General features: G+C 41.6%; 5 protein-coding genes across 7 annotated transcripts in view; 2 read left to right on the forward strand and 3 right to left on the reverse strand.

The window, feature by feature from the left end:
• LOC149314004 (E3 ubiquitin-protein ligase MARCHF4-like) overlaps positions 1-19,900 on the reverse strand; it is a 180,396-nt gene extending 160,496 nt beyond the window's left edge. For both annotated transcript variants that reach the window (XM_089520345.1, XM_089520344.1), the window contains exon 1: positions 18,192-19,900. In XM_089520345.1, the coding sequence (XP_089376471.1) occupies positions 18,192-18,728 (537 nt within the window). In that variant the 5' untranslated portion in view covers positions 18,729-19,900. The remainder of the gene's footprint in view (positions 1-18,191) is intronic.
• A 39,942-nt stretch (positions 19,901-59,842) lies between these two features.
• On the forward strand, positions 59,843-111,670 carry LOC149314005 (SNF2 related chromatin remodeling annealing helicase 1-like). Of its 2 annotated transcripts, none has more exons than XM_089520356.1 (17): positions 59,843-59,896; positions 68,046-68,980; positions 69,672-69,722; positions 70,370-70,630; positions 72,592-72,642; positions 76,578-76,761; positions 78,534-78,684; positions 79,648-79,806; positions 83,685-83,750; positions 96,749-96,889; positions 100,324-100,542; positions 102,201-102,271; positions 102,799-102,901; positions 105,099-105,281; positions 106,554-106,654; positions 110,775-110,874; positions 111,369-111,670. In XM_089520356.1, exons 2-17 carry the CDS (start codon positions 68,071-68,073, stop codon positions 111,573-111,575), a joined length of 2,958 nt encoding a protein of 985 aa, XP_089376482.1. In that variant the 5' UTR covers positions 59,843-59,896; positions 68,046-68,070; the 3' UTR covers positions 111,576-111,670. The 2 variants fall into 2 exon arrangements, with proteins under 2 accessions (XP_089376482.1, XP_089376481.1); XM_089520355.1 differs by lacking the exon at positions 59,843-59,896 and adding an exon at positions 62,738-62,823.
• Positions 111,671-120,132: 8,462 nt separating this feature from the next.
• On the forward strand, positions 120,133-127,450 carry LOC149314006 (large ribosomal subunit protein eL43-like). The gene is made up of 4 exons (XM_089520357.1): positions 120,133-120,267; positions 124,618-124,746; positions 126,488-126,570; positions 127,297-127,450. The coding sequence occupies exons 1-4, from the start codon at positions 120,148-120,150 to the stop codon at positions 127,358-127,360; spliced, it is 396 nt and encodes a 131-aa protein (XP_089376483.1). The 5' UTR covers positions 120,133-120,147; the 3' UTR covers positions 127,361-127,450.
• Positions 127,451-133,051: 5,601 nt separating this feature from the next.
• On the reverse strand, positions 133,052-241,756 carry LOC149314007 (insulin-like growth factor-binding protein 2). Its single transcript, XM_089520358.1, has 4 exons — positions 241,689-241,756; positions 151,832-152,031; positions 139,330-139,470; positions 133,052-136,726 (listed from the first exon to the last, which is right to left on the reverse strand). Exons 2-4 carry the CDS (start codon positions 152,027-152,029, stop codon positions 136,559-136,561), a joined length of 507 nt encoding a protein of 168 aa, XP_089376484.1. The 5' UTR covers positions 152,030-152,031; positions 241,689-241,756; the 3' UTR covers positions 133,052-136,558.
• On the reverse strand, positions 232,505-242,178 carry LOC149314008 (insulin-like growth factor-binding protein 2). The gene is made up of 3 exons (XM_089523051.1): positions 241,689-242,178; positions 234,426-234,480; positions 232,505-232,574 (listed from the first exon to the last, which is right to left on the reverse strand). The coding sequence occupies exons 1-3, from the start codon at positions 242,176-242,178 to the stop codon at positions 232,505-232,507; spliced, it is 615 nt and encodes a 204-aa protein (XP_089379177.1).
• Between the last annotated feature and the right edge of the window lie 46,180 nt (positions 242,179-288,358).

The raw sequence follows: 288,358 nt of genomic DNA on the forward strand, positions 1-288,358 counted from the left end.
GTCTCATCCGAAACAAATTGAGCCTGCAGTATCTGGACCTTATGGATAAATATAATGCAACCAGAATCTTAAATTCTATTCTGATGTTACCCAAACTGGATTAAGTAAAGATGTGTGAAAGTAAGTGTAGCACTTTGCCATCACTTTCCATATGTGGTGAGTGATGGCAGAAAGGGGTGGGACTAAGTGCTGACTAGCATTCCTAAAGGATTGTGTGGACAGTCTCCAACTGTAGAGGAGGCTCTCCTCTTCAGACCACCACTCTTCATTTAAGAAGGCACTGACAGATTGGGTGCATGTTTAATCTAGGTCATGTAGTGCCTGAAAAGGGTTATGGTCTTAGGAAAATGCATATCACAGTGTTATTTTAACTGTAATGAAGCACTGGATATTCTTAGCACAGAGCATAAGCTAAAGTATAGTAACTCAGAGGTAAGCCCTACTGACTCCAGTGGAACTTCATTTACTTGCTAGTAAGTGTGTGAGAGCCAGTGTGGCGAAATGGTTTGAGTGTTTGGTTATGACCAGTGTTTGATTCCCCACTCAGCCATAAAACCCACTGGGTGAACTTGGTCAAGTCACATGTTCTCAGCCTCAGGGGAAGGCAATGGCAAACTTCCTCTGAACAAATCTTGCCAAGATAGCCCATGATAGGGTTGCCATAAGTCAGAAATTACTTCAAAGGACTCAACCATCACCAAGGACAGTAGCATCAGGTTCCTCTTAGGACTCTTTCACTCAAGATTAGTTCCAATGTGCTTACCACTTTTAAGTTTATTTTTTAAGCCTCATATAGAATGCTTCTTGGTGGAAGGTTCTTGATGTTAGTAGTCAAAATATGTTGTGTACATAGTCCCTTCTTTCTTCCTTAATGGGTTTTTTCTGCTTAAAAAAAGTTGGAAAAACTTATGGAAAACCAAATGAAGGTTCCAAATGGAAGGCACTATAATTTAGGCCCCATAAAATTGTGTGAATAAGTCAGGATGCTGGGTGTTTGTTAGATAAAGTATAATCTGGAAGCATTGCATTTACAGCGTGGCCACTGTAACTGTTAAGTAATGTGGTTAACCTACATTTATTTGTTTCACTGTGGCTGGTCCTTAAGTTTTAAGCTGAAGTATTTTCATATAGGAGATAACCATGCTGTTCAGTCATGTAGCACAAGACATGGGTGAGGATATTATTGGCCTGCAATTCCCATTGGACTTACCTGGCCCAGCCAATGGCAAGGAACAATGGGAGTTGCAATCCAAGAACATCTGGAAGGTCACGTGTTCCTTGTTTCTCATCTAGTGTTTGGTCTTGCTTAGCAGGTGAGATGACAGGTGTAGTTGGGGAACAATCTAGAGCAGTAGATGTCTTGTTAGCTGCAGTAAGGCTATCTCAATCCAGAGTGATCAGGGAAAGCATAGTACTCAAATAGACCTCCCAGTCACAAAACAGTATCTAGATTCTAGATGTTGTCAAGAGATTTTTGTCAAATTTCAGCAGGTAGCTTGCATTTTCCTGAACTCAGAGCAGATTGGTTTCAAGATGCGAATCTGTTGGTGGTGGTGCTGCAGGCCTGGCCCATCCATGGATTTGGTGCCACTCTCCTCCCATAATAGCTGCTAAGCTTCTACATTTGTAAATGGACATACTATATTACAAAGGTAATGTACTGTCCAAAGTTCTCTTGTACACAGGAAACCAGACACATGAACATTCCTCTGAAATTAATCATGATACATTTACATGATATTGAAAATTATTCACACCTAGAATACATATATTCACTGTATGTGCATTCCTTTGATAACTTTGCCTGCCCTTTTTCTTTGGATGTCTAAACTGTATTTCTAAAAGTTCAATTGATCCTTCAAGTTACTGCAATGCTAGAAATTTGGGGGGGGGGGGGGTGAAGGAAAAGTTCAGTGGGGGGAACTGAATGCTTATTTGGGGGCATTTCCCTCATTTTGCTCCCTCCCCACCTCAGGAAATGCTAACATTTTCAGAAATAGCAAAATTGGGCAAGGAAACCTAAGTATGGAAGCCTGAATCCCCACATCATTGACAGGCCAATAAAACATTGGAATGTTTAGTTGAAACAAAATACCGACTGTTAATGGTGGAAAGGGTTGGAGAATAAAAAACAGGGGTGGGGAATGATGTTGGCTATAAAATGGTGAGGCTGATTGGCCAGCTAGCTCAGAAGCCCTCTAAACAGGAGCATTCTTCACTACATTTTGTTGCAGGTTCCAAGGTACTGTATACACTTGTGTATACGGCTATAAATTTTAAACAAAAAATTTGCCCCAAAAAGCCTGGCCCAACTTATCCATATAAATACTGTACTTTAACTCTTATCAAGAAAAGGGACCATCCCCTTCTCTGAGTAGAGTGGCAAAAGGCAAGAGCTTAGTCTGTCCAAGGGAAACCTAAAAGAAGCACTGACACCTTGTATTTTTTCAGCTACACTGCTGCTTCTGGCATTTTTGAATGCCTGGGTGGGAAGATCATGGCAGCAGCAGTAGCAGGTCTTTAGGGCTTTCCCTCAAAAGAGCACCGAGAGAGATGGGGGTGCGGGGGTTCAATGCTTATTTTAGATTCTCCTGGGCAGTGGCATCACTGCTCAAACACCTGTATTTTGGCAGAAATATTGTGGCATTTGCCTGTATCTCTTTGAAATTATTTTAGAGATGGTGTGAGTGAGGTGAGGCTCAGTGGGAGGAGAAAGGAGAGCCCTCCATATTTTTTTTAAAATAAAATTTCAAATTTCAAAATGTTAAATTATTATTTTTTATTTTTTTTAAAAAAATTCTTTCAAAATTGTTTTTAAAAATGTTTCATTTTAACCAAATTCTCACTATGTATATGTAACTACATGTAGGTTTTGCATACGATATTGTAATTTGAAGGTATACTTTTAATTTTGCTAGTTGTTTATGTCACAACTGTTAGCATTACATTCAGTGTATATGGGAATTATGATTTACGAGTAACATTAGTGCACAAAAGCATTACTAAGGATTCTGTATGTTGTGTAATGGGAGGAGGTCAATGGGGGGTGACACCATGAGTGACCACATCGGGTGACACCAACCCTAGCGTTGTTCCTGGGATGGAGTAAGTTCTTGCCTTTCACCACTCAACTTGGAGAAGGGAATGGTTCCATTTTTGATAATAGTTAATATTGTACCTTAACATCCTTTACATCAGTTTTTGACATACCTGTATGAACATTTTCTTAGCTCCACACAACCATGGATGCCTTCCCAACACATTTTCTTTTGTTTTTCATTTTCCTTTTCTTCCTTTACATCCTTTATTATATGTCCCTAAGGTTTGCCCTCATCTTATCCATGAGTCATTTCAAAATCCATAAATTTGGCACCAGAACCTGCCCTTGACTTATACAGGGATTCGACTTATACATGAGCAACTTGAAGGGATGTCATATTGAGGAGGGAGCAAGCTTGTTTTCTCCTGCTCCAGAGACTAGGACCTGGAACAATGGATACAAGCTGCAGGAAAAGAGATTCCACCTCAACATTAATAATAATTGATAATAATTTGTTTTATTTATATACCGCTATTCCAAAGATCATAACGGTGAACAGCAAGTAAGCTAATTTGCCCCCAACAGTCTGGGTACTCATTTTAGCGACCTCGGAAGGATGCAAGCCTGAGTCGAGCTTGGGCCCTTTTGCTGGTCTTGAACTCGCAACCTTGTGGTTTTGAGTGAATGGCTGCAGTACAGGCATTTAACCACTGTGCCACCAGTGAGGGCTGTTCGACAGTGGAACAAACACCCTCAGAGTGTAGTGGAATCTCCCTCCTTGGAGGTCTTTAAATAGAGGCTGGATGGCCATCTGTCGAGGATGCTTTGATCTGGATTTCCTGCATGGCAGGGGGTTGGACTGGATGGCCCTTGCCGTCTCTTCCAACTCTATTATTCTATGATTCTATGATATTTGTCCTCCTCACCTTGGCCACTGCAGTTGGGGCTTGGGTTGTCTAAGGGTACACAGTGAATTTATGGCTTGGGTAAGATTTAAAGTGCAGATTTTTGTTTTGGATGTGCCTTTTTGTTTACTTCACTATATCAGATCTGGGAAAAGTTACTTTTTGTACAACAACTGCCAGCAGCTATATTGTTTGTGTGATTCCTAAGTTCTACCCTATGTCAACTCCCACAGCCAAAGAAAGAGAAACACAGAGCTACATCATTATGGATTGCATTCATCTAAAGAACACTTTCCTTTTCTTCACCCCTTTGCCTAACTTGAGGCTGTGTTTTTAAAAAACAACAACAAAAAACTCTGAAACAATCAGCTTATGCATAAAAGCCCCAAACACACATGCAAAGCAGAAGATATAAGCAAGTCAGTAGCTCCAAGCTGTCATGTTTCAAACTGTCCTAAAACTTAAAACTGAAAATCCTTGCTGACTTTTTGGCTTGCAATAGTTGTTACATAAAAAAAAATCCTCAAGAAGGCAGATTAGAGAGACACCAAGAGAAATCTTATTTAGGCTTGTTTGTAAGGAAAATCAAAACTGGATTTGCATCTCTTTATGAGACCTGACAGCATATTGTATGGATAAACCATTTCTGTCTCAAAGTTTGCATTTCTAATCAAGTATGAGGGTTTTTAGCATTCTTGAATATGCTTTACTGCTTATCCTTCCCCTATTTCCTAAATGGGCAAATCAATGGAAACAGATGCATTCAAACTTGTTTTTCATATACTGTCAACCAGTAAGTGTGACTATCTGATAAAGAAACTTGTGGAATTTCAAAATTTGCATACTCCTTGGCTAAGAGGGACTCATCCAATAGATCTAATTATCTCAGTTATCAGGAAAACAGAGGCAGTCTGTCTAAGACCGGGATTGGTGTTCCAGATGTTTTGCAAGCCCCAGAAACCTTAGCAAGCATAGCCAATGATGAACTTTAGAGAGCCAGATGCGATGGCTTAATATATATTAATGACAAAACCCAGCTTCGATGATGGTATCTAGACTTTACATTATGTATTCTAAACTTCATGATTAGCATCTTTCTGGTTCCTTGGTGATTACAGTCTTTCAGTTAAAAAAAAAAAGCAGCCTTTTTGTAACATAAAAACCAAACTAGTGTGAAGCTATATAAACCATGAAGTTTATCGCACAGGTCCTCCTGTGTCCGTTCTGAGAATGGAACGGAAGGAGCAAGAACGAGTGTGGAATGAGTGGGGAACGGATTTTACCACACACTCCAGTCCCTCATTCGTTCTGTTCCCCATCTCTTCCGTTTTTAATCCATTCCAGAGGGGGCAATTTTTGAGAACTGTCCAGAACAGTTCTCAAAAAGCGTTCCCTCTGGAATGGAATGGGAACAGAAGAGAGGGGGAATGGAACGAGTGAAGGACTGGAGTGTGCGGTAAAATCCGTCCCTGACTCGTTCCGTTTCTTGCCGGGCCGTTCTGAGAATGGCCCTGAAGACCTGTGCGATAAACTTCCATGTATGATGTCCTAAGCTCATGCTCATGTACATTCTGATAGGATCTAACCCTGAATTGAAACTCTCTATTACAAAATCAGTATTACCACTACCCTGCTGAGAATTTACTTGAATATAAACCTTACTTTATGAAATGGGGCTTCCTAGTAAGAAAGCCAACTCATTTGAGATGTAGTGTTGGAAAAGAGTAGTAAGAAAACTGCGGACAGACAAAAAGACAAACAAATGGGTCCTTGATCAAGTCTAAAATCTCCTTGGAAGTCAAGATGATCAAATTGAAGCCATCGTACTTTGGCCACATCATGAGAAAACATGACTCATTAGAAAAGACAAGAATGCTAGGAAAGGTAGAGGGTAGCAGAAAGAGAGGAAAGCCATATGCCAGATGAATAGACTCAATCAGGAAGGTCATTGGCCTGAGTCTGCAGGACCTGAGCATGGCAATGGAGGACAGCAGGGTTTGGAGATGTCTCATCCACAGGGTCACCATGAGTTGGAACCAACTCAAAGGTAGTTAGCAAGAACAACAAGTAAGTGTATTTAGGACTGCAACCTAATTTGTTTTGAAACTATGATAAATAAATCAGTCCGAAACTTGTCATGCAGAGGTTTTTCTTATATAAAAAAGATAGTTAACAACAACACTGTATATTCTCAACTATAAGCTGACCTCATGTATAAGTCGAGGGCAGGTTTGGGGGACAAAATTATGGATTTTGATATGACTTGTGGATAAGGTAAGGGTAACATATAGGGGCATATAACAAAGGATCTAAAGGTAGAAGCAAAGGAAAATAATGCCAAAGAACATACAAAATTCCAGGAGGCATAACTGTAATGTGCTCACTCTAAAGACAGAATGGATGAGATCATATTCTTGCCTTTCACCAGGGGATGCTTCCTTTTTAAAATAATAATTAAAGTAGAAATACTTACATTGACCTGTGGGTAAGTCATCTCAAGTTTTTGGGGTCAACTTTTTGATTAAAATTTCTAGACTTATACATGAAATCAGAATTAGACTGGATCTAGAATATCATCGGAGAAGGCAGACCAAGTCTATCAAAGCTTATGCTACAACTTCTTTCTCGCAGTTAGTTTCAAAGGGGCAACAAGATCCCTTTATATAATGTAATCCTATGTTCATTTACCCCAAAGCCCCAATTAAGTTCAGTAGGGGTTATTCCTAAATAAATCTGCATAGGATTACAAGCTAAATTTATCTGAGTTTACATCCGCTAAAATCAGTGAATAGGAGCTAAATTCAAGTAATTTTATCTAGATGTTGTAGGGACCATCAGTCCTAGCCAACATGGTCAATAATCAGGGATGCTAGGAGATTAACTTCACAATGTCTGGAAAGACATAGGTTCCCCACCTTTGATGTAGTCAAAAACATTGTTGTTTATTATAGACTACTTGATAAGAACTCAAAACAATTTACAGTAAAATGCATAGCACCATTAAACCATAAAACAATATCAATGCCTTAAAAGAAAACCTACAAAAATATTATTGTCAAATTCAGAACAGACTGAAAGCCAGAGGTTTCACCAGTTCCTAATTCATTAGCAGGAAATGTTAATGGCTCATTAACAGGCAGGAAATTGTGGCATCTGGAGTTCCCTGCCTCTGATGCAGGTTGTTTCTGTCCAACCTTCACCCAAATGGCAATTTGGTAGAAATTGTGTGTAGATGAAGACGTTTTCTTTCTAAGCAAGTATTCTAAAAATATTGAAAATAGAAGAGTACCATGTTTGATTCCAATGTAGATCAGAATGTGAACAATCACTTTCAAGTGAGATGCTGCTTTTCATGGAAATGTCTCCCTTCCTTTTTACAGAACTACTTCAAAGTAGTTGAGACATGCTTTCATGCATTTTGTCTGCTTATTCTCTCCAAAAAAGCGAAAAAAGAAGAAGAATGTTCACATAGCACTGCAACATAGCTAAGTGTTTTTCCCTCATTACAACAGCGCTGCTCAATCTTGCATCCCTAGATTTGTTGGACTTCGTTGTTGTTGTTTTGTGCCTCCAAATCATTTTTTAGTTATAGTGACCATAACCATTGGCAAGGATGGCTGGAGCTTTTTAGCCTTGAAGTGCTGTAACATCTAGGGCTCTAAATTTAGGAATAATTGCATTAGAGCAAAAGCATTGGGAAAGGGACTTTGTTAATATCTAGTTTGGAATCTCACTATAGATCAGGGGTAGGAATTGCATTAACCTGTTATTGAACTGCAATGCCTAACCATGATAACCAGCATAGAAAATGGTGAGGAACACTGGATAACCACTGCAGTGTACAGTGAATAGCTTTCTTCCATAAAGGGCTGCTGTATCACTGGGTGGTATACTGGGAACAACATACAGGCAGTAGCTGGGACTGAAACCAACAGTGGATTGGGCCAGAATCTAAAGCAGATGCTGATGGCACCCAGCTCTGCTGTTTGTCGCTGGGATTGGTTTTGGCTGTTCGTGTTATGGACTAGTGCCGGGATGCTGTAGTGGGCTGGAAGGGAGCCAGTAAATTGAAGGTGAATCCTGATAAGACAGAGGCTCTTTGGACTGGTGATTCTTGAGTTTGGGAACTGGGCAAGTGCCTGGATGGGAATGCACTGCCCCTGAGGGTGTAAGATCCTACCTTGGCAGTGCTCCCAAGTCCATCCTTGTCACAGGAGACTCAGGTGGTCTCTGTGGCTGAAAGGGTCTGGGGCTAACATCAACTGTTCCCCCAGGTACGGTCATTCCTGAACAGGGATGATAGCCATGGCAATCCACGGACTGAAAACCTTCTGCTGACACTCCTACAATGTGCTCTTCATGGAGCTGTCCTAGAGGATGACTAAGGGGTTGTTCCCACTAGGTGAAACCCCGCGTTCTGAATCGAATCCAAGGAGTGGCGTTCCTATTAGGATCCGATTTAAACCTAGAACGGTTCTAGAGCAACCCGCAATCGTCCCCACTACAAATCGAATCGTAGAGCGGGATAGAAATTTAATTCGAGCTTTCCTCATTTAACGCGTGTTAAAAAAACACTAGGGTCCGACCTACGTTTTTCCATTGATTCGAGTTAGGAACCGGAGTATTTAAATAGGAACGACAGCCTTTGAATCGTGTTAGATGGATGGGAGGAGCGGACTGCGTTGGGGCTGGCCTTGGGGGAGTTGCCCTTTCTGTCCCCATCTGTCATGGCTGTGGCCATTTTTGCTTCCCTCACCCCTTTGTCCGCTGTGGTCTTTCAATAAGAGATAAGGATTATTTTTATTTTTGCAACCTCCCCTCTGTGTGGGGAGAGCCCATTTCTAACGGAGGAGAGGCAGGAAGGGAAGGCTCCTCTCGAAGAGGCATTCCCTGCCCGCTTGGGCTCTGATCTCGCCCAGACAGGGAAGGGAAGGCTCCTCGCGAGGAGGCATCTGATCTCGCCCAGGCAGGGAAGGGAAGGCTCCTCACGAGGAGGCATCTGATCTCACCCAGGCAGGGAAGGGAAGGCTCCTCGCGAGGAGGCATCTGATATCGCCCAGGCAGGGAAGGGAAGGCTCCTCGCGAGGAGGCATCTGATCTCGCCCAGGCAGGGAAGGGAAGGCTCCTCGCGAGGAGGCATCTGATCTCGCCCAGGCAAGGAAGGGCTCTGATCAATTGGGGGGGGGGGGGATAGAGCCTTTCTCCCTCCCTTTCTCAAATGGAATCTGCCTTCTCCTCCAACCCTGGAAAGAGAATCTTTGGGAAGAGTGCTCCCTCCCTGCTTTTCCAGCAGCCTCCTTCATTGATCTCTGGGCTCTCTGAAGGGATTCTCCCTGGCTGTCTTTTGGGAGACATGAAGAGGGGATGCTGTCATGCAAAACCTATCCCATAGTTCCTCTGGAAAGAGCTTGGGTTTCCTAAATTCGCTAAATTCACAAACAGTCAATGAAATGGAAACGATGCCAAAAGATAAATCGCTTCCAAATATTCCGGATTAACGTTACGTCATTCTGACGTACTATTGATTGACAGCTCCAAATAAGGTATGGAGGAGAAGAATCGCTTTATTTAAACACCGATTTCATGCCAAGTAGGAACGCTTGCAGGTAAAAACTTCGATTTAAATAACCAGATGGGAACGATGAACAAAGCGATTCGGATAGCGGGATAAGAACAGTGTTATTTTGAATCGATTTTATTAAAAACGTTGTATTTTAAATCGTTTCAAATCTTAAGTGGGAACAACCCCTTAGAGCTTTATCACACAAGCAGGTGAATGGGATTTAAACGAGAGTTAAATGAGAGAAAACGAGGAAATGCCGGAAGTTTATCACACAACATTTCCTGGTTTTCTCTAGTTTAACTCTCGTTTAAATCCTGTTTGCCCACTAGTGTGATAAAGCTCTTACAAACAATAATCAGTGCAACATACATCAACTAGATTGCTGGCCAGAGCATCATACAAAAACCATATAACACTGGTCTTAAAGGAATGTCACTGGCTGCCAATACACTTTCAGGATGAATTCAAAGTGCTATAGCATAGTTTAATGTCTTGAATACTGGGCTAGGGCAGTGGGAGACCAGGGTTCAATTCCTGGCTCAGCCATGAAACTAAGTCAGTAACCTTGGGTAAGTCACACTCTCTCAGTGTCAGAGGATGGCAATGGCAACCCCCTCTGAAGAAACTTGCTAAGAAAATCCTATGATAGATTCATCTTAATACTTCCATAAGTTGGAAATGACTTGAAGGCACACAATAACTTAGGACTTTGACAGTCTCTCCCTGTACTCCCCTGCTGAAACATCTTTATGTCCTACCAACAGGGGTAATATATTGTGTGATGACACTGGTAAAGGCCTTCTCAGTTATGGCACCCCAGCTGTTGAATACTGATACTGAGTCAACACAGAGATGGTTTAATAGGTCTACTCTAGTTGAGACTAGCAATAGGATTCAGATCATTTTGTGTCTAGGAAGAGAGGAGCTTAAAACTGGAATCCTTACCTAGGAGTAAACCCCGTTGAATGAAAAAGGATTTACTAGCTGAGTATGTATGTTTTGGAATGTGCTGTAATTGTCTTACAGCTTCAGTGCTCTCTAAAACAGACAAATTGCCTTTAACACTGATTACACTCTATGCATACACACACTCAATGACATGGTTCATAGATTCCACCTTTCCTGGACTAGTGCAGAAAGATAAACAGCTTGTGTAGCTCTATAAAGATGAAATATGGAAGGTACGCAAGGGGAATAGTTATGTGCCTCTTCAAAAGGTGGCTTTCTAAATATATCAGAAATAAATGTCAGTGATGTGTAATTTGTATGTGTGTGTGGAGGTTGTATTTCAACAAAGAGGATTTAAACACCTCACACACAAAAATTCAGACACACACATCTACCTTCTTACCTTAAGGGATTTCTCTGCCATTGTCCAGGTTTGTGTCTTAATGGTCTCACTAGCTTTATAGTCTTCCAGATCAGAACTCAGCTTTCTTGCATTACAGCTTGGTAAAGCTACTTTTTGTTCATCCATTACTTTTAACTATATATGTATTCATCCACTACAATTTGGTAAAATTAGTTTCTTGACTATGACTCCCAGAATGATGGAGCTGTGTTCCAAAAAAGTAACTTTTCCAAGCTCAGCTGTGTACAGATCAGGTTCAGGGGTACTGGTAGGAGAATGTAGCACTGGAAATGGGTCCCAGAACAACAGTAGTTGCTGTCCTTGTGTGTCATGGTTGTGCCTTATTGCCAGGGTCAGCTCAAGACATTTTGCTACCTAAAACAGAACATCAAGTGGCATTCCAAGTCAAGGTGTATGGTATCCAAAGTCAGGCACATTGTTTTGGCTCATGAGGCAGAAAATCTCACAAACACTTCTCACCATCCCTGACACTAAACATACCATATCAACTTAAATAACTAACAGTTTGTTGCCTTGTCTTGCCACCCAAACTCTATTGTCCAGAGACACTCTCAATCTGCCTGATAGTAGGGTTGGCCCTGCCTCAATCTACCTGTTTTGATAAAAGTAAGATGCTCTTTTATGGTCAAGAGCAAAAACCACATGGGAAAGGAAAGCTTTGTTGCTAATTAGCACAGAAAAGGTTATTGCAAGGATATAGGGGGAAAAAAGTTAAACAGTCTCCCATTCTCCAATCAGCTGCTGGGAGCCTTGTACAGCAGCGGAGAGATCACATCACTGGCCCACAAGTACACAGCACCACTGCAGTCCAAGGTCTGTGTTGGAGGTATCTGAGCATAACCCAAGGAATCTTATTTATACATGCTAAGCCCCCTGGCCTATGTTTGATTTTATATTTCTGTCCCCAGTTAGTGCACCTGTGTGTCTAGAACTTATGACAGGTAATCCGTCATACTTGCCTTTGAAGGTCACGTTCCCAACTCCTATCAACTGTACTTGGACACCTCCCCAGGTGCAGATGTTTACTGCAACTGATGCCAGAGAAGACAAGGATTCTTCCATAATTTCTCAGGCTTGTACTGTTCCAGTAGCTAACAACGCTTGCCAAATGTGTGTGACATTTACTCTGTAGCTTCTCAGGCATGGGTAGAGATGAAGCATGCCTCCAAACCTCTTGTTACAACAGTTTTCTGCTAATTTCCCATGTACCATCCCATTAAAAAAAACCATGTGAGAGAAGAGGAGGTAACAGTTCAGGGGCGTTCAGTGAGGGAGCTATAGTAGAAAAAGGGTTGAGTCTATAGAATTCTCCTCCAGCACCACATTTCAAATGAGTTGTGATTTTTATTTATGATAAAAAATATTCTTACACTACTCACCAATATAAATATAGAATACAAGTCACAAGTAAGGCTCTCTTTTACCACTTACCTGATTTTTTTAAGATGGTGATATGAAAGGCAGGGTTTAAATCATCTGCATCCAAAATCACTGCTGAGTTATGGCCCCATATCATAGTATTTATGATTTCTAAGTATGGAAGTAAAAGTTGGGCAATAAAGAAAGCTGACAGAAGATAAACAACTCTTTTGCAATGTGGTGCTGAAAGAGAGGTGTATAGATGCCACGGATTTCCAAAAGATGAATAAATGGGTTTGAAAGCAAATCAAGGCTGAACTCGGACTAGAAACCAAGATGATTGACTTGGAGCTATCATACTTTGGACATGTCATGAAATGATAAGGCTCACTGGTAAAGACAATCATGCTTGGCAAAGCAGATAGCAGTAATAAAAAAGAAGAAGAATGTCTAACAGATGGATTTATCTAGTCAAGGAACCCATAGCCCTGTGAGTTTGCTAGCCTTGAGCAAGGCTGTTGATGACTGGGATGTTTGGAGGTCTCCCACTCATAGGGTTGCATCTGAGGAACTAGATCAAGGGGCAGTAGAGACAGGTGGCTAGAAGTCATCCCTGTAAACCCCGTGTCTGTGCTGAAGCATGTGCATGCTGTAGCACAGATGTGCTCTCCAAAAGGAGCCACTCTAGGCGGCTCCTTTTTTGTGGCATCATAAAGGCTGTGATGCAGCCCTATGACGTCTCTTCTGCCCAGAAGCGTGTGGGCATTCGAGCACCCTTACATCACAAGGCTGTGCCCCATGTGGATAGGACTGCAACCTTGTGATGTAAGCACAGTAATATTAGGGCTCAGCACATATGGACGCAGAGCACCATCGAGCCCTAATATCGCCGCTAATGGCTAATCTGTACCAGGCCCAAGTCTACAAAAGTTTATGCTACAACTTCTTTCACACAGTCTCAAAAGTGCTACAAGATCCCTTTGCACACTGATATTCCAGACTAACATGGCAATGTCTTTGAATTCTACCCTCATAGGATTGCTGTATGTCAAAGCTAACTTGATGGCAAATAACAAAAACAACAAATGCTCCTTCTTATTGTCTTACATTCCCTCATTTTAGAGCCTATGCATAAACTATGGATGGGTCACCTATTTTCTGTAGGCCACATGTCACCCCCTCCATTTCTGACACATCAGTCCAGATATGCTAACTATTTTGTTCTGTCCACTCCCAGAAGGCACCATTCAGCTTAAAAGGAAGGCTTCCTCTGTGTCTTATTTTAAAGTGAAAGTACAATTGGTGGAAGTGCTGTAGTGTATATGTGGCCACTGGTGGGTTCTGGGAATAACAATATTACCCCACCACACTATATTACCCCACCATGGACACAATGGAGGACATTCATAGAATCATAGAATCGTAGAGTTGGAAGAGACCACTAGGGCCATCCAGTCCAACCCCCTGCCATGCAGGAAATCCAAATCAAAGCATCCCTGACAGATGGCCATCCAGCCTCTGTTTAAAGACCTCCAAGGAAGGAGACTCCACTACACTCTGAGGAAGTGCATTCCACTGTCGAACAGCCCTTACTGTCAGGAAGTTCCTCCTAATGTTCAGGTGGAATCTCTTTTCCTGTAGCTTGCATCCATTGTTCCGGGTCCTGTTCTCTGGAGCAGCAGAAAACAAGCTTGCTCCCTCCTCAATATGACATCCTTTCAAATATTTAAACAGGGCTATCATATCACCTCTTAACCTTCTTTTCTCCAGGCTAAACATCCCCAGCTCCCTAAGTCGTTCCTCATAGGGCATGGTTTCCAGACCCTTCACCATTTTTGTCGCCCTCCTTTGGACACGCTCCAGTTTCTCAATGTCCTTTCTGAATTGTGGCGCCTAGAACTGGACACAATATTCTAGGTGGGGCCTGACCAAAGCAGAATACAGTGGCACTATTACTTCTCTTGATCCATCCCTGGTATAAATCCTACACAAATGTCCCAGGTGATTGTGCTTTCAGGAGCTCAGTCATGATGCCCAGAGATTCTGGCTCTAAAATCTTTATCTGGAAACCAGTCACTCTCCTGGACAAAGTAATGTCATGCAAGATCCCTTCAGTTCCCATTTCTCACTGTGAATCTTTTCATGTTCTGGAGACTGCTGTGTGAGCATTTGTTCCTTTCATAATCCCTGCCAGATGTTGAACTTTTCTACCGTGTTTATTAGGCCACAGGAAATGCTCCACTGCACACAGTTACATTATAGGCACTACTGGGAACTTAAAAAAAACAAAACTCGCTCCTTTTTTCCAAAGGGAAATTGTACAGCAAATCAGCTCTGCATCCAAGAGAGACACTGCTGCAAATTCTGGTTTAATCCATTTTTTTGAACAACTTCACTGACTTCTTTGCCTGGAAAGCAGATGTCATGTCCTATAAAAATCTGCATGGGCAGCTCTTTACATTAAGCATTAACAGGATTAACCCCATCATCACCAGTAAGTAGTGGCTAATTCCATGTTAGGCTTGCAGAGTGGAATCTTTCTAGCAAATGCTACATTTGGAGTGCAAAACATTTTCATTTATGCTGATTTTAATTTCAGAGAAAGTGAAGTATAGTCAGTGGGGTATAACCAAGCAGGTGTTCCAGCAAGTTTTGAATATTACGTTTTATTTCACAATACTGTTTTCTCCTGTATCTGAAGTCTTACATGTTGCATAAGCAGCCTTCAGCCCTCTAGATGTTGCGGGGACTGCAGCTCCTAGCATTCCTCCCTAATGACTATGCTGGCTAGGGCTGATGGGATTTTCAGTTCAACAACTGCACAACTGCATGATTCCTAGTGCTGATGTAGTAAAGCATTATCAGTTGTTTAAACTGTTATATGATGTCCTTTAAAAATGTTTGTCAAAGAAAAAATATTTTTCTCTCCATACTACATTGTTTCTATATTAGTGCTTCTCTGCAGTTTGATTTTAGCCTATGGGCAAGTCACCTGCAAGATCTGTACTGTGGCATATGTTGGTTGTGTGTTGCACAAATTATTGATCAATAATGTGATCGAGTCCATATGTTCTGGGTCACAGAGCAGTGATCATGGGTGTTTCTCTTGTTATCTTGCTACCTATACAGTGCCAGCAGTGAGGGCAGGATCCAATTATTTTATGTGACACTGGGCATCCATTCATCCTCCCAGCCACATTACATCTATGCCCACAAACAGTACAGCTATCACTCTAATCTATATTAAATGTATCTATGGAAGAATCCTTTACAACTGGTCTATTTACCACCTAGTCCACACACATACATACACACACATATGGGCATATACAGAAACATGCACAATGCCAGTTGCAGGTCTCAATTACTAATGTCTTGCAGATGAAACAATCAAAACCACAAAATTCCACTGTAACCTAAGACATAGAATAGCCAGCTCTATATAATTACAGGCCTAAAACATGTACTTATGGAACACTATTGCTCTACAGAGTACTAATAAAGAAGCTCCTAGAAGACTGTTAGCACAAAATAAGCACATTTCTCTTGTTTTCAATAGCTACATTATTCTTTTAAAGGAACCTTATTACACACACACACACACACACACACACACACACACAGATACTTTTAGTATAGAAAGTTTTAGCCTTATCTCCTTGTTCAACATCCTATGCGCCAGGGTAATATGTCTTTCATATTTCCAATTTATTTACAGAGAGCCAAAGACCAGAAATCATAACACCTGAACTTAGCCCATGAAGTGAAATGATTGGGAACAGAAGTGATTGTTCAGATGCAATTAAACTCTAACTATTGTCTATCACCACCCTCCAATCAGTTTCTTTTGTTAAAGGTTCTGATGTAATCATGCCACTGTTCATGACCGGGTAAAAGAAAAACAGTGTCCACAATATGGCAAGGACACAAGGGTACCTAAATTCCTTTATTTCAATAGTACTTTGATCTATAAAACTGTACCAAATTGTGATCAATCAATACAATCTTTTGGAAACTTCTCTTTCACAAAGCATCTTGAAAATACTGTAAATAGGACTTGGACAATAACACAGTTGGGTATACATGCAAATTAAGAACTACATAAGAGAAGCCTCCCCTAGACAGCAGTATGTTTGTTTGTGACAACACACGCACGCACACGCACACACACACACACACACACACAGATTTACTCACTCATGCCAAAAATGAAAGTTTAGAAATTCTGTTATTAGACTGCCTGTTATTTTATTTTGCCTTATTTTGTAGATTTTAAATGCTTGCTGAAGAGAATGAGCATTTGCTAAAAGCCACTAGGGCACCTCTAAGACCCAGATTTTGGATGTAGAAGCTGAGGCTTTTTTAAGCACTTGAAAAGTTATGTACCATTCTCAGAGAGCATTGACTAATAAAATGGACACCCAGATATCTTTTGATCAGATAGTCAAGATAATATCACTATATTTCATTGCATTCATTCATTGCAGTTCCAATACACAAAACCCCACGGGCATTTTAACACACTCAAAATACCATCGGCGGGGGGGGGGGGGGGGGGGGACCCTGTATTGTTTACCTTGCCCTGCGTACCAAGCTACAAACCACCAAGTGAGCAAAAGCTATGGCTGCTGTTTTGAAAACCAGTTTTAAAACCCCAAATGTAACAGGGAACCAGCTGATAAGAGAATAATCATAGCACAGTTTAACTCTGAATGACACATGCATGGGGCCAACCTGAAGGAAATTTAGAAGCGATATTGACAGCTACATAATATCATTGGCACATAAAGATAATGAACTGAAGCACACTTCAAATAGAATATCGTGACCATCTTTGGAACTCATACAATGAAATGGAGCCCATGGAAGCATCTACAAGCAAATTTGCCTTCCTTTACCCATAGCTGTTACAGAGGAGGTACAAGGCAAAATATCCCGGGTGGAATGTAATTGTACAAACTCCATCACCAGGGCAATTATATGGCAGCTCCTTCCAGGTTTTTATTTTAACCTATAGGTTTGCTCATTTGCTAATTTATCTCTCTATATGGCTATGTTTATGTGGAAGGGGAATTGCTCTCTGCAGTGCTTTCGAGGTATGGCCTTCTTATGTTTCTTCCTGATTTTGAGTGTATGTGGGCTGGCGAAATGTATTCTGGTTCTCCTGTCCCTTCTTTTTTCTTCCCAGAGTTACCAAGTTGGAACATTTCTGTTCCCCTTCTGACTCCTTCACGCTTTCTTTCCCTCCACTTTTAGCAACAATCACAAATAAAGAGAATAATCCACCATGGGGCAGGCAGGAATCAGTGAGACATTGGAGTTTATCACACTGGGGCTGATTTCTGCATTAAAGAGAGATTAAGCACATTTAAAGCATCCTGCCAATAAAGCGAAAATGACAAGTAATTGCGTGAATGATTATCACACACAATTGTGCAAATAAAGTGATATCGGAAACGCATTGTCACTGAAATCAGAAAGTAAAAAGATGCACAATGCTTCTTTGCGACCACTTTAATGGTGGGTTTGTGCAACATTGTGTGAAATTGTTTCACGTAATTATGTGATTTTCCTGGGATATTCCCGGGATAAACTCCTGATCTCCTTTGTGTGATAAACTCCTGGATAGTTGCCCAAAGTTGGGTTTTGACGGGCCCTACTGGCTGGACAGTCAAAACCCAACACGTCGAAGCCTGAGAGTCAAAGCCCAACATGTCAAAGCCTGGGAGTCAAAGCCCAACATGTCAACTTGCCCAAGCTCTGCTCCACATGGATTCTTCAACCACACTAGCCAGGGGAGTCTGGGAGTTGTGGCCCCCCAAACCAGCTTTCTTTAAGTTGTGCAGAGGCAGGCATTGGGGCAGAAGAGTTCAGTTCCAAGGAGTTGAGACCAGTGGAGGCTTTCTCCCCCGTCCATGCTCACCTGTGATGCAAAGAGGAAAAGGTACTCACCTGCTCCGGCCCTTGAAAGCAGATCCTGCAGAGAGGGGTCCTCATCCCACTATCCAAGCTGCTCCCTAGGGAATACCGGTCCTCTGTCTTCCCTTTGCAGAAGTCCTCCGAGGAGACGCTGCTCATCATAGACATGGGCTGCTCCCCTTCTCCTCCGGGGCTCCCCCACTCTTCCTCTGGTGGGCTAGTAGTAGTCCCCACTCCTCCTCCTCCTCCACCACCGCCGCCACCTCCTGCCCCTCCAGGTCCTCTCCATGGCCCCCTTCGCCCTCCATAGAGCCCAGCCAAGGTGTTGTTGTTGGACGCCTGGAAGCCCAAGGCTTGGTCCCCAGTGTTCATGGGGGGCAGAGGGGGTGAGGGGGGTGGGGGCGCTGGGGGCCTCCTCAAGAGGAAGACCTTCAAGTCATTGAAGAGCATGCGACAGCGGCCCTTGAGGAGGCCCTGGGGGCGCAGCATCTGGCTCGGCAGGCCCAGCCCGGAGCAGCAGCAGCACCAGCAGCAGCACCAGAGGAGCACCGCAGCGCTGGGCCTCAGCATGGGCCGGCCTGCAGGGGGCGCCCGAGAGCAACGGGGGCAGGCAGCGGGACGCTGCTTGCACTGGAAAACTGGGTCCCAGCAGCAGCAAAAGCAGCAGCACAAGTATCCTGAAGTTTTCTTCTGCTACCTTCTCCTCCTACAAAATATTGAAGGGCCAACTCCCTGCTGCCCACATCTGCCTTAAAGTAAAATAAATAAATGAAGCGTTCCACTTCTTTGGAAGAAAAAGAAAAAAGAATATCCAACATGAAATATTCCTGGTCAGGAGTCTCTTGCCCCCAACATGCTTGGTGGGTTGCAAGGAGCCAGACCTGGGGGGTGGGGGTGGGGGTGGGAGTGGGGGGTTGTTCTTGGTTAACCCCGGAAAGGAGAAAAGAGGGGGAAAGGGAAGTCAAGAATTCAAGTCATCGGCATCGGTGGGGAGGGAGGGAAAAGAGAGAGAGAGAGGCATCTTTTAAATTATTATTTAAAAAACCAAAACACCAGCATTTGGCATGTCAAGTATTTCCCCTTATTACTATATTTTTTAAAAAATCAAGTTGGAGTTTCAAAATGTGCTTCTGACGGAACCAGAGCCAAGCATCGAGGCCAAAAGGAGCTCTGGCTGCTCTGGGCATCAAGTCCTAGTGCCAAAACCGGACTTGGTCAGCCCCAGAGGAAAGCCCCCAAGAAAAGCCAAAGCCCACCGCCCCAATGCACAGACCTGGGGGGCAGGGGCAAGGGAGAGCCCCCCCCGGGGCATGTCAGATCCTGACAGCGGTCTTGCGAGGCCGGCTTAGGAAAAGTCTCCTCCGTGGAAATGGTTCAAGTCTTGAAAGGAAGTATTCAGGGGGGTTGACTGGGATTCCCAACGGCACCAATTCCAAGCACGATTCGGGACCCCAGGCACACATATATATATTTGTGGGAGGTGGGAGAAGAGAAAGAAATTTGGGAGAGAGGAATTGATGGTGGATCTTGGTTATTCCTCAGATTGTTTTCCCTCCAGAAGAAGCAGCAGAAGAGGGAAGAGATGGAGCTCCATTGCAGTCTTCTTTTCGCGATGAGATGGACTTCCAGGAAAGGCAGACCTTCGTTGGCTTGTCACGTTTCCCTGGGCTCTTTGTCTGTCCTCCTTCCCTCTTTTCCCCTCCTTTCCCCAAAGAGGGAGATCAGTAGGAGGATGGAGCGAGAGGCTGGAGGCTTCAGCCGATGCAGGGCTCCCCTCCTTGGGATGCAGGAGGCGCCTTCCTCCTCGCCCCCACCACCCCCTGGCCCTCCTCCTCCTCCTCCCGCCTCCTCTTCTTCCTCCTCCTCCTTCCCCCACCTTCTCCTCCTCCTCCTCTTCCTCCTCCTCCTCCTCCTCTGTCTCTGACGGGGGCTTTCGCTCAATGGCATGGACGCTCGACCATGGCAGGGCTTGGGAACCCAGGGAGGAAGCCCAGAGACAACGCCGGCGACGAGGAATCAGCCAGGGAGCCAAGGCCAGGGGGCTGCCTCGCAAAGAGGCTGAGCCAGAGCAAAGGCCCTCCCAAGGCAAGGCAAGGCAAGGCAGGAGGGGCTCCTTGGCCTGGCGATCCCCCTCTCTGGCCCCTCTCAGCAGCCCCTCTCCTCCTCCTTCCTCCTCCCCCTCCTCATCCTCCTCCTCTGGCCCCTCCGTCTTGCCTCGAGGAGGAGGAGGGTGATGTGGCTGTTGCTACCTCCTTGGGATGCAATAGGGAATGCAGTGCAAATGGGGGGGGGGCGGAGGAGGGGGCTGGGAGGAAGGGCGGGAGCAGGCAGGAGGAGGGGTGGGACCTCATCTCCTCCTCCTCCTCCTCGATCCTTAAAGAAAGCAGGCCAAGGCCTCCTGCTCCCAGTACCTCGCCTCCATTTCGGCTTGCACCCCATAGGAGGGGGTCCCAAAGCCTCTTCCACGTTGACCAGGGCTAAGAAGCACAAGTGGAGATCTTGCCGGGGGGGGGGGTTGTTTTGTTTTGTTTTTGGCTTTCCTGGTCTCACCTCCTCCATTTTTGTTCCCCCGTCTAGGATGTCCTACATTTTGTCCTCTCCTGTGAGGCTAGGACACCTTGGCCGAGGCAGAAGGGAGGAAGAGGGAAGAGGAGGCTGGAGAGAGAAAGAGGGAGGGGGTTACAGGCAGCTTGCTGCCCAGACTTGCTTTTTTCCTCCCCCCTCCAAGTGCTGTTCATAAACTGGGGGGGGGGAGGTCTGGCATAGACACCCCCCACCAAAAAAAGACCAAAAAGAGGGAGAGAAAGGGGGGGGGCCATATGCTTGGGAAGCTGGCATTGGGAGCGAAGGAGGCAGGAGGAGCGAAGGCAGAACTGCAGCCTTTTCAGCACCAGGAGCCTCTGGACAGCTCCCTTCCTGGCCTGGCGCGCCAAACTCCTGCGAGACTGACGCAACCAGCAAAAGGGAGGCAGGCAGGGAGGCAGGGGAAGGGCTCTCAGTAGCACTCAGTAGGCAGCTGCCCACCATCTGGGTTGGGTTGCCATCCTGCACAGCAATCCATCCACACCTTTTGCGCCTATTTGTTTGGAATATGATGGGATGACCCGTTGCCAGTGCATCTTTCTGCAGGGTTTGTGATGGTGATTGGTGGTAGTGGTGAAGATGGTGATGGAGATAGTGGTGGAGATGGTGATGTGATGATAGTGGTGGTGGTGGTTATGGTATGCGTGTGTGTGTGAAAGGGTCTGCCCTTTGGGTGTTTAGATGGTTGTTTCCATGTGCCTGTTTGGAGGCATCCAGAGTTTAGAGAAGTTACTTTTTTTGGACTACAACTCTCAGAACCATTCTACCAGCATGGTCATGTTGGCAGGGATAGGAGGTCTGGGCGTTGCCATCCAATAAAATGTTACCATCCCCCATATTTGATGTGCATGTGGAAAGTGGGGTGTGTGGAGAAAGGAGGTGTCTATTTATGTCTAAGGTGTGAATGTCAGAAAGGGGACCATTGAGAAACCACAGGTCTATCCCTCTCTCAATGTTTCACTTGATGTGTATGTGTATCACTGAGTGTGCCTGGCATGTACATGAACAGAGTGCCTCTGTGATTCAGTGTGATGGTAATCTATGTATCATGGCAGCTTGGGAAGCTGTTTTGAAGAATGGGCACAGAGGCCTGCAGAAGACATTCCTAATTGAGCAGCATCTGACATTCAAGTGGATCCCTGAGTTTCCACCTGCCACTGCTCAGTTAGGCATTGCTTCAGCATGTCACTACATTCATTTTTCTTGAAAGCAACTTTCCAAACTGAATTAATGAGGCATAGGAATATTGCCTCCTCCTCCTCCTCCCTCCCACCACTTTGTCCTTCTCCTTCTGGACCTTTCAGTCTATGGGAGTATGGATTACTTTTTCTTTATGTGTGTCTTTGAGTAGCTGTTAGAGCAGGATTTGCTTTCTCACCTGTATCCCATTTTTTAAAATGGGCTTAGTATCCCAATTGTCTCTGCTGGATTGTTTTATGAGTCTCTTAAAAAAATCTCTGTGTTTAGCTTTGAGACCATAGTATGATGGGTGATTACTGAATGTGTGTGAGAGCACTTGGGTCTTGGGGAAATTGCACTTGTGTCAGTGTTGCTGTGTCAAATTATGGATACATAATTTGTTTATTCTCCTTCCTTCATTTTTGTCTTTAGTGGGGAAGGTTGTGGGTGGATCAATCATGTGTGTGTCTAGTCTTCACAGTATGAGATCTTCTATCCCTTTCCTGTCAGGATGCATGCATTGCCAACTGCATACGTATGACCCCATATTGATATCTGCATGACTTTGTGTCCCCTGTTTCCAAGTGGTGGCATTTAACAATATATTTCATATTTCAAATCTTGGTTCCATACTGGCTAGCACAACATGAATAGATATGACAGCAAGAAATCATTATATTCAGGAACATAGACAGCAAAGTATGTATCATCATTATCCTCATCACACCAGCAATTCCTCCAAGAATAGGAGCCACTGAACACCTCCATGAATGCTTTTCTGCAAACTGTAAATGTTCCTATACTTTCCCTATGAAACTCACCAAGGATCAAATGATTAAATAAATATATTAGAGTATATCTGATCTAGGAAGCTAGGCAGAGTTAGCCCTGACTAGTACTTGGATGGAAGACTGCCAATGAATACCATGTGTTGTAGGTTAAATTTCAGAGGAAGGAACCGACAAAACTACCACTGAGTATGCCTTGCCTAAGAAAACCCCACTAAATTCATGAGGTCACCAAATTCAACAGGAAACTTGAAGGCACATACACACACTGATCTTGGAAGCAAAGTAGAGTCAGATCTGGTGATTACCTGATTGGCTACTAGGAAATGCCAAATACCGTGGGCTAGATTTCAGAAGAAGACAATGAAATTCATGGAGTCACCGTAAGTCAACAGGTGACCTGAAGGCGCACACACATACATTTCGGTACCTCAAACAATCCATTGTCCTGCTTGGGTGTGTGTGTGTGTGTATATGTGTGTGTGTGTTGCTTTACTTCAAACAGGTTTCGCTGGGCACTAGGAAAAAATGTTATTTCTAGGGTACAGACCATGTCACTATCTAGACAACATGTCCAATCCACTTTCCACATTTCAAAGAAGGTGGGTGGGAAATAGGGATCCTCTGAGAAACTATTGTCCTTAGCTGTGGATGATTTCACAGTATAAGGCCTAACCTGATGTATTTCAGATTGTTTACACTACAACTACCACCACCACTGCAAACAGTCAGACATAATGAGCATTGTACTCCCAAACATCTGGGGGTCACCTAGTTAGGGATGGCTATTTTTCAGTGGTCAATTGTTTTCATTTAATAGTAAGAGATTGTTAATACATGACTTATTCTGCCTGGCAATACTGTTCTTTTTAATATATTTCATATTTCATTGTGACAAATCCTGGTTCCGTACTGGCTGGCACAATGTAAATAGAGATGAGATCAAGAAATCATTATATTCCAGAACATAGGCAGCAAAATATGTATCATCCTCATCATCAATATTATTCCCTGACATTTTAAAAAATCTAAAGTGTAGAAGGCAGTCTACAAATGAAAACCAGTGTTCCACAAACTAGATAAAAATACAAACTTAAAAAAGATCAGTAACAAACTGACAAAGAATATCAAAAGGTGTAGAATGCACAGTAAATTCATGATTTTATCAAATCAGACTTCAATAAAGCCATCCTTTTCACTCTCCTCTCAAAACCAAGCAATGAGGAAAGGGGAAAAGGGGATGAAACCTATCTCTCTCCAATCCATACTCTGGGCACCAAAATGGAGAAAGCTGACATTGACAATAGATCAGAATGGCTATCCTGGCCGTGCTTATGTGGGATGACAATGTGTGTTGGGTGTGTGTGTGATTCTAAAGATATTCCAATTCCAAATCATTTAAAGGTTAAAGTCAGCACCTTGGAGGGCACAAGGTTGGGAATATATGGAATTTAAATAGCATAAAAAGATCTTTGGCTGGTACTTATCACATGACCTCATGCTGCTGTCTTCTATTCTATTTGTTACTGTAGTGCTCTTATTTATTGACAGGCTAAACTCATCCATAGGCTCTCAGTCTCACTGTTATTCCATTACTGTTTTTGTACGATAGGTCCCTTCCACTGCAGTTTTGTTTCTCAGGCAATCACATGGCATGAGTGGACATGATTCTGCTCTTCTCACCTTCTCCCCCTTCCCCTGCAGTTATTGTGGTTGCCAACACCTTCCTGAAACTAGCTGTTGTGTGCACATTTACATGGCAGCTGGCTTCAGGAGGCAGTTGTCTCAGCAGCAATAGCAAAGGACTGCTGCATGAATGTGCACACAGCGGTCCCTCACTTCAGAAGTGGAGAGGAGTAGTGACCATGGCAGCCAACACCTTCCCAAAACTGGCATCTGGGTGCACATTCACACAACTGCTGACTTAGGGAGGCCTTTGGAAGCTATGATCATTCGTTTCTACCCTTCCTCCTTGAAGGTGGTGTTTGGCAGTGTGGAAAACAAATCATGTGACATGGATTGCCATAGTACTGTCATAGGGGGAAAGTGTGATAGGAAATGATGCCAAACTGATACGTTTCCATTATTAAATTAGTGTGAATGCGGCAGGACAGCAGGCTGGTATGATGAGAAGTGAACTTGCATTGGTGATCAGTAAAGTCAAAAGAATATTGATACAATGTAGTCTGAATGGGAAGCTACTGTCATGAATGTTCAAAATGTGTTTTGGATCTTTTGCAGTTAGTGAACTGACTTCAAGAGGAGTCCCTACAAAAAGTAAAATATAGTAATCTAACCTAGATGATTGAACTAGGTCTCCAGGAAAGGGTGCACTTCATAAAATTCATTCCTGTCCACTGTCATTATCTGGGCTTGCCAATGAGAGTCTGGATCAAGGGTTTTTTCCTCACACTACATAACTGTTACTCCAGGAGTGGTTCAGCTCCATCTAGAAGAGGGTGGAATTTTAAACAAAGACTACCAGAATTCCCAGTCAACAAAACTCTATCCTCTGGATTTCATTTAATTTTTTTCACCCTTATCTAGTCCAAACTCTCTACACCAGACACCAGAAAATCCACCACTTACTTCACCTTTTCTAAAAGCACTGCCTTTTAGCTACTCTCCTGAGACCATTTTATCACAAAGCAGCTAATCCACATTTTCTGCTTGGTGAACACTGAAAAGAGAGAGCTAGAGCAACATCGGCTTTCTGCTGAAGTTACCTGTATGGTGTTTGTAAATATGTGTTTGTCATGTGCATCCTGTACATTATTACATGCATTATAATAATAAAAGAGAATGTCTGTCTGTGTGTGGCAGCCCATTCTGACATAGGAGTTTATCACAAGGGGTTTATCCCATGCAAAAACAGGATTTAAAACAGGAAAAGCCCACAAAAGCGGGATCGTTTTCACACGACATCATGCATTAATATGCACAGAAAGTGGACAAATCTGACAAAAGTGGGATCATTTTCACATGATGTGGGGGGCATTGAGCATTAATCCAGCATTAACCAGCACAGAAAGTGGACAAAATCAGCTACTTTTTACTTTTAGGATTCTCCTGAAAGTAAAAAGCAGCCAATTTTGTCCACTTTCTGTATGGGTTATTTTCGCATTACTGCTCAAGGCCCCTGATGAGCCTCAAAATGATCCCACTTTTGCTGGATTTTTCTGGGATTTAAATCCAATTTCTGTATCAGATTAAGGCACTTGAGGCTGTGCAGACCACCCCTGAAGGGGTAGCCTGCAGCTGCCTCCATCTTCACCAGATCAGGGCCGTGGCAACCACATGCCGTGGCCCTGATCTGGCCTTTCCATGGCACAAAAAGGAGCTGCAAAAAGTGGCTCCTTTTTGTGCCCTGGAAAGAGTGCCATAGCCGCCAGCACCACAGCTTCATGGTGCTCCTCTGGCACTGCGTCATCTAAACACAGCACCAGAGGAGTGCTGTGTTGCAGTGCATGGCATCACGCTGCCATGGTGCAGAGTCTGGGCATGTGTCATGTGGACGTCACACCCTGACTCCACTCCCAGGCTGGCCTTAATGGCCGGTCTGCACAACCCCTTAGCCTTCCATGTGATAAATTCCATAGTCTTAGATGGCTCAAAATTTGACAGAGTGTTTTGGCTTGTGGTCCAAGTCACAGTATCCAGTTTGTGGGGTGGAACCAACCTTTTGGGGTCCAACCTTTTGGAGCAGTTTAGGTTATGGAAGTTCACAACCAGATCTTATAAGTGGTGGCACTGAACTCATGACAGAGAAAGAAATCTCTTTTCTTTGCTCTTGATTCCAAAAGAAGACTTTTGTTGCTAGGACTTCAGTGTCACTGTTATTATTAAGTCACTGATGGGGATTAATACACTGGGGGATTCGTACTCTGTTTTTACAAATGTCTCTAAGCTATTATGAGGAAGGGTGGAGTATAATTTGAATCAATAAGACCAAGGTAAGACTAATAATACCAATAATCAATTTTCACAGTGCATAGATATAGGGACTTTTAGGAATAGTTCTGGTCTTTTTTGCTTTTTTTTTTTTGTTGTTGTTGCTATCACCAGACTGATACTTACCTGTATTCTTCTGCTTCCTTGTCAACCCCCTTGCTGTTCATTTGCTACTAGGTACTCCAGTAGCCTTTACTGGATTCCACAACCCCAGTCTACAAGAGAACAATTTTTCATGCCCAGGAGTTGAGACACACCTAACAAATCCTTTTGACAATTTGGGGCTAGCGGCAAGGCAAAAGTCCTACCATCACTAAGGAAGTCAGGGCAGATTTAAATGTCACTGAAAGGTTATATGGGTCCAAGTCTCCCTTTGTGAGAAAAACAATCAATGGGCTTTGCTGAAAAGCAGCATGAAGTGGAATCCAGGCTTCTGCATCATTCCCTCATTAAGGCTAGAGCAAAACAAAAACAAAACCCAATTGCTCAGCGCAGCCAAATGAAAACAGCATGCACACTTAATTTACTGCAAATAAGTTACAGATCAAACTGCTGGAAAGTTTAAAATGTTTCATCACTGCAGGCTGCTACACCACTAAAAATCAGGTTTTTGTTTTTCATAGGAAATCACAGTTGCTCAGCATTTCAGAAATATATCAAGGACTCTGCGCATTGAAATTCAGGGTGCAGCAACACTGCACAATTACAGCTGTTCAATCTTACTTTAACTACCACAGTTTTAACCTATTTGGAGTTTGTGGAGGTATTTAGAATTTTCTGTCACAGAACTCTAGGGAATGGACTAGAGCTTTCTAGCAGAGAAATCTAAGTATCTCCTCAAACTTCAAATCCCAGGATTCTGTAGGATGGAGCTGGGCTAGTTAAAGTGCTATGAAACTGCTATAATTATGCAATGCAGATATACCTTCAAACTTTAGTGTAACTGGATCCTTGGTGAAAGAAAAAAAACAGTGTATAGGGGGACTCTGAAAGGACTTTTGGCATTTGGCTTTAAAGAAATGAAATTGCTCTCAAACTCTGATAGTGGATTTCCCAGATACATAATTAGGATGTGCAAAAGTCACTTTGTTAGAAGGCTTTAAAAATGGTCTGGGCAAATTAAGGGATAGTAGGTTTATTGACAGCTATCAGCCATTGTCTTGGATGAAGCCAATTATCTGGATCCATTTCAAACCGGCTTTAGAGTGGGATACGGACTTAGTCGATGCTCTCCGTCTGGGCATCGACAGAAGAAGTGTGACCCTGTTGGTGCTCTTGGAGATCTCAGCAGCCTTCGATACCATCGACCATGGTATCCTTCTGGAATGCCTTAGGGAGTTAGGTATTGGGGGCACTGCGCTCCATTAGGTCCACTCCTACCTCTTGGGCAGATTCCAGATGGTGAGGCTGGGGGACAATTGCTGTTCTCAGAGAGAGCTGACATCTGGCGTCCCTCAAGGCACCATTCTATCCCCCATGCTGTTTAACATTTACATGAAGCCGCTGAGAGATATAATCCAGAGACATGGGGCGTGGTGTTATCAGTATGCTGATGACACCCAAATCTATTTCTCTATATCTCCGACTGTTGCAGTGACTAAGGATGACATCTCCCCTCTGGCTGCCTGCCTTGGGTCAGTAATGGACTGGATGAGGGAAAACAAACTCAAGTTGAATCCAGAGAAAACGGAGGTAGTTGCAATAGGTACCCAAGTCCAGGGACGGAGATTTGTCAACCAGTCCTGGATGGGGTCACACTGCCCCATAAAGGAAAAGTTCGCAGTTTGGGTGTAATCCTGGACCCATCTTTACAATTTTCATCCCATGTGGATATGATGGCCAGGAGTGCATGGTATCAACTTCGGTTGATATGCCAACTGTGTCCCTACCTGGACCAATAGGACCTTGAAGCAGTGGTACACACACTGGTAATCTCTCGTTTAGATTTCTGTAATGCACTCTACATGGGGCTACCTATGTACCAAGTTCAGAAGCTTCAAATGGTGCAAAATGCGGCAGCCAGATCATCTAGATCAGACCACATAACACCAGTATTAAAATCTCTTCACTGGCTACCAATTAGCTTCCGGGCACAATACAAAATGTTGGTTATTACCTTTAAAGCCTTACATGGCTTGGGCCCGAGTTACTTGAGGAAACACCTTTCCCTACACAATCCGCACTGCACTCTCAGAACAACCGGGAAGAACTTATTAGATTATGTAAACACCAGGTTAACAACAACTTCCCACAGAGCATTTACTGCCGTCTCTCCTAAATTATGGAATGGTTTGCCAGAGGAGATCCAACTCATTACCACCTTAGATGTCTTTAAGAAGGCACTTAAGACAGATCTCTTCCGGCAGGCCTATCCACGCAGTCTGCTATAAGAAAGTTAGAAATACCCCACCTCTATTTGTAAAGATATGTATTTTAAATGATGATTTAGTCTATGTATTATATTGATAGCGGTTTTACTGATTTATTGAGTGTATTGTATATGAAATTGCAGTTTTTTATCTTGTAATGCTGTTTCTATTGTTGTAATCCCACCTTGATCCGCAGGGAGAAGTGGGAAATATAAATGTATCATCATCATCATCATCATCATCATCATCATCATCATCATCATCATATTTAAAGGAAACCTTAATGCTTAGAAGCAGTGGGGGGCGAGCTCTTGCCTTTCTGCCCTGTTTGTGGGTTTTTCCAAAAGGATCTATCTGGCCACTGTTGGCAGTTGTGTGTTGGACTCATAAGCTTTCTTTGGTCCAGTCCAGCAAGGCTCTTCTAAACTTGCCATTTATTTAGTTTTGCATTTTAAAAAAATGAAAACTCTGTTCTTCTTCCAAAACAGCTCCCACTGCTTATGAATATTGGCAGTGGGACAATCTCTGTTTTTAGACTTACAAATAAAAAGATGTGATACAAAAGACGGGATATATGATAGAAAAGAAGCAAAAGAAGCAAACTTGATTTCAAAATTTGCCATAGTTCTCAGTTCCAAAGTTCAGTGGGCAAGAAATCCAGGTCAGCAGGTAGTAAATTCAGCAGAATATAGAGTTGGACTTAATCTAGAGTAAATATGTATACACTATAACCTTAAGCTTCAATGGTTTTGTGGGGCCAACATAGATGTAAAAGACCACTGTTCCATTACATATTCCTCATGCAAACAATTGTCCCTATATAGAATTTATATGACACAGCAGAAATCTGTGAATAGGAAGCAGTAGAACACACATCTTTTACTTTACTGAATTAGTTTGGACAATTCCATCACCCTCCCCAAACTAAGTCATATTACAGTATCAGTGATGTGGCTGAAGAAATCCATCTGCAGAGCATTTCACTAGGGAAAAGGAATGGGCTGCTTGTCCTTTCAGTCTCTTTTTCTGGTTCTTTATGGAAAAAACTCTGATAGACTTTCAGATGTATAGACCTCCAAGAGGTCCTGTTTGTGTGTGTATGTTCCTCCAAGTCACCTGTTGACTTATGAATGACCCTGCCATTAATTTCCCCATGGATTTCATAGGGTTTTCTGAGTTAAGTCAAGAAGTGCTTTTTCCAGTTCCTTCCTTTACTGGTCCACCAAATGATATGAATATCCCCCAACTGATAGACATCAAATCTATTTGGTTCATGACAAAAATCAAATATTGGATATTTGTTAACACACACAGTGTCTAAAGTATGTGTTTATGTGTGCTTGTGTGTGCAGGAAAACCTTTCAGTCTAAATCCCATCCCAAGTATTTTTTTCCCTTTGCTAAATTCTTTCTTCTCCCCCATGACATTTATACAGAGGTGGCTGTTTGAACAAAATCTTGAAGCATTTATGTATGTATACATCTCATTTGGACAGTAGAAACTGCTCTTAATCTATTTCCATGTACCCACATGCACATCAGTAATGTAATACCCAGGTGGCACCTGCAGTGGCCTGAATAGAGTTTTATGTGTAAGATTTGGGTAGGTAGGACAAGGACTTTATCACACCACCCTGGTTTGTTTGGGTTTTTTTGGTGGGGGGGGGGTTGTTGCAAAAACTGTGTTAGTGAAGCAAATAGGAACATACCGGTTTGAAAATGTTCAGTACAGTCAGCCCTTCTTATACACAGATTTTTTATACACAGATTCAAGCACGGTTTGAAAATGTTCAGAAAAAGTATAAATTTCAAATATCAAATCTTGATTTTCCATTTTTTATAAGGGACACCATTTTGCTATGTCATTATATTTAATGGGACTTGAGCATCCACGGATTTTGTTATACACGGGGGGGAGGGGGGGTGTCTTGGAACCAAACCTCAGCGTATAACAAGGGTCCACTGTATGCCACTTCTCTGTAATGGGGCATATGTGCTATGAGTGTTCAGCTTTGGGAATCCATGATCCCTTTTGCACCAGCTCCGTAACTCCACCTTCCTGCCTATGAATGCCCTACTCATCATATGTGTGCCTATCAATTTTTAAATTATTTTTGCCACAGCTCTATAATTATGGGAAAACAAATTATTTAACATTTGTAGTTTTTTGTGGGTTTTTCGGGCTGTGTGGCCATGTTCTAGAAGATTTTCTTCCTGACGTTTCGCCAGCATCTGTGGCTGGCATCTTCAGAGAATGCTTGCCTGGAAAGGACTTGGGTATATATATATTGTGTGACCTGGAAAGGCAGGAGTGTTTTGTATGTATATTGTTCTGTTGCTAATGGGAGGCCTCAGGGTGGGAGGGTCTGCAAAAGAGATTAGTGTCTGCTTGATTAGTGATCATTGTCTGCTGGGAGATATCTCATTTGCATTTGTTGAGCCTTTATCTTGCTATTTTTCAAGACTGGTAGCCAAACCTTGTTTGCTTTAAGGTTTCCTCTTTCCTGTTGAAATTGTCCAGGTGTTTGTGGATTTCAATGGCTTCCCTGTGCATCCTGACATGGTAGTGGTTGGCATGGTCCAGAATTTCAGTGTTTTCAAACAGTATTTTATGCCCAGGATGGTTTGTGGCATGTTCTGCTATTGCTGATTTTTCTGGATGGCCCAGTCTGCAGTGTCTCTCGTGTTCCTTGATTCTTGTTTGGTGGGCCCTATGTAGACTTTTCCGCAGCTGCATGGTATGCAGTAAACTCCTGCGGCTGTGAGAGGGTCTCTCTGGTCCTTGGCTGAGCGTAGCATTTGCTGGATTTTCTTTGTCAGTTTGTAAACCATTTGCAGGTTGTGCTTCCTCACCACTTTGCCTATTCTGTCTGTGACTCCTTTAATGTATGTTACAAATACCTTCCCTTTGGGTGGCTGCTTGTCTTCACTTCTCTGGGTTTTCCTGGGCCTGGCAGCCCTTCTGATGTCTGAGCTGGAATAACCATTAGCCTGTAGAGCCCGGTCCAAGTGCTTCAGGTCATCTTCCAAGAAGTGGGGTTTGCAGATGCATTTTGCTTGGTCTACTAGTGTTTTGATTGTACTTCTTTTTTTTCCTGGGTGATGGTTGGAGTTCTTGTGCAGGTATCGGTTTGTATGTGTGGGTTTTCGGTATACTGTGTGACCCAAACGTTGGTTCGGTTTGCGGATGACTAGGACATCCAAGAATGGCAATGTTGCTTCCTTTTCTTTTTCTATAGTGAATTGGATGTTGGGGTGGATGTTGTTCAGATGGTTCAGGGACACAGCCAGGTCTTTTTCTCCATGGCTCCAAATGGTGAAAGTGTCATCCATGTATCAGAACCAAGTTGTGGGCTTTTTTGGTGCTGTTTCCAGGGCTTGCTTTTCAAAGTGTTCCATGTAAAAGTTTGCTATCAAAGGGCTTAGAGGGCTTTGCTACTCCATCTCTCTGTTCGTAGAATCCATTGTCCCACTGGAAACAGCTTGTGGTGAGGCAATGTTCGGACAGGGCTGTGATGTCTTCTGGAAAGATCTGTTGGATGAGTGTCATGGTGTCTATTATGGGGACTTTGGTGAACAGGGAGACCGCATCAAAGCTGATTAATATGTCTCCAGGTGTTAGTTCAAGGTTGTTGCTTTTTCCTATAAAGTGAGCCGAGTCCTTGATGAAGTGGGGGGGGGGGTCTGCCCTATATGGGTTTGTAACTGTGTGGCCAGAAACTTGGCCAAGTCATATTTGGGGGATCCAATAGCACTCACTATGGGTCGGAGTGGGATGGAATCCTTGAGTATCTTGGGAAGTCCATAGAGTCTTGGTGGGCGAGCCTCAGATTTGCACAAACAATAGCCACATACAGACTGCCAAAATAAAGCTGCATCACTTTGGAGGTATGCTGTTTAAATGATGCATGCATCCTAAGAGTCCGGAAGCTGTGCCAAAGCTGTGCTCCAGTCTTTAGGACTGAATCGTGGCTTTGGCATGGCTTTTGGACTCTTAGGACGCATGCATCATTTAAACAGCATACCTCCAAAGTGACCCGAAGCAGCTTTATTTTGACCCGTCTGTATGGGGCCTATGTCTTGTGGTTGGCTGAATTGAAGAGTTTTTGATCAGGGTGTTAGTTTTTCTGGTGATTTTGCTGGTTGGGTCTTGTTTCAGCTTTTTGTATATTGTAGGATCCAGGAGTTCCTTGATTTTTTTGTTTCTATTGTTCTGTATCCATGATTACTGTGGCATTGCCTTTGTCTGTTGGGAGAATCATGATTTCTGGATCTGAACAGAGGTCCTTGATAGCTTTTCTTTCTTTTTTTGTTATGTTGCTGGGAGGTGGTTTTGCTGTTTTCCCTCTTATCTCTTCTGCTTCCTCCTCTGGGAGATGGTGGAGGGTGGATTTCACCTGGGCAATGATGTCTTCAACAGGGATTCTGGTGGTGGTTACTGCAAAGTTGCCTCCTTTGGCCAGGATGGATGTTTCCTCATTTGAAAGTTGCCGCTGTGTGAGATTGATGATGGTCTGTGATGTATCCAATGTGGGTTTCAGTTGGTTTTTATGGCATTTGTTGAATTTTTGTTTTTGTCTTTCGGTGTGATCTGCCATATCTTTTTCCATTTTCCTGTAGGTGAGGCTATTTTATCATTTAGCTATAATTATGCAATCACAGCACCATCAACAAAATGAAAGGCACAGGGTATTCTTTTTGGAAATACCAAGGGGGAGAGGAGGAGAAATATGCCCACTCATGCCACTTGGCTACCACCATATCATTACTGCAGCAGAAGGGACCTATCACACAGGGGGATTAATGGAATAGCAGCAATATTGGAAGCCATTGACAGGTTTCTCTGTCAATGAAAATGTGCATTCCACCAGCAATTTAAATGCAAAGCACCAACAGGAGAGACATGATGCTGTGTGATAAGTTCTGCCCAAAGATGCTTTTATCCTGTTGAAATTCCACTTTGCTAACCTTGTGTGATAAAGTCCATAGTGCGAATCAAGTGATTGTTTCTGACGATGAATCCGTTTCCTTCTTTGTATTAAAGCTGAGAAAGGGTTGCCATTTGCTCAGAATGGCAGTGTCTTCAGTTATAGCATCAGTTGTATCTAGCTGTATCCCTGTAGTTCTGAGCACCTTAGAGTCTCTTCAGCTTTTGGAATTGCTCAAAGTGAGTCAGTGCAAAGAAAGAAGCGTATAATATATGTCTATAAATGCTGACTGTCAGTCAACAATTCTGAGCTTTTAGGAACAAATGGAATGGCAAATCAGATAGCCATGTTTTACCCAACCATTGGACCATGGCCCAAGCATGGCAAGCTCCAGCTGCAAAAATTTCTTCTACAAAACTGCTAAAGGTACAGGATTCCTGTTCTCATTTGCATTTGGCCATCCTAGGAAAGGTGCCATTTTTCAGCTCTGCTTCAGACAGTAACACTCCATATTCTTCTTTTTAAAATAATACTTGAAAGGCTTCTTTCAAGCACAAAGCAAACACTTTCTTCAATCCATTTTGCTGCCTCCTTCCCTCCTCTTGCAAGAGCGGAATAGCATGTTTTTTCACTTATGTTTCCCTTAATGGGACAGAGGCAGCCTTGATTGCTTTGTTCTCTGCCACATCCCCCTGGCAAGATACTTCACGGGCAGCTCCTGGCTGGACTGTCAATGATCGGGAGCCTTGGGTTGCCCTGGCAAATGTTGTGTCACAAAAAGATTTCCTGTGGCTTTTTCTTGGATGAGGAGGAAGCTGTTAAAGAAAATTCAGAGTGCAATTATTACACGTGAGATGGTTTGTATCTCTGACAGAGCCAGCAAGTGGAAGGGTTTGCCCTATGCTCGGCAGCCCCCTCAGGTCCTTTATCTCCTTCAAAGGAGACTATTGTTACCAGCTAGAAAAGAGACACACCAAGGATGATAAAACACAACAATTTAACAAGATCTTAATAATAATAAATAATAAATAATAAAAATTTTATTTGTATACCGCCCTTCTTTCAATCAGGGCGGTGAACAGCATCTATCAAAGACAATACAACACAGTGCAAATATTCAACACAATAGATACAATTAAAATCACAGTTAAAACCAATTCTGGCCAGCATAACTACTGCTGTCAGAGGGGGGAGACTAGCTGGAGCCTGAATCTGGGAATGCACACTTAAACAAGAAGGTTTTTAATTCCTTCTTGAAATGGGTTAGGGAGGTGGTTGAGCGGAGCTCTCCGGGCAGCGAGTTCCAGAGGGTCGGGGCCGAGATGGTAAAGGTCCTCCTGGCTGTGGAGGCCAATCTAGCTCCAGAGACCCTCAGTACTTGCTGCCCAGAAGTTCTGAGTGTGCGGGGCGGATTGTACGGGGAGAGGCGGTCCTCTAGGTATCCTGGGCCCAAGCCATTTAGGGCTTTATAGGTTATAACCAAAACCTTGTATTGCGCCCGGAAGCGAATAGGCAGCCAGTGCAGATCTTTAAGCACTGGTGTTATATGGCTGGTCCTGGATATGCCAGTGACCAGTCTGGCTGCCATGTTTTGTACCAATTGTAGCTTCCGGGTTTGGTACAAGGGTTGCCCCATGTAGAGCGCATTGCAGAAATCCAATCGAGAGGTTACCAGAGCATGTACTACCGTTTCAAGGTCCCTCTGGCCCAGGTAGGGACGCAGCTGGCGTATCAGCCGAAGCTGGTAACAGGTGCTCCTGACCGTCGCATCCACCTGAGATGTAAGGTGAAGCGACGAGTCAAGGAGCACCCCCAGGCTGCGTACAGAGTCCTTCACGGGAAGCGTGACCCCATTCAGGACTGGTGGAACCACCGCCATCCCTGGACCAGGAGAACCTATCACAAGTACCTCCGTTTTCTCTGGATTCAGACTGAGTCGGTTTTCCCTCATGGGTACCATCTGGGCCAGCCCAAGACATTTTGCTACCTGAGATATAACGGCAAATGTTGCTTGTTTGCCTGCCTGCCTATGTAATTAATTAATTTCCCACCTTTCCCCCAGTATGGGGCCCAACGTGGTTCACCTATCCACACAACTAGCCATTCACCAGCCAAGATGTATAACATCTAAGGCCAGATAAGTTTCTTTGGTGTGTGAGGCAGAAAAGCACAGAAGCACTCCACCCTAAGAGTGAAAATGTAATTAATACATTCCTTAAAGAGCACTTTCTGCCCCTTCATAAGACTTCAAACTGAGAGATTGTGATTCACACCAGCTTCCAATCTGTTTCTGGGCACAGTTCACAGGGCTGGCATTAATTCTTAAAGCCACAACGAACTGATCAGGGGATAGAGGTGGGAGATCAGACTGAGACAATTCCAAAATCAATGCTGTTGTTTTGTAATTTATTAGGGCCAATCAAAAACAGTTCTAGAGTCTGGGCTCAGTTACAGAAACCAAGTAGAGGAAAATATGGTCTTAGGGGAGAAAAATTACTTGATCCTAAAGTCACACAGAAGCTGCATTCTCACTGCAGAAATAATTCAGTTTGACACCAGTTTAACTATAGAATTCTGCGAACTGTAGTTTGTTACAGCATCAAAGTTCTCTGACAAAGAAGGCTAAATGTCTCTCTCTCACACAAAAAGAGTATAAAGCCCAGTGTGCACATTGTATTCAGATGTATTAGTGAGGAGAGTACTGCAAACTGGGTTCATCAGGTATTGTGTTTCATTCTGAAAGGCCATTTAGACTGCCATGTCAGTGGGGCAGTGAATCCATTCCAGATTTTGGACTACAGTTTAAAGGATCATTATACTGAATATTTAAAGTCTGAGCTAAAATTTTGTGTCTCATTCACACAGAAGCCACCTGCATCTTCTATAACAATGTGGATACTGATGGTGAAGGGAACCTGTCATTTGCATGGATAGCAGCTTTCCCTCCTCGAATCAGAGCTAGGAAGTAACTAAGAGTGTGTTTATATTGCAGCAATTTAGCAGTGTGACACAATTTTAATTGTCATGGCTCCCGCCTGTGGACTCCTGGGATTTGTAGTTTGGTGAGGGACATAGAATTCCCTTCTACAGAGCTTTAGTGTTGTAGTTTCCAGAGAGTGTGCATTAGCATTCTCTAGAAGAGTATTCTAAATTCCTCACCAAACTACAACTCCCAGGATTCCACAGGATGGAGCCAAAGCACTTAAAGTAGTACTAAATTATCATAAATATGCAATAGAGATAGCACTCAAAATTTAAATAGTTATGTGGCAGTTGTCCCTTTTCCCTGATGAGGCTCAATCAATTAATTTGGTGGTTAATAGCACCCATAATTAGTTCAATTAAACTAGTTGCAGCTGGCTCTCTGTATCATGGATTCAGGCAACCATGGCTTGAAAATATTTTAAAATATATACATTCCGAAAAGCAAACCTTAATTTTGCCATTTTATATAAGGGTTACCATTTTTGCTAGGCAATGGGACTTGAACCTCCATGGATTTTGGTATCCATGGGTGTGTGTGTCCTGGAATTAAACCTCAGCAAATACCAAGGGCCCACTATACTTGCGAAATTATTCTCCCTTCCTCCCAATGAAACTCGAAAGAATATTTTCTGGTTCACAGCACTCACTTTTCTGCCCTATTATTGATAGTGGGGGTACTCTCAAGCAGTGGATGATGGTTGGACAGTGCTGGGGTGTTAGGAACTGGAGATGTCAAGGGGTGAGGTTGGGACCCCTGGCTATCCATGCAAACCATATGCTTTAGCAAGCATTGTTCTTTGAATAATTCTAAATGCATAGAGAGGTAGAGGATGCAGCTATCTGATAGTGTACAAAATTACTTTGCATGTTCTCAGAAGCACTCTAATTTCTCATTAACAATTCACCACACTTGATCTGCCATTTCATCTGTGTAGCCACTTATTGCTTGTGACTAGCAGGAACACATAATTTACTATTCACATTTTTAATCCAGACAAACAGTCAACAGTATCTGAATAATGGCTAGACAAAATAGCTCTTGGTGGTGGTAAGTGGAGTTGGAAATAACAGAGATGCAGATAAGCAATAAAATTTAACTGAACAGGTTATTAGATCTAGTGTTTCTCCAAGCTGGCAGTTTCCATATGCATTGAATTACACATTTCTCCTTCTCTAGCCATCAATCAGATTGTATGTTAAAAATGCAGTCCCATACCTCTACAAAGTGGCAGAGTAGGAAAGATATCTTTAAAAAACTAGAAATAGAACATTTTTTCAGTATCCAGTAACAAAATACACCACTAGGGGGAAATGATGGCAATCAAATACTTCATTCTTTAAAACCCTGTGAATACTTGATAAAATGACAATTTAATTAATAATCCAATAGACAAATTACTTAATGGAAACACCACAGATTAAATTCTATCCTTTCCAATATTAATAACAACAACAAAAAATAATTTCCCTCTTTATAATCATCAACATGAAAGTACTAATTTTTAACCTAACAATCCAAGCTCTGCCTGGAACAAATATCTATTCTGGGCTCATTTATTCTTTTGAGAAAATAGGGGAAAGGGTTAGAACCCCTTCCCTCCTGCTGCACACCATGGTTGTCATCTGGAACCAAATTTTGGGATTTAATGTGTAAAACAACACATGGACGAGGGAGTTGCTGGAGTTGGTTGAGAGTAGCTTTGTTCCAAATTGCAATGCCCTTATGCCCTCATTCCTAGTTTTCGAGCCATAAGCTAATGTTTCTTCTTGAGATTTGCCCTCTGCACTGAAGAGGTTGAGAGACTCATACTACAAATGTGACTTTTTAATTAAGTCATCCAACATAGCTGAGTATGTCATTATAAAAGGCCTCAAGTTGGCTCCAAAGGCACCAAGCCAAAGGCCAAATGGTTGTAACTATCCAAGAAATACTGTAATTATCTTAAAAGGCGGGTCCTCAAGGGACCTAGAATTTAGACATTAAGCAGGCAGAAAACATTGGGAAGTAGGATATATCCTGAGAATTATAGATGTGATTGACCTCCCCCTGGTAGTTTTAGCTGAACTTTTTAACTACATGGAGATCTAGTTCAGGCTGCTTGAGTGAAGTATACTTTAGTTTTAATTGATACCCTTGGATTTAAGGCAAGCTCATTTTGTAATCACGCAAGACAAAATCAAGGATGGTTAGCCAAGTTCAGTTCAGGAGTAAATGAGTATCTGGAACCCAATGGGTGAACTGAGGAAACTCCATCCCTGTTTAACTGACTCTAGGGAATGAGGGCTGATGGACAAGGGGTTATTACATTTTCTTCACCACAACAAAAAGTTCTGGGGCTTCTTGCAAGCTAGCAAGCTTCTGATATAAGCTTCTATGGGCTAGAACCTATTTGGTTTAGGGTCTTCAGTCTGCAAAAATTTCTGCTATAATAAACATTACTTGCTACAATGCCACCAGATTTGCACACTAACATGGCTTTCAGGAGCCAGCATGGTGTAGTGGTTTGAGCATTGGACTGTAGGGAGCCTTGGATTACAATTCTGGAGACCAGGGTTCAAATCTCCATTCAGCCATGGAAACCCACTGGGTGACCTTAAGCAAGTCTCTCTCAACTTCAAAAGGAAGCAAAGGGAAAGCAAAGGGAAGCAAATGTTGCCAAGAAAACCCTGTGAAAGGTCACCATGAGTTGGAAAGGAGTTGAAGGCTCACAACAACAAAAACAAACACAACATGATTGTTCTCTCTGGATTCACTCTCACAAGAACTCTGCGCAGTAGACTGAGAAATTCAAGTTCATTACACTTCAGTTATAGCAGTGTGATACCAGGGGAAGTCCCATCCTATAGAATCGTGGTATCTATAGTTTAGTAAGGTATTTGGATTTCTTTATAAGAGAGCTCTTGTGCAGTCCGTTGAACAACAGCAGTACAACTCCCAGGATTCCATAGGATGGAGCCACAACAGTTAAAGTGGTTTCAAATTACTATATATGTTCAGCACAGATACACTCAGTGCCTTAGACAAGGCCACATAGTGCCGTTTGGTTCTTTAACTTGTCAAAAGGGGTGTATGGATGACACAATCTCTCCTTCTTAATAGGTAGAACCTGAGTGATTAAAGGCATCTTGCCCCACTCCAACAGGGTGTCCCTTCCCAAATTTCAAAAGCCTGGCCCACCTGTTCAGTTTGCAAAATGTGCATCCCTCTTTATTGCTTTACTGCACAATCCACCCCCCCCCCCATGCACCACATACACTTTGAATGCCACCAGCTCATTGACTCTTGATCCTAAGCTTTCTGTGAAAGCCCTTCTCTAGCATGTTGCTTGACGCATACCTGGTCTGTACCTATTACTTATCCTAGCTAACAACAATTTTATTTATATTTCCCATCTCTCCATACAGATCGAGGCTGGATTACAACCGGATAAAATACAATTAACCATACAATACAATATAAATACTGAACACAACAATAATAATGTTCCCCAGCAGCTTTCCTTTCTTAGGAAGATTAGTGGATGGTAATGGCTAACAATGAAGAAACAGTCATGAAGAGAAGAAGGCAGGGGCTTTCTTCCTTCTGTGGCTGGGGATGATGTCCCCAACCTGTGTTTATGAAATCACAGTCAAGAGGTTGGGAAAAGGGACTGGAAGCTGTTGTCCAACAAAAGTCACTTTTTCCAAGCTCTGATCACAGCTGGGAGAAAAATGGGACAGAGAACTTATTGGCTGTGTTAAAAGTTAAAAGTAAACAATGCTTTTGGTTTCCTTCCAGCAGTCAAATTTGGAACATTCGTCAGTGTTAAAACTCAGCCTCCACATTGCAAATAAATTCAAATACACATATTGAAATCCGAAAGGCCAACAAGCCTCCACTAACCTAACTTCAATGGAAAACAAACCTAGGTAACCCTTGAAGTTTTTCACCTCAGGGGTGGGTGTAACATTATACATGTAATACTGCTTTCTTTCAGTTGTCTGGATGTTAGAAATGTTCTAAATTTATGCTTGTGTTAATGTCTTACAACTGCAGTGAAAAGAGGGAAGTGGTTTTGTGGTAGATACATTCCTTGGGCCAAACCAATATTTCTGAATATTCTGTCTTAATTTCAGACTATCTGTTTCCTGATACAAGCCATCTGAGTTTTAAGATCCTTGAGGGAGGGCTTTGTCTTAGTCCCACTACCCTCAGGGGCACATTTGGTGAGGATATGAGAATAAGCCTTCTCAGTGGCTGCTCTCAGATCGTGGGGATTTCCTTGCACCAGAAGTGTGGCTATCATCTCCTCTGTTCTCTTTCCACCAACAAAGACCCCATGGTTTACCCAGGCCTTTGACTGTTAACTCTCCATTGCAGAGGTTCTTTCAACTGGGGTGTGTTGTATTTTTCACATAATTGTTATGTTTTGACTTCTTTTTAAGTTATGGTGATTTAATGTTTTTAATAAAAATGGTTTGGCTTTTAATGGTTTGTTTTTATAACTTTGTACTATGCCTTGTTTTAACTGTATTGTCTGTCAACTTCCATTATAAGTTGCTTTGGGTCCCATATTAGAGAAAAGGTGGGATATTAAACAAGCAATCAAGTAAACAAACAAACAAATCTGTTCCAGGATAGATTGGAAGAACAAAAGAGCATTCTAGAGCATTCTGAGAGGCGCCCGCAGCGTTTGTTCTCCATCTTCAACTCGTTGCTTAAACCTCCCTCTCCTCCTGTCTCTTCATCATTCTCTCCTAATGACTTTGCTAACTATTTCATCTCTAAGATTACCACTATTCGCTCTGAGATAGTCCCTCCTGATTCTTCTTCTGCTCTCAATCTTCTATCGCCTTCGCCTAACAAATTTTGTCTTTCCTCCTGCCTCTTTGGATGAACTCTCTACACTTCTGAACTCTTCCAAACCTGCAACCTGTCCTCTTGATCCAATTCCTACTCATCTTCTAATCTCTATAGCTCCCTCCTTTCTGCCCTCACTTCTCCATATCTTTAATCTCTCTCTCTCTACAGGCTCCTTCCCATCGGACTTCAAACATGCTCTCATTTCCCCAATTCTGAAAAAACCTTCTCTTGACCCCTCCTCTTTGTCTAGCTATCGTCCGATTTCTCTTCTTCCTTTCTTTCTAAGGTTTTGGAACGGGTTGTTTATTCGCGCTGTCTTAAGTTTCTTGAAACCAACTCCATCCTCGATCCCTTTCAGTCTGGTTTCCCCCCAAGGCATTCTAATGAGACAGCGCTCACTAAGATTTCGAATGACCTTTTACAGGCCAAGGCTAATGGCCTTTACTCTGTTCTCATCCTTCTCGATTTGTCTGCAGCCTTCAACACCGTTGATCACTGTCTCCTAATTGACATACTCTCTGACCTTGGGTTCTCAGACTCTGTTCTCGACTGGTTTAGTTCTTACTTGTCTGGCTGATCTTTTGCAGTAGTTGCAGGGGTTCAGACTTCTTCTCCTGTTCCCTTATCTGTTGGAGTTCCCCAGGGCTCTGTTCTGGGTCCCCTTCTGTTTTCTCTCTACACACTGTCCTTAGGAAAACTCATCAGCTCTTTTGGTTTTTCCTACCATCTGTATGCTGATGACACCCAGCTGTATCTTTCTGCCTTACCTTTCTCCAAGGCTTGAACAGCAAGTCTCGTCTTGCCTTACAGCTGTCTCGCAGTGGATGCGCCATCGGCGTTTGAAGCTCAACATGTCCAAGACGGAGCTTCTTGTCTTTCCCCCTAAGCCCACCCTTCAACTCTCCTTTTCTGTCTCTGTGGACAACATTTCTATTCAACCAGTCCAGCAAGCCCGCAGTCTTGGTTTTATCTTTGACTCTTCTCTGTCGTGTATCCCTCAGATCCGGACCACAGCCAAGGCTTGTAGATTCTTTTTGTACAATATTGCCAAAATCCGACCATATCTCTCCGCCTCTACTGCCAAGATCCTGGTCCATGCCCTAGTGATTTCACGACTGGATTACTGTAACGTCCTCCTGGCTGGGCTTCCTCTTTCTCACCTCCATCCTTTAATCTCTGTCCAGCATTCAGCTGCATGCATTATCACTTCCACCCACCGCTCTGACCACATCTCTCCTGTGTTGGCATCCCTTCACTGGCTCCCTCTCCCTTTCCGCATTCAGTATAAACTCCTGCTGTCGACATTCAAAGCCCTCCATGGACTGGCCCCTCCTTACTTATCAGACCTTCTTTCTCCTCACCTTCCCACTCGGGCCCTCCGTTCTGGTAGTCAAGGGTTCCTGTCTCAGCCCAGGATTTCCTCTGCCCCATCCCGGATTCGCCCCTTTTCACTTGCTGCCCCTCACTCCTGAAACCTTCTTCCCCCACAAGCAAGAACCATCACTTCTTTAACTAGCTTCAAAACGGAGTTGAAAACCTTCCTGTTCAGAGAAGCCTTCCCAGGCATTGCATAATTGTCGCTTACTATCTGATGTTCTTTTGTTGCCTGTTTATCGAACCATTTCCTGTATTGCTATGTATTATCCTACTTGAGAGTACGTACTTTCCCTGGATGAAGATTAACCTTCCATTTTGAAGCCAAGCCCTCCTTCCAGTTCATCTGCCTTGGTCCAGGCCTCAGAGGTAGAGAGGAACTGCTGGACCTCTTACCCTTTCCCGCCACCACTCCCTTCTCCTTCTGTGTCATGTCTTTTTTAGATTGTAAGCCCGAGGGCAGGGAACCGTCTAACTAGAAGATTGCATGTACAGCGCTGTGTAAATTTACAGCGCTTCATAAATAAAGGTTAATAATAATAATAATAATAATAATAATAATCATCATCATCATCATCATCATCCAAGGGCCCATTTACATTAGACCATTATAGCACTATAGTTCCACTTTAACTGTCATGGCAACATCCCTTGGAATTCTGGGATTTATCGTTTTGTCAGAGATACCAGAGAAACTCTCTGGTTGAGGATTTTAAAGGTCCCTTCCTAAACGTCCAATTTCAGGATTCCATGGGATGGAACACAGCATTTAAAGTGGAATATTTTTGCTATAACTGTGTAGTGTGAATGATCCCCAGGGAAGGAACCCCAACACCACATTATAAATCTGTTATCCCCCCCCCCCCAATCCATATCCTTATTTCTAAGAAATCAACAACAACATGTCCACCTTCTGGGGAAAAAAATCAGTTGCAGAAGTCTTTGAACCCTAGAGGAAAATCTTTAGCAGCATTGAGAAAATTGTGGTCCTCTTGATGTTGTTAGGATCCAACTCTCATCAGCCCCAGCCAGCATAGACCACTGATGGAATGGATGATGGAAGTTGTCATCTGACAATATAGAGTGCAACTACACTGCAGAATTAATGCAGTTTGATACTGTTTAAATTGCTGTGGCTCCATCCTACAGACTTTTGGGATTTGTAGTTTTGTGAGGTAATTAACCTTCTATGCCAGAGAGCTTGGGTGCCACAACAAACTACACATTGTTCTTATTTTTGTTGTTACCCGCCTTGATCCAATACAGGGAGTGGCAGGATACAAATAAATATTATTATTATTATTATTATTATTAGTAGTAGTAGTAGTAGTATCATCCCAGGATTCCATAGGATGGAGCCATGACAGCTAAAGCAGTATCAAACTGCATTATTTCTGCAGTGTGGCAGCTGCCTCCGTAAGGCTATGGATTCCCCAATCCTACCATAAAGCCTGCTCACACTTCTTCTTACTTTGTCTCTCAAGAGGAGATAACCCAAACTATCACCCAGTTATCATAGGAAAAGAGCTGGACTGGAGGAATAAGCCATGTGAGATAATGTTTCTTTCCCAAATCCTCAGCTCCTGATATCCTGGGATTTAACATCCTGGGTAGTCCATATCATCTCCTGAGCAGCAGCATCTCATTTCTGGAACAGCGGGCAAACATATTTGACTTTGCATAAATACAATGAGCTTGGCTCTAGTTGCTTACAAGCCAGATAATCGTCTTAGCATCACTGTTAACAATAGAGGAATTTTCCTGCTTGGGATAGAGTCACCAACTGTTTGCAAAGCAGAGTTCTAAGTCCTTCCTGGGGAGGAAAACCCACAAAGCCATCACTTATTTTGTCAGATGAAACCAATGAATGGTGTACAGCAGTGATTACCAAACTCTGGCCTTCCAAGTGTTTTGGACTTCAGCTCCCAGAAGCCTCATGCATCTTGGCCTATAGTATGACATTCTGGGAATGGTAGTTCAAAACATCTGGAAGGCTAGATTTTGGAAATTACTGGTGTAGAGGGTCCATTAAAAAAAAAAAAGGACGTGGCTGATCTATCTTCAAATGTCTGTCTTTACCACTGGGTTTTCCCACAGGTAAGGATAATTTGAAAGGTTCTGCATTAGCAGAGCATCAGTGGGGCAGGAACACTGTGGTCCAGAAATTTTTGGATATATTCCTTCCAAATATATTTCACTCCTGTTGGCCTAGCCCAGTGTTCAGGGACGATGGGCTCTGTAGTCCAATGACATCCAGAGGACTGTACATCTCCCATTTCAAATCTACAGGAACCTTTGAAGAAATTCAAAAGAGCTTTGCTTTCCACTCCCCTGATTAGTGTAATTTCTCATGGGAACATTGGATCACCTTACAAGTAGTGCCTGTTTAGCAAAAACAAATGAGTGAAAGATGTTAAATGAAGGCATATAGTTATCTCTCTGGCTGTCTAAATACTGGCTGATGATAGGATGTGACCATCCTGCTTGAATTAACCCATGGTGTACTGCTCCAGAGGGTCTTATTGGGACCATGGACATTTTATTTATTGATGTTTTGTAGGGGCTACACTTCCATGTTCAATTGGTAGCAACTGAATCCCCACATCCTATGTAAAAACAAAACCACCCACAAACAAACCCTAACTTAGCAGTGTAGAACTCATATTGACTAGGAATCATTCACTGTAGAACTGAAGTGAGATCAACCAAATTCAGTCACACACACCTTTTGCTATAGCTCAGGCAGAAATGCAGCTGTGTTCTGCCTAAACAACAGTTATTCTTAAAGCCACAGCTACTTTGACAGGAAAAAGAGATAGATGGAAAAATTATCTTCCATGAGGCAGCTTTTGGTTTCGAATAGGCATGAAAGCCTCTCTTAAGGTTCCTATTATCTCACACACTGGGGACCAGGTGCATTCTCTGAGTCAACAGGCCACCTTTGATTTCATTCCTTCATTTCCTTCCTGAAAAGAGTATAAGCTGTCTGTCTGTCTGTCTGTCTGTCTGTCTATCTATCTATCTATCTATCTATCTATCTATCTATCTATCTATCTATCATCTATTTTATGTTTGATATCCCAGCTTTCTTTAAGGACTGAGGATTCAGGACAGTTCATTTTAAAACCAACCATAGATTTAAAAGAATTTAAAAATACAACAGATCAAATAGAAAGTCACCCCAGTATTTACAATTCTTTGCCCCCCCCCCCCCCAAAATCACCCCCATATTAAAAACTCCTTCCTTAAAATTTTATGATAGTTTTGTACATTTACTAAATTTTAAACTTGGCTACATGAATTGGGAATATTTCCACAACATTAAATGTTGTGTGTAGGAAGGGCCACGCTTTGTATTTTGTTCCTGGAACAGTCATGAATACATGGACACAAGCACTTTCAGTTTTTAAAAACATACAGATTGTGCAGAGACTCTTTTTGTTAACAGCTTTTGGGTTTTTTTTCCCTCTTCCCCTCCCTCTTTCTTTCTTGGATTCTCTGGGGACAGGCTTTTGAAAAACAAAGCCATGTCATCCATAAACATAAACCAGGACACACTAGATTTTTCTCCACTATAAGCCCATATTCATTTTATATGGTGTCAAGGGTTACTCAAACATATAGGTGGAAAACATTTGGCTGGATGGATATTTTGGACTACCAGACCACAGAAGCCCAAGCCAGCATGGCTAATGGTAAGAGACTGTGGATATTGTAGTCTATATCATGTGAAGTTCCAAAGCTTTCTCCATCTTAGTCCAAAAATATAGAGAACTGTAAACAGGTGAGGAAACTATGAATTCTGCTACAGGTCCCTATCCCGCTACCATCCTGCTATTCTATGGAAGAGGATATGGTTGGTAAGGCAGCTAAGTCTGCAGCAAACCTTGAAATTTTTACTTTTTTGGACAACAGCTCCCAGAATCCAACCCTCAGTGTCTATAGTGTTCTCATGTTCTGATCCATAGGACTTCATCACACAAGGTAATTGGGGGTTTAAACAGCAATTATCCTTTGAAAATTGCACAATCGCGATTAACATTTTCACACGACATCACAATTAAAGTGCCATTATCCCAGGAATAAACAAGCAATAAACAGCAACAAATCATTCATGGGGAAATGCAGTGGCTCAAGTGGTTAAGACGCTGACTCTGTCGATTGCAAGATCAGCAGATTGGTGCTTTGAGGCCCACCCAGTTCAAGGCCTGGGTGCTGCATGATGGGGTGACCTCCCATAACAAGTCCTAGCTTCTGCCAACCTAGCATGCAATTGCAAGTAGATAAATAGGTACTACTCTGGTGAGAAGGTAAACAGCGTTATGTGCAATCATGCTGGCTACATGATCACAGAATAGTCTCTGACAACGCTGTCTCTTTGGCTTCGTAACAGAGATGAGCACGACCCCCTATGGTTGGACACGACTTGGCAACCTTGGCAATGAGGAATGCCTTTACCTTTACCTATTGCCTGTTTATTGCCTGTTTGTTCCTGGGATAATGGCTCTTTAATCGTGATTTGTGTGAAAATGTTAATTGCGATTGCACAATTTCACATGATTTTCGTTGTTTAAACCCTCGATTTTCCTGTGTGATAAAGTCCAGAGTGTTGATCAGCCAGTTTGCCACATCACCAGCATCTTATTCCCGTATATTGCAGGACTGAAATACAAAGCTTGGAGACTGGGCCATGTAATGTCACAGAGGTGCAGAAGGCAAGGATTGATAAGTGGGCAAGACTTGCTCCTGTGAAATGAGTATGAGGGCAATACAGTTAAATGGTCTCAGAATTTGGGGAAACCTCAGATACTTGGGTAATATGGCAACCCAAAGCTGGGAAGGGGGAAGCACTAGGAGATAGTATCTGGGTAGGCAATAAATGTGTCCACAAGTTGCAGCCATTCCTGCTAGGGCTCACATCCCACATTGACTTAACTACTGCACATGTGACATATGGGGAGTTTTTCCTATGCTGCTGCCAGCTCATGTGGAAATCTTCCTCCAAGTCCTGAACTGCTGTTGCCAGGGCATGTATTACAGGTCTCTTGAGTCATGACAGTGCCTGGCTGCAGATGGCACAATAGTCCCAAGTGCATGCACCCACCACCAGGGACGTAGCCAAGGGGGTGGGGTTCTTGGGGTCCAGGCCCCCCCCCTTCCATTAGAAAAATGAATAGTGTGTGCTGCTGCGCCGTCACACCCAAGCCCCATTATAATGGTGGCACTTAGTCTGGACCCCCCCCCCCCCTTCCTAAAATCCTAGCTACGTCCCTGCCACCACCATCTCTCTTCCTAGTCCTTTCCCTCCTGGCTTTTTGGTGCACCAGTGTTGCATAAGCACAACACACAGCAAAGCCTGTGAACCTTGCAACCATTGGGAGGAGATGGCTTTAAAGCCATATCGTATACAAGACTGAAACTAACTCCAATGTTGCTCACCCTCAGATTTGTTTCCTTGCCTGGGGATCCTGAGAAACACCGCAATTCTCTGAGGCTTCAACCAGCAGCCTGGGACCTGGCAACCCTAACACTGTGCTCTCCAGCTGGGTGGGATTGCAACTCCCATTATCTCTCTGAGAAATATGGAAGTTTGAATTCAGAACATTCAAAAAGCTCCAGGTTGAAGCCGGCACTGCTACACCCAACCGGTGTCTCCATGGAGACTGCTTTAAATTACTCCCTGAATCCTTTGAAGCAGACTTTGCTTGCATGCAGTAAAGGCTCTGTGCAGCAAACCATTTTCCTGCAACATTCTGCCAACCTTTGCCTCTGCCATTCCAAAGCCACCAAAAAGTAAGGCAGGAGGGCTGCTCCCACACTGAGTTACTACAGGTTAATAATAGTTTGTTTTGTGGAGATGACCCTCCCAAGAAGCAATTTAAAATATCCTGCACACAACCTGTGTGCACATCATATGCACACAGTGTAAATGTCAGGGATGAGTCAAGACATTTTACCACCTTAGTTAAAAAACAATATGCCCCCTCCTTTCCTTCTCCCTAAAGAAGCCAACCTGTTTGTCAGCTATGTATTGCTTCAAAAATATTGATGGGACAACGAGCATCCTCCAACATAGCTTTAGAATATTTAGGGGCTGCAGGAGAGCCAGTGTGGCATAGTGGTTTGAGTGCTTGACTACAACTCTGGAGACCAACATTCAATTCCCCGGTCAGTCATGAAACCCACTGGGTGACCTTGGGCAAGCCACATGCTCTCAGCCTCAGGGGAAGGCAATGGCAAACCTCCCTCTGAACAAATCTTGCCAAGAAAAACCACATGATAGGTTTGCTTTGGGGTTACCATAAGTCAGAAATGATTTGAAAGAACACAACAACAACAGGGACTACAGGGCACTCTGCCTGAAAAGCACAACCTTCTGCTTTCCAACAGAGAGGAATGGCCACTGGGCTACCATTGTTGCCTCCTTCCACACCAGACATGACTTGCTGCTTGAAGCAACTGTCTCATTCTGCCTAATGTTAGGGCTGGATCTGATGTTTTTGTGGGACTTGTTTCTCAGTGGTCACATTTTACAGCACAGAGAGCAATAGAGAGCAACCATGGAGATGTGGAGCAGAAATAGTGAGTTTGCATACAGTGTTGCCAATCTGGTGACTTTCACACCAAAATGGGTACTTTTCAGAGCCTTTGGTGTGATTTTGGTGATTGGTTTTAATGGTAATTTTGAGAGTTGAAATAAGTATTTGGTGAGATATGGGGGGGGGGGATTTGGTGAGTTTTGGCCAAATGTTTGGGGAATTATCTTCGAGGCTTGTTGGCAACACTGGTGACCGTGGCTTTGTCTGTCCAACCCAAAAGGACCATTTCCCACTGTTTTGCCATTGTCCTGTTTGGATGATGCACACCCCAAATTCCAGATCTGGGGTGAGCAGTATGGATGATTTCAGGCACATTCCACAAGAACCAGGGTATAACAGCCTTAAACTGAATTTTAAAAACTTACCTGTTACTCCAGATGTTCCAGGAGGATCCAGAAGTTTCTGTCCCCACATTGTGGAAGCTGCCTGCATGTGCATCCCCTACTGAACACCCAGTGCTTCTGGTGTGGCTGCGGGTTGCTTGTTCTAAGGTCAGAATGAGGTGCCCAGCCATGTGACCATCACTGGGCACTTTGCTCCACGCTCAGGAGCAAGTGACCCACAGCAATGATGAACACACCAGGTGGCTCAGCTGAACACCTGTGCAGATATCAGCCACATAATAGGGGTGGGGGATTGGGGCAGTTCCAGGGCCAGGCTACTCCAGGCTGCCCCCAGCATATCCTGGCCAGTCCAGCAAGGTCTGAGACAGATTCCCCAGGGGAGAAACCACAATGGGAAGCCATGGAATGAAGTTAGTTGGTGTAGTGCTAATCTGTTAATCAGTTCATTTGAAAATGTGATACAGAGCACTTAACAAGTAGAACAGAAACAAATCAGGAGGATTAAAAACTCCAATCCAACCATGCAAATTGATTTGAGATTCAAAAATTTACAGCCAGAAATTACCAAAGTCATAGCAGTGAATTTTAAAAGACCAACTTTTTGGAACAGTAAGTGGGATTTGAACATCACCATCAGGGCATTTGCTCATAAGATGATGATAAAAGTGAAAAAGTGGAGTATGAAAGCAATGGTCTTATATTCAGATGTTGTAAATTGGCAGTATCCTCCCTATTTTCTAAGTCTTGATCTGTGGAATGTGAGTGAACTTTGGATTTAGAGTAATTTCAGCTCTAACCTTCATTTTGACTTTGTAGCACCTGCTACCCCTGAGCATGGAATTCTGAAGGACAGAATGCAGGGAGGAAATGTTCAAGCAATGAAATTATAACCCCTTTCACACCAAAAGTTAGGTATCAAATTGTCTAGCTTCTGACTGCTTCCAACTATGTGAGCTTTTGGTTGCAAATAATTCATTCTAGAAGTGACATTTTCTTCCATTTAATGCTTCTTTCTTGTTTCATTTTTTAATCCCAGAAAGCAGCTCTTTTTGCATCTAGTCATTCAAATAAATTCCATTGTGAGCTTTTGCTGTATCTTCTCTTTGCAGGATCAAATGCTTTACAACACAATCCTTTTCTCGCCCCAGGGACTAAACCTTGGCAACTCACCTCATGCCACACCAGTGACATCTCTTTGGAAAAAATAACAGTGCACATGCACTTTTATGAGCACTCTGCTTATTGTCTGCTGAGCATTTTTCCAGGAATGAGCATGGTTTAAAATATGTCAATATTTCAACCTGATGTATTTTAGTTATGTTCTTTCATCCCTGACATGGAAACTTAACATGTTCCGATACCTGAACAATCTTGTATAACAGAACACAGACAGCAAAAAGCATATTAGTCTCTTGGACAAAATGGTGGAGGAGTGGAAAATAATGGCTCATATGAAAAATATTGTCTTTGCGGAGAAAAAAGATGTAGAGTGGCTAGGGCTGCATTCTTACTGCAGAGATAATCAATTTTGACACCACTTTAACTGCTATGGCTTAATGCTATGGAATTCTGCGAATTGTGGTTTTGTGAGACATTTAGCATTCTCAACAAACTACAATTCCCAGAATTCCATAGCACTAAGCCATAGCAGTTAAAGTGGTGTCAAACTATGTTATTTCTGCAGTGCTGATTTAGCCACAGAAATCAATAAAACTTTCACAAATGAATTATGCCACTTTCACTTAGGAAAGGGGAACTTCTGGTCCTCCAGATGTTGGTCAATTACTAATCCCATCATCCTTTGCCACTGGTCAGATTGGTTTGGTCTGATGGGAACAGGAGACCAACTACAACTGGAAAGGTACAAGTTCCCCAGTTCTGCCCTTCAGGTAAAGATCATAAAGAGGAAGTGTGGCCCTTGTATTCATGCATCTGATTGGACTTCATTGATCTGTGCATGTGTTCTTCATACATATTTTCATACATCTTCCCATGCACATGGACAATATTGCTGCCCATCCATCACTTGTTTCCATCCTTGTAGTCAAAGTACACATTCAAGAAAATCACATGATACAGCCCTTCCTGGTTTATGCCACTTCAAACTGCAGATGGTGATAGCATATGTGACTATTCTTCTACATCATAAGTACTCTGCCTGTGAAAAGTCAGCCAGATAAACAGAAAGATTCTGCCTAATTTTGCCCCAATGTGCTATCGGTCCCAGCACTACCATACATGGTAGCCCTTTTAAACATTGAAAATATTCAGACATGGCTCACAACCTTCCTGAAATGACAGAATTCATAAATGTCTGTATATTCTGCCATATTCTGAGGATATTATTCAGGATTCAAGTGCTTGACTCTGTCCCCATGAAATCAGTGCCCATAACAAGGTAACATAGGGAGAGGCCTTTATCCCAGCCCTGTCAGAGAGGGCAAAATCACAGACCGGAGGGGGGGAGATTACTACACACAGCTTTTAAACTTCGTTTGCAGACAGAAAAAAAGTACCTATGGTGATATTTATTGCAGGACACCACCTCTGACCTAGAGGTGCTGTGTCTCCAAAGTGTGGTTAGGGCATCCCTTTTCATTGATGGAAAATCCATCAATGACGTCTCAATTGCACTAGTCCTCAAGTATGATATGCTGCTGCCCCAGCAACTGCAATATTTGCAGTCATGTGGCATCAGTGTCCCCTGCTCTCCCCGTTTCCACTTGCTATTCCCAAATAGCCTGATTACCTTCCTCTGTCCCCAACTTCCTTTCGTTCTTTATTAAAACTTAAATTGTATTAGTAAAATTCCAGAATTGCATGAAAAAGTGGAATAATAATAACCAGAACAACCACAATAACCACAAAAGGTATGCTGGCCTGGGCAGGACACAGGGGAGGAAAGTGAGGATAAGGGGGAGTCAGGAAGAAAGTGTGATGGCAGTGACAGCCTTGGTTGCATCATTGTGAAGATGTGCAATAATGGCTGCTCTGAAACCAATGCTTTTCCATTTTTTTTTTTTTAAAAAAAAAAAACCCTAATGCATTTGTTGCAAGAACAGGGCCCATGTGGTAATGTCCATAGTTCATTCTTTACAGTTTTACCCTCAGTGGCTGCATGATCTCTTTGGTTGGATAAAGAAAGGGCAGTACTATTTGTGACAGACACTAATCTGTTCATTTGATTAACTCCATTTTGTTAAAAACAAAATAAAAAATTACTGGTAAGTGGTTTCTTCCTGCGTTTAAGCTACAAGAACCTTAAGGGGAGAAGAAACAACAAAAAGACAAGTCTGCAAATTTAGTGATAAGTATAATTATGTGCCTGACATGGGTAAGTATGACTAAGAGCAGCAAGGGACTGAGAAAGAAAGAGAAAATAATATACTTGATATGAAATCCAATGAGGCATTTTGCATTCATGCCTTCTATACAGTTATATTACATCCTTAACCTATGCTAGTGTACACCAATTTAGTTACTGTAACTTACACAAGCCCTTGATTTCACAGCAAAGCCTTCCCAAAACAACACAAACTGCAAGTTTGGTTATAATTTGGAATCAGAAAAAGCACAAGCTATTAATATGCCAAATCTATTCAATTTTTGATCTGTCTCTGTTTTATTATTTCCATCACAACTCCATCCCAAAATTCCAGTGTCTTAGCAGGTTATTCTTTCCTTTGAAGCCATGTTATTCTTTGGCATATTATGGGTCTTTATTTGGAAATACATCACTGTGTTCAGCTGGACTCACTCCCTGGTTAGCCTATACTGGATTGCACTGTTTGCTATTTTATATCAGAAATTTAGATTCTAGATTCCTCATATCCTAACACAGTTGAGTTTGTAGATTTTGATTAAACATACTGAAAAAGCAAGTACCAGACCCAGTGTACACTTCTATGCAAAGGATGGGAACCTGTGGCCCTCTAATTGTTGGCAGACTGAGGTTCCCATTATCCCTTACCATTGGCTCTCTAGAGCAATGGAAGTTACAGTCCAACAACATCATGTTGTCTGCTATATTTTATTGTTTGAATGTTAAGATGTATTAATATGTATTATGTTTAATTATATTTGTAGAAGGTATGTCATCAGCAGGTTTATTTTATCTATTTTAATTGTATGTACAGTGCTATGTAAATTTACAGCACTTTATAAATAAAGCTTAATAATAATAACAATAATAATAATCCCACACATCCCCCTCGTCTGCTTTACAGACATCTGACATCTTTCTGTGTTTCTTCCTCTTCTATTGTTATATTTATTCTCTTAGCTGCTCTTTTTCTTTAAAAGCATTACCTATTTTGAGCATCATGTCTGATTTCAGAATCCAGCTGACATATTCAGGAGGAGGAGGAGGAGGCCTGTATAACTTGATGATGTTGCTTGTCATTTCTGAGGAGCACAGAACTACTTTCTTATGAAATACAAGGTACAATTGGAAGACTGAACACAGGATAAGGCTTTTTAAAGACAAGTATCTAAAAGGATGCCATGTATGCGTAAAGGATAAATCAAGCAAGTTTTCTATTGCTCCACAGACTAGAACATGAATCAGTGGATTCAAATTGCAAGAAAAGAGATTTCACCTAAACATTAGGAACAACTTCTTTATTATAAGAGCTGTTTGTCAGTGGAATAGACCACTTCAGACGATGGTGGTCTCTCTTTCTTGAATGGTTTTTAAAGAGCGGTTGGATAGCTGTCTCTCAGGAACACTTTAGATATATATATATCTGTATGACAAGGGGTCCAACTATACAGGGGTATTTGGCCACCCAAGACAAGAAATATTTTGGCACCCCCTGTCGCCCCTCATAATTATTTTCACCCCTTGAGTTTTTCCGTTTCATTTGTTAAAGATGAACATGACATTAAACTTAGGCTACAATTTCTTGTCATAATATTGAGAATTAGTCAGAAAGCCAATTAGATTTTTACAGGTTAAAGACTTTTTTTTATTGCTGTGACATTTGGAATGGAGTTTCAATAAAAACCACAGAAACACAGGGAAATAGTGTTTTTAATGCAAAACCATAAAAAACAATATATCAACAGGTGGTTATTACTCCTAAAAAGATTATTTTTACCAGAAATTGAGCAATAAGGCTTAAAACCTTAATGGTACTCAGAACAACTGAAACTTCCTCTTTACTTAGTTTAAAACTTGTCATAAGAATGTAACACAGTATTAAACATACTAGGCAAACATTCAAAATCAAATACAAACACTGAAACACTATTGCATGATCACTACCAAAAATGCAAAACACGAAAACAGACTAGTTTGTTTGTTGTAAACAGTAAACTCAAGACGACTGGCGTTCCTTGTTGTGGCACCAAGGGAAGGCAGGTGGGTGGTGAGAGGAAAGGGGGCTGTTGACCTAGAGGTTACAATCAAGGCGCATGCAGTGTTAGGAAATGACATGTATGTGACCACAAGATAGAGGTGTAGTGGAACTTATTAAAGTTCCAGTGGCAGTTGACAGTTGACACTTGAATTATGGAATGTTGATGCTGTCACTTCTTCTGAGAGAGAGTGTCAGTTATGACAGTTGGTGTTAGAGTAACTGCCTCTGTTTTGTTGTTATGGTTGTTTGGTTGGCAAAGTAATTTTATTTATTAAAGTAACTTATTTATTAAAGCCCTTGTGTAGAGTGAAGGCTTGAAGTGCTCTTGTCGTTATTTCTCAAGCCGGGAGCCAAAGGCCATTTGCAGTGGTGAAGGAATATTTTTTCTTCTTGGCCTGAATACCTTTGTAGACATCTCTTCAGATTCCTTCTCCCTGGCATCCTGTCGATGTGGTTCAACTCTGTAGGTGGTCGTGGTGGACACAGCGTGTCTTTCCATGCCCTAACATGCAGAAGGCGGATGATGTACCATGTGGCTGTACCACGGACACGGGGGGTGGTGGTGGTGGTGGTGCATATTTATGTTTTGTACAAAGAAACTGTCATATGGTAGCTTGCTTTTACGTCGCTTGGTGTAATAAGTTTTCTCTTTAATATTGTTTAGTTATGCAAAAAAATATACAAAAAAAGCCACCAAGCCACCCCTAAATGTTGCCACCCTAGGTGGCTGCCTAGTTCGCCTATATGGAAGAGCCAGCCCTGCAACTATATGACCTTTGTAGCCCCTGCAAGCTGTAAGACTCTATGATTCTATGAAATGTGACTCAATAGTGCTTGGTTGTCCTTTTTGTGGTATATTTTGATCTATGCATTCTGAATCTGGGTAGAGAACTGAAATGAGCCAGGGAGAAAGTGGTAGTCTTGCCCAACTGTTCAAGAAGTATTGGCATGAACTGGCATGAACTGAGAATATTTTGACCCACCTGTCATTTCTGTATGAAATACATCATAACTAATGATACAATTGGCTGACTGGTACAAAGTGAAACCAAAATGTTCTAGTTAATGTCAAACATGTATCTGTACAAGCAGAATTGTGTTACAAACAACGTTACCTGTGTTACGTTACTGGAGTGGTGTGAAGGTATAACAACATTTATTTTTTACATTGTAACATTACTAGGTTAAAAAAAAAAAGTGCAACAAGTGAAGTTTGTTTGTTGACTCCAAAACAAGTATAGGTCTTCCAAGACCTTATACTCCACACTTAGAATGAAAAATGTGTATTGTATAGATGCCACATTTGGGGAGAAATGTTTGGACATGAGTTCAGCTTCTATTGAAACAGATGTCCAATCCCCAACTGTATTTGAAGAAAAAGGATGTATTCCCTTCCTTTCTCTCTTTATTTTGTATAACAATTAAAACTTCCAAACTGTTATTTAAAGGGATTATGGCAAAGAGTTTTGGCAATTTTTCTATTTTAATTTCTAAAAGTAATTAAGTAATTAAAATTAATCTAAAAACCTATTTTAAAATAACACACTGCTGTCCTCTAATGCACTAAATAATGCTAACATATTAGGGATTTTAAGAGCAACAGCCAATATAAAATGGTTTTAAAGGTTTCAGATTGTGGGTATAAGCTAAAAAGCAAGAGCGGAGGGGGGGGGGGGAAGAAATGTGGCGGCACCTTTAAGACTAATTGTTTTTTATCTTAGCATGTGCCTTTGTGGATATAAACCCACTTCTTCATATGCTGTCCAAAATGTGGTCTGAAACTTAAGGGATGTCTTTGAACTTGTCTGCCTTTTGTGAAGGTTGTAAGTCAATGTCAGTTTGAGACAGCTGAGACTAGTAGCATCTGACCTGATTTCTGAAGCACCTCAGCATTTGTGAGTCACTCTATGTTTAGTTCTGACTCAGGTATCAAAGCTGTATCAGACTTGCATCATTTTACAGGGCAGATGGGGCATCGCATGACTGAATGCTGATATATTTTCTAAAATCTCCATAAACAAAAAATTACCATATCAGAAACAAGGTTTATACTGAAGCCTTCTCCTCAACCTGGTCATTTTTTAAAATTCATATGAGAAATGTCTAGTTTTTTTAATGGGAGGGCAGAAATGTTAGTCTGTTGCAGCAAAAGCAAGAAGACGTATAGAATTTTGAGGACTAATATTCTCTTTGTTAAGAACTTTCACAGCTATAGTCCACATTATTTGATTCTCTTCCAGCGGAGGAGAATAGAGCTATGTTAGCTCTCATTGTGAAAGTGAAATGTCACTTTTAAATACTTAGGCCATATTTAGTATTTTGGGCTGAAGCGTTATCATGTGTTGTCAGTCACAAATGGGGCAAAATTGGCCAAAATCCTCCCATGTCTTTCACTGCAAAAAGAAAATTCATTAGGGTGGTTTTGTCCTTTCCCTTTCTGCTTGCAAAACCATGCAAAGTGATTTCTCCTTACCTCAAAGAAAAGCATAAGGCACAATCAAATTCTCTTTGTGTACCTCTTTCCCAATTATATTTAGCATGATTGCATTAATCAGTCACCATATTCTTCAAAATGGAGGATAAGGGACTTACAAAAAAAAAAGCAGAATAAGTGTGCTTTTGTGTGGTTCTAGTGCTGCTAACTATTCATTATGATACATGGAGTTACAAGACCTCCTGAAAGAAGGCAATGACTTTTCTCCTTTTCTATGCAGCTCTAGAGAGGAAGCTAAAGGACCATGGGGCACAGGCTGTTATTTCATCCTATCTATTGAAGGATATAGCTCAGGAAGAAGGAGAAAAATACAAGGAGTTAAAAATCGTCTCTGCAAATGCTGCCATCAAGAAATATTTGACTCCTTGGATTATGACACTTTCATGAAGAGGGACCTAAGGCAGGAGATGGGTTGCAGCTCCCAGCAATTGGAAATAATGTATTTGCTAGCAGTTTTGCAAGTCTGATAAAGAGGGCTTTAAACTGAGTTACAAGACTGAGGGACACAATATTCTAGCGAGCTGGGGGACACCAAATACAGGAAGAAATAGCTATACAGGAGGAACTGGGGCAATAGAACAACTGGTTAACAGAACAAACCAAAAGACCTCGCCAATGGTTGTTCTTCACCCCAGTGAGAAGCAACTAGTGAGGGGCCTCAGGATTGTGTCCTGAGCCCAGTGTTATTTAACATCTTCTTAAATGACTTAGATGATAAAATAGAAGGCATGCATATCAAATTTGCAAATGGAATCAAATTAGAGTGAGCAGTTAATAATCTAGAGAAGAGGAACCGGATTTAGAATGACCTTGACAGTTTGGAAAACTGGGCCAAAACTAATTTCAGCAGGAATAAATGTAAGGGAGGCAGGAAAAAATGAAATGCATGACTATAGGATGAGTGACAACTGGCTTGAAAGTAGTACATGTGAATAGGATCTTGAGGTCTTAGTAGACTGCAAGCTAATCTCTAGATCTAATCTCATGAGTCAAAAGTGTGATGCCACAGCCAAAAAAAAAAAAAAAAAAGCCAATGCAATTCTGGGCTGCAACAGGAGTATAGCATCCAGATCAAGGGAAGTAGCTGCCACTCTTTTCTGCTTTGATCAGATGTTGAATATAGTGTCCAGTTCTGGGCACCACAGCTCAAGAAAAATGGACTATGTCCAGAGAAGAGCAACCAAGATGATCAAAGATCTAGAAACCAATCCATATGAGGAACAGCTTACTCTAAGATTCTATTGTTCTTTTAAACCAAAGAGTTTTTAATTTTTAAATGAGATGTTTGAGAGATTTTTATCAATCAGTTTCCAGTTCCTTTAATTGCTGGAAGCATTCAGATCCCATCACTTGGGAAAAAGTTATCCACAACTCAAATCTTACCCATGTTTATTAGGAACCATGCAATCACAAGAACTAATTAACTAATGAATCAATATGTTATTAATTCACTATATTATTCTAGTGCTATCACCTGATGTTCTAGATTCCCTTATTAACACTGAAAGTAAAAATATGCTCTAGTGAATTGGGTTATAATTTGTGAGGATAGGTATCTCCCCCTTTGTTACATTCAGTAAATCAAAAAGGCTTGCTGCTTCAGGAGAAACAAGGGCTTAAATTCCCTGATGACAGCAGATCCCATCTGATCATGGAAACTATGCAGAGTCAGCATTGGTTAGTAAATTGGACTGGAGACTGCCAATGAATACCAGGTGCTGTAGGCCATATTTCAGAGGGAGGAATTGGCAACACCACTTTTAAGAAAACCCTGTGAAATCCATGAGGGTGACATCAGTTGACAAGTGACTATTAGGACCAGAGGCAGCCCACCGCGTGCATCTGTTTTTAGGCAAGCTAAAAAGCAAAGGAAAACTTTCTGGAGTCCTAAATCAGAGCAGCAGAAGAAACAACAATCAAAGAATGGAAAAGAAGAAAAATGGTGAGCCTTGGATTGGAATGGTGACAAGGTTAGGAAGTGATTTGTTTGAAGATCAAGCATCTCAAGCAGCAAGGACTTTTTCACAATGGCAGGCCTTTTAGGCCTGAAACCCAGTATATTATTAACCTATCTCATCTGTATGGAAGGGAAGCATTTGGAAACTTTCAGGGAGGGGAACCCCCTTCAGTAACTTCTTATGTGAACTGTGATCCAAAACACACTGCAGAAATAATCCAGTTTGAGACTGCTTTAACTGCCCTGGCTCAATACTAGGGAATTCTGGGAAGTGTAGTTTTGTGAGACATTTGGCCTTCTCTGACAGAGAGCTCTGGGGCTACAATAAACTACAATTCCCACAATTTCCTAGCACTGAGCCAGGGCAGTTAAAGTGATCCCAAACAGGATTATTTCTGCACCATGTTTTGGACTTAAGTTCAGTATTATTATATAGCATCCAGTTTTGTGTATTATTGAACATGATCTGCAATGGATCCCTTTATAATTTTATTTTGCTCACAGGACTATGCACTTGAATAATTTAAAGAACTTTTCCTTTCTCGCATTTGCTTCTCTCCTGGTTTCTCCCTCCTCCTCATTCTGCTTCCCCTTTTTCAGTTAAGTAAAATTCACTGTAAAATGCATGCAGAGAATGGAGGCCTTGCTAATTTAAACTGAAAAGGCCACAGACTGAATTTGGGATCCCTGGGTTCTTCATGCAAAACATGTACTCCTCCACTGATCTTTGCAGACCAAACTTTTCTGTTGTCCCTGGTGGGAACAGTGATTCAGTTTGGCAGAAAAATGTTTCTGATTTGAGAATACTCCACCTTGATTTGTTGCCTCATCCTTGTCACTGAGCTTGTGATGGATCAATGTCCTCTGTCTGAATTTATGCCTAATTCTTTATCAACCTTTAGCAATGCATTTGATTGAAGAGTGAGTGAAGTGTTCATGTTTCTGGTAGCAAAAAGAAAAATAACCACTGGATTAATTAATTTTTGAACCTAATGTGCCAAGCTCTATCAATCAAATACGTATCTAATCAGAAGTAAGGCTTTCAGAACTCAGTGGGATTAATTCCCAGGCAAGCAAGTTATAGTGGCTGCATCTACACTGCAGAATTAATGCACTTTGACACAGCTTTAACTGCCATGGCTCCATGCTACGGAATTTCAGCATTTGTAACTTTGCGTGAAGGGCCAGCGTGGTGCAATGGTTTGAGCACTCAACTACAACACTGGGAGACCTGGGTTTGAATCCCAGCTCAGCCATGGAAGCCCACTGGCAGACCTTGGGCAAGTCACACTCTCTCAGCCTCAGAGGATGGCAATGGCAAACCTCCTCCGAACAAAGCTTCCCAAGAAAACCCTATGATAGGGTTGCCATAAAGGTGGAAATAACTTGAAGGCACACAACAGCAACAACAACAACAGTGATTTGGGTGACATTGAATGAAGTCCTAGATGGCCTCTCTCTCTTGCTGACGGCAATTTGGAGAGCTGACCGGGGGTTTTATGATTGTTTTTAAAATGTTTTACTGTATGTATTATTTGTATTATGTTGTTCACCGCCCTGATCAATGGAAGGGCGGTATATAAATAAAAGTTTTATTATTTATTTATTTATTTATTTATTTAACCTTCACTGTCAGAGAGCACCAGTGCCACAACAAACGACAAATCCCAAAATTGCATAGATTGGAGCTATGGCAGTTTAAACGGTTGTCCCCAGGAAGGCAAAAGCGGGGCAAAGAAACGTCCTACATTTGCTTGGCAGTTTATTCTCCAGCCTTTACTCATTGGCTCATCCTTGTCCTTGCGCTTGTGATGGATCAATGCCAAAACGCCTAATTCCTTGTTAACTTTTAGCAATTCATTTGATCGAAGAGCGAATGAAGTGTCCGCATTGCTGGGGGGGAGTGGAAAGAAAATTAACCACCGGATTAATTAATTTTCAAACCTAATGTGCCAAGCTCTATTAATAAAATATGTGTCTGAACAGAAGGAATAATCAATTTTGAGACCACTTTAAGTGCCCTGGCTCAGAGCTAGGGAATTCTGGGAACTGTAGTTTTGTGAGACATTTATCCTCCTCTGTTAGAGAGCTCTGGTGCCACAATGAACTACAGTTCCCAGGATTCCATAGCATGAAGCCAGGGCAGTACAAGCAGTCTCAAACTGGATTATTTCTCAGTGCGTTTTGGGCCTAAGGCTTTCTGAACTCGGTGGGACTTACTCCAAGGCATGCAGGTTAGAGTAACAAAAGCTTTGTTGTTGCTATCTTTTTATCCTGCACCTGCTCCTCTCTTCCTTTCCTCATAATCAGGCTTCAGCAGATGCATCTACACTGGAGAATTAATCCAGATTGACACCTCTTCTAACTGCCCTGGCTCAATGCTATGTAATTCTGGGAACTGTGGTTTTATGAGGCATTGAGCCTCCTTGGGCTGCGTCTACATTGGCAGAGATAATCCAGTTTGAGACTACTTTCACTACCATGGCTCAATGCTATGGAATTCTGGGATTTGTAGTTCTGTGAGGCATTTAGCCTTCTCTGTCAGAGAGCTCTGGTGCCAGAACAAACTAAAAAACCCACGATTCCATACCACTGAGCCGTGGCAGTTAAAGCGGTACCGAACTGCTTTAATTCTGCAGTGCAGACAGTCCGAGGCCATAGAGCACAAAAATAAACCACTCTTCCAACAGTGAGGCCTTTACGCGCATGCGCCGAAACGCAGTCCACTCTCACTCTTGAGCGGTTTCTTCCGGAGGACCTCATTCCCCATGGTGCACCGCGAGGCCGTTTACCTTTCAGTCAATGGAGGCGGCGTCGGCAGCGTGCCCCGTGGCCTAGCGGGAATTGTAGTCTACAGGGCTTGCCGGGAGAACGCCGGCCTCTGGATGCTGGTGGAGTTTGGCTGATGAGAAGTAAGGCTTCCTGGCAAAAGACATTTTACTTTGCAGAAATAACCCAGTTTGAGACCGCTTTAACTGCCCTGGCTCAGTGCTAGGGAATACTGGGTTCTGTAGTTCATTGTGGCCCCAGATCTCTCTCTGGCAGAGGAGGCTCAATGGCTCACAATTCCCAGAATTCCATAGCATTGAGCCAGAGCAGTTAAAGCGGTCTCAAACTGGGTTATTTCTGCAGTGTGGAATCAGCTGGAGAAGGAAAAAGAGCTGAGACTGGTGGGGCTGCATCCACACTGGAGAAATAACCCGGTTTGGCACCGCTTTAACTTGTCTGGCTCATGGCTATGGAATCCTGGGAGTCCAGGGAGGGAGAGGGCTTAATTGGAGGATGATTATTTTACACTTTGTACGTTTTTAAATTTTATATTTGTGATTATTTTAAAAATACTTTTCACGATCTTAATCGTTCGGTTTTAATTGTTGTAATGTGATTTATGTATGTTGCTATAAATGATATAATATAAAATGAAACAAATATGCCAAGACCACCCCAGGACAGTCCACCATTGGGTTGCCATAATGAAGAGAAACGAAGAGAGGGGTTCAAATCCCGGCTCGGCCATAGAAACCCACTGGGTGACCTTTGGCAAGTCACACTCTCTCAGCCTCTGGAAAACCCCATGATAGGTTCTCCTTAGGGTCACCGTAAGTCAGAAAGAACTTGAGGGCACACAACAAAAACCACCACCACAAAGCGAGGTTGTACAATATTGGCAAGCTGTTCAGCAAAGGATACGCCAGAGCCAGATGTGTTGTTGCTGCTGTTTTTCCTTGAGAAGTGAAAGTGGCTTAGCTTCTTGTGCTGCTTTCCCCCTTTTTTGCTTCTAGTAAACAGATTTTTGTATTGTTTTAAAAAAACCCACAGTCTTTTGGATCATAAGTAACTATATTATTACTATTATTATTAATGTCCCACCTTTCTCCCAAGGCTGGGACTAATTCATAACATGTGTCTGTTTGAAAAGCTGGGTTTTATTCATATTACTTTAAATGAGCTAAAGAATGATAGTTGGCATGCTTGTTGTTGTTGTTAGCTGTCTGTGTTCCTACTCAAGGTGACCCTGTGGATGAGGCATCTCCAAGAATCCCTATCCTCCACTGCATTCTTGCCCAGGTCCTGCAAACTCTTGCCCACAACCCTCCTGATTGAGTCTCTCCATCTGGCTTGTGGTCTTCCTCTCTTTCTTGCACCCTCCACCTTTCGTAGCATTATTGTTTTTCCTAGTGATCCATGCCTTCTCATGATGTGACCAAAGTACGATAGTCTCAACTTGATCATCTTTGCTTCCAAGGACAGTCCAAGGTCTGATCTGTTGAAGAACCCATTTGTTTGTCTTCTTGGCTCTCCATGGGGTCCTAAGTGCTCTTCTCCAACACATTTCAGATGAGTTGATTTTCTTGCTGTCTCCATCCTTCACTGTCCTGCTCTCACATCCGTACATGGTAATTGGGAATACAGTGGCCTGAGCGATTCTGACTTTAATGCTCAGGTGTATGTCTTTGCTCTTAAGTATCTTTTTCCAGTTTCTTCACAGCTGTGCTTCCCATTCCTAGTCTTCTTCTTATTTCTTGACCACAGTCTCCATTCTGGTCAATGTTTGACCCTAGATACGGGAATTCTTTAACTATTTCAGTTTCCTCATTGTCTAGATTGAATTTGTGCATTTCTTCTGTGGTCATTACTTTTGTTTTCTTTATGTTCAGCCTCAGACCTGCCTTTGCACTCTCATCTTTGACCTTCCTTATTAACTGTTCCAGTTCCTGAATGCCTTCTGCTAATAATATGGTGTTGTCCGCATATCTTAGGTTGTTAATGCTGCTTAGGTTGTTAATATATGCAGCCTCATGGAATAATATTGTGTTTATTATCTTCCATGAATTGAGTGTTTTGCTTTTCCATGTAAAAGACTGGCTTGCTGTTGCTGAAGCTGTTGTGATGTGTCCCATCTGCACTAGGTTCACTTCTGTTTGCAATGTTGGTGCTCACTTTCACGGTTTTTGGTGTTTTTATATCTGTCACTTGTTTCTTTAAAAAACTCAAGGACTGTATGGTTTTTTTTTGTATTTCATCTTGCTTGTCGCTGTAGGACAGAGATCTGGCTCTGATGCCTTCTTTCAGGATTTGTTTCAAACCATTAATTTTCCTTCCCCCTAAAAAAAAAATGTTTAGAGGCCTGGGCCATTTGATTTGTCATTTGTTGACAGGGAGTGTGAATGGATTTGTCACATGCCCAGTTTGTCAGCACCTTCACTGTGAGAAGATATGTGGCACTAATGGGTACGGTACCCTGGCAGATTCATCTATCACTGGGAGATAATCCAAGCTGACTTGGCCAAGGTAAAAGCAACCTAGTTTGACATCAGTTCAAAAAACAAAACAAGCACCCTGCTGTATGACTCAGCCCTGCATCAGGACTGAAATGAAATGTTACCGTGCAAGGAATAGTCACATTCTTAAAATAATCCACACAGAGCAACTTGAAACAGCCTAATTTTGATAGTTAGATAAGTGTAAGTGTATTTTACTGTTGTAGTTTACTGTTTCAAAGTTATTTAATGATGCTGCTTTTGACTGTAGATTGGATGCCACAGGTGTTTTGATGGTTATGTAAAGTGCCATGCAAAACTTATGGTGCTATATAAATAAACTTTAATAATAATGATAATAATACTTTTGAGGGTATAGACAAGAATGATATTGAAAGTAATTGAATAGTGTTGTTTCTGTCTGTAATTTTTTTCACATGCTGTAATTTGGGGGTTCTCTCTCTCTTTCAGCTTGATGTTGTTTTCAGAATGATAATGCTGTGTTTGTTGTGAACTGCCATCAGATTGACTTTGACTTATGACAACCCCATAAATGAGAAACCTCCAACTTACCCATCATCAACAGTCCTGTTGAGTGTTTGCAGACTCAGGGCCATGGCTTTTTTGATCAAGTCTATGTATCTGTAATGCAGTCTTCCTCTTTTCCTTTTCCGTTCCACCTTACCAAGCATTCTTAGTAGAGAGTGCTATCAAGTGGTACAAAAATGTAAATACTATTTCATCTTTTCTTTTCTAGTAAGTCATGATATGGCCAAAGTAGCCAAATGAGTCTCGCTTTAGTCATCTTGGCTTCTGGGAGGGTTCAGGCCTGGTTTGCTCTGAGATCCATTTATTTGTCTTTTTAGGAGTCCATGATATGTGTAGAATTCTCCTCCAGCACCATATTTCAAATGAGTTGATTCTCTTCTTATCAGCTTTCTTCACTGTCCAGCTTTCACAACCATACATAGAAATGGCAAATATAATGGCATGGACAATCCTAACTTTGACACTTCAGGATCTTGTCTAGTTCCTTCATAGCTACCCTTCCAAAAAAAAAGGGGGGGGGAGGACCTCTTGGTTTTTTGGTATTTATTTTTTTAACTGTTTTTTCTTATGTTTCCAGTTTTTGCATCCTAATCTCACATGATTAACAAGAAGTCCTGTTTTGGTATGTGAACAATTTCTTCCTGGACTCCAGCACAGAATATTTAAATTTCTTCTTCTGTCTCCGTAGCGGGATCAAATACTTGGTTTATGGTTATCCCCCCCCCCCTTAAAACCCTATTGACATGATTTGGTCAGACTTTACATTATATCTTTTGACTGCTTTTGCTACATCTTTCCTCATTATAAATGCCAGCCAGTTTTCTTCTTAAATTTTCATTTCCTGAGTAAAACACTGTGCAGTTATCTGACTCAGAATGTCCCATTCGTGTCCACTTTAGCTCGCTCATCCCAAGTATTGCAATGTTTATATGTTCCATTTCTTATTTTACTATGTTGAGCTTCTTCTGATTCATACTTGCTGTTTTTGAAAAGCCACAGGATAAGTGTGGCTGGGATCTGGGCTGCATACGGGTTGCGCTCAACTGGCCGCAGATGCATGCGATAACACCCGAGTTTAAAATTACACGTGACTGTATCCTGTCAGGAATAAGTCGCTTTAAATACAGTGCAATAATATCCATAGTTGGAGTCATATTGTAAGTAATATAACTGTGGGTAAAAAATGTAACCTTTAAAGTATTAAAACAAAAGAGAGTAATCCAAATATTTGATTTCTATAAAGTTTATAAATAAACTTTTATAATAATAATAATAATAACTTGATTGGATGGTTATAATATGTCTGTGTTTTGATGTATTTTAAGCTATGTTTTAATGCTATTATTTTGTTTTATTTAGATTGTACACCTTAGGCAGGTTTTTATTAATGGTATTTTGTTTATTCATCAAGACTTACAGTGCTTTATAAATAAACTTTAATAATAATAATAATAATAATTTCTGTCGTAGGATAGATAATTTCTGTAACGGGAGGTCCAGTTTAGCGATAGCTCTTAATGTGTGATTTAAAAGTCTTTCTGCACACAAAGCTAAAACTGATAAGACATTTTCCTGGAGGTGAAGAGGCTTAAATTTACAATACCTGATTAAAAATCCTTTAATAAACTAACAAGATGGTTAATCTATATTTAAAATATGATTCAAGAATATATGCTTGAATATCATTGCTTCTGTATTTTCAATGGGTTTTATTAAGTTTGTGAACACATGAGTACCTTTCACTGGTGCCTCTGCCATGAACTCCAGTCAGTGAACTGAATTTCCTTTCTATTGATATTTGCTGGGCCTCTACAGTTCAAGCATTTGTAACAGCTTTCAAACTTTAATGTATTTCCTGAAGTGATTGGTTTGATCCAAGCCAGTTTTCTAGGGTTTTAGTTTAATTATGTCTATATTATGTTTGTATATTCTATCTAATGTTCCATTGTTTTTCATTTTGTGTATGTTGCCTTCAGTTACTGTACTCAGAAAGAAATAATTGGAATGAACAATTAAAAAAAACAGATTATGGCTAGCTTTGTCAGAGATCAGATTATTTGTAGAAGACAGAATGCTTCTTTTTAGGTAGTTCCTAAGTCCTAAAAAAGTATGATTCTTCCTTCAGAGCTGTTGTTTGTTATTAATTTATTATTATTATTGCTAGCATTATTTATGTCCCACCAGTTCCCCAAGAGTGGGGCTCAAAGTTATTTAATCTAAATTCAATTAATAAACAGGTAAAAGTGCTATGATTGATTCACAAAAAGTTCTGTACCCAGGTGATAAACTTAGTTTATTGTTTATTTTTACTTCTAATTATATAGGTTTGCTGTGAACACTTAATGGACAATGTCAACTGGCCTAACAGAAGAACAGAAAAGGAAGATTGAGGAGAACAAGCAAAAGGCTTTGGCAAGGAGGGCAGAACGTCTGGCTGCTCAGCAAGGTGGCGTTGCTAAGAAGCGGCCTGAGCTGCAGAGTTTACATAGATGTGAAGGAAACCTACAGCAACCTTTGAAGAAGGAAAACCATCACACAAGCCTCAGCAGCCATCACCTCCAGCTCTCCAGCAACCATGTTAGGCAGAAGAATCCTCAAATGTCACATAATCATTGTACATCAAACCAACAGGCCACCATCTTGCATAGTGCCTGTGAGATGGATAGTTCAGGCATAGGCAGAGAGTTGGGTACCATGAAACAGCCTTCACAAGTGGTACAAAACTCTCACTCCCTCTTGCATTCATCTGATCTGAGTGCACAGAAACAAGGTCAGCCAGCCCAACGTAATGCTAATCCCCTGCTGTCTAAATTTTGCCCAGCAGTCCGAGATCAGTCTAGACAAGATGTTGATTGGAACCTTCACAATATTAAAACCTTACAAACTGAAAACAAATCTACCAGTGGCCATGATGGCAGTAAATATATGCCACTGCAGGCCACCAGCAGCACTGCTTTGAATGATTGCAAAATGCTAGCGATTACTAGAAATCTAACCTCTGAACTCTGCACCAAAAAAGAAGGTAGTAACACATTGCATTTTTATGGTACAAAAAACGCTTCCATTCCTACAAAAGTAGGAAAAGAACCAAAACTACTTGTTTCTGGAGGCAACCTTACTGACACTCCTATACAGAGAAAAACATACAGTGTTCTCAGCGGGACGTGCGTGAAGTACACCGAAGACCGATTCCGGGTTGAGATAGGATACAATGCGAAACTCATTGAAATGTTCCGAAGTTTACCAAGTAAAAATTATGGTAGGACACATGATGGTTTACTTTATCTCTTGTGCTACAAGCTTCTAGAAATTTTCATAGCTGCAATTGTGCTTAACATTGCAGATCTATATAACTTCCTTTTTATGTAATGTCATATTTTTTTTTTGAAAAGGCAAGCATCCAGTCCTCATGGACATGGAGAAAAACTTGAACAAACTGTAAATTGTGCAGGAATGTGGATGTGTTTCTGGTGTAATCTCTGAAGCCAAGGGAAACCATAGTGGGATTCCAAAATCTCTTGAGAGCTGTCACCTAGCATGCCTATTAATTCTCAGTATGTCGGTAGTTCTAAGACTATCCTTGAAGCTAAAAGCTATTTTGATCTAAGGAACAAATAGCCTATTTTATCATGGTCAGTGCATTGTACAGTACCAGAAGTGTAAATGGTCTTGCTTGCTCTTAGTAGGCTCAGTGTACAGTCTCACTGTTTTTATCATCCCACCCCTGGTGCAATGAAGATTGGAGAAGGATCTTGTTATTCCTATTTTTCCAGAGTGAGGAAAGAAAAAAGAAGGGAATGTTAGCAATTACATGGACAGCATATTCTGCATGACCAAATGAACCATGTTCGTGTAAGGATTTCTTGTGTAAGTCTGCCTTAGGCTGTCTCAGTGTATTGACACAGTATTTTCTAACGCAAAATGACTTTCCACATTCTTTTCTACTTCAGATCCTGTGACAAAGATGTGGAATTTCAGCCTTGAAGACTACAGCCATCTCAGTAAGTATGATGGCAGTTGGCAAATGTGTTGGGGAATCCTATAGATGCAAGATGACTTTGCACAGAATTTTGGATTAGAGAACCTAAGGTGAACCTTAAGAATATGATTTGCTTAATGAATGAGGAAAAAGGACTTATATTCAGAAGCTAGAGTAGAGGTGTACCTTTTTTGTATAAGTGTTTTTCCCACAGCTGATGAAAAAAAGGGGGAAGATTGTTTTGAAAAAACAACATTTTGAAATGGTTTTTTAAAATTCCATTTAAAGAGTTTGGAATTTATTGGTGGGTTTGTGACAGAAAAGCCTGCAAGTTTGAAGGCCCCCCAACAATATTTTTTGTAAAAAGAAAGAGGGGGGGAAAAACCCAAAGTTTTAAATGCTAGCAAAATCGTTATTCTCCAAGGGTAGCTCAGGTCACAAAGTTGTAGTTTTCACTGAGTTAGGAATGGGCATAATAAGAAATAAAAATGCATCTTCTGAGTATCCTTAGATATCTCTGGGCATTGATAGCCTTTGTTCTGTTTTCCTTCTGCGTCTAGCAGTCTCCTGTGTCTCTGTTCTGTTTCTTTTCCTGTTTCCTGAGGGAGTTGATGGATTTTTCTTCTTGTTATCTATTTTTCCTTTTTGCAATCCTCTCTTTGTTTCTAGTGGAAGAAGTAGAGCAACTTCCCTCTGTAACTTTGACACCTCTGGCAGAAATGGAGACAACTACTGGGGCTACTGAATCATCTTCTGTTGGTAGAAGGTCTTCCTTGAGGTCCCTATTGCAGACATGCATTGGCTGGCAGAAACCATCAGCAACCATCAGAGGAAAATGTGTACTGATCTCATACAGTCGATTTGAAGTAGATATTGGCTATCATGTCAACATCATAGCAGTATTCAAGCAATTGAATTCTAGGAATTATGGTGAGTTTTCTGGTCGGTGTCTTTTAGCTTCAGCAATGCAGCAGTGATTGCTGTAGCTTCCACTTATCTTTGCTCTTGGTATTGTTGTACAGGACATATTAAATAGAGTATACTTTCACACTTGCAGCCTATGGGGTATGTGCAAGTGTGCTTTTGAAATCTGGTCACTGTTTATGAAATTCCCTTGGCTGTTTTTGATACCTTGATTATTCACTAATAATTACATGTTTTCCCTTTAATTACAGTAAAAATAAAGAAACTAAAAGCAGCCAGTTTGGGGGCCTTGGTTCATTCTGCTCTCCCTTTAACCATGTTTTAAATACAAAATGGCTGCTTAGAAGATTTCCAACTGCTAGTGGATACCTATTGGACCCCTTACATAGTTATGACAAGAACAAAAACAGAAGTCTAAGGAACCTTTTTGTGTGTTATCATGTGATAACCACATGGGGACTGCCAAAACTATATGAATCAATGGCCAAGATTCCAGATCAGCTACATAGGGAGTCTTGTCCTGACCCTTCTGCCTTACAATAGGTCTTGGGCCAGGAGACATAGTTTTAAGGTTTTTTTTATATATATAAATTTTTTTATATATAAATTTTTGATATAAAACAGCATACAAGGATAACAAACATTACTCCCCTAGAAATGCTACTTAGTTACTTTTTCCTGGAAAAGCCATATCTGGTCACAGTGATTCATACTATTATAAATATTCATGCTGGACTAAAACATGTTTTGCACATATTTGTCTTGAATAGTGCTCAGAAACTTAATTTGATCCAAAATAGATATTTGATAGATCCAAGATATTTGAAGGGTCTCATATATAGACATGCTTTCAGTTCACTATGTAAACACCCCCTCTCGAGGGATTTGTTTTCCCCACCTTCAAAAGTGAGGAATGAGAGGCGAGGACTGCTTAATTTTCACATCATAACTTGAATTGCTCTGGCTTTCAAGCAAGGCTTCCTTGCCTTAGTCTTTGCTGTCTTTTCAATGAACATAAACAAAAACCCAAATGTTATTTGGAATGACTTTTGTGGTTTATTATTAATGTCTGCTTAGTGTAGGGCTTAGATCCTACATGAAGTCTTGAGCAATTTGTAATTGCACAAGACTTTTAACCCCACATTCAAATTGATCCAACTCTTTGGGGGAGAGGGGCTTGACCTCCAAATTGTGGGATCTCTTATATCCCTAAGTGGGATCTCTTTCGGGGCCAAGTGAAGACCATGGCGGGGTACAGACCGCCGCTTTGCAGCGGTCTGGCACCGCCGCCAGAAGGTCCGCGGGGGAGCCGGAGCCTTCAAACGGCCCGACTCCCGCGCGGACCGAAAAAAGAAGCTCCAAAATGGAGCTTCTTTTTGCGTCGCGTTTGCGACGTAGCGAGGCGCCAGGGGCGCGCTCGCTACGTCAGCAGCGGCGCGACGCGTCTGGACGCTGTGCGTCCGATGCGTAAAGATGGCGGCGCCCATGTAGAAGGGGCGCCGCCATCTTGTACGGACGGAGTCCGTACTAGACCATGGGGCGTCTAAAAGAGACGCCCCTTTTTTAAAATGGGACGTCCGGAGGACGTCCCAAAGGGCTGTTTAGAAAGCCCCCTTATTTATTTTTATTTTTGCAGGCCTTTTATATAATTTGAGAGCTGCCTTGTTACAGCTGTCCTTCCCTCTTCTGCTTTGAACTGTATTTTCTATTTGAAACAGTTTTGTTTTTAATTAACTTAGTATATTTACATGGATATTTCCCCCCCCCCCAAAAAAAAAAAAATTCCCCCTTTTGTCTTGTTATGCATGTCACCCTGAGACATTTAGCTATAGACTGACTCATAAATAAATATCTATTTTGGATTATTCTTAGCCTGCTCAGGAAATTTCAGTTTAGTTGGAAGGAGCTATGAAATATAAGGTAGCTGTGTTTCTTATCTGCTTGCTTTTTTATTATGACTTCTTCAGATATGAAGACCAGAAAATGGAATTTCCTGCTGGAGGACTACATAGAGCTAAGTAAGATACTTCCTCTTTACAGGCTTTTTAGTGGTTTGCTCTTCACTTAAGATTAATTTGTGAGAATTTATTTCTTAAATTGGAGGTAGCTGAGGTGGTAATGAAGTACAAGATGGCACTATAATTTTATTTAATTTATATCCCACTTTTCTCCCAGTATTGTTCCCAAAATAATATGCCAATATTGTCAAAATACAGGGTAGAAATCCCTGTTTCTGAATAGCCCCTCTTTATTTTTTTTTCACTATCTCCTATAAACTATACTAGTGGAGACAGTATCTGTCAGAGTAGAAGATTAGTAGGTTTCCTACCACTCCCCTGTGGTAGCTTTGAGTAGGTTACTTAGGCCAAATTTTATTCAGATATAGGTAGGCTTTCTCCTTCAGTGCTTCTGCCCTGAGGGGACTGTATTGATGGGAAGCTGTGTGTCACTCATAAGTTTAGATCTGCAGAAGTGGCAAAGCACTTTTGATAAAGGTTATTCTAGGACATTGCTAGGGACTAAGTGGACCTTTATCTCTTGCTGCCCTGCAGTTGGCTCTCATAGCTGAGGCTGCTAAGACTTGCAGCCCAACAGTAGTTGGAAGATGACACACTGCCCAGCCCTCTTCTAGGAGGACTGTCTAGCTACTAAACCCTGATCCAAAAAGCATGTGCATCAGGCAACTCAACATGTACAACTATAGCCCTGTAATGTACAGTCCCAGCAGTTAGGTTGTGTGTATTTCTTCATGTTTGGAGGAGGAGGATTAAATCAAGCTCCCATCCCACTTCTCCTTGCCCCCTCTCCTGAGCAGTTTATGTGTACAGTTATTTCCAGAGTGATGCACATCGTGCTCCAGCTGATGGACTGAGATGGGGAACTATATATACAATGTCAATTTGGACAAATTATTTTTCTACCCATCTAGGAAAAGGAGCGTAGGAGCTTGATGCCATTGTAGTTTGCCTTGTTTGCAGTTTTCTGATGGGAACTTTTGAATACACTCTGTCACCATTTCTTTTCTAGAAAGGCCTGATACTTTCATCATAATCATTTTACCTTGTTTAGTAACTCACTCAAAGATCTTCAGATAAAAGGTTACTGGGGGACAAGAAAACTGGAAAAGACATTTTCTGCATGAATCATTCAAGCTACTGTGATTTTCAAAACTTGTTTTCAAGACTGTACTAATGTGTAATTGCTGAAGTTTGCAAGTCGATGGCGCGTTACACACCGCCATTTACTACGTGCTCTGCATGTCCTAGGGTTAGGCAGGGGCGTGCTAGGGTTAGGAAGGGTCTCACCTTCCTAACTGGCCCTGTTCTTAGGACGCGCGGAGCGTGTAGTAAATGGCGGCGCCCGTCCACACGGGCGCTGCCATATTTACGTCTCAGACGCACAGCGTCTGGATGTGGTGCGGAGGAAATGACGCCGCAAGTGCGTGCCTCACACCTCGCGGCGCCACTTCCGGGGGCCAAAAAGGAGTGCCATTTCGGCGCTCCTTTTTAGCTGCGCCGGGAAGCCTCGTGGCGTAGCTAATGACAGCGGCGGCAGACTGCCCGCTTTAGGGCGGTCTGTAACGCGCCAATAATTCTGCTAGGCAACTTTCTGAGATAATAACAGAGTAAGGATGCTGCTTCTGCAATGAAAGACTTCTTTCCTTTCTGGAGAAGCACAAATCAAGCCATATAGTACATGTGGAAGAACCTATCATACAAGTATCAATCGAAATGCTTTCATGTATTTATATGCTTTCATAGTAAAGGATTTTGTAGCGGAGGTCTAATCTTCCTTCATTCTAGAGGTAACAAAAATTAAAATAGTCAATGTTTAATTTGTGGACAATACCTAGCTCTTACAATGAATAAAGTGAGTACAAATTTGAGTTTCCAAGTATTTCCTATCAGAACTGTGTTCCAGTTATTTGATTTTCATATTTGGATTGTGGAGGGTTTTGTTTATACCAGCCAATGCAATGCAGTGGCATTTTGATGTGTCAAGATAAACCATGAGTTGGCGTTTAGCTTAAAATGTTCATTGAACAGTGCTTAATCCAGAGTTGACATATTCCACCTTTTTGGAGTAAATTAGTCATGTTTATTTTTAGAAGGGGCCATGAAGTACGTATTTCAAAAATAGCGTAAGCACTTGAAAATTTCCATTTCCCATTCTCAAAAAGGCTCTAGTTTCAGAAATTAATCTCTGAGAAGGCAGTGCTAAGGAGCAAGATACATTTTTCATCCTCTTTCATATTGGCTTATAAGATTATGCTCCAAATGCCTTAGACTGAGATGTTAACTTTTTCACTTTGAATATGCATTCAGTTTGGGTAAATATTATTGTGTGTGTTTTGAGTTTCCCTTTTTAGATTTCTGTGTGCAGTTCCACACAGGAGCAATACAACTGAAATTTCACACAGTGGATAGAATTCAGCATCCTAGAAATCTTTCTTTTTAAAAAAGCAAGCAGGTTTCTAAGCACTACTCCTATAAGACAGGTTTAAAATGTATAGGAAGTGCTCTAGTTTTTGTGTGCACATGTGTTTCTACACATGTACATGGATATGAGTATCTGCCTCGATTAAGTTGATGTTATTTTTTTTGTAAAGTCTTGATTAAGTTGGTGTTATTAGGGTTGGTATTCATTCTTTAAAACTCTTAAAAATTACAATATATTTAAACGAGCAATTGAGAATGATCTAGGAAGCAAGATAAATAGGTGTCCTCTTCATGTTCTAATCAGTAGTCTTCAGACTTTTTTGAGCTACCACCCCCTTTCCTCTTAGGTAACAATACTAGGCGCGCACACACACACCCGCCCAAAGTCCAATTCTTGATAATTGGTCTATTATTTGTGCAGCAACTGGCCAGCCAGTGGTGTCGATGTCAGCTGTGCTTGGTTTACCACTGCTTCCTCCACTATTGCGGTCTGTCATGTTTGAATATAGCAGTGGCAGCACCCAAGGCCTGCTTTTTGATCTTGCTGTGCTGGCCTTTGCTTCTCAGTCATTGCTTGGCTGGCTGCTCAGTTGCTGCTCCCAAAGTGACTGGATGCAATGGATGAAGCTTCTCCCTGATGAGGAAGGACTCTCAGTCCTTTTTTGCTATGGTGGAGAGGGGCTCAGTTGACTTCTCACTTTACCCCTGGTGGAGAAGTACTCTTTCAAAGAATTAACCACAGATACTCCTCTCCCCTTGCCCCCCACAGTGGCATCATAGGAGTCTGTGCGTGGGCTGCACCGGGTGACACCCCAGAAGAGGGGGAGTGGCACCTGGTTGGCTCCCCAGCCCCTGCAGGTGTGCCTTGGGCCTGCGCAGGTGCCTCCCAGGACCTCGGGGGGGGGGTCTCCAGCCCGGGCAGGCGGCGGGTGGCAGTCCCACCAGAAATCCTACCCGGAAGTCCTGCCCCCCACATCGGGTGACATCTGGTGCGGGATCCCCACTTCTTCCCCACACAGCTTCAAGTCATCCCCCCATTATTCTAGGAACAATGTGTAGAAACCTGCTTGCTTTAAAAAAAAAAGATTTATAGAATGCTGAATTCTATCCACTGTGTGAAATTTTACAGTTATATTGCTCTTGTTTCTCTTGCTGTCTCTTCTCTTGTCAGCCTCAGCCAGGTACTGGCAAAAGAGATTAAGTAGGGTCCCAAATGTGAAAGCTTCTTTTTGTTGCTGGTTCTCCCTCAGTGCCACATGCTCTTAGGTTCTCATCCCTACTATGGTCCTGAAGGCCACTAGTTCCCCTTGTCTTTCTTTGCATGCCAGTACTTTTACTGAAGGCCCCCCTTCTGCCCCCTTTTTCCTCACTGGCTCCCACATCTTTATATCACCCCTGAGGGGGGGGTATGCCACCCATTTTGGGAATCACTTTTTCTAATTCATGTTCTTGACTAAGCATCACTTAAAAATAAATCTAACCATGTTAATTCCTCTTGTGTGTGTTCCTTTCAGTTGAAATGGTAAAGAACCTTCCAGAAGTGGAGCTTGAGCCCCTGCCCAAGTCAGTAGTACAAATCTTTGCCTCTCAGTTTGAGAAGTCTGTCTCAAAACCTGCTGATATCCCTGAAGCAGACCTTTCAGAAGTAGATTCTAAAGTTGTGACTAGTCTCATGCCATTTCAAAGAGAAGGTGTAAAGTAAGTGCTTATTTTTTCTGAAGAAAAGTCCATTGCTTTTGAACACTATTGATCTCCTTACCCTTCCCATCCTTCTTAATCTGCTAGATCAATCTGGAAAAGTTAACTTGACTCTCACTCTGTTGGACCCAGATTGGACCAACAACTGGGCTGGTATCATATGCAAATAAAACCTTGGTTAGGCGGCAGCTAAATAAGGCATCTGTACTATTGCTACCTGCTCCATTTAGAACATGAAGGATCATGTTTTCAGGAAGCAGAGTGCTATACAGTGCGCCCTTGGCTTACGCGGGGGATCCGTTCCAGAGCCCCCCTCATAAGCCAAATACCACGCATGCTCAAGTCCCATTCAAGTGAATGGGGCTTGTGCATGCAGTGGTGCGCGCACGCTATGGGCGCACGCCCCATTCATCCAAATGGGACGTGCTGCCCCTTGCGTCCCATGCTCTCCCTCACGGCTTTGCACATATGCACTGTACCAGTTTCACAATTCTGTGCTCTGTACTTTGTTTATGAATCTTGACAGCCAGCCTTTCGCATTAACTACTCGTTTCCTTATGTAGAAAGAACAGAGTCTGCTATATTTTCCACTACATAAATGGCAAACATAGTATTAACTGAACTGGTAATTGGGATCTTTTCCAAGACATCTTTGGAAAAGAGAGAGGTTTACTTTGCTCATGACCACTGAATTGCCAAAGCTCAAAGGCTTTTGCTAATTAGACTCATTACTTATTACTCATTTCTGCTTTCCTAGCTGCTGTGGAGAACCAGCATGGTGCAGAGTCATAGTCCAACACTATTCAGCATTGGACTACATCTCTGAAGACCAGGGTTTGAACTCTTGGTCAGCCATGGAAACCCACTGGGTGACCTTGGGAAAGTCACAGTCTCTCAACCTAAGAGGACACCAAAGACAAATCCCCCTCTGAATAAATCCTGCCAAGAAAACCCCATGATAAGTTTGCCTTGTGTATGTGTGTGTATGTGTCATGAAGTCACCAGTTGACTTATGGCAACACCATAAATTTTGTAGAGTGTTTTGAGGCAAGTAGTATTCCGATATGGTTTTGTGAGTTCCTTCCTCTGAAATATAACCTACAGGACCTGGTATTTGTTGATGTACTCACCCAAGTACTAACCAGGGCGAACCCTACTTAGTTTCCAAGATCAGATCAGATGGGATTTGGTGCCTTTAGGATATTTAGGCCCCATGTTTAGCATCACCATAAGTCTGAATTGACTTGAAGACGCACAAGAGGCCCTTGTGAGTCCCAATTTGGGGGGAAGGGCAGGGAATCAATAACGATAATAATTATTCAGTGGTCATATATGGGTCTGTAACATTTGAAAAGGGAAACTACCTTCTTAGAAAAGCACAAATAAGTGATTTTGTGAGTAGAGAAATGGGGGAATCCTGTTTAGATTTGTTGTTGTTGTTGTGTGCCTTCAAGTTGTTTCTGACCTATGGTGAACCTATCATGGGGGTTTTCTTGGCAAGACTTGTTCAGAGGTGATTTGTCATTGTCTTCCCCTGAGGCTGAGAGTATGTGACTGCCCAAGGACACCCAGTAGGTTTCTAAGCAAGCTGGGAATCAAACCCTGGTCTCCAGAGTTGTCATCCAACACTCAAACCACTGTATCATGCTGTCTCTCTTTTTCTCTGTTTCCAAAGATGTTTTGAAAAAGGTCCCAATTACCAGACTTTAGAAGAGTGTAATTCATTGGAAAAAATAACTCACTGATCTCCTCACCTTTTTTTGGGTCTTCAGTTTTGCCATCTCCAGAGACGGGCGTTTGCTTCTTGCTGATGACATGGGCTTAGGGAAAACAATCCAGGCAATCTGCATTGCTGCATATTACCGAAAAGAGTGGCCTCTGTTGGTAATAGCACCTTCTTCAGTGAGATATACATGGGCAGAGGTAAAATCTGGAATTTCAGAATTCTTTTTAGTTACCTGTCTTGATTATTAATAGAAACACAGCAATTTCCAAAGTAGGCAGAAGGTGGGGTGGGGTACAGGGAATGATTAGAAGAAAAAGTTCTTTATATTAGCTCCTAACTTTCTAAAACTACAGGAGTGCTGTTATTTAGCATCTCTGCTTCAGTGCTTCTTGTGATTTCCATTCATTATTCCAAACAGAATCTGCAACCTCATCTGGGGGTTGAACAAGTAGCAGAGCCCCACAGTTTTAGTGGCTAGGAGGGCAAGACAGTACTTGTAATCTGTTAAGCCACTAGCCTAGTTCTCTGTGAGATGGTCCTTGCTTTGTCTTGGTTGTACCACCTTGGACTCACAGGGTATCTGTGTTTTTGGCAAGACGTGTGTATCACAAGATGACATACTTCCTCACCAAAAATTTCCTACACACAGTACACTGATATGAAATACATGAGGGCAGTCTGAAATCTCTTGATGTACCAGTTTCCTGTGTGCTTGGAATTTTGTTTTTCTATGGAAGAACAATTGGTAGTCTTGGCCCCCTCTGCAGTCTGAATTGTAGCACTGGGCTGCTTCAGTGCGAACTGTGTCTGTGAGAAACAACACAGGACAAAGGAGTATGGCATTAATGAAATGGTAGCTTGTGGACAGGAAATTTAAGTGCAGAATTGAGGGTGAGACAAATTGAGCCTGAGACATGTTTTATGAAAAACAACTGGTACAGATGCCATCCTCATCTCAGTATGACATTTGAAATAATAATGGCTGAGTTCAGATGTGTGCTGTTGGGGTGAATACAATTAAGGGGTGTACAGCACTTTGTAGACAGAAAAGAAAAATGCCATATGAGTAATGTCAACTATTTGTGAAAGGTAGCTATAAGCTTTAGGCAATTCAGATGCAAAAATAATATTTTATGCTTGTCTCTTTTGTGCTGCTTTAGGCTTTCCACAGGTGGCTTCCTTCCTTGAGCGCAGATACTGTCAGTGTCATAGCAACGGGCAAGGACTGCCTGATGGCAAGATTGATAAACATTGTCAGTTTTGACCTTCTCAGCAAGATGGAGAAGCAGCTCAAAACCACCTTCCAAGTTGTGATTGTTGTAAGTAAGGGCACCCTTTTAGTGAATGTAAAAAGCCCAGATTTTGATGAGCCAGTCAAAGACAGAGATAATGAACATATTTGGTACAGTGAGATATACTGGACAGTCCCATGAAAGGGAAGACTTTTTCTTTGGATAATTTGAACTGAATACAGACCATGTTGTGATACTATTTGTACTGTGGCTGCTCTTCAGATGTTTAGATTAATATCTCTGGTTGGCTGCTATTTGGATTTACACAGTAAAATTATTCTTAAAAAGTCTGTTTCCAAATGAATTGTTGAAAACAGCAATTGTTGGGGGTTTTTTTGGAAATAAGGAAGTTGTTATTAGCCACCTGCAAGAGAGCTGACCAAGAGCTCTGCTGTTGTCTTGTTCATACACAGTGTCACAAGTTATACCTTAAAGACCATGGGGAAAACAAAGATGGGCAAAGTGTGGCTCATGGGTTGCATGCAGCCCTTTGGAGCTCTGGGTATAGCCCGGGGGATGCCTCGGAAGCCCCTCAAAACTCCCAGATCCAACCCCCATTTAAAACAAAAAAGGTCAAGGTTGGTTTTTTTGCCTCCAAACCACCCCAAATCTTCCAAAACTGTTTAAAAAGGCAACAGTTTGCTCCCCTAACCTCCACAGCCCCCCAAACCTCACCAAAACAGACAAAGAAAAAATGATGGCCAGAAGTGACGTCACATTACTTTGAGTATGCTGAAATGATCTCCTGAAATGATCACTGTGAAGGCCCAGGAAGGAAAAATGGAACCTATCATCTTTGCAGTTGCCTACCCTTGATATAAAACCTGTTTTCGAATCTTTTAATTTCTGTTACTGTCTATGGTCTTGGGCTTGATTCCTCACATTGAGTTCTTATTTAATTTCTGTTTGCTTGTTTTCTGAGAGGTGGCCATTATTTTCTCATACTTTTCTTGGCAACAATGAAGTCTAGGAACTCTGTTATTCTTAAGGGAGTCTCAAATTAAGTTACTTATATCTGGAATTGAAGACATGTCCTGATAATCCTAAATTATGACTAATCTTTATGGGAATAAACCACTGCAAGCAATATGCTTCTCTTCTTCACTTACTTGGCTCCAAGCAGGAAGCAAACATTTCTACTTTTTAGTTTTTTGTGGGTTTTTTGGGCTGTGTGGCCATGTTCTAGAAGAGTTTATTCCTGACATTTCGCCAGCATCTGTGGCTGGCATTTTCAGAGAAAGATGCCAGCCACAGATGCTGGCGAAACATCAGGAATAAACTCTTCTAGAACATGGCACATACCCCGAAAAACCCACAAAAATCTATGGATGCTGGCCATGAAAGTCTTCGACTTCACATTCCTACTTTTTGTTTTGAATAATGCCCAGACTCAGGAAACTGTGGTTTGTTGTAACTTTGGTTTGTTCAAACAAACCAGAACAAAACTTTTGGTATCTGATTCTAGAATTTTACAAGTTTAAATGTAATAGGAAACGCTAAATTATTCAAAACTGGGTGGGGGAAGCTTTCAGTCTTCTCCCCTTTCGCTAAGCCAGGAGTGTAGAAGGTGAGTACATGAGCTGGAGGATCCTCGCTAATGCATATAACACTAAATTACAGTTTAACATTGTGCCAGTGTAGTTTGATTTCTTCAAATTTGCTCCCAAGTCCCAGTTTTTATTTGTAACTGTTACTTCACAAAAACCCTTCACAAAGTCATTACAGTTTCTGTTTCTGAAACCTTTGCATTCTACTTTTACATGGAAGCATGTTTCTTGATCTCAGCAAAAATCCACTTTCAAGTAAATATGTTCTGGGTTACAGCCAAAAGTTTTCTGCACACTTGGATGCATCTGATGTAGAAATGTCAATAGGTGACCAAAGCATCTGGATCAATAACAGTACTGAATCCTAAATTAGGCCCTAAAATAATAACTGGCAGATGCTGGCAACTTGTGGTTCTCTGTGTATTGTTAGGCTTCAGTTCACATCATCCTTCACTATTGCCTATGTTGGTTAGAGCTAATTGGAGTTGCAGTCCAACAGTATCTGAGGGCAAGTTGTAAACCCCCAGCCTTAACATTGTTCAGTATTGTTGTGAGGCTAAAATGGGATTAGAGTGGGATAAAAATAAATGAGACAAGAAGGGAGAGGGACAAAATCAAGTTGTGCAAAGAGAATGTATAGTTTTAAAATTGTGCAGAGTGCAGGTTTAACAGTTGTCTTTCCCCTGCTCACTGTGTGAGCAATCAGATTTGGAATAAAAGATATAACGCAAGAGTCTGAAAAGTACAGCCATTTTTTACTCTGTGCCATTTTCCCAATCACAGTGGTTCTTCCAGGCTACTGTTTGTCTTGTATAGAATTTTTTTTCTTCTGTATGGATGTGTAACTTGATTTGAAAAAAGCTTATGAAGGGAACATTCTATTGCCTACTGTTCTATTGGTCTAAAGGAATTCACTTCTTCTCCTGTGTGGTGGCTGCATACTAGTAAAAACAATAGTAATAATTGAGGCAATCACTGTTCTCACATATGACAGTTAAGTTTGTTCCCCATTCATGTACGTATTGGATATATTACAGAATCTAGGTCTTGTGTTTCCAATGAAATATCCCCTGTGGAGAGTTCTGCTTCCCCACTTCTCTCTTCAATTTTTCCTCTGCTGGTGACTGCTATTAGCATAACCTTATTGCCAGGCAAGATTGAGAAAGCACTATCTTACAGTTGAAGGGGGTGTATTATTCTCTTTATGCATGGCTGCTTACTTGCCCGCATGCAACAAGACGAGCACATTCCCTGGGAGGGTGCCAATTTCCTTAGTGTCCTGAAGCTCAGCCTTGTAACAGCAACAGAGAGAGAGAGCTCATTGCAGGAGATAATAACCTACCTGGTGAGTCTTTAACAGCATACCAGTGGGCTCCTAATTAGATTTCCCCCTCTCTGATATGTTTCTCCCCACCACCACCATTAACCCTTCATTTGAGAGAGCTAATGCAGAGTGGGACTGACAGTTATTTACATTTACAGATTATGGTAAAACAATATCCAAAGAGTAATTTTTCTCTCCCCCCACATCCAAATCTGCTTGCTTGTCTGATATATCATGACAATGTCATGTTTTCCTTTCTTAGTAACTTTAATTTTTTTGTTAAAAATATTTCTTAGTACTAAGATTCAACAAGTAGTATCACACACTTGCATGCAAAATATTCAGTAAAAAATACAATAAAAATAGCTAACATCTTGTGTTATGGACTGCCTCCTTCCTTATAATCCACCCTGTGCATTCAGGTCCTCTGGGAGGAATATTGCAGCCTATAAAAACTAGGCTATCTGCAACTACCCAGAGGACCTTTTTGGCAACTGCTTCCAGATTATGCAACTGCAACTACCCAGAGGAGATCCGTCACATTACTAGCTTAAACAGCTTTTAAAAAACTGTTAAAACGGATCTCTTCCAGCAAGCCTTTCCCGAATAGATAACCGGCCACCAAAGATCCGAACCCATTATCCCTCTGAATCTGCTATAGCCACTGTTTGATTGTTTAATTTAAGGTATGTTTTAAACTGTGAATTGTTTCATTATTTTTTGGGGGGATACTGGGATTTGGGACTGTACTGTTTTAACTTGTAAGCCGCCCCGATTGCCTCGGACAGAGCAGCGGGATATAAATAAAATTTTATTTATTAATTATTATTATTATTTATTTATACTCGTAGTAACTTTCATTTTGAGCAAGCGGTCCTATCTTTTGTTATACAGGAATTGCATCCAGAATGCTGCTTTCCATTGAATTGTGTACTTCTTAGCTAGGATACTACACAAAAATTATCAGGATGATTATTAAATTGCCGTTAGGTTGCTTGGCTGTGGCTCAAGGTTTCTTTTTCTCTCTCTTTCAGGATGAATCACATTTTCTTAAGAATGGGAAAACTGCGAGATGCCGGGCTGCAATGCCTCTCTTAAAAGTGAGTATGCCAGGGTTTCAAAACTAGCATTCTTGATTTTTAGGTGTTATGCATTCAAGACGTTTGGTATATAGGAAAGAGCAATAACGACTGATTAAAAAGCTCAAGGGCACACAGTACTATAGTGACAGAAGAAAGTCAGGAGAAAACCCATGATGTGTGACGGAATGAAATAGTACCAGTTCCAAAGTTTCACTCTATTCATGTGTCCTTGATGCAGCTAATCCTGCTAAATTCTGATTTCAGAGGAGGTAAAGCAATATAAACACAGTAGTAGACATCTTCTTTCCCCCTATTGACTAATGTTCAGCTGTACTGTGATCCTTCGGACAAATGGAGAGAAGCCCAGAATTGTTACTTATGGATAAGCCATATCAAGTCTTTGCTCAGTGGTCTTTGCTTGAAAGTCAGACAGATATCAAAGTTTGTATATTCTGGCTTAAAAGATATAAGGAATGCCATGTGGACTTTAATCTGGTGTGATGTTTGTGTAGTTGGCATTTGCAAATGCAAAAATGCATTCTGACACAGAGATGATTCAACCAAAAACTAACCTCTCTTGATGTGGCATTGAAATGTAAACATCCTCAGTTTTGTTTTGGGCATGATCAGGCTTTTCTTGCACAGTGAATGTGCATTGGTTATGAACCCGTCTTCTTTTGAGAGCACTTCTGAATCACAGGTATTGCATCTCTAGCACTTCCACTTGCAGAGCCCCTCTGCTGTTGTGAATGCCATGTCAAAAGTTGCTGTGTACCAATTGTCTTGATGGCATTTATGATAAGTAGTACAGTTCCTTCTTCCATTCCTAAGAATGTCTCATACTAATTTGCAGGTAGTGAATTCCCTTGGTGGTCAAAGAAGAACTCTGTCGGACCATGCCTTTGAAACTTTAGTGGTTCTTTCATATATGGTTGACTGCTCCCCACATTTTCAAAGCAAATGTAACTGTCCTCATTCCATCCATTTTGTGGTGGTTAGTATATCATGGAATTGGGTTCGTATATCATACCATTATTATCATTATCAAGATGTTCCATGTTTCACTTCATGTTGTGAGAAAGGTGGGATATAAATTAAATAAAGTGATAAACCACTAAAGTAATGTAGGTACAAGACTGGTTTTGCCAAGAGAATTGCAGAGATGGTCAACATGTTGCCCATCAGAAGATATTGAGCTGCAGTTTCAATCGGTTCTAGTCAGCACAGCCAGTGGTGGAGGCTGATGGTCCAACACCTTCTGGAGGACCATAAGTTCCCCATCCCGCACTAGGGTTTACTTTGTTTTATAGTTGCACAGTCTTTGTGATTGCCTACAATCACTTAAAATTGTAGCTGGACAATGTGCTGGGTCTTAATTGCTCTGTTTCACCTTAAATTACTGCTAATTGTACCATCTTACTTGATCCAGAGTTCTCCTAGTGCTGTGGCTGAGACTGCTCCTTGCCTGCCCTTAAAGAAGAGTTAAAAGAAAAGCTGATCATAGCCTGGTGCCCTCTAGCTGAGGTTGGATTAGTTCTCATCATCCATGACCACCAATCATGCTGGCTGGGGGAATGAGGTTGTCATAGTTCAACAAATTTGGAGACCACCTGATTTGAGAAGGTTGCACAAGAGCACTTGGACTGGACCAAGCACCCATCTGGTTGACCATTCTCCTTCCAAGTGTGGCCAACCAGAAGCTTTTGGGACAGTCCCAGGTGTGAAGGGACATTCCCTCACTTGGGATCTTGCAGTACCTGGCATTCAGAAGTACACTGCCTCTGAACATTGAAGTTCCCCTTAGGTATCATGGTAGTTTGAAATACCTATCTTCCATGATTCTATTCGTGATTCTGTATGATTCACTCAAATATGAAGCAGCTTATTCATAGTCAGTTGCTTGACTAGTTTTGGCTAGTTCTGCCTTCTCTAAATGACAGGAACTCTCCCACATTCTCAGTTTTTGCTACCTAAGATTCTCTTAACTGGAATTAATCCTGTGGTTTACTGCAGGGCTACATCTCCTTACCAGCACAGTGGCTAAAGTGACAGCTGTTGTTGTTTTTGTCATTAGGTAGGCAAAACGAGTCAAGAAATCAGGAGAACATCCCACCCCCTGCGTGTTTTTTTCCTCTTGGATGGGAGGACTAGGAGTGTTAAATTCTGTCCATTGTTTTGCTGTTGCTGCCCAGCAAAGCATGTGGTAACATTCTCTCAGACACTGCTTAGACTATAATCCATCTTTCATGCCCGCTCAGTTTGAAACTCTTATTTAAAAAGAGGTCAGGAAATCTGCCATAGTATTTTGTTACTCACTTTATTTCAGTGTTAATGCACAAAACCTTGAGGTGCATGAATGGAGATTTCAGGGCTTTACTGGATTGCTGGCATTTGTATACATCATTCCAGTTTTTCCATGGAAAAAAGAAGCTGGAGGGGGGAGGAGTTTGGGGAAGGATACAAAAATGGCTATAAATCATTTATTATCAGACAGCCAAGCATAATCTATTTGATTAATTTTTAATTTCTCCCCCACCTTCTAGAAAGATAATGAACCCATTAAGTGAGGCAGGTCAACTGACTTCATTTTCCTATCACTTAAACTTCACTTTGGATCAGCATAGATGAAATAAGTTCAGAATCCAAACTGGACAAACTTTAGCATTGAAACGATTTGACAAATAATGGCAAGACAAATATATAATTGTTACTTATTCCGAAGTGTCTGATATATTGGGACATATATGTATTTTAGGACATTGATGAATTTCCAGGTGATTGAGTCAGTTTCAGTGAAGCTCCCTTGAAAAATAATGATCTGCTTTTATAGCCATAAATATTGAAATGACTGTAACCTCCAATTAAGTTGATTTATTTTGAGGCTGACATTTACTGTTTTCTGAGTATTTAATATCAACCTGATGAATAAGATTTTCCAATATGGAATGTGAAAATCCTTAAAATGGCTTGGATGAAGGATATGTAATCAATAATGGATTAATAAAGAGCCTTTAAGTTTCATATTCGTTCTAAAGTTCTGCTGAAGAGCTGGTCTGAATACATTTTTTTGGTGCGGGAAATGTAGATATTATAATATTAAAAGCCTTGCCTTAATCTTTGATATCATTTAGGCACTGATGGCTTCTTAAGATAAAGTGGCATTTTTTACAATCCTTTTTGCTTTCAAATATAAATTGCTCAAGAAATGACTTTAGGCCAGTGATGTATGGAATCTTCCAGTGGCCCATGTATAAAACATGGAGCTAAAATCTGAAATTCCACTGAGTTTCAAAAGTAATTATTCATAGAAATGCTCCTTGTGTCTCCACTGTATTACTCTAAATTCTACATGAAAGGCTGTCACTGTACTGATACCAAATACTGGGATTGCGTGTGTGGGAGGGATGAATCCATAATATGGGTCAAGAGATACGATTTCCAAAAGGTCCAAATTAGCCTGAAATTTTGAATGGACCCTTAACATCAAGTGTGCCTTGGAATTTCAGTTTCTGTTGTTCTGGTCTGGCAGCAGCCTCTTTCTTCTAAAGGTGCATGCACACTGGCTATACTGCTGATTGCAAGTAACTTTGTTCAGAAGGCCCAAAGTGTGGCAAAGTTACTTGCTGGAAGACAAGTCATAGAATGCCCTGGCTAGTGGGTCCACATCCCAGAATCCACATCCCAGAATCCTCCACCTAGTTAGGAACATTAGCCATGGGATTCTGGGGCATGGACCCAACAAAGTAACTTTTACGAGCCCGAGGAAGGTTGTCTGTTTGTATATCAATGCTTAGGCCAGTATGTAACCTGAGAGCACATTTTTAATGGTTCATTTCTCTTTGTTTTGTGTTTTTCTTTCCACAATGAAAAAACAATGAAAATCTCACCCTGTCAAAATATTCAAGAAATATTTAATATTAAAGAATATTATTTATTATATATTAAAGAAAATACATATAAAGCATACTACAGAATGTACCTTACCACTGAAAAATTATCAAGAATGTATAAACAAATAACAGACGTTGGAAATGCTTAAAAGAAAAAGGAACATTATAACATCAGTGGTGGTCATGCACAAAAATTAGAAAATATTGAAGCTTCAAACATCAAATGATTGAAAAAATTCTCAATTTGAAATTGCAAATGAAATCCAAATTCTATTTGTTCGGTATAATTGATGAAGAAATAGATGAAAGAGATGGTAGAATTTTATGTTATATGTCACCGCCAGCTAGAATTTTATTAGCTGAGAAATGGAAAGAGAGTTCAATCCCTAGGATACAAGACTGGTAAATAAAGTTATTAGAAATGGCTGAGGCCCGGTATACACAGGCCGAAAGCTCCGTGTCGGCGCCAAAATTAGGGTTGCAGAGTATGTGGCAAGCACACGCTCTGCAACCCTAACATATATGGACGGCGCCATCTTTACGTGGCACATGCTTGACGTCTCTGTGACGCCCCAGGCATCATACTGCAGCCTGGCGGCGTTGCCGCAAGGAACTCTGAAACAGATCTCCTTTTGGGGAATGGATCGTTCCTGTAGCAACCACACGGTTGTGGGAACAATTCTGAGGAGAAAGGGGCCACCCGTGTCTCCTCTTTAGCTCCAGGGCATCCGGGGGCATGAAGCCCCAAGGACACCCCTTTTCCAGGCCATGGAGAAGCAGCATTTTTCTGCTTCTCCATGGCGCAGAAAAATGCTGGATTGGGGCCGCAGGGCTGCCAGTGAGACTGCCCTGGCCCAATCCAGCGCGCTCTGTACTGCCCCTGAAATTGGACAATTTAACATGTCTTATGAAAGATGAAAGTTTAGGGTCATTTGCAAATAATTGGGAACAGGTAATGAGCTAGCTAGTGGACCCTTGTTATCCGCTAAGGTTTGGTTCCAGGAACCCCTGTGAATAACAAAATCTGTCTATGCTCAAGTCCCATTAAATACAATGGTATAGCAAAATGGTGTCCCTTATAAAAAATGGAAAATCAAGGTTTGATATTTGAAATTTATACTTTTTTGAATATTTTCAAGCCATGGATAAAAATCTGTGTATAAGGAGGGCCAACTGTAATATGCGGGGAGAAATGGCAATTAGTGGATTTTTGGATTAATGATGAGAAATCATTGTATATATATTAAGAATTTGAAATTATCCTGTTATTTAGAATAGAATCAGAAAATTATTCACATGTAGTAAAGGAACCGTACAAATAATTTAGGCACAGTTAGCTTTGAAAGTCAGATATGAAATGCAGTGTATGAAGAGAGTCAATGTAAATAAATTAATGTGTCACTTATGTTTGTTTTATGTTTAATATTTTTTAAAAAAATAAATAAATTAATGATTCATCTCCCTCAGTATTGGAGAGGGGCAAAATTTCAGCGAGAGAGGAGTTCCCACAGTGAGGGGCAAAAGGCCCCCAAAAGAGGCAGAGTTAGGACACAGCTGGCTTTGGTTTTGCTGCATCTACAGCCACATTCCTCAGAGGAACCCAATCCTGCACAGTCAGCTCATCTAATTCCACTGTATGTTGCCTCCTCCATCTTTATAATGTATGCAATGTGTGCATACCTACGTCTTCATATCAAATGTTATTAAAATGATGAAAATGTAGGGACCTAGCTTGTTCTGTAACACACACAGGTTGGCACCCTGTTAGTGGTATACACAAGCATGATTCCACTATATATACGAGGGGGTATCATAATGTTTTAATTATCACCATTAAATTTTTTTGACAGAAACTTTGTTTTGATTAGTAATTGTTAACTTGTCTCCACGTAGTCACCATCCAGATTTATATTTCCCCCCCAGCATTTCTTGACCCTCTGAATACCGTTATTGTAGAAGTCTGAAGATTGCGCCTTAAACCACTTTTCCAGTTCATGAATGATGTAATTTGTGTTGTTAAATCGGTGACTCCTCAATGGATTTTTCATTTCTGGTAACAAGAAAAGGTCACTTGGTGTGAGGTTTGGGAGAATAAGGTGGATGCTGCAAAATCTGAAAGCTGCATGCCCTTGCTTTGTTAACTGCAACTTGAAATGAGTGAGCTGGTGCATTGTCAGCTAGGAGACGAATACCTCTGGAGAGCATACTGCAGTATTTCTTTTTCCGAACATCTCTCAGAAGATTGCTATAGTATGTGCCAGTGATGGTTTGTCCCTTTGCAAGGTAATCTGTAAGAATGATTCCACAACAGTCCCGAAAAACTGAGAGCATGACCTTCCCTGCTGACTTTTGAATCTTTGCCTTTGGGGTGGGGGGGGGGGGAGAGGAATCAGCATGCTTCCACTCCATGCACATGGTTTTGGTCTCTGGACCATACTGATTGATCCAAGATTCATCCATGGTTACCAGACAACCAAAAAAATCCTCTTCGTCCTGTTCCAACAGCATCAACATCTGTCTTGAAAGGTCGCATCATGTTTGTTTCTGGAAAGGGGCTAGCAAACATGAAACCCAGTGTGCAGAGCAGACACCTTAGACATGTGCAGTTCATCATGAACAATTTCCACACTACCATAACTGAGACCGGTTTCATTTATGATCATTTAGGCCCCATACAGACAGGCCAAAATAAAGCTGCTTCAGGTCACTTTGGAGGTATGCTGTTTAAATCATGCATGCGTCCTAAGAGTCCGGAACCCACACCAAAGCCACGATCCAGTCCTATAGACTGGAGCACAGCTTTGGAGCAGCTTCCGGACTCTTAAGACACATGCATCATTTTAACAGCATACCTCCAAAGTGACCCAAAGCAGCTTTATTTTGGCAGTCTGTATGGGGCCTTAGATGGTTGCTTGTTTGTCTCCCAGGATTAAACACTTCACTTTCTTAACTATGGCCATATCGTCCATCAGTTATCGTCTTCCAGGTCTTGGCTCGTCTGTGAGTAACATGTGACCAGTTTGGAAATTCCTTTTCCACCTCACAATAGTGTCATAAAATAGGCAGTCGTTTCCATAAACTACCATAAGCCCACAGTCTTGGTTTCATCTTTGATTCTTCTCTGTCGTGTATCCCTCAGATCCAGACCACAGCCAAGGCTTGTCGATTCTTTTTGTACAATATTGCTAAAATCCGACCATATCTCTCCACCTCTATTGCCAAGATCCTGGTCCATGCCCTAGTGATCTCACGACTCGATTACTGTAACGTCCTCCTGGCTGGGCTTCTCTTTCTCACCTCCGTCCTTTAATCTCTGTCCAGCATTCAGCTGCACGCATTATCACATCTGCCCACCGCTCTGACCACATCTCTCCTGTGTTGGCATCCCTTCACTGGCTCCCCCTTCCTTTCCGTATTCAGTACAAGCTCCTGCTGTCGACGTTTAAAGCCCTCCATGGGCTGGCCCCTCCTTACTTATCAGACCTTCTTTCTCCTCACCTTCCCACCAGGGCCCTCCGTTCTGTTAGTCGAGGTCTGCTGTCCCAGCCCAGGATTTCCTCTGCCCCATCTCGGATTCGCCCCTTTTCACTTGCTGCCCCTCACTCCTGGAACCTTCTTCCCCTGCAAGCAAGGGCCATCACTTCTTTAACCAGCTTCAAAACAGAGTTGAAGACCATCCTGTTCAGAGAAGCGTTCCCAGGCATTGCATAATTGTCGCTTGCTATTTGATGTTCTTTTGATGCCTGTTTTATCGAACCGTTTCCTGTATTGCTATGTACTTTATATGTACTAGCCTACTAGCCCCACCACCTTTCCCTTCTCCTTTTATGTCATGTCTTTTTAGATTGTAAGCCTGAGGGCAGGGAACCGTCTAATTAAAAAGATTGTATGTACAGCGCTATGTAAATTTACAGCGCTTTATAAATAAAGGTTAATAATAATAATAATAATAATAATAATAATAATCTCATTATGAATTTGTCGGGTATTATTACCCTTCAAACGCAGGAACTTTATCACACTGTGAGCCTCAATCTCCATCTTACACTTTAGTCACTCCTGCCACAGCCTGTAACAAAAATAAAGGTCACAATGAACTGATTTTCTCAACATCATGCACTTAGGGATCAATGATGACACTGACAAAATTTCATCAATATACCAGGTGGTAATTATTACTCTATGATACCCCCGTGTGTGTGTGTGTGTGTGTGTGTGTGTGTGTGTATTGGGTTGTGCAGGTTGGTATCCCCCCCCCTTATGACCAACCCTCCCAACTCACCCTTGCTGTGATAGAACAATTTGTTAGGGACTATGCATATCCGTTATTCAAAAGTTAAATAAAATTCACACTTGCTTCAAATGAAAAATTACTTTTGAAATAAAATTGTGAATTTTAAATACATTTTTCATGGAGGAGAGTTTCCTCTAATGAAATAACTATTTTTCCAAAGCCCATTTTTGATGTTTTTCTTTGCAAAAAGTCTGACTCAAAGCAAGAAGATGGTCCTCAGTGAACAGAGGAATTCTAACGGATTGGCAGACTAGGGCTACATCTGCACTGCAGAAATAATCCAGGTCGACACTACTTTAATTGTCATGGCTCAGTGCTCTGAAATTCTGGGAAATGTAGGTTTCTGAGACATTCAGCCTTCTCTGTCAGAGAGCTCTGGTGCCACAACAAACTACAAATCCCAGATTCTGTAGTATTGAACCGTGGCAATTAAAATGATATCAACCTGGATTCTTTCGACAGTGCGGATGCAGCCTAGGTCAGTATAGGAAAAAAATATCCTGGATACCAGAAGTGATTCAGAACATATTTATCCCATAATCGTTATGTTGGCAGGTAGAGAGCCCATCAGGCATCATGAACTTAATGGCTAGAGAGCTATATTTTTCAAAAATGTTTCCAGTCAGTTAATGAAACATGTATGAGGATGTTGGGCATCAGTCCAAGCCATGTTACCCTACTCTTGTGCAAAATTGTACAGCTTTCCAGTATATCCTGATAACATTCAGGATTGTGATTATCTTCCACTGTAATATTCTTTTTGTACATTGCCCTCCGGCAGAAAGAAAAAAAACTTTTTATTTTTTAATTGTCTCAAAACAGAGAGGCTGAAAACTTAATATGTGCTGATTTGCCTAGCAAGGAAAGAATTGATTTTATTATCCTTAGTGAATGGAAGCTTTGGGGTATCTTTTAAAAAAACACATTCTGCTTTGTGTAGGAATCATTTTGAAGTAATAGAGTTGTGAATATCTTCTAGTTGTCAAGGTCATCTTCTCTTTATTTCTTCTTGTGTCTTAGGATCTTGTGATACTCTTATTTTTCTGACTCTGGAATGTCTGCAATCATCTGAAGTTGAAGCTTTCTCACTTTGAACCAGTTCACTTTTGGATTTGAATACTGTATGTGTAGCGATGAATATATTTCAAATTATTTGCAGCAGTGATACTTGGTTAATAGTCTAACCTTAGGCTTATTGCACAGTTAGAATTGGCATGCATTCCAATGCTATTTTATGCCAGAAATGAAAACTTGAAAAAATATAGACACTGTCTCCCCACTGGTCCCAGCTCTGTCTTTCTCAAGAAGCAAAGTCTTCTACATTTAAATTACCACCCAGTATTTCCATTTTGTGTCAGACAGGGCAACACACACTTTAAATGTTAAGCAGCTGACAAGGAGAGAATAAGAAGGAATTGGAAGGATGGCTATAATTGTGTACCCAGCACAATGTGCATTTAAATAATAGCCATCATGCAAAGCAAGTCAGACAGCCACACTGTAGGTCACCTGCTGTAAAAATCATTTAAAAACCCAGTAAATCATTGCATGAAAATAAGGCACTTTTGCATGTGCTGTGATGTTTATTTCCTAATGTGTTCCTCAACCATTCTTTTGCATTTTGGAGCAGTTGGATATCCAGTGGAAAATGTCAGAATATTGTATCATTGGTTCGGCATTGTAAAGTATCATTCTTGAATTCTTTCTCTGAAGTAGCTTTTTCCATATTTTCTTTTACCATAATCAGATTTTGCTCTTGCAGGGATTGTGTCAGTGGCACTAATGGCAGCATTACCTTTGCTAGTGGCATAGTCTTGCTAGAGCAATAATTTGCTTTGAGTTTCCAATTAAAATCTATGTCACTGTTTCAGTGGTCCTCCAGCATAATTACCATCTCTTGGTGGGGTCACCTGAATCTAAAGCATCAGTAGAAAAGACACTCAGCCTCAGTTTTTTCCCCGTTTTCTTGGGCACAGGGCTGCATTTTCTTCATTTGTTTTCACTGTCCAACCTACATTTTCTCTTCACTGTATCTTAAAATATGATAATGCCTGACCTGTCAGAACTGCCCCTCTTATTTCCATGTAGGACAAAAACAATTACACTCATCTGTCCACATTTGCGGCTTTGACTTAAGAATTTGATTATTCATGGATTTTATTAATATGTTATCTCTAGGAATATCTAGGTCCTCCAGCACAACTCTGTGGTCAACTTTAACCAAAATTCACACCAAAGGACCTTGAGATTCCCAGATAGAACACTCCACTAGGCACTTGTAGCTCCTTCAGCGCAATTCTATGGTTGGTGTCAGATGTTGACCACAGAGTTGCACTGGCGTACCTAGAGATTCCTAGAGAGATGTTCTCTCAGGTAAAAACATAGTGTTTTTGTTATTTGCAGTTTTTCCACATTCACAGGGATCCTGTGACCCTAACCCCAGCAAATGTGGAGGGACGAGTCTATTATTTGTCCACAGAATAACTGGACATGGAAATTGCCATTTGGAAATCAATGGGAGAACAGTTCACTCTTCCAAGACAATGTGCTGCTGACCTGAGAATGCTGTCATTCTTCATAAAAGGAATGTCAGGCCCTTTATAGATGGGCACCCTAGTACGTAATCTGTATGTACTAGGGTTGCCTGGGGGCGTCTCTTTCAGGCGCCCCCAACCCTAGTATGTACAGGGTACATACCAAATGGTGGCGCCCATTCTACATGGGCGCCATCATTATGACATCACGGCCATTTTGGAGCTCCTTCTGGGTTTTGTGTCATTGGCGCAGCCTTTACAAAGGAGAAAGGGGCCGAGTGGCCCCTTTCTCCCTTTCCCCGCTGTGCCAGGGTGACCTTGGGACTTGAAGCCCCAAGGACACCCCTTTCCAGGCCATGGGAAGCGGCCTTTTGCCGCTTCCCTGCGGCCTGGAAAAGCGGCGGATTGGGGCCTCAGGGCTGCCGCTGTGGCAGATGAGGCCCCAATCCATCGGGGAAAGGAGCGGGTACAGGCCGCCCCAAATGGGCGGTCTGTAAAGCGCCTCAGATTCCACCATGAGACTGTTTAATTAGAACACCAGATTTTAGTTGTCTGCTTCATTTATTTAGGCTTAGTCAAAGCAATGGTTCCCTATATCATCACAGGTGTCAACTAAAATAACACAATAGGGACAATTATATTATCACCGTTATTGCCGCTGTGAATAGTTAGTTGATTTTTAAACTGCAAAAACTTGCCACAGATAGTTCAGTTGCATTTTCATAGTTGTTTGGCTCAATTTAAGCCCCTCACCTTTTGATCCATGCATATACCTGCTGTATGTGAATGTTACACATTAATCTGGTGAAGATGGCTCTAGTCATGAATGCTTATGAAACAATAAATCTTTTTCTCTTTAAAATGCTTCAGATCACTCTGTTTTCATTGTGAGTGCTTAGAGCATGTGATGTTCCTTATAACATTGACACTTAAAATGCAGTCAGTAACACATTATCCCTGTAGGACAAGGTTGGCCTTGGGATAGATAAAATAGTCAATTGTCCCAGTTACCAAGATGAAGGGAGCACCAAAATGAGCTTGGTGGCTTGACCTTTGTTGATTGTATTGTCTGTAGTGAGCTAGGGGCAAAAACAAATAGCTGTGTTTTCTGCCCTTTTTCAGAGCTGCAAAATGAATGTCTACCAAGTGGCTTCAAAGTATGCTTCTTTTTCAATATCTAGTTTGATGATGTTTTCTTTTTAAAAAATCCACAGTCTTGAAAAGTGTTTCACATAGCTACATCTCTGTAACAATGTCTCATCCACCAATCTACTGTAAGAGCCTCACAGCTAGCCCCAATTTGGCCATATCCAGGTTATTGCAGAGCAATCAGGGCTGTACCCACCTACTTTACTTTAGCTGGACACTGCAAGGATGTCATCTGCAGGGACCTCCCAATGACCCCTAGTGGTCCCTGCTGGTTCCTGTCACATTTTGGGGAAATAATTCTGACCTAGGCAGTGACCGAATGTCATAAGGCAGGTTTATGACATCATTAATTACTAACAGGATGCCAGCCAATATTCTTGACTACAGTTTGAGTCTCCCTTATCCAAAATGCTTGGGACCAGATTTTGTTTCGTTTTTTTAATTTTGGAATATTTGCATATACATAATGACATATCTTAAGAGATGAGACCCCACTCTAAAGATGAAATTCATTTACTGTATATGTTGTATAAACCTTATACACATAGCCTGGACGTAATTTTATACACAATATTTTTAATAATTTTGTGCACGAAACAAAGTTTGTACATTGAACTGTCAGAAAACAAAGGTGTCATTATGTCAGCCACTTATGTGGAAAGTTTTGGATTTTGGAATATTCCAGTTAAGGGAGATTCAACCTGTACAATGTTTTGAAGCTCTGATTAAAAATAAAAGCCATAATAAAACTCTAATTTCAGCCAGTATTGGCAACCATTGTAAGTACTGCAAACATTATCAGCCTTTTTAGTCTAACTTGGATACACAGCAAAAAGGTTTATGGAAGATGTTGTCAAAGGTGCCGCTTGCCAGAGAGTGCTCTTTATCTTATGGTCAATGGTACTGGATACAAAGGCAGAGACACAGAGGTTTAGCAAGCTGCCACCTAGTGAGCTGGTGGCGGTTTTAAGAGATATGTGAACAAGGCTTTTCTCAGCTCACACATCTCCCTTTTCACCCACCCCCATTCCACTGCATTAGCTGAACTCAGTCAGCAATGTCCACAGTTTTTGGAACCAGATTTTGTTTCCTCATTTCTGTTTGGGATGGTGGCCATGGAACTAACCTACAACATTTTCACTCTTGCAGGCTGCCAAACGAGTGATCTTGCTATCAGGAACTCCTGCCATGTCACGCCCGGCTGAGCTGTATACACAGATGGCAGCTGTCAGGCCATCCTTCTTCTCTCAATTCCATGCCTTTGGGCTCCGCTACTGTGATGCTAAGCAGGTAATTGTGGGCTATTCCTGGCAAAGTGGGAACGAGGGAATTATTCTTTGGAAATAATAGTACTGAATGCATGCTGGGAAGCATTCTGTGCTCTGCATAGATCATGGGGAAGCAACACCATTCCATTTACCATCTCCTCTTATTGAGGTTTTGCCCTTTGAAAGAGCAGATCTTCCACAGCAGCAATTGGTCATAGCTTCTTGACAGAGCACGTGCTTTGAATGTGTTAAGATCCTAGATTTGTTTCCCAGCAGTTGAAAAAGTACCATTTGAGCAACAGGGATGGGGCAGACCTCGGCCTGAGGCCTTGGCAAGATGCTGCCTCTCCTGCAAGATGACACTGACCTAGGTGGTTAAGGATCTAATTTAGTATAAAGTGTATCTTCTTCCATTTAAAAGTGATTGTGTCCAGTGGGAGCTTGGTACTTCCAGACAGAACTGATGGATAATCATCTGAGGTTGCAGGAGTGATGACTGTGTGGTCCTCCAGATGATGTTGGACTATAGTTGCTGTCAGCCCTAGCCAGATTAGGCAATGATGAAAGATGATGGGAGTCACACCTTGCTGTCCCTTTCTGGGATAAATGTGGCCCTGGAGTTCCTGTGTAAACCTTGTGGACTTATTCACCTGTAATTGTTACAGGTGTATAACCCTGTGAAAGGTTCACCTTAGGGTCACCATATGTCAGAAATGACTTGAAGGCACATGACACACATATACACACACAATTGTTACATGCCTTTTTAAAAATGCTTGGTGTGTGTGAAGGTGTAGGTAGAATCATGTGGCATATAATTGAGTAGCATCTGAGAATGAGTAGGGAGGACATAGGAACAGAATGAGTTCTCACTGCCATTGTTGTATTTTTGTAAATTGGGTTTGACCTTCAGGTCTTGGACAACATCTTGCTTTTATCCTAAATGTCTTCTTAATAGTGTCTGTAAGGGTCATTCAGTTTTGTTTCATTATTAATCACCCACCTTCACAAAGCAGCTGAATTTCACAGGTCCTTTCCATAGCCCCTAAGGCGATTTTACTAGTTATTAAGCTGTTGAATGAGAAAAGCAGCTGTAATAATTGTATTTTTCTTCACATCTCTCTCCCTCCCCCCTCTGTGTTCTGTGCTTTAACATGACATATTATCCAAATCTTCCTAATTGCAGAAAGTGCATTAATGTTTCATGTCAAGATTATTTGTGACTTTGCTATTTGTATGTAGACGTGAGACTAGGGAGTGAACAGGGTGAAAAGAAGTGAGTGTAGCTTTGCTTTGCTCTTCCTCTTAACCTTCAGGGATTGGAACAAAAGGGAGAATTATGGCAACCATTAATGTATATTTCTATTCTGTATTACCATACTCTCCCTGTCCTCTGCGCCCCCTCCCCACCATTGTCAATATGTAGGAATAGCTAAATTTACTAATAGGAAAGATACATGAGGTCATTCACCCCATTGGTCACGGTACATGTGCCTCCACTTGGTAAAGCAATTTTTTTCAGCCGAGAAGACAACTAGACTGGGTAGGAAGTTGAGGATAGAAGGGAGCCACACATTATAGAAGCACATATGTTCCTCCAAAACGTCCCTGCAGGCTAAAGACAGAAGGCTAGGATGCAAGGTCTTAGTCTTTCCAGGATCTAAGAATACTTACCACAAATGTCCCTTGTCAATCTTCTTTTGAACCATGGATCCTAACTGCTGGAAGAGGGGGAATGGCAAATGAGAACTGGTAGATAAAAGGAATGTTTAAGATTATTCTTTTTTACATGCTAATTTTTCCCTATGCTTGCATTAATATTACAAGCCAAATATAATGTTTGGAGCTCTGTTTCTGTTTTATAATAATTAATTGAACTTCACAGTGTTCAAAAAGATGGTATAAAAATTGGTCCGGGATCCATAAGGATAGAAATTGGTGTAATAAAAGTGATATGCTCCTAACAGGAATAGTATTGTCTTGGTTAAACAAAAAATCCTCACAGCTCAACACCTCTATGTAAAATATATTTCACTTAAAAGGAATTGATTTATTTTGTGGCAGAAAGCCACAAATCTCTGGCAAATGCAATAAGCAAAGATATGGAATTTTTATATTGGTTTACAATCCAACTTCTTGGCACTTCTTGCTCATAAAAAATGCAACAAATCTAGTGTCACCTGGTTAATTTATGAGCCAAATTTTGCAAAAAGAGGTGCTCTAGAGCCATTTTTCAAGCAGTTGATGTTGTTAGTGAGTGTTAAAAGATGAAAATGTACACTTAGATTGGACAGATGCTCAGTTGGGAAATATTCAAAAGCTTCTCTTAAAGGTATATCCAAATTACAGTTGAGAGCAGGCAGGGATGCAGCTTCTTGGCTTCCAAGTTCATTGTGTTGCTGTCCCTCAGAGTCAAGGAATGTGTGTTTTGAACAGTTGTAGTTTACAAGGCTATTGGATATTCCTGGTATTGAGTCTTTGGGACTCAATTTGAATCAGAGTTGGCAATGAGGCTGAGAATAGGCTATCATTCCACAGCTGCGCAGAGCAGCACAGAATGTATGCTCCTTGGTACAGAATGTCATTTTCTGTGGATTTCTGCATTCATTAAAGTGAAAGTTCTTATGGCCCTAAAGATACCCTTGGCCATGTATAGGCTAAGCCTGCCAAAATCAGAAAGGCCCCAAAGAAGAGTGAACTAGCTGTTGTGGCAGGGTTTCAGAAGCCTACAGCACATGGACCTAGCCTCTGACTAACAAAAGAAGTCTTACCAGTGGGAACAACATGAAGTGAAACAATATGGGAGAGAACCTTCTCAGTTAAGGTTCCCTAATTGGGGAATGCTCACCTCTTGGACAACTTACTGGTACCAACATTGGTTTCCTTTTGGAGCCAAGCCATTCAAAATAGTTTTTAATTTAATTTCTAATTTACTTCCAAGCATCTATGATTTTGAATGGTTGTAGCTTTTAAAGTTATTTCAACTGGATATTTTTTTAATGTTTTTAATTTGTTTAAATTATTTGTTTAAAGTATTAATGGTTTTAATCTAAACGTGTGTGTGTGTGTGTGTATGCACACACACATATACATACACACACACATACATACATATATAAACATGCTGTATGCCACATTGTGATCCTCAGTTGATAGAAGTGTTTTAATAAAACAGTAAATGTATAGAATGAATTGTGCAAAACAGGGTAGGTTGGATTGGCAAGAAGACAAATACTAAATAATAGAGAGCAATGTGGAATACTGATCACCACTCAGAAGCTCCACCTCCAACAGTTATGTAGACTAAGTCTTACCATAAAAAAAAAATCCAAATAATGCAATCTGTCTTATTCCAAGTGTATAAATGCACACTATAAACATAGCTCTTGCAATGGCTTTGATAATGATATATTTACACTACAGATGATGATAGTCTCTACTTTCTGCTGATTTCAGCGGCCTTGGGGATGGGATTATTCTGGATCATCCAATCTTGGAGAGCTGAAACTTCTTCTGGAAGAGTCTATCATGATCCGCCGACTGAAATCCAATGTACTTTCCCAACTCCCTGCAAAGCAGCGCAAAGTGGTTGTGGTGGCTCCTGAAGGCATTAATGCAAGAACAAAGGCTGAGCTGGCAGCAGCTGCAAAGGAAATGGCAAAGGGTTACAAAAATGTAAGTTGGAACTATTGTTGGGCATGAATATAATAACATTCAGTTATAATGCTAAATCACACTTTGTGAAGCCAGAGCATGGTGGATGGGTATGTCTAAACCTACATCAGCTTATAAAACCTAGTTTGTAAAGGGACGCCTGGCCACAATGTCAAACCACAGTTTGAAGCTGGTTTGCAAACTATTGTTTCTGTTAAGGGTGTTGCCTAGCTCAAGAGGCTACTTCCCTGCAGAGACAGGAGTGGCTGTAGGACTTGCTAGAGCTGTGCACTGAAAAGACAAGAAATCAAAAGCAGGCTATTTCTCTCCTGTATATTTGGAAGCTCAAGATGGTATGGACTCTTAATTATGACCGGCATGTGCCATTGTTTGTTGTGATGTCTGAATGGAGTTTCTATTTGCTTTGGTCTAGTTACACTGTGTACAGATGGATGGCTATGATTTTGCTTCTGCCTCAGATGCCTGAAAGGGACCATTTAGGAACCAATATTGGCTGCACAATTTATAGGGTTGGCTTTGCATTCACAGTATGCGTGTGTCTTCAGTTGGGAGTATAGATAGTAAAGTTCTGTCAGAGAGCAGATACTTGGATTAAAATTTAGGTATTCCCCAGCAAAGGGCAGAATCCTTTTGGCTAGGCCCATTTCAAACATTGTTCAAAATCAAGCTTTCGTAAAATCTACACTTTTGGAGTAGAACTAGAGCCAGTTACAGCTTATTCATACATCAGTTTGTGTATGGTAGATGTATTTCTCACATTTGCACACGTTATTTTTATAAGTACCCCAAAATATGTAATGTATGAACTAGTCCATATCTGCCTTTCACAGCTGGTCTCTGCTAGATATAGAATTAAAATGGAGGAATAAACAGGGAGGAATAAAAACACGCAAGAATAAAAAAATAAAAGAACATTATATTTATCCAAATGGGGTGAAAAATCTTTTGTGCTACACCTGTATAAAGTTCCAAACACCTCTTTTGTTTTTGGTGTTGTTTCTCAGTTCTGCCCAAAAGAAACTCTCCAGGAAAATATTATCAAAAAAAATCCTATGACACCTACTTATATAAATTGTAGACTTTATTCAAGATAAGGCTGTGCAGTTATGATAACAAAACACCTGCCATGTATTGGCTTGGCATTCTTTTGAATTGAGTTTAGTGTTGGGCATTATGGTGATTTTTTTGGCCATGGGAAGTTAAATGGGGATAATGTCAGGAAGTTGGGGCTACCATCCTAGTCGGTGGCAGATAACTGTTACAAGTGTATGCCCGATGGTTGGTCAGAGGCCTTTCACAAATTTTCTTGTAAGCCCTGCATGCAAACAAAACCCCACCAGCTTAATGGGAGGATAATTTGGGTTTAGGCATTTCATAGTGTTGTGTTTTAAATATACTGACAGTACTCTGTAGGTATCCTGATCTTGAACTGATTGATAAAGCAGACATTCTGCAACTACCTTCACTCAGATGGGGGATGGGTCAGGCTGATAATTCATTTCTGTTGGACTGAGGGGATTATACAAAATCAAAAACTTTCAGCAAATGAAAAAATGTTCATTAAAAAGGTATGGTTAGTTTTTCTTACCCTATGAACTACTAGCACCATTCCTGCAGACATCACTGACATCTCCCTCACCCCAATAATGTGTTTGCAGAAACAAGAAGAGAAAGAAGCTCTTATTCTCTTTTACAACAGGACTGCACAAGCCAAAATCCACTGTATCATGTAAGTTGCTTTTTTGGAGTACAATGTGATATCCCTGACTACTGGGAAGGAAGTTGCATGATAGATCTGCAGCAAAGTCAATTAATTAAAACACTTGAGCAGTGGCAACAGTATTGAACCAGCCTTGTGAATTTGTTAAAGATGTTTCAGAATAAGATGCTAGCTCTGTCTGCTCTCATTTATTTTTAATTTAATATTTATGAACTACCTTTTTATATGGTGATGCACAGATCTTCAAAAGAAAAGAATAGATTATTCAGATAGTAGTATATTGACCCAATTTTTTGTAGTATGTTTACTGCACTTGTCAAAAGTTCTTCTCTTTATATTCTTAGCAACCAATCTGTAGTCTATGTGATCTCAAGCATGTGAAAAGTTGACCCTAGGAGTTGAGATTTGACTGTATAACTCATTTCTCAGACATGATTAAAAGTTAAGAACCACTAATTTAGCATGTTACACATAGATTGTTTCTAGAACAAGTAATATTTGTGTATGGTTTTTCCCCTCCCTTTCTCTAACTACAGAGAATATATCCTAGACTTACTGGAAAGTGGAAGAGAGAAATTTTTGGTATTTGCTCACCACAAACTGGTTTTGGATGCTGTCACTGAGGAGCTGGAGAAAAAGGTAAACAGTTGCATTTACTATATTTACTCTTCAGGGCTTGGGGATCTTGACAAGTTCTTTTAAGGCTGACATAATAATGAAGGTTCCTGTCACCTGGTCATGTTGGTTAGTAGAACCTTTCCATACATGTTCAGATGGCTGTCTCATTTTACAACTTCCTCAACCCACTTAATACAAATTTGTTATAGGAATACATAACATTGAACTAAACCAAGCAGCATCAGGAGGATTTATAGACATTAAAAACAGTCTTCCAGAGGTCAGATCTTATATTTTGAATTATTGCCATGACATGAATTAAAAGTTTTAAAAGGCTGAATGGTTAGAACAAACAGGTATGAAAAACAACCTTTATAAAGTTATGAAGAAGGGGTACAAATCATACAGCTCTCTGGATGTTTTTGGACTGCTACTCCCAGCAATCTTCACCATTGGCTATTATGGCTAGGGCTGCTGAAACTTGCAGCCCAACAATATCTGGAAGATGTATATGCCTACTGTAAATCTATAACTGCTCTAAATCATATCTAATGCAATCAGAAAAGAAATATGAGAACAGTGAAAAGGTACATTTAAAATGTCTTTATTAGCACTTTTTAAACTGAATAACCACTTGAAATAAATTCTGGAAGGTAGTTGGCTAGTAGTTGGCTAGTATCTGATGTTCTTTCTGTTGCCTGTTTTATTGAACCATTTCCTGTATTGCTATGTGTTTTATTTGTATTATCCTATCATTTCTTAGATTGTACGCCATAGGCAGGTTTACGCTTTTATATTTGTTGTTTTTATGTACAGCGCTGCACAAATCTACAGTGCTATATAAATAATAATAATAATAATAATAATAATAATAATAACAACAATTTGTTACCAATCAAGATTCATGGCTGTTTGTTGCTGACTTTATTGCTCCCTGACTGAGATTTTTGTCTCCAGTACCTTCTGGGCTTTGAAAAAATTGTGCTTCCTCCAAAGCTTGAGAGATGAGACTAGAGATGACTCTCCAACCATATCTCTGTTTGTGCTAAGGAATCACTTAGGGTATTAAAAAGCAGGTATATGGCAGGAGATGCTCTTCACATATACAACAACGCACATCATAAGTCCTTCCTGTATTGCATAACTCAGTGAGGGGAACTTTTGGGTCTGGTTGGCAAAATCAGAAAATGTTTGTTTCAGTACTGGATTGAATGTCTGCATTTGTCAGTTGCAGCATAGATCAATTGAAGAATTACATTATCTCTCACAAGTGGTGAGGAGAAGGGTTAGATGAGGTCAGTCTATAAGCAGGCCAAAGTGTCAGTATGTAGTACCCCTTAATAACAAGGAAAGCTGAACCTGTCATCAAAGAGAATCTGAAGTAAACTATTAACCAGCCAACAAATGGTTATTGGGATCATTTATGGTTCAGATATAAGTGAAAATAAAATAAATCTGGTCTTATCCAACACCTGGAAATAAGGCCATAAAGAAAGTTTCTGTGAACATCTTGAATATACTTGGAAGAAAGGAAGGACACAAATGTAGTAAGTAAAAGTAAACAACAGCTTAGAAAGTTAACTACCATATATATTCAACTATCAGTCGACCTCATGTATAAGTCGAGGGCAGGTTTTGGGGTCAAAAGTATTTGATCCATGGATAAATCGAGATTAAAACTCAGGGGCATGTAACAAAGGATCTAAAGGATGAAGCAAAGGTAAATGCCAAAAAATTTACAAAATTCCAGCAGGCATAACTAAGGTCACACTAAATGCTGGGTGGATGAGGGAGCCAGTGCTTCTAGGACAGATAACACTCTTGCCTTAGGGTTTTTTGGGGTTAATTTTGACTAAAATTTCTAGATTTATACATGAGTATACAGAGATCTCAAAGCATCGAGTGCATCCCCTCTGTAGAAATAATGCTGTTTTACACCACTTTAACTACCATGAGCCCATCCTACAGAATCCTGGGATTTGTAGTTTTGTGAGGCCCCAGCACTCTTTGGCAGAGAAGGTTAAAGATCATGTAAAACTATAAATGCCAGTGGTCCATAGGATGGAGCTACAGTGCTTAAAGTGGTGTCAAAGTGCATTCTTTCTACAGTGTAGATGCACCCTTAGTTTGGTTGTGAAACTCCTCTCCCCCCAGCTGGGTAATCATATAGGACTAACCCCAATGAGAGTTTACCCCATTTCTTCAACTTCCCTTTCAGCACATTGGGTACATTCGTGTTGATGGTTCCACACCCTCAGCTGAGCGTCAGTCTCTCTGCCAGGATTTTCAGTTCTCTGAGAAGCTTTCTGTGGCCGTTCTCTCCTTAACAGCTGCTAACATGGGGCTTACTCTCTCATCTGCTGATTTGGTTGTGTTTGCAGAATTATTCTGGAATCCTGGGGTAAGACATCTTATGTTATTGGTGGGCACTGGGCTGATGACTGATCCTAAGGGTGAGAGCATATGTGGGTGTTGCGGTGTAGTTTGTCAAACCCTGCTTTAAACTCTTCCTCCTATCTTTAGTCCTCTAAAATTTCAACTGGGCACAGTCTAGAAAAATCAAAAATAATTTAAGTTCCATTCAGCTAAATTTAGGGGGGATACAGACGGGCAGCTCCATTCCACCCCTCTTTACTCCTTGTCGCTCCTAAAAAGAAGCCGCTCTGGGGGCTTCTTGTTAGGGAGTGTGTCGGTGCTGCGCCAACCGCACCACACAGCACTGACACACTCCCTAATAAGAAGCCCCCAGAGCGGCTTCTTTTTAGAATCGCCATAATTGTGCTCGCACGCCCTGACACCGCTGTTTCCAACTAGTGCCGTTTGGGCACGTGGATGCCCACGCATCATCGTCACGCGGTCTGTGGACGGAGCCGCAGCAAGATGGCACACGGGCACCACTATTAGGGGTGGGCACGTATGGACGCCCAGCCCTACGGAGCCCTTAAATCAGCCCCAGGACAGCGCTTTTTGCCTGTATCGGGCCATAGTTATGACGTCTTCTTGACTATGTCCAGTGTCTTCAGTTTTATAATTGTATGAAATAGGTTAGGTGAGAAGGAGGGTGGAGTGCCATAGGAGCTTCCCAGTGCCACAAAAATCTGTGAAAGAGGCAGAACTTGAGTTCAGCTCTCCCAGAATAAAGGGCACCATTCCCATCCTGAAATATACCTTCCTGAAAAGGAAGATGGAAAAAGTCTGATAGAATGACTTTTCCCCCAATAGAATAATTATGTGAGCAGTTTCTTACATTAATATATTCTAGATTTGAATTATTTTCAATTTTCCTGTATCAGAAGCAAAATTCAGAAAAGCTTTAAAGAAACCTCTTGTACGCTATAAAACATTCAGCTGTTTTGCCATTCCTTAGTCATTCCCTCTAATAATAAAAACAGGAGTATAAGATGTAGATGGCTAACCCATTTCAGATGTGTTTTGATCTTGTGAATACTTACTTGCTTTCTTAGGCTCAGTTTCCCCTTTAAGAAATGGGAATAGCAGTACTTCAGCCGTCGATTTTCCCAAGTTTATTAATTTTTGTCTGCAACTTGGCATGAGAAGCCAATCAGCCCTGAACTGCGTAATGAATCATTGGTTGATTGTTGAGCCTTATAGCAATAGCAATAACTCTGCTCCATTGTATTATTTATTTTATATGTTTGGTTTTTCAATTCAGGTTTTGATTCAAGCAGAGGATCGGGCACATCGAATTGGGCAAACGAGTTCTGTGAGCATCCACTATTTAGTAGCAAAAGGCACAGCTGATGATTATTTATGGTAGGAGGTGGAAAATATTACATTATTGTCTCAAGTATCCAATATGTAATTTGTAAATGGGAAAGGGGTTAGAGCGCAGTAGGAAACAGTACAGACATGACACCTGGTTGCTTATAGCATGAAACAAGAAATGATCTCTGTATATCACATCAGTGGCATTTGATTTTCCTTGACCTTTCATTTTGCAGTTTTTATGCAGGTTTTAGTGATGACACTTAGCCAGCCCCCCCCCCCCCCCAAATAGAGGATCTGAAGCTCTAATGAGTTAAGTTAGAAGCTGAAATCTCTGTTCTGCAACTTCTCTGATGCCTCTTCAGCAATACGCATGAATGATCCAAAAAGGAAGATCAGGCGCAGCCAGGGCTGTGTAGATCAGCTTGTGAGGAGGAGCTTATCTGGGTTCTGCCATGGTGACACTGGGAAGTAGTTCATATTCACTGAGACAGACATTTATTTCCCTCTCAAATCTTGAGTTTCAGGTTTTGAAAAATAATCATCATTGCCTCACAAGGAAGAAGCTGACATATTGCCTATACATGAAAGAGAGCTAGTGACAGTCATTTCCCTATTTTACTTGTAAATCACCACCACAAAATAATTAGTACAAGTGTGGAAATATTGTGCTGTTTGATGGGGTTGGGAAGGGTGGTAGCATCCACCACCACCACCCTTTTTTTTTTTTTTTGCTCTGCTGTCTTTCTCCATTGGGCCATGCAAGCAATTGCAGCATTTGGATAGAGGAAGGCTTGTTTTGCACCCTGACATACAGTCTTCTCTTGCAAATAAGTAATATTCTGTCTTATCTTGTGGTTTGATATGCTCTGTTAATTGCTAGTCTGCTGACTTGGACACCTTTCATATGGTTTACTGTCAGCTAGTGCCTGATTTAGATGTAAATGTTTCTCTCTTTCTTGTTCTTAAAATTTTATATGTTGCTTTTGCCAAGCATTATTTCTTCTCTGTGATCTGTTAGCTATCTTATATAATCCCTCAGACTTAGAAACTTGCACTATTTCAAGCTATAATCATTGTTACACCAATGTGGTTAGCTGAATATATGTAATTTTTGCATACTTGTCAAATCCACAATTTTTTAAACTTTTTTCATATTCACTGTAGTTTTTCCTCAGCATTCCCTATCATTTTACCCTTGTTTCTAGTACATAAACGGTTTCATAGAATCATAGAATCATACTTTCTATACTCTATACATGTTTCACTCTATACATGTTTATTTTCTAAATTTGTAAGCTACTTTTCCATCAAATACTGCTCAAGGGAATATGTTAAACCATGCAGCAATCTGTTTTCAAATAATGTTGTATATTCTTTCTCCCTGTTTTTGACCAAGTTATGCTATCAAATGACAGCCTGCATGGATTATAGAACCTGGAGTTGGTTAAGCAGAATCCATGCTTCAGTTCCACTTCTTACAGCTTATCCTCCTCCCACACTGAGTACTGAGGTTGACCAGCATGCAGGCAGCTTATTCCCTTAGTTGTAACTGCCCCTATTGATCACATTATTTTTTTCTCTGCCTGCAACATAGCCACTGATTACTTTTCAGCCACTTCAGTTGTTCATTCAGATCCCAGAAGTTTTTCCAGACTTGTAGTGTCTTCTTAAATGGCACAAGGCCTTTAAAACCAGATTTCTTCCCTCTTGTAAGGAAACCATTTCTGTTATTTCTCATAACCCCCTTTTGGGACCCTACATGTCTATCCAATGCGATATGCCCTTACTATTTGTTGTCAGCTGCCTTTGCTTTGATCTCGACCCTTGGCGACCCTACGGATGAGACATTTCTAGCCCCCCCCCTCCTTTACTGCTCTGCCCAGCTCCTGCAAACCTATATTCGTGGTCTCTTTAATAAAGTCCATCCATCTAAGCATGTGGCCTTCCTTTCTTTCTAGTTCCTTCTACTTTTCCCAACATTATTGTTTTTTCCAACGATTCATGCCTTCTCATGATGTGTCCAAAGTATGAAAGTCTAAGTTTTTTCATCTTGACTTCTAGGGATATTTCTGGCTTGATCTGCTCTAGGATCCATTTGTTTGTCCTTTGGCTATCCATGGGATCCTAAGCTGTCTTCTCCAGCACCACATCTCAGATGAGTTGATTTTCCTCCTATCTTCTTTCTTAACTGTCCAGTTCTCACATCCATACATGGTAATAGGGAATACAATGGCTTATATGATTCTGACTTTTGTGCTGAGTTGTATGTCTTTGCATTTTTGGATCTTTTCTAGTTCTTTCATAGCTGCTCTCCCCATTCTTAATCTTCTTCTGATTTCCTGGCTGCAGTCCTCGTTTCGATCAATGTTTGATCCTAGATATGAGAATTCTTTTACTATTTCTATTTCCTCATTGTCTAGTTTGACTGTGTGTATGTTCCCTGTGCTCATTATTTTTATTTTCTTTATGTTCAACAGTAAGCCTGCCTTTTCACTTTCTTCTTTGATCTTCCTTTGTAGTTGTTTCAGGTCTGTGAGGTTTTCTGCTAGTATTACGGTGTTGTCCGTATATCTCAGATTATTGATATTTCTTCCTTCTATTTTTGCTCCTCCCTCTGCCATGTCCAAGCCTGCTTTCCTTACAATATGTCCTGCATATAAGCTGAATAGGTAGGGTGATAGGATGCAGTCCCTTTGCCAATTGGGAACCATTCTGATTCTGACTCCTTTGCCAATTGGGAACCATTCTGATTCTCCATGTTCTGTTCTGACAGTAGCCTCTTGTCCTGAGTACAGATTCCTCATCAGGATTATCAGATGTGTCGACACTCCCATGTCTTTAAGGGCATTCCATAGCCTTTCATGATCTATGCAGCCAAAGGTTTTGCTATATTCGGTAAAGCACATGCTTTTTTTTTTTTTTGGAACTCCCTGCTGCACTCCAATTAGTCATTGTATATTTGCAATGTGATTCCTAATGCCTCTTCCTTTCCTGAGCCCTGCTTGGACCTCTGCGATTTCTCTCTCTATGTATGGTTGGAATCTATGTTGCAGTATTTTGAGCATAATTTTGCTTGCATGTGAGATTAGTGCTATGGTTCTATAGTTGCTACAGTCTCTTGTGCCTCCTTTTTATGGATGGGGATGTATATTGATCTTTTCCAGTCTGTTAGCCATCATTTCCCCCCTATCTGTTGACATGTGTTGGTTAGCACTAGAGTTGACTCTGTCAATGTGGATTGCAGCAGTTATATTGGAATATCATCTGTTCCTGGGGACTTGTTTTTTTTTTGCCATTTCTTTTCAAGGGCTTGAAGGATTTACACTTTTGTAGTCATACATGCCAGCATTTCCAGAACTGTGGGAATTCTTAGAAGGGTTTCAAATCCTGATGGTCATGACGGCACTTCCTGTATTTCCATTGCTCAAAACTAGATAGTCCAGAGATTGTTTTTTATGTACATAAAAAGTCTGGCCCTGTTTCCTCTCCAGCTGCACTCTGGCATTTGCTGTCTTCTTCACCTTTTATGCCAACTATTCCAAAGTCATGGGGAAATAATGGGAGTCGGGATAAAAACAGAAGGAAATCAAATGGAAAGGTTGGACTGAGTATCAAAAGAAATCTAGGACTGCCCTGAAGGGAGGACTGCCCTGAAGGGACAGAGCCCTCCCTCCATGGCCAACTGTCATTGTCCAGCCTGGAGGGAGTGAGGGGGCGGGTCCAATCACCATTGGGACTGCCCTGAAGGGACAGAGCCCTCCCTCCACAGCCAACTGTCATCGTCCAGCCTGGAGGGAGTGAGGGGGTAGGTAGGGGCTAATTTTGTATTGCAATTTTTATTGTACACCGCTATGATCATTGCAGAATAGCGGTCTATAAATAAAACATATTATTATTATTATTATTATTATTATTATTATTATTATTTGGAAAATTATATATTCTGTATTGTGTTGGAGTGTGGATCAAGATTAATGACATCCCAACCCCCGATCTGTATGATCTATGCCCTCAAATAGGGTATTAGAATAGGAGAAGCTATCAGCCATATAATATCCTGAATCTATCAGGTTATAGCTCACAAACATTATCAAGACAGATACCTATTTGAAAAAAATGCCCTTTTATCTGATTTTGTATCTGAAATGGTCATATCCTTCACTAGGCCCATGATTCAAGAAAAGATCAAAGTTCTAGGTGAAGCTGGACTTTCTGAAGCCAAGTTCTCTGAAACATCTGAAGCCAAAGATTACTACTTCTACAAGGTAACTACTTGGATTTTTTTGTATGCTCCATTTATCAAATCTAAATCCTGGAGACAGTTGATCTTCTCCTGTGTTCTTAAGGAGCAACCATGAAGGTTACACTTTAGAGAAAAAAGAAAAACAACTGTAGAGATAAAACATATATGAATGGAAAAGTTATGATAGTAAAGGACCTTATTAAAATAAACAGATTTAATTTTAATTGGGGTCTGTGGCTATGCTTTGATTAATGGGTTACTGTGGAGTAGCTCCATTCTTTGCTTTAAAGAAGTCTGTCACTTGTGTCATTTGTTCTTTTAATCTTCTCCTCCAACTTGGTTGCGGTAGAAGAAAGTGGTTAAATACCTTAATGATGTCTTCCATGTCATTTCATCTTGTTATCTTTATCACTGAAATTGTTATTCCATCCCTTATGGATTAGTGGAGATGTTCTGTCTGGTTGTTCTTTAATAACAAATGTTTTTTTCAAGATTTTTCCTTTGATTTCTTTTTAGGACCCAAAGCAGCAGACTATCATAAACCTTTTCCAGAGAACTTTCTCAAGTGATGCAGATGATTTTGATGAAGCCCTGCTTGTGGAAGCAGTGGATGCATGTGAAGTTGCTGGACAGCAAGTGGCATCAAGTGAAACAGAAAGAAACTTCTTTCCAGCAAGCCCATGCAAGAAACGGCGTATTGATGACTTTTTTTGCAGGCAGTAATGTCACAGAAAATTATGCTTACTTTTTATTTTGTAAGATAGTATTTAATGGGAACGAATCAGTGAATATCTGGGTCAAATAAAACTAGTATCATTTTTTTGGCATGGATTCTTGAATCTTGCAGAGAAAATGTATTTTTACAGAAAAAAGGAATCTCTGATCCTAAATAGATGTAGTCTAGGTCTATGCATATTTATTTGGAGGCAGTTCCACTGAGTTTAATAGGATTAACACCTAGGTAAGAGTTATTAAGATAGCAACCCACTTTCCATTATGTCTTCGCAAAATAATCCAAATTCCATTATGTCTAACTTTGCATAAGATAAACTGCTGAAAACACACCTCTAGATAGAAGGCATTCAAGAACTGCAGAGTTCTGTGGAAACGTTAGTATGAAATAAAGGGGTTTTTTTGCCTGGTCTAGACCATGCATTCAAGGGAAAAGAGGTGGGCATTTATTTTCTGTTATTTTTTGGAACCATAGAATCTTAGAGTTGAAAAGCACCCCAAGTCCAACCCCTTGTCATGCACATTCACAGTTCAAGCACTCCTGAAAGATGCCCATCCAAGTTCTGCCTAAAAACCTCCAAAGAGGGAGAACCCTACCCCCAAGCAGTCTATTCCTCTGTTGAATAGCTCATACAGTAAAGAAAATCATCCTAAGGTGGAATTTCTGAAATTTCGTGGAATAGGTGGAATTTCTTTTCTGGTTATTTATATAGCAATATCAACTACATTTCTATACCACTTATTACTGCACTTAAGCACTCCCTGATTTACAAAGCGTAAGCTATTTATCTCCAACAAGCTGGGTACTCATTTTAGTGACTTAGGGGTTTGACAGACTTTCCCTTTTAGCACCGGATTGGGGCAACTACATGCCACAGCCCTGATTCTCACCTTTCCATGGCGCAAAAAGGAGCCACAAAAAGCGGCTCCTTTTTGTGCCCCGGAAAGGATGCTATAGCTGTCGGCACACAGCTTTTCTGTGCTCCTTTGACACTACGTCATGTAGATGCAGAGGAGCGCCATGATGCCGGCTGTGTGGTGTGGCGTGCGGTGCCACGCCAACCTGGGGGCAGATTTGGGTCATGCATCATGTGGACGCTACGCCCCGACTCCGCCTCCATGTCGGCCTTAATGGCTGGTCTGTACAGTCCCTTACAGAGGGATGCAAGGCTGAATAGACCCTCGAGCCCTGCCTAGGATTGAACTCACAATCTTGTGGCTATGAATAGCTGCAGTACCGGTATTTAACCACTATGCTACCAGGGCTCCTGTTGAATCCACTGGTTTGTGTTCTAGCCTCTGAAACAACAATAACAATAAAACAAAACAAAAAACCAAGCTTGCTCCATCTTCTAAATGATATCCTTGAGATATTTAAAGATGGTTATCTCAGCCTTTTTTTCTCCAAGTTTAACATACCCACCACCCTCTAAACTCCTCTGGATTTGTAGATCACTGATAACAGCTCACAATGCTGATAACAATCCAATGAGAACTTTAATTTAAAACATTTTTAAACCACTTCTCAATATTCTCCAAGCTAAGCACATCGAGCTCCCTAAATAGTTCCTCATAAGTTCCTTTGATCATCTTGGCCACCTTTATCTGAACACAGTGCAGCTTGTCAATATCTGTTTTGAATGGTGGTGACTAGAACTGGACACAGACTTCAAGGTGAGGTTGGACCAAAGCAGAATGGAGTGGGACTGCTACTTTCCTTGATCTGAACACTATTCACACTATGGACTCACATTCACCTTGTGGCCTACTTAGGGGCAAAGCAGAGGGACAGGGAGGAGTGGCCAGAAGCCACTCCCAGTCTGATCATCCTGGAGCCATGGCAAACGTACGCTGTGGCCCCAAGGGCATCTCCTGCTGCGGTCCCAAAACGAGCAGAAAAGATCCACTCCTGGGACTGATTTTGGGCTGCCCTAGACTTCCGGGCACTCCAGGGGCATGAGTAATTTAACAACTGCTCCCCTGGAGCAGCTGGAAGCTGACCCCATCTTCCCATCTGTTTCGAGCCTAAGATTCCTAGATCCTTTTTACTGCTTTCAAGTGAGGTGTCACATATCCTGTGTTTGTGTATTTCATTTCCCCTCTAACTGGGCATTTTTGTAACTATCCAGATAAACATGTTGACCTAAATCCAATTGATAGTTCTAATTCAGAGTAAATTTATTGAATCGATTGCTGAATTAAATCATACTTAAATCCCACTGAATCATAAAGTATACTCAAGCTGGAACTAAAAAGGACTGCCTCTGAAGTCAGTGTGGAAATTTCAGTTGATGCAAAATCCAGCTGCCCAAATGTTAGGGCAGAAAAAACAAAAACCTAACATTTGAACTAGGTGGACTGTTTACCATGCCTTTTTGGACCTAGTTCAAAATGCTGTGTTAATCTTTAAGAACGTAAACGGTTTGGAGGACAGATTACTTTAAGGACTGTCACCATCTGTCTGTCTGCCTCTCTCCCTCACCTAGGAGAGGTGAGCAAGAACGTCATTCATAGCTGATTGTTAAATGTCTTCAAGTTGATTCTGATTTGTTGTGACACTGTCATAGGTCTTTCTTGGCAGTATTAGAGGGGCTTTGCCATTGCTTCCATCTAAAAATGATCTCCCACTGTGTTGCTATGGTTTAGTGAAGATTCAACCCCTTGTCTCCTAGAATCCTAGTCCACTACTCATACCACTACACCATACTAATTCATGTTGCCCTTCAAGCCCTTCAGTGGAGGTTATCATGAGGGCCTTCCAAACATCTCTTTCCTTACGTAATCTAAACCAGTTTTCCTATTATAGCTGTTTAAGAAGCTCTTACTGTATAAGTTCTACAATATTGTACCATTTTTTGTAATTTTTTGTGGGTTTTTCGAGCTATGTGGCCATGTTCTAGAAGAATTTATTCCTGACGTTTCGCCGTCTTCATGCTTTTGGCATCTTCAGAGAATGCTCTGAAGATTTATTTCATTCTTTCCCCTCATTTACTGATTGTTTGCTCCTTAAAAGGGACTTATAAATATCTTGACTAATGATACAGTAAAACATCCTAAAGACAGTCAACAAATCCCAGGTGCTGTAGGCTATATTTCAAAGGAAAGAACTGGCAAAACCACCTGTAAGTATTCCTTGCCTAAGAAAAACCCTTTGAAATTCATGGGGTCATCGTAAGTTGACAAGCAACTTGAAGACACATATGTGCATTAATAGGATGAATAGGAAAAACTATGTTTTTTCTGGAGCCACACAAGAACTACACAGAGTGAAATCACATCGCCTGTGTGCTTTAAGTGTCATGTATTGTTTACTGTTCTTCCCATTATTGGGCTATCTACTAAGTTTGCTCCCATTGCAATAAAGCCTGTTAGATAACTGAACAGCTTCAGCTGTTTCTCCTTTTATTGCTTCTCTGACTCGGTAATAAAGAATCTGCATTCTGTGGCTACATCGCCAATCCCATAAAATCTGCAGTGATATATATGAGTTTTACTGCTTGAATCTTTGCTGTATCTCGGCATTTAATACCTCTCCACAGGATTTCTCAGGAAATAAAATGTTCCTCCACACACAGGAAATAAATTATGTAAGTTTACAGGCTCTCAACAACTTGGTTCTCCTGGGATAGATTTAAATAATTAAGCCGGAAGTGGCTAGAAAGAACAACAGGATTCCTCTTCTTTGCAGGCAGGACTAGTAAATTCTGTGAGGAGAGGAAATTCAAAAAGATTGTTACATTTACTGAAAATATCAATTTGCACAGCAAGATCCAAAAAGGCAGCCTAAATAGCCAACTGCATTGACCACATGTCATCAAAAATAAATATTTACTGATTTTAAAGTATTTCTGTATCATCTCCTAGCCCACAAGGGCTCCTGAACCAATGAACAAATAAAAACCAATTAAAACAATACAAAGATGAAAACATTTGTAAAACACATTAAAATACTCTTTAAAAATCCTAAAAGCAGTCTAAAAACAACCCTTGAATCCAGTTTTGAACCAGTTAAGACAGCAATTTCAAACACTAAATGTCATGCAGAAAAGCACAGTTTCTTCTGCCTGCCAGAAACTTTAAAGAGATGGGGCCAGCTGAACTTCTTTGGGTAGGGAGTTCCAGAGTAGAGGTGCTGCTACAGAGAAAGCCCTGTTACATGTACCCATCAGCTTAATTTCACAAGGAATTGGGACATGCAACAGGGCCTCCTCCGAAGATTTTAGATTTCTGGCAGGCTCATATGGGGGGAGATAGTCTTTCAGTTATTCTGGCCCCAAATTGTCAAGAGCTTTGTTTGTAGGTCAAAACTAGCACCTTGAATTCAGTGTAGATGAAAATGGGAAGCCAGTGTAATTCATAGAATCACAGAGTTAGAAGAGACCACAAGAGCCATTCAGTCCAACCCCGACATTCAGCAAGACACAATCAAAGCATCCCCGACAGATGACCATCCAGCCTCTGTTTAAAAACCTCCAAAGAAGGAGACTCCACCACCCTCCAAGGAAATGTGTTCCATTGTTGAACAACTTACAGTCGGGAAGTTCCTCCTAATGTTGAGGTGGAATCTCTTTTCCTGTAGCTTGCATCCATTCTCTGGAGCTGCAGAAAACAAGCTTCCTCCGTCCTCAATATGATACCCCTTCAAATACTTAAACAGGGCTACTATATGACCTCTTAACCTCCTCTTCTCCAGGCTAAACATCCCCAGCTCCCTAAGTCTTTCCTCATAGAGCATGGTTTCCAGACCCTTCGCCATTTTGCTCTCCCTCCTCTGGACACTCTCTAGCCTGCCAACATCCTTTTTGAATTGTGTTGCCCAGAACTGGACACAGCATCCAAGGAAGCCTGGAGTTGTATTGATACTACTAGTTCTAAGACATTACTTAGAAAGGGGAGATTAGAGACTGGCTGATAGTTATCTAGGGAGCTGGGGTCCGATTAAGTTTTTTTGTTAAAAAAAACATAATTGTTTCTTTTAGACAGGCTGGAGTATAGCCCTATTTCAAAGAAGCATTTATAGCCTGTACTACCCCATTGGCCAGTCCTCCTCTGGCAGCTTTAATTGACCAGGATGGACATGGATTTAACAGACAGGTGGTTTGCTTCACCTCTCCAAGCAACCTGTCCACATCATCATGTTGAGGAAACTGAAACTCATCCATCAAAAGTGGACAAGTACTGCTCAGTTTTCTCCCCAGACTCTATCTTCAATGTGGAGTCCAAGTCAGAATAAACTGAGGAATTTTCTCTATGAAGTATTTAGCAATTTTGTCACAGCACTTTTCTGAGGAGCTCCCCCTTAGCAGTCTCAGGTCTAGAATGTAATAGCTCTTTAACTACCTGGAATAGCTGTACTGGATGAGACTGAGCTCATGTAATAGAGGCAGAAAAGGATTGTTTCTTTGCTGCCCCGACTGCTGCAAAGTAGGTTCTAAAATGGCCCATAATCCATGCGCAGTTAGATTCCCCAGAGTCTTTCTCCACTGTCATTCTATTCATCTGTCCAAGTGCTTCATTGCCCTTAACTCCTCAGAAAACTGTGGAGCCTGTGCTCTGCATTGAAGTAAAGGATACCAGGGGCAACTGCATCAGTTGCCCAGGCCATCTTCCTACTCCACAAATCAATCAGGGGATCAATAAAATCACCAGCTCAAACTGGAAAATCCCCCAGAGCATTCAGGAATCTTTGGATCCATTAATCTCTGGAAGAAGACACTTTTAAGAGGTCCACTGCCCCTGCAGAGATGAAGCCCCAGAAAATCTAAACCCTATCAAATGGTGTGACTTGTCCATGACAATGGAGTTATTTCAACCCTCACCCCCAAATCATCATCATCCAGACCAGCAAAACCCAGATGAAGAGAGTGGCCTGCTACATGTGTAGGGTCAGAAATTCTGAGCTGGTCTTGATGAGAGTGCTTCAGCTAGATGTTAAAATCCCCCAGCATAATAAATGTGGAGGAGATTAATGCCACACATCTGAGATCACCCAAACAACTCTGGCAGGGAGACAGTTGGGCAGCAGGGTGGATGGCACACCAACAGAGTCCCCATCCTGACTCTTTGCACTATTGCCAGGTGTTTGCACTCAAATTTTGGAGATGGTTGGACAGGGTATCTCAATAGAGGAAAGGAACATAACAGATCACTCCCTGCCCATCACATTTTGCCGCCTGCTGCATGTGGAGGCCTGATGGGCATAATCTGAGTCCCTATATTGGAAGAAAGGTAGGATATAAGAAAACAACAGCAACAACTGGGTCAAGCTGGCACCCTCTCTTCAATTAACCAGGTTTCAATTATACATGCAAACTCAGCTTGCTTGTCCAGGATCAAATCCTGGATCATAGAGCTCTTCCCAGTGACTGACCTGGTGTTGAGCAGCAGCATTTTCTGGTTTGATGACCCCATGAATTTTGTGGTTTGATGGGGTTCTATTAGAGCAGCCAGGAATCTGTTGGTAGGAGAAACGAGATGTCTTGGCCCACTTCTCCACTGGCATGTACTATCTACACTGCTAAACTCCCACCTGCCCAAATGGCAGCACCCCTTGTATTTTCTGAACATATATTTGACTGACCATAAATACAGGGCAGACTATCATAAGCAAATACACAGCCCAGTTTAGCTTGAAGCACTCCCAGCTGGCCTCATGGGGTTTTACTCAATAGGTTCGCTTTTCTTATTTGATAGCAGTTGTATAATAAAACAAAACAAAGAAAACAATGGCAGCTCTCAAATTCCCCTCCAGCTCCAGGAGAATAGCAAGTGTCTGCACTAGGTCAACACTGAACATTACACTGCCAAGGCTGTATCTTGCCACTTACTGGTATAATTTGCTCACATGCAAACTCAGGAGAGCGCTTACCCAGTGATTACTTTGGTTAGTGAACCTGTGTTGGTCCCTGTCTTTGCCTGTGGGAACGAGGGGAATTGTCAAGCCCCCAAGATGTTAAACTGCTATTCCCAGCAGGCCTAGACACCATAGCCAGTGGTGGGAAATGATCAGAACTGGAGCTCAACAACATCTGCAGGAGGAGCTGCGTGACTTCATTAAGAAATAGAAAACGGCCTTATCTTGGTCCATCTAGCTCAGCTTGTTTATTATTGAATCCATGCTGCACTTTTCTCCTGAAATAGGATTCAAGGCGGCTGTCTATGGGGTCATCACGCATGTGTTTTTTTCATGTGACTATGCGCATACTCTCACTGACACATTCTGGGTTTCTTATTCACGCGATGGACCTGCAGCTACGCACAACTCTGTGACTTTGGTTGCTCACGCGTGTCAGCACTCAAATAAAGATGGGGTTGCCTTATGGTCACCATAAGTCAGAAACGACTTGGAGGCACGCAACAGCAACAACAACAACAACAACAACAAACTGCCTTGTTGGCTGCTGCCGCGCTGCAGGATTAATCCAGTTTGACACCGCTTTAACTGTCATGGCCCCATTCTATGGAATCTTGGAATCTGCAGTTTATTGTGGCACTAGAGCTCTGAAAGAGAAGTCTAAACAGATCACAAAACTACAAATCCCAGAATGCCACAGCAGTGAGAAAGCAGCATCAAACTACATCAATTCTGCTGTGCAGACGCAGCCATGGATGTTGCAGGACTGGAAGAGTTCACAATAAACACAGAAACACTGCTTTGCACACTGGTTATACTGTTAAAACCAATGTCTGTCCCGCCCAGCCATTTCGACCCTGCGCTTCCCTGCTGGGACCAGAACCATAGAGTCAAACACCTCCTGGCGCGCAGACAATCCCAGGAACACTCCCTCCCTCTCCTCTCTATGGTTGCGTGACGTGTATTTTCTTCCGGTCTCGGGCCTGTGAAGCCGGGGCAGAGGGTGCGCATGCGCAAGGGTCCATTTCCTGTTCTCTTTCTTTCTTTCTTTCCGCGGCCTGTAGGAGCAACAAGATGGTGAGTCCGTCGCCTCCGCCCCGCTTTGTTTCTTAATCCGCCGCCATCCTCCTCGGAGGGGTTCGTAGCCGCAAGGCTACCGCCGCGGGCTGGCAATAAGGGGAGCCTGCTATCTGAGAGGCGGCCTATTTGGGAGCTTTGAGGGCCGGGGAGACTGGGAGAGGGAGCCGGACATTGGGGCCTGGGAGGGGCGGGAGGAGATGGAATCCTCCCGGGAAAGGGCTGCGGGCGCGAGACGGGCTCCTTTGCTGCAGCAGCAGCAGCAGCATGCTCCTGTTGGTTTTCTGCAAGACCTGGGGCGCCTTCTCATAACGTAGTCTCTTAGAGGATGAGAGTGCATAGTGAGTCCCAGTTCAGGGAAAAGAGCGGGATACTACTATTATTACTACTATTACTAATAAGTGATATAGTATTGCTGTTCCACTGAACTGTTCTGGCTGTCTCCTGGGGCATTCTGGGGTTTGTAGTTCACTGAGTCGCCTTAGGAGCTCTCTGGCTGAGAATGCTAAATTGGTGATTGTATGCCTTCAGGTCAATTCTGTCATATACTCAGAGTTGGAAGAGACTGCGAGGGACATCCAGTCCAACCCCATTCTGCCATGCAGGAACTCTAAATCAAAGCATCCCTGACAGATGGCCATCCAGCTTCTGCTTAAAGACCTCCAAGGAGGGAGACTCCACTACACTCCGAGGAAGGAGTGTGTTCCACTGTTGAACAGCCCTCACTGTCAGGAAGTTCTTCCTAATGCTGAGGTGAATCTCTGTTCCTGCAGCTTACATCCATTGCTCCGGGTCCTAGTCTCTGGAGCAGGAGAAAACAAGCTTGCTCCCTCCTGAATATGACATCCTTTCAAATATTTAAACAGAGCTATCATATCACCTCTTAACCTTCTTTTCTCCAGGCTAAACATCCCCAGCTCACTAAGTCGTTCCTCATAGGGCTTCATGGTTTCTAGACCCTTCACCATTTTAGTCTCCCTCTTTTGGACACATTCCAGTTTCTTTTTGAATTGTGGTGCCCAGAACCGGACACAATATTCCAGGTGGGGCCTGACCAGAGCAGAATATAGTGGCAGTATTACTTCTCTTGATCTAGACACTATACATTTATTGATGCAGCCAAAGATCACATTGGCCTTGTTAGCTGCTGCATCACACTGTTGACTCATGTTCAACTTGTGGTCTACTTGGACTCCTAGATCCCTTCCATATGTAGTCTTGTTCAGCCAGGTGTCCCCCATAATATATCTGTGCATTTCATTTTTCTGCCCTAAGTGCAGTACTTTACATTTCTCCGTGTCGAATTTCATTTTGTTAGCTTTGGCCCAGCTTTCTAGTCTATTCAGATCATTTTGAATTTTGATGCTGTCCTCTGGGGTATTAGCTATTCCTCCTAATTTGGTGTCATCTGCAAATTTGATAAGTATTCTCCCAATTTTGTTCTCCAAGTCATTGATAAAGATATTGAACAGTACTGGGCCCAGGACAGAGCCCTGTGGGACTCCACTGGTCACTTCTCTCCAGGATGAAAAGGAGCCATTGTTGAGCACCCTTTGAGTACGGCCAGTCAACCAATTATGACGACAACCCCAATAACGGTTTTCTTGGCACATTAATAATAATAATAATAATAATAATAATAATACTTTTATTTATTTATATCCTGCCTTTCCTTACGGATCAAGGACCACCCCAGTCACAGTTTTCTTGGCACATTTATAATAATAATAATTTATATCCTGCCTCTCCCTATGGATCAAGACGGGTTATAATACATTTCAATAAAATGCAGAAATATACAAAATATACAACGTACAAATTATAAAAAATAAGACCAACCCTACAGTGCTATTTCATCAGGGTGTGTTTCCCATTGCCATCATCTGAGGCTGAGAGAGTACGACTTGCCCAAGGTCACCCAGTGGGTTTATGTGGCTGAGCCGAGACCTGAACCCTGGTCTCCAGAGTCATAGTCCAACGCTCAAACTGCTACACTTCCCTAAACTGCAAACCCCAGGAGGCAGCCAGAGCAGTAAAAGTGGAATAGCACCACTGTAAGAGTGTGGTGCAGTAATTACTCTTAGGACTTAGTTCTCCAGCATTGTTGTTGTTGTTAGCTGCCTTTGAGCTGCTCTTAACTCATGACATCTCCAAGCCCCCCTGCCCTCCACTCCTCTACTCAAGTCTTGTAGAGGTGACCTCCTCCCTGATTGAGTCTATTCATCTGGTGTGTTGCCTTCCTCTCTTTCTGCTGCCCTCCACATTTCCTAATATTATTGTTTTTTTCCAATGATTCATGCCTTCCCATTATGTGGCCGAAGTATGACAGCCTCAATTCGGTCACCTTGGCTTAATCTTCACAAAGATGCCATTTGTTTGACTTCTTGGCTGTCCATAGGATTCTCAGCAACCTTCTCCAGCAACCACATCTTGAATGAGTTGGTTCTCTTCTTATCAGCTTTCTTCACCATCCAGCTCTCACATCTGTACATGGTAATAGGGAATGCAATGGCTTGTAGGATTCTAACTTTAGTGCTTAGTTGTACATCTTTACACTTTAGGATTTTGTCTAGTTCTTTCAAAGCTGCCCCTCTCTTTCCTAATCTTCTGATTTCTTGACTGCAGTGTCCGTTCTGATTGATGTTTGATAGAGAAGGTTTCTTATCTGAAATGCTTGGGACCAGAATTGTTTTGGATTTTGAATTTTTCAAATTTTGGAGTACAGTCAACCCTCCTTATCCACGGATTCAAGCATCCACGGGTTGAAAATATTCCGAAAGAACTTAAATTCCAAATAGCAAACCTTGATTTTCCATTTTATATAAGAGAGACCATTTTGTTATGCCATTGGATTGAATTGGACTTGAGCATCCACAAATTCTGTAATCCACAGGAGGTCCTGGAACCAAACCCCAATAGATAACAAGAGCCCACTGTATTTGCAAAGGGTTCTTGTAGCACCTAACTGAAAGAGATAAGTTGGTAGCGTGAGCTGTCCTAGACTTGAGCTTAACTTCCTCAGATGCATTTGCTGGAGTGGAAAGCCCAGGGACAGAATTGTATATGTCACATATAAGGGGATGCTACCATATTCATGCTAGCAACTTCTTTCTTTCAGACCTATATAAGCCTTAAATAAGGAGAGTAGATGAGTGTGGGAAACAGGGAGGGTCAAGGGTGACCTCATGAGGATGGGAGTTAGATAGTGTTGAAAAGCGTGCAGTGTGCCAGGAAACCATTATCTCTGTTCAACCAACTGCTGATGGATTGTAGTCTGTGGATACATTCCAATTCTACCGTTTCTTTTTCCGGTCTTCCTTTGTAGTTCTTTTGTTGAAGGCCCAGCTTATGTAGGTCTTTCTCTGGACTCTCCACTTGAAACAGGCATCTAGTCTAGAAAATTAATGCTACTAAACATTTTTCTTTCAGTTAGTCTCAAAGGTGCTACAAAATCCCTTGGCATACTGATTTTCCAGACTAACACAGCAATACCTTTGAATTGCATATACATAGTAAGATGCAAGTCAGCCCTCTGTATCCAAGGATATTTTTATCCACAGATACAGTCATCCAGGGCCTGATAATATTAAATAGTATAGTAAATAGTATAAATTCCAAAAAGCAAATCTTGTTTTTGCCACTTTATATAACGGACACCATTTCTCTATGCCATTGTATTTAATGGGACTTGAGCATCTATGGATTTTGGTATCCATGGGGGGAGGGGGCAGGGTTCTGGAACAAAACCCCATGAGATACCAAGGGTCCATTGTAATAAGATGTATATGTAATAAGATATTGATGAGAGCTGAGACTGCAGCCAAGAAATCAGAAGAAGAGCAGAACTGGGAAGGGCAGCTATAAAATAACTAAGACAAGATCCTGAAGAGTAAAGGTATACAACTAAGCACTAAAGTCAGACTTGTCCAGTCCATTGTATTCCCTGTTACCATGTATGATTGTGAGAGCTGGACAGGTAGGAAAGCTAATAGGAGGAAAATCAGATTCTTTTAAGATGTGGTGCTGGATAAGAGTGCTGAGGATACTGTGGACAGCCAAAAAGACGGACAAATGAATTAGTGAACAGATCAAGCCTGAAATCTTATTGGAAGCCAAGATTATCAAATTGAAGCTGTCATACTTTGACCATATCGTGAGAAAGCATGAATTATGACAAAAGGCAATGATGCTAGGAAAAGTAGAGGGTAGTAGAAAGAGAGGAAGACTGCATGCCAGATGGATAGAATCAATCAGGAAGGTCAGGAGCCTGAATTTATAGGACCTAAGCAGAGCAGTGGAGGACAGTGAGTCTTGGAGATGCCTCATCCACAGGGTCGCCAAGACTCAGGGACAACTCGAAGGCAGTTAGCAACAAGAAGATATCTTGAAGATAGAACCCAAGTTAAACATGGAATTCATTTATATTTTTAAGAGTGAAGCCAATGGTGGTAATAAAATCATCTTCAGGGAACCTTGTTCTTCTGGGCATTCTGCCTTGTGCTAACTCTGCCAGTAGCTGGGCATGGGGTTATGACTGTGATGGAGCACTTCAGATGAGTGGTTTTAGCCTCGTAGAATCATAGAGTTGGAAGAGACTGCAAGGGCCATCCAGTCCAACACTCTGCCATGCAGGAACTCTCAATCAAAGCATCCCCAACAGATGGCCATCCAGCTTCTGCTTAAAGACCTCCAAGGAAGGAGACTTCACTACACTCCAAGGGAGTGTATTCCACTGTCAAACAGCCCTTACTGTCAGGAAGTTCTTCCTAATGTTGAGGTGGAATCTCTTTTCCTGTAGCTTGCATCCATTGCTCCGGGTCCTAGCCTCTGGAGCAGCTGAAAACAAGTCAGCTCCCTCCTCAGTATGACATCCGTTCAAGTATTTAAACAGGGCTATCATATCAATTGCTGTTTTTACTTGCAAGCTAATCCTATTGAGCACAGTGGGATCTAGGTAAACATGCATGGAGTCAAGGTGCTTAGTCTTCCTCTTAGGTTTGAAACATGTCTGGCTCACTAACTGTTGTAATGAAGGTAAGCATAAACAGTGCTGATAGGTTTGACACATGCGAGAATGTGACATTTGTTTTCCTGTTGTAATAGGCCAAGCGCACCAAGAAGGTTGGGATTGTGGGTAAATATGGTACCCGATATGGAGCTTCTCTGAGGAAGATGGTGAAGAAGATTGAAATTAGCCAGCATGCCAAGTACACCTGCTCCTTCTGTGGCAAGGTGAGAGCTTTCTTCATTGCACAGGCCTCCCATTCATTGTGGAGTTTATAAACAGAGGTTGCCCTTTCTCTTCACTTTTTGTGTTCTCTCTCTGTTAACATTATAACCTTCTGGAAAATTCTCTTCCTCATGAGACCCATATGCTCTAAAACAATTTACGAGCAAATAATTTTAGATTTAAAGACAATACCTTTCCGAAATGTGTACAGGTAAGACTCTTGGTGTATGGGTTTTTAGACAGTCTTATTGTACAACCCATCTCTCATCCTGGTTCATATTATAGGTTTCAGGTTTAAGTAAAAGCCATTGGAATGAATGTGTGCTTCATGTGGTGTTCTGAAGTGATTTATTTTTATTATGGGTGTACTGTAAAACAGCATAATCCTAGCACAGTTGAAAAAGTCCAGATTTACTAGTCTTTTTTCCCCCCTTATTGGATCAGCTCTGTTGAGGAGGTGCTGGCAGGCAGAACTGTTCGCCTTTCCTTCCAGTGCCATGGCTGGCTCTTTCCTTTGCGCTATGTATAAATCAAACAACCTTTATATGTGCCAGAATATAGTTCACCATTTTGATGTTGGATAGTGTTGTGTTTTCATGTATTCTGTTTGGTGTGGAGATCACTTTATGCCAGGCATGGGGAACTTCTCATACCCAGTGCCTCCTGCCATTTCCAGAGAGCCACACCACCTTATTTCTATCTGTACACTGCTTTGATCACTGTGGAAAAGCGGTTTATAAATAAAACTTATTATTATTATTATTATTATTATTATCACCATATACCTTCTTTTTTTAATTCAGAAAACCCCTCACACATTAAGGGATGGGGGTGGGTTCATTCTCACTATGTTATCATTGCCCCCTCCATTTAGGCCCCAGGAGGAGCCTTTTTTCAAAGTCAGAAGTGACGAGTTTCAATTTTCAAAACAAAACAAGCCAAAAACAAAACATGAGCAGATGAGGACAATAAGTAAATAAATAATTCTGTAAAAAGCAAAATTGCCGGTCACCCACTAGAATATGTGAGTGGTTCCTTCCCTGGAGTCCAGGGGGAGGCTTAAGTGGCCAGTGGTTACATTGCCACTTCTGCTTTATATAAGATCCCATCTGATCTCAGAAGCTAATTAGGTCAAGCCTGATAAGTATTTGAATGGGGACCTCCATGGAACACCAGGATCTCTAGGCTATATTTCAGAGAAATGCAATGGCAAACCACATCAGAGTGCTCCTGGAGTAAGAAAAGTTCATGAAATGCACGGCACTACCAGAAGTTGACAGGTGACTTGAAGGGACACACATAGAAATTTAGAAAATATGCATTACGATAATGCAGGCCAATATCTAGCAGAACTACTGGATGCTGCTGGTTAGGAGGTGAAGGTTGTTTCTTGTTTCTCAGGTATGTGAAAGCACTGAAAATTCCTGGGCACAGCTCCATTTCCCCTCCTGGCTGCTGATTAGTTACAGGAGTGCATATGAGTGTTGTCCTGGGAAAGAGGTGGCTTCCACCCCACCACCTCTCTGGACTGTGTGTGTTTTTTTCACTCCAGGTGTATGTGGGTGCATCCTCCTAGCCAGTCACAGTTTGTGGCTTGGGGATGGGCAGAGCTGCACCCAGGTCAGAGAATATGAATTTGTATTCTTCTGATTTGTCTGTATGAAAGTTGGGAGGAAAAAAATCCTGAGATGCAGTTTCAATACATGTACAGTTGATGTCCTAAGTGCAGTGTTTCTCTTACAGACCAAAATGAAGAGGAAAGCAGTGGGCATTTGGCATTGTGGCTCATGTATGAAAACAGTGGCTGGTGGTGCCTGGACATACAAGTAAGAGAAAGCAGTGTAGCACTGAATGGTGTATCCAGGGGGGGAGGAGGCCTGTTTTTATCCATTGTGGGTGCTTGCTTTGAGGTAAACAGCCAAGCTGAGGTAAACGAATGGTCTAGCACACACTGATCTACTGATGAACCCCAAAAAGATGTTCTTGCCAGTCAATAATTTGAAGTGTATGGAATGGGAGACTGAGACTAAGGGCCCATCCAGACAGGCCAAAATAAAGCTGCTTTCAGTCACTTTGGAGGTATGCTATTTAAATGTCCCATGCATCCTAAGAGACTGGAAGCCACGCCAAAGCTACACTCCAGTCCTAAGGACTGGAGCGTGGCTTTGGTGTGGCTTTTGGCCTCTTAGGACGCATGCATCATTTAAACAGCATACCTCCAAAGTGACTGGAAGCAGCTTTATTTTGACCTGTCTGTATGGGCCCTAAGATAATCAGTATTGTGACTAATACTGTCTAAATGTGGCTGCTGTTTGTGTTATTTCCATTTCTTCTCGCCAAAAAACATGGCATCTGGTGCGCTTTCCACCCATAAGGTTTTTGCGAATTGTTTGCACTAAAACTCAGAACTCTGCACACTACTCTATTCCTGGCAAACCCCTTGGCTGTTTATCAGCTTGGCAATAATTCAATCCAATGATTAGCTTTAAGAGACAAAGAAAATGCAGTGTGCCTTCTTTGGTGTAACATTGGTATTTTTTATTTTTTTCCAGCACCACCTCAGCAGTGACAGTGAAATCTGCTATTAGAAGACTGAAGGAATTAAAAGACCAGTAGAAACATATTTTTGTTTCATTGCTGTTAGTCTTTCTCCGTTGACTCAATTCACGTGCTCTCTCACAAATTAAATGTGTTTGTGAAGCTGTATCCTGGTCATTTGTTGTATAGATAGTTCCTTTAGGCAGTGTGCCTTTGAACACAGTCTGTATTTTGGGGGGGGGGGGGGGGGGCGGTCTGCCAGTACTGTAAAGGTATTGTACATTTGTACCATTTTAAATCACTATAAACAAAAATAGAATATACTAGATACATTTCCCAAAGGCATGTAGTAATACAATCCCAATAAAAGTACGAGGAACGAACTTAACATGTCTACTGATTTAAATGAGAGACTTAAACATACAGTTGAATTTACTTGGGTTTAATTTAGGCCAACCTTTGACTACCCCTTCTGTCCTTTGCACTCTCTGCCAGCGATCGTAGAAGATTTCAGCAAAGCCTATTCAGTCTAAACTTTTTGTTTCCTTGAGTGTTAACAATTTTCTTCTATATAGCAAGTACCTCCAGATTTCAGGTCCTTTCACTTAGTCAGATAGGAGACCAGAAGAGCCCACATCTTGTTAATCCTATTGCTTGGAAACAGTTTTTAGCAGGGAAGGTTGCTAAGATAGTAGTCAGAGAAATATCTGCAGTCTTACCATAAAATGGCATAAAAGAATCCAGTAGCATCTTTGAGACTAACTCCTGTATTCTAGCATAAAGGTTTGTAGACTTTTATTTTGTCAGCTACATGGAGTCAATGGGAGACAGCGTGGTGTAGTTTGAGCATTGGACTACAACTCTGGAGACCAAGGTGTGAATCCCTGCTCGACAATGGAAACCTACTAAATAGTCTTATGCAAGTCAACACACACTGAGCCTCAGAAAAACCACTGATAGCTTCATAAGCTGGAAGTGACTTGAAGGCACACAGCAACAAATAAAGTGAGCCCACTGTCCGTGTCTGCAGCTGTATATAGAAATGGGGCATGGGTATAGGAGTGTAAAATGTAGTAATAAACCAGTTAGCCTGATAGGTGGTGCTGGGTTATTTTGTGCCTTTTGAAGAAAAAAAGAGTTAAAATACCCATTGTCACAATTCACTGCTTTTTACAAATTGTAGTGTTTCCTAAGTAGTACACAGGTGATAACTCTCACAATTGTAGATCAGCTGGTTGTTAGGGAAGTTCTCTGTAGGACCTCTTACAGCATGGATAGAACAGATGTGTTGGCCATCATAAATTGCACCACAACAATTCAAAAAATCACTATGAAAGTCATGTCTCATACTACACTAGTTATGGAAATTAGCTTCCCTAAAGGCTGCAAACTGGTGTCTAGTCCCATCCCCTGGGCATGGTCAGAACCCATGCAGAAGTAGTACGAATGGTTGCATTTGTATGTGCTTTCAAGTTGTTAGATTCATGGCAGCCCCATGAATTTGATAGGGTTTTCTTAGGCAAGGAATACTCGGAAGCCGTTTTGTCAGTTCTTTCCTCAAACAGCATACAGTATATGATACTTGGTCTTGTGCCCATCCAAGTACTAATCGGAGCTGACCTTAGCTTCCAAGATCAGACAGGCTCTGGTGTCTTTAGGATATTTAGGCCATCTAAATGTTATTTCATAACATGCAGCATAATGACCCACTGTAACCTAATCTACACTCTCAGCAACATTTTACAATGAGGAAATTCTGCAAGAGCGGGATCCTACTTGTGCCTGTCCATTCACTGCTGATGCTTTTGGAGCCTCATCTTTCCCAAATTTAGACCAAACCTGACAAATGGCTTCTTGTTGTAGTTTGTTCTTTCCTTTGTGAGCAAAGCAAAGCAACTCTGGTTAAGCCCATATTAACACTGATACATCACAGGGTTCTGAGCTACAGAGTAATAAGTATACATATAGAAGTTGGAGGCCTAGCCATGTCAATCTGGAATATCAGTATGCAAAGGGATCTTGCAGTACCTTTGAGACGGACTGCAAAAGAAGTTGTAGCATATGCTTTCATAGGCTTCATCTACTTCCAGAGATGCATGGAGTGAAGTGGTGCCTTTCCTCCTGCCTTTGTCCCTCAATAACCATAGTTAAAACTGAGTTTCTCACATCAACATACTCACAAGTTTTGCATTTCTATGGCTGTTCATACACTGATTACAGAGGTCTTTCCTGGGCACAAGTTGACTCCATGCATCTGAGGAAGTAGACCACATCTACGAAGGCTTATACTACAATGTCTTTTGCACAGTTGGTGTCAAAGGTGTCCTTTGCATAGAGAAGTGATAACTTTGACAAAGACCAATTTTAAAATTAAGGCAGGAAGATCAACTGCATTATAACAGGCATTGCACTGTTGTGTGCCTTCAAGTAGTTTCTGATTTATGGTGGTCGTAAGGTGAACCTGTTGGGATTTTCTGTGGTTAAGAGTATGTGACTTGCCCAAGGTCACCCAGTGAGTTTCCATGGCTGAGTAGGGAATCAAACCCTGATCTCCAGACTTGTAGCCCAGCACTCAAACCACTATACCATGTAGGTTGTGTCACTAGCTGTGGTATATTCAGAGAAAAGACTACATATAAGCTCTGTGGATACCTGGTAGACATATCCAGAAAAAAATATATCCTGGTTATCATGGTCAACATATATTTGTCCATTGTTTTGTAAAGAATCATTTCAAGAATGGTACTGGACTAAATGTGAGTTTTGCTTGGGAGCTGAGAAAACCAAAGAATCTGTATATAGGATCATGGTTACTGGTAGGTTCTGTTACTTCAGTTTCAGCCTAATCCTAGGGCTGTCAGTTGAATACCTTTCCCTTCCTTGAATTGTGTGTTTCAGTGCACTGTTCCTTCTACTTATCCAGCGTTTTGTGTCCTATGGTTAGGCTGATAATAGCTTGGTACAGACAGGCGAAAAGTACTGGTCTGTTGGTGGGTGAGGGCTGAACATCCCCAGTCATAACCCTCCCTGCGTTACCTGGGCGCCATAATTGCTCACCCCTGTCCATACGGGGCATGCAATTATGACATCCATGCACTGCAGCATCCAAATAGGGCCATGCGGACGGCATCTTTGTGCACGAGCTGTGCCAATGGCGCCCAGCGTGTGGCACAAAAAGAACCTGCTGCTGGGAGCAGGTTCTTTTTAGGCCTTGTGGAGGCTGCAGCGTTTGTCTACTGCAGCCTTCATCCGGGGCAGAAAGGGGCGGCATGTCACTGCCCCTTCATGCACATCTGTACCGGGCCTTAATGTACCTTTTTAATTTTTCATATTTTCAGACTGTCTCATAGTTTTCGTGTGTTAATTTCATCACATTTTCAAGAAAATTGCCCTGTTATGTTGCAACAATGGTTTGAAGATCATAGAATCATAGAGTTGGAAGAGACCACTAGGGCCATCCAGTCCAACCCCCTGCCATGCAGGAAATCTAAATCAAATCATCCCTGACAGATGGCCATCCAGCTTCTGTTTGAAGACCTCTAAGGAAGGAGACTCCACCACACTCCAGGGGAGTTTGTCACACTGTCGAACAGCCCTTACTGTCAGGAAGTTCCTCCTAATGTTGAGGTGGAATCTCTTTTCCTACAGCTTGCATCCAAGCAGCAGAAAACAAGCTTGCTCCCTCCTCAATATGACATCCCTTCAAATATTTAAATAGGGCTATCATGTCACCTCTTAACCTTCTCTTCTCCTGGCTAAACATCCCCAGCTCCCTAAGTCTTTCCTCATAGGGCATGGTTTCCAGACCCTTCATCATTTTACTCACCCTCCTTTGGACACGCTCCAGTTTCTCAATGTCCTTTTTGAATTGAGGTGTCCAGAACTGGACACAATATTCCAGGTGGGGCCTGACCAGACCAGACCAGAATAGAGTGGCACTATTACTTCTCTTGAGCTAGACACGATACTTTTATAGATGCAGCCTAAAACTGCATTGGCCATGTTGGCTGCCGCATAACACTGTTGACTCATATACAACTTGCGGTCTACTTGGACTCCTAGATCCCTTTCACACGTAGTTTCGTTCAGCCAGGTGTCCCCCATCCTATATCTGTGCATTTCATTTTTCTGCCCTAAGTGCAGTACCTTACATTTCTCCCTGTTGAATTTCATTTTGTTAGCTTTGGCCCAGTTTTCTAGTCTGTTCAGATCATTTTGAATCTTGATCCTGTCCTCTGGGGTATTAGCTACTCCTCCTAATTTGGTGTCATCTACAAATTTGATGAGTATGCTCCGAATTCTGTCATCCAACTCTTTGATAAAGATGTTGAATAGCACTGGGCCCAGGACAGAGCCCTGTGGGACCCCACTGGTCACTTGTATCCAGGATGAAAAGGAGCCATTGTTGAGCACCCTTTGGGTTCAGCCAGTCAACCAATTACAAATCCATATAACAGTTACCTTGTCTAGCCCACATTCTACAAGCTTGTTTGCAAGAATGTCATGGGGAACTTTGTCAAAGGCCTTATTGAAATCAAGATATACTATATCCACAGCATTCCCTTCATCTAACAAGCTGGTAATTTTATCAAAAAAGAGATTACATTTGTCTGGCATGGCTTGTTTCTCTGAAACCCATGTTGACTTTTTGTGATTATGGCATTGCCTTCTAGATGTTCACAGACTCTCTGTTTAATGATCTGCTCTAGAATCTTTCCTGGTATTGATGTCAGACTAACTGGACAATAATTGTTGGGATCCTCTTTTTTTCCCTTTTTGAAGATGGGGACGTTTGCCCTCCTTCAGTCTGCTGGGACTTCTCCTGTTCTTCAGGAGTTCTCAAAGATTATTGCCAATGGCTCCAATATTACATTTGGCAGTTATTTTAATACCCTTAGATGTAGTTCATCTGATCCTGGAGACTTATATTCGTTTAGGTTACACAGGTATTCCTGTACTATCTCTTTACTTATGCTGAAATTCCCCTATTTTGTCCTCTGCTCCATTTTCCTCAGGTTGAGCACCCTTTTCCTTTTCCAAGAAGACTGAAGATCCCTGTTTGAAATTGTAGTTGTAAAAAAAATGGTGCCATAGAGTGAGAAGTTTTATGATAAGGTGTTGAAAGACTGAAATTTGCTGCATAACATTACTTTATCTGAAAAATATTTGTGGTATGATCGTGGTGAAATACAGTCCCTCTCTATATCTACCTGAATTTCTGTCACTGAAGGATAATTGTTAGCTCAATATGTTCATATATTTTTTTTAAAAAAAATATGTTCATATAATAAAACCTAGCATCTTACTTTTTCATGAATAACCTTGTCCCATTTTCATCTCAAGAGAGTATGGTCAGCTTTCCTATAGTAATCCTCTATTTTCTAATTAAAACATTTACATAAAATTGTGGGGAAGAGTTGGGATAAAGTACATCCAGTCCTGTGTGTACTGTTGGGGACTCAAATGGAAATGCATTTTGAGAATTGTGAGTTCAAATTCATCTGTTTGCTGAACTGCTGTAAAACTCAGGCTTCACTTCTGCAAATGGCCTCATGTGGGAGCTGCAGCTCTACCAATTCCTATTTCCTTCTAGTTAAATTGTGGTACTTCTACATTCTGCTGTTTCTGTACTTGCACAGCACATGAAGGGCAGGGATTTTTTTTCCACAGAGATGATGGATATCTATACTTTTCAGAGAGTAATACTGCAATTTAGATGAAGGCACAAGCTGCATTTTAATAAATGTGCGCTGCTTTTTGTCTTGCAACTTTCACAATGAAATAGTCTCACCAAATTCTAACATGAACTCTTCCATCTCCTTTATTTGCCTTTCTTTGTGATGCAGTTTCAAATACATGAACACAAACTGGCTCCTTTCCTTGCACAGATGATGCTTTGCTTTAGGTAATAAAGTTGGGGTGTATTGGAGCAAGTGTTTAGGGATTTGAGTGCTGGACTAGGATACTGGGAGACCAGAGTTCAAATCCCTAGCCACAAAACTCATTGGGTGACCTTTGGCAAATCCCATTCGCTCAGCCTCAAAGGTAAAGGCAAACATCCTCTGAACAAATCTTGCCAAGAAAACCCAGTGATAGAATTACCATAAGAAAATGAATCTTACAAAGCAAAGAAATACCAACCTCTTTCTTTCAATTAGTCTCAAAGGTGTTACAAGAACCTTTAGCACACTGATCCAGACTAACAAAGCTATGTCTTTGAATTTTACTGCTACAAGTAAGAAACTGTACTGTTTTGAGCAAAGGAGGAGAATCAACAATGGTGGATATTCAGTGGTGTCCAATGAGATCTTCCTTTATAGTCAACATCAAGAACAGTCAGCTTGGAGAATTCGGATATTCTTATGTTGGGCTACACATCTTTCATTACACCAAGAGTTGAGACATATTTTTGTTTGGCATCCCATTTAATTTATTCCAGCTTTCTCATATTTTAGCAATCAAAAACAACAGAGAAAGAAAACATTTGTGATTTCTAAACAGGTCTACAAATTGTGAGCTGATGCTTTCAGTATCTGCATGGAAAGCAGCCCAATTCGTCTTTGATGGTTATCAACAGAAAAGAGATAGCACCAATTTTTAAAAACAATTACTAGGTGTTACACTATGGAATTTGGATGCCTCCAAAGGTTGGGCAGGGGATGACAACAGTCCAGCATCATTGATTTATGCCCCCAGAACCTGAAGAAACAGCTTTCCATCATGGTTCCAGGTTTGTACTTGCAAAACAAAAAATCTACAGCTAAAGGCATAACTTAGCAGGGCAGGCAACATTCCCCATCAAGGCACTAATACTAGTATTCTTGGATGCTGAATAGATTGGAAATGGACAGTAAATAAAATTGAGCTTATCCCTCTGTTTCCCACATGCTTTGCTGGGTTGATGATGGCATATAGGGACTCCAACATTAAGGCAAATTCTTATTTGAAAAATGTGAGAATGGATTTGGGATATGCCAAAGCACAATTTGGGTGAGAAATTGTCATACATGGCAAAGGCAAGTTACTGTGTTGCATCACCAAATGGGCAGTGAGAGAACCTTCGTTACGTTTAACTATTACCACATCAGGTTAGACCACAATAGTCTTCCAAACAATCTAATTCTATGACCAGGGCACAGTGCCCTTTATGAGAATTTCTTTGTGAATTTTGGGATCTCTGCCCATCATAATCACATTATCCCTTCACCTTTTTCTGCCCTTCTTCTTTTGGGTCCATCTTCCTTTAGAGTGGTTCCAGCCTTTTGGTACACCTGTTCTCCCTTTTGAGCATGATCTAGTGGCCATCATTTCCTTTGGCAAACTTCTCAACAGCTCTTTACATGTTGTGCTCTAACTTTCACTTCCTTTCCCCCGGATAATCTCTGCCTTGCCACCACCACCTCCGGTCCCCAAAAAAAGAAAGAAAAGAAAAGAAAACAAGAAAACTCAATAGCAAAAATTAGTCCTACAAGCCATTTCTCTTGGGACAAATCAATGCATATTTGTATTTGGTGTGGCAAAAGCTCCAGGGGATTTATTTACCACACCATTTTTACAATGGGGTGTGGGAGGAAAGATAACCATGGGGAAAAATCTCTCCCAAAGGCCTAATTGCCACAGAAGGGATTTATCTTTCTAGATGGTAACTGATACAAAAACAACAACAAAAAAACCACTCCCTCCAGCAGCTAGCTAGATCAAGGACTGTCAGAAAAACTCAAATTGTCTACCTGTTGCACACTCACTCAAGTTCTACAGAAAATGAGGAAACGTTGGCTTGCTTTTCCCCCTTTTATATATATATATATATATATATATACACACACACACACACACACACACACACACACACACACACACCACCACCCAACCTCCAACTATTAAGCCAAGTATATGAGCCTAGCAACTGTCCTGTAAATATAAATTGGTATATATAATACAAGAAACCTTCTTATCAATGTAGCTCCTAAATAAAATTTCAGTACCTGCACAATCCACACAGAAGCAAAATCATGTATGTGTGTGAAACCTCAGAGAAACCTGATCATTCCTGCATTCTGGGTACAGAACACAGTTTCCCCACTAGTTCCCACATATTATGTATTAACCTACATGTGTGTCCGTATATGTAACTGTGTGTATATTATATTTCTGTATGCATTTCAGGGTCTTTACAAAGCTCTCTAATGTAGTTTACTTACAAAAACATAGGCATTGCTCACCTGGGTCACCTGTACCAGGAGGAAGGGAGATTGGCAGCAACTTACACATGGGTTTTAAATGGGTTTTTGCTTCTTTGAGGAGGGGGAAAAAAGAATGCCGAAGTTATTCCCCTAATACCTGACCCCTCTCCCACTTGACTTTTAAAGATACTTTTTATTATAGAAAAGAGTAGCATCAGCATAAAAAGAGTGGTGCCAGTATTAACATTTCTTGCTTATCAACACTATTTCATAGGACTAGGCCTATTAGATGTTGAATCTAAGGCTCCACCAAAAGGAGAGTGAAGTTATACAACATGGCTTATGGTATTCCATTTTTAATGGACAAAACTCCATTTGTAGGGTTGTAAGAATTTAATGATGGTGGGGGGGGGGGAGGGAGGAAGGGTGCTATAGCTCTGCAGACATTAAGTGCAATGCCTTATGGAAGAAGATGGTGGCAAGGTGTAGCACCTTCTAACCCCCCCCCCCCCATGCTTTTCAAGAATGAATGTAGCATTTCTGCTGGTCTAAACAGGGATTCTCCCAACCTTCAGGGATGCTACAAACCACCTAATGACCAAATGGGACCAGCAGGAAGAGGTTGGTCAGGTTGCTCTATGTAGCAGGCAGTATATGCAGTATTTACAATCTTTGGTCTTTGGTGTATGTGGGGTGGGAGCTGCGGTGAAGATTATCTCATCTAGCCTGATGGGAGCTTGAGCACCTTGGTTCTTTGGAGAGACCTGGGTGAAGAGGGTAGGGGAGTTCCCTGTCAGAACACACCTGTCTTATTGGTGTCACGGCTATACCCAACCCAAAAGAGGTACTAAGTCTCAGGCAAAAAAGTCTGAGAAACCAGTCCCTCCATCATCAGCCTGTTTGCAGTTCTTCCACAATGGTTTAAAGGCAAGCAACTGAGAGGCACATGTACCCGCAAAGAGCTGGGAACTGCTGGAAGGAAAAGGAAGGAAAAGGAAAACAAAAACCCAAGCCCAAGATGCATTGAAACCCATGTAAAATCCAACACTGAAACTAGGCCATGCTGCCTGCCAGTGAGTGGGAACGTGTCCATCTATTGCACACGCAAGGCGTGTGCTCCTCGATTCTCTTGCTCGTGCCCGGTGTAGAAGAGGTGGCATTCAGGATCTCCACGGATGGTGGGTGCTCCTTGGATGGTTTTTCCAGTATTGGGATTAACACACCAGCATTCCCCTCGCTGGCCATTCACTGACATTTTGCACTAAACATGGAGAAGAGGAGAAAGAAAAAGAATGTTGGCTAAAAACATACCGTACATAACAGTACGCAGCTAACAGTGACTTGACTTCCCAAACATCATACATTTTATTACTCATCCATATTGCCTACTGGGTAGGTGAAAGCTTCACAGAGTTTTAGATCAGCCAATAGCTCAGACTCAGCAAAGGCATCCTCCCCCCCCCCCCCAACAAATCTTGCCAAGAAACCCCCATAATAGTTTGCCTTAGGGTTGCCATAAATCGGAAACAACTTGAAGATACACAACAAAAAAAATCTAACACAAGAAATTAAACTTAGAATAATACAGATGGGATAACCCTCTGCCGTGCACAAGCACCCAACTAAAGTATGCCTAAATGATGCCCATCCACCTTTAAAGAACTTCAAAGATGGAGAGTCCACCCTCTGAGCCCATCCATTCCATCGCTGAATAGCTTACTGTAAGGATATTCTTCCAAATCTTTAGGTAGAATTTCTTTTCTTGTAATCTGAATCCACTGGTCTTGGGAGCAGTAGCAAACAAGCTTGCTCCATCAACTTCATAGACATCCCTTCAGATATTTAAAAATGGGTCTCATATCACCTCTCAAGCTAAATAAAGCCAGTTCCCTAAGCTGTCCATCATAGAGCTTCCAACACTTTGTTCCTGAACTGAGATAATCACCCTGCCTGCAGTTTTGAGCTGATCTAAAAGAAACCCATATGTTGGTGCAGGACAAGGCCGTGTTGAAGTGCACACTTCAAGCACCACAAATAGATCCCCTCAGGGGACAATGCTGTTGAAGGGGGATTAAGCCACAGCTGTGGGGTGTGGGCCTTCCAAGGTAATTAAAACCTGGGGGCACTGAGGTTTGCCTCTTTCATCCCCAAAGAAAGAAAGAGCCATCAAAGCAACCACACCCTCTATTTTTGTTCACACCCAGTATGTCCAGCAGGGTAATTGCTAATAAAGTGTGTGTGTGGGGGGGGGGGGGGGGAGGGAAGCATGCCAGCTGGTCTTCAGAAGGGAAAAAGCAAAGAAATGTTGCCTGGCAAGAAAATCTGGAGAGAATGGTAGGTTCTCCCCTGCCAGGAGGGTGTGTACAAAGAAAGGGCTCTTGGCTTCCATGATCTTTTCTTGGCCCTAAGACTTTGCTGCTTGGGTCAGTAGGATGGAGGGCCAAGCCAGCCCTTTTATCTCAGGGAGCTTGATCTTCATCTAGCCCCAGGCTGAGGAATAGACAAGACGGTTTGCTCTGCATGCCAATTCCAAAAGATTGTGGCCTCATGCCAATAGCTTTTGGGGGTGGTGCTGGACAGGGTATTTTCCCAATGCACTTAGAAAAATGAACTTTGAATATATCACTGTACTTACCTGGAGTACTTCCTTTTGTGATTCAGGATGAAATATGCTACAGATGGATCAGCTGCCAACATGGAAGCCCAATCTGTCCTCAGTTTCCATCAGAAACTTGTCACTGTACTCCTGACCCCCAACCCCATGATTAAATCAACTCAATGACACAAGATTTCCTGGAAAGAGCTGAACAACTCATCCTGTCATTCTTCCGTGCTACACACATACAGTCAGTCCTCTGTATCCAACCAATTCTTTATCCACAAATGCAACCATCCATGGCTTGAAAATAATTTTTTTAAAAAATATAAATTCACAAATCCAAACCTTGACACTATTTTACTATGCCACTGTATTTAATGGGACTTGAGCATCCACAAACTTTGATATCCATGTGTGTGTGTGTGGGGGGGGGAGTCCTTAAGAAAACACCCAAAACCTTCCCAATGGGACTTCATTTTCCATCAGCATCAACCACGATGAATTAGAAGAAATGACAGGGAGGGCTCTTGACACTGTTTTGTCCTGCATGGCTTTCAAATAATTTTAGATGCAATTACTCTCCTCTATTTTGGCTTCTTGTCCACCTCCCACCCCCCACCACCCAATTTGCTCTTACTCTGTTAAGAACTTTTAAATCAGAAGTTGCCTTGGAGACCTTTGGGCTGAAATGTGGCTCATAAATAATTCCATGAGTAATTTTTGTAAAAAATAAATACTGAGAGATGCAATCTGGAGAGTCGCAGTTCTTCACCCTTGTAAAACACAGATTGCTTTTCTATAACCCACAGAGTGGAAATCTAAGGTTGAAGTTAACACAGTTTCTCACAGCTTTTGCTACGTAGCTAAGTATTCATAAAGTTACATAATGTAGACCGTGTGAGACTTTCAGTCACACCAAGATGTTTTGTGTCAGCAAAGTGACAAATAATCTCTGGATTTTAGTTTAAATTCAAAGAAGCCATCCAAGGTTCTGAATCTATTTGGGAAACAAGTTTCCAATCTTGGATAGCCCCATTAAATTTCAAATTAGAACTCATAATAGATTCATCACCCCATTAACAGAGAAACCACCTGTCTTTGCTTCATGAAGTGAAGCATGAAATGGTGCCATATACACATTTTTGAATGTACTCAAAGTTAGCCAGGTTATTTGAAATTTGAACCAGGAAATCCTATGCTATGAGTAGAACTCTCTTGACTTCTGATGTTGTCCGAAGAAGCCCTTAAATACTCCCCTGACTTGCCTGTTTGAGATTGTAAAGGCCTTGTTTGTCGCAGTTTGGAATATTCAGGGAGTAGAGGTGCTCTAATGGACCACGCTCATCTGGTAGGCGCATGTTTGAAATGCGTTCCAAGACCTGATCCAATTCCTGCTGGCAAGGGGTCTGCAAAAAACAAAAAAAGCAAAAGAGAAAGGAAATAAAATCAGGTTATTGGATTCCAGTCAAACAAATGGAGATGACAGTTACATTCACTTACAGATACACTTTTGGTAAGACTTCCACTGGCATACACCACGAAGATAAGTTGTTCATCTTGCTTCACAAAGCCTCTCAGACTTTATACAATAGCAAGTACATTTCTATACTGCTTATCAGTGCACTTATGCACTCCCTAAGCGGTTTACAACTAAACTAACTGCCCCCAATAAGCTGGGTACTCATTTTAGCGACCTCAGAATGATGCAAGCCTGAGTTGAGCTTGAGCCCTTTTGCTGGTACTGAACTCACAACCTTGTGATTTGTGAATGAGTGGCTGCAGTACAGGCATTTAACCACTGCACCACCAGGGCTCCTTTATCTAACTATATTTGTTTCAAATCCTGAAATTTCCTTACACCCTGATTTCAAACTGTCAGAACTATGCATGAGTTCATTTAACTTATAGCTGTACTACTTCAAGGTCATTAAACATTTTTTAAAAAGTATCCAAGAGTTGTGATGCAATGGCATTTTGCCTAGAGCCCAAAGATGCAACACTATTAACATGTCCATGTCCATACAGCTGACTACACTTAAGATGACATGTTTTGAGAAACTGGCATGCAACATCTTTGATTAATGGATATGAAAACAAAACTGTGCAATAGACAGAGTTCACCGCAACATTAAAAAAGGATGTCATCTTTTAAACATGAAATTTTAGATTGGACTGGAAACTGCTCAAATACTTTTTGTAAATATTTAGGACTGCTTTGGGACTTATTTGCTTATTTATTTATAATTTCCTTCTTAGAATTATTTATGATTACATGCCCAAATCTGCAGAAATTTCTTCATACTCAATCAAATTCAGCCTGATATTTAATATTTAAAGCAGGGTTGAGAATCATGTGGCTGCTGAACTGCAACTCCCAGCATCCCCCCAACTATGCTGACTAGGGCTGCTGGAACTTGTAGTCCAACATCCTCTGGAGGGTGGCATGATTCCCACTCCTGGTTTGATGGCCTGTAGCCTCATGGGTTGGAGTGATCACATATGCCTTTCCCAGGCAAAATGCACATGGTTGCAGATCTTTAAATGAGACACAATGCAAAGAATGAGTTTCTATGGTAAAGCAATTTCCATGGCACTCCTCTGACATCTTAAAAAGGCAACCGTGTATTCTAGCATTTTGCGATCACAGTACACAAGCATGGTATTTGATACACATAGTTTAGTGCAGTGATGGTGAACCTTTTCGAGGCTGAGTGCCCAAACTGCAACCCAAAATCCACTTATATATTGGAAAGTGCCATGTCCCTCTGGCTTTCTAGTAACAAACTTTGGCAAACTCTGTGCAGGGACGATGACACATGTGCCCACAGAGAGGGCTCTGAGTGCTACCTCTGGCACGCGTGCCATAGGTTCGCCATCAATGGTTTAGTGACTTGGATCCTCAATTTTCAATTTTTTATAATAACAACAATAAAATTTTTATAGGCTATGGTGCTTAAAACTGTATGTACAAAAATAAGGTTGACTTTGTTTGATCCATGTCTAATAAAAATCAAATTTAAAAAATCTGAACAAAGTTCAAAGCATTCAGAAAGTAGAGTTGAAGCCTCATGAAGAACTCTACAGCCCTTCCCATAGACTGCAGGGGGGGGGGGGGGGAGTGATATGTAGGCTTCAGAATTCAACTGATCTTAAAGAACATTAGGTTACCTTGGTTCAAAAATTGTAAATTTTTTAGCATATGGTAATATCTTGAACTCACCAGATCCCATCTGAACTTAGAAAGTAAGAAGGATCAGGTTTGGTTAATATTTGGATATGGGATCACCAAGGAATATCATATGTTATAGGCCAGTGAGAGAAGACCACTGAAATCCAGGCCCTGACATAACAAGTGACAATTAATTCAACTAAAATATGAAGTTTCCTGTTTGTCTTGGAACTAGCAGGTTGGAAGAACAAGTTAGAGGACAGTGGATTTTTATGTTCTATATATAATTTTCCATTTTTCTTGTTCCAAGAAACTTGGTTAAGGCAGGGCATCTGGTTACTTGGATATGTGGGTTATTCAACCACATGATTCTCTTCCTCCAAAAGGGGCTGACCAAGCAGAGATTTGTGATACTGATATCTAGTTTTTCAGCTTCAATCATTCAGCTTAAAGTGTTGACTCTACTTGCCATGACTGTTCTTATTAATGGCCAGTGCTACTCAAAAGTGGTGGTCCATGGACCAGTGCTGGTCCCTGAGCCATCTGTTGCAAGCCCCTGGAGAGGTTCCAGAAAAGAAAGAAGCAACTGTAGCCAAACGACACAAATATGGTATTGGTTCCTGACATGCTGGTTTTTTTAAAAAAGGGGGGAAAGGCCCCATATAGCATGAAAAACTCTGCTGTAGGCTATATAACAGAGGATGGCAATGGCAAACCATCTCTGAGCATTCCCTGCCTAAGAAAATCCCATGAAATTCAGGGGGATCACTGTAAAGCAAGAAGTAACTTGAAAGCACAAAGACACATGAATACACATAACTCTGTTGCATTGCAGGATGAGTTTTTCTTATCTAAAATGCTCAGGACCAGAAATGTTTTATTTATTTCTTTGTTAGATTTGGGAAAACATGTAATTGCGTATGTGTACATAATGCTGTATCTTGGAGATGGGACTCAAGTGTAAATATAAAATTCATTTGTGTTTCATAGACACCTTATACACATTGCCCGAAGGTAATTTTATACAATATTTGTAATAATATTGAGCCTGAAGAAAAGTATGTGTACATTGAACTACCAGAATGCAAAAATGACACTGTATCAGCCACCTGTGAAAATTTTTTTGGTTTTTGAAGCATTTTGATTTATATCCCACCTTTCTCCATAATATTACTATAAAAGTGTGCCTCCTGGATGAAATCAGTTTTGTCCGAAAGCTTCAATAAAAAGCCAGGTTTTACCTTGGACCAAATCATTCTAATGTTGGTGCCAATCAGGCCTCAGAGGGAGGGGATTCCACAACTGCAATGCCACCAGAGAAGGCCTTCTCCCCACTATGTATTTATTAATGGGACATGGAGGCGCTCCTTTAAGTATTGAGTAAATAAGCCATTTAGGGCTCTAAATGTTATTGTCAGCACCTTGAATTCAAAACAAAAACAAGCTTCAGTTTATTTACCTTCCTTCAGCCCATTATAGTATCCAGGTACTGGTCTAGCACTTTCACAGCCCCGGACAACTTCGATGACAAGGAGAAGCAGAGCTCAGTGTCATCAGCATACTGATGGCACCCAGCCTCCAAACTCCTAATGACTTCTCCCAGCAGGCTCATGTAGATACAGCATGGGAGATAAGATTGAACTCTGTGGTACTGATCAGCACAATGACCATGGGATTGAGCAGGGGAACCCCAGTCCCAGTGTCTGGAACCAACCTTGTAAAACAGAGCCTCCTACTCCCATCCATCAGAGCCATATACCATGATTGATGGTATCAAAAGCCATTGATACCGGGGGAGATCCAGAAGGATCAACAGGGTAGCATTCCTGCTGTCTTTCTCCCAGAGTAGGTTGTCAGTCAGAACAGCCAAGACTGTCTCGCTATCATATCTTGGACTGAAACCAGACTGAAATGGGTTTAGATTTCTGTTTCCTCCAAGAACATCTGAAAATGCCCAGCCACCACACATGCAAGCACCTTGTCCAAATACAGAATATTAGTGATAGTGTGTTAGTAATCAGGTCCAGAGAGGTCCTCTTCAGAGGAGGGTGCTGTATAGCCTCCTTCAAGGCAGCAGGCACCTTCCCCTGAGGTAATGAGCCATTTACCACCTCTTGGACCCACCCAAACAATCCATGTCTGCAAGTTCTTAATAGCCAAGACAGGCAAGGGTCAAGACTACATGTGGTGAGGCAGACTGATTCAAGTGTCTTATTCACATTGTCAGGCTGCAACAGTTGAAACTGGTCCCAGGAAAATTGACCAGATGGTGCACTGGACACTTCTCTAGAATCTGCAATAACTATGGCATCAAATTCTCAACCAATATGAAAAACTTTCTGCTCAAAAAGCTTGGGAAATTTATCCCAGCAGGCAACTGAAGGTTCTAATCCTGGACTCTCTGAGCCTGCCTGCAATAGGCTCTTCACCCTATGATCTGAAGGTAGACTATAAGAAGCATAATATGTTGTTTTTGCCATCTTCACTGCCACATAACAGAGACAATGAAAGGTCTTTGCCAATTTTCAGTTGTATTTGCTCCATGACCTATGCCACTTGCACTCTAGCCCTCATCTAGCCTGTTTCATTTTCTGAAGATCTTCTGGAAATCAAAGTGAATTACAGGGTCCACGGCAATGGATTGTGCACTTAGGAGTGATTTCAATGGCTCTTTCCATCTCACCATTCCACAGGGAAACCAAAGCCTCAACTGAATAGCCAACCCTGTCAGCCAGAAAATCCCCTAGAGCATTCAGGAATCCTCAGATGCATATAAGATTCCCTGACTCCTCTGCTACTAAGGCTTTGTTAGGCCTAAAAGACATGTTACAGCTTTCTTACATGAAGTAATGATGCTCCTGCTGCAGTATTTAGAACTACCCACAGAACATCATCACCATACATCCCAAATCACGAAACACACAATGTAATGGCTGAGCTCTATGTGGCACATGTAGCTTAAAAGACACCCTTGAAGTGGAGATCCAGCCTATGATGTAGTCTTGCACATGAATATCAGTGCATTCAATGGCTCTCCCTCTATAGTAAATATATTTTAAGATGGTAGGCATATTCAAGTCCACAGGAAATTGTGCTCTGTAGAATCAGTGGGACTCTGACTCTTTGAAGGGATACCGTCCAATTGTTCTTTTTGCTGTTTTGGATGGATGGGCGATGGCTTTTAGGTAGCACAGACTCATAATGGGGTTTGACTGGATGGCACTTGGGATCTCTTCAAACTCTAAGATTCTAGGATTCTAACACTATCTTCTAAGCTACATGTCTTATCTGATCTGGCCACCAGTGCTCCTTCTTTCTCTTCTCCCAATTTCTCCCTCCCCATCCATAACATTCAAGAACACAAACACCACCCACAACAGTTAGCTTGACAAATCCCTAACACAGACACACAGACACAGACACAGACACAGACACAGACACAGACACACACACACACACACACACACACACACCAGAGCCCACAACTGATTTGAAGAGGCTCTGAAAACCAATTTTAACACACCAGTCCACCAGTTTTTGTCCAAGAAAGTGTACTGAATACCTTTCAGCTACCCAGTCTCAGTTTGGAATCAAACCAGTCAGAGAAGAACGAAGCCAACTAGAGCAATGTGACTGTGGCAACAAAAAGAGGAGAGGGGGAAATCCCATGGAGCAGCAGCAGTATAGCTGCATGGGGGATATCCTAGAGGAATAGTTACAGGAGCAGCAGAGACAGCTAGTCACTAAAAGTTATGACTGACTTGGCTGGTGTGTAGTGCAGATGGGTGGGGAAGAAAGAGTGGGAAGAGGACTACATGCTGAATTAGAAAGTCTATTGTGAGGAATTATCCCTGCACTCTGGTTGATGATGCCAAGTGTAATCTTGACTGAAAATTTGGTGTCAAATTTCCCATGCTCCTGACATACACTTCAGTATTATTTACTGTAGGAATGTACAGTACTGTAGGAATGTACATAACAAGCAATGCAGAGAAATAGAAGACAACAACAAAAAAGGAAGAATGCGAGACCTCTTCCATAAGAACTGGGAACTCAAAGGGAAGTTCAAACCAAGGATTGGGATGCTTCATAACAAGAAAAAGAACATAATAAAAGACCAAGAAGAAATTAAAAAAAAACTGGATGTAATGCATAGAAGAGTTCGGGGGGGGGGGAGGATGGAAAAACTGAATGACACATGGAATGAAGAACCATATGAAGATGAACCCTAAATTCTAAAAAGCGAGGTGGAAATTGCAATAAGAGAAACAGGGGAGGGGGGGGGTAATCACCAAAAAAAGATGATATTCCAATAGAACTGCAGCAATCCACACAGACAGAATCAAGTCTAATGTTAACTAATATACAGTATGTCAACAAATAGGGAAAACAAAACAGTGGCTAACAGACTGGAAATGATCAATATATAATCAGCCCTTCCCATAGGTGGGCTTGCCTTCTGCAGCTTTGAGCTTACGCGGCAGGCAAGCTCCGGCAGAAGTAATAGGGTGCATCCCACACCACCGCGAGCACACACCTCATTATTTTTTTATGAAGCTTGAGCATACACTGTTCTCCCCATACATGGGCCAGAGTGTGTGTGTGTGTGTGTCCGGAACGGATCCCCCGCATATGGGGAGGACAGACTGTACATCCTGCTCCACAAAAAGGAGACACAAAAGACTGTAGCAACTTTAAAATCATATCATTAATATCCCACACAAGCGAAATTATGCTCAAAATTCTGCAGCATAGACTCTAATCATATATGGAGAGAAAAACTTGTTTTCTTTAAGACCTTGGGCAAGTCACATGCTCTCAACCTCAGAGGAAGGCACTGGCAAACCTCCTCTGAACAAATCTTGCAAAGAAAGCCCCAGGACTGCTTCCCCTTCGGTTCTCCCTAAGTTGGAAATGACTTGAAGGGACACAACAACAACAACCAGGCAGTTCATAAAAAAATTGCCCCAGTGGATCATAATCTATCTTCTGACACTCCCATCTGGTATATAGACATATACTTCTGTTTGTTACCATTGTTGCCAGTGAAGCTTTCCCCACCACTTGACAATTCTGTTGTGCAGAGTTGTGCATGTGGGACCATTGTGCATACAACAGCACATGAAAGCGCTGAGAGTGGCATGTGAATGTGCATTGTCTCTATGCATTGCCTTAGTGCATTGCATAGTCCAGCTGCATAATGAGTTGCCAGCCATGCACATTGACCATTGATCCACATATGTGGCATTACACTGGTATTCGGTATACAGGATGGGTAACAAAACTCTACTGCTGGATATTTATGCTCTGTTGAAGCAATATATGATCTTGATCAAAGAGTGCTTCCAGATGAACAGCTCCTGGTGCTGCCCATCATAAGGGATTGTGGCACAACAAATTTCACATCTGGAAATCCTTCACAATGTCTTACAAAAATTACCAAAGATACAAATAAAACATATTTTGGTAAAAACATACAAGAGGTTTTTGTTAACATATAATTAAATTCACTATAGAATTAAGAACAATTTAAAACATAACCATGAAAATGTAAGAAATAAAAACAGTGCAGTACGCCATTAAAACCTTATAAACATTCAAATGCCTGTTGGAATAAAAAAATCTGAGAAAAGTAGAGCAAGGAGGGAACCAATCTAGCCCTTCTAGGAAGTAGGGTTGGCTACTAAAAACCAGGTTGGATTAAACCAAATAATGTAAAAAAAACAACAACCTCACAAAACAACACACTCCTGTTTGTTTGTTTTTAAATCAATTATTCTTATTTTTTCAAAGTATGGCTATTATTACCATTTTCTAACCCTCTAACTGGAGCAACAATGACTATCTGAATTTAAATCTTTTAACTTTAACAGTCTATTAACAGTTGTTCATTGAATATAAGTCCCCACAACCTGATGAACTACATCCAAGAGTATTAAAAGAACTGGCAAATGTAATATCAGAGCCATTGGCAATAATCTTTGAGAACTCCTGGAGAACAGGAGAAGTCCCAGCAGACTGGAGGAGGGCAAACGTTGTCCCCATCTTCAAAAACGGGAAAAAGAGGATCCCAACAATTATCATCCAGTTAGTCTTACATCAATACCAGGAAAGATTCTAGAGAAGATCATTAAACAGAGAGTCTGTGAACATCTAGAAGGCAATTCCATAATTACAAAAAGTCAACATGGGTTTCAGAGAAAGAAGTCATGCCAGACAAATCTAATTTTTTTTTGATAAAATTACCAGCTTGCTAGATGAAGGGAATGCTGTGGATATAGTATATCTTGATTTCAGTAAGGACTTTGACAAGGTTCCTCATGACATTCTTGCAAACAAGCTAATAAAATGTGCGCTAGACAAGGCAACTGTTACATGGATTTGTAATTGGTTGACTGGCCAAAGGGTGCTGAACAATCCTGGACAGAAGTGACCAGTGGGGTCCCACAGGATTGTGTTCTGGGCCCAGTGCTATTCAACATCTTTATCAATGACTTGGATGACAGAATTGGGGGCATACTTATCAAATTTTCAGATGACACCAAATTAGGAGGAGTAGCAAATACTCCAGAGGACAGGATCAAAATTCAAAATGACGTGAATAGTCTAGAAGGCTGGGCAAAAGCTAACAAAATGAAATTCAACAGGGAGAAATATAAGGTACTGCACTTAGGGCAGAAAAATGAAATGCACAGATATAGGATGGGGGACACCTGGCTGAACGAGACTACATGTGAAAGGGATCTCGGAGTCCAAGTAGACCACAAGCTGAACATGAGTCACCAGTGTGATGCGGCAGCTAAAAAGACCAGTACAATTTTAGGCTGCATCAATAAAAGTATAGTGTCTAGATCAAGGGAAGTAATAATGCCAATCTATTCTGCTCTGGTCAGGCCCCACCTGGAATATTGTGTCCAGTTCTGGGCACCACAATTCAAAAAGGATGTTGAGAAACTGGAGCATGTTCAAAGGAGGGCGACTAAAATAGTGAAGGGTCTGGAAACCATGCCCTATGAGGAACGACTTAGGGAGTTGGGGATGTTTAGCTTGGAGAAGAGAGGATTAAGAGGTGATATGATAGCCCTGTTTAAATATTTGAAGCAAGCTTGTTTTCTGCTGCTCCAGAGAACAGGACCAGGAACAATGGATGCAAGATACAGGAAAAGAGATTCCACCTCAACATTAGGAGGCACTTCCTGACAGGGCTGTTCGACAGTAGAACACACTCCTTCGGAATGTAGTGGAGTCTCCTTCTTTGGAGGTTTTTAAACAGAGGCTGGATGGCCATCTGTCCGGGATGCTTTGAATGAGAGTTCCTACACGGCAGGGGGTTGGACTGGATGGCCCTTGTGGTCTCTTCCAACTCTACGATTCTATGATTTTTAGACCAGCACCCAGTGTCAATTGCTTCTTTTGAATAACTTTATTCTATAGTGCAAGACATTCTATTCAAAAAGAAATCTTTAAATTCACAACCAAAACAACTTGCTTTGAAAGATTATCTTTTAAAAAGAACAATTATTATTTAAGCTAGGGGCCATAACATATGAATTGGATTTTGCTATTTAATTTTCTGATTTGGTCCTATGTTGGTATAGTCCTATACATATATGCAAAAAACTGGTTTAAGCAAAACAAGCAAACAAACGAAACAAGGGCCTTCTGGTCTCCTGTTTAAAACCTCAAGGTTGTTAAAAGATTGGGTCAGGGGCATTCTCACTAAGTGGTCATCATAGTGCAACAACCATACATTTGTAAAAGTGTTGAGCTATGTTTCTCAGGCTTTCTGATGTAGGGGACTAGCTATTCCTTTCCCTAGTGTACCGGGAACTGGCAGCTATTTGTGCCCACTGTCTACAACTGTTTCTTTCTTTCTTGGAAACTCTCAGTGGACCAGCTGCTAATGACTTGTGAACGAGAACTGGTCTACAGACCTTCACTTTGGGTTAGGGTTGCCATAAGTCAGGACCTCCAAACCGGGACAAATGTAGGACAAATGCAGGACAACATTTTCAAATGTAGGACACATTTTTTAAAATGGAGGACACGTCAAAAAATTGAGGCTTTTTTAGAAATGTTAATATAAATGCATGTTTCTTAGGCATGATAAAAATGGAGGACATTTTGACATTATTCGTAGACAGATCGCAGAAATGTACTTCCCTTTCTGGCCACCCCCCTCTCCCCATTCCAAACAGCACATTTGGGCATTGAACATGGCTTTATTTTAACATTGCCTCTTGCATATTTCAGAGGCTTATTCCACAACCAAACCCTTTGGGTTTAACACTGAACATGGGTTAACATGGCTATGCATATAGAACATGGTTAAACAAAAAGTGGATTTGCCCTCGGTTTCAGGTGTCTCACCAAGTATACTTCTCAGAAGTGTGTACTTGGTCAAGGGACTTTGGTTTTTCTTCATTTTGACTTGTTTTGTCTGTATTCCTCCCCACTAAATAAAGAAGACATGAAATGGAGTTAATGGGTACAAGTTGTTAAACAAAAAAGTCTTGTGAGACTCTATAGGCAAGAGGTGCACCATGTTAAGAACTGCATTAAGCACACTAAGGCTGCTGCCACACTGCTTTCACTCTCATCACTCCATCCTATGGAATCCTGGGATTTGTAGTTTGTTGTGGTGCCAGGGCTGGGCTTTGAAATCTCAGGCATAAGAGAGGCAAAAGGCTTGGGCTGCATCTACACTGGAGAAATAATCTGGTTTGAGACCACTTTAACTGCCTCGGCTGAATGCTATGGAATTCTGGGAATGGTGGTCTGTTCCAGCACCACAGCAGAATGGCAGTTAAACCCCTGGAAAGCTCTCTGACCAAGGTGACCAATGCCCTCACCCCAAAATGTAGGGCACCCAAGCCAAAAAAAAAAAAAAAAATGTAGGACATGGCCAAAAATAAAAGCTAAAAACACCCATGTAATTATAAATCCATGCTTCTTAGCCATGATCCAAATGGAGGACATTTTGAAATTTGACAGAAGAGGACATGTCCTGGAAAAGAAGGAGGATGCCTGGTCACCTTGTCTCTGGTCCAAAATACACTGCAGAAATAAAACAATGCTGGACTGAAATGCCCAGAGTTCCTCACCAAAGCTGCATCCACACTGAGGAAATAATCCAGTTCAAGAGTGACTTAACTGTCCTGGGTTAGTGCTGGGGAATGCTGGGAATTGTAGTACACTGTGGCCCCAGAGCTATCTCTGACAGGGAGTCCCATAACCCGCCAAACATAGTTGAACTGCAGTGCCCAGAATTCCTCCCCAGGTGCATCCACACTGAGGAAATGGTCCAGTTTGAGACTGCTCAGTGCTGGGGAATCCTGGGAATTGTAGTCTATTGTGGCCTCAGAGCCATCACTGACAGAGAAGTCTCAATGTCTCCCAAACACTAGCATTCCCAGGATTCCCTAGCATTGAGTTAAAGCAGTCTCAAAGTGGGTTATTATTCCTGCAGTGTGTGAGAGAGATATAAAAGCTAGGGACTGGATTCATTTGGAGGATCTCTGTGTCCAAAACACACTGCTTGGACTGCCAGGGCTCAGTGCTATGGAATCCTGGGAATTGCAGTTGATTGTGGCACCAGAGCTCTCTGACAGAGAAGGCCAAATGCCTCACAGACACCAGAATTCCAGAGCATTGAGCTTTGGCAGTTAAAGGGGTCTCAAAGTGCAGGGGGGGGGGAGAAAAGCCAGGGAGAGTGAATAAGCAGCTCAGGCTGTGACTACTCTGAGAGGAGGAGGAGGAGGAGAAGGAGGAGGGAGGGAGCCAAGGGAAGTGGCCAGGACCATCAGCCTCCTCTCTTCCACCGAAGACTGCTGGCAAGAGGCTCTGCCCCCAGGCAACACCTCCTCTGTGGACCATTCAGCTTCCTTTTGTCAAAAGAGCTCTGGTGCCACAAGAAACTACAATTCCCAGAATCCCATAGCACTGAGCCATGGATGTTTAAGGGGGGGGGGGTCAAACTATTTCTGCAGCCTTTTGCTACCCCAAAGCCCTCTATTATTTACCAGCAACTTGCAAGGCAAAATCTCTTCTTTCACCAAGCCATTGAAAACCAACCCAAGTGGAGGGCTGATTGCTTCTTTCCCATTGGTCAGCTTTGGGAGAAATTTGCATATTACAAGTAAAGGTGTTTAGGGCCTCAAAAACGATCCTGTGATAAAGAATTACAAGAATACTGACGCGGTAAACATTTAAAAGATGAGGCATTTAGACTCCCAGGGAAACAGGAACGATTTATGGCCTTTTTTTTTCTCACTGTAACCTGGAAAGTAATGCCTTTTGCTGGCAATAGCTCTCCTGCTGTCTAGGCTATCCCAGGCAGGGAGGCGGGGAAGGTGGCACACAGCCATGGGGAGGGGTGGAGCTGCCTCCAGGGCCTCACTGGGGGGGGGGGGGAGTGCCGGGGGCAGGGCCAAACCGGGGTGGAACCATGTGGCCCCGCCCCAAACCGGGAAAGTCCCGCCCCCAGGTGGCATATGGCAACCCTACTTTGGGTAGCACTTTGAACTCATGGAGAAGAAGCAGGGCAAGTACTTGAGGACACCTTACTGGTTATCTCATTCAGTCTTCCATTAACTCACCCTGGGAGATGGTGGGCGGAGCTCAGGGTAATGCTTAGTAGTCTTGCCCATCTGCTTTTGTTGCTCATTCACCTTGTCACGAATTACAGCAATTTCCTTGCCATTATTGAGGGGCTTTATCCATCCGCCTCCATTCACCACACTGGTTGCGCCATCCACAACATTCTCAGTGATAGATCCTTCAGGATGCTCTTCCATTTCTACACAGGAAAGAAAGGGGTAAAAGGGGGAGGAAGAAGAAAGCTATTCATTGTGCTGTTTTGTACAGGTGCTCTCAATGACACGAAGGGGGAAAAGTTCCCACAGAGTGCATGTGAACTGCAGAAGTAATGCAGTTTGACACCAGTTTAACTGTCATGGCTCAAAGCTATGGAATCCTGGGTTTATTGTGACACTAGAGCTCTGTGACAGAGATGGCTAAATATGTCAAAAAACTACACATCCCAGAATCACATAGCATTGACCCAAGGCAGTTAAAGCAGTATCAAACTGCATTATTTCTGCAGTGCAGCTTAAACCACAGATTCCTATGGCGAATATCAATTCCAGTCAAAACATGTATAAAGGACATACCAGCTACTCAAGATGTGAAAATCTCCATCTAATGTGGCCAAAATAAGGATTGGAAGTTACTTTTGTTTTCAGAAGACAACACCCCCACCATTCCCGGTAAGTTTCTATGTTTAAATGCTCAGTTGCACAAACTAACTATTTAATAATTCATTAATCTTAGATCAGAACCCACACATGTCTGAACCACAGGAGACAATTTGGCTAAACACGAACATAATGTCCCATTTGTACTATGAGGAGAAAGAAAAGTAACTCAAAAAACTCTCAGTGCCTGGCATAAGTTTATCCATTTTTTCCTTCCCTTCACCAGCAGTACAGATATAGCAGGCCTGGTTCATGCTTGGCGTATCACACTCAGGTGAGGCATCAAAATAGATTCTGGACTTAATAAGGCCAGGTTGCATGGGGGCGAAGTAAAGGGAACAGGGAGATTATCCCTGGGAGGCTCAAAAAAATCTATTATCAAAAATAATAGCAGAATACCCCAACAAGGCGTGAAGAAACAGGGCAAGAAATCTTTTTTTTAAAATGTGGTATAAGAAAACAACTTTGGTATTGTTTATAAACAAGCTCTTTAGCTCATGTATTGTGTAATCAAAATCAAATGTACAAGGTTTGTCTGTTTTTTAAAAAAAATCAAATATGGCCTAATGTAAACCGTCCCTGCCACCAAAACCCCAAACCCTATTCTATTCTTGCTTAAAGAGCTGTTCAAACTGAATGTCCAACACATAAAGGATGAGAATAACTTTGTATGAGCTCCCTAGTTGCAAAATCATCAGAAAAGCCTAGTAGAAGAGAAAGGGAGGCCAGAGCTGAGCTGGGCCCAGAAGGAAAATCTGTTCCTTTTGGGGAGTTTGATCAGCAATCCATGCAAAAAGTGAAATTATTTTTGAATTTGCACTCTCTTATCCAAGTGTCAGAATCAAATCTGACTGGCTACATAATGTTATGACATCACCCTCACATCATCCATGCATGATCCTGATGGATATGTTCATTCATGTGACGAACTCAGGAAGGCAATGGATGAAGCAGTGGAAACAAAGGCACCCAAAACAAAGGGTTTTTTGGTTTTTCACAACTGAGTCTTTTTTTAGAAGATATTTCCATTCCACTCAGGTTTTGAACTACTGAACATGCAGAAGATAGTAGTCTTACAAGCTATTTAACCATGAGCTCTTAAAAATGCAAGAGACCACACAGCAATCTTTGGCACTATGGCCTGACTGCAGCAGAAGTCAATGGAATTTGGACTCATACCTGTTTGGATGTGGCTGACTGTAGACCAGACTTTTTACAAGCTACCTCTGTGACTTTTTATATTGAAGAAGCTGTACAAATATGATGCCAAGTGTCTGACCTCACCCAGTCCCATGGCTGGTGCACTAGTGGGCACTGACTTGCCGAAAATTCAGTGACAGAAGTTTTCTATGCTGTAGGATAGATTCTCAGCTGTCTATCTATCCTATAGGAGCTGAGTATGCATAGGTACCTCTTTGGACTACAAATCCCTCAGCCAGCATGGTCATATTCCAGGAACTGCAAACCAAGACAATAACAACAACCCCAAAGCCAACTTTTCTGAACGCTGCATAGCACTCACCAAATGTCACACAAAAGTAGCGCAGCAAAGAAATTCTTGCAAGCAGTGCAAAGCTAATTAATCCTGTAGTTTTCCCACAGATATTTATTAATTTAAATATTTACATCTCACTCTATATCAGTACATTTCAGGGTAATGTACAGTGCAATGTGATCAATTTAAAACAGTAAAAAGATTGAATAGGCTAAAACCAAATTAAACACATGAACAACAAGCAAAAAAGAAAACAGTTTAGCACCAGCTAAAAAAGTTTAAACCTATTTGAAAAGCATGCATGCTGGATTAGTATAAAATCAATTAAGTGCCAAGCATCTTTAGTAAAAAGCCTGGCATCAGAATGACAGTGGCTTTAGCCCCAATCGGTTACTAAGGGGAAGGTATCCCAAAATTGGGGTACCATAGTAGAGAACAGCACGAATGAATCTTTCTTGGGATAGCACACTCTCCAATCATCCCAATGTGGCAAGGACAGTCCCAAGTAAAAGGCTGAACAGACCAGCATTTAACGCTGGCTTTGGGGCCGAGTGGGGGCATGGTGGCCACATGACGCCCACCCTGACTTCGCACGGTGGGCAGCATTACGGTGTTCGTTTGGTGTGGCGTTCATATGACACACACCAAAAGTACTGCTGGAAAGTGCTGCCATGGCGACAAAAGCACTCTTTTCCCAGCTTCAAAAGGAGTGGCATTTTGCTGTTCTTTTTAGGGCCGGAAAAATACCAGACTGGGGCCATGTAGTTGCTGTGGCTGCAATCCAGCGAGGGAAGGGGCAGCGGGACACAGTTCCAAAGAGGCAGTCTGCTTAGCCCTTTAAGCCATGGCACTTTTTCATCTGCTTTTAAAACATCCCAGTTTCTCTCCTTCCCTCATTCATCCTTGGTCATCAGCTTATTTCAGTCGCTGCAAACTGAGTTCAAAATGCTAAAGTAGTTTGCACTCAGCAGGGAGAGAGGAGAGGAGGGAAAGAGTCTTGCTCTTCCCAGTAGGCTCAGTCAAAAGCAATTTGCTGCAGCCTCTCCTAGCTTGTCTGTTCTTCCTCATTCATAACTTTTGCCATCTTGACCACACTCTGATGTTTGTTGTGTGGCTCCACACATTCTGGTTTTCATCTGTGAAATGTTAGCAAGTATGGGATACAGCTGGTGTGTATGTGTGTGCAGGAGGGGGTGAAGAATAGAGTGCACAAATTGGTGCAATAATGTGTAAGTTATAGGTTACTGGTGGAACATGTGTTTCTGGGACAGGTTTTGGCTCTCTGGATCACTGCATGATAGAAGGCGAATCTCCCAATTTTGTTTCCCTTTGATACTGAATCTAGCTTATTTATTTACTGGATTCATACCCTTTCCAGGTGGCAAACAGTAAAAATGAACAAAAATGAACCCAATTAAAATAGAATGCAAACTAAAATACAAAAGAGTAGGAAGCCCACTTAAAACACAGAACCCACCCAGTTCAAATCCTCTTTGGCAGCATCCAAGCCACTTGTTAAAGACTTGCCTGCTTGTTTCTTTTTTAAAAAGACAACAGCCACCATCAGTAGGGAGACTCACAGCTGGGGAACAGCACCAAGAAAGCCCTCTCTTATATGCCCACCAAATGGGACATAAAGGTGGTAAGACCTAGGGTGTGTCTACCAAATTAAAATACTTGCCATTTGAATGGGTTAGACTATGATCTGACCATGTGTGATTCAGAGGAATTTGGGCTTTTGTGGGGCAGGGAGACTCCAGAAACTTAACTAAAAAAGGATTTTCTGATTTTATCAGCATATCCACAACAATGTGCATTATCAAGTGTTTGGCCGTCCATCCACTTTACATGGATTCACATGGTGGTGTACTTTCAGCATAGGGAGGACAAATAAATACCAATTTGCAGAGCAAGATGAAGACAATTAAGTGTCAGTGTGAATGTGCAAGAATCCACAGGTATTTGCACAAACCACATACATGTAGACTAGCTCCTAGAGATCTTAAAAGGCTTGCATTGGAATCCCATCCAGAGGTCTCACATTTTTTTTAATTTATATTCTGCCTTTCTCCTGGTACAAAACCATTTGGCTTACAACTAATTAAGACTAAATATGGCTAAGTGTTTAATAGGTTGGGGAAAAAGTTGGGAGGGAAACATTAAAACGCATTTCGATTAAAAACACTAAATTAAAAAAGTTTTAAAACCCATGAAAACATAGGAAGAAGATTAAATAAATAATAATAAATAAATTGTTTATTTATAGCCCGCCTTTCCTTGAGATCAAGGCGGGTTACAACATCTTGGGAACAGCAAACGATAAATATACACACTACAATGTACAATTCAAACATTAAAAACAAAAGTTAAAAACACAGATTAAAACCATACAAAGACTAGCCAAAGTGCAAGTGCAAAGGAGGGAGGAGAGGAAGCGTTACAACAATTGGGGGAAAGCTTGTTCGAAGAGAAAGGTTTTGAGTCTCTTCCTGAAAAGGTCGAGGGAGGGGGTCGAGCGGAGCTCTACGGGAAGCGAGTTCCATAACTGCAGGGCTGAGATTGAAAACGCCCTCTGTGCAGTCCCAGAGTGTTTCGAGGGTGGAACCCTCAGAAGTTGCTTCCCGGCTGACCTGAGTGTGCGGGGCGGATTATATGGGGAGAGGCGGTCCTCCAAGTACCCTGGGCCCAAGCCATTTAGGGCTTTATAAGTTATAACCAACACCTTGTATTGCGCCCGGAAGTGTATAGGCAGCCAATGTAGATCTTGCAGAACAGGTGTTATATGGCTGGTCCTGGAACATCCAGTGACCAGCCTGGCTGCCATGTTCTGCACTAATTGAAGCTTCTGGGTTTGGTACAAGGGTTGCCCCATGTAGCGCACGTTACAGAAATCCAACCGAGAGGTTACCAGAGCATGTACCACTGTTTCAAGGTCCCCCCGGCCCAGGTAGGGTCGCAGCTGGCGTATCAACCAAAGCTGATAACAGGTACTCCTGACTGTCGCGTCAACCTGAGATGTAAGATGGAGCGACGAGTCCAGGAGCACCCCCAAGCTGCGAACAGAGTCCTTCAGGGGAAGCGTGACCCCATTCTGGACAGGTGGACATATCTCCATCCCTGGGCCCAGGGAACCTATCACAAGCACTTCCGTTTTCTCTGGATTCAGTCTGAGTCTGTTTTCCCTCATCCAGCTGACTCCAGACAGGCATCTAGAGGAGAGATGCCATCCCTGGTCACTGCATCAGTCGGAGACACAGAGAAACATATTTGGGTGTCATCAGCATACTGATAACACTGCGCCCCGTGTCTCCAGATGATCTCTCCCAGCGGTTTCATGTAAATGTTAAATAGCATAGGGGACAGAATGGCTCCTTGAGGGACACCAGATGTAAGAGCCCTCTTATCGGAGCGCACGTCCCCCAGCTGCACCATCTGGAATCTACCCGAAAGGTAGGAACGGAACCACTGGAGCGCAGTGCCCCCAATTCCCAACTTTCTCAGGCGTTCCAGAAGGATACCATGGTCGATGGTATCGAAAGCCGCTGAGATGTCCAAGAGCACTAACAGGGACACGCTACCCCTGTCCATGCCCAGACGGAGACCATCAACCAAGGCGACCATGGCAGTCTCAACTCCATAGCCTGCCCGGAAGCCAGTTTGAAATGGGTCTAGAAAATCGGTATCATCCAAGACCGATTGAAGCTGAATGGCAACCACCCTCTCGATCACCTTCCCCAGAAAAGGCAGCAGCGAGATAGGCCGATAATTGTTATGAATTGTTATGAAAGCATAATATATTCAAAATCCTGGGATTTCTAGTTTGTTGTGGCACTAGAGCTCTGTGACAGAGAAGGCTAAATATTTTTTTAAAAACTACACACCCCAAAATTCCATAGCATTGAGCCATGGCAGTTAAAGTGGTGTCAAACTGCATTAATTTTGCAGTGCAGATACACCCTTAGTTAAAAACCAAGGCCCTGCTTAAATAAAAGGGTATTTGGGTGCTAGTAGAAAGTGAATAAAGAGGGGACCATCTGGGCCTTCCATGGGAGGGAATTCCACAATTTAGGAGCAACCACTGAGTTTCTCCCAGTTGTTTTTATTGTGTGCCTCCAAGTCATTTTTGACTTATGGCTATCCCTAAGACGAACCTATCATAGAGTTTTCTTGGCAAGTTTCTTCATAGGGGGTTTGCCATTGCCCTCTTCTGAGGCTGAGAGAGTGTGATTTACCCAAGGTCACTCAGGGCATTTTTATGCTCAAGTGGGTAATGGAACCCTGGTCTCCAGAGTCATAGTCCAGCATTCAAACTATTGCACCACATTGATTCTCAGGCTTTCCCCATATCCTTACCAAATGCATCTATGATGGTGGTAGGATACAGAGATAACCCTTTTCCAAAGATCTATTAAGTCAGAAAGGCTCACAACTGATCCACTGATCACTTAACTGACTGACTGATCAAAGAACTGAAGGGGCACATCACTGCCACCATCTATGTCTAAATGTATCAAATATTCTAAGCACAGAAATCCTGGAGATTCTGTCAAGACAGCTTACTTCCCCCCTAAGAACATGGGAAAGCTCCTGTTCAAATCCTGGCTCCCATCACAAACCTGACTGCATCATTGCCACAATCTGCAGATCAAAGGTTCTCTATCTGCTTTATGGTTGCGTAATGGTTGTGTAATTCCAGGGCCCTGATTCATTTAGTTCTCAGGCCAATTAAGGCTCCTTTCCGTAAGGCTCCAGGGGTCTGTCAAAATGAAACAGGCTCACAGGTGATCCAAAACAATGGTTTATTGATTGCATGAAGTTGTTAAGGGGGATGTAGTAATAAAAAAGGCAAATGCAAAGTTAACTCATGTTCCTTCTGCTGATTTAAGCAGTCCTTCATCGCATGTTTACTGGGGTCCTCACTATGAACTAGATGCTGCCTCAATGGACTAATTTCTTGGGCTCAGAAATTTCCTCCCACAATGAGACCATTGACTCTGACTTTTCCTAATCTTTAAATTCCTGGAAGGTGTGGAGACTTTCTCAGGCAAACTAGCAATAATCATCCCTTTCTCACAGCATTTTTGTCTATCCCTACGGCAGGCATGAGCTGACCTTGCACAGTGTGCCAGAGAAACTGTGACTACCTGAAAGCTTTGTTATTATTACTTTTTGCTACAGGCCTGCCTGATTAAGTAATAAAAGCTTATTTAGTGTGTTATCCACCCCATAGGCATATGGGATGTGTGTATAGGTTGAATATGAGAGCTATCACTCCTCATGAACTCTTTTGGAAAATTCAGATCCTTATATTCTACCCCTTACCACTCCCAGTTGCCAATGTTTAGGTCTCTGGCATTAATACAGAGTCAACAAGAGAGGTGTCTAGTGACTTTGTTAGTGAGGTTATCTGGGATCACTTTCAGTCTATGAGTACTGATGACGTAGACAAGCTGCTTGGTAAGGTAAAAAAGACCACCTGCCCTCTAGATCCCTGTCCATCTTGGTTGGCCATCCAGGGAGGTGAGGCAACCTTGAAGTTGCTACAATCGATAATCAATGCCTCCCTCAGGGAAGGTTGTTTTCCATCAAGTTTGAAATTAGCAGTGGTGAAACCCATTCTAAAGAAGCCTTCCCTTAATCCCCTGGATAAAAACAATTATCGCCCAGTATCTCTTCTTCCCTTTTTTGGTAAGGTGATCGAGAAAGTGGCTGCAAACCAGCTCCAAGCAGTCTTGGATGACACCAATGATCTCGATCCATTTCAAACTGGCTTCAGGTTGGGATACGGAGTGGAGACTGCCCTGGTCGCCTTGGTTGATGATCTCCATCTGTGCATTGACAGGGGAAGTGTGGCCCTGTTGGTACTCTTGGACATTTCAGCGGCCTTCGATATCATAGACCATGGTATCCTTTTGGAACGCCTGAGAGAGTTGGGAATCGCTGGCTCTGCTTTGCAGTGGCTACGTTCCTACATCTCGGGCAGATTCCAGATGGTGATGCTGGGGGACAGCTGCTCCTCTATGAGAGAGCTGACATCTGGTGTCCCTCAAGGTGCCATTCTGTCTCCCATCCTGTTTAATATTTACATGAAGCTGCTGGGTGAGATCATCCGGAGACATGGTACGCTGATGACACCCAAATTTATTTCTCTATGTCTCCGACTGTTTCAGTGACCAAAGAGGGCATCTCCCCCGTGAATGACTGCCTGAAGTCGGTAATGGATTGGGTGAGGGAAAATAGACTTAAGCTGAATCCAAATAAAATGGAGGTACTCGTGACAGGTAACCCCAATCCGGGTATGGAGATAAGTTCGCCAGTTCTAGATGGAGTCACACTTCCCCTGAAAGACTGCATCCACAGCTTGGGTGTGCTCCTGGATTCGTCACTTCAACTGTCTTCTCAGACTGATGCGACAGCCAGGAGTGCCTGTTATCAGCTTCGGCTGATACGTCAGTTGTGCCCCTACCTGGAGCAGCAGGACCTAGAAATGGTCGTACATGCTCTAGTAACCTCCCGTCTTGATTACTGCAATGCGCTCTACATGGGGCAACCTTTGTGCCATGTCCGGAAGCTCCAATTGATACAAAACATGGCAACCAGACTGGTCGCCGAAAAATCCAAGTTCTACCATATTACACCTATTTTAAAATCATTACATTGGCTGCCTATTAGCTTCCGGGCACAGTACAAGGTGTTGGTTGTCACCTATAAAGCCCTACATGGCCTGGGTCCAGTCTACTTGAAGGAACGCCTCCTCCCATACAATCCTTCCCGTACACTCCGATCCTCCGGGCAAAACCTTTTACAATCTAGAAACACCAGACTGGCGGTGACCTCCCGGAGGTCCTTCTCTGTCACTGCTCCAAAAACTTGGAATGACCTGCCGGATGAGATTTGCCAATTATCCTCGCTCGAGGCTTTCAAAAAGGCGACAAAAACCTTTCTCTTCCAGCAGGCCTTCTCCAATTGATAATGTCCAGAACCAACTGAATCCCCGTCCTTTTATTATTTTTCTTTTTGTGGGTTGTTTATTAATTTTCTTATATTGTTATGTATTTTTAACCATGTTTTATTGTTTAATTTTATACTTGGGAGGGAGGGTTGGGCTGGGGTCTTGTTGTTTTTATTGTTGTATATTAAATAAACTCTGCTGTTACCCGCGTCGATCCTCAAAACGGAAGAGGCGGGATATAAATAAATATTTATTATTATTATTATTATTATTATTATTATTATTATTACTCTGCCGAGCAGTAAGAGCAGACAGGTTGTCTTCAGCAATTTTTTGTTGTGGGGCAATCTGTTCTCACTAGTACCCAACATAGGGTGCATCTTCACTATAGAAATAATGCAGTTTGACACCACTTTAAAAGTACAATACTCTAGCACCATCCTATGGAATCCTGGGACTTATAGTTTCGTTTTCTCTGCCAAAGTGTGTGATGAAACTATCTATTGAATTAAAAATCATTTTTAAAATAAATTAAAAGGGAAAACAAGATTTTTAAACAACACTGCACACTAAGAAAAGGTCTTCTTTTGTGTTGTAGTACACCAAATAAGGTTTAACTAAAGCATGTACCCCCCTGGCCAGATCAGAAAACTCAAGGAATGGGCACACAAGCTAGCTCACTCTCTTCAATTGTGTAAATACATTCAACACTGTACAGGTTAGATCCCTATTCCCTGGTTAACTTGTTGTACGCCGCTATGATTGCCGGGCAAACAGCGGGAGAGAAATAAAATTATTATTATTATTATTATTATTATTATTATTATTATTATTATTATTATTTACAGCTGACCAGCAGCATTTTGCCCCTGTTGCATGGTTGGTCCTGTGGTGAGTTGTTAGTGCTTCCAAGTTTAAATAGTCCAAGGTGAAGGATGAAGGGCTGGATCTTAAGGGTGGGCTAAGAGTCTGGTGAGTCTTTTAGATCAGTGGCACAATATTAACCCCCCTCTCCCCATACATATGTTAACTTCTACTGTTGTCCAGTCTTTTCAGCATCACTGTATGAGCAGGAAAGGGATTGCTAAGCGGGAGAATGAACAGTATGTTCTGATGGGTGGTTGCTTAGCAAGTTCCTCTTATTGTCCCGAACTGCTGCTGGCACAGGGATGATCCAAATGGGCATCCAGTGGCCTCCTTTGGCTGTAACCTTCCCCAGGAAGTGCTTTCAAGGCCTTCAAAAGCACACGGAAATGGCAGCTTGACAATCTCCCTTTAGCACGAGCAAGCCCAGCAAGCCTTTAGCAGCCTGCCCTACTTGCCTGTTTCACTTTATTTCCATCCCCAAAGGTACATATTGGGACCTGGACAATGAACTCATTCTTTTCCATCCTTCCCCTGGGTTGGTAAGATGAAGTCCTCTCCATTCATTCCATTTATAGTGCAGAATAAGTGTCCTGGCCTGACACGTTACGGCCTTGTTGTGGCAACATTCCCACAACATTTCCTGAACTTTAGCTGGAATCGAGGGATAGCAAAATGTCTCCTCGTGTTTGGGAGTGGGAAACTTCAGGAGTGACCTGAAGTTTTTATAATGTGTAGGCCAGTGTAGAGGACCTCTGAGCCATCTTCCTGTGTCTCAGTGTTGTTCTCAAACCCTATCTGAGCAAGACCGCACCAGCTAATTAATGAACCACATATGTCCATGCATTTTAGAAATACAGGAAGCTGCCTTGTACATGAGTCAGATTGTACATTAATTTACACCAGTAAGGTCAACTCTGACTGGCAGTGGCTCTCCTTGATTTAAACAGGATTTCTTTCCAGCCCTATCTACAGATCCCTGCTTTTCTCTGTTGGTCTCTCCTCCAAGTATTTATCAGACTTAACCCTGCTAACCTGCCAAAGTCAGACAAAAGTGTTCAGGGTATCATACCACTTTCCATCCTAAAGTAAAGACAGCCATTGATTCTGATCCTGGCAATGAAGAAGGAACAATGCTTCCAGAAGTAGCAAAGTTTCAGTGTTCAGAGTGTCCTGAATCCTAAGACTCAGCTCCTGAAGACTGCTCCCATTCAATTCTGGATTGCTTCATCCATCTTAGAATTCCACCTATGAATGATTTCCACATAAGAATTGCACTTGGTTACTGTATCTAGATTCAGATTTAAGCTGGAAAGATCCCCCAGTTCTTATGAGTTACCTTTCCTCTGTTTGCCACATTCACAGGCACACTTGATAGAAATATGAGATAAGGGCTTCTCTGTGGCTGCTCCCAGGTTCTGGAACTGCCTTCCAAAAAAGACTCAATCTGCTCTCTCCATTAGCCCAGTGGTCCCCAAACTGTGCCCTTTAAGAGGTTTTGGACTTCGGCTCCCAGAAGTCTCAGATATGTTGGCCAATAGTCTGGGATTCTGGGAGCTGAAGTCCAAAATCCCATAAAAAGTTTGGGGACCACTGCATTAGCAGACACCTCCAGTTTCTCTGGATTGGGGCTGCGGCAACCGCATGCCATGGCCCCAATCCAGCCTTTCCAGGGCGCAAAAAGGAGCTACAAAAAGTGGCTCATTTTTGTGCCTGGAAAGGGGGCAATAGCCGCACCAGCACAGCTTTATGATCCTCCTTCAGTGCTGCACTGTGTGGATGCAGCATGGGAGAAGCATCGTGACACTGTGTGCCATGTGGTGTGTAGACACTACACCCTTACTCTACCCCCACCTACCCACTCTTTAAGGCCAGTGTGTACAGGGGGAAAGACTTTTTCATGGCATCTGCAAACTCTCGGGGACTATTCTGAGAAGGTCTCTACATGAAGAGTCATGCATAGACTTCTTTAAAGAGAGAGGGGGAGATGGTTCCACTGTTTCTGTCCACCTGCAAATTTTATGTGAAGATGCCTAAAAATGCAGATCTAGCTCTGCCAATGCCTCCATACTGGAGATTAGGAAGAAGGCTAAGAAAGTGTGTATTCGGGCTATAAGCTACATATGCTGAGAAGAGATGGCCAACTTTTGGAATAAACACATTAACGGCTATTCCGTGAAAGTTAGGAATAGTGGTTCCCAAGCCCTCAGGAATACAATTTGACCTCAAGAACCCACAACTGAATATTTTCGAATAACTTTTGGGAAAGACAGCAAACAGTACAGCCAGAAGTCTGACTTTCCACTCAAAAAATTAAAGCCAGAAAGGAAAAATGCCACATGTAATACATTTTTTTTCAATAAAAGAAAAACACAAAAACACCAAAAAGTCATAGAGCTCCACCTTACTTTTCAGAACTGTCTGCCTCTCCATCTTTGATTTTGCCCACTTCACGTTCTCAACAACACTGGCTTCAACTGAATGTATTTAAACCTTATTGGTTTTGAAACCACATCACACTTTTCCACTGTCTATTTCCCAGACATTCATTCCATCCAGGGCGTTACCTCTTCCATTTCTCTCTCCCCATCATATTTTGCATTTTCTCAGTCTGCCTAGATTTTTAAGGTCATCAGTAACTACTGATATCTGATTCTATGTCCCCTCATGTAGCCCCCTCACCTACTGACAAGACAATCCAATTATAGAACTTACATTACTGATCTCTCTCTCTCACACACACACACACGCATGCGCGCGCGCGTGCACACACACACACACACACAACTTGCCATGTTTGATAAAATGGACTGTTACCTACTCACATTACTCACCCATTAATATGACCTCTATTTTCTAGTGCATAATGTGTCCCCTTGCAGACACCATTTTTCATGTAAATTGTATTCTTGGCAAAAGTTCTGGAAACATCTGGGAATCATCTGGTGAAAGTTCAGAGAACAGAAAGGGGCCTTTCCAGACTTTAAGGATCTGGAATATGAGATTGAGATTCACCTGGTATCAACTTAAATTAGTTTTTGGAAAACCATCCAACACAAGGCAAGGCTCAAGTCTGGTACAGGCTGGCACTGTCATGAGATTTATCAGTCAATCATCATGCCAAAATAAGGTTACTATATTTCATAGGAATCACTGTGAGCATTTATTGATTCCCATTCTGGACCTGGATATTAGAAACTAAGAAGGTGAAGTGATATGGGCTGAGGCAGTAAACAGTGCTGCAAGCTCCATGTAAACCAATAACAATACATTGTTTCTATGTGACTAGATCAAGATTTTATTTGAACTCTCCTGTTATTAGACTTGATTATCAGCTTTCCATTCACTGTAGTAACTCTTGGATGCTCCATAACTATAAAATATCCAGAACCAGAATATCTGTACAATTAATTAGCATCAAGATTAATTATTGTACAGATTAAACAAATTTGGCCATTTTCAGCACCCAAATATGTTTTGAATAACCCAGTGGAAGATGCTGTCTGGAAATACCTTTGGCATTAAATGGCCATGGCATCATAGTGTGACTCCTTATTTAAACTGAGATTTTCAGATGACTTACAACTGTGAAGAATTTTTCAGTGATTAACCATATCCAGACTGCTTAAATCACCAGAAAATTCCCAAGTTCATGTTGTTCCAAATCTCCATCTTGATCCCATAATTTCAGAACATGACTTTAGCAGCATTCCTCAAACAAGGGCAGAGAATGAACAACAATTCTGATTGATCCTCTGTAGTCTGTCTGACATATACCAAGTATCATAGAAAATAGCCTTATGAAAGCTTTTCAAAATGCTCCCAAGGTTAAGTAGAACATGGAAAAACAAGAGAAGCTGGTGTTTTCCTGAGAAGACATACAAATGCCCAAGACATATGGAGAGACAGATCATAAAGACCACATAAAGACCACATAGATGCCTCAGATCCACAAGCAAAAGATATTGAAAAACAAAAGGCAGAGTATTACTGGTGCCTGGTTAGTTCTTAATGCAGTGAGGCACAATGCAATGAGGTCAGAGAGGGTCTCAGTTTTGGCTCTTTGAACACCACTTGTTGCAATTACAGTGGCAACTGTACAACACAAAATACAAACTCATAATAGTAAACCCATCACATTGCAAGCAAGGTATCATATCAGTGGGCACATCCAGACTCATCAAAAAGTAGAAAGTCCCAGATTTTGTTCCTGTTCTTTCCAATTTTATTTTGGAGTTCCACACACATTTTGTTTATCCCAGAATATTTTGTGTGAGTTCCTGTTACTGTTGGAAGATTTTTGCATTCTCCTTTCCCTTCCTTATATAGATAGGGATTTCCCGCATGCAAGCTCCCTCTCTCTCCCCTCATTCAAACTAACCTTTTGGGACTCGCACACTCGCATATTTTCTCCTAACACTGTTGCGTCTTCCATCATCCTTCACCGTCAACTTTCTATGAAAAAATAGTGAGATAAATATTTTTTCTTAACCTGAACTATTCACTAGCTAGGTTAGAATATAACCTCTATGCATATAAGCCATTAGTAAACCTTTGTTTGAATTTCAAGCTACTTGTGTTATTTTTTGAGTCAGTTTCAGTTCTTAGGGAAGTATAATTAGACAAGGATGTGTTTCTGCTACTTGGCTGATTTAAAGCTAGATCCTAATGGGCTTGGCTTTAATATTTTTTTATATTTAAATGTTTTTGTTTCCTTAACAAACGCTAAAGCCTTAGGAAACTTAAATTGCATTACAGTTACAACCAGAGACTTTTTATACCAGCACCCGAGACTGGTTTATTTTAACCAGCTATAAAATAAAAAAGAACAGGAACAAAATACTGGACATTTCAATCAGTCTGGGTGCACCCAATTTTAAAATACAACAAGTAAAGGAGACATTCTCTCTAATGTCATTTTGAACAACCACATTTTAAATAGATGGTCAAGAAGAGCTTTGACTTAAATACAATTGGTAGTTCCAACTTGAAACTAATTGTTAGTTCAAACCTGAATAGACCCATTGTATCAAATAAGATTTACAAATGTGTTAACTTACCATTTAGTAACTAATTCAACTGATCTATAGAGTTTGGAGGTACTACATAGGTTTCACTGAATATGGTTATCTGTACCTAGTTACTTTCTTGTCCATGTCTGTGTAGCCAAAGTCCAAAACACACTGCATAAATAATCCACTGAACCCTAGCTCAGTGCTAGGGAATCCTGGGAATTGTAGTTTATTGTGGCACCAGAGCTCTCTGACAGAGAAAGCTCAATGTCTCACAATACTACAGTTCCCAGAATTCACTATGATTGAGCAAGGACAGTTAAAGTGGTTTCAAACTGGATTATTTCTGAAGTGTGTTTTGGACCAAAGTTGCACCTTATTAAGCAGGTGGTGGTTCTTCTTCTTCTGTATATTATGCACCACAAGAAAGAATCAAGTCTTTTTACTGGTGTAGCAAGAAAAGGTTTATAGTTTATAGTTATTTTAGAGGTACTCTGACAGGAAGTTTTCACACTTTATGCCATGAATCCTACATCTTTCTTCTCAAAAGATTAGATGGTATGGGAAATTAACAGGCAGCTAACTGCAACAAAATCCTTTTCAACAGTGTAAAGAGTTAACAGTGATGGCAATTTTTCAAATGATGAACAGAATGAATCACTTTTATAAAAAGTAACTTTTCAAGTTCTGGGTGGGACAAGCAACTGGACTTATGCCATTGTTTTGGCAGATTCCATCTGAAGAGCGTTTCACAAGCTAGAAACCACCACAGATAAAGCTTTGCTCTAAGCAGTTGCTTCTCCTATCTCCTACATTGAAGGCATTTAGATCAAGCCCTCAGATGTAAGCCTAAGGTAGTTGTATGGGAAATATAGGGAGAAGGAGATACACAAGAAAGTATGTTACATTACTTCAGTTTTATGTAGGTTTCAGGTTTACTAGAACCCTCCAATCCCAGGTTCAGATCCTAAAAATAAATGACTAAAATAGCTAATTTTGTTGTTGTTAACTGCCATCAAGCCAACATCAACATTGCATCTCTATCACACTGCTGCATCACATTCAAGACCACCAGGTCCATTTGGTGTATGGTCTTTCACCTACAGTTGAATGTTCTTCACCAGGCTTTTAGAAGAACAAAAGCAGTGAACTATTACATAACATCTTCCATGTGAACTGTGAGCACTTGTCTTCTAGACGATATCAGCCTCCACCTAAAACATGTGAAAATTCTTAAAGATTACATATACTTAATTATTGAACCTCTTTTTGAGGTGGGCAGGAAGTGGTGCATCCCAATGGCCTTGTTCACAAAATTTAACAAGACTCTTCCATTCTCTTCATTATTTGGGGAAAGGCCCTCAGAAGGACCTTCACCTTGGAATCATTCTTCTATCTAAAGAGAAATAACTGTGGCTGAACAAGAGCAAGGTTCTCAAGAGAAAAACTGTTGAATAAAGCTGTCTGCTGCTCCAGGCAGTAGAAGCAATTTTGAAGTACATGCACCTGCAATGACTATATAAAATTTCATAGCTCCTAAAAATAAATCCATGCTCCTAAAACACTCTCACAAGCTTCCACTGACCTCAGTTAATAAAAAAACCTGTATTATGTTACAACTGTTGCAACCACCACTACATCTGCTAGTATTTCAAAAACACATATGTCTGGTTCAGTTGTACTCCTGGGTTTATAGCTGCTTCATTTCCATTTGTTGGACAGCTTTATTATTATTTTTTCTGGTAGAAAGGCCTGAGGCAGAAATGAAAAAGATATGATTGTCTCGATGTCCTAACCAGCCATTAAAACATGTTCTCCTCCCATCTACCAACCCCACACCCTCATCTAACCTCTGGAATGGATGTGCCTAACCTGCACTACTGAAATACAGTGACTGTAGCTCACTAAGTGTGGGGAAGGGAAAAGGAAGTATCCAAGTGGCAAAATCCTTCAACCTAGGGCAGGGAGCAAAATTAATTTTCCTCTTACTGAAACATCAGTTTTGGGAAGCACAACAGCAAAATTCAAATTTCTGGACTTGAAGTAGAAGTCAGTAACAGGTACTAGGAAAGTCACTTGTCTGAACTAGATACAGTAAACGGTGGAGTGGACAACAGTGGACAACGTGTGCTTTCTCTTAATACTGGAAGACGTATCCAGCACATTTAGAAGGTGCTAAGGTTGGCCTAGGCACAGTACACACCGCCAATAAGCAACGTACCAGAGCCGATACTAAGATTAGGGACCGCACAGCAAATGCACGGTCCCTAACCCTAGTACACAGTGGCAGTGTTATAATGGTGTCGCACCATATACACAGGCACCGCCATTGTGATGTAAGCGGCGTGTGGCATCCACATGACACCACACATCACTTACGTCGTGAATGCGGCAATGGTGCTCTTGCGATGTCACTGTGGCACTGCATAAAGAACCCAGAAATACCGGATTCTTTTTGCTCTGCGGTGACGGTGCACTGTTTGGGGGATGCACCATTCCTGCGGAGAAAAAAATGGCTGCCTGCAGGTCATCATTTCTCAGCAGTCTGTCCCAGGCCCTAAATACCCTAAATGTGCTATACCCCATCTGATCTTGGAAACTAAGCTGGGTCAGCCCTGCTTAGTTCTTAGATGAGAGACTGTCAATGAATACCAAGTGCTGTAGGCTATATTTCAGAGAAAGGAATTGGCAAAACTGGGGATTCCATGCCTAAGAAAATCCTATGAAATTCATGGGGTCTCCACAAGTTGACTGGTGACTTGAAGCCCCCCCCCAAAACACACAAAATCTGACTTCAGAACAATCATTACTTTTTAAACTTTCTCTTTGCCTGTGCCACTCATTCACCTTGTCAAGACACTTGCTCCTTGATCCTCAGAATCTCCCCATTCTGGGATGTGGTGTACTTGTGTCATCTTATTCAGCTAAAGTAGCAACAGCTGAAAGTCCTATTGCTGGGAGAGGATTCTGAGAATGGATGGGAAACAATGAAAATAAATGTAATATATCTTCATTGTTCTTAGGGCTGTTGTTCTATATGATTCATGGCTCCTCTTATAAAAACAGTTAACACCAACACTGTAATGAGAAGTTCATTAAACAATGAACCTAAATGTGTGAGAAGAGGGTTCAGACTAACCTCCCTTCACCACTGCTCTTTTCAAATGGAGGGTGACAGTCAGAAAAGGATAGAGTTAAGGGAGCCTGGTTTTTCACAATTCATGGTCACATTGTGAAGTAGGGCTAGTGGAAGGGAGACAGAGATAGTGTGTTCACTTTCTTACATATCTAGTTTTAAGCTGATATTGTTAACAGCACTTTTATCAATGATCTCTCACTGGGGAGGGGTAATGAAGCCAGCATGTTGTAATGGTTTGAATGAGGGACTGTGACTCTGGAGACCTGACTCAATCCTGAAACCCACTGGTGAGCTTGGGTAAGTCACACTCTCGCAGTCTGAAGTGAAGGCAATGACAAACATCCTCTGAACAAATCTTGCCAAGAAAATCCCATGATAGGTTCACTTAGGGTTCCTCTAAGTTGGAAATGACATGAAGGCACAAAACAACAACAACTACAACAACAGAACGCAGAAAGGTTAGAGGGTTGTTGCCTTGTGGCCTCCATCACAGAGTCATTTCAGAAAGGGTGACATTACAGCTATCTGGGTCTGACAGCTTCTATGTCAGTCAACCTGAATAATATGAAAGGGGCAAAGCTTGTAAGAGTAAACTGTCCATCTGCATGGACTGCAGCTAGCACACTGCTGGAGACTCATGCAGGCCTATTCAGTTTTGGTCCATAGGCAACATTGGGACAAACCCTGCACTTGACACTCCATGGCAAATTGATACACAGAAACAACCACCATGCGCAGGACTCAGCACCTGAAAGCACATGTGGGATATACACCCAAGTGGGGACTGTTGCCTCCATGTCTCCCAGGAATGCTTATTCCAACCTTGTATCTTTAATGGCTTGCAATATAGCAATAGCAATAGCAAGTACATTTCTATACTGCTTATCAGTGAACTAGCTCTCCCTAAGCAGTTTACAATGTGTAAGCCAATTGCCCCACCAACAAGCTGGGTACTCATTTTATCGGCCTAGAAAAGGATGGAAGGCTGAGCAGCCCTCCTCTAGGATTGAATTTACAACATTGTGGCTGCAGTACCAGCACTTAACCACTGTGCCACCAGGGCTCCCTTATCAGATTCAAAATGATGTATGGGCCTCTGGGAAGAAGACTGACCTACTAGCCTGGAGGTAATAGCTCACTGAGACTTTGCAAAAGAGTCCCAGGAGATGAGTTGGCTGCAGGGCTTTACCAAGATATATCAGGATTGCACTTCATGTGGTACGTAAGCATGAAACTTGGCTGAAGCACACTTGACATTTCAGACTTGGAGTGTATAAAAGGCATTTAAGCCAATTTAGGTTGCATACATTTTGAATAATACTAATCATTTTTCTAGAGTGCCAAGCAGAACTGTGGGGTGGAAAATTTTTCCTAGAATTTTCCATTTTCCAAAATGATAAATTTTCCAATGCTACATTTTTCTCAGGAAGATTTTCTACAACGTGTACAAATGCACACACAAATCCATAATTGTTTGGGTTGTTTTACAGCAATTAATCGTGTAAGATGGACTAAATATAGGATATGAGCTTCTTGATATTCTTCTAATGAAACAAGCATTGACAAACCCTAGTATTCAAAGAAACAACCTAACAAATGAACACCCCCCACAAAATTTCTTAATTTTCAATCAGTCATAATTGTAAGTAGGAGTCAAGATAAAATGTGATAAAGTTCCTTGTGTCCACAGGCTGTCATCCATCCCTTTATGAAACAGAAAGTTCCATTTGTTGTACTGAATCAGATTTTTCTCAACTTGAAATGGAATGGGTAAGGGGCTGTGTAGCCCGGGTTGGGGGCGGAGTTAGGGGGGAAGTGTCCACATGGCACACGGAGTGACAGCGCTCCTCTTTTTGCAGCTCCTTTTTGCACCCTGCAAAGACCAGATCAGGGCTGTGGCATGCAGTTGCTGCAGCCCTGATCTGGCTGTAAAAGGGGCGATCTGCACAGTCCCTAAGCATTGCATAAAGTTAGGAGTGAAGCTGAAGGTACAACAATTATTCCTCAGTGAAAGAAAAGAAAACTGTTGATATAAGATGTATCAGGTACAGCTCTCTTTAGGTATGGATAAAAAAAAGTGTTCTTTCATTTTTTCTTAAGTGTAATAGACATTTCTGATATTCTTTTTACAATATTACAGATATTTCAATAAAATAATTTCCATATGAAGTTCTGGATATGAATATGACATTTAAATCAAATATGCTAAATCAAGTAATAATGTTTAGTGCATTGATAAATTTTCCACTTCCACCTCTTCCAAAAACCTCACATCATTGATTTTAAGGCTGGCCATTCCGTGAGGCCATTCCCTGCCCAGGGATGTAGCCAAGGTGGGGAGGTTCTTGGGGTCCGGACCCCCCTTCCGTTAGATAAAATGAATGGTGCGTGCTGCTGCGCTGCTGCGCTGCTGCACCCAAGCCCCATTATAATGGTGGCACTTAGTCTGGACCCCTCCTTCCCAAAATCCTGGCTACATCCCTGCCCTGCCTCCAGAAATTGAATGAGAGGGGAGGCAAATTGCATCCAATGCCACTCATCCTGTTCATTCTTTCAAAGGAGAACAGAATTTGCTTGACCATCTTATGGAAGGAATATTTAGTTGAGAAATCAGAACACACCCAGAGATTTTAAGGTCAATCTTGAGGCTTTCTAGAGAACACTTGAAAAATGCTAGAATAAATTCTTCTAACTTTCAGCAAGTTGGCCTGCTGAAGGTAACAGTAAAGTGAGGCTTTCTCCTAAGTAACTGAATACATACTGTCTGACTGTCTCAATTAATTAAAATAATTTTGCAAGTTGTACTGTTTTAATATATCATTATTAATGGTGGTGGTGATGGGAGTAGTAAACTGCAGCCAAGTAAGCAATTTCTTGCTGGCAATACAAAATTCAAGAAAGGTTTAATACTTTACTTCACCAGATACATGAACAGCACAATGGAGGATCTTAGGCCCTGTGCAGACTGGCCATTAAGCCTGGCCTGGGGGCAGAATCAGGGTGTGGTGTCCACATGACGCCACCAGGGCACCGTGACGCCACGCACCACTCCACCTGTCCTCAGTTTACTTCATCTGCTGCAAACACAGTTCAAAGTACTGAACTAATTTGCATTCAGTTAACACAGAAGGGCAAGTAGAGGAGGACATCAAATCTTGCCCTTCCCAGATGGCTCAAGCAGAAGCAAATTGTTGCAGCTTCTCCTTCTGTATCTGTTCTTGACCACACCATAACGTTAGCAGGTCACACATGCCTCTGTTTTCATCTATGAAATGTTGGGGGGGGGGGTATGCATATCTTGACACCAGAGAGAAGGCTTCAAATTTAAGATGTTCAGAAAGTGTGGGAGAAATTTGCTGGGATTTAAAAGGCTGCACAGAGTATCCAAACATCTGTTGAGTGGCCAAGTCCTCCATTGCCATCAGACCACTTCTCTTACTCCACTTACTCAAAAAAGCACTCTTGACCCTCCAGAGTGAAACCTGTGGAGGTGTGAAGGAGGCCACAACTAGCAATCCTTTTTGCATATGCTAAAACAATTCCTTGGGTCCCACATATAAAAATATAAATACAGCAACACGTCTTTCCATTTTGAGGGGGAGCTACTGTTAAATTTGAGTGTTAAAGTAGATAGTCAAAAAGTATCAAATCAGGAAGAACAGGAGAGGTCCTTTGTTGCAAGGACAATCTTTTAAATGGATTTTAAGCTGAACAGCAAAAAAGTGGCACTTTTTTTGCTCAGGGCAGATGGCACAACCCACTAACATCCATACTAACAGCATGTTAATTTATATTCATTACAGTAATAAATTTTAACATGTAATTGTTACTCGTGGACTGTCCTTTGGATTGCACTACCCATTGCTAAGGGGCATCCTTTCTTACTCAGTGAATTAATGCTGAACTTTAATCTTCTCTGATGCCAAAACCTAGTTGTGGAAAGCAGAGAGAACAAGAATAGTATCATCCAAAACTATATAATGAGTAAGCTCCTAAAAGACCAAAGTGAAGTCAGTATACCAGCTGTGAAACCAAGCCAATACTTGCCCTCCCTCCCCAAGTTCTCACAGAATCAGTGCAATGTATTCCTATATAACAGTATTAAAAAGATCTCAGTACAAACTTCATTTCTAATTTCACTGCTGGGTATTTTCTCCGAATTTCCAAATTACAATTCTGTTTGCATATATGGAGTTGTAAATCTGGTTTTCTGGTTCTATTCTAAAGGCAGCATCACAGGGAAATGATCTGCTGAGATCATTGGAGCGCTGCAAACCGTGTGTGTGCCTCATCCTATTCACACACATCTTGTCACACACCCTGCTGGCTATGGATCAATAAAGTTGCCTGGATTTTAGGGCTCACTTTGAAGATGGGGCAACCAAGATGAGCTCCACCACATTTCCTACTGTTCTACAGTTGATTTGTGCATTGTCAGCTGCTTTCGGCATTGTCTTGCAACAGAAGAGTGGGAAATAAATACTTTGACATAAATAATGTTGTCTAGACTAAAGATGTCAACCCATGGTACTTTTCCTCTCAGTTAATAAGTAATTTGAACCAGATTCTCTCACTATGAAAAAATAGTTGGGAGCTTGTGCTGTTTGTAAACAGCCATGTTGAGAGTTAAATCTGCCTCCAGATAACCAATGAGGGAAGTTTGGGAGAATAAACCACACCTGTCTCCTATGTACACTTGATTCTGCCCTAAGCAACTGGGACCCCACCTGGTCAATAAGTGTTGCTTGTAATACAACCAGATAATAAACCAGATGTGCTGAAATTTCCTCCTTCCTCCCTCCCTCCCTCTCTCCAACTTCAAGTTGCTTGTCAACTTATGGCAGCCCCATACATTTACTAGGGGTTTCTTAAGCAAGGAATACTCAAAAGGTGGTTTTGCCAGTTCCTTCTTCTGAAATGTGGGAGATTATCGCACTGGGTTCTGAGAACATTCTCATCACGTGATGAGAACGGAACACATTTGAGTATACCGCACGTATGTGTTCCAATCGGGTTCTCAGAACATTTAAATGTGTTCCACATGTGTTCCAGGAGGGTACAGATTGAATATGTTCCCAGCGAACTGAAACGTGATGAGAACGTTCCAACAGAGGTGTGTGCGGTATTCTTATCCGTTCTCAAATCCGTTCTCTCATTCCTCCGTCTCCTGATTGGCTGAAAGAATGACAGGCAGGGAGGCAGGGAGGCAGGCAGGTGAGCGACTGCAGTGAGGGAAGGTGTGTGTGTGTGTGTGTGTGAGAGAGAGAGCGAGAGAGAGAGGGGGGGAAGAAGGAGGGAGGGAAGGAAGGAAAAAGGGAGGAAAGGTGGGACAAGGAAGAGAAGAGGAAAGCAGGGAAAGAGAGAGAAAGAGAGAGGGAAAGAAGAGACCAGAGCAGAGAGCAAGAGGGAGAGGGTCTGGCTGCTTCTGCGGGGGGCCTCTAGTGTCATGTCCAGTGGGGCTCCTGTGCTGTCACAATGCAGGAGGCAGGGATGCCCAGGACCTTCTCCTCCTTCCCTCCAGGAGGGAACCCACAAAAGCTCCTCTGTTTGGAGCACCACACAAAAGCAAGCAAACAACTCCCAGAATTCCATAGCAAAGAGCCAGACAAGAGTTAAAGCGGGGAGGGAAGCTCACAACCTGAAGGCACACATTACATGCACACACACAGGAGCAAAAGGGTGTCAAGGTGCCAAAAAGGGGAAATGGGATGACAGCAGAGGACTCTTCTTTTCTAACCGGTTTAAAGAGCTGCAATGGCTGCCGGGGCTCTGCCCTTGGTCCAGTCCCCTCCCTTTCCCTCCGCTTGAAGGGACCTCCGTGGAGCTCCCTTAAAACCCAGGCTGCCAAGGAGGGGACTTGCCCTTGGCCCATCAAGTTACATAGGTTTTATCCTATTTTCTTCAAACATATGCCAGCATATGAAGCCCCAACGTTTTATAGGGACTTGCCTTCCTTCCCTCCCAAGAGAATCCTCGGACTCCCTTCGGAGGGAAGACAAGCTGGGGGGGGGAGGCGGCCAGAGTCCCTAGGCTTACTGAAATCCCCCACCTCCCTTCCCCTTTGGGTCTGCATCTGGGAGAGATTTTAAACTCCGTTTTTGGATTGATTTCTATGGGGAAAGAGGGGAGAGAGAGAGATGGCAGGACATCCCCATAGCCAAGCAACCTCTGCCTCCCCAGATGAAGACCCATAGGGCTCGCTGCTCTTTTTAAACTCCGTTTTTGGATTGATTTCTATGGGGAAAGAGGGGAGAGAGAGAGATGGCAGGACATCTCCATAGCCAAGCAACCTCTGCCTCCCCAGATGAAGACCCATAGGGCTCGCTGCTCTTTTTAAACTCCGTTTTTGGATTGATTTCTATGGGGAAAGAGGGGAGAGAGAGAGATGGCAGGACATCCCCATAGCCAAGCAACCTCTGCCTCCCCAGATGAAGACCCATAGGGCTCGCTGCTCCTTTTAAACTCCGTTTTTGGATTGATTCCTATGGGGAAGGGAGGTGAGGGATTTCAGTAAGCCGAGGGACTCAGGAGAGGCGAGCTCCATGGCCCAAGCCTCCCTTTTTCCTCTTTCCTGGAAGCAGCGCCTCTCCCGAGCCGTCCAACCACTGAGTGGCGACGTCATCAGAACACAGCCCACAAAACGTAATACAACAAACCGTTCTGAGAACAGTTTCAAGAAAAAGGAAGCGCTGTGCGGTAAAATGCGTTCCAATCACGTTCTGATCACGTTCCAGTTTACTCAATGCGGTAATATCCGTTCCAGGAACGTTCTCATCACGTTACGTGCAGAATGTTCTGAGAACGATATGCGGTAATCTCCATGGTCTACATCACCTGGTATTCACTGACAGTCTCCCATCCAAGTTCAGGTGGGTGGGAGAAGTTAGGGCCTGCACAGACAGGCCAAAATAAAGCTGCTTCTTGGTGAAACATCAGGAAGAAACTCTTCTAGAACATGGCCACATGGCCTGAAAAACCCACAAAAAACTGTTTCAGGTCACTTTGGAGGTATGCTGTTTAAATGACACATGCATCTTAGGAGGCCAGAAGCTGTGCCAAAGCTGCACTCCAGTCCTTAGCAGCTTTATTTTTGCCTGTCTGTTTGGGCCCTTAGTCTAGGCAACCAAGGCCCGGTACAAACGGGCCTTTAGGGACGCCCCCATCACGTGTTAGGTTTGCCTGGGGGTGGAGTGCCCACACGCTCCACAACCCTAGCATGTGACGAGGGCGTAACAATGACGGTGCCCTGTAAACATGGGTGTTGCCATTGTTACGTAAGCATGTGTGGCGTCCACATGGCGCTGTGCAGCGCTTATGTAATGAGTGTGCCAGTGGTGCACTCGTTACACCGCCACTTCAGCTCTAGAAGAACCCACTTTTTTGCAGGTTGTTTTTCCACCAGCGGGAAGCCGTGAGGTTTGGCGGCTGCGGCTTCCCTCCGGCGGAAAAACAGGCGCCGGGAGACTGCTGATTTATGGCAGTCTGTACCGCACCTAAGGCTGATACTGCTTAGCTTGCAAGATCACACAGGACCCAGAGCCTTAACAAGATCTGGTATTTAGGTCTAACCTACACAACTATTAAAGGCACAGGAGATATCTCCATTTTTCACTCTGGCAAGCCTCCTCCCACCCACCTTAATTTTTATAATATTTTTACTTAAACAAACAAACAAACCTTCACATTGCTGCTCCCAGGGGCAATTTTGCTATAGAATAATAGAACAATTGAGTTGGAAGAGACCACAAGGGTCATCCAGTCCAATCCCCTGCCATGCAGGAGCACAGAATCAAAGCACTCCCAGACAAATGGCCATCAAGCCTCTGTTTAAAAATCTCCAAAGAAGGAGACTCTACTACCCTCTGAGGAAGTGTGTTCCACTGTCAAACAACTATTACTATCAGGAAGTTCTTCCTAATGTTTAGATGGAATCTCTTTTCCTGTAGCTTGAACCCATTGCTCCAGGTCCTAGTCTCTAGAGCAACAGAAAATAAGCTTGCTCCATGCTCACTATGGGAGCCCTTCAATATGGTATTCCTTCATATTTCAACATGGCTATCATGGTCATTTCTTAACCTTCTTTTCTTTAGGCTAAACATATCCAGCTCCCTAAGCCGCTCCTCATAGGGTATGGTTTCCAGAAATTTCACCATTTTGCCCTCCTATGGAAACTCTCCAGCTTGCCATGTTTTGCTTTAGTCTGTTTTAGGTTCAAGAGAGGCTTTTTCTTTAAAGGAAGTAATTTTTTAAAAGGCCTCTTCTGGGACTGTAATAGTTGGAGACATTGCTTCCCAAACTTCCTTAGACAGGTATTTTGAGTATGTAAAAAAAATCCTTAAGCCAAATATGGTCCATGGGATGTATTTTCTTTACCCCCATCATAAAGTGACATCTGGAAGAGGAAGCCATTCTGGCCTTACTTTGAAAAAAAGTTAAACAAACATGGAGACAGTCAAAATTATTTAGTGCTTTCTGGAAGGAAGGTGTTGCTCACACATCTGTTATTTCATTTCCTATTCCATTCTCAGTGATACTAACTATAAAAAAAGGTTTATCCTTGGAAGCCATCTTTTATGATGGTAGGCCTTTTTTGCCTATCTACCCATCTAACTTTGGAGCTTATCACATGGACTTTAAAACTGTCTCAAGCCTCCCGGGCTGCAGACAGGATGCGGGATGGAGGCGGGGATTATCGCATGCTAAATCACTGCCTAATCACCGCCCACAATCAGCCAAGCCAGGTCACAGTCATGCTCCACCAGCAATTTTTCAAAGTTGGAAGATTTTTGGCTTCTAAAAAATGCTGGTGGAGCATAGCTGGGACCTGGGTGATGGCAGCCAGCAATTAGGTCTCAATTTAGCATGCGATAATCCCACCTCCATCCCGTGTCTTGGCTGCAGCCCAGGAAGCTTGAGACAGTTTTAAAGTCCATGTGATAAGTTCCTTTGACTGGTTTTCTGTAAGAGTGGGGGGCTGTGGCTTCCAAAGGTTTCTCTCTTATATCTCTCATGAGCCCCAGGCAACATAGCCAATGATGTGGCATTAAGGGAGTTGCTGTTGTACAACCTCTGGAAGGTCACAGTCACCCAGCCCTGGTCTACTCTTGTTTGGCATTGGCTATTTAGAGTCAGGTTACCTACACACTGATCCTGCTCAATAAGAGATGCCAGAGACATGGGTCCTTCTGGATGCAAATCCTGAGTTCTACACACTGAGTGAAATCTTGGGAAAGATAGGAAGAGGAGTTATATCTCTGTGTTCTGAGGATAACTTTTAATGCAGGCTCAACAAAGAAATAACTCCCCAACTTTTATTTAAAAAATAATTTAGACATTTTGCACAATTCTGTCAAAGCGGGGAAATTCCCATTGACTTGGCAGCTCTAGGTATGAGGGGATGTGAAATAAAATAGTCATGTTTCTCATGAATAAACCTATCTGTGATTTCATTAACAAACAAACAAAAAAGCTAATTCAAAGGAGAGTGCTGACGGGGCAGCCCAGCATGATGCCACAGACATAGTGATGTAACCTGCGGATGGTCTCTGCGTGCAAGGAGCTGCTCTCTCCAACCAAGCAGGGTGTCTGAACAGAGCAGATATTTGCCCTTGTCACATTTACCCAGGAGGTTGTCAAACCAGCCAGCATATCTAACACTCCAGGAAGTTTTCCACTCTGTTGCTGGGGGCAATTTCCAACAGACACCGTCAAGGTTGACAGACCTAAATTCTGTCATGCCTCCAGCCTGAGCTTTTATAGAGAGGAAAAGAAAGAAAAGAGCTGCGTCAGGTTGAGGACAAGGCATGAAGACGCAAGAGGAGGCACGTCAGCAGTCCTTGAGCAGAGAGAGGAGAGGTCGCAACACAGTTGGAATGATGCTAAGCAGCTAAGATTTTAACAGAAGTTAGAGCTGTCTTTGAAATGCAGTTGACAAGGAAATTGGTTAGAAATTTAATAGATTACATTATGTAGTGAGGGAAGGGAAAACAGCTGCCATATTTGCAAGAATCTTTCTGGGCCAATGTTATTCAAAATTAGAGATGTTAAATCCCACTAAAACTACAGGCCTAGTTGTGCTTAATTCTGCATAAGAACACACAAACAGCTTTGCTGGATTAATCACAGGATTGTCTCTTCCAGCTTTCTGTTCTCCAAGTACAAACTCAAAACCTATGGGAGGCCTTCAAGTGGCACATGAATGTAATAAATATTGCTAAAGTGTTATTAAAAATTTACCAGGTAGAACAGCAAAGCTTAATGAAAGGATGGTGAACTTGTGGTTGCCTAAGATGTAGTTCAATTGCAACACCCATCATGGTCACTGGTTAGAACCAACTAAAGCCTGCTGTGATGCTTTTAACAACTTCTTCACAGATAAAATCTCTTGGATAAGGGCTGACCTTGATGCCGGCATTATAACAAAAACAATAAAAGAGGTATTCAGTGACTCAGCGAACTGTATTAAACTGGATCATTTTGAGTTTGTAAATACCGATGAAGTGGACAAGCTCCTTGGAAGTGTAAGGAGGACGACGTACCACCTCGATCCTTGCCCATCATGGTTGACTGCCCAGGGAGGGGATGCAATAAAAACATCATTACAACTTATAATAAATGCATTCTTCCAGGAGGGAATATTTCCATCTAAATTAAAACAAGCGATACTAAAACCACTTTTGAAGAAACCCTCCCTAGATCTCCTGATGAGAAATAACTATAGACCGGTCTCCCTTTTACCATTCTTGGGCAAAGTGATCGAGGGGGCAGTCACCTTCCAGCTCCAAGTTGTCTTGGATGAAGCCGATTATCTGGACTCATTTCAAACTGGCTTTAGAGTGGGATACGGAGCTGAGACAGCCATGGTCAACTTAGTCAATGATCTCCATCTGGGCATCGACAGGGGAGGTGTGACCCTGTTGGTGCTCTTGGACATCTCAGAGGCCTTCGATACCATCGACCATGGTATCCTTCTGGAACGCCTGAGGGAGCTAGGTATCGGGGGGCACTGCACTTCAGTGGTTCAGTTCCTACCTCTCAGGCAGATTCCAGATGGTGAGGCTGGGGGATAGTTGCTCTTCTAAGAGAGAACTGACATCTGGCATCCCTCAGGGCGCCATTCTATCCCCCTTGCTATTTAACATTTACATGAAGCCGCTGGGAGAGATCATCCGGAGACGTGGAGCGTGGTGTTATCAGTATGCTGATGACACCCAGATTTATTTCTCTATGTCTCCGACTGCTGCAGTGACAAGGGACAACATCTCTCCTCTGGACGCCTGTCTAGGGTCAGTAATGGGCTGGATGAGGGAAAACAAACTTAGATTGAATCCAGAGAAAACGGAGGTACTAGCGATAGGTTCCCTAGGTCCTGGGAAGGAAATTAGTCAACCTGTCCTGGACGGGGTCACACTTCCCCTAAAGGACGAAGTTCGCAGTTTGGGAGTACTCCTGGACTCATCACTACAATTGTCATCTCAAGTAGATGCGACAGCCAGGAGTGCTTGGTACCAACTTCGGTTGCTATGCCAACTGCGTCCCTACCATGCACTGGTAATCTCTCACCTTGATTTCTGTAATGTGCTCTACGTGGGGCTACTTTTGTACCAAGTTCAGAAGCTTCAATTAGTACAAAATGCAGCAGCCAGATTAGTCACTGGTTCTTTGAAATTTGACCATATAACACTTATTTTGAAAGATCTTCATTGGCTACTTATTAGCTTCCAGGCGCAATACAAGGTGTTGTTTATCATCTATAAAGCCCTACATGGCTCGGGCCCGAGTTACTTAAAGGAATGCCTCACCCTGTATAATGTGCGCCGCACTCTCAGAACCTCCACGAAAAATCTGTTGGAAGTACATCCAACCAGACTGGTTTCAACTTCTCAAAGAACCTTTACTTCAGTGGCTCCTAAACTATGGAACAATATTCTTGAAGAGATCCGTCTTATTACCTCCTTGGAGGGTTTCAAGAGGGCAGTTAAGACGGATCTCTTCCGGCAAGCCTATCCACCCAATCTTCTGTAAAGACATCATTCACTCTTATATTCAGGATCAGAATGTTATATCTTATATATTGTTTGACTGTACTGTTTTTAACTGTTTTAATGCTTGAAAATTATATGTTTTATTATTGTATCTTATTGTTATTGTTGGGTTGTAATCCCGCCTCGATCCCGCTGGAGAGGTGGGAAAATATAAATAAATTTTATTATTATTACTATTATTATTGTTGTTATTATTAGGTGAATGGCTATGCAGGCTAATGTTTTAGAGAACTGGAGTTCAACACTATCTGGAGGACCACATATTGCCCACCGCTGATATAATTGTGGTTGTTGGTATGTGCTATCAGGTTGGCCTTGACTTATGGTGATCCTGGGAAGTAGAGACTCCCAAGACTATCATTAGCAAGCTTACTCAGGTCTTTGAAACCAAGGCCTGTGACCTCCTCAGTAGAGCCAATAATCTGTAATGGACTCTTCTTTTCCTGCTGTATTCAGCTGCACTAAACATTATAGTCTTTTCCAGGGAGTTATGTTGCATCACGATATGTTCAAAATATGAAAGCCTCAGCTTAGTCATTTTGGCCTCTAGTGAGAGTTTAGCTTTGATTTGTTCTTAGACCATTTATCTTTTTTGTAGTCCATGGTATTCAGGACCAAATGAGTTCAAATATTCAAATGAGTTTGTTTCCCTTTGCCAGCTTTCTTCATTGGTTGCTTTCACATCCATACACACTCGTAAGAAATTCTATGGTATGGGTGATTCTGATGTTGGCATTCAATTATATATCTTTATTCTTCAGGAGCTTACCGTATATACTCAACTATAAGTCAACCTCATGTATAAGTCAAGTGCAAGTTTTGGAGCGTAAATTATGGATTTTGCTCTGACCAGTAGATAAGTCGAGGGTAAAATTTAGGGGCATATAGCAAAGATCTAAAGGATGAAGCAAAGTAAAACAATGTCAAAAAACTTATAAAATTCCATCAGACATAACTCTTTGTGCTTACTCTTAAGACTGGATGGATGAGAGAGTTGGGGGGGGGGGGTCAGTGCTTCACATATTGTACTCTTGCTTGTCACCAGGAGATGGTTCCTTCTTTTAAATAAGAGTTAAGATACAGTACTTATATTGACCCTTGGATAAGTCGACTCAGGTTTTTTGGGTCAATTTTTTGACCTAAATTTCTAGACTTATATATGAGTATATACAGTACTTCATAAATCTTAATCCTCTGATTTCTTGACTACAGTCTCCAAGCCCGTACTGACAGGTCAAAATAAAGCTGCTTTGAGTCACTTTGGAAGTATGCTGTTTAAATGATGCATGTGTCCTAAGAGGTCAGAAGCCACACCAAAGCCATGCCCCGGTCCTAAGGACTGGAACGAAGCTTTGGTGCGGCTTCTGGCCTCTTAAGATGTGTGCGTCATTTAAACAGCATATCTCCAAAGTGACACGAAGCAGCTTTACTTTGGCCGGTCTGTATGGGCTCTCCATTTAAATTGACGACTGAATCAAGGTAGAGAACATCTTTTATCAATTCTGATGTCTTCATAATTAACTTTAAAGTTATATATTTCTTCTGTGGTCAGGGATCTCAGAGTCCTAGTAGATCAAAAGTTAAACATGAGTCAACAGTGTGATGTGGCAGCTAAAAACCCAGTGTGATTCTGGGCTGCATCAGTAGAAGTATAGTGGTGTCTAGATCAAGGGAAGTAATATTACCACTCAATTCTACTTGAAATACTGTGTCCAGTTCTGGGCAACACAATTCAAAAAGGACGTGGACAACCTGGAGTGTGTCCAAAAGAGGACAACCAAAATGGTGAAAGGTATGGAAACCAAGCCCAATGAGGAGTGACTTATGGAGCTGGATATGTTTAGCATGGAGAAGAGAAGGTTAAGAAGTGATATTACTGTCCTGTTTAAATATGTGAAAGGATATGGAGGATAGAGCAAGTTTGTTTTCTGCTGTTCCAAAGAATAAGACACAAAACAATAGATGCAAGCTACAAGAAAAGAGATTCCACCTAAACTTAGAAGGAACTACCTGAGAGTAAGAGTTGTTCGACAGTGGAACATACTCCCTTGGAGTGTAGTGGACTCTCCTTCCTTGGAGGTCTTTAAACAGAGGCTGGATGGCCATCTGTCAGGGGTGCTTTGATTGTGAGTTCCTGCATGGCAGGAGTTGGACTTGATGGCCCTTGTGGTTTCTTCCAGTTCTATGACTCTACCATTATTTTTGCTTTCTTAATACAGTCGCCCCTCTGTTTTTGCAGACATGAAGTCTGCGGTCTCAATTATTCACGGAGGGGCAAGCCCCATTGGCTAAAATGGCATGCCCACATGAGCACACAGGCATTCAAGCCAATTGGGTTTGAATAGATAGGAGTCTGTTTTCACAGGGGGGTGGGTGAGAAAACCTGTTTCAGGTGGGAACGGATCCCCTGTGAAAACAGAGGGGCAACTGTACTGCCAATAATATAGTGTCATCTGCATATCTTAAATTATTTGTGTTTCTTCCCCCAGTTTTCATACTACTGTTTTGCATCTAAATAAAACAGAGTGATAAAATGGATCCCTGTCTGACCCTCACCCTTTCGTCATTTGCAAATCACTCTGTCTCTCCCCCCTCCCTCCCAACCATATTCTGTCTTGAGTGTCCAGAGTTCAGGTTACACATTAGGAGAATAACTGTTTTGTCACTCCCATTTTTTGTAAAGTGACTCATACTTTTTCATGAGCTACACAGTCAAAGGCTTTACTATAATATATGAAGCACAGGCTGGTTTTCTTCTTGAAATTCTTTGGTGTGCTCCATTAGTCACCATATGTTTGTAATTTGATCTCTGCTGGTTTTCTACCTACAAAAACAGGTCAGTGCATTTTCTACACTTCACAGTACAAATATTGTCCTGCACATTTAAGAGTCATTAAAAAAACCCTGCTTCCTTTGCAATAAACCTCCAGAGTGTAGGGCCTTAAAAAAAGAAAAAGGAAAGCTGATCGCATTTATGTTAAATATCACAATCAGCTGACTTTTCCATTTCCTGACTATAACATATATATATATATATATATATATATATATATATATATATATGCATTTTCTTCTATTTGACATTTTAGCTTCTTAGGACAAGCTTTTATGCCATTTGAATACTGAAATTAAGCCTCCAACTCCTGCTGCCCAAAATGTAAAAAAATTTTGAAAGTATTTTAGGAGCTCACTGTGTTGGACTTCTTATAAGCCTACCCAAATTCAAAAGAGCAGGTTGAAAGATGCCCACTGTGGGGCAGCAAATCCCCTCTCGATTTTTACCATTGCTCCTTCCTACAGCTGCTTCAAGTTGAACAGGAGCTCTGGGCCCTTTACACTGCACAGTCATAATGCTGTGATTCCACTTTTAACTGCCATGGCAACATTCTATGGACCTCTGCAATGTATAGTTTGGTGAGAGGAGCTCTTTGGGGAGGAGAATTCTAAATGCCCACCACAACTACAAAGTCCAAGAGTTCACAGGATGTTGCCATGACAGTTAAAGTGGATTCATAACACTATCATTGTGTAGTGTGAAAGGACCCCTGCTGGTGCCATTCAACTCAGAATAGCTATGTGAGAAGCTGTGGTAAAATACAGAGTGGAATTGCACCTAATGGTACACTCAGCAGCTGTCCTTGGTCTGGCTACCACTAATGTAATTGCTTACACTAAGCCAAGATCCAATCATTCATTATTCAAGAAGCTTGTATACAACAGAAATTCAAGGGAATATTATAATTTTCTGTTACATGTTTTACTAGTGAAGGAATGCCTAGGGATAGACAAAAATATATTGCGCTATCATCCAGATACTTACACTTAGTACATGTACTTAAAAAAAAAAGTATTGAGAATTTGAACATATCTTAGTTGTTGTTGTTTTTTAAACTACAGCCCTTGGCAGTTTCTCAAAACTTACCTTGGTTCATTAGCTAGGTACGGGATTGTAATTTCTGACAAATGCCATCCTAGTAGTGGCTGGTCCACTGCTAAGTAAACACAAAATGGACACCCCTGGAACTTATGTTTCCATCCCTGACCTTGAGCTGATGAATCCTGAACTACAATTCGGCCATGACCTGAATGACAGTACATTGCTACACAGCCAACATCATTTAAATGTTACTGTTTTAATTAAAATAAATAAGACACAGATTTTTAAAGATGATGCATATTAGATTAGCATGGGAGAAAGAAGAGCAAAGTAAGAGAGTAAAATGGAAAGAGAGAAACATCCATCCATCCATCCATCCAGGTATCTAAGAGGCTGTACAGATGGGAGGCATGTAGTCGTCTCTTTATTGGCTGGATTGGGGCTGTTGCAGCCCTGATCCGGCTTCCAGAGAGAGCAAAAAGGAGCCTCAAAAAGCAGCTCCTTTTTGCACCCTCAAAGGGGCACCATAGCCCTGGCAGTGCAGCTTTATGACACCCCTTTGGTGCTGCATCATGTGGATGCCGCACCGGAGGGGCGTCATGATGGCACATGCCATGTAGATCAGCACACGTCAAAATGGTGCCCTAGGGACGGAGTTAGTGTGTCCAGTGTGCAGACGCTGCACCCTAACTCCACCCACAGGCCAGCACAAAGTGCCAGTCTGTATAGGCCCCAAGTTCTCTGTTACAGTTATGATTTAAGACTGTGTCTCTGAGCTGAAAATGTTGCGTACTTCTGGCTTAAATTAAAATGAAGATGTTGTCTTGCAGTTTATGGACAAGAGGCAAACCACTTTTTTTGGCCTTTAAAAGCTGCAACCACCAAAGCTTCCCTCTTTCCCTCTTCCATGGTATTGCAATGCGGAGGAATAACTTTTTTCAGACACACAATCAAATTTCAGCCACTAGTGTATGTAAGTAGTGATAAATTCTACATCCATGGATAAAGCTTTTAACTATGGTTATATTGCATGAATAACATCTTCCTTCCTTATGACTAGTTTTACATCATCATCATTGCTGTGCCCCTCCACTCACTGATGTATACTTTATTTTTGATTTCTGGCTTTAAGTGGAGGTCTTTTTCGAAATCATCTTGAGGCAGGGAACAAGGACCACTTTTCATTAATACTGCTGGTGGCTTCTGCACAGAAATTCAGGAGTGAGAGAAGGAGGCTGTGATGCCAGGCAACCATGTGAACTGGGACAAGAATTCACAATAGAAAGCAATTTTGGTTGGACTAACATTTGCTTTCTGGTAGACCTTGGATTTGCAGCTGTAGTTGCTGCTCACATGGTGAATTCCCAATCAAACTTATGCAGAAGAATTGTGCTCAAGGATCATTATTGTTTCTAAAGCCTGTCAATGGGAAAAGTGACTCAGTAGAAGTCTACTTGAGTTGGCAACAAAAGGTTGGGAGAAACTGTGACAAATTAAACATTCAGCTTAGATTGCGTAATGGCATGAATAATTCTTTTCAAACTAAAGAAGCTTCAGCAAAAGAGATGTAGCTTGCTACAATCCCCAAGACCTCAAGTAGGAAACAGAAGCCCTTAGACACTGTTATAAATGAAACACTTCCTAACTTTGTTAAGGTCCCACAGTGGAAGGATAGCTTATTAAAGACTGAATTGCCCACTTATCTGTGACATTTGCCTGTTTTGATAGGGTATGTAGGTGGATGGGAGATGACTAGGTCTCTGGGAAAAAAACATTAATGTGATATTTAACTTTTACCTTATTTTCAAAAAACAAGTGACACCAAATAAGCATGATTTACTTTAGAACGGAGGTAGAGTAGACAGACAATTTCTGATAAATTAATACATAGAAACATCAGACTTATGGGTCCAAATTGGGCCCATTTCTTCCTTCCAGTGTTCTGGCACTTTCGCATTGGCCAGACAATTTTCTCTCAGACTTCTCTCATTGGCCAAATTCCAAGGCTGACACATTCACACACCTGATTCAGTAGAATTTGAGGGTAAGGGGCATTAAATCCATAGGAAAGTGGTTGAAAAAAACATGGGGGGGGAATCAAAATTACAACATACAAAAGAGAAGGATTGGGTCTACTGCATTTGAAATTGTATTTTGCAGTTTGTTGCTTTGTTTGGATGAAATCATGGGTGATGCTGAGAAATAAAAGACTACCAGAATTGGGAAGGCAAGACCGAAGGTTTGGTTGGCATTGATATTTATAGTACGATAAAGTCAAAGTTAATGTAGATTTTAAAAACAATTTATTTGACATATGCCTTATTATGACTAGAAAATAGATGCAAATTGAGGTTGTATCTAAAAATGCGTTTATGGGCCTCAGCACAAGAAGCTTTTTACAGAAGAGAAATAATAACTCGACAGATGGTTGAGGTATCAAGATCTCTTGGAATTGTATTAAGGAGAATATAAAATTAAATCAAAAGAGCAGCTAAAAGCAGAGGGATTTACTTTTCAGTGATAGAGTACTCAAGATACTTGCAATTGTCAGAAAGACTTAAAATGGATTAAAATATTTATGGTTTTCAACAAAGTGCTGTATATTAGAATTTGAAGCACAATGACGTACAGATGATGACAATATAATAGCTAAAATGTATCAACCGTTGATGAAATTTGAAATGGAAGAAGAACAAGTCAAAGAATGTATGGGAAAATGGGCCAAGAATTTTGGTTATAATGTATAGATGGAACAATGGGAAAATATGTGTTCAGAGAGATTGAAATTTTACTTTATGTTATGATCATAAAGAGAAGTATTATAAAATGATGTATTGGTGATATATTGTCTAGCTACACTGTATAAATGGATATCCAATGTTTGATGGAAATGTGAGCAACATGAAGCAACATTTTAACATATGTGGTGGATTGTCAAAAAGTTTTTTTTAATGGATTCAAATACATATGTTGGTGCAAAGGTTTTTGAATGGTTTCTGTTGGGATTATTGGATGCACAGTTGAAGAAGACTAATGGAAGACTATTACAATATATGTCCATGGCAGCAAGAATGGCACATAAATGGACGAATTCAACATTACTGACTGGAATGCTTGCTGAAATTGTTAGACTTTTCAGAAATTGACAAATTGACTTGTATCCCTTATTGATTTTTTATATATAAAAATAAAATGAATTCAACTTAGGTTTTGATAATTTCAAAGACTAGATTAGTCAAAGAACTGAATTTGCTGGTTTCAGATGTGGCACATTTCTCAGAGCCATGTAATCTCTCACAGCCATCTAATGATCAAAAACAGAGACACTGACCAACCAGTGCTGGCTCCTCTTTGTTTGTCCTCCTAGCTGCTTTTTAAAAACACAGGGAAAACAGATTAAATTTTTAAAAAATGCTTCAAATGGGAGATTAAAATTATATATAAATGACATTATGTAATATATAATATGTAATGTATAATATATATTATATATTGTACTGCTAACACTGAAAGTCCCAACACTTAGAATTTCTGATTGAACAACTTATCTCACAATGCCTAACCATGCTTCCATGGCTTTTTTCAGAAGCAGCACATTCAGATACTTTTTCTGGTGTGTGTCTGTTGAGGCTTTCACATGGGAGGCATACCATGAATAAATCGCCATGAAATTGTCAGAAATCATGAAAGAAGTGTGATCAGGGTTCACACCCCTGCATGCTTCTCACATCAGTAAATCGTCATGGAGGCATCAGGACTTGCTTCTTCTGTCAGAAAATCCTTATGGAGCTGTTATTTGGCAATTAACAGAAGATCCCATTATTACCAAATGGCACCTTTACTAATTGGAGAAGCGAGTCCCAATGCCTCCATGATAATTTACTGATGGGAGAAGTGCATGGGGGTGTCAACAATTTCTGATGATTTCATGGTGATTTAATCATGGTAGGCCTTCAGCGTGAAAGAGACCTGTGTGTGTGTATGTGTGTTGTCCAGTGCGCCTGCATTTTACACGGGTGTGTCATATGCTGAAAGCTGCGCTGGAAGAGTCTGCCGCGTGCCCCATTACTTCCTATGGGGCTCCAGCATACGCAGATTTCCCCTTATGTGGAGGGATCCAGAACAGATCCCCACGTAAGTGGAGGGCCCACTGTACAATGACATTATACAGTTGGCCCCCTCTTATACACAGATTTTTTATACACGGATTTAAGCATCCACGGTTTGAAAATGTTCAAAAAAAAGTATAAATTTCAAATATCAAACCTTGATTTTCCATTTTTTATAAGGGACATGATTTTGCTATGTCATTATATTTAATGGGACTTGAGCATTCATGGATTTTGTTATCCATGGGGGATCTTGGAACCAAACCCCAGCGTATAACAAGGGTCCACTGTATATTGTTTGTACCTCCTGGATTTGGCAAAATCATGGCTATTTTTGGTCATACTGTTATTGGAAATATCACTCCCCATGTTTACCAAGCAGACCTCAAGGAAAGATAAGCATCTGTGATGTCACAAAAAAGCAACTCTGGCAGCTGCCTCCTTTGGTAGGAATGGATAAACTACAATGTTTTGCCTTAACTGAGCCCAAGCAGATTTCAGGTTTTTGTTTTTTAAAAGGAATTCTGGATGGACTATAAGCACTTTCTGGAGAGTATTTCACTTCCCCTCCTTCAAGTAATCCCTGTTTAGTTCAAGTTAGTGAATAGGGTAGAAATATTAGTAGAACAGCTAATGAAGAAATACAGTTCAGATGAAAAATACATTTCAGATAACAGGAAAGGTGAAAAATCTGGTGAAACTGTCTGCACAGTTTGTAGCACCATCCCAATTAATTCCCATAGTATATATTTATTAAACATTACTTTCAAAGCAATCTTGAATGAGTCATATTCTTCTCACCTATCCCTGTAGTCATTTCGGCAACCATCTTAAAGCTCATTCCGTGCTACTTCTGCAAACAGAATTATGTCAACCCTCAAATATCAAATCCTGACAGCAAGCCATCTGTTGGGGGTGTTTTGATTGTGAGTTCCTGCATGGCAGAGGGTTGGACTTGATGGCCCTTGTGGTCTCTTCCAACTCTATGATTCTATGATATTTAACTATTATAAAAGAGAGAAAGTCTTTCATTTTTACTCCCTACTCATCAACTCTTTTCTCTTTCCCTTTTAAGAAGGGTTGGATGGGAGGGGGGAGTTGTTTATATTTGAAATTTGATGGCAAACGTTTTTTTCAAGTCTGCATGTCAACTACAAAAAGAAATTCAAGACATGGAATTGCATAATTTTGTCTCAAAAAACAACTATCAACACCATGAGGAAAATCCATACACAGAGAGATCTTGGTGTTTTATAACAACAAAAATAACAAAAAAAAGAATGAAAATACCATCTGTATAATTCCCTTCTTTCTCATCATCTAGTCTCATTTTGTTTATTTATATAATTATCTGCAGCACCTCAACATGTCTTTACATACATGCACCACTTTCACAGACCTCTTCACGACTATGTGCAAATAAAATAATGCTTTTGTTTCTGGTTATGCTTAAGGAGGTTTGTATATGATGACAGCTTTATGAAGTTGACTGTATTCATTAAGACTGAAAATGGGCAACCACACATTAGGTCTAGACCCATGTTACCATCAACATAACAATCTTTAGACTTTAAAGGTGTAAAGCTTTAGAAGGATCCTTCTGCCTCAAGCCCATTGCCTAACACCAGTGGCGGTCCCGCACCAGGTGACACCTGGTGTAGGAGGCGAGACTTCTGGGGGACAGGACCTCTAGTGCCAGACTTCCAGTGCTGGGACGTCCTGGTTCTGGGGCTGAAGGAGCACCCACACAGCCCAGAGGAGCACCCCACATGGGCCAGAGGAACACCCACACGGGCCTTAGGACCACCTGCACAGCCCCTAGAGTGCCCACATGAGCCCAAGAGTTTGCGTCCAGGCTGAAGGAATGTGCGTGTGGGCCCAAAGAGTGTCCGCGTGGGCTGAAGTAGCATCTGTGGGGTGCGGGGGGCCAACTGGGTGTCACTCCCGCTTCTCAGGTATCACTTGGTGCACTCTGCACCTCCCCGCACCCTCCCAGTGATGCTACTGCCCAACACATTTGCTTTTCTTTTCCAAGAAATGTGCCCTGCACTCTGGGGGCCTTGCCTGCTGCTCAAAGTGAATGGTATCAGCAAGTCAGTCACTTAAAATATACAGGTCTCAACTCAAGACGAGTCAGGATGTCATTTTTGCCAAGTTAAGTCCAAGTCAAGTCACTGGATGACTTGAATCTGACTTAAGTCTAAGTCAATTGACTCGAGACTACATCACTGCTATCCTACTGGCCTAAAAGTAAATACTAGTGAGGATTTAATAAAAAAATCCAACAATAATCTATCATAGATTGACATTATTTTAGAGGAATTTAATAAGATAATTAACAAGGAATTAGGTTTTTGTTTCCTCCAACAGAATATAGGGTCTTCAGACATTCAAAAGATTGCCAGAGAGTTAAACAGCCCATAGCTTGAGAGAATTGAGATTCTGATTTAAACATCAGTAGGCAAACTAGTGCCCTTCCTTTTATTTTTGATTACAACTACAACAGTTTCCACAGATTTTGGAAAGTTAATTTTAAGACAAATGTATAGAAGGGTGTGTTAAACGTATCCATACTTTAGCAGTGATAGGATGGTGCTCTAAGACCCTGGGCATCATCTTGCTGCTAGCCCGTTATGAATGGCTTTGCCTTATCCTATTGATTTACCTTAAATGTAATAATCTGCCACTAATAACTGGTCATGATAGGATGATGGAATCCCAAACATCTGGAGGGTGCTAGTTGTCTAATGCTGGTCTAGAAAACCCTGGCTCATTTAGCCCTTAGCATGTTGTTGGACTGTAATTCCCATCAGCCCTAGCCAGCATAGCCAATGGTGAAGAATGTTGGACATTGCAGTCCAACAGCATGTCAAGAGCTACAGTCCTTCCCCCCCCCCCCCCCCCGGACCAGTTAATCTTGGAGGCCATTTTTGTTAAGGATTTTTTTTTTCTTCTGTTCACTCCCAAGCCCTAGGAGAACTGTACCCATCACTTTCTGGCTTAGTTGAGAACACAATGTGCCAAAATGAATCATAAAACCTATCAAACAAGACTTTACATGACCCATCAGTCACCAAAGAAGAGGAAAGAATTACAGAAACAGATCATAATTAGAGGTGTAACCATCCCTTCAGTAAGAAGATTTAGTTCTCTGATCTGTCTGGGCACGTTTACCTGAGTAAGTCAAGCCCCAAGTCATCATCTCCCAATGCTAAACAAAAGGTTAATTTTAAAAACATTCTTGCTCAAATGGCCAGTTGCATTGCTGAAAGGGCTGCTTCCTTGACTCCTTCCAAAACATTGCTGGAATGCCCGCTATGGTGGATGCTCCTGGAATTATAACAGTGACCCCATGGATAAGAAATAGCAAATCAGATAGTTAATGCAAGTCAAAACAAACTCATTCAATTGATGGCTTTCCTTTGGAGTAAAGGGTGAGGGTACTGAATGAATAAAAGGAATAAAGCAGGAAGCTGTTACCGCCTGAGCTGTTCACTGAATTTCCGATGGCACTAGTGTTTTATCCACCCATTTAAATAAAAGCCTTGCCTTTCAACCATGTTACTGAATTTCTTTTCTTTCTTTTTTTTCCAGAATGAGTACCAAAGATACTCTAGGGACAAGCTATTCTTGTCTATATTCTATATTCCCATGAGCAGGGCAACTCAGAAACTGAAAAATTGTTAAATCTGTTCTAGGAAAATAAAAATCACAACTTTGGGGGTTTTATTTTCTGGGAGGATAGAAATGATCCTTTAGGAATATGTGGCACTTATGTTACTTTTATCACGTAAGCAAATTGCTTGTGTAAGCAAGCAGTTTAATATAAATCAGGCTTGGTCTGTTGTTGGAAGTCTCTCATTGACTCAGAAAGACACATATGTATGTTCAGTGCAGGGAGTGTTTTAAAAATTGGTGACCACTGACATTCTCAGTCACATGTGAATGTTAACAGTATGTTGACATTCACGTGTGACTCAGAATGTCATTTGTCAATAAATAATTAAACAAAAATCCATTTCCCACTGCTCCCCATGACTGTGCCGATAATTGGCAACAGTAGCCTTTTTCTCAAATGATATATTCTGATCAAATCCCTGAGCATGCCACCATGATAAAACAAAAGGAGAAAAATGTTTACAACAAAGCAAACCATATCTTATGGATCAAGTTTCAAAGGCTCCATAGCCACCTTGGCAAATACCCCTTTTTCTTTTCCCCAGTTGAACTTTTGGAAGAATTTCTTGATAGTAAAAGCTATTCAGCAGTGGAATGGAGTAGACGCTCCTTCTTTGAAAGTCTTTAAACTGAGATTGGCTGATCCTCTTTTGAGAGTGCTTTAAGCTTCACTTTGCATAAACAAACTTCCAGCCATTTCTCCCACATTTTTGATGTCAGTGTAGGCCCTGGAGGGTCCATGGTATGGGAAATTGGTCCTTGTACCTATAGATAATGCAAACCTCCCCCCTCTTTAAGTAATGAAAGATTCCATAGATTTATGTAATGCAGAGGGACAAACTTTACGAAAATGAAACTACTTTTTTTCCTTAATATCATAGGCTATAAGAAATATTCTAAGTGAAATTCTACGTCCATTCTCAAAGCTAACATTGGATTAAATTATTTTATAAAGAAAATATGAACAATCGTACAGTGCTATCCACATGAATCTAGGAAAAGTCAGGAGATTTTTCAAGAGAAAAGTGTTTCAATATTATTCTTAGCTTCTTTGAAATAAATTCATTATTTGGAATATTTAACATCTTTATTTTGGGGCTTAGAGTACAGTAAAAGATCATTGTAAAATCAAGAACTGGGAGAATTTACAGAATATCTGGTGTCACGGCACTTCTTATACGGAGGAAGAGAAGCACTTTGAATATAAATAAGTGTGCAAAATAGGTCAGCATTTATTTCCGTTGCCAATGAAGGTTGATTTCCCCCTTCACCCTCTAACTGGATGGTGGTGGTGGAATGTAACCTGTAATCAGTTCAATACTGCACAGATAAATAAGTAGGTAAATAAATAAAGTAATAAAATATTCACCAGCAACACCAATATTTTAGAATATAATATAATAATACAAAATCAAATGATAGTTTAAAAATCCACTAAAGGCTGTTCTCTAAGATGCAATAGTAAACTGTTTAACATGTTAGATGAGTTCAGTGCAAGTGCAACCTTATTACCATGTAAGAGGCACAATATTAATCGACCACACAAAATGGGAGACTTGATGCCTTTATTAAATCAGCTATCTGAGGTATGCAGGGGAATAAAAACAGCAGGAAGTTAGTCCATTTTAAACATTCAACACTACCTGCCTACTTTTGTTCTTCTCTTTTCCAGGCAGCCCCTGTCTCACTGTACTTTTAATACTAAACCTGAGAGCCAGCATGGTGTAGTGATTTGAGCATTGGACTATAACTCCGGAGACCAAAGTTTGATTCTCCGCTTGGCCATGGACACCCAGTGGATGACCTTGGGTGAGTCACACATTCTCAGCCCCAGAAAACCCCGATAGGTCTGTCTTAGGGTCATCGACTCAGAGACAAACAACAACAATGAAATACCTCTAATTACATATCAAAGGATAATAGATAAATAATTTTTCTATTGTTGGACCGATATTACAAATACTAGCTTTTAAATCTACATTTATTACAGAGCTAGGAAGTAAATATTTACAGATGTATTACTTGTAAATTATTCCTTTTCCCAATAACAAAAGAAGAACTTCACTCTTTTTGAAGTATAATTTCATTTTTTAATTACTTTTATAGCTAGGGTATGCAGCCTCAATTAAATGGTATAGGAGCAATACCACATGGTTCAAGGGCTGCTACCTCATGCTCTGTTCTGGGTGTTAAGACAACCACAGGGTGATGAGAGGAAAGTTGATCTGTACCACAGATCATGAAATAGTTGTAAAACTCCTCAAAGTAACTATTTACTTTTTTGAGAGAGAAAAACTAGACAAAGACTAATTTTAAAGAAGTATAACAGTAATGGTAACTCTTGGAGGTACTGGAACTCCAACTGGAACAAATTCCTTTTAAAAGTAAATAAGATGTGATTTACTGTACATTTTAAATGGACTTTGTTACTCATTTCTTTGTACATGTATGATTCAGAAACATGTTCTGCACAAAAGTCACACATGGCTTTTTGCACATAGTTGGTGGGTGGTGGTGACTCCCTCCTCACCTGCTGATCTGGCAGGCTCCCCCTTCTCCTACTCTTTCCACAAGGCTCTCTTGTTTCACGGGATCCAATCAGGGGTGGGTGGATTTCTCTGTAGGTTTGTGGCTTCTCTGGAGCATTTGGGGTTCTCCATCTGTCTGCACTGGCCACTGCATCTCCCTATCCACATGGTCACTCCGAAGTGGAGAGGGGAGACAGAGGGGGGCAAAGGCAGAGAAGAATCCAAAATGAGAAAGGAACAAACACTAAAGGAAACAGTAGGAATGGAGAAGACAGAAATTAATATAGTGAAAGTGAAGGTAAAGAAAATAGGGACTGGATCAGAGCTAATGAAAATGTGGCTTCTTGGGGAGAATGCATGATCTAAAACTGTCCGTACAGTGAAGGGTTGTTCCCCTTAGTGGACGCTTTCAAAAGTTTGATGCATTCCTGCCTATTGGAAATGACTAGGGGAACAAGCCACTACAGGATATTCCTCCCTTCTCCAATGGAAAATGCTGTTTCCTGCTCAAAAATACCATGTGCGGATCATAAAGTACTCCTCATGTTTTTAGAGTGTACTTCCCAGCATTTTTTGGAATACAATAGTAACAGCTATTGAAAATTCCAGTCCACTTCAATAACTTATTGAGTGCCACATGATCCCCTCTTACTTCCAATATGAGCAGTGATCAACATGCTGTGGTTCTGTGGCTGCGGACAATGCTATTTATGTCTCCCTGCCTCATGCACACAAATCTCCAAAAGAGTTATCTGAAATGGATAATTAAAGTCTTGGAACATGTCATGGGCTGCATTTACATTACAGAGTTAATGCAGCTTGATACCACTTTAATTTCCATGGATCAATGCTATGGAATTCTGGGATTTGTAGTTTTGTGAGATATTTAGCCTTCTTTGTTAGAGAGCCCTTGTACCACAGCAAACTACAAATTTCAGGATTCCATAAGATGGAGATGTGACCGCTAAAGCAGTATCAAACTACATTGATTCTGCAGTGTGACAGCAGCCATAATCACCTATGAAATCAGTGCCACCTGTTTGTCCTACACAGTGCTTTCAAAGTGTACCACCATCTCCCAATGCTAAACATTAAAATGCTGAGTGAAAAAATAAATATTAACTGGATACAAGGCCAATTTTAGTATAATATTAGCATCACTGGGGTTACTGACACAACTGCTACTGCGATTGTGCAAGAAGGCATTCCTCTGAAAACAGCCCAATCCCAGGAACTGTTGTGAATCCCTAAAGTAATGCAGCATTTGCCCTTGAACAGTTTTCTGTAAATAAAGCACATCTGCCAAGAGAGCTGAACTCCTGTGATTTTATATAACTCTACAGATAGTGAAGGAAAGTCTCTTCAGGTTTGTTGAGACTGAACAGCAGAATGACTTCATGCATGTGCTCTTTTTCCTTTACAAATAAGGGCACTACTTGATATAGATAGTGTCCGCTAGTCTTCAAACAGCCTTTATCTGTTTGTTTGTTTGTTTGTTTGTTTAAATATTTCTCTCTCTCTCTCTCTCTCTCTCTCTCTCTCTGTGTGTGTGTGTGTGTGTGTGTGTGTGTGTGTGTGCCTGTAGACCCCATGAATTTCATAGGGTTTTTTGAGGCAAGAAATACTTGGTGGTTTTGCCTGTTTCTTCCTCTGAAATACAGCCTACAGCACTTGCTTTTCATTGATGGTCTCCCCTTCAAGTATTAACCAGAGCTGACCCTGGTTAGTTTCCAGGATCAGATGGAATCTGGTGCCTTTAGGACAGTGGTACCCAAACTTTTACCAGCTACCGCCCCCTTTCCTCTTGGGCAACACCCTCCCCCCCCCGGGGGCATACTTTTGGATATTAGATCTACTGTTCTACTGCAAATTCAAAAAAGCCAAGCTCAAACACTGCTCCCTTTGTACCCAGTCCCTTTGGGAGTAGCAACCAAGCAGTAGGCTGAGCAGTGACTGAGAAGCATCTTGCTTGTGCTAGTCTTGCAGCAAAGGCTGGCACAGGCGAGAGTATTTTGGTGGCTGTTTGACTGGCTGCTCAGTCGCTGCTCCCTTTGTGCCCTGTCATCCTGGGAGCAGCAAGTGAGAAGCTGGCTAAGCAGTGACCGAGAAGCCACTCACCTGTGCCAGCCTTGCTGCAAAGGCCAGTGTGGACAAGAGGCCTCTTGGTTGCTGCTCAACCAGCTGTTCACTTGCTGCTCCCAGGGTGACCAGGTGCAAGGGAAAAGCTTCTTCCTAGAGAGAAGGGACTCTCAGGGGCTGTGCTGCCAATCTGACCTTTCCAGGGAGAAAAAAAAAGCCACAAAAACGTGTCCTTTCTGTGCCCTGAAAAGGGAACGATAGTTGTGGTGCCATGGCTATACGGTGCTCCTTCAGCACTGTGTCGTACACACACAGCACTGGAGGAGCACTGTGACACCATGCACCATGTGGTGCGTTACGTGGCATCATGGCAACCTGGGGGCGGAGCTGGGACATGTGTCATGTAGCCGCTACACCCCAACTCCGCTCCCAGGCTGGCCCAAAGTGCTGGTCTGCACAGGGCCTCAGTCCTTCATTGGGACAGAAAAAGGTGCAGCTGGTGTGTGTGTATAGGGGGTTTACAGAGGCCACATGCTCTGGACTGGAGACTAGTGTGGACTGGGAAAGGAAAAGATTTGAACCACATGAGCCACTCAAAGACACTTTCTAATAATTGACCACGGATACTCCTTCCCCAGAGACGACGTCATCATCATCATCATCATCATCATCATCATCTTATTGCATTTATACCCTGCTCTTTAGAAATGCTGTCAGAGAGAATGATATGTCTTCCCCACACAACTTCAAGTGCCCACTCTCCCACATACACAAAAAAAGGTTTCTTCTGCTACCTCTTCTCTCAGCCTGTCTGATGAAAGAAAGCAGGAGCACCAGTGCAGCTCCAACCTGCTAGCCAAGTCCCAGCAAAGCTCATTAAGCGTAAGCAGGGTCCAAAATCTGAAATCTCCTTTTTGCCACCACTTCTCCCCTGCCACCATGTGCTCTAACTCTTTGTTTCTGTCATGCTCAGCCAGGCTGAGGACTCAGAAGATGAGGAGGCTGAGTTTGAGCCCAAGGTGGAGGGCGAACCTGAAGCTGAGCCAGGTCCTAGCTTTGCTCTGCCAGCTCAAGCAGAGCCTGTTCTGTGTCAGGAAACTCAGCAGCCCAGCCTCCCACCAGCAGAGATTCCAGGCACAGAAGATATGGACGAGCAGGATGCTGAGGTACCTACCTTTAGCCAGCGAAGGTCTGAAAGGGAATGCCTCTGCTAGTCAAGGAGGCTTTATGAGAAATGCGCAGCAATCAGGAAGCACCTGTGATTAGGAACTGAGTAATATAAACAGGTGTAGGACACTGAGCTTTTTTGTCAGAGATTATCTGAGTTTCCTGGCAAAAGCACGATTATCTGATTCCCTTGGAATTTGTGGCCTGAAACCTTGCCTTTTGGACTACCTACTGACTTGAACCCTCTGGAACATTTTACCTGTGGACTGCCTTGCTAAACTTGCCTTTCTGGAACCCTGGACCCTTGGATTGCCTGACCCTTCTCTATTGGACACTGAATTGGTACTTTGGCACTGTACTTGTTTCTTGCATTTGCAAATACCTTTTGTTTCGGTTATAAAGCTCTGCCAAGCTGTGTGAGACATTATCAGCAGTCTTGGCAGCTTTCCTAGACAGCTCCAGTCCCAAAATGTCCACACAGAGAAGGGTTGTTCCCCTTAGTGGACACTGTCCCAAAATGGTGCCATACCAAGCCACAGAAGCGATGCTCTGTGCCCAAGCCTCACGAGAGTTTTCCAACTGCCACTACTAGCGAAAGCTGCCAGTAAACGAGTGAGCTCACATGGGCAGGCAAAGGGCAGGAGATAGCACCACACAAAATGATCAACGAGGCTATGTGGTGGTTTTTTGAGAACCCTGAAAAGAAGTTTCATACAATCCTCATCCCCACCATGGTCTTAAAGGCTGCTGGTTCTTCTTTTCTTTCTTGCACACCAATACTCTGACAGAAGGCCCCCTCCCCCTTCCCCCCCCTACTGCTCTACTTTTCCCTCACCACACCCCTGGAACCTTCAACCTCCCCCAGAGGTGGCATACCACCCATTTTGGGAATCACTGCTTTAGGATATTTAGGTCCTCTAAAATATTTCAAAAATATATCATACTGACTTACAAGTAAAATGAATACAAACATACTAAAACAGAGTTTCTTTCTGACGTTTCACCAGCATCTGTGGCTGGCATTTCTCTGAAGATGCCAGCCACAGATGCTGGCGAAACGTCGGAAAGAAACTCTGCTAGAACATGGCCACATGGCCCGAAAAACCCACAAAAAACTATGGATGCCGGCCATGAAAGCCTTTGACTTTATACTAAAACAGTTTTAAACAATAAAAATAATATAAATAAACTATACTAAAAACATATTAAACACTGTAAAGGGGGCAAAACAGTTAAAAACAATTAAAAACCATGTGCATTAGCTTTTGTGAGAAAGAAATGAATCCTGAAAGCTTTGATGAAAAGCTATGTTTTGACGTGGCATCTAAATGAATACAGTGTTGGCACTAATTGGGCCTCTGAAGGGAGGGTGTTCAATAATTCAGGTTGCACTCCCAAGCTATGTAGGACTTTAAATGTCATCACAAGCAGCTTGAATCATCATCATCATCATCATCATCATCATCATCATCATCATCATCATCCCTCCCTTCTTCCAAGACTAGGACCCAAGACAGCTTACAATATTTAAAAGCAGTATAATTAAAAATGATACAAAATAGTATATTAAAACAGAATTAAATTACTACAATATTTAAAACAAACTACATGTTAAAATATCATAGAATCATAGAGTTGGAAGAGACCACAAGGGCCATCACCTAAGATTGCTGCTTCACACAGAATCTCTTCCAAAGATGCACAAAGTTGACAGTGGCTAAGCCTTCAACAGATTCTGAAATATACATTTCCTTCTTTCTAAGAGCTATTTCTTTCTAAAAGAGAATGAGTGTAAGTGAACTGAATGTAGGTAAGTGAAATGTGCTCAAGACAGCTCCTGCAGAATGCTGCTGCATGCACCTATGATCCCGAGTATTTCTACCTGCTTGCAAGATGGAAGCCCAATGGTTTATGGTGAGCAGGCAGAGCCCACAATTTGTGTCACTTGTGTGGTGGTTGTGGTAGCAAGAGATTGCTGCCTTGTCATTTTTTTGCTGCTGTAACATGACTGTATGAATAGTCTGCTGTTACAAGAGGGAAATGTTCATTTGGTAAAGGCAGATAAGCCAAGAATCATACAAGTACTTCTGGTGGCAAGGGGAGACTTGTGGATATTCACTTCAGTGATATCACCAGCAACATTCTGCAATGATGCCTGTAATACTCACATATCTATGTTTCATAGAGTGAGTATTTACATACAGATCAGTGTGTGAGTTGTGGGGGGACATTTGTTTGACTCAGTGTTTAACTGCTGATGCCCCTCACGGCTGCTATTCATATTTTGAAGTTTGTGTAAGCCAAACACATACACAAAAAACCTACAGAAGAAAAGGAGACTGGAACTATGTACCCACCTAAAAAGCATTTACATGGTTGTAAGTGTGTGTGAGAAAGAAAAACAGAAGCCAGAAACAAACAGGGGAAGTCATAATTCTATATGGGGGGCAGTGGTGGAAGAGAACAATAAATAAGAGTTTTCTGGGGATGAATTCTCAAGACCTTTCTGTATGCTATGCATCATCTACCCGTATGAAAGTGCCAGACACTTTCCCCACTGTTTTACTTCTCATTTCCTCCTCTTCCTCCTCCTTTAAAATAATAATTAAAAAATCCTACTTTTGTTTAGTACAATACAGAAAGATCCATTATTTTTCTTCCAACACAAGGAAAATCATCATCATCTCAACTGTCCAAAATCCCCCACCACTAGTATAAAAATAAGGCACCCATTACCAGAAAATGACACTGACAGGAAAGCAACACACATGGGATTGTAAACAGGCTAAACACACAAACATCTGGAGCCTTATCAGGTATGTGCATGTGCTGCTTGATACTAAAAGTTTAAACCAAGTGAACTAGAGCAGGACCAATAAACAAGACAATCTTAATGGCAACAATTTAAGGCATTTTTATTCCACATTTCCTATGCAAGGATTTGTCCTGCTTCCTCCTCTTTCACTTCATAGTAAATCTGTGAACTAGGTTAGACTAAAACAATCACTGGTTTATATTTGGGTCTGAGCAGAGGTTTGAATCTAGACATCCCCTATCTAATGCACTGCTTGTCAAACAGCAGAAGTTCACAAAATGTATATTCTTTGTGTTATTAACCTGAATGTGATGTATGAAACATTCAGATAGAAAGAAAAGTGAACAGAGCAGGACAGCTTAGGATTTCCTTTGTACTCTGCTTGTATAATGAATGTGTATTATACAGTGTATTATCCTGTTCATTATGCACAATTTGTTGGAACTCTGGTCACATGGAAACATCTATATTCCAATCCACCCATTTATTTGTAAATAACAACTGTAAAATATGCTTGCTGTTAAAGCAAATGTTTCTGGACCAAGCCAGGTTGTATTGGAAAACAGAATCTATTATTTCCATTCTTAGGAACTTCACCATCCTGAACCCAGTGAAATCAAATCAAAACAAAACCCCACAAGACCTTCTGTCTGGCATGGGCACAAAGAGCTTCAGCTGAGTTTGGAAAAGTAACTATTTCAAGCTCTAAACTTGATCTTGTAAACATTAATACCAGATGCTACCACTTCAGACTTTCATCAGAATCCCAACCCATGTTAACTTGAAAAAAGGCTGCACCACATGCTAAAAAACTAGTAGGCAGTGTGCATATAGAAAGTATCTGGTAGGATGGCAGTGATGTCATAGGTGTGTGGTGCAAAATGTTGTTAGGTATGCATTGTGTATAACGGGGTGAGCAATGTGCAGCCTACAGGCCACCTGCAGCCCACAAGAACACTGAAGTGTGCCCCCCCAAGCAACAACATCCTAGGGTTGGTGTCACCTGGTGCAATAACTCATGGTGTTACCCCCTTTATTAACCTCCTCCACACCATATAGAATCCTTAATAATGCCGGGGGGGGGGGTTTGTTGTTACTAATATTACTCATAAATCGTAATTACCATCTATCACTGAATGTCATGGGAAAAGTTGTGACAACAAACAACTGACACAATTAAAACGATACCTTTAAATTACAACATCATAGGCATATTTACATACCCATTGTTTCATGTGCTTAAAGGGAAAATTTGATACAATGTGGTGTTTTTAAAGAAAAATTTAATTAAAAAAAATACCCCCCCCCCTCCCCAGTGATGCCACTGCCTCCAATCCTCTGGAATCCCCTTGAAAAAGTTGAGAGATCGTTGCTTTTTGAAATACCCAGAACTGCTTTACTCCTTGATGTTAACAATCCTCTCCTTCCCACTCTCCACCCCTTGCTATAGTTCCTGCTAAACCTCCTCACTGCCTGAAATCCCTCAGTCCCTTGTCCATCCCTCCAAATGCTCCCACTCTTCCTTCCATTCCCTCATTTGAAAATCTTCTTTGCTCCACCAGTTCAACAGAAATGTTGTTGGTCCCTCCAAATGCTTCTGCCCCTCCTTCTTGAAAAGAAAATAGCCAGATAATAAACAAATAAATAACTAAATAGTGTATCCCCCCAAGGAGTCCCACATGACTGAATGCAATCCCAACCCCACCACAGTAGTATGCACAGAATTAACTCAGTAGCAGGGACAAGAGAAGAGGAGTCGGAATCTTCCCCTTCTCTATAAACTCAGGCAAAAGCAAACTTCAGCAGCCTCTTCTAGCTTTTGTGTTCTTACTCATTAATAAATTTTGTGGCCTTGACCACACTCTGATTTTAAGTAGCCACACATATGTCCTGATTTTCATCTGTGGACTCTTTCACACGCGGTTAAATTGGAAGGTTAGAGCAGTGTCAATTTGGTGTTAGCCATCAGGTTTGCGTTATTTCAGAAATGATGGAAATATCAAAATATTTTTTGGAATGGTCATTAAAATTTACTTGCGGTGTGAGAGAAGTAAAATATGTCTAAAACCACTGTATTAACCCAATCTGAAATGTTCAAAGCTCTTGAATAATAATCCTGCAGGATGATGATAATAATAATAATAATAATAATAATAATAATTTTTATTTCTATCATCCCACCTCTCACAATGGATCAAAGCGGGATCACAACAAGGTTAAAATTACAGCACTATTAAAACCACAGTAAAAACAAAACAAAACATAAAAACAGGATAAAAACCCTGTTACAAATGGAGGGTTATATTGGCATGAGAAACACATGGAACTAGAGGCCTCCACATTCTACCTTGCCTACCCTTGTGAAATGCTCTGCAATTTGGCAGCTCCTGATACTGTGCCATCTGAAGCACTCCTGGCACACTTGGCTCTGTAAAATGATATTTGGTTAAATTTTAATTGCCCTTGGGTGTTGTCCCCCACCCCCGGCATTTGTGGGTAACTGCTGTTTTTACAAAGTTGCTACTATGACTATAGGATTAAAAGATGGCTTCAAATATTATGGTTTTTTTCTGTTGAATTTTTTTAAAAAATTAAACTGTTTTAAATTAATGGATTACTGGTTAACAGTTAAATTTTTTGTACTACAGATCGTTTTAGCTATTTTGTTTTAAAATATAATGTAAGTTGTTTTGTGAGAAAAGCACAATATAAATCTGTCAAATTAGTAATTAAATAAGGAGTTGTACACAGCAGCCATAAAAGCCGGCCTGGGGTGTGGTGTCCACATGATGCACACCCCACCTCCACCTCTAGGGCAGTATGACACTGTGCACCACCAGAGGAGCGTCATAATGCTGTGGGCTCCCTCTGGAGGAAAACGGGCGGCTCCAGACCGCCCCTTTGGGGCGGTCTGTCAAGCCCCTTAGTTGGGATTAACAACACTGTTTTGGCCAGTAGTGGGAATCATGTGCCCCTCCAGATAATTTGAACTGCAACTCCCATCATCACTTATGCTGGTTAGGGTTACATTATTCTTACCCATGATTTAGGCCAATGAGTGCACGCTGCAGACTATCTGTGCATACTATATTGAGCTACAGACTATCCATGCACAGCTGTTAAAATGTTTGAGGGGAAAACTACACATTATTCTGAAGCACCTACACTATTTGGTAGACTGGAATAGCCATCTCAGGTAACAGATGCTGGGGAGCAGCAGGAAGGGGTTGAGGAGGCAGAGCTGAGTGTATTTTTTGGCCCGTTCAAGTGATGTAAGCAACAGAGTTGGAGGCTTCACTTGCCAGCCAGTTGACTTTTGTATGTATAATGGGCTGGCGGGTCATCTTCTTGTTCTTTGCCTCAGGTAGCAAAATGTTACCTGACATTGGTTTGGTCTGGTCATGACATTATACTTGCTTTTTAAATAACACGCTTAAACTGGCCTTTTTATTTTTGGAAGACAAAGCTGCTGCAGGGCACTGATCTGGAGAGAGCACCATATCTGAACTGACACTTGGGCCCTTTACCCCCAATGGTCCTACTGCAGTGCCATGCGTGTTTACAGATGAAAGGCTCCTCACGCAAGCAATCAGAAAGTATTAGGTAGTATTAGGTAGACACTCTGTCTTTTTCTCCTTAGTGGATTTTACTATGGCAAGGAAACCATGGATAGAAGCAGCAGCAGAAAAACAAGAAAGGCTGTGACTAAAACCCTTGTAAAGTTCACCAGATAAGGCGGGATAATACAGGTTGAGTATCCCTTATCTGGAATTCCAAAATACAAAATACAAAATTGCTGACATGAGTGGCTGCGACAGTGACACCTTTGCTTTCCAATGGTTCAGTGTAGACACATTTTGTTTCATGCACAAAATTATTTTAAAATATTGTGTATAAAATTACTTTCAGTCTATGTGTATATTGTGTATATGAAACATAAATGTATTTTATGATTAGACCTGATTATCTCCAAGGTATCTTATTATGAATATGCAAATATTCTGAAATCTGCAAATCTCTGAAATCCCAAACACTTCTCCCTTGTACCTGGGACCAGAAGTGTTTAGGATTTCAGTGTTTTATTATGACAGAAGTTTGTCTGGAACACTGCCATCTTTGCATGTTCTGGATTAGGGCAACAGAATAAATTTTCAGTATTTTTCTAAATATGAGAGACCAGTTTCAACACTCCTTTTTAAAACATGGATAATAATTTATAATAAAAATAAGTAGAAGTAGTAGTCATAGTAATACAAGCAGCAATAGCAGTATGATTTCTTGCCTACCTCTCCCCATGGATCAAGGCAGGGAACAACAGAATAAAAAACAGCAACAAATAGACACAATTACAAACACAGTTAAAACACAAATACAGTTAAAACATGAATTAAAAACACATTTTATCAGTTAAAATAGCATAACATCTGTTAAAAAGGCATACATATCTTTAAAAATCAATGCATAATTTAAAAACTTGGTCATTCAGTGTGTTCCAATGGCCAACAGTGGATTTGAACACTGGTCTCCTAGTGTACAAGTCCAACACTCAAACCACTACACTGCACTGGTTCACTTAGGGTCCCCTTATTAACACACACCTATTAAACCTGTAATATATGAAGAATGGTTAGTTTAGAGCCAGGGAAGGGGTTTGAATGCTGGACTATCACTCAGGAGACCAGGGTTTGAATCCCTGTTCAGTCACTGAAACCTCCTGGGTAACCTTGGGCAAGTCACATTCTCTCCACCTCAGAGGAAGGCAAAGGTAAAACTCTCTCTGAACTAATCTTGTCAAGAAAGCCTCTGGTAGGTTTGCCTGCTTAAGCAAATGACTTGAAAGCACCCAACAATTGTTATTTTAAATATTCCACAGAACTCAGAAAATGCCCACAAGTAGGTTTATTGTGTCTTCTCAGGACAACGATGTTTCATTTCATAGCCCTTTCAAGTTTTTCACTGAGAGCATCAGTGTGTTTTGTTGACATTTTGTTATAAATGTTTTATATGTATTTTACATATAAAATAAAAACCATAAACCATAAGTTATTAGAATTAGAGGGATTTGATAATATTTATGGGTGGCATGCATATTTGATATATGATAAAATTAAGGTAAACAAAAATTTTAATAATCATCTTATAAGAAAATCTCTTTTCAGAATTTGGGGAAAATATAAACCCCATATTATACAGAAAATCCCCAGATGGACATCAATAAATGAGGCATTTTTTAGAAGAGAAAAAATGAAGGAAATAGACTGGATAACATATGACGACCTGTTAAAGTTGGAATTGGGAGAATATAGATTGAAAACAATGGAGGAATTAACAGAAGAAGGCCTAAACTGCAATTGGTTTCTCTATATGCAAATGGTGGAAAGGTATAAATTAGATTCTAAAATAGTACAAATTGAAAAAGAAGAGACACCACTTGCAAAAATAATAATTAATGATGTGGAACATAAAATATCTAAATTGTACAAATTTTTACTACATTTGGAAATGGAAAGTGAAACAATAAAACATTTTATGTTAACCTGGGCACAGGACATAGGTAGGCCAATATTGTTAGATGAATGGGAGAGAAATTGGAACAAAAGAATAAAATACACCCTCTGTGCTGATATAAAAGAAAATTATTACAAAATACAATATAGATAGTATCTGACACCAGAAAAGCTATGCAAAATTAACAAAAATGGAAAATCAGAATGTTGGAATTGTAAAGAAAAAGTTGGAACCTTTACACATATGTGGTGGGAATGCAGGAGAGCGAAAGAATTTTGGAAACAAATTCATATAGAAATAGAAAAAATCTTAAACATCAAAATAAAGAATGATATGACACTATTTTTATTAGGAATACTACCAGATGAAAATATAGCAGGACAATACGGTAAAGTGATATTTTATATGGTGGTAGCAGCAAGAATGGTCTTTGCAAGGAAATGGAAATGTAAAGAAACTCCAACAATGGAGGAATGGTGTAATAAGATATATGATATGATAACTGCAGACAAATTAACGTATTTGCTTAAAAATGAAAATGTCAATGAGATAGAAAAACAATCGAGGCCAGTTATGAACTACCTGATGGAAAGAAAGAGTGGAGGTTAACAGATATCAGAAAGCATAGATTGAATAAGTTCTATTTAAAGTTTTAAGAGATAAGATGTTAAAGAGATACTGGTAATTGTAAGTAGGAAGGAATACAATGGATTATGTAAATAATCAGTTATATATAGGGGGGAAAATAAAATAAAAATAAACCACAAATAGAGATAATGATAGATGTGAACTACTGTATAAAGTAGATGAATATTTAAATGGATAAATGAAAGTTATTTCATAAATACGCTTAAAGAGATTTAAAGGGATTTAAAGGAAAGTCATATAAATGACATAATGTAAATATTCAGTTCAAAGGAAGGTAATTTTAATGTTATTTCTTATTTTGTTTAGTGATGTTATTTAATGTTATTTTTGATGTTATCAATTTGTTGTATTGTATTGCTTTTTTGTTTGTTTTTTGTTTTCTGTTTTTTGTATTGATTGTATTTTAATAATAAAAATTTTAAAATTAAAAATAATAAAAAATGTTTTATATGCATTTTGTACTTTGTAGAATGTACGCCATTGGCAGGTTTCATATTTATCGATTTTATTATTTCTATGTACAGCTCTGTGTAAATCTACAGTGCTGTATAAATAAACTACAATAATAATAATAATAATAATAATAATAATAATAAAACTTTCTGTTCATTATGTAAGAAAAGTGAAGGGGTCACCTGCCCATGAAGCAAATGTTATTCAAAAATTAAAGTTAAACTTTGGCCCCTCTCTCATGCTGTGCTGTTTTTGTAGTTTGTTGGAATATTTTTGCTGTGCAAAGAGAAACCATTAATACAGCATAGAGGAGACGGGAGGAATTTCAAAGCTAAAATATGCATATCTCAGAGCAGATAATTCATTGTATCATCAACTGATAAGGCTGGCAATGGGCCATGAAAAAGAAAGATATATCAGATTAACTGATTGTTGAACGTGATTGAACCAGATGACTAAAGTGATGGTGATGGAGGTGGTGCTGAGGAAAACAGCAGGCACTGAAAAGAACTGAACAAGTGTTCAGTTTATATCCTTCCATTTTTTTGTTAAACCCTTGTTATCAGCAACACATAGCAGAGGTTTCAGGTCTTGATTTTCTTTGTCTAGAAGATATGAAACTGTTCACAATGGAAATTGGACCTTCCAAATCAAACCAATACTCAAGGTACCCTAATATGCACCATTTATCTCGTCAGCAAAAGAATGAGTATGCCACTTTCAGGAAGACCAGTTTCAGCTATATTACTTATAATGGAGTGGCACCGTGATGTTTTTAATTTACCTGTGTGAAACTTATGGAAACCCTGTTAGAGAAGTCTTAATGGGAGAACAAGGTCCAGTATGTGTGTTCCCACTATTATCTTTAGGTGAACCCCACCCTCAAATCAAAGTGGTAAGATGATGTAGGTCTAACATATGTAGACCCTAAAAGAGACACCATTATTACACTGAAAATGTTAGCCCAAAAATCAAGACTCTTCATGGTAAGCTTTCACCATCTGGCTGCAACATTTCTAGAAATTCATTTTTCTGCTTCCATCACAATGACAGTCTCCAGTTGGAATATGGAGCCAAAGCACATAATCTCACAACAGGAGGAATGAAAAGTAGCACACCTTTTGGACTAATGGTGTTAACAGAGCAATATAGGGCTTCACCTCCTGCTTCCTGATCTGAAAGCAGATTCCAAGTGTTGCACTGGAGGAGATGCACTGTGCAGATGCTTCCCAAATGGATCTGAATGGGTACCAAAACTGCATTCACCTTGCTAGGATTGAAGGATCAGAGCTTGGAAGAGTGATTCCCATAATCCTCCAGCCACATTCTGGGAGTTGTATCCCAGAAAGTCACTTTCCCAAGCTCTGAAATGGGCCCAACATTTACACACAAGTTATCTGACACTACCCTTGGGCTTTTTCACCCCTGCCAGCCTCTAAAGCAGTTTCGTATATAAGATTAAAATCATTTTATTAGAGGCATGACTACATACTGAATCATGGCTCTGAGCCCCAGGTTCACAATGGAGGGCGCTTGCCACTTGTCTCCATCAAGACGAGACATGGCCTGAAGGGTAGGTGAAGCTGCTTAACCTTGCTGTAAATTAAGCACATATCATTTAAGAGCTTCGCCGATCGTATCTTCCCGCAGCATGGGCAGTCACGTCACGCAGCACTGACTAAACTCTTTCAGTCCTGTTCTAACATGTGTTGCAAGAAGAATAAAAGGATAAATTAGCTAAATGCTGGGGGGGGGGAGGGTGTATTGCAAAAGCAAGTCTGCAGTCATGGTCAGAAACATCTAGAGAGTGATTTCTAGATGTAAGAACAGCAGCAAATGGGTTTAAAGGACATGTACTTTAACATTGTCTGGAAAGGAAAAGGTTAAAGCAAGCAAATACACTTTGGGGTTTTTGTTTTTTGAAGAACAAACAGGCTTCACTGCAAACTTTTTATTTAAATAAGCCCCACTGATTTCAGTGGGTTTATTTAAATAAAAAATTGCAATGAAGCCAATGTTACCTGTGTTTGTTATGACAAATGTAAGCATCACTGATTTCAATCAGCTGCATTAGAAAAAGTTATGTGTTTTAAAGGAAAGAAAATGCATATAAAAGGGAAGCCCATTTTCATATAAATTCAGTAATTCCTTATCACTTTACTTAGGCAAGGGATTCCAAAAGACAAAATACTTTTTCCTACACTCCTCCCTCATAACGCCCATCAGAACATTAATACAGTACTGGACCAGAACAAGCCTATAGTTTAATGCAAATGTAAATCCTTGTATATATTTTTTATTATTTTCAAGTAAGCATACAATAAATTAGAGCCTTTATTATTGCTGAATAATAAAAGTTTCCAACAGGTAGAGTAACACTGGATAAACAGACAGAGTAACACTGTACAGATGGCCTTGCTTTACTCAGATATTTATAAAATACACTTCACTGTCCCAGCTACTCCAGATTATAGGGTGAAGGGGGAAAAATAGAGATGCCCCCACATATGTCTCTGGTTTGCATGATTTGATAATACTTCAACTGCCATGGCATGGCATTGCATGGAAGCCCAGAATTCATAGTTTGATGAGGCACTTATAATTATTTGCTCTAGTTCAGGGGACCTGCACAATACCTCCTTAGTAGAGTATTCAGTGTTCCTTACCAAGCTACCACTCCTGAGATCCCATAGGATGGAACCATGACAATGAAAATTATATCAAAGTATTATCATTGTTGAGCGCAGCTACAAATGTGTATGTGTATATGTGCCTTCAAGTCCCCTGTCAATTTATGAAGACCCCATGAATTTCACAGGGTTTTCTTAGACAAAGAATACTCAGAGGTGGTGTTGATAAATCATTCCTCTGAAATATAACCTACTGCACCTGACATTCATTTGCAGTCTTCCACTCAAATACTAACCAGTGCTGGCAAATATAGCAGGGAAAATATACAGTTTTCTGTCTAACTGCTCAAGAACAAACAAGCTTGTTTCTGTCTCCCAGTGTTCTAACTAAAATAAATAAATAAATAGGAAGTCACTGTTTTGATTAATGTGTAATGAATCAGTAAGAAGAAACTTTTGTTAGCTATCAGTAATACTTTTATTGGCCAACCAAAATGCACAATATACTTATAAGCTTTTGAAGCTCCATGGGCTTCTTCATGAGGAAAGATGTTACAAACCAAACAGGAGGGGGAAAAAAACAATTGGAGATGTTAGACAGATACCTGCATGTTGTTTCAGTCCTTAGTAAAGATGTTTTTGCACCACGGAAAGCAAAGATTGGGGCTGTGCCATGTAGTTGCCAAGGCCCCAATCCGGTGCTAAAAGGAGCAGCTGTAGGCCGCCCTTTATGAACGGTTTGTTGAGCCCCTTAGCTATGTTAGTCTAGAATATCAGTATGCAAAGGGATCTTGGACCTTTGAAACCTACTGTGCAAAAGAAGTAGCTTAAGCTTTTGTAGACTTGGGCCCTAACTGGGCCTGAAAATAGGGCTAGATAGGGCTGAGCAGTTACATGTGCCCAGCCCTACTTTCACTGCCCGTGCACCATCTTGAAGTGGATCGACACAGCGTGCGGCTGCCATGGTAGTGATCCAGGGCAAAAAGGGGTGGTGTCTCGCCGCCCCTTCCTGTCTGTCTATCAAGCCCCATGGTCTATGAAAGCTCATGTTACAACTTTGTTTGCACAGTTAGGAGCTGTGCAGACTGGCAGGAAAGGCTGGCCTGGAGGCGGAGTCAGGGCATGCCATCCACATGACTCATGCTCCATTTCCGCCTCAGGCTGGCATGACGCCGCACACCATACCACACGGCACACGGCATCATGGTGCTCCTCTGGTGGTGCTTCTACATGATGCAGCACCAAAGGAATGCAGTAAAGCTGCGGCACCGGCACCTATGGCGCCCTTTCCAGGGCACAAAAAAGAGTCACGTTTTGCAGCTCCTTTGTATGCCGTGGAAAGGCCAGATCGGGGCCATGGCATGCGATTATTGCGGTCCCAATCTGGCGAAGACCTCTAATCTCAAAAGTGCTGCAAGATCTCTTTGCATACTCTTAAACCAATACCCTGTTGTCATAATCGAAGGCATTGACTCAAACATTATGATGTAGTATTTAAAATTATGTTCTCTACAACTTCCTGGATATAATGTGTTAATTTGTTTGTCTCTCATCTCAGGATTGTGTAACCTTGCTCTGGATGAGACATTACTTCATAAGCACACTTTCCCCTACTTTACTCCTGTTTTCCTCAATGTAAGACAATGTTTACTTCCAGGTACCTCTTATGAAGACATCCCTGTAGCAGTGCAGCAATAATGCATTTATAGTTACAATGTAACATAGGAGATTATTGCACGACCATTTTTGCCCTGGCTATGCACGAGACAGGATCGGACCGGAACAGGGAAAAGCAGGTGTTATCACACAATAAATTGCTGCTATGCTGCTGCCTGACCATCACTCGTGCCCTGGGCACGTTCTGCCAAATGATTTTGGTACTGAAGGCTTCCGTACAACCAAAATTGGCTGGTGGAGCATGCCCGGGGGACTAGTGGTGGTTGGGCAGCAGCGCAGCAGCAATTTACTATGTGATAACACGCGTTTCTCCCCGTTCCGACCCAATTCCATCTCATGCACAGCCAGAGCAAAATGGCCATGTGATAATCTCCATAGTTTTTACAGCACAGTCATGCCCACTGTGTTAGAACTATATCCATGATATCCACCCAGTAACTTAGCATTCCAACTTTCACTAAGGCAGCACATATAACTGGCTGCCTACAATAATAGTAACAGGTTCATTTTCTCCCTTGCTCTGTGCTCATCAATCCTGTCAAATAAGAGCCCAAACAGTAAGAATTACAGCCAGTCCAGAATTCTGACTATAGCCTATATAAATGTAGTGAATGGCAAAGGCATTCATTTTGAAGTAGTGGTGCATCTTTGCTTTAGCTCAGGGAATGGCTCCTTTTAAATTTTTGTATCAATTTTTTATTATAATTTTGGCCCGATACAGACAGGCCCTGAATGACGCCCTCGTCATGTGCTAGGGTTGCCTTGGGGCAGAGCGCCCACACGGCCCGCAACCCTAGCACGTGACTAGAGCATCATCGCTGTGCAGCGCCGTATAGATGGCAAGCGCAGCGATGATGTTGCATCCAAATGGAGCAGTGCAGCAGTGATGTGTTCGCGCCGCTGTAGGCTGCTTGCGCCAGCGGAAAAAGAGCTGCTTTTTAGCACTCCTTTTTTGCTGCGCAGCAACGCTGCACAATTTGGTTGCTGTGGTGCTGCTGTGCAGCAAGAAAAGGCTGCTCCAGCCCACCCTTTCAGCCTGTCTGTACCAAGCCTTTATTAGCATTTTGTTTCACATACAAATAATAAACCAAGATAGATAACAAGCAATCACAATGTCTGCATTTCCAATGCCACTTAAAGTGTAGGACACTCAGATCTAAAACCAACAATCCTTGATGCAGAAAGGAAACACAGGTGGTGGGACTGTAATAATATCAAACAATTTTGGGATAACATGTTCCACCTGCTCAGCAATATAATAACTGAACAAAATAACACCTGAAATTCACTGCTGTTATTTATAAATAATAATGAAACAGTGGCCCACAAAGAAACAATTTTGTTGCTTTTGATGGTTAGACTGGAAATGGCTTCCATTTGGGAAAATAATTTTTAAAATTCAAAATGAATTAGCATAGTCTAGGATATGTCATATAATTCTGATGGCCAAGTTCGCAAAGTAAATGCTTTGACTCAGATACACTCAACAAAGTGATTATTTTTATAATACCTGGCACAATCCTATTGCTTACCAAATCAATAAGGGTTGTCATTGGATAGTCCCACCTGCAACATATTCAGAACTGTGTTCCCCTAGGCTGACTCCCACTCTATATGGTTTACTTATAAGATTGATTGACTAATTAATTAATTAATTAATTAATTAATTATGGTATTTCTAAGTTGTAGTTTTGTGATCATTCAAAGCTACTACATTATTCATTCAAAGCTACTACATTAGATATTATATGCTGAAGAGAAGGAGAAAGAAAGTGATATGAAATCCAATATTTGTATTCACAACCAAGATTTGAAACAACAAGAGGCAATCATGCCTATAGAACCATACTTGCATCTCATGGATCCCTATACAAACCAGATCTCAGTATCCATCAATATGGGTTGGGTTCATAAGCTGCAAGAGCAGTTAAGTCCTTGTGACAACTGAGTGATCAGTGAACTTTGCTTCAACTTCCATCCATGCAAAATAAAGCATTTGATAAATGAGACCAATAACACACCATCAAAATTATCCCATGTTCAACAGCGAGTTAATACCACAAACAAGAACAACAAAAGAAGAAATATGGACTGTACAGTAATATGAATCTGATTTAATGACTAGAAAATGAAACCCAAAACATTCAAGTAGGCACCATAAAATGAAGACTTCAGTCTTCTGTCAGATCTGTAGCAGTGACTTCTTCCCTACAATCATTTCTTTGTTTGAGGATTTACTATGTGCAGCCTTCTCCAACCTGTTGCCCTCCATGTATATTGGGACTACAGAAGCCTACAATTATGGCAAATGCTATTTGACACTTGTGCAATTTTTGCTGAGGGCTTCTCAGAGTTTTTTCAAGAATATCTGGAAGGAATCAGGTTGAGGAAGATGGTGCTAAAGGATAAGAAAATCAATATGATTTGATCAATGTGTCTGACTGTACATAGAGGCAGCATCTATAGCTCTTCTCCCTAAGTATCAATCCTTATCATTGTCACAAGAGCTCCCATATTTGTGAAAATTGTATGAGACAGGTGGCAGGTCAAAAGCAAGGTGCACAGGACTCTAGCCAAGCCCACGCACAGAAACTATGGTAGGAGTGGAATGCTGACATTCTTATTTCAGGGCTTGATAAATCCTTGGAATTTGTTCTTAGATTTATGGGTCAGTCTTGAAGTTAATCTGCACTGTTCTCTTATTGAACTTTTCTTCTGGCTGTTGTATCCCAATGCTTGGGACTGATCCTGAAGTACCACTCACTAATCCAGAAGCAATGGGGAAAAGCCTGATGTAATTTTGCAGACTACCTTGATGAGACAACCTTCTGCCATTTCCTTATGCCTTCATGGAAACATAAGAGGTCTGATACTTAACTATACAGTGTTTTAAAGAGAGCAGGTGGGAATTCAATGGGATAATCTCCAAGGTCCCTTCTATTTCAGTGATTCCAAAATGGGAGTTTAGTCAGGAGATTGCTTTAATGGGCCTGAAAAGTTTCTTCTTTGTTAGGGAAAATATAGGTTGATGCCTCTCAATGGCTAGTCTAGTCAATGGCTAGGAAATAATTCAGAGAATAAATTTCTCTTTTCCTTCCTTTCACTCTTTGGAGGGGAGGCAGCATGTGTAAGGGAAGAAGAGAAAAAGAACAAGAAGTTATTTCTCAGTCACAGGCAAACTGAGAGCTATGTTCTGGTTTCTTTAAAGCTAATATTTATTCAGTATGCACAAGATTTGAATGTTATTTTATATGGATATATGCACATTTGGAAATGTCAGGAATAAGTAATGAGGCCCTCTGTATGTTGTTGGATTGTAACTGCCAGCAGCCTGACACAGAAAAGGAAGTGATGAGGCCAATGGAAGCTGCAGTCATACGATATCTGAACTTTCCAAATTATTTATTTTATTTGCCATCGAGTTAACTCTGACTTATGCAAACTCCATAAACAGTCAAGATCCCTGGTATCAACCACGCTGCTCAGAGCTTGCAAACTCAGGGCAGCTGTGGCTTTCTTGATTGAATCTGTTCACCTGTAGTGCAGTCCCCCTATTGTCCTGCTGCTTTCCATTTTACCAAGCACTACAGTGGGACCTTGAATCTATGTGTGTGTGCACCCACTAGTGCGGCCACATGCAAATTCTGCCATTGGGGTCAATAGGGGCTTGCCATCTGCAGATGGTCAAATCCATGAATGGCAAGTCTGAGGATAAGGAGGTCCCACTGTATTATCTTTTCCAATGAGTCATGCCATCTTGTATGTCTGAAGTATAAAAGCTTCAGTTTAGTCATCTTCACCTCTAGTGAGAGTGCAGGCTTGATTTGTTTTAAGACCTATTCATTTGTCCACATTTCAAATGCACTGATTTTCTACCTGACTGTTTTCTTTATTGTCCAGTTTTCATACCCATACATCAAAATGCTTTACCTTTTTGCTTTCTTCATTGTCCAGCTTTCACACTCATACACTGAAATCAGTACTACTATGGCTCAGATGATTCTGACTTTGGTATTTCATGATATGTCTTTACACTTGAGGCTTTTACCTAGTTCCTTCATGGCTGACTTTTCAAGTCATAGTTTTCTTCTGATTTCTTGACTATAGTCTCAGTTTTGAATAAAGCTATAGGAAATCTTTAACTATTTCAATATCATATTTATCCACATTAAAGTTATGTAACCAACTTGGACAGCAGTTAATGGCAACAAATTTTCTGTAGCTCCTCCTCCTCTTCCTATTCACTTGTAATCCCATTTTAGCACTTTCTTTCATAACTTTCATTAGCAGTCATTCCAAGTCTGCTATTTTCTGCAAGGAATATTGTGTCATTTGCATATCTTAAACTGTTGGTGTTCCTTCACCCAACTTCCTCTCCGTCTAATCCTGACTCTAATTGCACATTCCTGATATAACTATTGTATACATACAATATATCACATAATGTAGGAATCATAGTAAGAAAGTCAGTAACCAGAAGATTTGAGTGTTTGCTCAGTCTAAGTACTGGGCAAGAGCTAATGCTTGATGAGGAACATCAAGGCCTCTCCCAGCTCTCTTTGTATAGTGAACCTATCAGACTCAAGCTGGGGCTTCACCGTTCTAAGTGAGAATGTAAGAGGAGAGTCATAGCTCATTTCAGTATCTGAAATCAAGGTGATAGGATGACAAAATTATTACAAAGCAATTAAAATCAAATTGGTTCACTCTCAAGTAGCAATAGCAATAGCAAGTACATTTCTATACCGCTTATCAGTGCACTTAAGCACTCCCTAAGCAGTTTACAAAGTGTAAGCTAATTGCCCCCAACAATCTGGGTACTCATTTTAGCAACTCGGAAGGATGCATGCCTGAGTCAAGCTTGAGCCCTTTTGCTGGTATTGAACTCGCAACCTTATGGTTTGTGAGTGAATGGCTGCAGTACAGGTATTTAACCACTGTGACATCAGGGCCATACCACTGCAGTGTAACAGTTTAAATAGGAGACAAAATCTTAAGTTTTTACTTATTTTATGCATCTGTTTCTCCCCCTACCAAAAGTGACATGGTGGCCCAATGTGGACTAAGAAACAAGGGGAAGCAGCCCCCTCCCCAATAAATAAATCTAACAACATTCTCCAAGGAACACATAGCAGCACCAGGTAGATTCTAGAGGATGCAGCCATGGCAGTTGAAGTGGAATCATAGTGTTATAACTGTGCAGTGTAAAAAGTGTCCACAGAAGTGGAAATTTCATGACACAGTCCAAAGGTTACTGTACTATAATTCCCAGCAACTCTAGCAAACATAGGGGCTCCAAAGACCTCCCCGAAAGGGCGGGCTGGAGCTGCTTGATGTGATGTTGGCTATATTTTAGAGGAAGGAACTGGCAAAACCACCTCTAAGTATTCCTTGCTTCAGAAAACCCTATGAAATTAATGGGGTTGCCATAAGTTGACCAGCAACTTGAAGGCACACATTTTAAGAAAACAGATTTGTGTCAGATGAAGTAAGTCATGCTGGGACAAAAGTGGTTGAGGCACAAATCAAGACTGGAAGGTGGGCTCCTCATTTGTGTTCCCCTTTTGACACTAAAGGCCACCTGCTTGCACACATATATACCCAACTCCCTGCTTTATACATGTCTGGGATGGGGAAATGAGCATGGCTGCTGTCTTACCCATCACCACTAGTTTGGATCATATTCATGAGGAAGATTGCTCTTTCCCTACTGAATAAATAGTTATGCATCTTTCCATTGCCTCTTCTCTAATGTATGTGGAGAGTAAATGTACAACATAATTAGTGCAAAACGCCCTGGTTAGTACATGCTTGATTGTAGTCGAGATGAAGTCAAGACAGCAATTTGCAGATTACACTTTCCAGATTTAAAGGATAGGGAATAAAAAATTCAATTCAGCTCACGTGTTTTTGAGAAATAAAACTCAAAGCAAATCTCATAATTGGAGGTGGGGTTGCATTCTAAAAATAAATACCATGAGAAGAAATATAAGGCATTTAAGCTGTTTACTTGACAATCTGATTGTTTGTTAAGTACGATTAGGCAGCATTTTGAATTATTACATCTTTATTCCAACTCAATACATGCACGCTGACAGAATAAAGCTTCAAGGTGTGTTATGCTATGTGTGATAAGAGTTCTTCCAAAAAAAGAAAAGAACAAACATAATTTAAGAAAGCATTGTGCCTTAATTACACATAGAGGCTGAGAAGCACTGGGTTTGTTAGGGAACTGGTTGTAGTTCCAGGGTTCCCCAAGATTCAGTAGTGCCACATGTTAGTACCATAACATAGGTTTTATTGGTGGGACATAATGCAACAGATGGTCTACAGCAGAGCAACATTCACCTTTTGTGACACAATGCTAGAATTGGATCCTTAAACACCTAATTCTGACCAGACTGTTCCATTGCTAGCAATGCAGCTCTTCTTGGCTGGCTACAAGAATACCTGGCTACACTGCACATTGCCCCAGGGTGAGGCTGATAGAAAATGGACTCCCAAGGGTTCTATGATGCATAAGCAAACTGGAGCCTGGAGCAGATGGGCCAAATGAAGCAGCTTCTCGCCACTTGGGAGGAGTAGTGTTCAAACTACACAAAGGCCTGTTACAGACTGCCAAAATAAAGCTGCTTCGGGTCTCTTTGGAGGTATGCTATTTAAATGATGCATGGGTCCTAAGAGTCCAGAGGTCACGCCAAAGCCACACTCCATTCCTAAGCACTGGAGTGCAGCTTTGGTGCAGCTTCCGGATTCTTAGGATGCATGCATCATTTAAACAGCATACCTCCAAAGAGACCCGAAGCAGCTTTATTTTGGCAGTCTGTAACAGACCAAAGTAGCCTGAAGCCTCACTAAGACCGTACTCCAGTCCAGCAAAAAGGAGCCAGGACAATCCAGCTCCTGGAAATGCCGGTAGGCCCCAGTGAGCATGCATGGCCTGCTTTGGGAGTGGGCCGTATGGTTGGTGGAGTTTGGATCTGCTTCCGTCCAGAGTGGACCTGGGCTGCTCTTTCGTGCGTGTCTGCTCCAGCTCAAAGAAGACCAATGTGTGCAAACATGATCCATCTCCCTGATAGCTATGAGAACTGTGCAAGCAGTTCAGTCAGAGGAAAATTGACTCATATCTTTTTCACAGCCTCAAATTGTCAAGCTAATGCAAATATTTATAAATAAACAAATAAATAAAATTATCCCTGGACAACTGTTAACATTTGCCCATGATGCTGGAAAGGATTCTAAAACCCATTTGCTTGATAGCAGAAGCCAAACACACTGCAACAGCTGTAACCCAGATTCTTGTGCTTTTACACTAATATGTAAGTGGTCCTTAACTTGAAACAGGGGTCTTTTTTCTATCAGACCAAATCACAGCAGTCAGAGAGAGCAAAAAGGGACTAAATGGGACAAAGCACAGTGGCTCTCCTGGCCCCAACGGTCAACATGGGCCTGACAACCAACTGCACTGCATCACACCCTCCTTTCCCTTGTTTATTCCTGCCCAGCTCACTTCCATGCCACCTTCTAATGACCAGGGACTCTACATAGTCCATCCCAGAAAGAGCAACCTGAGCATGGATAGACAATGATGGGACAGTATGTGCTTGCCTTCCCATCCTGGGGCCAACTCTGATCTGCTCTTGCCCCAACTTTGTTCAATATTTATATTAATTCCTTGGTCAAAACACTTTCTGAAATAAATTCCCATTCACCTAAATTGGTGGGGAGATCCATATCTATTTTACTTTATGCAGACGCTGCAGTACTTCTATCATTGTCATGTGTAGGTTTGAGATGGTTATGAAGAGAACTGGATGTCTATTGCAGTACTGAACAGCTGGCAATTAATCATGAGAAATCTAAAGTTGTACTTTGCACTCAGAAATAGTGTAAACATTGCTTGCAAATCAATGCACATCCAATTGAACAGGTTAAATTCTATAAATATCTGGGAGTAATTTTTCAAGCTATTGGTTCATGGCAAGATCAAGTATCTTATGCCAAAGCAAATGCACAACGGAGTTATAACTCACTTATCTCATTTTTTAATGATAAGGGAGGCCAGCATGTACCATAAGCAATTCAAATGTCGAATGCTAAGATCATACCACAGATTCTGTATGGAGCACATGTATATATGTTTAGCAATTTTACACCTATCCAAACAAAATTTTTGAGAAGCATTCTCAACCTTCCAAGCTTTGTTCCAAATGTTCTCTTACGATTAGAGACTAATCAAATTTCTATTGAATCTCAGATTTGGATTTGCAAGTTAAATTTTTGGCTTAAAATGTTATTCATACCTTAGTCATATCATTAAAAATGATATGTGAGTTATAACTCTGTTGTGCATCTGCTATGGCATAATATATTTAAGCTCGCCATGAACCAGTAGCTTGAAAAAATACTCCCAAATATTTATAGAATTTAATCTGTTCAGTTGGATGTGCATTTATTTGCCAGCAATGTTTACACCATTTTTGAGTTATTCATACCTTAAAATGTTATTCATATTCATGCCTGCCCCCCCCCCACCTTCTTGACTCTTAAGTGATAAATTTCAGTCAAGGTGGAAGAAGATAGCTGATGTAAAAGTGTTTAGGATTTTCACATAATGCCATTTTTGCCATGGGTTATATAAAAGCTAAAGAAAACATATGCCACTGTATATGGGATATCGAGTTACAAAATCACTTAAGTGCAGCTTCCATTTTTCCAGTTTTTAAAGACACTGGGAAGGCTCTCCTTCCTGCTGATCATTTGATTAACTTAACTGTTCCAAAATACAGGAAAGCATTCATCCTGGACAAATTTAATTTGCTTCCATCTGCAGTATCGAAGGGAAGATATAATAAAGTACCATACTGTGAACACTTATGCCCTTGTGAAGCACAGAAAGTAGAAACTGTGGGGCATGTTTTGTTGTATTGTTCTTTTTATTGTGACCTTTGATGTCATTTTATTAATCCAATTTTACAAACTATACCAGGGAGATCTGATGTGTTTTATATTGAATATCTTTTGGCCAGCCAGCTTCCTGAGATTACAGCCAAGGTAGCTAGTTTTTGTGTGACAGCAATAGCTTGTCAGCATAGGATGCTGTCTTAATATTAAAGGTATTATCATTTTTCATTGTTTTCTTAAATCATTCTAACATAAATATTTTATATTTAATCCCATTTTTAACTATCTAACCTATTTTGCTCCCTTTTTAATGGTCATTGACTGAAATAAATATAATTACATAACAGCAAAAGCAGAGAAATACAACCTGGTATATGTGACCCAAAGCAGCTATTTTCTCCAGCTTCCAGTTTGCAAGGAATATACTTGTAAAAACTAGACTGTTCTCATTGCTTGTAATTTATTGGTTACAGTGGAATACAATCTGAAAGGCCATTTTTATTCAAGCAGATTTAAATTATGTAGCAATGGGGTATTTGGAATGGTGTGCTGTTTTTCTTATATTTTATTAGTAATTATGTTTTAAATGTGTTTTAACCATTTTTAACTAATGCTGTTATTTAATTTTTCTAAAAGCTTTTGTACAATACAATCATCACTTAAATCTTGTTTTAATTTACTGTAAGCTGCTTTGGATATGGGGAGGAAGGCAGAGTGTAAATTCACTACATACATATCTAAGCAAGTACGCAAGTTGAATTGGTAATTATCAGCATGAAGAAAAGTCAGGATATTCCATAAATCCAAAATACTACCAATGAATTTAAAATCTAATACATATCGAATTATCTGTTTGAGCAGGCAATTATCAATCACATAACACTAGTATTAATTTCTTACTAATTGTTACTAGTGAATAGGTATTGTTAATTTTAAAATAAAATCAACATTATGTCAGTCCCAGTGGAACTCACATACCCATAAATGTATGCCTCAGGATGCCACATGCTTGGGTGGGTGGGTGGGGAGAAAAAGAAAGAACGAAAAGAAAGAAAAGAAAAGAAAGTCTGTGGAACAGGAATGTAATAAATGTTCTCATTAAAAGAGTTTAGATTAGAAGAGTTTACCCAGACCAAAGTGTGAATATTACAGCTCATAAACCCTGCAGGATAATAAAAGTTTTATTTTAGCTCCAAAGAAGGCACTGCATCCACAGTCAGAATAGAACAGTCATTCTATTGAAGACAGAACAAATGTGCAGCATTCCAAAGAATGGAAAACAGATGTTCCTTTGACCTGGGGTGGAAGGCATCATTAAAGTTTTAATGCTGCAGCCCTATGCACCCTTACTTGGGATGAAGCCACACCTGTGTTTAGTGAATATTGCTTCCAATTATACGTGCAGAGGACCATGCCAAATGTCCAGTTGTGGTGGATGCTGCAGCCATTGAAATCGCACAGGGGAATAAAACTGCAAAAGTAAGAAAGGCCATGTCCTCTTACACCATTAGAGGCTATTTCCTTTGGTTTAACGGAATGCATGGCACATACAGACTCAAAGACAGTTAATCAAATATAGAAAAATAGTTCAATGAACTCAAAGCTAAAAAGAAGTACAATACAATCTCACTACTGAATTACTTTATCCTGTTCACATTCATTCATGGAAGATCCATTCTAAGGAGGGATTTCTGAAACTGGACGATGACTGGCAGACACAGGTTAGTTCCTCCATAAGATGTGTCAACCTATCAAAAGGAACAGGAGTGCCTTGGGCAAGCATTCTGTCATGCCTGCTCACTTTGATTTTTCTGTTTAGTCTTCTAAATGCCATATAAGGTGATTATATACATGCACATGTGCCTTATTACTGTAATACACACAAGATGAAAAAGAAGATAATACATGCCTATTTCAGCAGGGGGTGAAGAGTATATGCTCTGTACAAAGTGATTTTAGAGTTTTTATGGCTTAAATTAACTGTTCATATGTGCTATTCAACATCCTAGAAACTACTGGATGAATACATGAAGATTTTAAACAAATAAACTTGGAAACACAAGGACGTAGTCCGATACTCTTAATGCATCTTAGCACAAGAGCATGCACAATCCCCCCCCCCCCAAATAAAAGTGAAGTGGGAAGTAATTAAAGAATTGGACCAAGGAACAAAAGACCAAGGAAGGCAAGCTGTAATGTGAAAAGGGTGGAAGTAAAGGGTGTGAGAAAAAGGAATATATTACAGTTGTCTAGAGAGCCCATTTTACAAGGACAATTGGGGAAGGGGCTGTTAAAAGCTGTCTTTTTATACACCCTTTTTCTGTTGCTATGGCTTGCCTTTTTGTATTTAAGTGGCCTTTTGCCAGACTTGGAATAGAAAGGCACCAGATGGAGAGGAACAGTAGAAAGCCAACTAAGCAGAGTAAGGTGTGAGGACATCCTTTGAGGAGGAGGGGGCATGTGGGAGGATTGTCATGTGTTTCATAAATGCAAAGTCATTTTCTTTCCTCACTCACTTCAGTTTTTGAGGCAGCCTGTGCTCTGAAAGGCAAAGGAGAAGCACTCATATGACTGCATATGTATGTAGTTGCTTTGGAATAATCACCACCATGTAAAACTCATGTAAAGAGTAAATTTTACATAGCATTGCTTCTGGACTAGACAAATAAAATCTCTGGATATTCTGAAGCCATGGGGGGCATTTTTCAGTCCTCCCACAAAATGGGAGGAAATGAAGTTAGTCCCCCATACAGACTGAAAGTCACTTTGTTACTTTGGGAACATAAAATCTTTTACATATAACTTGGTTTCACATAAAATTATCATGCCTGATATATTCAAACGGAATTTTATTAAGATCATTACAAATTTAATTTACCTTTTAAATATTTTTTCTAACATGGAGCTACAAGGAACTGTAAGGAACACCTGGACTGCAAGGAAGCTCATTGGATCTTCCAGGCCAAGAGAACCAAGCAGTGTTGCCAACAAGCCTCGAAGATATTTCCCGGACTGTTTTATCAAAATCCAAAATTCCAGAATTCCCCAATGTTTACCAGAATATTCAGTCAAAATCCCCAGAAAGAAATTAATTAAATTGCCCAGATTCCAAGGAATTCCCTGGAAATTGGCAACGCTGGAACCAAGGCAGGAGGGAGGCAGGAAGAGGACTACCAAAACTAGTAAAACAAAATAATATAATTTTGCTTCCGTTAGTCCTCCAAAGTGACAAAGACACATAAAGCATTCATTCCATAAAATGTATTGAGAAAAGGAAATGAGGACAAGTAATTGCTCTTATCTGATACTGTATGTCAGTGTTTCTTGAGCTATCTGATGTGGGGGGAACGAGTATTTTTTTTTCTTAACGTGCCAGGGATCAGCACCATACAGTCAGCCCTCGGTATCTGTGGACTTGCCACCAGCGGATTAAGGCATCCATGGACTGCAAGCCCACAGTGTCCCCAATGGTGGCGCATGCACCTGGTCATGCCATCATTAGGGACAGTTCCAGTTGTCCCGTGGCAACATATGCATGTGGCTGCACCACCATTAAGTTTCATTGTCCCCAATAGCGGCACGGACATGTGCACACACCACTACAGGATAAGAGGAGCTGTGTCTAATGGTGGCACAGCTGCGTGCACATACCGCCACTGGGGACAACATGGGCTTGAGCATCCTCAGATTTTGGTATCCATGGGGATCAGAAATAGATTTCCCATGGACACCAAGGGCCAACTATATTTGTGCCCATTTGATTGCTTCAGTAAGGATGATTTTCCCCCAGGTCTTTTAGGTATTGTATTTAGTGGGGTTTTTTTCTGCATTCTTTTACGCTTTTTATTCTTTATCTTTTTATTATGTGTTGATGGTGGTTTTATCTTTTAATCTGATTTGTTTTGCTTCACCCTTGTAGTTTGTGTTTTTAGCCTAGCCTAGAGAACTTTGGCTACTGGGTGGTTTACAAATGTAATCACTGGAGCACTGGAAGATAGTGAACGGAATGTTCGGTCTTACCTGTGAGATGTTCATTTCCAGAGTTAAGGATGAAACATCCTTAAGCTTGGGTTGTAACATAGTTGTGGCCAAGCTCTGTCCAAACAAATGAAGTCATAACTGGAATATCTGCTAAAGTTTTCAAACTATAAGGTGCTTGAAGCCATTGAGGCTCCTTGAATTTCTAATTACAGTGCTGGCTCAAAAATACTTTCCAGATCTGAAGTTGATTCTTTAGAACAGGGGCAAGCAACTGTGCTGGTCTGTGGGCCAACATTTTGACTCGTCACATGTTTTCTACCACTGAAAGCGATATCTCATTTCTGGTTTTGCTTTTGGCTAGCATTCAGAACTTTTTGGTTTTCTGAACAAAAACAGTTACTATAGAAATTAAAATCTGGGGGGGCTTTGAGTATGTTCTGGTGTTTACAAGTCTGCAGCAGTTGACTTGGTGCAAAAAGTAGCCTCTTCGCCAAACACAGGCTGCATATGTACTGCAGAAATAATGCAGGTTGACACAGCTTTACCTGCCATGGTGCAATGCTATGGAATTCTGGGATTTGTAACCTTCTCTGTCAGAGAGAGCATGCCACAGAAACTAAAAATCCCAGGATTCTGTAGTGTGGAGCTATGACAGTTAAAGTGGTGTCAAGCTCCATTATTTCTGCAGTGCAAATGCAGCCATATATAGCCACTTCAGGAGGAACACATCCTCTTCAAACCAAGCTGATTATCCACTTAAAATATTTCTTGTTTATAGTAGCGACTCTATAGGAGGAGAATAACTGGACTGCAACTCCATTTAGAAATACATCAGTGCAGGAATTAACTTGTTTGCAATTGCAAGAGACTTCTGGAAACCCAAGGATATAATTAGAATGGTCCAACTATGTCATATTCTTGGATAGATGTTTCAGGGACCTCTCTCTCTTTTTTTAACAAAATCTAAAACATAACAGACTGCACACTTGTGGCCAGAAGTGAAACACTGCTTTAAAGTCAATCTGAGGTCAAGAGTGCATATTACATTTTATAAAAAACTGAGTGGCCCAGTCTACAAGATGAAGTCATCAATGAGGGAAACTGATCTTCAGATATAATGACTCAGACAAAATTTTCAATTTAAAAGAAATATAAATTGTAAAGAAACTGTAAATTGTGCAGTCCTTCCAGAGCATTTGCATATACAGAAATTTGAAAGGTTAAGCAAACAAAGCTACAACAGGTATGGCCTGCACCTTTCCTATATATATACATTAACACTGTTCAGATTCCAGTGAGAGCTTCTGAAATGAAACCCTAGAAGACTGCTCCTCATAAACCCTAATGAATGTATGGCCAAAATGAGTGGAACCATAGTTTTAAAACCAAAGAGGCATAACTTTTTAAAGGGTAAAATGATTTTTAAAACAATTAGCACACGACAAATATGATCACAAGTGAAACAAGTCCCTTTTAAGCACAGTACTATTTGAACACAACAAAATTCATTCATCTTTTAAAAAAACGCTACTGTCCAAAACAAAGGTATTGCTCTCTACAATGTGTCTGCATTAAGTCAATGCAGGGCAGTTGATAGAATCTGTCAACTCTACACAGATTTCTCTAACATACATCTGTTGCAAATTCCATTCTAATCCAAAAAAGAAACTTTATTTCTGAATTTTTGGTCTTCCCTCAAAAGTCATTTTGATTTCAAACAGAGGGATGCTGTGTCACCTGTCCCAGAATAAACATGCTTGTGTAACTTGAATCCAGAGGAGCAGGGGATAGCAATTACTGAAGACTCCATTAGCAGAAGCTGTAAAATCTTCTTTGCTGAAAGCTAGTGCAGCATCAGGCCAAAGGCCAAATTCCAGACAAGGTCACAAGTCTCTAATTCCTCTTCATACCAGAAGAGAGTTAGAAGGTTGTAAAGAAATTCCATTTCATAAAATTCCTATTAAAAGGCTTTGCCTCAGTTTAAATGCATGAGTCAGATATTTTCAAAACTGCAGAAACACCCACATATTCAATGCCCATAGCATAAAGTTGGTAAGAACTCAGCACCATGATCACTGTTTCCCTTCCCATCATGGCTCTATAGATAAACCTGGAAGTAAGGAAGTACAAGTGAAATGTTTACCCACAACTAGTTACTTGTGGGTTAACCAGGCTGCAACTAAGCTTCATTTCCAAAGTAATGTAAATAGTAAGGCTATTAACAATAACAATTGTCATTTTATTGTTTGGTTATTTAAAAATAAAATAAAAATTAAGGGCATTTTATTGACATTCTGACAGGAATTTCCCAACTTTTATGTCATTTTCTTATCAGTCCTAAGATTTTCCTTTTCAAAACGTAACAGAGAACAAGAGAAAAATAATGAACAGCACAACAAATACTGTACTGGCTGGGTTCTAATAAATACATTGGCTTAGCACAAGTACACTTATATTCATTGTTGTTGTTGGCTCCACAATTCAGTGGCACCACAATTCAAAAAGGACATTGAGAAACTGGAGCGTGTCCAAAGGAGGGCGACTAAAATGGTGAAGGGTCTGGAAACCATGTCCTATGAAGAATGATTTAGGGAGCTGGGCATGTTTAGCCTAGAGAAAAGATGGTTAAGAGGTGATATGATAGCCCTGTTTAAATATTTGAAGGGATGTGATATTGAGGATGGAGCAAGCTTGTTTCTGTTGCTCCAGAGAACAGGACTCAGAACAATAGATGCAAGCTCTAGGAAAAGAGATTCCACCTCAACATTAGGAGGAACTTCCTGACAGTAAGGGCTATTTGACAGTGGAACAAACTCCCTCGGAGTGTAGTGGAGTCTCCTTTTTGGAGGTCTTTAAGCAGAGGCTGGATGGCCATCTGTCGGGGATGCTTTGATTCAGATTTCCTGCATGGCAGAATGGGGTTGGACTGGATGGCCCTTGTGGTCTCTTCCAACTCTACGATTCTATGATTCTACAGGATCCCGGCTAATAAGCTGATTTCTCAACTCTGGAATGAGCTACACTAACAGACTACTTTTCGAACACTGTAATTAATTCAGGAGAGCAAATCCCCTATAAAATATAGATTCACAATGACTGCTGTTTTGTTATCCTCACTCCTGGAATTCAGCTGTATTGTTTATGTCAATCTCTTTTCCTGATATTTTACTTGCTTCTCACCTGTGTCTTGGTTGTCTCCTAATCAATGAACATGGAGATGAGAAGACTGTGATCATTTTAGCCCCAAACCCTGAGACAATATATCTTCCTGTACGATGTTCTATCCAGCTCTGTCAACACTTACCCGCCTGGATTCCTTATGATAGGGCAGGGTACAAATAAATCTATTATTATTATTATTATTATTATTATTATTATTATTATTATTATTACAATAATAATAATAATAATAATAATAATAATAATAATAATAATAAAATTTTATTTCTATACCACTATTCCAGCGATCACATATTGGTAACCTACAGCCACGTTTTAGGAGAAAGTCAAGAAAAATAATACAAGATCTCATGAGTTCCCCCCTCCTTTATGTACCTGTTCTCAAGAGCCAAACAAAATCCTGTAAAGTATAAAAATAACCAAATATACTACCACAGATCCTAAACTTCCTGCACTAGCATATGTCTTGGTTTAAAAACATTTCTGGGGGATGTGTATACTAGCCACAAAAGCTCAATGCAGCCTCCATTTAGAGTTGGGTGTCTCTCTGGAGTTTATCAAACGGGAGGAATTTCTCTTAAATTGGAATGAAAAGAAAGTGGGGCCAGAATGCATTCACTTAAAGTCGCTAGTTTCGCGTAATTACGTGAATACGCATTGAATTCGAACTGGCTCCCTATTGCCTGAATTTGCATGTGTCAGCCAATCGCGCATTAACGTGAAACCACATGATTGTGTTCGGACTGACTTCCCATTACCCAAATTTGTGTGTAGTGGGTTATCACACAATAACGTTAAACCCCATGATTGTGTTCAGATTGCCATTGGATTATACTTCCAATTCTCCTTGTCTGATAAACTCCTCCATTACCAGACATTGAGGACAAGCCATTAGGAAAATGTTGTCTGCATTGTGCTCTGTGTGTGTTGTGGCCTTTAAGTTGTTTCCAATTTATGGCAGCTCTAAGGTGGACATATTATAGGGACTTCTTGGCAGGTTTCTTCAAACAGAGTTTGCCACTGCAATCCTCTGAGGCTGAGAGACAGTGATTTGCCCAGTGGCCTATTCATAACCTTTCTGGCATTGGGATAGCCTCCTCTTGGAGACAGAATGCAGACTGTGTAGCTCTTTGATTTGATCCTGCAAAAGATCAGGGCTGCTGAGTGTGGGTTTAAACCCTAGTGAATCTTTTCCCCATGCCCTTAACATTTATTCATTCCCTTGAGGTCCTTTGTGAGGAGGGGAAGTAATAGTAGTCAGTGACAACCACAACCAGTACATCCATGTGCGCATACACACCTGGCTACTTGTCCAAATTCACTTTTTCAGCCACACTGAAAGAAGGTCTTCTTGCAGTTTCACATGCCTGTCAGTGGCCAATACGGGGTTAATCAGGCGATGTTCAGAGCTACTCTCAAGAAAAGAGAAGTTGACAAAGAACTGGATGAGCTGCCCACCTGGACCACTCCAACTCCAGCCAGCTCGGGTCACACTGGGCTAATCACCTCCGAGTCTCTGTTTCCAGCTTTTAGTATGCGGTTTTGGATTTCAGCAGTGGTTTCTTCTTCTGCCTACCTGTCTGCCCTTCTCTTTCGTTTCCTTCCATCTTTTTGCACTAATTTGCTCACCCAAAGCTTCCCTCTTCTAAGTTAGAATCACAGAATCAGAGTTAGAAGAGACCACAAGGGTCATCCAGCCCACCCTCCTGCCCTGCAGGAATACATAATCAAAGCACTCCTTCTGACAGATGGCTATCCAGCCTCTGTTTAAAAACATCCAAAGAAGGAAACTCCACCATGCTCGGAGGGAGTGTGTTCCACTGTCACACAGCTCTTGCTGTCAGGAGGTTCTTCCTAATGTTTGGATGGAATCTCTTTCCATGTAGTTTGAATCCACTGTTCCAGGTCCTATTCTCTAGAACAGCAGAAAACAAGCTTGCTCCATCCTCAATATGATATCACTTTAAATATTTAAATATGGCTATCGTGTCACCCCTTAACTTTCTCTTCTCCAAGCTAAACATATCCAGCTCCCTAAGGTCATAAAGGCATGATTTTAAGACCTTTCATCATTTTGGTCACCCTCCTCTGGATACACTCCAGATTGTCAATATCCCTCTTGAAATGTGAGATCTGACCAAAGCAGAATAGAGTGGTACTATTAGTTCCCTCAAGCTAGACACTATGGCCTGGTACAGACTGCCACTTTGTGATGGCCTGGGGCCGAAATTAAGGCTGGGGAGCACAGAGCATCCACATGCTCTGAGCTCTCCTGGTGGCAATTTGAGCTCGCGTGCATCCACACGCCACGCACACTGATGACATGTCTTGTGTGCCACGTCCAAATGGGGCGGCACACAAGAGATGTCACTGTGCCACTCCAGGGTGCTAATGGTGCCACTCCAGGGCGCTAATGTTTTTTGCAGCTCCTTTTCCGGGCCAATCGTTGCCACACCCGTGTGGTTGGCATGGCAAAAAAACACACACAAAAAAAAACCAAAACAAAACAGGGCAGAAAGGGGCAGCGTCTCGGCACTCCTTTCTGCCTGTTTGTACCAGGCCTATATGCCTATTGATGCAGGCTAGGATCATATTGGCTTTTTTAGCTGCTGCATCATACCATTGACTTGTGTTTAGCTTGTGGTCTACAAAGACTTCTAGATCCAGAAGTCCCTTAGACCTATGTTCAGTTCACTTGCTTGCAGCAGCAGATCAGCTAAAAATCTTTAGTATTTTTGTAATACCAAATTTTGTATGGCATTATCACTTTCTTTCATCAGTTTAAAAATTGATGTCAAAGAAGTGATGAAACTACCAAGAAAGACAAAAAAACATGCAGTGGAATTGGGTCTTGGGTCCCCTTCTAGATCCCAGCCCCAGTAATTCGTACCACTTCCACCTCCCTTTTGTCAGTGTTGCACAGGGTGTTCTTATTCCATGCTACATATCTGGCAAGCAATGCTTGTGTGACCATAATTTTCAAACCATATGCTATCCAGCAAGATTAAGACTGATTGGGGAAGTTCTGCCATGTTTTCTAAAATGTGTTTTTAAACTGTTTTAATTTAGCGTTTTGAACAGAATTGTTTATTTAATTTTTTTAGGTTTTTGTATCAAATGGGTTTTAGCTGTACTTTGTTTCAATTTGCTGTAAGCCGCCTTGTATGAGCAGAAGGATGGAATATAAATTAATTAAATAAATAATGCCATTATAAGAACAAAATGCTCATCTGTGCATCCAAGTATACATATGTACATGTGCACAGAGCAAATTGTTTAGTATTTCTTAAAGCTTAAGGCTCCAACAACCACTTCCTTTGCAAAACCAGGTTCATTTAGCACCAACCTGAAATACAGGGGAAGAAAAGAAAATCATTTTTGAAACAAGGAGAGAACAGGACATCTGCTAATGGACAATATAAAAATTAGAACAATCAAGCCTAAAGCATTCTGAATACTTATAAAGGAATATTTGTTTCATCGAACAAATAACATCCAAACAGTTAGCCAGGTATACAAATGAAATGCTTCTGATTGTTTGATATTTATTAGTTGGACTAGCAGTGGTTAGGTCTAAATAACCAGGACAGTTATTCCTTTGGCTTTGGAAATTAATGCTAGTCTCTCAGGAATAACTGGAGACAACATGACATCTTCCAGTAATCTGTAGTTTTAACTGAAACCAGTGCTAACCCTGGAAAGGTGCAAAGCAAGCTATGAAAGGGCAATTTCAGCAACAGTTCCAGCCGTGAGTCAGCAATAAAACACTGCCAAAGTTTTGACTGATTCACAGCACTCCACAGGGCATTAGGAAAGGTACAAATAGGCAGTGCAAGAAACGTCCTGAAGGGGAAAAAAAAGAACACAACTTGCAACCTATTGGAGAGAAACACTGTGGATTAAGGAGTGAAAGTCCTGGGACACATTAGAGACTAGCTGATTTATTGCAGCATGTGATTTTATAGGTAACAGTTCATTTCATCAGATGTGTAAAGCATGTTATGGGTTGTGGTGGGTAAGCACAAGGGTATAAATCAAGTTAATAAGGTGAGACAAAAGACAGCAGGAATGGGAAAACCAGAGGAAGAACACTATAGCAGAAAGTTCTTTTGGAGGCAGTTGTCATAAGATCAGCACAGAAAATCATTATTCAAAACTGCTGATTCTAGTTTTCTAACAAATTATATCAATTGCCAATTTTTCTTTAATCTTATCCCAAGGATAATGTTTAAAATCCTGAAATTCTCCCTTATTCAATTGTGAATTTCCATTTTCAGTATCTTTCCTGGTGAATGTTCTGTTTGGTATGGGTAAAATGCTGACCTTATTGCACGATTTGATCTACTCCTGGTACCTAAAGTTTCATTTTCTTCCTCCTCCTAAGTACCAATAAAATTGGCTGCTGATTACAAAATCAACTGGTGCTAAAGAACCATCACAAAGGTTATGCAGACAGTCTTATCCTCTGCATGCTTACTCAGATGAAAGACCCTCTGAAATCTATTGGGGTGGGGATCATTCAGACATGTGTGTGTGTGTGTGTGTGTGTGTGTGTGTGTAACAACATGAATAACCTCACTCATGCCTTCTGGGTTTGTTATTCACACTATGGAACCACAACTTTGTAAATTCTGTTGCTCACATGTGCTAACACTCGAAGAAACATGGAGTTGACAATGCAAATGTATTCAAAATGCGTTCAAGGCATAATCCTGGGTCGATTTGCACTGGTTATTCACACTGCCAATGATGTGAATCTTTTTTTAAAACTCAAGGACAAAGTGAGATCGATTATCCCAGGTTAAGTGGGTTTTTTGGCAGCCTCCCCCAAACTTAATCAGATGCATTTGGGATGCATGTGAACAACAAAGATTCAACCTGGATTCATCCTGGATTATTTTTACAATCTGAATAATCCCTGTGACTTACATTAAAATACATGTGGACAGGACTGGAGTGATAGGTAGACCATGACCTTGACATTTCTGTAAACTGTGGTCTGAAGACACAAGAATGTCACTGTAGAATGGTGATGAACACAATACAAATATGAATATCTTGAAGGATAATCTCACACTTACTCCATATTTTGTATGGCAACATGAATGAGTAGCCAAGCCCTATGAGGAACAGCTTAGAGAGCTGGATATGGTGAAGAGATGTTACAAGTGGTAATATGATAGTCATATTTAAATACCTGAATGGATGGCATCTAGGAAGTACATTGAGTGTGCTTTCTGCTGCTCCAGAGACTAGAACATGAAACAATAGATTCAAATTATAAGAGATTCCACCTAAACATGAGGAAGAACTTTTTGACCACAAAAGATGTGCAACAGGGGAAAAGAATGATTCAGAATGTGCTGGACTCTTCCTTTGTGTTCTTTAATCAGAGACTGGATAGCCATCTCTCAGAAGCGTTTTAGTTGTGTATCCCTTCATGGCAGGAGGCTTGGATGGCCCTTGTGATTCCTTCCATCTCTATGATTCTATGACTCCTGTAAGATGACTCCAGATTTTATGTACTTACTAAAAAGCAGTCCTCTGAGAATATAGTCCCCAGTGTCTTCACTGCAAATGCACACATTCTAGTTTTCACAAAACACTGTTATGTATCTTCAGAAATATCAATGTGCTCATGTTGATTGATAGTGCAAAAAACAGAAGTCTTCAGCCTCTAATACTAAACACAGTTGATCCTCACACTGCCAGTTGTGTTTATGGCAGTAGGATTAGGGGGGAGTTTTGGAAGCCAATTACCAAATGGATATTTATCACTCAGGAGCTTGGAATGAAAACCCACAGACCCATTATATGCAGGAATACAGTGAGAATAGCTGGAAGCAATGTTTGGTTGAAGGCATAGATAGAGGCAATAGACAGCATGTTGGGTTTGCTAACCGAAGCAAGGAAATCAACTAGCAGCATGAAGACTCTGGTACAGTAAATCAAATTGTATTGGACAACTTCATGGTGAGAACTGAATATTCAAAACTTTATAAAACTTGATGGGCACAACTATACTTGGCCCATTGGTGGGATTTCCACAGACTTACTGTTTTTTGTTCCAACGTTCCCCCAAATAGCCACAGCCTTTTTTTACAATCAGTGACAGCATGTGTTTTTTGCTGTGGGTTATTTGTATTTCTTTCTGCCTACAGCACTTTCTGGGTTGGCAAGCACAGATCTCAGTGAAAGATTAAACAATGCTGAAGCCCACAGTAGGAGAATTCTCAGCCTTATTACTTGTTTCACTTGGGCAACCTTCCTGACCAAACTTGCCAACCCCATAATTTAGGAATGGCATACAAGTTTTACATTCCAATCCTGAATCAAGAGAAGGATCTCCCTCCCCACTTCCTTTATGCAAATCACTACAATTCATGGAATTCACAGGAAGGACAATAAACCAGCACCTGGTTCCTTGGCTGGCCAGAATTGCTCATGCCAAAGTCAAATTCTAACTTATTTTGCTTCTGTTTCCAAGAAGGAGTTTAAACCAGTTTCCCTCTATTCCTCATGCTTGGATTCCAACATTAATTACTCCAATTCTTTGTTTCTGCTTTTGATGGAAAATCATCCATCATCCCTCTCATATTTTTTCCAGACACCCAGCTGGAATGCAGTATTGAATTTTTGTATTGAATATTGAACATTAGGTGGAGATAACTACTTTTTTTCCTAATGAAAATTTCCTTTGCATTTAAGGAAATATACTGCAATCTAAGCTTGAATGAATTTTATTCTCCTTGGCATAAGTGTCTGAGCATGGTCTGCTCCTTTCCTCTAAATTTCATTGGCTTTAAATATCACAGTTCCACGCTTCACGGAATTACTGTTATGCTCTGCATTTCCATCAATCCCTAACATGATATCAAAGAATACACAGGCAATGTGATGAAAAGGTTTGTTTGTTTTTGGTTAATTCATTATCAGGAAAAGTGCTCCGAAAGAATTTAAAATTCAAATCAAGCAACTGATAAATGAAGTTTCTTCATATATCATTTTAGTGGAAACTTAATCCACAATTCAGGCTCACTTCACATCACCCTTCTTTCAAACACAATATATCTGCTCATGATTTGTTGAATATGCAAATTCAGCTCTCCAACCACAGTTTTCAAAAAGACAGTCTATCTATCACAAAAAGGAATTGGGGGGAGGGGGAATCCAGCAGCACTTTTAAAATTAATTTATTTTTAAAGGTGCTTTTGTGGTCGTGCAAAAATTAAACCAGTCTTAAAAGTACTGGCAGATTTCTTCTCTGTCCTCCACACCTTTCCTCTTTTCTTTAGCACTGCAATAGTTTTCATTTAGTTCAAGGGAAAACAGTTAAATCAATTCTAAATACACTTCGCCAAGAATGGGAAAGTGCCACTAAATGTAGATGGCCTTGCTTTTGAGTAACATAGTTAGGATTAAGCCGCATCTGTGAATAAACTACAGTACCGTTATACACACCAATTTTAGCATAATTTGTACCACAACAGCCATAATATGATGGATACAAACCTTCATACATCCATTCTTCACTGCTTCTGACAGTTAGTTTTAATATCATTGTAACTAGCTGCTTGTACCAAAGGACATTAGGTAGGACTCCCAAGATAATTATGTAGAGAAATCTTGTAACACGTTTGACACTAACGGAAAGAAAGAAGTTGGCAGCATGAGCTTTCTTAGACTTCAGTCTGCTTACTCAGATGCTTTTTTACTTCTGTAGACTTAAATCTACTTCTTGCTGCCAACTTCTCTTTCCGTTAGTCTCAAAGATCTCTCTACATACTGCTTCTATAGACTAACATGACTATATCTTTGAATTCTCCCAAGACAGGTGTTTAAGCAGCCAATTGCAACACACTCCAGACACTGCAGTGTTAACTGCCTGGGAAGGAAAAGCCATTAGTAGGTGACCAAAGAAAAGCGAACTTGTACAGCATCTCTTAGAGTTGTTTCACATTTTATGTGACAGTTGTCTTTGGCCCTGGTACATCATGTTGCATTCTGTTCCCTACAGTAAACATTTAAATAACAGAATGTGTCCTTAAACATCCTTGGACATGAGCTAGGACATCATGAGTGGCCATGCTCTTCAGCATATCTGCTGCACATTTATGGTATGCTCACACCTCCTGCACTTGCCATACTGGAGCCACACCACTGCATTCTGAGCAAGCACAAGTGCAACAGAAAGTGTGAAGCAGCTCTTAGTATTGCATCAGGTCTAGCTGGCAATTTTCAAAGAAGCAATTTTCATACTAGTCTGATTTGAGTATAAAAAGGGAAAGAACAAGTGGTCCTAAGGCACCTTTAAGACTAACCAGTTCATTTCAGCAGCAGCTTTTGTGTTTGGTTGGCAGAACTAAGAACTGCAACACTTCAGAGTGCACATGAAGAGTCACTTATTTAAATGCTCCTACTGCTTCCTGTTGTCCTTATGACACAGGCACACACAGTTTTAAAAAACTTTCACGACGTATCAGGGAGAAAGCTTCTCATAGCCTTTTCCCTAGAGCACTCAGTTACTGCATAAATTTTTTCGCCCTAAGAAAAGACTGAAATGCAAGCTATACATATACATATGCTCCCTGTAGTCTAACACCCCAAATCCACAAAACAGTGATACCTTTATGAGACCAACCAAAATGCATATTATACATGTTTCAACCTTTCAATGCTCCACTGGCTTCTTCATCAGGCAAAGATGTTAAAAATCATACAGGAGAGAGGGAAAAAATTGCAGTGTTAACCCCAAGCCTGCCTTTTGTCAAGATGTTGCTGTTCTCAGTTCACATGAAGGGCATTCATGCAGGCTGGGTCCTCTTCCTTCTGGCCATGTGAGGATTACAGGAAAATCTTTTTAAGTTCCATTAACAAGACAAAAAGAGATCCAAGGTGCCTTGGTCCTTTGTGAAGCTTCAAGTGCCTTTGTTAGGTAGAGAGCACTAATATGATACACTTCAAAGATATAGCCCTGTTATCTGTAGAATCATCATGTAGAGTAGAGAGATCTTGTAGCATCTTTGAGACTAACTGAAAGAAAGAAGTTGGCAGCATGAGCTTTCCTAGATTTAAATCTACTTCCTCAAATGCATCTGAGGCAGTAGACTTAAGTCTACGAAAGCTCATGCTGCCAACTTTTCTTTCAGTTAGTCTCAAAGGTGCTACAAGATTTCTCTAGACAGTGATACACTTCAGCATGCCTCACCAAGACTATCAGTTTTTTCTGGTTCTCAGTTCTCTGAAGCCTTATTCCAGGTAGGCTGAAGATGTGAAAAAGGAGCAAGGCCATACATGCTGAACCACTCCCAGCGTTCCAAAATGAACAGGATTTCAACTTGGATTTGACCAACCTTCCCATGGATGCAAGTAGATTTTGTTTCTAGGCCATGTATGTGTGTGTGTGTGTGTGTGTATGTATGCACGTGTGCATCTTCTTGCTCAAGAAAGCCCTAGTCTAAATAGCAATAGTAGCTTCATTCATATACCGCTTCATACCACCTAAGCAGTCTCTAAGTGGTTTACAACTGTAAGCTCATTGCCCCCAACAAGCCGGGTACTCATTTTAGCGACCTGGGAAGGATGCAAGAGCCCTTGGCTCATACTGAACTCGCAACCTTATGGTTTGTGAGTGAGTGGCTGCAGTACAGGCATTTAATCACTGTGCCACCAGGGCTCCTGGTCTAAACACAAGGGCATGGGGGACATCACACACTAGACCAAGGAGACATGGCCAGGATGTACAGGAAGGGCAGGGTGCCCTATTTGCCAGTTCAACCTGCCCTATTCCTTGAACAGGATTGGAGTCTTGGCTACCAAGACATCTCTATTTCTGTGGTCATGGCAGGAATTTGGAGCAGACATTCAGGGCTTGATTCAGCAGAATGAAGAGGGCAGCCAAATGCCGTAGGTTTGAAGTAAGTGTGAAGTACAGGTTGAGTCTCCCTTAACAGATATGCCTGGGATCAGAGGAATTTTTTTTTTTTTGGGGGGGGGGGCATTTTGGAATACCTATATTTCCGCATGCATACATAATGAGATATCTTGGAGATGAGACTCAGGTCTGAGCACATAATTCATTTATGTTTCATATGCACCTTATACATGTAGCCTGAAGGTAATTTTAGACAATGTTTTTAATGACTTTGCGCATGAAACAAAGTCTGTGTACCCTGAGCAATCTGAAAGCAAAGGTGAAACACATGAAAAAAGCCACACATGAAAAAAGTTTTGGGCTTTGAAATATTTCTGATTTCGGAATCCTGGATAAGAGAGACTCAACCAGTAATACATATTAGACACACAGAACTGCAGAAGCACAGATTTACTATTGGAAGGGTGTGGGTTCCCTTCGAAAAGTGTATAAACAGCTACAACTCCTGTGCCTTGTTGCTACAGATTGAGATCTAACTGTTCTGCAAGGCTATCCTTTCCCCCTCTGACCTCGGAGCCCACTGGCCTTTCTGTGCCTAGTCACAGCTGGCTTCTGTCTTGCAGCAAACTACCCTTCCCCTCACATGACTCCTTTCCCCCAATTTTCCATTGACTTTCTTCAGCTATTGTCATTGAGTCATTCATCCCCAGCAGCTTTGCTCTCCTGCTCAGCACTGGCTTCTGCATATTTCCAACTCTTACTCCGTGTCATTTTGTTTAACATCAAATCCTCCTACAGATCATCAACCCTGGGATGCCTATCTTCCCTGCATCAGTTTCCCACATCTCCTTGCTTCCTGTCTGCAGTTCTGCATGGCCTTTCTGTCCCAGATCACACCTCAGTGTCACCCTCCTCCCCGCACACAAAGAGCCTGTCCAGCCACCTCTTCTCCCTCTCTGGTTGACAACTCTCAAAAAACCTCAGCCAGCATAGCCAGTGACCATGAGGGCGGGGGGAACCTGGGAGTTGTAGTCCCCCAAAATAACTTTGTGAGTCCAGCCCATTCTCTTTCAGAACCAGCCTCCCTGTCTGCCTCCTTGTTGTAGCTCCATATTCAGATCAGCGAGACAATTATTCTTCCACCTTACTCCCCATGTTTGAAACAACTTTTTGGGACTCCCAGTGTGTTTGGGGAGTCCAAATTTTCTGGGTCCCCCCCCCCCCCATTTTTAAAAAACCTTTACTTAGCCATGTTCATTTTCCTGTTACTGATTTAAAAAGCACACCATACAGAACATAACATCAGGAGAGCCAGCATGGTATACTGGTTGGAGAGTTGGACGACAACTCTGAGGGACCAGGGTTCAAGTCCCCACTCAGCCATGGAAGTCCACCAGGTGACCTTGGGCAAGTCACACTCTCTCAGCCTCAGAGGATGGCAATGGCAACCCCCCTCTGAAGAAACTTGCCTCAGGGTCGCCCTAAGTTGGAAATGACTTGAAGGCACAAAGCAACATGTCTAATACCCAGGGCACTTGGATCCCCCTCCCGACTTGTCCCCTAAAGGTTTCTCCCTGTTTTCAGGACGCCTCCCATGATCCCATGCCTGCTGCCCCATCCCCTTCCTCTCTCTCCCTCTGGACTCCGCTCTGGCAGCTCAGGGCCTGGGACTTGCAGTCGGCCTCAAAAGGCAGAGGAAGGTGGCGAGTGGAGCCCACTGCTTTGGACCCTGATGGAGTTTCCTTCTTTGGAGATTTTTCAAAGCGAGGCTGGATGGCCATCTCCTGGGAGCGCTCTGAATGGGTCTTCCTGCAGGGCAGAAGGGGCTTGGAGTGGAGGGCCTTTGGGGTCCCTTCCTATTCCAGGATCTATGAAGGTGGTCACAAGGAAAACGTGACCAGCGCCTCTGAGCATGTCCAGAGGGCATTAGCTTCACCACAAAGTACTGTCAACTTTTTTTCAAGTGGATATTAGAAGAGGGTCAGCCAGGGATGGATGTCTGCCGGGGACAAGACCCAAGAAGTCCCTTCCTAGGCACAGCCCCGACAAGAGGAGAGCAAAGGCCAAGGGATCTGGGGGCACCTTTCAGGCTGACGGAAAGCGAGCGGCGGGGAGCAGCAGCTTCCCAAGGCTTCCGTCGGCTCCCTCCGATGCAGCAGGCGAACCCTTCCCGACTCAGGGCGAGCCCTGCTGCCATGGAGGCTTTTCTTGGCCAGAGGGCTCCGGAGTGGGCTTGCTATTGCCTCCCCTGAGGCTGAGAGAGGTCAGCCAGTGGGTCTTCACAACATGAACCCAGCCACCTGTGTATCCTGTGCCTCCTCCGGCTTAGGGCGACCCTGTCCCCGGGGGACTTTCTGGCCAAGGCTGCTTCAGAGTGGGGTTGCCTCCCTGAGGCCGAGAGAGTGTGACTCCTCTCAGGTTCCTCTCTGGCTAAATGGCTGAGCCGGGACCGGGGCTGAGGCTGAGAGAGTGTGACTCTCCTCAGGGTCCTCCCCCCTGGTTCCGTGGCTGAGCCGGGACCGGGACCCTCCCCTGGGGCCGAGAGAGTGTGCCTCCCTGCAGGTGCCTCCCTCCGCCTCTGCTCACCGGGGCCCCTCTGCTCGGGGCTGGCTCCGTCCTCCTGGGGCTCCGGGGCGGCGGGGCCTCCGTTCCTCCCTCCGCGCGGGGCGCAGGAGCCTTGGCCCTGGACCAGGGCCTGGAGGGGCAGCTCGGCGCCGGGCCTCGGGTAGCACTGGAGCCCCGCGGCGCAGCGAGGGGTGTAGACCCCGCAGGGCTGGCCTTCCAGGCGGGCGCAGACCGGGCAGCAGCCGCAGCCGGGCTCCCGGACCAGCTCCGGGCAGGAGGCCAGGGCAGCGGGGGCAGCGGGGGCCTGGCTCGGGGACAGCAGCGGCGGGGGGCAGGCGGCCAGGCGGTCGGCGGTGCAAGGCGGGCAGCGGAACAGCACCTCGGGCAGCGCCAGCCCCGACGCCCACCACAAGCCCAGCCACAGGCAGCAGCACCGGCAGCACGAGGAGGAGGAGGAGGAGGAGGAGGAGGAGAGGAGCCTCCGGGGGAGCAGCGCCCAGCGCCCGGCCATCCTCCCGCAGCAGCACCAGCAGCAGAGCCTCCGACGGACAGGTGCCGCCGACCCTCAGGAGGAGAAGGCTGGAAGACGAGGCTGCTGCTGCTGCTGCTGCTGCTGCCGGCGCGCAAGGAGGGACGGGCTCCGCTGGGTCCTAGGCGCCGGATCCACCACGCCTCCCTCCCCCCTCCTGGGCAGCGGGGGCGCGCCCCTCTCGTGCCCGCGCCGAAGGAAGGCTCCCGCTTGGCCTCGGCCTCCCCGAAGGCTTCCTCCCCGACAGAGGCTAGCTCTGGGCCACCTTCCCCTGGGAGACCCTCCAGGGCAGAATGCGGGCGGGCGGGGGGGGGTCTCCTGGAACGACACTAGAAGTTTATCACACTTTGGGAGCTACTTTCGGCATGAAAGAGAGATTAAAAGCCCCTTGAAGGCATCCCACGAATAAAGCAAAAAGAAAGGGGGGGGGGAGAGTAATTGCGTGAATGGTTATCGCACACAACAAATAAAAGCGATATTGGGAATGGATTGGCAATGAGAGTAAAAAGATGGAAGTAAAAAGAAAGTTTAAAAAAGAAAGGCTCCCCCACTCACATGCAAACGAAACATCAGGAAGAAACTCTTCTAGAACATGGCCACATAGTCCAAAAAACCCTCAAAAAAGTATGGATGTCAGCCATGGAAGCCTTTGCCTTCCCTCCCCCACTCCCTTGAAGGCTTCCATGGATGTGAAAGAGGATAGGAAGAAGATGAATAGATCTGAGCTGTGGTGCTGGAGGAGGAGAGTGCTGGAGATCCCCTGGACAGCCAAAAGGACAAACCAGTGGGTCCTAGAGAAGATCAAGCCGGAAACCTCCCTGGAAGCCAAGATGAACAAAGCGAAGCTGTCGTACTTCAGGCACATCACCAGAAGGAAGGACTCACTGGAAAAGACAATAATGCTGGGAAAGGAAGAGAGGAAGGCCACATCTCCAATGGATGGACTCTATGAAGGAGGTCATGGCTTTTATGGGGTTCCAGGAATTAAGCAGAGCAGTGGAGGACACAGGGTCTTGGAGATGTCTCATCCATAGGGTCGCCATGAGTTGAGATTGACTTGAAAGCAGTTAACAACAAAACAGAGGCTAGATGGCCAGCTGTCAGGGGTGCTTTCAATGGGAGCCCCTCCGTGGCAGAACAGGGTTGGACTGGATGGCCCTTGAGGTCTCTTGGAACAACTCTTTATCAATTTTATCACACTGGGGCTAATTTCAGCACTAAAAGAGAGGTTAAAACGCCTTTAAAGCATCCTGCAAATAAAGCAACAATATCGGAAATGGATTGTCGCTGACAGTAAAACAAGATGCACATTACTGCTTCTTTGTGACCTCTTTAATAACAGGTTTTGTGCAATGAAACTGTTACTCATAATTATGCGATTTTTCTGGGATGTTCATGGGACAAACTCCCAATATCCTTTGTGTGATAAACTCAGGCTTTTAATGTCTAGGCATGGGATGGGTATTGTGATTTTATTCTGTTTTTAATGTTGGTAATTTTATATTGTTTTTAGCTGATGTTTTAATTGTTTTATGGCAATATGTTATTGTGAGCCACCTTAGAAATTAATTAAATAAATAAACTCTGATTCTATGAGCACTCAGTGCAAAAATGGGGACCCAGGGTGACCAACTGCCCCACCACCAAAATGTAGGACTTGATGGCACCAGTGACATCCTTAGGGTTGGTGTCACCCTAGGTTGGGTTACGCAGGATGTCACATTCCCCCTCTCATTGACCTCCTCCTCATCCCATGCCACACGACAGAGAGAGTCCCTAGTCATGCTTTTTTTCCCACAGTAAGGTTACTCTTACATTGTCATTCCCATACACACACACACACACACACACACATATATATACACCACTGAACGTCTTGTTCCGAGTGGTGACATAAACAACTAGCAAAATTAAAATGATTCAAACTCAAATTGCAATATCGTACACACAGCCTTAACGTATTCACATATACATGGTGAAGATTTGGTTAAAAGGTGATGTTTTTAAAAGAAAAATGTAAAATAATTTTTCCAAAAAAATTCATTTTTTGAAAAAAAATTAAAATTTTGAAATTTGAAATTGTAATTTAAAAAAATTCTGGGGCCTCTTCTTTCTCCTCCCACTGAGTTTTGCCCCACTTCCACCATCTCTTACAGCATTTTAAAGGGACACAGGCAACATGCCGCAACCTATTTCTGCCAAAAAGGAGATGTTTGGGGAGCAGTGTGGTGTGGTGTCACCCCCCCTTAGGTTGTCAGCTGGTATGGTCCGCACTCCTCCCCCCCCCCAGTGACATCACTGCATGGCACCAGTGGATTCACTAAGAGGGTGCAGGGGGTACGGACTGCACCATGTGACACCCTAAGGGCAGGGGAGACACCATTGCTCCCCAAACATCTCCTTTTTGGCAGAAATGGACTGTGGCATTCACCTGTGTCCCTTTAAAATACTGAAGAAATGGTCTGACTGGGATGAGGCTTGATGGGAAGAGAAAGGAGAGGCCCCCAGACTTCTTTTAAATTTAAACATTTGAAATTTTTAGTTTAAAAAAAATTAAAAATGTTAAACTTAAAAAAAGTAAAAAATATTCTTTTAACTTTTTGCTTTAAAAACATAAGATTTTACCAAATATTATGTAGATACATTTATGCCGTGCATGTGATATTGTAATTTAAAGGTATAGTTTTAATTTTGCTAAGTGTTTATGTCACAACTATTACCATTACATTCAGTGATATGTGGGCATTGCTAATTATGAGTAAATTAGTACACAAAACATTACTAAGGATTCTGGGGTGGTATAGGAGGAGGCCAATGGGTGTGTGTGTGATACAATGAGTTCCTGTACCAGGTGACACCAAACCTAGTGACACCACTGCATGGCACAGTATAAGCTAAAAACACCTGTAGAAATATCAGTTCCTTTCATAGGTCTTATTTAATGCTCTATTTCCATATACTGTAGTTTAGTGTGTGTGTGTGTGTGTGTGTGTGTGTGTGTGTGGTGTGCCTAAAAGTCATGGTGACTCTATTCTGGGGTTTGTTTGTTTTTTTGGCAAGTTTCTTCAGAGGGTGTCTGCCATTGCCATCCACTTGAGGCTGAGAGACTGTGACTTGCCCAAGGTTGCCATGTGGGATTCAATCTCTGCTCTTCAGAGTCATATTCCAATGTTCAAGTCACCACCACACCTTGCCATCCTGTCTTGTGTGCCTTTTGGTTGCACAAAAGGTAAAGGTATAATTGTTTTGTGGATTTGGGATGTTATTGTACTTTGCTATACAGCTGACATGGCTACTGGGAATGTGTTACCAAGGAGAAGGATGCACCTGTTGAATGTTTGCCTGTAACACAGACAAAGGCAGTGAAAAACAAGGTGGCACTGCAGCCCTGAGCTGTGTTGGGTGTTTCACTGAGAAAGAAACCCCCTTCAGTAAGCTGCGCTTCAAACTCATGGTGACTCGATGTCCTCCTTTTCCAGGGCATATCCTACATTTTAACATTCTGTCCAGGAGGATTTCCAAAATGCCCCCTCCCCCATTTTGAGCAGAACTAAGAAGCCCGTTGGGTAACACCACATTTGCTGTTCCCCTTTAATAAATTTGTCTGCTTTCCCAGTAGCTGTGTCCTCACTGCAAATAGGGGGAGAGGTTCTTTTTCCTTAAGAGCAGCAGCAGATAAGACTCACACTCAGAGTTTGGGGCATTCTCAGAGGGGAAAAGGAAAGCAAACGTGAGGCAATGGGCTGCTTGAGGACAGAACGCAAAGTTTTTCCCCCCTTCATTTCAGCACACTGGACAAACGAAAGGAATAATTTAAATGTAGATTCAGTCAAGAGTTTGTTGCTGATAAAGTACAATTTCAAGCACCTGCCTTGCTCAGAGTTCTGTATCTTGCAAGCCAAAAAGGCATTTTAACAAAGATAGCTTCATCAGAAAAAAATATGGCTGAGTACATTAAAGAGAGACAGAGAGAAATCCAAAATGGTGTAGTGTGTGAGTGCTGGACTAGGACTCTGGAGACCAGGCTTCGAGCCCCAGCCATGAAACCCACTGGATGACCTTGGGTGAGTCACACTCCCTGGGGCAATGGCAAACCTCCTCTGAAGAAACTTGCCAAGAAAACCCTAGGGTAGGTTCACCTTAGGGTCACCATAAGTCACCATGACTTGTAGGCACACAACACACACACACAATAAAATATGTAATACAGCTGTAAATAAGCCCTATGAAAGGAACTGAAATTTCTACAAGCATTTTTAGCTTATATTGTGCCATGTCCTACATTTTTGCGGTGCCATGCCTACTCCTTTGTGGTGAGGACACCTGGTCAGCCTTTTGCATTGAGGAGCATAGCCTAAGGATGGGTAGCTGGGTGGGCAAGCAGGCAGATTGAGGCAGGTGAAGGCTTCTCCTTCATTTCTACACATGCAAACGCTCATGCGCCCATCCCTGGCGGGGAGGCAAGATGGGGGGGAGGTGGGAAAGCTGGCATCTAGGACCCAGTGGAGCTGGGGCACCTTCCAATTGCTCACCCAGAAGCCTCGCCACCACCAGCTCATCAGCAGCATCTTTAGGGGCACTTGCTCCTTGGCGGGACACTCCATGAGTCAGACCCTCTGTGGTCTCCTTCATAGAGTTTTCTTATGCAAGGCATACTTAGAGGTGTGCTACTTAAAATGCCACAATCAGTATTTATAGGGGAATTTTATTAGCTCAGTTACAGTATCCAAGAATGCTTGGGCAACTCAAGGCAGGGATCGAGCCTGTATATACCCGTTCCAAGAAACAGAACTCCAGAATGCAAAGTTCAAATGTAGTTTTATTTGTAGATAACAGGGAATCACCATGCAAACAGAAGCATGCTCTCACACACAAATTCAAGATCTAATGATATACAAGTTGGTAGCAAATAATGATTTTAGGGTTTGCAGAGGATAATAATGTACTAGTTCCAGAAGTGGAGGTTCCAAATGGGGGATTTTATGAGATGAAGGTGGCTCAGAACACTGTCTGGATCTGGAGTGGCTAGTGGTTGCTGAGAAGAGAGATACAGACAGAGTGTTTGATCTCAAAACAAGATCAAATTGGAGGTGCATATTTATACAGCAAAACATATTCCAGGGCAGATTTTGGTATTAAAATGAAGTTTCCAGGAGAGAGGAATGAGAAGGAAACTTTTGTAAATGGCCGGATAACCTGTGCAAATGTCTCTGGACAATGAAATATCTCCTCCAGAGAGAAGTGTACTTGGGTTTCTGTTCATTTGTAAGCATAAGGTCTATCACCCAGCATCACTCCTGTCAATGAAAGGATTATGCAGATTCTGATCTTAATTGATCTATCTGGCCAGGTGCTTTTGAGATTCTCCATGCTGAGCAAGTTGGATCTCCTTATATAGTCACAGATGTCTTAATATGGCATGGCTAGTTTCCTACATTGGGGGTGCCTTCTTGGCTACCTGCCTAAAACATCCCTTGGGGTAACATGTAGTTTGCCATTGCTTTTCTTCTAAAATACACCCTACAGCTTCTGGTATTCCTTGGTGGTTCCCATCCAAGTACTAACCAGTACTGACCCTGCTTGTCTTCCAAGATCAGATGGGATCTGATACCTTTAGGGTATTTCCCCCATTAAAATCAGCAGGCATCTTGTCTTGTTAAACATGGATCAGTTTGGGTGCTCCAAATGAAGGATGAAATGAGAGATATGAGTATTCCACCTTTTTGTGATGCTACAGTTTCCTGTGGTGCAACATCAATATGGTGTGTTACTCTATTGTGCCTAGTACAGCAGTTGTTGGTATATCTTTTCCTGCATTTTTGTGTGCCTGATAGGTCTGTAAAGTCTTGGCCTGGTGCAAAGTAGGATTGCACTCTCTGTTCCATATACTTCAGCATGCTTCTATTCTCTTGAAATATTCAAGCCTAAGTAAGGACTGTCTCCGAATGACTCAGAGGTTCAGTACGTGCTGCACACAGATGACCTCATCAAACTATCAGCAACGTGAAGAATTAGAAAGAGATTTGCAGCTTCTCAAAGATCTTTGCAGTGGTTGGGCAAAGCTCACAAGCCCCACAATCAAGAATTTAAAATTAGAATCTAAAAATCAGAAAAATACCCAAATGACACCCACTTACTCCAATTATTGAAAATAAAAATGCCTTTAGAATATTGGTGTTATATGAAATCTATAAAATATTGATGATCTATGAAATGACTATGGGAGTCACGTTAAAACAACAACACCTCTAATGACGAATAAAGTTACCTCTTCTCTAAATGTACCTATTCCTTTTTACTGGTGTAAATCATTGCTTATGGACATCCTTTAACAGTACAGCTCTTTCTTGGCATATACTTGTTTATCAAAACAGTCAGTGAAAGCTTTACCTGTAAATCAAATCACAACCAGGAAGGGGTAAAAAGGGGCATGTGTTTGTATGAGTTTCACTGAGTTTAATGAGGTTTCCTCCTGATCAGGAAGGGCTGCAGCCTTAAAATCTTACAGAAGTTGTACATGTCAGGCAACTTAATTCTTTAGTAAAATGGAAGCTTCCTCCTCAAACTGAAATACATACAGTAAAGAAATATTAGCAAAATAGTGCTGAAACAGGTGAATCTAAAATAAGAACATAGGACAGAAGGAAGAAGAGATGACAGTTACCTCTGTGGAGGGTTTTTGGGGGCTCTGCAAATTATGGCAGAGAACTAGTGTCTTGTGAGTGGGCAGGCACTGCCATTTGCCTGTGTTGCATTCCCCTTTACAAACGTACTTTGTGGAGCATTTAAATCAGCAGCTCTGGATCAAGGGTGGGGAAACTAGAGCCGGCAAGTGATCTCCTGGAGACCTGTTGCCACCCCAGCCCCTCCGATGCCTTCATCCCATCCACCAAATATCTGAGTGTATATGAAAAAAATAGTACTCCAAATTAATAAAGCAATTGGCAAAAGTCAGTCCCCCATGAAAATTAAAGGTCAAAAATAGCCAAAACTGGAAACGAAATTTTACTTCCAGTTTTGGTCACTGTGGAATAGATCAGAGGGGGGGGGGGGGTAAAACTGGCACTCTCATCATCATCATCATCATCATCATCATCATCATCATCATCATCATCATCATCATCATCTATTATTTAATTTATTGACATCCTGCCTTTCCCCTGATATAGGGACTCAGGGCGGCTAAGACCAAATTTAAAACAGTTCAAAAAGAGCTGGCATACTGATTTGAGGATTGGACTATGACTCTGGAGATCAGTACTGTATTTGATTTCTTGCTCAGCCATGGAAACCTACTGAGTGGTCTTGAGTGAGTCACACACTCTCAGCCCCAGAAAACCCTAAGTTGGAAACAACTTGAACATAACAACAGCAAAGTTTAAAACAATACAAAAGCATTAACAATATATATATATATATATATATATATATATATAATTTTAAAAAATTAAGTGAAAAATATTGCACATAAAAATATTAAAATGTATTGAAAACTGTATACAAACCTTGATATATGATTATTTTATTTACTTATAAATAAATCCTCTAGAGTTGCCCATCCCTAATTCTAGTTAATTATCCCACAAGGTAGACAACATACCAAGACACCAGCACCATTTTCATAACAAACCAGAGCTGGAAAATGGTTGCAATGGAACAAGGGGCTTGGTCTGTTTTGCTTGATTCTGTGTCTAAAACAATGGCTTTCCAGATACTGGGGTCACCCTGCTGCTTGTACATACGCAGTTCCACAGGGCATGTGGTCATTTGTACTGGAAGAGTAAAATGATCAAAGAAGTAAAAGGACAAATGTGGAATGAGTAAGGACTGGAAAAAATTATGAGGGAAATATCAATATTAATTTAGAAATAACAATGATATAATGTTCTTGATCTATTATGGATTCATTTCATTGTGAAGTCGAAGGCATTCATGGCTGGCATCCATAGTTTTTTTGTGGAGTTTTTGGGCTATGTGGCCATGTTCTGGAAGAGTTTATTCCTGACGTGAAGCATCAGCAATAAACTCTTCCAGAACACAGCCACATAGCCTGAAAAACCCACAAAAAAGATTCAATTCATTGTTGGAATGCCCCTATGTTATCTCAAAATTTTGGTTTCCCAGGATAACAAGTGAATAAATGTTGTTTAACAATATGTTCAACGATATGACAGAGGAAAAGGCTCAAAGCTATGGCGCAGACATGGAACGCAAAAGATTCTGAGTTTAGTTTTTGGCATTGGCAGCTAAATTATTTTGGGTAAGAGACACTGTCATTTTGGTCACCTGAATCCCCCTGAGCTCTTCCTAGGCTTTGCCCAAGATACACAGTTTTTGCCTCTCTTACATAACATCTCCACAGTGAGAGACCTTAAAACATTTGAACATGAAAACCTTACGATGAACATAAAGTCAGCTTAAAACCCCACATCCTTTTTTCACATGGACAAATAAAATGAAAACAGTGGATCTCATTTTGTGAGTCAAAATGACAACAGATAGAATCAGTCATTCTGATACAACTGTCTTCTTTGAAGTAAGAAATGTGGGGCTTCTTGATGAGTCAAGATTTTTAAGCTCTGGTCCCTGAGGTTGACATTTCGACTCACCTTTGGTGGTTCTAGGGCTTAATATGGAAGTCCTTATTAATTTTATCACCTGACCAAAGAAACTGTGCAGTGCAAGTGTATATGTTTCCTTGGAAGTAAATTCCACTGAGTTCCTTGAGACCTATTCCCTAGCAATCATGTGGAGGACAGTCTTATAATACAATCCTATACAGGTTTATTGAGAAGAACATTCCCATTGAATTCAATGGGATTAACTTGCAGGGCAACTGTGCTTTGGACTATAACCTTAACTGCCCTCGAGTCGATCTCGACCCATGGCAATCCTGCTGATGAGACATCTCCAAGTCCCTCTGTCCTCCACTGATCTGCTCAGCTCCTGCAAACTTTAAGAGTCCATCCATCTTGCATGCAGCCTTCCTCTGTTTCTACTTCCCTTTCCTAGCATTACTGTTTTTTCCCAATGATTCATTGGGAGGAGGAGGAGGAGGAGGAAGAGGTGCGTGACCATTTTCAACATTTTTCCCCCTTGTGTATTTTTATTTATTTTTCCCTGTGTATTTTTATTTATTTTCCCCTGTGTATTTTTATTTATTTTTCCCCTGTGTATTTTTATTTATTTTTCCCTTGTGTATTTTTATTTATTATTCTGTCTAGGAATAATGCCAAAATGTCCTCCATTTTGATCATGCCTAAGATCATGCATTTATATTAACATTTTTTAAAAATCATCAAATTTTTTCACGTGTCCTCAATTTCTTAAAAAAATTGTGTCCTACATTTGAAAATATTGTCCTACATTTGTCCTACATTTGTCCCGGTTTGGAGGTCCTGACTTATGGCAACCCTATACATAACACTGTTGCTTGCATACATCAAGTAATACATGAGTTGTAAGACTTTATCACACCAGCCTCCTGTCGTGCTACAATCATACTAATTTAAGAATAGAAGCATACCAGTTTGGCATAATTTCTTACCACATTTCCCTCCATGATAATGCTTTGGCAATCCATGGCTGCATGATCTGTTTTCTATGCTTTCAAATAATGTTTTCCAGGATGAAAGGTGAGAACAAGTTTATGGCTGCCAACTGCCTGCCAAACTGAGCTGCTGTGTGAATGTGGACCCAGCAGCCAGATTCAGGAAAGTTTTGATCACCTTGATCATTGCAAGGAGAGGGGGAGAGGAGCAGAATCACACCCACTCACACTACATGACTGCCTGAGAAGTGGAGCTGCAGTGAAAGGGATTTATCACACAAAGACAGCAATGGAATAGCATTGTGACTGAGAGCATATTGATGGGTTTTGTCCTTCAGTGAAAAGATGCACTACAGTAATGAATGGAATGGAAGACAGCAGCAGGACAGACACAATATCGTATGAAAAGTACCAGCCAAAGAAGCCTTTATCTTGTTAAAATTCTACTTTTTCTAGCCTCATGATAAAATTCTTGGACAATTTATTGGTTACTGTCTCAGTGAAATGTGTATATGCAAAAGCAATGTTTCTAAACCACAAAGCATACTAGCTTTGTTTTTAGACTACACTGTTTTAGAAGAGGTGTGTTCATGTGTGGGCACGCATTCATATTTCTCTGTACAAAAGAACAGGGGAAAAGAAATACTTTTTCCAAGATGGCTGTTCCTGTTTGAAGTTTGCTTTCAAAAGCAAAGCACTTGGATTAGAAATAATTGCACTTCCATTTCAAAAGTTGTTTTTGTTATTGATTGATCAATCAAACTAGGCATGCCTAATCCTTACAAACAAAAATTGATTCCAGGGAGCATTATTTGGTTTCTTCTTATACTACACTAAGTATGAAGACACACCCAACTAAAGGTGGTGGCAGGTTTGGGTGTGCAACACCGGTACCCTGGTGAGATCAAACTCTTCTACCCAAAAAAGGCTCTGAAGCTGAATGTAAAGTTTAAAAGGGGGGAAATTTAATTTAAAGGACAAAATAAAGAGTTTTCTCCTCCCCAGCTCTAAACAAAAGGTACTTTACAGTTGCAGCAATCTTCAAGTTGTCATCTTTCTGGGTCTGATGGTTTGCTCTCCTCACTCAATGGAGCTGGTGCAGGGTCTTTCAGCTCCTGAACTCCTTTATTTTCTTGCTGATGGTAACTAATTCGGCTGAGTTGGTAACTAATTTGGCTGAGGTGTAAGAAATGCCCTTTCCGGCTGCCTGGGCCTGCTTGCCACCAAAGACAGCCCTCTGCTTGCTCTCAGCAAAGACTGCTCCCCCCAACTAAAACCTCTAGCTACAGCAGAGCATGTTGGGAAAGGGCAAACCAAACCTGGAAATAATGCAGGGGAAACCTACAGCTCCTCCCACAAACTAATACAATGAACTTTTCTATACTAAAATAATCTATGGCCTGAACCAACACGAAAGAAAATGCAGGGGGAAGTCAATCAGTCCTGGCAGGACATCACACTAAACAACCTCCTTCTAAGCAAATTACTAGACCAAAAGCAGGTAATACCTTCAATGGAGGAGGTATAACATTATTGTGTTTGAAATGGGAAGGTGAAGCTATGAATGACATCAAATATGCAGGGTGGGCAGATTTCTAGGATCGGCAGCTTTTCGGCTTGTTGGATTTAGCGTGTAAGCCTAAGCTTATGTCACCAACAACAGCCAAACACAAAATGGTTTCTTGATGGGTTTTTGTACATTTAGAATTAAGAAGTAGGGTGTCTCTGAGAACCGGATCACCCCCCAAATCCCCCTTTCCCCTGATCCAGGACTGAGTCTGTAGTGCAAAGATTTATGACTGATTTTTCCTTCCCACCTTTCCTTATTAGAAGCAGTCTAATTTATGGAGGAAAGCCATTTGGTCCTTGTCACTGTTAAACCACTGGCCCTCAGAATTTTTTTGCTGCTCTGCAAATCATCTCATGATATACTGGGAAATCTAACTCTACCTTCTGCCTATCCCCAATATATGCTTATGTGTGTGCATGTGTGTGTGCTTATGGGGTCGCCATAAGCCTATAGACTTATGGCGACCCCAAGAATTTCATAGGGTTTTTTTTACACAAGGAATATTCAGAGGTTGTTTTGCCAGTTCCTTCCTATGAAATACAGCCTATAGCACCCAGTATTCCTTAGTGGTCTCCCATTCAAGTAATAATCAGGGCTGACACTATTTAGCTTTCAAAATCAGATGGGAGCTGGTGCTTTGAAGCTTTTCTCAATGTGGTAAATAATTGTGCTTGATGAGTTCTGAATGATTTATTTCTTTGACTCCACCTTTGTGCAACAGAAAAGAGCAAACTAGGGCAGGGGAAGATGCAACCCCCAAAATGATGGCATGATGAACTGTCTGAAGCCTCCTTTTTCATGACTGGAAGCCAAAGCCACAGCAGGATTGTTTCTCATTTGATGTGTTATATACTTTATATCTCACAGGCTGTGAGAGCTGTTTGACACTGAATGGTTGTCCTGCTTTACTAAATGGGATGTGTTAGTTTTTTAGGGTGCATCTACACCAGAAATAATGCAATTTGACTCCACATTAACTGCAATGACTCTATCCTATGGAATCCTGGAATCTGTAGATTTACAAGGTCTTTATCCTCTGCCAAAGAGAGCTGGTGTCTCAGAAAAATACAAATCTCAGGATTCTGTAGGATGGAGCCATGGCATTTAAAAAGTGGTATCAAACTGCAGTGTAGATGTACCCTCAGTTGCTATTTTCTTACAGCAGGTGTTCTGATGGCACAGAAGCATTTGGACAGCATTTGGCTAAGCATGTGGATGGCAAAGGAGGGGAATGTCAGATTAATGTCAGTGAGAAACTCCTGTTAAATGAAACCATGCAAAGATTGCATTGCATTGCATGAGAAGCGGCTGTGGGAGGGTCCAAACCAGCTGAGCAGCTTTAGAATTTTGGATATTGCCATAAATACTGTTTATGGGTAAAGCTTTTCTAAAATGTTTTATCATTGTTGGTATTGTAAAGTCTGTGTCTAAATTTTCAGACAGACATAGAAATCTAAGAAAGCAGAATATGGAAGTAATATGTTACAAGTCACTGTGCCAGCCCTTGGGTCCTGTCTCAGTCGAGTGGTGAATCTCCTCTGGGTTTCAATCTGAACTTTTAAGGAGCAATCCAAGGCATTAAATCCTATCTACCCAAACATGTTCAGCACTTTGGATAGCTCTTTTAAAGTTCAGACAAAGGTCTGATCTGTATTGCAGAAATAATGCAGTTTGATATGGCTTTAATTGCCATGGCTCAATGCTACAGAATTCTGGGATTTTTAGTTTGTGAGATATTTAGCCTTCTCTGTTAGAAAGCTCAGCTGCCACAATAAACTACAAATCCCACGATTCCGTAGTATTGAACTATGATAGTTAAAGTAGTGTTATTTCCACAGTGCAGATTAGACACAAAAATAAGAGCAAATTTATTGCCCCATTGGCATGTGAGACAACAGCTACCACTGGCAAGTAAAAAAAAATCTGTAAGATCTTACTTTGAAAGTACAAAAACAGTAATGAAATGTCTGGAAATGCTTATCACTTTTAAAAAGCTTAATGAACAATATTTACTCATTATACTTTTAAAAAAGGAGTTATAGGCACTTTCCAGACCGCCCAAAAGGGCGGTCTGCCGGCGGCCTCATTTGCTGCACAGAGCAGCCTCAGCGGCCAAACTGTGCAGCTGCTCTGCACAGCAAAAAGAAGCCACAAAAAGCGGCTTCTTTTTGCAGCACCATTACGCCACCGCAAAGTGCCAATGGCGCACTTGCGGCGTCATAATGGCGCCGAGACGTACGGACGCTAAGTGTCCGCTACGTCAAGATGGCAACACCCATGTAGAATGGGCGCCACCATTTTGTACATGCTCGGCGTGTACTAGGGTTGCGGCATCCTGAAAGGATGCCCCTTTCTAACCCTAGTACGTGCCGAGCACATACTTTTTGCCCGTGCGGAACGGGCCATAGTTACTCATTACTCCTAAATTATTACATTTGGGAAGGATAATTCTGTAGGATTTCAAAACATGCTTTTATTTCATTTCATTTCATTTTATCATCTTTTCTAAAGGAAACAGAAAGCATCATGCTAGTAATGTATCATTCTTCACATCATAGTGATTTAAATTATTTTAAAACAATAGCAGCAGCAACAATCCACTAATTTAACAAAACAACTTTTAAAAAATCACATTCCAACTCTGAACAACAAATTACTGGTACTGTAGGTCAGAAGGAAAGCAACACTCATTGCTGCCCCAGTGACCTGTATCCTTATCAATGACATGGTAGGGATGGAAAAAATATTTGTAACTATTTTTCCCCAGGTCAAAAAAACAGGAAACAGGAAGGCTAATAGACAAGCAAGAATCTTGTGCAATTTTCTCCCTGTATTGAAAGGTCTTAAAATGTTGCAGAGGAATTATTTTGTGTGGGAAAAGACATAATTGCATTTTGGAAGTGTTTTTCTTTTTCTCTCTCTCTCTCTCTCTCTCTCTCTCTCGTTCTTTCTTTTTTTTCCTTTTTCTTTCTTTCTTTCTTTTTTTTTTTTTTTTTTTGCAAAAACCTATGACCTGTGCACTGTTTCCTATGCAGGTTTTTTTTTTTCTGTGCAGAAAACTGTGTTGTGTGTAATCATAGAATCACAGAATCATAGAGTTGGAAGAGACCACAAGGGCCATCCAGTCCAACCTCCTGCTATGCAGGAACTCACAATCAAAGCATCCCTGACATATGGCCATCCAGCCTTTGCTTAAAGACCTCCAAAGAAGGAGACTCCACTACACTCTGAGGGAGTGTGTTCCACTGTCAAACAGCCCTTACTCTCACAAAGTTCCTCCTAATGTTGAGGTGGAATCTCTTTTCCTGGAGCTTGCATCCATTTTTCCGAGTCCTGTTCTATTTAAGTGTTCTTTTCCCCAGAACAAATCCTTCCATAACATTTTGAAAAATTCAAATACAAGAATACTGCAGAGGAATATTTCTTTTCTCCTGTAGTGGGAAGAAAATTGTCTTAAGTGCTCATCCCCACATGCAAGGATAAAATAATAAAAAGAGATTATCACACGGGGGTGGGACGTCATTGTCCCATCCCCGTCCTGTCCTTCCCACATGATCGCGGGAAGTGAAATGTCATTTGCTGTAATACAATTACACTTCACTGACGGGATCAGCGCGATGTTATGTGAAAGTGTTTTGTGCAAACACTTTCACTAGGGCTTCCCAGATGGGAGATCATGGTCAAAGACAGGATAAGGATGGGAGAATGATCCTGTCCCTATCCTGTTCCTTCTGTGATAATCTCCAATGATCTACATCCTGAGTACATGGTGACAGCAGAGGTGGAGATTACTAATGTGGGTGAATGGGTATCAGTGTCCCACACAGAAATGGATTGACAATGTCCTTTGTGATTATGGGTGGTACTGTAATTCACTAGCTGCATGGTCCCCACAGTGGAGATCTGGGAATACAGTATTAGGTTTTTGTTTTGTTTTTTAAAGTAGCTCATTACTTTTGAATATTGTAAACATAACTTATTGCAGTAATTTGTTCTGTTTCTTATTTAAATAGTGCTGTATTAATGACACAAAACAACAAAATCTACTTAAAAATACATGTGAGTGGAGGTGGTCTCTACAAATAAGCAGATCATTATTACTATACTGTTACTATTACATTTTGGAGATCTGTAGTTTTCTCCTAGATATTCCAGTATTGTTTCCAGTTGCTTGAAAGTCAACTCTACATTGTGAAGTTTTTGAAACCTGCTCCAAGAAACTGACTGATCAGAATTTCCATTCTGTAGTGCATCACATATTTAAATGAAAACAAGGAGGCCTTTGTTTGTAAATCACTACTAGATGACATTTGGGATAGCATATAGCTGCACCTTAATATTGAACAGCAGTTCCTTGTGAAATAAATAATCCCTGGAAATTTGTGAACGTGAGTGCAAGGTCATTCATTCCCTAAAGGGAATAAGTTACAACCATGAAATCAATTTACATTTACAGTCTTCTGTGCTATGTGTATTTAGTATCATCTCATTAAAAGCTGCTGGCAGTGAAAAATCCCTTGAAAACAATTATTTATGTATATTAAGCATAAATAATTGTTTCCTTAGAGAGAGTTTAAATCTGCCAGAAGACTTAAAGTAGTGTCAGGCTCCCTTCATATGGAATCAGACACTCCAGAAGACAAGAAATTTTTTTTATCATACACCAGCAGACAGGAAGTAATTAAAGTAAGAACACTTAACAGCAATAAAATCTCATATTCTCAATGCACTTTAGGCTTAACAGGAGCTCTAGAACATTAGAATCTTGATCATTTCACTTGATATTGTACTACCTGTTGTTGCAGAGATATTCTATAGTTAATAATGTATTTTTACTCCCTTCCTGTAATTTCCACCCTGCTGAGTTAACTGAGTGCAATCTACTTTTGCATTTTTAACTCATTTGGCAAAAACTGAAGTAAGCTGAGGACAAAGTAGAAAATGGGAGGAGGAGAGAGAAACTGGGACATTTTAAAAGCATCTGAAAAAGTGGAAGGACAGAGGATTAATCAGGATTTGTCCCTGCGAAATTAGAAGAGTTGGAGGGTATGTGTCCATGTGGCTGTACTGGCCAATGCCTGAAGATGCTTTCATTCATTTTATGTCCTTTATTTTCCAGGTAGACCATAGCAAGGGAAGCCAATCAGATATATTCAAATGACCTATGTCCTATGTGGCTTCTATCTAAAACAGTGATTCCCAACCTTTTCTCTGTCCCACACCCCTAGGAAACTGTTTGGTTAATGTTCACAGCCCTAAAAATGTAATATCACATTTGAAGATGACATTGTCTAATTTCTAATTTTTGCACCCACATACAATACTGTGGGTGAACAAATTGACCTTTAAAAATAAGCATTTAACACAGTGCATAAACTGCAAATCTAAATTGAGCAATTTGATTCTAATTTATTCAGAAACAATTGTGTGATGATTCATGACTTGTCACTCAAGGACACAGGCCACTTTTTGTCGCACCTCCTGAAGTTCCATCCTGCACCCCTGCGGGTTTGGGCAGCCCAGGTTGGGAATCCCTGATCTAAAATGCATAGTCTCCTTTTAAAAGCCCATACATGCGCAACAAGGGCTTTTTAAAACAGCTGCTCCAATATTCTTCCTCTTCCTCCCCCATCACCTTCTCCCTTTCTTCCTGGGGCATATAGGAGAGGCCACAGTTCATGTGAGCAGCAGACTGCCATTTGTCCCAAGGGGTGGTGGTGATGGAAAGAATGGCTTTGCTGACAGATGTAGGCTTTAACAAGAAGGGCTCTGTTCCTAAGAGTTTAACTTCATATACATTGAGCTGTTTGTTGTCAAGGGTTTATTTTTATAGTAGAAAACATGGTATTGCCAAACAGATGCAGACTTGTTCCTAAAGAGAAGGGGGGGGGGGGGGAAACCAATTGCACCTCCCCTGAGGCATTAGACCCTGCAATTGTCTGCGGAAAGGATCCCTTTCAAAGTGACACTTTCCCACAGACATCTACAGCTGATAATTATTTTATGGCCCCCTCTGCTTTGTCAGTAAAGAATTAGGCAACATAAATTGGCATGCTCGTGCTAGGAACTCAAATCTTTATGCTATTATTGCTGGGATTAAAACAAAAGAATGTAGAATATTGTTAAAGGGATGTGTTCAGCCTTACTACATTATTTTCTTTTCCCCTGATATTTTGGAGTGAGAGCAGATACTACACCCTGCTGCCCCTCTGTCCTATAATTTTTAGGCATATGTAGCGCCATCATGAGCTATCGTGTATTTGCCCATCCCTGTGATGACATCTGTAAAAAGAGATTAGGAGGAGATTCAATGTGGGGCTGTCTTTTACAGCAGCACTTTTGTAACCAGTGTAACACTCAGTTCTGCCCTTTGTTTTCAACACAAAGCTTCTTGTTCCTCCCCTTTCCCCTCTAGAGAAGTTTGACATAGACATCATGCATGGAGAAAGCTTCCCAAGTCATGGAGTTTATGCCCACTGAAAAAATCTTAAATGTTACAGATTGTTGGAGTGAAGGGAAGAAATGGACTATGAAATCTGGGATAGAGAGTTTTAGCCCTCTTTTCCCGTGGGCTACTATTGATGTTCCCAACCAATAAAGAGACTTTAGGAAAATATCCTTTCAAATTTTGCTGAAGGAGCTGATAACTAGTATATGGCACAAATAGCCCAAATTAACCACAAGAAAATCCCACTGATTTCACTAAGAATGATTTAAAGATTCTGTCAGAAATATTAGTTAAAGTTATAGGGGCTCAACAGATGGGCAGCTCCATGTCCTCTTTGCCCCTCATTGTTGCCACAGCAACCAAACAGTGCAGCAATGATGTGCTCCCTCCGGGGAGCAAAAAGAAGCTGCCAAAAGCAGCTTCCTGGAAGGGGTGCAATTGGAGCATGTGCATGTCCCAATCACATCACTTCCTGCCAGCGTTGTTTGGGCGCTGTGCAACGCTTGCACCATCACAGCGCCACCCGTGTGGATGGTGGCAAGCCACGATGGTGGCATCTTCGCAGACTAGGGCTGCGGGGCATGTAAATGCCCAGTCTCATCTAGCCCTAGTTCACAGTGAGGATGCCGCAAAGTGCCCGTTTATACCAGGCCATAGTTTTAGTGACCAGAAATGTAGTTAGTTTCTGCTATAGCTGCAATTTTTAAAAAGTAACTCTATAATTTTTCATTTCTTAAAAGTAATTTAGTAGAGTTCTTTTTAAAAAAAAAACAAACCCTCTGATTAGTACAAGCTACTAATCTCTTGTCTATTATATTGTTCAACACCCATGGTGGATCAAGAGCCACAGCATGATCTAACATTTGAACCATATGATAACACTCTATTGCTTCCCAAATGATAAACATAATTAAATGTTACATTACAAAAGGAGCAAAGTTTTCCCCCACTGCATCATTATGCCATTATACCTTTATTTTTGGACAGTTTTGATCACCTTGAGTATACCCATACTACATAACCATCACACTTTGATACCAGTTTAACTCCAGTGGCTCCATCCAATGGAATCCTGGGATTTGCAATTTTGTGTAGGAGTTAAACTCTTCTGCCAGATAGCTCTAGTGTTATAGTTCAGGGGAGTGCATTAAACAATTCTACATACCCAACAAAGGTACAGTTCTCAAGATTGAATAAAATGATGCTAAGATAATTAAACTGGGATCAAACTGTCCTAATTATGCAGTGTGGCTACATCCCACACCATAAATAGGATATCATATTATAGCAGTGGAAAAGGTTCCGAAAAGTTCAAAAGACATGAAGCAGGCTAAAACATTTTGAATTTTTCATTTCAAGGGGAAATGATGCTGCAATCATGGTTATTATCATGATTCAGGATGTGGAGCAAGTACAGAAGTTTTTTCCTTCCCTATTTCAAAGAACTCAGGATAATCCAACTGGCTGGAGATTCAGAAAGGATTTCTTTGCCTAATGCAGAGTTAGCTTATAGAATTAGCTGCCATAAGATGTGGTAATGAACACTAATAATTTTGCTGGCAGTAGAACAACTTAGATAAATTCATGAAGGATAAGAAAAAAATAAAAACAAAAATAAAAACAAAGGTAGCTCTACTCATCCACAAAGGTGGGCAGATTGCAGAGCAGGCATTGCCCAAATGCTTTCATTAGGCCCAATCAAAATGCTGTAAAAACATGCAAGCTTTTGAATTCTCTGAAACTCTTCATCAGACTGAGGGACAGTACAGACGGGAGGCTCAGTGCTGCCCCTGTATGCCCCGTGGTGGCCCCCGTATGGATGGGAGGCCACCATGATGCCAGCACTGGTACGTATTAGTATTTGGGAGCGTGCGGTTGCTGCATGCTCCTGAACCCCAATATATCTACTGCCACGCCACAAAGCACCCGTGTGTACCGGGCCATTGACAGGAAGCTAAATTCTCTCAGCCCATGACACCGGTGCCACCAATGGCTGGTTTGACAATATTAGGGTTCGGGGCACGCAGCAACCGCACGCTCCCAAACCCTAATACGTACGGGCACTGGCATCATGGTGGACTCATATCCATATGGGGGCCGCCACGCTGCTGCCACCACTGTACAGTGACCAGACATCGCTGTAGCAGTGGTATCATGGCAGCACCCCTTTCTCCTTCCGGTATTGCAAAAAAAGAAACATCTCTAGGTGGCTCTTTTTTTGCAGCACGTCTGTGCTGCAGCATGGGGATGCTGCAGCACAGACACAGGGCTTACAGCGGCGGCACAGAAACTCCCATCTGTACTGCCCCAATAGTGTCAATAAATTAATGCCTAATGGTTTAGAACCTTTAACACACCAAAATCTTACAGGGAGCCCTGTGATTCACTTTAAGCAATTTTCTATCTCAGAGCTTTCTAAGAGAATATGAAGGAAAAGGTTTTTGGTTGTGGGGGGAGGCAGGGAGGGATACTCTGTTAAATGTTTGATAACTTAGGCAAATATTAATCCAAGAAGTACAAAAGCAATATTTGTATTCCCAAGAAAAAAGGGTGGAAAGAAAAAGCAATGGCTAAAATACCCCATATTTGTTCTCAGTAAAATATTTATTTTTATTTTATTATTTATTTTATTATTAAATTGCAGTTTTTCCTTTCCTATCAATACCTTTAAAACAAGTTCCTGCTCCAGCTATTTAAAAACAGAGAATTTGTTCTCCAAGTACAAAGATGCTGATTTCACACATGAGGCAATCCCTCCTCCTGCATCAACTTACATATTTCCCCCCATTTTCTGGTAAAGAGCAGCATGGTGGATTCTGTCCTCCCATCCCCGCAAAAACCCAACACCAGGAAGCATTTCATAAGCTTACTGACATGGTTCTGAACATCCTGCATGTTGGACTATTATTGGATTTATACATATTATATTAGGATTTTTTCTCCATTGATGTCATACTCATTTGCTATTACAGCGTGCCTGAGCCATACATGGGCTTGCCTTATGCGGACTCAGGGTCATGTGGATGGCAAGCCCCCATAAAATTAATGGGGCATGTGTCCATGCCGTGCAGCATGTGGGAGCACACCCCATTCATACAAACTTGACTTGAGGACCTGTGTTTTTTGTCTTATGCGGGAGTGGGGGGTGGATGGGGTCTGGAACGGATCCCCGCATAAGGCAAGGGCGGACTGTATTTTTTCTCCATTTTAAATGTAACTGTTTCCTTTAGGAAGTATTAGAGTAATGAAACAGTGGAAATAGACTGAGCTTTAGCTGCCAAATTCTCGACCATGTGACAAAATCAAGTGAGGCTTTGTAATGCCAGAGTGTGGTCATGATGGCAAAAATTGTTGTGCGCCTTCAAGTAGTTTTCAATATGGTGATCCTAAGGTGAACTGTCATGGTTTTCTTGGCAAGACTTGTTCAGAGGGGGTTTGCCAATGTCATTGTCTTTGCCTTGGGCAGCAAATTTCGGTCTTTAACACCTTATCATAAAACTTCTCACACTCCATGACACAAACACTTCCCCTTTTCTGGACTCTAAATTGTTTAAAAGATTGTCAGTATTTATGGCTACTTCAATAGCTGAAATATTATCTTATTCAATTAAACTAATGTATGTTTGGAATGTAGACACTTGAACTCTTGCAAATGACAACCCTAATTTCAAACAGGGATTATTATTATTATTATTATTATTATTATTATTATTATTATTATTATTAACCAAAGGTGTTAAAGGTGTTAAAGACCGAAATGTGCTGATCTTCAAACCATTTTTGCAACATAACAAGGAATTTTTCTAGAAAATGGAAGAAAATCAGCTACTTCTGATTTTTCTGGCTGGCCCAGTCTGCAGTGTCTCTCGTGTTCCTTGATTCTTGTTTGCACACTGTCTGCAGACTTGTCTGCAACTGCATGGTATGCGGTAAACTCCTGCGGCTGTCAGAGGGTCTCTCTGGTCCTTGGCTGAGTGAAGCAGTAGCAGGACATGCCACAAACCATCCTAGGCATAAAATACTGTTTGAAAACACTGAAATTCTGGACCATGCCAACCACTACAGGTCAGGATGTACAGGGAAGCCATTGAAATCCACAAACATCTGGATAATTTCAACCAGAAAGAAGAAACCCTTAACGTGAACAAAATTTGGCTACCAGTCCTGAGGAATAGCAAAATAAGGACTCAGCAAATGTAAATGGGAAACCATTCAGAGTCAGGGGCTTTCCCAGCAGATAATGATCACCAATTAGCAGACACCAGTCGTATTTTGCATTAGTCTCCCAGCCTGAGGCCTGCCATCAGCATAGAACAATACACATGCAAATCACTCCTGCATTCCCAGGCTCACACAGTATATATAGACCCACTTTTTCCAGGCAAGCATTCTCTGAAGATGCCAGCCACAGATGCTGGCGAAATGTGAGGAAGAAAATCTTCTAGAACATGGCCACATAGCCTGAAAAACCCACAAAAAACCATGGATGCCAGACATAAAAGCCTTCGACTTCATATTATTTTATTGTATATAATCTAGATGTAACTGCTGTTTTATGGTTGCAATCCCGCCTCAATAAATAACATTTATTATTATTATTATTATTATTATTATTATGTTCTCTACCTTCTGTAGGAAAAAAAACAGGAGCAAGAGGAGAGGAGAGAAATGGCAAGAGAGCACATGGGTGCAAACATTTGGGTTAGCCATGTAATTTTCAGCAAGATGAGTGTTGGCAACACAATACGTGTGTCTTTATAGCAGAAGCCCTGGAAGCACCCATTGGCCTGGAAAAAACTCTGTATGGTCATATATGCTGTAGGTAAGATGATAGGGGAGGCAATCCCTAGCAAGAATGGGAGATGACTGCTGAAACCGAGGAACATGTTTTCCTGCCAGCCCAGCTGTATTAAAATGCCCAGCTCCCCCACCTCTATTAGCTAGGTTTTAACAAAAGTCTGGGTTCAATGGCTCCTCCCACATTCATTCCCCCAGTCAGTGAATATAAGTGCTGTTGCTGAGCACCCCCCAAGTTTCACCTGCTCCCACCTCTCTGATATCCCATGGGCCCATCCTATGGTTTCAGGTTTTGGCCCTGAAATCTCAGGGAATGGGATGCTGCTGATTGGGCAAACCTATTATTCAATATCATAGGTACAATACAGATACAAACAGCAGGTATATTGGCAGCAGATACTGAAATAGCCTGTACAGCCCCTCAACTCTATCACACATGCTCTGAACACATAGTATGGTTTGTCTGAAACTGCCCCCCTCTCATTATATTCAAACCGCTGGGGAGGTGAAGTTGATGTTAAAAGACCACCTGTTATCATGTGAATGTGTGACCAAGAAGAGTTTTGAAAGAGGGTCCCCTGTCTGCTAAATGATGCCCCTGTTCTTTGCCTTTGTTCCATTCATGAGGGTAAAGCAATACTTTATATCACTTAGGAATTCCAGCCCTGTCCCATGGCCTTGAGATGGTATTCAAACTGACTTTGGAGGCCTTCTCTTTTTAGTAAAACCTAAACAAAACCTTTGCCCCCCTGTTAGTCTGTACTACTCAGCCTGGCCAAATGACAAAAGTGTCCCTAATAAATAGCTTCTCCATCTTCTAATTCCAGGGGACAGATCAGGGTGGGGGTCAGCTGTTCCCAGCATGCGGCAGGCATAGGCACTAACAAGGGTCTCTGTGTACATATAATAAAGGCAGCCTACACAATGTTCCCCCCTCCCTCCCCTCCCTGCCCCATTAGATTTAAGTCACGGCCTTAGGAAAACACTGGCTTTTCTCGTAGAGCTATTCAGTAAAAAACAATGCCACTGACAGGCAGCCGGAGAAGCCAAGGCAGGCACATTCCACATATGGAGCAATTAGTTAAGCAGCTTCATCATCCCCCAGTCTCATTTGGGCATGAAATCAAAGAAACAGCCCTTGATAGCACAGAATCATAGAACAGTAGTGGTGTTTGACTTCAAAGGTCCCCTGGCATAACCTTCTGTGGAAAGGCAGATCCAACACAAGGAAGCGTCTAAATGGGAAAGAATACAGCCCACTATCAAACCAAATCAAGAGCAAGTTAGGAGAGAGCAAGAGACAGAAACACAAAGCAAGTGTTGATGCTGGTCACCATACTTTTAACTCAGCAAGTTCTGAGGGAGACCATAAGAAATGTAGTTTGAACTCTTCTGGTAGGTCTTTTCCTAAATATGCCAGACACTTTACAAGTGTGAGAAAGCGCTATTAAGAAAACCCTTCTCAAAGAAGGGTGGGATCAAAAATCTTTAGATATGGTTAAGTCCATCTCACTCTTTTTGCAAGCTCTCCAAGAGCATCTGATCAACTATGTACTGGACTTCATGGGGCCCCTCACCATCACCTTTGCTCCAATCCAGAATAGGGAGTTCTTGGGATGAAGAATCTACCAATAGCTGCCCAGGAGGACAATGGAGGATGAGCAAGGGAGGCCCTTTAACGTCTTCGGTCCCCCCTCCAGCACCAGACCAACCAGCATGGGCGCTGGCCCATAAAGCCTTGGGCTCTTCATTCCCAGCCATGGACTTCCCAGGAGGAGAATGTAGGACGAGTGAGGGAGGCCCTTTAAAATCTTTGGGCCCCCCTCCAGCCCTGGACCAACTCAGCGTGGACAGTGGCCCTTAAAGCCTTGCGCTTTTCATTCCCAGCCATGGACTTCCCAGGCGGAGAATGTAGCATGAGCGAGGGAGGCCCTTTAACATCTTCGCCCCCCCCTCCAGCCCTGGACCAGCTCAGCGTGGGTGCTGGCCATAAAGCCTTGGGCTCTTCATTCCCAGCCATGGACTTCCCTGGAGAAGAATGGAGGATGAGTGAGGGAGGCCCTTTAACATCTTCGCCCCCCCCCTCCAGCTTGGACCAACTTAGCATTAGCGCTGACCCATAAAGCCTTGGGAGATACCACGAATATTATTTTGTTGCTAATGTTTAATCTCCCCCTTTTTTAGGGTGTTAGATTGTAATCTTTTAATTGTAACTTCTTAATTGTAATCTTGTAACTTGCTATGCCATACTTGTTTTATTATTTCATTGTTTATTGGCGTTTGCTTCGTTAATCTTTGAATGAGGGGTTGGAAATGGGATTTCCTTTTGATAATTATTGATTTGAATGTAATCTTTTGTGTTATCCTTTGTTATTATTGAATTATTATGAAATTATTATTATTATTATGATTTACTATGTATTGCTATGTTATATTATTTTATTATTTTCTTGTTCATTGTTATTGCTTTGTATTATCCGCTCTGTTGTAAACTTCCTGGATTTCCAATGATTGGGCAGGATATAAATAAATCCTATTATTATTATTATTATTATTATTATTATGCTTTCCCAATTATTGCACTATCTATGTTAGAGCTGCATGTTAGAGTTGCATTTCCATTGAATTTTTTGTGAGGTTCAGGAGATGATTTACCACACCTCACAAGGTGCCACAATTGTGTTACTCTTCTTGGAAATGCAAACATATTGAGTTGGGGACAATCATTATCACATGCCTCTTCCAAACCACTATGATGCTGCTTCTGTCATATTTAGGTGGGTGCATCTCCCTCTGTTAGACTCAGTAAAATAGAAAGGTGTGCTTCCTCAGGGGAATAAATATTAGAACTAGAAGAAACATATCATATGGCTCTGTTGTAAAGCAGGCTAATCTTTGGCAAGATAGCAGGGAATGGGAGAGAGATAACTTTCTTAAGTCCAGCTCACCATTGAAGAGCTAGGTTTCTGGAACAGAAGAAACAGGGGGTTGGACTGGATGGCCCGTGCGGTCTCTTCCAACTCTATGATTCTATAAATAGTGGTTTGTTTACTTATTAGGAAACTGGGGCTGTTTCAGAATGTCAGGTCTTTTAGGCCTGAAAGGCAGGTGTCTTACCTACCTGCTATGAGCCTTTGTAGAAGGAAAGTGTTTTGAGTATTTTGGAGGGTGGGTAGGGATTTAGTAAGACTTTGGTCAGTAACATCTCCTTTATAGAAATGAAAAGAGTGGGGGGAATCTAGGAGTCTCTAACTGATTTATTTTAGCATGCATCATTTCATGCATTTCAAAAGATGGGTGCAGAGAAGGCAGGGCTTGTTGGACATTTGATCACTGAAACTGATAAGCCACAGATTAAATTTGGGATCCCTGGATTTTGTGTGTTTTATGAACACACAAAAGTGGTTTCTGCCACTGTTCTTTACATCCCTCACTTTTTGGTTAGAAGTGGAGAAGCAGAAAGGATGCAGTGACTTAGTTGTACAGAAGAACATTCTACATATAATCAGAGATTCTCAAAAACATATGAATAAGAATTCTCTACTACTGATCAAGCTTTCTAGCTATCCACTGCCACTCCTCATTAAGCTACAAACCAAGCATTGGAAGAGTGAATGAAATGTACATTTTGGTGGAGGGTGGAAATAAGAAAAGAGATACAGATGAGTGACAAGCTGAATTGAAGAGGTTGTAAAATGAGATCCCATGGTTTGAGTCAATCTTTCTCAACCTGACAGTTCCCAAGTGTGTTGGATTCTCACTGTTCTGGGAAACAATCTGGGGCTTGGACTATTATGGACTTTGCAGTGCATGTGGAAGAATACTCCACATTGGAGAATGGTGCCTTTAAAAGGACCAAAAGATCCCCTTTGAAAAAGCCAATAACAAAATGTGCTCCTCTAAAGACAAGAGCGAAACAACCTCCATGTCATCTTTTGTAATGGTCTGTCACATGCTCTCAGCCTCAGGGGAAGGCAATGGCAAACCTTCTCTGAAGAAATCTTGCCAGGAAAATCCCATGATAGGGTCATTTTAGGGTCTCCATAAATCAAAATGACTTGAAGTCACACAACAACAACAACAATCTCCAGATTAACATTTCAATCAACATGTTATTTAACAATAACTCAACTAATTAAACCATTTCAATGTTTAGTGCTTATGATAATAAATTAATTTCCCAGTTTCCAGTGGTTAACTTTAAGATCTAGCACTCTCAGCTCTCATCATCAGTAATGGAATTACAGTATATAGAAAAAAAGTGTGGGCTTTAGTAAAGTTAATAGTTGAGAAAGGAAACAGAAAATGTATTTAATGTATACTCTATTCTCCCAATATGAGCCCCAAGGTAGCTTACAATATTGATTAAAGCAAAATACATCTAAAACAAAATATTATATGAAAATTATTTTAAAAACCAGCATTAAACAAATAATCTGATAGAAACATTACCACCCCCTATTAAAAGCAAAAGCCCTGTCTAAATAAAAAGGATCTTCCCTGACAACAAACAGAGCGTGGAAGGGGGCACCCTAGCTTCCCATGGGAGGGAATTCCACAGGCTGGAGCAGTCACCCAGAAAGCCTTCTCATGTGTCCTCATTTACTTACCTGTGACAATAGGAGACTGAGATAAAGCCCTTCCCCAAAGATCAAGCAGAGTCATATAGGAAGATAAAATCTTTCAAGGAGCCTGCCCCAAGCCCTAGAGGACTTTATAAGTGATAGCTAGGATTCTGTAAGTCATAGCCAGCAGCATATCCTCTAATCCAAAAATTAAAAATGTGTGGCCCCAAGTGCTTCATGTGGCATCCTTTGCCATTTTGCTGCTATGCTGCCAAAATTTTGCAGCACTACCAAAAATAAAATAGAATAGAATAAAATAAATAAATGCTTCACAACTTTCAAAAGGAAGATGATTTCCTGGCCTTGTTCTACAATGGCAGTCTGAAGGACTGTATGGTGTGGAGAGGTATTTCAATAAAAATAGAAATCAGAATAGTAACAGTCATGTTCCTAACTCTTAACTATTGGAAAATATGCAGGGGTAGCTGTGATGGACATTTAGCAAATTCAAACAAAAATCCACCAAACAGTGATACCTTTGTTGGCCAACTGAAATGCACAATATACTTGTTGCAAGCTTTCGAAACTCCAATGGCTTCTTCATCAGGAATATGTTACCAATCAAACAGGAGAAAAAATGGAGATGTTAGCAAGAGGCCTGCATTAGTTAAAATGGTATGAGGAGGGTAAATTTTGCAGGCTGGCTCCTCCTCCTCCTGGCCATGTGGGAACAGGGAATTTTTCAGAGTCCAGGAAATTTAAAGTCCATCTACATATCAGCAGGATTCTCCTCTAACTATTAGAGTTAGAATAACAGTCATATGTACTTATATCCCACCCTTTCTCCAGGGAGTTCATCACATGGGAGGAATTTCTCTAAATTTCAAATGAAACGAAAGTGGGGCCAGAACTCATTCATGTGAATTCGTTAGTTCAGCGAATTTATGTGAATTCGAATTGTGTTCGAACTGACTTCCCATTGCTTGAAAATAGCTTGCCATTGCCCGCAATAACGTGAAACCCCATGACTGCGTTCCGACTGACTTCCCATTGCCCGAAATTGCTTGTGGTGGACTATCATGCAATAACATTAAACCCCATGATTGCGTTCAGATTGCGTTGTGCAGGTGTGGGCACATCTCTCTCACTTTCTGTCTCTCAATTTTCTACTCTCTCCATCAGAGCTCCAAGACAGTGAAAGCTAACCAGTTGAAACTTGGTACAGACACTAAAGAGAACCAGGGGATTTTGCAGCTCAGGGTTTTTTTTTAATTAATGAGTTTTGGTTAATTAAAGTAGGTAGTCTGTGGTACTAACTTTATACATTATATCTTCCTAATCTCCCCTAGAGGAAGGCAGGCCTGGGAGATGAAGCCTATAGACATTCCATGCACTGCTTCTCTCTGCAGGGCCCAGAACTCCTCAAATAGTTCAGACAGAGATGGAGGAGAAAGTGCAAGAGAGAAAATTACTGCTGCTTTGTACATGGGGTAGGAGGAGACTGAGGAGAGGAAAAGGCTGAATGTGCACTGCAGGGTGAAGGGAGTGAAGGAAAGAAATGGAAGCGAAAGAGCGGTGGTGGGGACTATGAGCTAAAGAAGTATTAAAACTGGTACTTCTCTACTTAAAAAATGAGATTGCTTTGATAGACAAATACTGCCACCTTCTGGGCATTTACAACGACCAGATGCAGTTATACCTGATACGTTGGATGCGTTCATACCATTATCCTTCTGTACATTTCATTGACACCATACTACTAGTGGAAAATAGCAAAGATCTGGAAACGACTGCTGAAGAATGTTAAAGAAGAAAGTGCTACGGCAGGTTTAACGCTGAACATTAAGTAAACAAAAATATTGACCATGGAAGATTTACATATAAATCCAGTGTTGACGATGAAGAAACTGAAATAGTTAAAGATTGTTGATACCTTGGGTCAGTCATTAACTCAAATGGAGACAGCGGTCAAGAAATCAGAAGACTAGGACTTGGAAAAGCAGCTATGAAAGAACTAGACAAGATCTTCATGTGCAAAGACATCTCACTGAACAGGATTGTTATGTAGTATTGTATTTCTCATCACTATGTATGGATGTGAGAGCCAGATAGGGAGATTATCACATTCCAAAAAAGTGACTTATCTCTGACGGGATCTAGTCACATTTGGGCTTAATACCTAGTTTTATCACAATCCAAATTGTTGCTGTTGCAGCCAGGCCAATGCAGCCAGGCTGCATTATTTGGTCACAGCCAAGCTTATTTCAAAATGGCTGGCTAAGCATGGCTGTGACTTGGGATACAGCTGGTTTGCATTTGCCCAGTGGCAGTGGCGGTAATTTGGAGTGCGATAAAACCGGGTATTAAGCCCAAATGCGACTAGATCCCATCAGGGATAAGCTGATTTTTTTGGAATGTGATGATCTCCTAACACATGTAAACAGATATGGAAAACAAAACGATGGCCAACAGATTGGAAATGATCAATATACATCCCCCTCCACAAAAAGGAGACACAAAAGACTGCAGCAAGTATAGGACCATAGCATTAAATATAGGACCCAAGCAAGCAAAATTATGCTCAAAATTCTGCAACATAGACTCCAACCATACATGGACACAGAAATCCCAGAGGTCCAAGTGGGTTTAGGAAAGGAAGAGGCACTAGGGACCACATTGCAAACATAAGAGTGCTAATGGAGCGCAGCAAGGAATTCCAAAAGAAAATCAACATGTGCTTTATAGACTACAGTAAAGCTTTTGACTGCATAGATCAGGAAAGTCTATGGAAAACCCTTAAATACATGGGAGTGCCAACATATCTGATAGTCCCGATGAAGAATCTGTACTCTGAACAAGAGGCTACTGTCAGAACAGAACACAGAAAAACATAATGGTTCCCTATTGGCAAAGGGGTCAAACAAGGCTGCATCTTATCACCCTACCTTTTCAACTTATATGCAGAACATTCTGTAAGAAAAGTAGGTTTGGACATAGAAGGAGGAGTGAAAATAGGAGGAAGGAATATTAACAATTTAAGATACGCAGACAACACATTAATACTAGCAGTAAACCTCAGAGACCTGGAACAACTACTAAAGAAGACCAAGGAAGAAAGTGCAAAGGCAGGCTTACTGTTGAACATAAAGAAAACAAAATGACAACAATGAAAAAATCTACACAAATTCAACCTAGACAATGAAGAAATAGAAATAATAAAACAGTTCTCATTACTTGGGATCAAACATTGATAGGAAAGGGGACTGCAGCCAGGAAATCAAAAGAAGATTAAGAATGGAGACAGCAGCTGTGAATAAACTAGAAAAGATCCTAAAATGCAAAGATATGCAACTGAGCACAAAAGTTTGAACCATACAAGCCATTGTATTTCTATTCCCATGTATGGATGTGAGAACTGGACAGTTAAGAAAGAAGATAGGAATAAAATAAATTCATTTACCATATGGTGCTGGAGAAGAGTGCTAAGGATACTACGGACAGCCAAAAAGACAAATAAATGGGTCCTAGAGCAGATCAAGCCAGAAATCTCCCTGAAAGTCAAGATGACAAACCTGAAACTATTGTACTTCAGACACATCATGAGAAGACATGACTCACTGGAAAAAACAATAATGCTAGGAAAGGTGGAGGGAAGCAGAACAAGAGGAAGGCCACATGCTAGATGGATGGGCTCTGTTAAGGAGGTCACGGGTATGAGTTTGCATTAAATAAGCAGAACAGTGGAGGACAGGGAGTCTTGGAGAAGTCTCATCCTCAGGGTCGCCAGGGGTCAAGATTGTCTTGAGTGTGGTTAACAACAACAACCCCACTTTATTTTTCCTGAGTGGAAATTTACTCTTTATTTTGGAATGTTTCATATTAAAAATTCTCAAGAACCTCCTATTCTGCAAACAATTACATTTAGGAATCACCTGCAGGGATACACATAGTTCATGCACTCAGCTACTTCTCCAGAGGTATAGTTATGGTGTGTGAGAGAGACAGTATTGACGTTATTATAAGAATTCTGCCCCTGAATGAAATTTCCCTCAATGAAATTTGGAGGGACAAGTCCTCCTCTGTAATAGTTCCCGCACTGTCCACCTCTACAGCACTAATAACTGTTGAGCAAGAGATGAAGTAGGCCTTCTTTTCTACACCGGGCCACATTTCAATCCTCCAAACATGGCCCTCTAGAAGTAGCTAGGGCTTAGTGGTGAAACATGATTTGGAAGCAGGAAGTCCCAAATTATATTGCTACCATCTCAAGCTGAAGAAGGATAAATCAGCTCTGCAAAGACCTCTGTGTGAGACCCTAGACCTGAGTGATAGTGCCTATTATAGATGAGAGCAGTGGACAAATAGCTATGATTAAGTATAAAGCAGCTTTCTACACAAGTAAAGAAGGAAAGTAAAGAAACTGCTCAGGAGTTCAGTGTCTCCCCTGTACCTTGCTCCCTTTTGTGAGAGACAGTCAAAGCACCAGTTCCAAGCCTGACTTGGGCTGGAATCGTGTTGGTTAATCCCAACTAGAGTATAGCTATGGAATCAATTGGTGAATTAATACCTATGTAGGTAAACTCAACTGATTCAATGGCTCTACTCTGTTAGGGTTTACAATAGGATTTAAGCCATGGTGGAATTTCCATGTGTTTGGCGATATTTGAATGGGGTAGGAATTGATCCTCCTCCATAGATTCTCTATGGGTTGTGACTGAACAACCTTGAGTCAGAGGCAGTGGGCAGGAAACAATGTCCCGATATGGCATGTTCTTGTTGTCTCTTTTGGGATGAATAGCATCTTATTTGGAAGAAAATAAAGGATGGTGCCTTATTTGTTATTTAAGGATCTATATTCAGGGAATTAAGTTCACTATTCAGAGAATGATGGGAGCTCTTCATAGAACTTGGCCAACCAACTCTTATTCACATTCCCCACACTCTTCATCTGTATAGTCAAAATCCAAGTTCGTGTTAGAATGTGATGGAATTTGCAGGAAAGAGAATGCTGGGACTTGAATGCTCTGAACTTTATTTCAGAAGGGAACTTTACTTTTCATCCACTGCAATTTGTGGGAAATGAATCTCATTTTTGGCAGGCTTATCTGTCAGATGAGGAAGGAATCCTTCCTGTGGATAACTGTGGTTTGTCTCTGGGAAAGTGAATCTCATTTGTGGGTGGGTGCCAAAGAATAAAAAGAGATTTGGATTGTTCTCCCCCCCCCCCCCCCCCCACTTTAATCAAGCCTGAAAATTGCTGGGTTTTCTATTATTCTAAGTTTTCTTTGTTGTCAGTTTGGCTGTGCATTAGGCCTGATTTTCTGTGCAGATTTTAAAAAATATTTAGGCTGGTTGTTTCTATGTTTTGCTTATGTAGGGTTGCCATAATTCTGGACCTCCAAACTGGGACAAATGTAGGACAAAAGTAGGACAAAATTTTCAAATGTAGGACACATTTTTTTAAAAATGGAGGACACGCAAAAAATTGATGATTTTTTAAAAAATGTTAATATAAATGCATGTTTCTTAGGCATGATCAAAATGGAGGACATTTTGGCATTGTTCCTAGACAGATGGCAGAAATGTACTTCCCTTTCTGGCTAACCTCCCCCCCCCATTCCAAACAGCATATTTGGGCATTGAAGAGGAGGAAGAGTGGAAAAGGCAGAGGAGGAGGAAGAGGAGAAGAAGAAGAGGAGGAGGAAGAAGGGGAGGAAGAGGAGGAGGAGAAGAAGAGATGGAGAAAAAGAGGAGAAAGAAGATGAAATAGAGGAGGAAAAGGAGGAAGAAGGAAGAGGAAGAAGGGGAGGAAGAAGGGGAGGAAGAAGGGGAGGAGAAGAAGAGATGGAGAAGAAGAGGAGGAAAAGGAGGAAGAAGGAAGAGGAAGAAGGGGAGGAAGAAGGGGAGGAGGAGAAGAAGAGATGGAGAAGAAGAGGAGGAGAAAGAAGAAGAAGAGGAGGAGGAGAAAGAGGAAAGGCTCTTTCCCCTGCCTGGCTGCCTCTGTCGCCAACGGAGGAAGCCAGGCAAGGGAATGGGGCCTCGCTGAAGCCAAGCCCCAAACCCCTGCCTGGCTGCCTCCGTCGCGTTTTGCCCCCACCCCCGGGATTTCCCCCACCCCCCCAGAGACGGAGGCAGCCAGGCAGAGGTTTGGGGCTTGGCTTCAGCCGTCCTCCAAGCCCCAGCCAAGCCTGGAGGACTCCGCGATCGCGGAGGAGCCCCCAGGGCATGGCTGGGGCTTGGAAGACAGACGTCCTCCAAGCCCCAGCCAAGCCTGGAGGACTCTGCGATCGCGGAGGAGCCCCCTGGGCATGGCTAGGGCTTGGAAGACAGACGTCCTCCAAGCCCCAGCCAAGCCTGCAGGACTCGCTGGGGGGGGGGGGGAGTCCCGGGGGCGGGGCCAAACCGGGGCGGGACCGTGCGGACCTGCCCCAAATCGGGAAAGTCCCGCCCCCAGGCGGGATATGGGAAGCCTATGCTTATGTCCTTTGTAAAGGTACCTAATTACCAAGAAAACCCATGATAGGTTTGCCTTAGGGTCACTATAAGTCGGAAATGACTTGAAGGCACACACCATACACACACATACACATGCAGGGAACATGAACAAATTATCACTTGCTTTCGAAAGGCAATACCTTTCCTTTTTCTGGATTAGATTAGCAAACCCACCCTTCAGAATCTGCCACCTTAAAAAATGTTCCATTTTCTTACTAGCTACTTTCTTCTCTTTTTAGTCACCTAGACTGATTAAGAGTTCTGGAAAACTACAAAACTTCCCTAATTTTGTAGTCAATTGGTCTTACATAAAGTCTAGAATGTGAAGTCCAAAACAGCCTTAGGTCCAAAACACACTGCAGAAATAATTGAGTTAGAGACTGCTTTAATTGCCCTGACTGAGTGCTAAGGAATTCTGGGAACTGCAGTTTTGTGAAACATTTAGCCTTCTCTGTCAGATTGCTCTGGTGACACAATAACCTCTGATTCCCTGGATTCCCTAGCACTGAGCCAGGGCAGTTAAAGCAGTCTCAATCTCAATTATTTCTGCAGTGTGTTTTGGACCAAAGGCTTTGGATACTGAGGTGCAGTGACATCAATGCATGGGTGTGGAGGATGCAGACCACACTAGGTGACATCCCACAGGAGTGGTGATACCTTGGTGTGGTCCTCCTCCTGCTGTGGCATTATATGATATGGCAATATCAAGGTTAGCTTTTTGGTCATTTTATTCTTTGTTGTTGTTGTTGGACTCGCAGATGCAGAACCCATGGATATGGAGGGTCGACTGTGCTTTTCAATACATTTTATATTTTTAAAGTGTAATATTTTAATATTTTAAAATTGTTTACCACAATTGTTTTTTAAACATTATATTTTACATTAATGTTTTTGAATTGGTTTTTTTTAAACTTGTAGTGTTTAAAATCTGTTGTTAGCCAAAACATGGGATGACAGAATTAACCAGGACTGTCCCTGCCAAATCAAGACAATGGGGAGGGATATGTGCTGGATGGGATAGGCCTTTCATCTGATTCTACATGCCTCTTCTTACTGTTTTATGTTATTATAAAAGATGCCTATGAAAATATTATAATGATAAACTATGCATTCCTTGGACTCAGAGACCTGCCTGAAACTACCAGTACAGGAATGTCCCCCTCCCTAAACTTTGGCTTATAAGCAGTGCTTGGAAAAATTATCTTTTTTTCCAATCACAGTTTTTAGAAGCCCTCAGCCAGCATTGCCAGTGGCCACTTTCCTCAGCTCTGCTTAGCATGTCAAAGATAGTCCAACAGTCTACACATGTGATTATCCAAGTACTTTTACTTCTCTAAAAATGACAAATAGCTTTTGCTAAATCACATAGAATCCTTAAACATGTTTTTTAAAAGTATATTTCAAACTCATTAAATACAGAGATAAGTTGAAATGGGAGATTTTAAAACTTTCCAGTGGACATCTGAGTGCTGACTGATAACCTGTGTCTTTTGTGGTCTCTAATAAAGGCTACTCTTTGCCTTGTGGCACTTGCAATTCTTGTACAGTGTGCCCGCATCATACTGGGCGAGCTATACATGATTTTCAGTTTATGCTGAAAACCACGTGATGAACATGAAATGGTGTGAGTGACCATGATATGTGCACTGCATCACACCATGCCGCATGCATTAGCCCCATTGTTTTGAAAGGGCTCGAGCATATGCAGTATTTGCCTTATGTTGGGGAGCAGAACAGATCCCCCGCATAAGGCAAGGGCACACTGTATAGGATACTTTCAGATGGAGCTTTTTAGTGCTACTGCCCCCTAACATATCACATACAATCATCCCTCCACATATATGGTTTTGAATTTTGATTTGATTATTCACAGATTTGGTTAATTTGTTCTCTCTAGGAATATCAAGGTCCTCCAGCACAACTCTATGGTGAAAGTCTGCTAGAAGTCATGTTGGAGGACCTAGAAATTCCTAGAGAGAACAATTCTCTAGGCATTTGTAGATCCTCTGGTGTAATTCTATGGTCAGCTTCCAGCAGATGTTGATCACAGACTTGCACTAGAGGACCTAGAGGTTCCTAGTTCTCTCTGTGGTTGAAAAAATAGTGGGTTTTTTATTAGTGGTTTCCCACTTTCATGGGAGTCCCATGCCCCTAACCCCAGCAAATGTGGAGGGCCCACTGTAGTAAGAAAAAGGATGGAAGAAGTGGTGGGGAAACAAAGGAGGGCTAGATATGGAAAATAACAAATTGATTCAAATAACAAGAAAGGAGAGGCAGACTAACCATCAGAAAGAATCTTTTGATGCTAGGAGCTGTTAGACAGGGGAACAAAATGCCTCAGAGAGTGGTGGACTAGCCTTTGCTAAAGGTTTCTAAGCAGAGGTTGGATGGTTGCTTCTCAGTGATGCTTTAGCTATGGATTCTTGCATTGGTGAAGGGTAGCTATATGGCCTTTGAATCATAGAACTGGATGGGGCCCAGTGGGCCATCAGGTCTACTCCCTTGCTCAATGCAGGATCTCCAGTTAGAGCATCCTCAGCAGGTAGCTGTCTATCCTAAGATGTCCGAAGAAGGAAACCTAACCATTTCTCTAGGCAATTGGTTCCACTGTCCAACTGTTCTCACTGTCAAGACATTCCTCCTAATGTTGAAGTGCCCTCCAACTCTGTGATTCTTTTTTTAAATTAAATTTTATTGTGCATAAAAACAAACAGTTACAAACATCTTCATATCAAATAATGTATGGTATTCAACTATCTGTATCTACGCAATTGTATGTAATCTAACAATCAATCCATAACCATTAACTATTTGAAATAAATTGAGTTTAGTTATCGCTCTTGTTCCAAATTAAATAGGCATACTGCCTTTGTATAACATTCGTCTTGTGTGTTAATTACTGCCGTTTTGCATTATTTCCCTATATATTTGATATATCTAGATAACTTCAGTATATTTATCGCTTTATTAATTTACACATCCCTTTTATTCTTATTGTAATAAGAACAATAAGAACTCTATGATTCTCTGATTCAATAAGAATCACTGGAAATCCTCCACCACCAGTAAACATCTGTGAATGGGGCTGTGTGAATGCAAAATAATAAACTTATTTCTTAACCACACATGCTATGCACAAATGCTGTTGCACTGTTCATAGTAAGGTATAGGGAGAGGAAGGGAGGGGAGAACTCTAAGGGAGTCCAGTTTGGATTAAAATACAGCCAGATGGGGGACTGTGGAGGAAAAGTTAAAGATTTTCTCTTTCCCAGTGTTTTTCTATTCCCAATTGTCCCTGCCTGAAAATGCATTTCTAACAGGAAAACACTCTCTTTCTCTGGCTTTGCTTCGCGAACGAAGATTCAGGAAGGACTCATCCCGCGCTTTGTACAAGCGCATTGGTGACTAAAAAGGCCAATCCGGGATGAACAGGTCCGGTTGCAGAAAGCACAGCGGAAGGTCTCCTTGGGTGACGTTTCCGGGTTGCAGTTCTTTCTGCGTTGTCATTTCTCTTCAAGATTCGTTTGGCGTGAGCTTTCGAAAAAGGCTGCAGCATCGTGGATAGTGCGTCTCCATGCCTCCCGATGCGAGGCCAGGGCAGACCATTGTTGGTGATCAATTTGGCCAAGCCTGAGATGTTGTTTCAGGGAGTCCTTGTATCTCTTCTTTGGGGCGCCTCTCTTACACTGACCCGTGGCGAGTTCACCGTAGAATACTATTTTGGGGAGGCGATGGTCCTTCATCCTAGAAATGTGTCCTGCCCAGCACAGCTGCGTCCTCAGTAGCATGGCCTCAATGCTGGTGATCCCTGCTTGCTCAAGGACAGCAACATTCGTCACATAGTCAGTCCAGTGTATATTTAGAATTGTGCGTAAACAGCGCTGATGAAAGCGTTCAAGGAGTCGTAGGTGTTGGCGATAGGTGACCCATGTTTCAGACCTGTAGAGGAGAATAGACAGTACAATGGCTCAATACACACTGATTTTTGTGCTTCGCCTCAAGTGTTTGTTACTCCAGACTCTTTTGTGAAGCCTTCCGAATGCAGTATATGCCTTTGCCAGTCTGTGATCGATCTCTTTATCAATCTTGGCGTCTGAGGAGATGATGTTTCCCAGGTAGGTGAACTGCTGGACGGACTTAAGCACAGATGTGTCTACAGTGATGTGGGGATGGTAGTGTTCTTCCTGAGGTGCTGGCTGGTAGAGAACTTCCGTTTTCTTCAGACTGACTTCCAGTCCAAAGAGCTCTGCAGCTGTTGCAAAACAAGATGTTAGGCGCTGCAGAGCTGCTTCCGTATGGGCAACGAGGGCAGCATCGTCAGCAAAAAGCAGCTCACAGACTAGATAGTTTAGGGTCTTAGTGCAGGCCCTCAGGCGGCTTAAGTTAAACAGGCTACCATCAGTATGGTAGCGTATATAAATGCCGTCTTCTTGTTTGAGATCTGCCGTAGCCCTTTGGAGCATCATGCTGAAGAAGATTGTAAATAGAGTTGGAGCGAGAACACAATCTTGTTTCACACCATTAGTTATTAGAAAGGGCTCCAAGAGAGCGTTGCCATATCTGACTTGACCTTGCTGGCCTTCATGTAGCAGGATGATCATTTTGAAGAATTTGGGGGGGCATCTTAGTCGTTCCAGGATCTGCCACAGACCTTTTCTACTCACAGTGTCAAAGGCTTTGGTGAGGTTGACAAATGTTACATAGAGTCCTTTGTTCTGCTCTCTACATTTCTCTTGCAGTTGTCTAAGGGCAAATACCATGTCTGTAGTGCTCCTATTAGCTCTAAAGCCACATTGGCTTTCAGGGAGAAGCTCTTCTGCAATAGCATGGACTAATCTGTTCAGCAGTATCCTTGCAAGGATTTTTCCAGTGATGGAGAGCAGTGTTATACCTCGATAGTTTGAGCAATCCGATTTTGCTCCTTTTTTCTTGTACAGGGTGATGATGACTGCATCTCAGAGATCTGATGGCAGTTCGCCTTTTTCCCAGCAACTCACAAGGAGCTTGTGGAGTTTAGCATGGAGAACATGACCTCCATGTTTTCAAGCTTCAGGTGGAATTCCATCAATCCTGGCAGCCTTGCCATTTTTCATCTGCTGTATGGCCTTAAGGGTTTCTTCCAAAGTGGGAGCTATGTCCAATTCCCTTTTCATCGGTTGTCGTGTCATATGTTGACTAGCTGAGTCTTGGACTATTCAGTTGGCACTAAAGAGGGTTTGGAAATGTACAGTCCATCGGTTCAGAATGGAAGCTTTATCTTTGATTAGTGTTTGACCATCTGTACTGTATAGGGAGCTTTGGATCTGATATGTAGGTCCAAACACTGCTTTAAGAGCTTCGTAAAATCCTCTGGAATCATCTAGATCTGCACAACATTGTGTCTTTTCTGCTAAGTTGATCCACCACTTGTTCTGAATGTCTCTGAGTTTTTGCTGGAGTTGACTACATGCAAGGCGAAAGGCTGCTTTTTTTACATGGCAGGATGGCTGGGCGAGGTGTGCCTGGTGAGCAGTTCTCTTCTTTGCCAACAGCTCCTGGATCTCTTGGTTGTTTTCATCAAACCAGTCTTGGTTTTTCTTGAGGGAGAATCCTAAGGATTCTTCCGCAGACTGCATGATGCTGTTTTTGATATGTTGCCAAAGCGCTGAAGGAGAAGAGTCTACAGGATGGTCTTCAAGTTTTGTTTGCAAAATTGCCTGGAAGTTGTCTCTCATGGCAGCTTGTTGAAGACTGTTGACTTGGAGTCTCCTCTTTAGGATGCCACCCCTCTTAGGTTTGAACTTAAAATGAAGATTTAGGCCCCATACAGACAGGCCAAAATAAAGCTGCTTCAGGTCTCTTTGGAGGTATGCTATTTAAATGATGCATGGGTCCTAAGAGTCCAGAGGTCGCACCAAAGCCACACTCCATTCCTAAGCACTGGAGTGCAGCTTTGGTGCAGCTTCCGGATTCTTAGGATGCATGCATCATTTAAACAGCATATCTCCAAAGTGGCCCGAAGCAGCTTTATTTTCGCTGTCTGTAACAGGCCTTAGTTTGCATCTTACGAGGCGATGATCTGTTTGACATTCTGCACTGGGCATCACTCAGGTATGACGGACATCGCAAATATTTCTCTGGCGCACTAGGATATAGTCAATGAGGTACCAGTGTTTGGATCGGTGATGCATCCAGGTTGTCTTCAAGCTATCTTTCTGCTGAAAGATGGTGTTTGTAATAGTCAGCTGCTGTTCTGCACAAAACTCTAGCAGGAGGCATCCGTTATCATTACAGTTTCCAACACCATGCTTGCCTAAAACACCTTTCCAGGCTTTGAAGTCCTTTCCTACTCTGGCATTGAAGTCACCAAGGATAACGATTTTGTCTTTTGCAGGGACTTTTTGTATAAGGTGGCGTAAGTCTGAGTAGAATTTGTTTTTCTCCACAGGGTCGGCTTGCATAATTGGGGCATATATACTGAAGAGAACAACATGTGGGAGGCGTAAGGAGATAATGCGATCAAAGTGACCTGTTGGCAAGGTTTCGAGTTTGGAGGCAATGGAGTTTTTGATCATAAAGCCTACACCTGAAAGATGTTTTTCAGTTTTGGGTTTGCCCGACCAGTAGAGTGTGTAGCCGGCACCGTGTTCTTTAAGGCTGCCTTCCTCGTGGAGATGAACTTCACTAAGAGCAGCGATGTCAATGTTAAGTCATGACATTTCATACGCTATTAGGGCAGAACGACGCTCAGGACGTCCACTAACTGCAGAAACTTGCATGGTTCTGATGTTCCAGCATGCAAGTGTTAGTCTATTTGCACCTTTGGAGGCTGGTGTGTGACTTTGTCTCTTTGTCTTTGTTTGACCGCATCAGAAGATGCCCATTGGCCGCGGCTAGCCAACCGGGTTGTTGGGGATGAGTTTGCTTTAGGCCATCTTTTCTAGGCCCCTCTCCATATGGAGCAAGTAGTGCTCTCCTTAAAAAAGGCTGCTTGGTCATTCAGGATGCTGCCGAACAAGACTGTCATCCCCAGTCAGTCTCAAGTGACCAAATTCCTGAAGCGGCTTCCAGTGCATCTTTACACCTGCCGTTTTGTCCCTCGCCTATCGCTACAGGGCTTTTTCGGAGATTGGATGTATCCTTCGAGCCTGTGCAATGGATTTTTCTGGTTCACAGAACTGGCCTCACCCTTTAAACCAGAGGTTCGTCTGCTGAGGCCTTGACAAGCATGGACGGTAGCAGCGAGGTCCTCAGGACGTAGGTTTGGTTAGAGTTTCCTTCTCTTAGATGGTTGACCTTACAGGGTTAGATGAGCACCATCTGCCCGGGTTTGGGATTAGAGTTTTCCTTCTCCTAGGATGGTTGCCATAAGGCTAGAGAGTCCATCCTGCCCTTTGGCGCTCTTGGTCAGACCCTTCGGTTGTGACCTGTCTGGCATAGCTCACAACATCATTAGGGTGCGCAAGCCTCTCCCCCATGACAAGGGGGTGTCAATGGAGAGGAACAGGAAAACAACAAGCACCATAATTGCAGGACTCTCCCACATATGCATATAATATAACTATATTAGTTAGATCCAATTTCATCTCATTGTAGGACATCCAGTTAAAAACTTAAATGGGGCAAAAATAGACAAAGGCTCACAGGTACTTCAAAGTATCACTAGTACTTCCAAAGGCCATGAATGTTTGCATAGACAGGGTAATAATTGTCTATGGCAATCTCCCTGTCCCCCTTCAGTAAATGGCTCAGTAATGGTCACTTGATATTTTTGAAACAAATTTTAATGGTTCAGGGTGATTATCATTTAAATACCAGCTGCCAGCAAGAATGAGGCTAGGACACAAACTATAACTGGTAATATGCTGAATACTTTGTCTGAGGATTTGGGTTTTTTACCTATCCAAAGCAGGCATTGGAAACCATCAATGCTGAGGTCAATGTTCTGTCATTGTGTGTCAGAAAGACACTGAGAAACTTTTGATTTGCAAAGTAAAGGAGAAATACAGGTTTGACTTTTTTGCAGCTGGCTGGAGCTTTTAGAGCAGAGGCAAGCAAAATGCAGCCCCACCAGATATTATTGGATAGTAACTCCCCAGACAAATTCTTGTATGCCTAAATACTTAAAGGCACCAGTTTCTGTCTAATCTTGGAAGCTATACAGGGTCAGCCCTGGTTAGTACTTGGATATGAAACCACCAAGGAATACCATGTGCTGTAGGCCATGTTTCAGAGGAAGGAACTGCAAAACAACCTTTGAGTAGTCTTTGCCTAAGAAAACCCTGTAAAATTCATGGGGTCACTTGACAGGCAACTTGAAGGCTTGTGCGTGTGTGTGTGTGTGTGTGTGTGTGCGCGCACACACACACACACACACACACACATTCTTAAAAAGTACCACAAAACATATAAATAAATGCACTTAACAAAACAAAACTGTAGAAAGAAAATAGTGAACTAAATACCCAGGTCACTGAGAATCTAAATGTATATTTAAAAAAATTGGATGAATGCAGGGAATAAACATGAAATATACAAATTATGTAAGGCATAATCAATATATTAAAAAAATATAGGGTGGAATGTTGATCCAAACATGGAAGACAAAGACAATGAAACATCAAAGCTCAAAACTTCACCCACTCGCCACTTTGACCATGTTTCTCCTCTGTTAGCAACACTTCACTGGCTCCCCTTTCCCTTCCATATTCAGTATAAGCTTCTGTTGTGGACTTTTAAAGCCCTGCATGGGCTGGCCCTTCTTTATTTATCTGAACTTCTTTCTCCATACATTCACACTCTTACCCTCCATTCTGGTAGTCAAGGTCTGCTGTCCCAGCCTGGGATCTCCACTGCCCCGTCCCGGATTCGTCCCTTTTCACTTGCTGCCCCTCACTCCTGGAACCTTCTTCCTCCACGAACACGGGTCATCACTTCTTTAACCAGTTTTAAAACTGAGTAGAAGACCATCCTGTTCAGGGAAGCATTTCCAGGCATTGTGTGGTTATCTATCTGATATTTGATTTGATGTTATTAATTGTTGCCTGCTTATTTTATCTAATTCTGTCTTGTATTATTACCTATTGTTTTATATGTATTTTGTAGAACGTATGCCATTGGCAGGTTTAATTTTTATCGATTTTATTATTTGTATGTACAGTGCTGTGCAAATCTACAGTGCTATATAAATAAACTATAATAATAATAATAATAATAATAATAATAATAATAATAACCAAAGCTGCACTCCAGTCCTTAGGACTGGAGAGTGGTTTTGCCATGGGTTTCGGACTCTTAGGATGCATACATCATTTAAACAGCATACTTCCAAAGTGACCCAAAACAGCTTTATTTTGGCCTGTCTATTCGGGCCCTGTGTGAGTATCTTGCTGATACTGTAGTGGTTAGGCAAGTTCATCTATAAATCCAAACCTTTTAAGGCTGTGGACCTCTACCTTTAGTTCCATCTCACATTACAACCACCAACAATGGCCCTTTGGGTGGATATGTCATTACCAACTGTATTTACTGAACTGGCTTTTGTGAACTGTGCTTTAGGTCAAGTTTCCTTCTAATATATTCATTATGATGTCTGTCTGCCCACCCATCTGTCTATCTAGGAATGATGAGAAATTTATGTTAGAATCTATTTGTGGCATTTCCTATCATTTGTAGTCCTTTCTGCTATGGACCAGCTTGGGCTTGTCTTCTGTGGGCAGTGGGAAAGAAATCTGACGAAGGAGTGCTCTTTCCCTCCATTCTTCTAACCTTTGCATGTCTGACTGATGACCCTTTCAAAAGACCTGACTGATGCCAGTTCAGTATTTGCTTTTACAATGTTTATCATAGAACCACTGAGTTGGAAGGAACCTCACGGACCATCAAATCCAACTCCCTGTTCAATGCAGGATCTCCAGTTAAAGTATCCCCAGCAGTTAGCTGCCAACCTTTTTTTGAAGACGTCCAGAGAAGAAAACCGCACCACCTCACCTTTCCTCACACCTGAGGAAAGAGTGCTCTCAGTGAATTGCATGCTAGGTCAAAAATGCCTGTCAGGTCATAGTTATTTCCAAACCTTGTCCTCAAGTGTTTGGTGTTTTCAACATTTTAAATAATCACAGGATTCTAGATGAGGGACCTTTGTGACCTTTTTCAAGTAGCTCTTTTATTCATTGCCAGTTTCTGGATGCATGATTATCTCTTCAGTTATTTCATCACAGGAATTTCATTCTGTTAATATGTTTCCACTATGCCACAGTTTGTGTTAGTCAAAACTTTGTGGACTGAAGTCATGCCCTTAATTAGTTTACCCTTCCTTGGTATTTTTTGTGTGTGGAGCTGACACAGAGGCAAGTGTGCTTTATCCTTGATTCATGCTAACTATGGGCAGCTATTAGAGTGTGGATTGGCACTGACATTAGATATGTCATCTGATAGTAGAAAGTAGCAGCTAAAATAGAGACCTCTGGAAGGGACCTCTTCATCCACAAAGGTGCAAAGGAGCACAGAGGTCATCCTCAGCACAGGCAGCACCACAACACTTAGCATGATACCCAGCTATGCCCACTACTGTAGGCCATTCCCATAGGACAAAGAGTTTTGCTTTGAGAAGGGGTGCTGAATTGAGATTTGCTCCCACCCTACCCCCTCTGTTGCTGCTCTAGGGTTGCCAGGTGAGGACCATCCAAGGCTCTAAGATTTCAAGGCCAAACCTGAAACCTAGGGTTGATCTCTTGTGATGACCCCCACACAGGTGATGTGACAAGTTTGATGTTACAAGAGGCAGACACTGAAGATTATCAGACCAGCGCTTACCATGGGGTAAATCATCTCTAAAACATTGAGGAAGCATGCTAGTAAATCATCTCTAAAATGTTGAGGAAGCGTGCGTGCGTGTGTGAAAGCCTGGCACATTTCTGTCAGGGGATCGTCGGCTCCTATCCAGTATCACTCAGTTGTTTGGGAAGAGGCAATTTCCTCTGAATGGAAACTTTGCATTCAGAGGAAGTTGCCTCTTTCTGAATGATTCAGTGATGCTGGAGGGGAGCCGACAATCCCCTGACATTAAGGAAGTGTGCCAGGCTTTCACACATGTGTGGTCCTCCAACATTTTAGAGATGATTTACGCTGGTAAGTGCTGGTCTGATCTTCAACAATTATCTGTCCTTCTAAGTGGAAGGAGACAAGAGAAACTGGGAGATTTTAAAAACAGCTGGAAAAGTGGGATTACAGAGAATCAACAGGGACTGTCCTTGCCAAATCAGGAAAGTTGGAAGGTATGAGATGGCAGCACTAGCTAGCCATGTCAGTGCACACCATAGTCAGTACATCTATGGCAACTGAAAAGGCTTCATAACATTGGCGTGGTACAGACAGCCAAAAAGTGGTGTACCAGTGCCGGTATTAGGGTTAGGGAGCACGCACCATGTACATGCTCCCTAACCCTAGTATGTGTCGCTGCGCCGCATCCAAACAGCATGGCGCGGGCATTACATGTTTGCGCCGACCCAGGCTGCTTGTGGAGGCCTAACAGCAGCGTGAGAAGGAGCTCCAAAATGGAGCTCCTTCTGGTGCGCGCCTCATTCCCACAGCCACTAAACGGCTGCAGGAATGACGCCAGGGAGAAAGGGGCCAAGCGGCCCCTTTCTCCTCTGACTGCGGCTGTCAGGGTGTCCTAGGGCATGAAGCCCCAAGGACATCCCTTTTCCAGGCCATGGGGAAGCAGCATTTTGCCACTTTTCTGTGGCCTGGAAAAGTGCCAGGTTGGAGCCACAGGGACTGCCAGTGAGGCTGCCCTGCCTCCAACCCGGCAAGGAAAGGGTTGGCTGCAGACCACCCCTTTTCCACCATTTGTGCCCCACCATTGTTTTGTCAGAGCATTTCTATACCACACATTTAAACATTCATTCCTTCTGCACAAGAAATCTTGGACATTTCTGTTCTCTGTGTTTGTGTGAAACATAACTCATTGGCAGGTCCCAGTGGCTTTACCAAACTATAGTTTTCAGATTATTATTTATTGTTGTGTGGCTTCAAAGTATTTCTGACTTATGGCAACTCTAAGGTGGCCCTGTCATGGGATTTTCTTGGCATGAGAGGGTTTGCCATGGCCTTCCTCTGAGGCTGAGAGAATGTGACTTGCCCAAGGTCACCCAGTGGGTTTCCAAGACTGAGTGGAGATTCAAACCTTGGTCTCCAGAATCATAGTTCAGTGCTCAGACTACTGCACCACACTAGCTAACACAGTTTTCAGATACTGTGGAGAAAGCTATGATAAAGTGATTTAATAATCATTCTACATTCATGATACTTATTGGATTTCTTATCCCCCCCCCCTTGGAACAGGGACTCATCTCTAACGACAAAATGGATGATAAGAATAAGAAAAATAAGTGCGTTCCTCCTCCTAAGAACAAAAACAAAACTTGAGCCAGGATTTTGCCAGTTAAATTATGAATCATCCAAAAAGATTGCTAAAAGCAGTACTCTGTAGGCAATCTACTAAAATAACCTTCCGGACTGACATATTTCTTTATTTTATTGGAATTATATCCCATCTTTGTCTCAAAACTGAGACACAAGGCAGTTCACATCAATAGACAAGCAGAAGTAAAATGCAAAACAAGATTAACTGTAAGAATAGAATTAAATTAACAGCCCACTTTAAAACAATCAAAAACACAATTCAAAAACATCTCCCTAAGAAAAATAAAATATAGCTTACAGCTAGTAACAATAGCAGTTCAATTGCTGACAGG

Source organism: Sceloporus occidentalis, unplaced genomic scaffold, assembly GCF_023333645.1.
Source record: "Sceloporus occidentalis isolate IW3139 unplaced genomic scaffold, rSceOcc1.0.p SCAF_4, whole genome shotgun sequence".
Lineage (NCBI taxonomy): Eukaryota > Metazoa > Chordata > Lepidosauria > Squamata > Phrynosomatidae > Sceloporus > Sceloporus occidentalis.

What these genes read in the sequence shown, in the direction of transcription:
- LOC149314005 (XM_089520356.1), top strand. Translation starts at nt 68,071, where the DNA reads ATGTCAACTGGCCTAACAGAAGAACAGAAAAGGAAGATTGAGGAGAAC. An exon ending in TTTACCAAGTAAAAATTATG is followed by an intron (nt 68,981 to 69,671) that starts GTAGGACACATG and finishes TTTCTACTTCAG; the next exon opens with ATCCTGTGACAAAGATGTGG. An exon ending in TGGCAAAGGGTTACAAAAAT is followed by an intron (nt 100,543 to 102,200) that starts GTAAGTTGGAAC and finishes ATGTGTTTGCAG; the next exon opens with AAACAAGAAGAGAAAGAAGC.
- LOC149314006 (XM_089520357.1), top strand. Translation starts at nt 120,148, where the DNA reads ATGGCCATCCAGCTTCTGCTTAAAGACCTCCAAGGAGGGAGACTCCAC. An exon ending in AAGTTCTTCCTAATGCTGAG is followed by an intron (nt 120,268 to 124,617) that starts GTGAATCTCTGT and finishes CTGTTGTAATAG; the next exon opens with GCCAAGCGCACCAAGAAGGT. An exon ending in GGTGGTGCCTGGACATACAA is followed by an intron (nt 126,571 to 127,296) that starts GTAAGAGAAAGC and finishes ATTTTTTTCCAG; the next exon opens with CACCACCTCAGCAGTGACAG.
- LOC149314007 (XM_089520358.1), bottom strand. Translation starts at nt 152,029, where the DNA reads ATGGAAGAGCATCCTGAAGGATCTATCACTGAGAATGTTGTGGATGGC. An exon ending in TCCGCCCACCATCTCCCAGG is followed by an intron (nt 139,471 to 151,831) that starts GTGAGTTAATGG and finishes TGTTTTTTGCAG; the next exon opens with ACCCCTTGCCAGCAGGAATT. An exon ending in GCCTTTACAATCTCAAACAG is followed by an intron (nt 136,727 to 139,329) that starts GCAAGTCAGGGG and finishes CTCCATGTTTAG; the next exon opens with TGCAAAATGTCAGTGAATGG.
- LOC149314008 (XM_089523051.1), bottom strand. Translation starts at nt 242,178, where the DNA reads ATGGCCGGGCGCTGGGCGCTGCTCCCCCGGAGGCTCCTCTCCTCCTCC. An exon ending in CCCCGAGCAGAGGGGCCCCG is followed by an intron (nt 234,481 to 241,688) that starts GTGAGCAGAGGC and finishes TTCATGTTCTAG; the next exon opens with TCTCTGGAGCAGCAGAAAGC. An exon ending in CCTAGATGCCATCCATTCAG is followed by an intron (nt 232,575 to 234,425) that starts GTATTTAAATAT and finishes CCTGTATTTCAG; the next exon opens with GTTGGTGCTAAATGAACCTG.